The sequence below is a fragment of the Manis pentadactyla genome, chromosome Y (assembly GCF_030020395.1).
Source record: "Manis pentadactyla isolate mManPen7 chromosome Y, mManPen7.hap1, whole genome shotgun sequence".
NCBI classification, from domain to species: Eukaryota; Metazoa; Chordata; class Mammalia; order Pholidota; family Manidae; genus Manis; species Manis pentadactyla.
The window spans coordinates 23,624,769-23,913,126 of NC_080039.1; the positions used below are offsets into that span (position 1 = coordinate 23,624,769).

General features: G+C 38.6%; 1 protein-coding gene across 3 annotated transcripts; it reads left to right on the forward strand.

Annotated features, from left to right (window-relative positions):
* Positions 1–2,500: 2,500 nt before the first annotated feature.
* LOC130682128 (probable ubiquitin carboxyl-terminal hydrolase FAF-X) lies at positions 2,501–176,247 on the forward strand. 3 transcript variants are annotated; one of them, XM_057496261.1, is made up of 45 exons: positions 2,501–2,596; positions 11,983–12,128; positions 13,841–13,920; positions 15,904–16,016; positions 17,319–17,537; positions 24,935–25,050; positions 25,214–25,465; positions 25,540–25,678; positions 27,490–27,642; positions 38,061–38,165; positions 48,418–48,624; positions 50,926–51,062; positions 52,640–52,773; positions 57,604–57,691; positions 59,791–60,133; positions 61,373–61,468; positions 61,938–62,149; positions 71,786–72,026; positions 72,357–72,506; positions 73,309–73,429; positions 83,837–83,967; positions 84,187–84,445; positions 96,536–96,555; positions 97,089–97,214; positions 98,198–98,326; positions 99,731–99,900; positions 128,762–128,870; positions 129,369–129,515; positions 130,306–130,452; positions 131,144–131,366; positions 133,347–133,567; positions 135,391–135,581; positions 157,203–157,376; positions 159,797–159,938; positions 160,786–161,524; positions 161,922–162,045; positions 162,655–162,880; positions 163,348–163,477; positions 170,882–171,067; positions 171,479–171,699; positions 171,788–171,876; positions 174,024–174,180; positions 174,303–174,518; positions 174,914–175,009; positions 176,018–176,247. In XM_057496261.1, the coding sequence occupies exons 1-45, from the start codon at positions 2,501–2,503 to the stop codon at positions 176,156–176,158; spliced, it is 7,662 nt and encodes a 2,553-aa protein (XP_057352244.1). In that variant the 3' UTR covers positions 176,159–176,247. The 3 variants fall into 3 exon arrangements, with proteins under 3 accessions (XP_057352244.1, XP_057352243.1, XP_057352242.1); XM_057496260.1 differs by having other exon boundaries at positions 50,926–51,061; positions 52,624–52,773; XM_057496259.1 differs by lacking the exon at positions 96,536–96,555 and having other exon boundaries at positions 84,187–84,465.
* The last annotated feature ends 112,111 nt before the right edge of the window (positions 176,248–288,358 follow it).

Below are 288,358 nucleotides of genomic sequence, written 5' to 3' on the forward strand. Positions count from 1 at the left end.
TGGATCTCTTGTAAGCAGCATATGGATGGGTCTTGCTTTTTTTCCATTCTGTTACTCTGTGTCTTTTGATTGGTGTATTCATTCATTTATATTTAGGGTGATTATTGAAAGATATATACTTCTTTCCATTGCAGGCTTTAGGTTCGTGGTTAGGAAAGGTTCAAGGGTCGCTTTTTTACTATCTTACTGCCTAAATTAACTCGCTTATTGAGCTTTTATAGGTACTGTCTGGTGATTCTTTATTTCTCTCCCTTCTTATTCCTCCTTCTCCATTCTTTATATGTTGGGTGTTTCATTTTGTGCTGTTTTGTGTTTCCTTTAACTGCTTTTGTGGGTAGTTGATTTTATTTTTTCCTTTATTTAGTATTTGGTTGGTCTGCTTTCTTTGCTGTGATTTTATTTTGTCTGGTGACATCCCTTTAGCCTTAGGAATGCTCCCATCTTGAGCAGTCCCTCTAAAATACCCCATAGAGGTGGTTTGTGGGAGGCAAATTCCCTCAACTTTTCTTATCTGGGAATTGTTTAATCCCTCCTTCATATTTAAATGATAATCGTGCTGGATACAGTATTCCTGGTTCAAGGCCCTTCTGTTTCATTGCATTAAATATATCATGCCATTCTCTTCTGGCCGGTAAGGTTTCTGTTGAGAAGTCTGATGATAGCCTGATGGGTTTTCCTTTGTAGGTGACCTTTTACCTCTCTCTAGCTGCCTTTAAAACTCTGTCCTTGTCCTTGATCTTTGCCATTTTAATTATTATATGTCTTGGTGTTGTCCTCCTTGGGTCCCTTCTGTTGGGAGTTCTGTGCACTTCTGTGGTCTGAACGATTATTTCCTCCCCCAGTTTGGAGAAGTTTTCAGGAATTATTTTTTCAAAGACACTTTATCCCTTTTTCTCTCTCTTCTTCTTCTGGTACCCCTAAAATGCGGATATTGTTCCTTTAGGATTGGTCACCCAGTTCTCTTAATATTGTTTGATTCCTCGAGATCCTTTTATCTCTCTCTGCGTCAGCTTCTATGTGTTCCTGTTCTCTGGTTTCTATTCAGTCAATGGCCTCTTGCATCTTATCCATTCTGCTTATAAATCCTTCCATAGATTGTTTTATTTCTGTAGTTTCCCTCCCTACTTTGTTGGTTAGCTCTTGTATTTTTCTCTGCGGCTGCATCAGCATGGTTATGACCGTTATTTTGAATTCTTTTTCAGGGAGATTGGTTAGGTCTCTCTCCCAAGATTCCTTCTCAGGGGAGGATGTCTGGGTTAGTCTGGTCTGTATCAAATTCTTCTGCCTTTTCATGGCGATAGAGGTAGTTGTGGGGAGCTGGCACGTGTGTCGGCTGGGAGAACGACCCTTCTTACTGGTTTGTGGCCTTCCTCTCCTGGGAGAACCGCAACCCCTAGCGGCTTGTGCTGGGCAGCTGTGCGCAGATGGGACTTCAAATTCTTGCCGGGCCGCTGTGAAAGTAGCTCTGCCCTGCTGCTGTGGTCATGGCCTGTCTCAGGCTGCTGCTCCACTATGGCAGAGCCGTGTCAGATGGCAAATGGGCGGGAGGCTGTTTATCGCCGGGAGGGGCCTCCGAGCCGCGCTGCCACCCAGGGCGTTAGGGCTCCTGGAGTTCCCTGGGATTCCCAGCTGCTGGGCTAAGTGTCCCGGGATGCTTCCGTCCAGCTGTGGGTTCCCTGTCCCTTTAAGACTTTATAAAAGCACTCGCTTTTCTCTGTCCCAGGGGCGCCGGCTGCAGGGACCCGCTCACAGGTTTTACTGTCCTGTTTCCTTGGCATCCAGCATGCGGTGTGTGTCTGCACTCCCTATGCAGTTGGCTAGGGTTGGCTATTTAGCAGTCCCGGGCTCCCTCTCCCTCCCCGCTCCGACTCCTCTCTCCTGCCGGGAGCTGGGGTGAGGGGTGCTCAGGTCCACTGGGCCGGGGCTTGTATCTTACACCCTCCGTGAGGCGCTGGGTTTTCGCAGGTGTGGATGTAGCCTGGCTGTTGTCCTGTATCTTCTGGTCTCTCTTTTATGGATAGTTGTGTTTGTTGTATTTTCAAAAATATATATGGTTTTGGGAGGGGATTTCCGCTGCTCTCCTCATGCCGCCATCTTGGCTCCTCCCCTCTGTGTAGTTTTTATGTTTTCTTGTTTATTATGTTGTAAGTGCTGGTACAATGATGTGACTATTAAGTTGAGTAATAGTACTAAAATTTTGCCTTTTCAATTTAGATTTCATTTTTATAGTCATCTGTTACTGACTGTAAAGACTGCTATTAACTACACATTAAAATTAGAATGATTCATTATTTACCTTCTTGATGGTTAAAACAAGTATACCTTCTTTCCTTCTACTTTTAGGTCATGAGATCGTCTGTGTGAGCGGTCTGTCATTGAATTGGAGTTTTTTAAAGCTGACATACAGCTGGGACTTATCTCCTATAAGTGGACTACAAATTCTTCTCTTACAACAACTACGTAAAGAGACAAAATAGCAAAGATCTGTCCTCCGACAAGTATGACCGCCACCCCTCATGGACATCCTGGAGGAGGGAGTGACAGCCATGGCCAGGCTCCTGATGGGCAGTCTCAGCCCCCCTTTCAACAGAATCAGGTAGGATGTTTAGGCTACATTGTTCTGGGCACTATGGAAAGCTAAGCAGTGCCATCTGTACTGAATAATTTGTAAAGAAATCGTAAAAGCTATTATTTTAAATTAAACTTTAAGAAAAGTTGCTGATATTTAGTAATAGGAATGCTATTATATATGCTTTAGAATATACTTATATATTTTTTTGTATGTAAGGCCCTGTGTATATCTAAGGGCAAAGGCATTAACTAAGTCAGTCATTTTACCCTTTAGTGATAAGTGTAGGCTCTAAGCAGTTGTTGTTCAAACCCCATCTTTGAACCACGTTAACCTTATAGTGCAGTTAAGTAATGTTTCCAATCCTTCATTTTCCTTCTTTGAAATGAGAGTAAATGAAGTAATGTTTATTGAAAGCTTGACATACTTTAATATCAAAGGTTTGTGCTGGTCTACATTCAAAGAATTGTCTTTTGTCTGGAAATAATTTGTCATAAGTGGAAAAGTATTTGTAAAAGTCTAAACATTTTTTCATTTTTTATTTCTGATGTTGGTAATTGTATTTCCTTTCTCTTGCCTAGTTTTACTGCCTTTCATTAAACTGTAAAGTAAAATTTTGCAAAGCATTGGGTTTTGTTTTTTGCCCCATTTGTATATATTGTTATTTTCATTTGTTCATCTTGTTTTCTTTGGGTTTACTTTACTGGTCCTTTTCTGATTTCTTAATATGGAAATTTATATAGTTACTGTCAACTTGTCTTTCAGTTCTTCTGTTTTCTGAAACATGCCGTTCTTAGACTATAAATTTTCTGAAACTCATTCCCATGATTTTAGATGTATTGACACCTACTGTAATTCACTAAGCATGATTTAAGATTTTTTGTGGTGGTTTGATGTGAGAATAGTTTTAGAAACATGCTGCTTCATTTTCAAGTATTTAGAGGTTTTCTCATTAACTTCTCGTTATTTTTTGTAGCTTGATTCCTCTGTGTGTAGAGAGTATGTTCTCAATGATGTCACTGCTTGGGGGGTTTATTGAGGCTTTGTGTGTTCCCTGGCATGTGGTCCATTTCAATTCTATGAGTACTTCACAAGTACTGTTAATGCTATACTCTATGCTTTAGTGTTCATTATACACGTCCAGTACTTCCAGTTTGCTCATTATGCTCTTTCGATGTTCTGTATAGCCTTTTCTTTGTTGTTTTGTTGGTCAGCTGGTTTTCCTACGAGTTGAGAAGTCTGTTAATTTCTACCTGGGATTATGCCATTTTACCTTTTTTTTGCTCTGTCAATTTCATCTAGAAATATATGCTAGATATAGTTTGAGCTTGTAAGATGCATACAGTGATTTTTCCTACTCCTAAGTGAACAATTTGTACAAAATAACAAAAGCAGTGGTTATAGTATCGCATATACATAAAAGCTGGTTATAGTTTACAGGTAAATGAAAGAAGTGACAGGAATGATAGAAAGGAGCAAAGGAAGGAAGTTTGGAATAATTTGTTGTTATATGCTACCCATGAAGCTGTGTAGTGTGTATGTATACATACATAGATGCCTTTGGAACCATATATATATTTCTCTCTATATATATTTATTTAGTATGTATTTTATATATATATATAACATATATCATATATTTTACTGAAATAAAGTTGATACATAACCTCATATTTGTTTCAGGTATACAACACAGTAGTTCAGGTACCCACATATTAAATCCTAACTGCACTAAGTGTGGTTACTATGTGTCAACACAGAAAGTTGTTACAGAATCGCTGACTACATTCTCCATGCTGCACTTCCACCCGTGACCAACTTATATTATGATTGAGTATTATCCCCCTCATTTTCCCACTCACCTGCCCCAACCCCTACCCCATGGTAATCTCAAATCACTTCTTAGTGTCTATAAATCTACTGTTCTTTTTTTGTCTTAAGAATTCACAAATAAGTAAAATCATACATCTAATGCTTTTCCTTTCTGGATAAAAGTTCAAGTCCTGACCTACATAATTTTTCTTATATCTGAAGAACTTTTTTTTGCAAGGCAGATCTACTGACAAAAAAATTACCTCAATTTTTGCTTGTGTATAGTATATAATACACTTCCCTTTGAAGTATAAGTTTTCAGGATAGGGAATTCTGAATTGGTTGTGATTTTCTCTCAGCCCTGTTGCATTTTCTTGTTTGTGTGGTTTCTGAGGAAAAGTCTGCTATAATTGCTACCCTTGCTTCTTGATAGGTCCTGTGCTTTTATCCCACTTCCCTGCAGTTTGAATATGATGCCTAAATGTCGTTTTTTGACATCTACCTTGCTTGGTGTTCTGTAAGCTTCCTGGAACTGTGCTTTGGTGTCTGCCATTAATTTGGGAGGAATTCTCAGTTCTATCTACTTCCAGTATTGTCTCTTCTTCTCTTTGCATCCTGACCATATGTTTTATAGTTGGCCTAGAGTTCTTGGGCATTTAAAAAAAATTAAGTATCATTGCTACACAACCTTGTGCTCAGGTTTCACATGAGGAACATTGTGGTTACTACATTCCCTGTATTATCAAGTCCCCAGCACATACCCCACTAGAGTCACTGTTCCATCAGGGTAGTAAGATGCTGTAAGTAGAGGCACTATGTGTTTTCTCTGTGCTATACTACCTTCTCCGTGCCACCCCTATTTATGTGTGCTAATCATAATGCCCCTTAATCCCCATATACATCCCTCCCCACCCGCCCCCCTGAGCCCCTTTCCCTTTGATAAATGTTAGTCCATTCTTTGGTTCTGTGAGTCTGCCGCTGTTTTGTTTCTTCAGTTTTTGCTTTGTTCTTATGCTTCACAGATAAGTGAAATGATTTTGTACTGGTCTTTCTCCACCTAGTTTATTTCACTGAGCTGAGCATAATACCCTGTAGCTCCATCCATGGTGCTGCAAATGGTAGGATTTGTTTTCTTCTTAACGGCTGAAAAATATTCCATCGTGTATATGTATCCATTCCCTCTACTGATGGACACTTAGGTTGCATCTTTATCTTGGCTATTGTCAATAGTGCTGCAATAAATATAGGGGTGCACATGTCTTTTTGAATCTGCAAAGTTGTTTTCTTTGGGTAAATTCCTAGCAGTGGACTTCCTAGGTCAACTGGTAGTTCTATATTTAGTTTTTTGAGGAACGTCCATACTACTTACCATCATGTTTCAACTAATTTACATTCCCACCAGCAGTGTGGGAGGGTTCACCTTTCTCCACATCCTCACCAGGATTTGTGGTTGTCTGTCTTTTGGATGTTGGCCATCCTAACTGGTGTAAGGTGATCGCTCATTGTGTTTTGAATTTGCGTATCTCTGATGATTAGCAATGTGGACCATCTCTTCATGTGCCTGTTGGCCATCTGAATCTCCTCTTTGGAGAATTGTCTGTTCATATCCTCCACCCATCTTTTAATTGGTCTATTTGCTTTTTGGGTGTTGACGTGTGTGAGTTCTTTACATATTTTGGATGGTAACCTTACCTTGTCAGATAGGTCATTTATGAATATATTCTCCGATGCTGTAGGATGCCTTTTTGTTCTGTTGGTGGTGTCCTTTCCTGTATAGAAGCTTTTCAGCTTGATTTAGTGTCACTTATTCATTTTTGCTTTTGTTTCCCGTGCCCGGGGAGATATGTTCATGAAGAAGTTGCTCATATATATATAGATTTTTGCCTATGTTTGTTTCTAAGAGGTTTATGGTTTGTTTGATCCATTCTGAATTTACTTCTGTGTATGGGGTTAGACAATGATCCAATTTAATTGTCTTACATTTAGCTGTCCATTTTTGCCAACACCAGCTGTTGAAGAGGCCGTCATTTCCCCATTGTATGTCCATGGCTCCTTTATCGTATAGTAGTTGACCATACATGTTTGAGTTAATAGCTGGACTCTCTGTTCTGTTCCACTGGTCTGCTCTTATGCCAGTACCACTTTGTCTTGTGTACTGTGGCTTTGTAGTAGAGCGTGAAGTTGGAAAGCAAGATCTCCCACACTCATTCTTCCTTTGCAGGATTGCTTTGGTTAGGTTTATTCCTAGGTATTTTAATATTTTGATGTAATTGTGAATAGAATTGTTTTCCTGATTTCTTCTGGTGGTTTGTCATTAGAGCATAGGAAAGCAGCAGGTTTCTGTGTATTAGTTTTGTATCCTGCAACTTTGCTGAATTCAGATATTAGTTGTAGTTTTGGAGTGGAGCCTAAGGGTTTTTTATGTATAATATGTCGTCTGCAAATAGTGACAGTTTGACTTCTTCTTTACCCATCTGGATGCGTTTTATTTCTTTGTTTTATCTGATTGCTGTGGCTAGGACCTCCCAGTATGACGTTGACTAGCAGTGGGGAGAGTGGGCTTCCCTGTCTTGTTTCCGATCTTAGAGGAAATCTTTCAGCTTCTCGCTGTTAAGTACAGTGTTGGCTGTGGGCTTCTCATATATGGCGTCTGTTATGTTGAGGTACTTGGCCTCTATATCCATTTTGTTGTGAATATTTATCATGAGTGAATCAGTGTCTGGAGATGGTCATGTGGATTTGTCCTTTTTGTTAATGTGGTGAATGATGTTGATAGATTTGCAATGTTGTACCGTCCTTGCATCCCTGAGATGAATCCCACTAGATCATGGTGTACGATCCTCTTGATGTATTTTTGAATTTGAATTGCTAATATTTTGGGGAGTATTTTTGAATCTATGTTCATCATGGCTATTGGTCTGTAATTTTCTTTTATGGTCGGGTCTTTGCCTGGTTTTGGTGTTTGAGTGATGCTGGCTGACTTCATAGAATGAGTTTGGAAGTAGTGCGTCCCTCTTCTATTTTTTGGAAAACTTTGTGGAGAATGGGTATTATGTTTTCTCCATGTGTCTGATAAAATTCACGGGTAAATCCATCTGGCCCGGGTGTTTTGTTGTTGAGTCGTTTTTTGATTACCAATTTAATTTCTTTGCTGTTAATTGGTCTGTTTAGATGATCTGTTTCTTCCTTGGTCAGTCTTGGAAGGTTGTACTTTTCCAGGATGTTGTCCATTTCTTCCAGTTTCTCCAGCTTGTTATCATATAGATTTTCATTGTATTGTCTAATAATTTTTTGTATTTCTGGGGGGTCCGTCATGACTTTTCCATTCTCGTTTATGATTCTGTTGATGTATATAGATTCTCTTTTTATCTTAATAAGTCTGGCTAGGGGTTTTTCTATTTTGTTTATTTTCTAAAGGAACCAGCTCTTGCTTTCATTTATTTTTTCTATTGTTTTATTCCCTCTATTTTATTTATTTCTTCTCTGATCTTTTCTGTGTACCTCCTTCTGCTGAGTTTCGGCCTCATTCGTTCTTCTTTTTCCAATTTCAGTAATTGTTCCTTTAGACTATTCATTTGGGATTGTTCTTCCTGCTTTAAATAGGCCTGGTTTACTATATACTTTCCTCTTAATACTGCCTTCACTTTGTCTCTCAGAAGTTGGGGCTTTGTGCTGTGTTTGCCATTTGTCTCCATGTATTGCTTGATCTGTTTTAATTTGGTCGTTAATCCATTAATTACTTAGAAGCATGTTGTCATGCGTCCATGTGTGTTTGTTTTCTTTTTAAGGTTTATTTCTGGTCTTAGCTATAGCTTTGTCATCTGAGAAGTTGGCTGGTAGAATTTCAATCTTTAGGAATTTACTGAGGCTCTTTTTGTGGCCTAGTATGTAGTCTATTCTGGAAAATGTTCCATGTGCACTTGAGAAGAATGTGTATCCTGCTGCTTTTGGGTGTACTGTTCTGCAGATGTCTGTTAGGTCTGTCTGTTCTAATGTGTTGTTCAGTGCCTGTGTGTCGTTACGCATTTTCTGTCTTGTAGATCTGCCCTTTGAAGAGAGTGGTGTGTTGAAGTCTCCTAGATTGAGTGCATTGCATTCTATTTCCTCCTTAAGTTCTGTTACTATTTGTTTCCTCTATGTCGGTTCTCCGGTATTGGGTGCATATATATTTGTAATGGTTGTATCCTGTTGTTAGACTGACCCCTTTTTTCATTATGAAATGTGCTTCTTTGTCTCTTGTTACTTTCTTTGTTTTGAAATCTATTTTGTCTTTTACAAGTACTGCATCACCAGCTTTTCTCTCCGTGTTGTTTGCATGAAGTATCTTTTTCCATCCCTTCACTTTCTGTCCATGTATGTGTTTGGTTTTGAGGTGAGTCTCTTTGAGCGGCATATAGATGGGTGTTGCTATTTTATGCATTCTGTTATTGCTCTGTGTCTTTTGATTGGTCCATCCAGTCCATTTACCTTTAGGGTCATTATCCAAAAATATGTTCTTACTGCCATTGCAGGCCTTCTATGTGTGGTTAGCCAGTGTTCAAGTGTATCTTCTTTACTATCTAACCGTCTAACTTAACTCACTTATTAAGCTATTGTAAACATAGTGTAATGATTCCTTAATCGATGTCTCCCTTCTTATTGTTCCTTCTCCATTCTTTATATATTAGGTGTTTTAATCTGTACTCTTCTGTGTTTCCTTTAACTGCTTATGTGAGGAGTTGATTTTATTTTTTCCTGTAGTTAGTATTTGGTTGGTCTGATTTTTCGTGTGATTTTATTTTCTCTGGTGACATCTGTTTAGATTTATGAGTGCTTCCATCTAGAGCATTGCCTTTAAAATGTCCTGTAAAGGTGGTTTGTTTGAAGCAAATTCCCTCAACGTTTGCTTGTCTGGGTATTATTTAATCTCTCCTTCATACTTAAATGACAGTCATGCTGGATACAGTATTCTTGGTTCATGGCCCTTCTGTTTCATTGTGTTGCATATACCATGCCATTCCCTTCTGACCTGTAAGGTTTCTGTTGAGAAGTGTGATGATAGCCTGATGGGTTTTCCTTTGTAGATGACCTTTTCTCTCTCTGGCTGCCTTTAATACTCTGTCCTTGTCTTTGATCTTTGTCATTTTAATTATGATATGTCTTGTTGTTGTCCTCCTTTTGTCCCTTGTGTTGGGAGTTCTGTGGGCTTCCATGGTCTGAGAGACTATTTCCTCCCCCAGTTTGGTGAAGTTTTCAGCAGTTATTTCTTCAAAGACAGTTTCTATCCCTTTTTCTCTCTCTTCTACTTCTGGTACCCCTACAATGCGAATATTGTTCCATTTGGATTGGTCACACATTTTTCTTAATAGTTTTTCATTTCTGGAGATCCTTTTATCTCTTTCTGCCTCAGCTTCTCTGTATTCCTGTTCCCTGATTTCTATTCCATTAGCAGTCTCCGCACCTCATCCAGTCTGCTCTTCAGTCATTCCAGGGATTGTTTCATTTCTGTAATCTCCCTCCGGACTTCATCCCTTAGCTGTTACATATTTCTCTGCAGGTCCATCAGTACGGTTATCACCTTTATTTTGAATTCTTTTTCAGGAATATTGGTGATACATATCTCCCCAGGCCCTCTCTCAGTGGTTGTCTGGGTGATTCTTGACTGTACCAGATTCTTCCTCCTTTTCATGGTGCTAGAGTTAGTCGTAGGCTGGTAGCGCATATGTCAGGTGGGGGAACAGAGTCCGTTCCTGCTTGCTGTTCGCCTTGCCCTTCTGCATTGACTGTGTAGGTTACCCGCACACTGGGAGCAGCCTCTTGGTTAATGTCCTTCACGACTCCTTGTGGGGCAGCCCTCGGGATAGCCCAGAGCCCTGTGGGAGTCGCAGGTGTACTGGGTGTGCTCTCCTGCACGATCGGCACCCCTTCGTGCTTTCTGAACCTTGTTCTCGTTTGCTCTGTGTGTGCCGGGTAGGTGCACACTGGCGGCAGCCTCTTTCTGTGGCTCGGTTAACTGCGTGCTGGGAGGAGAATCTGGGCTCTTGCTGTGGGTGGGACTGCTCTCAGCCTGCTCAGCTGCTGTGTTTGGGCACCGCCAGCTGGGGAGAACAAATGGCAGGCTGCTTATTGCCATGAGGGGCTTCAGAGCTGCATTGCCACCAAGGGGGTTAGGGCATATGAAGGTCCTTAGGATTCCCAGCCTGCTGGGCTTAGTGTGCCAGTATGCTTCCGTCCAGAGGTTAAGCCCTTCTCCCTTTAAGACTTTCAAGAAGTACTTGCTTTTCTTTTGTCCTAGAGGAGCTGGCTGTGGGGACATGCTCACAGGTTTTATTTTTCCATTTCCCTAATATCCAGCACACCATTCCATGTGTGTCTTTTCTCCCAGTGCGTATTACTAGGGCTGGTTATTTAGCAGTCCTGTGCTTCCACTTCCTCCCCACTGTGACTCCTTTCCTCCTGCCAGTGAGCTGGACTCGGGGAGTGCTCAGGTCCTGCCGGGTTGTGGCTTTGTAGCTTACCTTTTCGTGAGATGCTGAGTTCTTACACATGTAGATGTTGTCTGCCTGTTGTACTATGTCTTCTGGTCTCTCTTTTAGGCATAGTTGTATTTGTTCTATTTTCAAATATATACATGGTTTTGGGAGGAGATTTCCATTGCCCTTCTCAAGCCTCCATGTTGGCTCATCCGTTCCCTGTTTTCTTTTGAATACTGATGTGTGGGGTTTATCTGTCCTCTTGATTTCATTTTTTTTTGAACTCTTGGATTATGAAATAGTTGTTTCTTTACCTTTGTACTCTTTAGGTATATATTTGTTAATGCTTGTAGTTATTACTTTAGGAATGATAACATGTTTTATGTAACCTATTAAGCAAGTTTTGTCACTTAACAATAAAGTAACTTAGGTTGTTACTGTGTGATATAACAATTACTTCACAGTTACTGTTAAATAAGAATGTAGGAGTGACTTTTGAGTGGTTCAGGCAGAGTGTCTCTTATGTTGTGGTTAGCATGTCAGCCACGGTTACAGTACTCCGATGGCTTGACTCTGGCGTTGGGGAATACATTTCCACAATTGCTCACTCACATAGCAGGAATGTCACTTCCTCACCACATGGGCCCGTGAGTAGGGTTTCTTTAGAATCTCTCAGGCATGGAACTTCATTTCTTCCTGAAAGATTTCTCTAAGGAGAAAGAAGGCATGGTTATTCTTACGGTTTAGCCTCAGAAATTCATGCATCATTTCCAAAGTTTTGTGTAAATATTTGTGGTTAAGAAGTTTCATTGCCTGTCAACAATGATTCAGTTTTAAAAGGTTCATTACAGCTTTTATTTGTACTAAACATTGTAAAAACTAATGTTCTCTAATTTCAACTTACTTAAATTCATGCAGTATGATTAGGCCATTATTTTTTAGAAGATTCTTAAATCACAAGTATAAAAATGTGAAAAAATAATCACAGATTGGCCAAAATCTTAAGTATTCTGATCCCACCTTATTAAATATTTACAGCTACATACAGACAGTTATAGATTTGTAATATTTTCACTTAACTGTGTTGGTATCTGAATCGAGAAACGTACATATGTTATAGACTTAAGTCCAGAATATTTAATTTTTAAGATATTATCATCTGATTCCTCCAATGAGAATTCCTCAGCAACTCCTCCAGATGAACAGGGTCAAGGTGATGCTCCACCACAGCATGAAGATAAAGAACCTGCATTTCCACATACTGACCTGGCAGAGTTGGATGACATGATCAACAGGTAAATTTGACGGGAAAAACAAACTACGACCAGCATTTTAACTGGTACTGGAAGAGAAAAAGAGTGGACTGCAGTGTCAAAATAGTCTTACTGTCCATTAAATAGCCTTAACATTTTAGTCATTACCAAGTACCTCATAATTTATCGGTCTTAGTGCATGCATTTGTATGGGTTTTTAACAACTGGGTAATAATGAATAAAGCTTGAAAATGTTCTTTAATATTTTAGTTGGTATGTTTCTGGCTTAGAAGTACAGACAGGAATTTCCTTTTAAGCATTTATGAAATGTGTTTCTTCTTGATACACATAGATTGCTTGAGTTGCTAGATGACTTTCCTTATATTGTCCATTTTAAACAGCAGAGATATTTCAACAGTTTATTTTTCTTTTATTTTGTCTGGTGGTTGCTGATTTGTTCATAAGAGTTTACTTCTGATTAGAACTGAGTTACAAAAAATTCCTAATGCCAGGAAAATAAAGATGCTTTTTAGTGTAACTGAAAAGAACAAAAAAATGTACCAATTTATATCTAGCAGATGGCTTGTAATAAGTATTTTTTTATCAAAATGATGCAGGTGATAAAGGGATGCAGGCAGATAAGAATTCAGGACCCCAGTCATTTCAAGGCCTTTTTAAGTTTCAAGAAGCTTCAGGGCCCTTGTAAGTTGCAGAAAGCTCCAGTCCAACTCAGCCAGCCATTCAGAAGTACACTTAGATACATGGACCTCAACTCTAATTGATTTGCCCTGTACTAATAAAGCATCGTACTTTCAGCCAATCAAGAATGAGTTGTAATGTCATTATTTCAATGTTTTGTTTGGTCCAGGGAGGGGGGAAGTTCTCCTCTCAGGAGGCAGTATAAAACCACAGCCACTACAGCACTAACATCATCCTCCCTTGACGACTGTCCTGAGTAGCAGGAATGTTCTGTTTACTCATTGAAAGAGCTTTGCTCGTTGCTGCTCCATACTCTTTTCCCTGCTGGCTCCATTCTTTGTCTCCTCCAAGATATGTTCCTGGGGAAAACATCATCTCAGCCAGTAACACAAATACAGTATTTGGGATTTCTGCTGTCCTTTAGTAAATAATTAAGGGACAGATGGAAGGAAGTTCTTTCTGGGATAGTGGGTTAATTTCGGGTACATTCCTAGATGCCTGACATTTTCATGAAGCTAGGGAAAATACTGGCTTCTGCGTTGCTTTTTGATCTAGGGGTGTACTTACAAGGCCATAAGTGCTTGGGACTCTAGAAATCATGTAATCTGTAAGAAAAATTGTTAACTGTTCTATAAAGGTGATTTTTGAGGGAGAAATCAGCCATTTGTCTCTCTCTTTTGTGTTTCTGAAGATAATCACAAGAAAAAAGGGTCATTGTGTTGTGCCTTACCAGTAAAACAACCTCAGAGGAACACTTTCTTTCTTACTAACAATGGGTTTACATCTAATTGGTTTTTGATTAGTTTTAGTTGTCTATGAAAGTTCTTAAATGAAGTCTTCCCTTATTGTTGTATTAAAATTATATGTGGGTTCAATAAATACCTTAGGTTCACAAAGCAGATTTAAGAAGGTTTTTTACTTTTATAGTGAATATATATTATCAGAGATTTTTACATACTTTCCTAGCAAAAGTAATTGTAGTATGTAAGTTGTTTATAGTATTTCATTTTGTGCACAATGAATATGGCATCTTTTCATTTCATAAAAATTCTTATGCCTAGTTGGATGGTTCCAGTTTGGCCCAAAGGGGAATTAGAAGTGCTTTTAGAAGCTGCTATTGATCTTAGTAAGAAAGGTGAGTTTATATTTTACTGTGTGATCCGTAATGTATTCAAGTGTGTATACTTCCACATTGTTCTTGATAGCTTTGTTTTTCTCTGTTACCCAATTCTTGTGTCTTCTTAGACTGCACTTTCTCACTAAACTTCCTGGAAGGACTTTATAATATGTAGAGCAAAGACTCATAGAAACCTTTGGACAGCCCTTAATGACACCTGAGTCCTTTAAAATGTTATGCAGAATTTTGTATGTGTATTCATAATCCTACGGATAGGATCTATTGTGTCATTGTATTTTCAAAGGGGTAGTTACTTAAAAGTTAAAAACATTTTTTAAATATAAAAGACTTTGAAAATCTGTTGCATGAAATAGTGTAAGTAGTATACATTCAAGTATATATTTTACAAATTAAAAAATACTATATGACCATATGGCTTGACATTATTAACTGTTTTTTTGTACTTAAGTCATTTGTAATTGAGAAAAACTAATTAGCAAAAATTTCAGACAAAGCATTTAAACTTGACATTTGAATGATTGACTGGAAAGTCATGAATCAAAGTGCATGCTAATAGAAACCCCATCTGTTATATTTAAATGGAAATTGGTGTTTCATTAGTATCATTTTTATAATAGACTAACAATTTTGATGTTAAAAACTTTTTTTCTGGAAGAGAGAAAAGTTTTGAAAATGAATTTTTTAGTTTTGTTTTGGGGTTTTGTTCTTGTTTAGCAACCAATAAAGAAAATCTAGTATTACTGCTACCAAGAATGAACTTTTATATTGGAATAGATCATCTTTAAATGACTTGTTCTAATGTTAGGTTCAGCTGAATTCTTGCAAATCACTAATTTTGATAATAGTATTTGGTTAAAGATTTGAAGGCTTAAAGAAAGGGCTGAAGCATTTTCTGGGCCATTTAAAAATGAATGGAAGTGGAGTAGCCACAGGTACATGTATTGTCAGTGTCCTTAATCAGTTTTTAACATCTATCTTTGGTTTCCTGTGAAGTCTGTCTTACTCTTTGGCCAAGGTAATAATTTTATTTAACAGTAATTATCCTACCATCATCTAAAGAGTGTTTACCTTTTATTTACCTATTAAAATATTTTTTCTGAATATATGTTTCTCAACACTCAAATTTCTTTTGTTAGTTTGAGCATTTATTCCTTAATTGAAGGGTTTAGGTATTTAGCGTGTTCTAGGTCCTAACAGTACAAGATGAACAAACATTAAAATGCTACTTTGCTAGAATTGCATTCAGAATATGCAGAGGATTATTCCCTTATTTATTTATTTTTTTGTAATCATGGTTACTGTGAGGCAGAAGTCCTGGGTTTAAGTGACATATCAATAACTATATAAACAAAACCAAAATATACTTTTTTATGCAAATTTGATATTTCCTGGGTTTTTTTGAGGAGATAAGAAGGTTTTTTTTTAGATGAAGACATATGAGTGTACTACTTTCCTTAAATCAGATGAAATTAAAAAGAAGTAAAGATGCTTAGGTGCCAAGTGAAAGGACTTATTTAGGAAAGCAAGACCAGATTCTTTAAAATACTTTAATAATCAGATAATTTACAACAAGATGAATTTTTTAAAGTCACTTATACAAAGCTTTTATTTCAGTGAGTAAAATGCTGTGATATGTTTGATTCTGTGTAGTAATTGTTGTGTTTAAAGTCCAGTATCATGTTTCGAAGCATATCGGTTAATCATTATATTACCGGATTTGACATAGATTCATACAACTCAGTGTTTCTAAAATTCACTGGATATAGTATTACATTTTTCTGAATTCCACATTTTCAGTGTAAATAAATTACCCTTTAGCCCTTTATGATAATGCGTCTTCTTGTTTCAAAATCTACTGTGCTGTATGTGTGTTGGAAACCTGAAACAATTTTTAACAATGTATTATCTTTAATTATACAATTGGTCAGAGAAATGTTGTCTTCACATTAAGTGTATTGTAATTTTTCCATCTTGTCTTAGGTCTTGATGTTAAAAGCGAAGCATGTCAACGTTTTTTCCGAGATGGACTGACAGTATCTTTCACTAAAATCCTTATGGATGAGACAGTGAGTGACTGGAAGTTTGAAGTTCATGTGAGTCTTTTTAATTATGTTGGAGACAAAGAGTTACATGGTGATCCATGTGGATTTGTGTCTGGAAAGCATTACTCTTAAGTCCTTTGATAACGTTTGACAAAATTGAAGGCCTTTGAGAGCTGTATTTTAGAGTGAGCATGAGATTTGAAGTTATGAAACCTCATTTTAATGCTGTCACCTGAATCCCAAGTTCCTGTGACCTTATGCAAAACAGAGTATATCTTCTAATGTATCAGGTTATTGATTGTGGAAGTATGCAGTTTTATGTAGTGGTAAGAAACATTCCCAAGATGGGGAATATAATAGAAGAATTCAGTATAGCTGAGGTACCAGAGGAAATGATTTCATTGCAATGCAGTATGTAAATAAACACAGCATGAATGACAGAGAATCTTGGCAACCTTGTCCTTGTCAGTTTGTAGAAAAGGAAAGTTTTCCTTGGAAAACTAGTACTCCCCAAAGTTTCTGATCTGAATTCAGACTACAGTTTTAATGATAAAAAAAAAATCAAAACAGAACTTAAAATGTTCTCAGATTGGTAGTATTTTCAAGTGACGGGCTGTAGAAAATACAAGTACTCTCAAGGAAATTTCTTTGGTCTGGGACAAAAGTAATGCATTGATCCTGTGATACCTTCATATTGCAAAGATTTTGAAAACAAACAAACAAAAGTACTGTGAGAATCATTGAATTTCTGTAATTACTCCAAACCTCTGGTCCTAATTTATAAAGTGGAATTAGTCAAAAGTTACGAAGCAAACTTCCACTTGTTTGTGGACTGCAGCATTAGAAAATGTAAATGGGACCTTTCCTACAAATGACAATGGCATATAAAACCCAACATTTCCGATTTGGTAAGTGATAGACGGCTTTGGACGTGATCTGTGACTTTTGAGGTTTGGATGACGTATCTCCCAATTTGGGATAATTGACTACTTTAAATGTTTAAATTTTAGAATGAACTGTCTCCATGGTACAAATTTCAAGAGAAGAGAATGGTGATTTGCATGTGTCCTGTAGACATAAGACTGAAATAGACATCCAGTAAAGTCTGCTTCATTGCAGCCATTCTTAGATAGCTTTTGAAATTAGGTGTAATACAACTGTGAAATAAGTAAATACTTACTTTCAAAGATACATCAGTTTGATCACAATATCTGTGAAATAAATGAAGCAGAATTCAGGCTACCAGGATAGAAACGTGGAGACAGATCATTACTAATACGAATTGAAATGTTTTTGTTTAGGAAATTGGATTGTTTTTTCTTCTAACTCACCTTCCTCCCCTTAACGTAACAGAGGTGTATTATTAACAATGCTCATCGCCTAGTGGAACTTTGTGTGACCAAGTTGTCCCAAGACTCGTTTCCACTTCTGGAACTTCTCTCCATGGCCTTAAATCCTCATTGCAAATTCCATGTCTACAACGGTACACGTCTAAGTGAATCAGTTTCCCCAGGTGCTCAGTTGCCTGAAGACGAACTGTTTGCTCATTCCTCAGATCCACGATCACCAAAAGTATGTTGGTTTGTTCTCAGAATTAAATAGTAAAATGACTTTGTCTAAAAACTTTAGTGACATGAACCATCTTTTAACACGATAAGCACACAACGCTGTTGTATGTAGGTTTCTGTTTACAGACACATTATGTAAGTATTGTTCATTCATTAACGATGAACTCCTGGCCACTACCACTGTAACTCCTACCTGAACAAAGATTAGTATGTGTTGATTGGTTGTTGAATATGTTTGTTGGGATCTAACTTTGTATTTCACCTAGACGCAGTGATTCAGTATTTGTTCCTTCTGTGTTTAGAGTGACTTTAGAGAATATAATTACTGCAAATAAGGAGCATCAGTTGTTTGTACATATATATTTAACAGCAGGAGGCAGATTTATTTACAGACTGTAAACAGATTTTTAAATTTTATTCTTTGCTTTCATTACATACTATTGTTATTTTGATTTTTTTATTAGAAACCCTTAGTGCTGATCAAGATCTTAGTCTTGGGTCAAGTAAATAATCTCAGTCTGTTATTAACCCAAAGGATAATTAATTGCATGGAAGCAAGGCTTAAGAAAACGGGAACCAAGGGTACAGACCAAACTAAAAAACGAGCCAGAAGCACTGAGTAGCAGACCAGGCTATGGAAAAGGCTCCTGGTTCTATGTACATTCCTTCTACTGTTTTGCTGGCTTAATTTATCATGCTACTGAAGTTTTAATAGTAAAGTCTATTTTATTTTTATACTCATTTTGGTTAAATATTTTAAACACATGGAAAAATGTAAACCAACAGTAGAAACAGAAAGCAGAACATAACTTTAGTGTGTGTGCATGCTAATGAATACCAAAAACACTGTTCTCTGTGTTTAGAAACCTCTCCTTTCTTTTTCCTTCCTAATATTCTCTGCTTAACACTTCAGTAGTGTGAATAGATTGGGTTAATGCAAGCATCTTTGTCTTAATTCTGATCTTCAAGGGAAAGTTTTCAATTTTTTAATCATTGACTTTGATGTTGGCTGTGGGTTTGTGAGGTGCCCTTAATTGTGTCAAGGTAGATTCTTTTTATTCTTGTTTTTTATTATGTTAGGTTGTTGAATTTTGCCCAGTCCTTTTTCTGCATCAGTTGAGATGATCATATCAAATTTTCTTTCCTTTATTCTGTTAATGTGGTATATTAATTTGATTTTTAAAAATTGAAACCTGGCATCCCAGTGGACATATATCCCACGTACTTGTGTGTATACTTACTTTGCTGATGAGTTTGGTTGCCAGTATATTGTTGAGGGATTTTTACATCAAATATTCAGCATAGATACAGTCTTTAGTTTCCATTTGTCTTTGGTACTAGAGAAATGCCGGCCTCTTAAAGTGAGTTTGGACATGTTCCTTCCTCTTCTGCTTTTGGAAAGATTGAGGATTGGTGTATATGTTCTTTAATATTTGGTAGAACTCTACAATGAAACCAACCATCTGGTACTTGATTTTCTTTTGCTGGTTTTGTTTGCTGATTCAATCGCCTTATTAATTATAGGTCTTTTCAGATTTTCTGTTCCTGATACAGTTGTAGCATAGGTGGGTTGTTCTTGAAATGTGTCAGTTTCATCTAGGTTATCCATATGTTGACATAAATTTTTTATAATTATTACTAATATTTCTTACAAATCTATGATGGGTCTTCTCTTTCGTTTACAGTTTTAGTTACTTGAGTCTTGCTCTCTTCTTTTTCCTGTAGCTGACCTAAGGGCTTCTCATCTCACAGGTAAATTTTATGAAACAGTTCTTGATTTTACTGATTTTTTTCTCTCTCTCTGTTGTTTTTCTCTTTCTCTGTTTTGTTTATCCTTGTTCTAGTGTCTTCTTGCCAAAATACTAGTTTTGAGATTAATTGGATAGGATAATTTTTTTCTTGCTTCCTAGGAGAAGTTAGGTTGTCAAACTGAGAGCTTTCTTTAAAAATAAGAAATGTTTTAAACTATAAATTTTTCTCTTACAACTGATTCTTCTTTTCACTAGTTGGATGAGTTGTTCTCTATTTATTTTGGGTTTTCCAGGTTTTCTTCTATTAATTGATGTCCAGCTCCATTGTATTGTGATGGGAAAATAGGCTATGATTTAAATCCTTTGAAAAGACTTGTTCCCACACAGTGTTCTGTGTGCCCTTATAAAAGTGTGTGTTCTCCCATTGTTGGGCAAAGTGTTCTGTGTATCTAAGCAAGATTCAGTTGTTCTTTATTATTATATAAAACTATGTTCCTCCACCCCCAAAAAAACATAGTGCTTTCATTTTTTTCTTTATTGAAGTATCGTTAATATACACTTACATTGCTTTCAGATATATACAGCACAGTGATTCAGCAATCCCTACATTATTAAGCCTCTCCCACTCTCTGGTGCAGTTACTATTGGTCAACATAGAAAGATGTTACCGAATCATTGACTATATTGTCCCTGTGACCAGCTTATATTATGATTGAAATTTTCTGTTTGCACTTTATCCCCCACACCCATTGTAACCACCCATTCAAACCCCTTCCCCATGGTAACCACTAGTCACTTTTGAGTTTCTGTGAGTCTACTGTGGTTTTGTTAATTCTCTTCTACTTTATTATTATGATGAAATCGTATGGAATTTGTCTTTCTCCACCTGGCCTATTCGACTTAACATAATACCCTCTAGGTCTATCCGTGTTGTTTCAAATGGCAGAACTTTTCTTAATGGCTGAATAATATTCCATTGTGTATATTTATGTGCCACATCTTCCTTACCCATTTATGTGTTGGTGGACATTTTGGTTACTTCCATTTCTTGACTATTGTAAACAATGCCACGATCAACATAGAGGTGACATATCTTCAAATTAGAGATTTTGTTTTCTTGGGTACTTTCCTACACACGGAGTTACTATTTCTAGTGTCCGTTTCTTGAGGAATCCCCATATTGCTTCCCACAACAGTTGTACCACCTGTTGACATTTCCACCAAGAGTGTAGGAGGTTCCCATTTTTCCACATAATCGCCAACACTTGTTACTTCTTGTCTTTTGGAGAGTGCCCGTTCTAATTGGTGTAAGGTGGTATCTCATTGTGGTTTTTATTAGCGTTTCCCATATGTTTAGTGATGTGGAGTATCTTTTTCTTGTGCCTGTTGGTGAAGTACCAGCTCGGTTCTTCAACCAGTTTTTTGATCAGGGTATTTGTTTTTTGGTTGTTGAAGCATGTGAATAATGTGTTAGTCCCTTATTGGATGAAACATTTATGAATATAGTCTCTCCATACTGTAGGTTGCCTTTTCTACTAATGGTGTCCTTTGCTGCATAGAAGCTTTTTAGTTTGATGTGTTGTCCCATTTATTCATTTTTTCTTCTGTTTCCCTTGCCTGAGGAGGTGTGCTCAGAAAAAAGTTGGTCATGTGTATATTCAAGAGATTTTTACCTATGATTTCTTGTATGAGTGTTATAGTTTCATGACTTATATCCAGGTCTCTGATCCATTTCGAGATTAGTTTTGTGTATGAGTTAGACAATAATCAGGTTTCATCCTCCTACATGTAGTTCTCCAGTTTTGCCAACACCAGTTGTTGAAGAGGCTGCCATTTCCCTATTATCTATCAAAGGCTCCTTTATCATTTATTTATTGGGCATGTATGTGTGGATTTATATGTGGACTCTCTATTCTGTCCCATTGATCTATGGGTCTGTTCTTGTGCCAGTACCAAATTGTCTTAATTACTGTGGCTTTGTAGTAGAGCTTGAAATTGGGGAGTGTAATCCCTCCCCCCAAATTTATTCTTTCTCCTCAGGATTCTTTTGGCTATTTGGGGTCTTTTGTGGTTCCCTGTGAATTTTAGAACTAGTTTGTTATATTTGTTGAAGAATTCTGTTGGTATTTTGATGGTGATTACATTGAATCTGAGATTGCTTTAGGCAGGATGGCCATCTTGACAATACTAATTCTTCTTATCCATGAGCATGGGATGCATTTCCATTTACTGCTATTTAAAGAAGTTTAATTTCTCTCAAGAGTGTCTTATAGTTATCAGGGTGTAGGTCTTTAACCTCCTTGGTTAGGTTTATTCCTAGGTATTTTATTGATGCTGCTGTAAATGGAGTTGATTTCCTGATTTCTTTTTCTGCTAGTTCATTGTTAGTAGTACACAGGAGTGCAGCAGATTTCTGTGTATTAATTTTGTATCCTGCAACTTTGCTGAATTCAGTTAATTCTAGTAGTTTTGGAATAGAGTCTTTAGGGTTTTTTATGTATGCTGTCATGTCATCTGCAGACAGTGACAGTTAAACTTCTTGATCTGTCCCTTGGAGTGAGTGGTGTGTTGAAGTCTCCTAGAATGAATGCATTGCATTCTATTTCACAGGACCTTTAATTCTGTTAGTATTTGTCTGACATACGTAGATACTCCTGCGATGGGTGCATAGATGTTTATCATGGTTACATCCTGTTGTTGGACTGCCCCCTTTATCATTATGTAATGACCTTCTTTGTCTCTTGCTACGGTCTTGGTTTTGAAGTCAATTTTGTCTGATACAAGTACTGCAACTACTGCTTTTTCCTCCCTATTCGTTGCATGAAATACCTTTTGCCATCCCTTCACTTTCAGTCTGTATGGCTTTGAGTTTGAAGTGAGTCTCTTGTAGGCAGCATATAGACAGGTCTTTTTTTTTTTCTCTTTTCAGTGACTTAGTGTCTATTGATTGGTGCATTCAGAACATTTACAGTTACGGTGATTATTAGTAGGTATGTACTCTTTGCCATTGCAGGCTTTAAATTCATGGTTATCAAAGGTTCAGGGGTAGCCTCTTTAATATGTAACAGTCTAACAACTTAACTTGCTTATTATGCCATAACAAACACAGTCTAAAAGTTGTTTTTCTTTTTCTCCCTTCTCTTTCTTCCTCCTCTACACTTTATGTATTAGGATTCTGTACACTCTGTGTGTAACCTTTGACCAGCTTTGTGGGCAGTTGATTTAATTTTGCATTGGCTTAGTAATTAATGATCTACTGCCATTACTGTGGTTTTATTTTCCCTGGTAACAGCTATTTAGCCTTAGCGGTACTTCCATCTAGAGCAGTGCCTCCAAAATACACTGTAGAGATGGTTTGTAGGAGGTACATTCCCTCAACTTCTGCTAATCTAAAGATTGCTGGATCCCTGCTTCAAATTTAAATGATAATCTTGCCAGGTAGAGTATTCTTGGTTAGAGGCTTGGCTGTTTTATTGCCTTAAATATGCGATGCCATTCCCTTCTGGCCTGAAAAGTTTCTATTGAGAAGCCTGATGATGGCCTGATGGATTTTCCTTTGTATGTGATCTTTTGTCTCTCTCTGGCTGCGTTTAATACTCTGTCCTTATTCTTGATCGTTGCCATTTTAATTATATGCTTTGGTGTTGTCTTCCTTGGGTGCCTTGGTTGGGACATCTGTGCACTCCCATGGCCTGAGAGACTGTTCTTCCCCAGACTGGAGAGTTTTTAAGCAGTTATTTCCTCAAAGTTATTCTTTTGGTACCCCTGAAATGCGAATATTACTTGATTGGTCGCACAGATCTCTTCGTATTCTTTCATTCCGAGAGGTCCCTTCTTTCTGTTTTTGGATTCATTGTTTTCCTGTTCTCTGATTTCTATTTCATTTACCATTTTCTCTGCCTCATCTGATCTTCTTTTCAACCCCATTGTATGTTTGATTTCAGATACTGTATTTTTTCAAAGTTTCTGTGTCTTCCTTGACGTGTTGCCTGAGGTCTTGAGTATTTTTCTGTAGCTCTGTGTGCATGTTGATGATTTTTATTTTGAAAACTTTACCAAGAATATTCGTGATTTCAGTTTCATTTATCCCTCTTTCTGGTGTTTGCGGGATTTTGGTTTGTACAAGGATCTTTTGCCACTTCATATTTCTGACAAATAATAGGGAAGAAAAACTATGTATATGCCCTGTCCTCTAGTGTCCCGAAGCTCTAGTCTGTGGAGCTGCCCAGGATCTGGAGTGTTGGCCGGGCTTGAGGTGATCAAGCCAGTGCCTGCCGGGAGGTAAGAGCTCTTTTCTGCTTCCCAGCTGCAGTGCCTGCCTGCACTGCCAGGGCCAGTGGGAAGAGCACTCTGGGAGCATCTTTGCGTTATACCCCTGTAGCTGTTAAGGCCTCCGGCTGGCCTGGCATGACGGCAGGGGCTACAGGTTCACAAACCAAAGCCCAGAGGAAGGAGCATCAGGCTGTGTATCAGAGTGGGGGCCTCAGCACTGCATTGCCAGCCAGGCGGATGGAGCTGGTGAAGCTCCTAAAAGTCCCCAACCTGCTGGGCTGAGTGTGCTGGGACTATTTTGTTCACTTCTCCTTTCTCCTGTACAGTAAGCTCTGTGCAATCATTGCCCCTTTAGCAGCCCTCCCGCTGTTGGGACATCTTTCTAAGTGCCTGCCTTTCTTTTGCTTCAGAGTGGTCTGTTTGGGTACCTGTTCTCCACAAGTGGCTAGAATCTCAGTGTCTCTAAGTATTCCACCTCTGTTTGCTTTCCAACCCCACTAAATCTCCAGAGCTCCTTGTGATGGGTGTTCACGCTCCCAGGAGAGATCTCCAGGGGTGGATATTTAGCAGTCCTGGGCTTCTACTCCCTGCCCCATTTTTTTTTTCCTCCCACCTGTGAGCTGGGGTGGGGGATGGGCTTGGATCCTGCCATATCACAACTTTGCTACTTTACCTTTCCTTAAGGTCCCCTTTTTTTCCCCAGTTGGAGGGCCATCAGTTGCAGTCTTTGTTCTGATCTCTCTTTTCAGAATTAGTTGTTATTTGCTGTATTTCTGTGTTACATGTGGTTTTACAGGGAGGTTTTTGCCTAACTTCTCTCACCACCTTTTCCCCTTTCTCAGATAAAGGCTTCCTTCCCTTCAATTCTTTTTGTTTTTAAGGGTGGAAATTATTTCTGCTTAAGATTGGTAATAAAATGCTTATGTTCCCTTTTTTTCTTTTTATTTCCTCCTAAAACCTGGCTTTTTAGAAGATAAGACTTAAAACATCTTTTAGGGGCACCTATGTATTCGATTTTTATTTTTATATACCTTTAAAATTCACTTACATTCTTACACATGGAAACATGTTCAACTGAACACCCTTTCCTAATTTCTTTTCAGCAGATATACAGGGTAAATAACAAATAGTATCCGTGTCCCTATGAACTACTATGTATTTGCAACCTGTGTTGCTTCTGGCTTAAGGGAAAGAAAGAAAATACACTAGGAAAACAATAAATCTTTGAAAATATATGTTTGTTTTGTACTCTATTTAAACATTCTTTCAAACAGTTTACTGAACTTCCTTTTTTTGACTGACTTCAAACACATTTCAATAGCACGTTTGAAATTTTTTTCTGCTGGAAAGAACTAACTTATCATTACCTGCATTACAGGGTTGGCTAGTGGACCTCATCAATAAATTTGGCACATTAAATGGATTCCAGATTTTGCATGATCGTTTTATTAGTGGAGCAACATTAAATGTTCAAATAATTGCAGCTCTTATTAAGTAAGTTATTTTAAAAGTAGTAATCATTGTAGTGTAAAGATTTTACTGCTTTAAAAACTGACTCAGTTTTCTAGTTCCTTCTTATTTTTAACTGGTAAGTTAATGTTTATTTAAGCATTGAACTTGTGGATATTGCAAAAGTTGTGTGTTTTTCCTTATTTAGACCATTTGGACAGTGCTGTGAGTTTCTCAGTCAGCGTACAGTGAAAAAGTACTTCATTCCAGTTATAGAAAGAGTTCCACAGTTTTTAGAAAATTTAACTGATGAAGAACTGAAAAAAGAAGCAAAGAATAAAACCAAAAATGATGCCCTTTCAGTGATTATTAAGTCTCTGAGGAATTTAGCTTCAAGGATTCCAGGAGAAGAGGAAACTGTAAAAAATTTAGATATTTTTAGGTTGAGAATGATACTCAGGTAAGATGCTCTCCCTTTAAATAATCATTTGCTTGATTTCTCATAGTAATACTTCTTCCAAATTTCTCTTGCAGACAGTTGGAGATATGTTCTTTTAATGGAAAGATGAATGCCCTGGATGAAATTAACAAGGTCATATCTAGTGTGATATATTACAGTGGCCGACATTGTAATCCTGAGGAGGAAGAGTGGCTGACTGCTGAGAGAATGGCAGTAAGCTCCTTTGCTTTTTTTATAAGTAAGAATCTATTGAAGGAAAATTAGTACCAGTTAATTCTAGGAGCAACAATAACAAAAACTTTGAAATTGGAAGATTGATTCATGACCATTATATCCTAAAACTTACCTTGTAATAGTAGTAAAAAATGATTTGTTTGAAGTGATACAGTAATGCCCTGCATCTTCAGTAACTATATCATCCTAAGTACAGATGGTCATTGTTCTTCTAGTTTAGTGTTTTGTGAGATATTAAATAAATAAGAGGTAATATTTATAGGGATTAAATCTGGAATCTGGTGAATGAATTGGCATGATGGTAATATGCCAATTTAGAAGTTTTAAATTGGAGGTTATACTAAAGAAGTAATGTTTTATATAATACTAAGAACTTCTCAAACCATTTACATTTTGATATTGAAAGGAAATTATTTACCATATAGATCATTATACATGTTGGTGTTGAAAAATGTATAACATACGGTAGTAGGTTACTCAGTAATTTCTTTCTCGTGTGTCTTGTATGCCAGCCTTGTGGGTGCCTCTATGAAGAATAATTTCTGCCTTAATGGAGTCTTCAGTTTAATGGTGGAAATGACCAAACATAAAAAGCATTTTGAGGAAACTCGGTTGATACTGAGAAAATAGTCAATAACCTACACCTAGGCTCTGACTCAGTGTTGGTGGTCAGGGTTACATGTATGCAGTTTGCCCACTTTGTGGAATGTCAGGCAAAGAACTACTCAAAAATGCCTGCTAGTCCTTGACAGAAAATAGTGTTCAGACAATTTTTAACCAATTTGTATTGTTGTGGCTTTTTTACAAAAGAATCTCGTAGGACAGATTCACATACAACATGGTTCTCTACAGATAGTTTGAGATGTTACTGCAGTAATATGGGGACATGTTTGTATCTGAAAAATTAACTTTTGTGTAACAGTTTATTGTAATGTTTATTTATTTTTGCATTAAAAAATAAGCACATCAAATTGGTTTATAATTTATAAAATATAGCACATCATAGGAGCATTAATGTGCAAATTAGAATTCTGTGTAATTACTGTAAATTGAATGCTTTTCTCTAAAACAACATTTAAACACATAGTTGTCCCTAGAATAATGCTGGATTTCGCTTTTGATTGCAGAACTTAATTTTGAATAGCCCTTCTCAATAACAAACACATATGTTAGGTTATGATTAACACATACTTTAAGTGTTTTTTCAAATTATCACAGGTCTCTAGAATATTTTCAGCATGTTAATTGAAAAAAATCTGCATATCAGTGGATGCAGTTAGTTCAAATCCGTGTTGTTCATGGGTTAACTATATTTTAGTTATAATGTATGAACATAAATGTAATTTGAGCTTTTGAATTTCCATTGATGTTTCTTAGAAGTCTGAATTACTCAGTTTTCTATTCATTGAGATGTATTTGACGTAATAGCACTATATTAGTTACTCAACATAAGGTGTGCAGCGACGGTTTGATTTTCATACATTTTCATATGATTACCACAAGTTTAGTTAATAACATTCATTATCTCATAGATACAAAAAGAGAAAAATGTTTTTTCCTTGTGATGAGAGAAGTGTAAGAATCTGTTGTATTAAAGATTTTCAAATATTTCATACAGCAGTGTTAACTACAGTGAGCAATCTGTACTTTACATTCTCACTACTTATTTATCTTATAACAGGAAGTTCGTACCTTTTAACACATTTATTCAATTCCCCCATCCTCATAGTTTGCGTTTTATAAAAGCTTTTCAGTTTCTGTTATGAAACAAATTTTTATATTATATTTAGGAATGGATACAACAGAACAATATTTTATCCATAGTTTTGCGAGATAGTCTTCATCAGCCTCAGTATGTAGAAAAGCTAGAGAAGATTCTGCGTTTTGTGACAAAAGAAAAGGCTCTTACCTTGCAGGATCTTGATAATATCTGGGCCACACAGGTAAGGAATTTAAGAGGATAGCTATTTTATTGTTGTAAGGAAAATACTAAAAGTTTACTCCCTATAGTAGTCATTACGCAGTAGTCTGTTAATTTGTATTACTTTAGTTTAAACTCTTGATCTATACAGAAATCCTGCCAATAATTGAAATACAGTTTTGCTGGAGTCCAGCTCCAGTGAGTCCAGGAGTCCCTGAAGGATGGACGGCATCGGTGACTAACGGAAATAAATGACACAGGCACTAGCAAAAGCTGAGCCTGGCCTTTACTGACAAGTAGCACTTTGATCATATACTCTTTGATTACATAAAGTACAGATATTAATCATTTAATTGACACACAGCACGGTGACATGCGTTTGGAGACTGAGATTACATCATGTGGCAGGTCTTAGCAGTTAACTTGTTTCTGCGTAAGCTTTGTTCTTAGTTATTGTGGCCAGAAAATCTTAACAAAGATCAGGTAGGTGCCAGACTCTTGGTTTCTTCACAGATGACTACCTAAAGGTCACTATTCTCTTATTTTTATGTAGGGCCTTCATTCTTCTGTACATATACTCCCATTCTTCATCTCTGGTAGGAAAGAAGGAGGCTCTTTCTAAAAGAACACGACTTTTTTTGGCAGGCAGGGACAAAGTTTATGGACTGTGTGTCTCAGACCCATTTTCAGTAAGACCTACAGTGGAGATTTTTCTGATGTGGAGTTAGGTGATGCGCTGTTCTCATTTGTTTTATAGCTTGCCAGGTTGTTCTCTGGCTGGCTCACCACAGAATATCATTTGTTCTCTGTACCCAGCTGTTGCCATTAATCTTTGAATATGTTATTTGGAGGCCACATAGGGGTGGGGGAAGGAACCTCAACCCAGGTAAATTTCCCATATCTTTTTCCCATAAACTTGGGTTCAGTTCTCGTGGGGTCTCACTTTCCCATCATCGGGGGTAGTCACAGGGACAGTAGTGGTTTTTTCCTATTTCCTTTAGGGCCAGTACCTAAAATTTTCAGGGAGAATTAGATATGGCCTCTTCCCTGAAGGGGCAGTTTGAATTAAAACCATAATAAACAAATTTATTAGGAGAGGGACATTTTCAGCAGGAGGGATATTGGGTTGCTCCTCTGGGAAGGCCACTGTGCAGTCCCTTCCATCCGACTTCTTGGACTGTGTCATCAGACTGGCGGTTCGGACCGCCTCCCAGTACAGTTTATGTAACAATTATATTAGTTTGAGATGAACACCTTAGAGATTCATCAGTTATCTACATTACTCCATGCTCACAGTGTTAAGTGTAGCTTTTACCCCACAAAGATACTGTAATATTATCGGCTACGTAGTACTTAACGCTAATACCTTCATCATGATTAATTTTATAACTGGAAGGTTGCACCTCTTTTTTTGATTGAAGTTCATTCATAATAAAGTTTTGAGTCAGTTTCTGGTGTACTGTATAGTAATTTGATAGTTAAATACATTATTAAATGGTCGTTCCCAATAAGTGAGTTGATATCTGTCAACATAGATACTGCAGTATTATTGACTATATTCTGTGTGCTGAGTGTTCATCCTCATCACTCAAATACATTGTAATTGAGATGATGGAGATTTTGTGTCTCTCTATCCCCTTCACCTCTTTCACCCAACACCATTTATTCAAGAGACTGATGGTCTTTTCCTTTCTGAATACACTTGTCATATATTAATTGACCACATTACTGTTGATTTATATCTGGACTCTCCGTTTGCCTGTAAACGTATTCTTGTCCCAGTAGAAAAGTGTATTCATTACTCTAGTTTTGTGGAAGAGTTTGAAATCAGGAAGCGTGACACCTCCGACTTTGTTCTTCTTCTCCAAGGTTTCATTGGCTATTCAGGGATTTTTGTAGTTCCATGCAAATTTAGGATTATTTCCTCTAGTTTCATGAAAAATACCATTGGTATTTTGATAAGGATTGTGTTGGAAATACTGCTTTTGGCAGGACTTTTACAGTATTCTTTCTGTGCACATGGACTAGCTTTCCATTTATTTGTGTTGTCTTCATTTTCTTACATCAGTGTTTTATAACTTCATAACTTTTAGCTTCATGGGTAGACTTATTACTAGGTATTTAATTCTTTTGGATGCATTGATATTTGGGATTTTAATTTCTCTTTCTGCTATTTTGTCATTTGTATATAGAAACTCAACAGATTTCTATATGTTAATTGTGTATCCTGTGACATTACTGAAATTATTTATTAATAAGCTAGTAGTTTTATGGTAGGGTTGGGGTATTTACAAGCTTCAGTATACAGAGTAATGTCATCTGCAAATATTGACAGTTTTACTTTATCCTTATCTATTTGGATGCCTTTAATATCTTCTTGTCTAATTGACATGGCTACAGTTCCAGTACTATGTTGAATAAAAGTGGTGAGAGTGGGCATCCTTGTCCTCGATATGTGGATATCGAACCCTCCAGCATGCCTTGGATAAACTGTACATGATGGTGGTAGATGACCTTCTTAATGTATTTTTTTTTTGCTATCATTAATCTACAATTACATGAGGAACATTCTGTTTACTAGGCTCCCTTCTTCACCAAGTTGCCCCACACAAACCCCATTACAGTCACTGTCCATCAGCGTAGTAAGATGCTGTAGAACCACTACTTGTTGCACAGCCCTCCCCGTGCCCTGACCGTCACATTATACATGCTATTCGTAATGCCCCCTGTCTTTCCCCTCCCAGTCATTCCTCTCTTCCTACCCACACTCCCCAGTCCCTTTCCCTTTGGTAACTGTTAGTCAATTCTTGGGTTCTGTGTTTCTGCTGTTGTTTTGTTCCTTCTTTTTTTCTTTGGTCTTAAACTCCACAGATGAGTGAAATGTTTTGATACTTGTCTTTCTCTGCCTGGCTTATTTCACTGAGCATAATACCCTCCAGCTCCATCCATGTTGTTGCAAATGGCAGGATTTGTTTTCTTGTTATGGCTGTATAATATTGCATTGTGTATATGTACCACATCTTTATCCGTTCATCTGCTGGTGGAAACTTAGGTTGCTTCCATTTCTTCACTGTTGTAAATAGAGCTCTGATAAAAATAGGGGTGCATATGTCTTTTTCAGACTGGGCTGCTACATTCTTAGGATAAATTCCTAAGAGTGGAATTTCTGGGTCAAAGGGTATTTCTATTTTGAATCTTTTTGAGTTATCTCCATACTGCCTTCCACAATGGTTGAACTAAATTACATTGCCAGCAGCAGTGCAGGACGGTTCCCCTTTCTCCACAACCTCGCCAACATTCGTTGTTGTTGGTTTTTAGGATGGTAGTCATCGTAACTGGTGTGAGGTGATGATATTTCATTGTGGTTTTAATTTGCATTTCTCTGGTGACTAGCGATGTGGAGCATCTTTTCACGTGTCTGTTGGCCCTCTGAGTTTCTGCTTTGGAGACCTGTTCAGATCCTCTGCCCATTTTTTATTGGATTATTTGCTTTTCGTTGTGGTGCGTGAGCTCATTATATCTTTTGGATGTCAACCCTTTATCAGATCTGTCATTTATGAATATATTTTCCCATACTTCTCAGCTTGATATAGTCCCACTTGTTCATTTTTGCTTTTGTTTCCCTTTCCGGGGAGATATGTTCATGAAAAAGTTGCTCACTTTTATGCCCAAGAGATTTCTGCCTGTGTTTTTTTCTTAGAGTTCTATGGTTTTATGGCTTACATTCAGGTCTTTAATCCATTCCGAATTTACTTTTATGTATGGGGTTAGACAGTGATCCAGTTTCATTCCCTTACATGTAGCTGTTCAGCTTTGCCAACACCAGCTGTTGAAGAGGCTGTCATCTCCCCATTGTATGTCCATGGCTCCTTTATCTTATATTAATTGACAATGTATGTTTGGGGTAATCTCTGTAGTCTGTATCCCGTTCCATTTGGGAAGCAAGATCCCCCCCCACACACACTTATTTTTTCTTCTCAGGATTGCTTTGGCTATCTGGGGACTTTTTTGCTTCCATATGAATTTTAGAACTATTTGTTCCAGTTCGTTGAAGAAGGCTGTTGGTTTTTTGATAGGGATTGCATTGAATCTGTATGTTGCTTTAGGCAGGATGGCCATTTTGACAATATTAATCTTTCCTAGACAAGTGCATGGGATGAGGTTCCATTGTTAATTTCTCTGAAGAGTGTCCTGTAGTTTTCATGCTATAGGTCTTTCACTTCCTTGGTTAAGTTTATACCTAGGTAAATTTTTTCTTTTTGATGCAATTGTGAATGGAATTGTTTTCCTGATTTCTGTTTCTGCTATTTCATTATTAGTGTATAGGAAAGCAACAGATTATTTTGTGTCCTGCAACTTTGCTGAATTCAGATATTAGTTGTAGTAGTTCTGGAGTGGAGTTTTTAGGGGTTTTTATTTACAATATCATGTCATCTGCAAATAGTGACAGTTTGTCTCCTTCTTTCCCAATCTGGATTCTTTGTATTTCTTTGTTTTGTCTGATTGTTATGGCCAGGACCTCCAGTACTGTGTTGAATGTCAGTGGGTAAAGTGGGCATCCCTGTGTTGTTGCCCATCTTAGAGGAAAAACTTTCAGCTTTTCACTGTTAAGTATGATGTTGGCTGTGGGCTTATCATATATGGCTTTTATTGTGTTGAGGAACTTGCCCTGTTATACCGATTTTCTTGAGAGTTTTTGTCGTGAATGGATGTTGAGTTTTGTCAAATGCTCTTTCAGCTTCTATCAAAATGATCATGCTTTTTATCCTTCTTTTTGTTTCTGTGGTGGATGATGTTGATAGACTTTCGAACGTTGTACCATCCTTGCATCCCTGAGATGATTCCCACTTGGTCGTGCTGTATGATCCTCTCGATGTATTTTTGAATTCTATTTGGTAATATTTTGTTGAGTATTTTTGCAGGTATGTTCATTGGGGATATGGTGTATAATTTTCTTCTTCTTTGCGGTGTTTGCTTGGTTGTGTGATTAGAGTGATTCGGTCTTCACAGACTGAGTTTGGAAGTATTCTGTCCTCTTCTATTTTTGGGAAAACTTTAAGGGGAATGGGTATTATGACTTCTCTGCATGTCTGATAAACTTGCGAGGTAAATCTATCTGGCCCAGGGGTTTTGTTCTTGGGTCGTTTTTTTGATGGCTGTTTCAATTTCTTTGCTGGTAAGTGGTCTGTTTAGACTTTCTCTTTCTTCCTTGGTCAGTCTTGGAAGGTTGTATTTTTCTAGGAAGTTGTCCATTTTTCTAGCTTTTCCAGCTTGTTAACATATAGATAGATTCTCATAGTATCCTCTAATGATTCTTTGTATTTCTGTGGGATCCGTCATGATTTTTCCTTTCTTGTTTCTGATTCTGTTTATATGTGTAGATTCTCTTTTTCTCTTAATAAGGCTGGCTAGGGGCTTACCTATTTTGTTTATTTTCTCAAAGAACCAGCCTTGGTTTCATTGATTTTTTTCCTATTGTTTTTATTCTTCTCAATTTTATTTATTTCTTCTCTGATCTTTATTATGTCACTCCTTCTGCTGACTTTGGGCCTCATTTGTTCTTCTTTTTCCAATTTTAATAATTGTTACTTTCAACTATTCATTTGGGATTGTTTTTCCTTCTTTAAAGTGGCCTGGATTGCTATATTATTTCCTCTTAGAACTGCCTTCTGTTTGTCCCACAGAAATTGAGGCTTTGTGCTGTTTTTTGTCATTTGTCTCCATACATTACTTGATCTCTATTTTAATTTGGTCATTGATCCAGTGATTACTTAGGAGCATGTTGTTAAGCCTTCATGTGTTTGTGAGCCTTTTTGTTTTCTTTGTGCAGTTTATTTCTAGTTGTATACCTTTGTTGTCTGACAAGTTGGTTCTTAGAATTTCAGTCTTTTTTAATGTACTTTGGCTCTTTTTGTGGCCTAGTATGTGGTCTATTCTGGTAAATGTTCCATGAGAAGAATGTGTATCCTGCTGCTTTTGAGTGTAGCGTTCTGTAGACGTCTGTTAGGTCTATCAGCTGTTCTAGTGTGTTGTTCAGCACCTCTGTGTCCTACTTATTTTCTGTCTGGTGGAACTGTCCTTTGGAGTGAGTGGTGTGTTGAAGTCTCCTCAAATGAATGCATTGCATTCTATTTCCTCCCTTAATTCTGTTAGTATTTGTTTCACATATGTTTGTGGTCCTCTATTGGGTGCATGTATGTTTATAATGGTTATATCCTCTTGATGGAGTGCCCCCTTTATCATTACGTAATGTCCTTCTTTATCTCTTGTTACTTTCTTTGTTTTGAGGTCTATTTTGTGTGATACTGTACTGCAATACCTGTTTTGTTCTCTCTGTTGTTTGTATGAAATATCTTCTTCCATCCCTTGACTTTTAGTCTGTGTATGTCTTTGGGTTTTCAGGGGATTCTCATAAGCAGTATGTAGATGGGTCTGGCTGTTTTATCCATTCTCTTACTCTTTGTCTTTTGATTGGTGCACTCAGTCAATTAATATTTAGGGTCATTACTGAAAGACATGTACTTATAGCCATTGTAGGCTTTAGATCTGTGGTTACCAAAGGTTCAAGGGTAGCTTCTTTGCTATCTACCTGTCTGCCTTAACTTGCTTATTAAGCTGTTATAGACATAGTCTGATGGTTCTTGATTCCTCTCCCTTCTTACTCCTCACCCTCCATTCTTTATGTGTTAGGTGTTTTATTCTGTACTCTATTGTATTTCCTTTGCCTGCATTTGTGAGTCGATGATTTTATCTTTTGCCTTTACTTAGTATTTGTTTGGTGTACTTTCTTTGCTGTGATTTTATTTTCTCTGGTGACATCTTGTTAGCCTTAGGAGTGCTTCCATCGAGAGCAGTCCCTTTAAAATATCCTGTAGACGTGGTTTCAGCAGGCAGATTCCCTCAGCTTTTTCTTGTCTGGGAATTGTTTAATCCGTCCTTCATATTTAAATGATAATCGTGCTGGATACAGTATTCTTGACTCTAGGCCATTCTGTTTCATTACACTACATGTATCATGCCATTCTCTTCTGGCCGGTAAGGTTTCTGTTGAAAAGTCTGATGATGGCCTGATGGGTTTTCCTTTGTAGGTGACCTTTTTTCTCTCTCTGGCTGCCTTTAATACTCTGTCCTTGTCCTTGATCTTTGCCATTTTAATTATTATGTGTCTTGGTGTTGTCTCTCTTGGGTCCCTTGTTTTGGGAGTTCTCTGTGCTTCCATGCTCGCAAAGACTATTTTGTCTCCCAGTTTGGGGAAGTTCTCAGCAATTATTTCTTCAAAGACACTTTATTTCCCTTTTCTCTCTCTGCGTCTTTGTGTACCCCTTTAATGCAAACATTGTTCCGTTTGGCTTGATCACACAGGTCTCTTAATGTTCTTTCATTCCTGGAGATCCTTTTATCTCTCTCAGCCTCACCTTCTCTGTCTTCCTGTCCTCTGATTTCTATTCCATTAATGGCCTCTTGCACCTCATCCACTCTACTCTGAAGTCCTCCCAGAGATTCTTTTATTTCCGTATTCTACCTCCTAACGTGATCCTTTAGCTCCTGCATATTTCTCTACAGCTCCATCAGCATGGTTATGACCTTTATTTTGAATTCTTCTTCAGGAAGATTTGTTAAATCTACGTCCCCAGGCTCCCTCTCAGGGGTCGTCTTGGTAATTCTGGACTGGATCAAATTATTCTGCCTTTTCATGGCGGTTGAGGTAGTCATAGGCAGTTGGCGTGTTTGTGAGCTGGGAGAACAACGTCCCTTTCTGCGTCTTGCTGTCCTCCGCTGCCTGTGCCAGTTACCCGCACACGGGAAGCAGCTTCCAGTTTTATTTCCTGAGCCGCTGTGGGCGGGGCAGCTTTCAGTGCAGCCGTGATCCCCGCGGGGAGAGGCAGGCCTGCTGGGTGTGCTCTCCTGCAAGAACGGCGACCCTTCGCATCCTGTCCCGGCTTCCTCTGTCTGTGCTGGGCTGCCAAGCACAGGTGTGGCCTCTGAGTCTGGCTCGGGCAGCTGCAGGGGAGGGTCTGGGCATTTTCTGTGGGCGCGGCCGCTCCCAAGCCGCGCTCCTGCTGTGGTGCATCCGCGCAGGGGGGTAATGGTCAGGAGGGTCTTTATCAGCATGAGGGGCTACAGAGCTTCACTGCCACCCAGGGGTTTAGGGCGCCTGGAGTTCCCTGGGATTCCCAGCTGGTGGTCTGAGTGCTGGGATGCTTCTGTCCAGCTGTGAGGCCCCTGTCTGTTTAAGACTTTCAAAAAGCACTCGCTTTTCTTTTGTCCCAGTGGCGCCAGCTGTGGGGACCTGCTCGCAGCTTTTCCTCTTTCGTCTTGCTAATACCCAGAACACCATTCAGTGTGTGTCTGCCCTCCCAATGTGGCTGACTAGGGCTGGGTGTTTAGCAGGCCTTGTCTTCCACCCCCTTCCCGCTCCGACTCCTCTCCTTCCACCGGTGGGCTGGTGTGGGGAGAGCGCTCGTGTCCCGCAGGGCCGCGACTTGTGTCTTACCCCTTTCATGAGGTGCTGAGTTCTCGCAGATGTAGATGTAGCCTGACTGTGGTACTGTATCTTCTCGTCTCTCTTTTAGGATTAGTTATATTTGTTGTATTTTCAAAAACGTGTACGGTTTTTGGGAGGAGATTTCTGCTGCCCTATTCACGCTGCCTTCTTGGCTTCGACCCTCATTTGGTTCTTTTTTATCTTGTTGTTTTGTTTCAAGCCTATTCTTTATCTCCTCATTCAGTTTTCACTGTCTGTGTTTGGTTCTGAGTTAATAGAAAGCATCTCCAGTTGCAGGATAGTCCTCGTGCAGGGAAGGTCCCCTGAGCAAACTGCGGGTGCCTAGTGGTTTTAACTGGCTGGCTGTAGGCCTACTGAGCATGAGATGGGGGTGTCCTGATGTCAGGACTCTCAGTGCTTGTTGGAGGAGAACATGGTTGGAGGGGTCCAATCAGAGGGCTTCCTTAGTAGCTCCTGATGGAGTTCACTCTTTCAGGCCCAGGTACAGTCTCCCAGAAAGCCCTGCCTCTAGCTACTATTTCCTTGCATTGGGTGGAGCAGTGGCATGGCCATGTTCTCCATGGGTTTGTGGTGACTGGCCCACTCTGCTAGTGCAATCTCAAGTCCAGGTATGGCCTCCAGGGAAGCCTCACTTCTGTGGCTACTGGCTTTAGAGTTTTCATTCATCAGCATTGAGCACACAGAGGTGGTAAGTGGCTCTAGGGAAGCCTCGCTTCTGCAGTTACGTGGCAGTGCCCACAGTGCAGTCCTGGCAAGATGCACTCTCCACTGCGTCTGGGTGTGGGTAGGGTCTGGGAAACCACCTAGACTGAATCTTGAAATTGTGCATGCCCCAGCCCTACTCCCCCACACCACTTTTGATGTGGGGAAGCAGTGCTAACAGTGACACTCACCAGATCTGATCCAGAGAGAATTTCACGCATTCTTCCACCAAACAGCAGGTGCTTTTCTTTCACTGGATTGGGGTTTTTTTTGCTTATCCTCTAGATGAACTTGAAATGTGACATCTTTCTGTGCCTCAGGACAGGGTTTGTGCCCAGTCCTCTGCGGGTCATTGCCATGGGGGTGAGGTTCCCTGCGTTACCATGTGTTCCTCTCTCCCGCTGTTTGTATTTGATTTTTCTGCCCCTGTTGTGGTGAAGCTGCTCACTTAGCCAGTCCTCCATACTTCCTGAAATTGAACCGCTCTGTATGTAGGTGAAGATTCAGTGTGAAGGTAGAAGAAGTAGATTCAAGGTCTCTCTGTGACACTATCTTCCCAGAAATCACTACAAAGAGTATTTTTAAGTGAAATGAATTTCCTCCATCCTGACACTCATCGTTAAAGGCTTAAGGAATGTATGTAGTATATATAGATTATAGCAATTACAAAGTGGTTATTTTTCTATTACAGTCCTGGAGTGAGAATACTGCTGTATTATAAATACTTACAGATTTTAACTTTTCACATGAACAGATAACCTTTGTTTTCAGAACTGCTAATGCATATTTATTTATCTTAATGGCAGGTGTTTTGGTGCATTGCTGATGAACTATGATTAAGCTGTAGGTTAAAAAGCTTTTTAATTTTTTAAGTAAAACCAATTAAATATTCTTGCCCTTATTTAACAGTTTTAAGTGTTCAGCTTATGTCAGTGCATTATTTTCTCTTATTGTCTCTTAATTTTTAAAAAAGGAGTCTATAATAAACTCTTACCTGAATTCTTAAAGTACATTGCTCTTCATATGAAGAAATTGAGTATATAAGGAGTAGAAGAGACAGCTCTGAAGCATTAAAAATACTAGAAATTCTGTTAAAATCTCACATGAAAGAGTTACGAATACTTCATTAATTAGTAGACATTAACACAGTAAAGCTCCTATTGGTTTTATTGGAATTCAAGTGTTACACGATTTGTTTGCCTTTACTTATCGTGGTTTTGTTTTTTCAATAGGCAGGGAAACATGAAGCCATTGTGAAGAATGTACATGACCTACTGGCAAAGTTGGCTGGGAATTTTTCTCCAGAACAACTTGATCATCTTTTTGATTGCTTTAAGGTTGTAGTTTTAAATAATGAAGAACTACCATATAATTTTAAGTAGAATTCATTAAGCAGACATATCGTGTGTTTAGTTAAACCAATAATCTCTCGTGAAGACTTGGTTGTTGTGTATTACCAGCACAAAGACAGAATCATAAACATTTTTCATTCAGGTTACTTTAAATTCTTACGGCAATGATTCATTTTTACTTTTGATTAAAATAAACTGTAGAAAAACATGGAAATGTTTCTTTTAGTGGAAAGGGACATCTGATACAAATACAGAGTGAGGCAGAATGGTCTTTGGGGTAATGTACTCAGGCATATAGAGGCCAGAGTCAGAAAAAAGTCCAAGAGTCTCTGAGGTCACATTTGCATTGATATAAGGGGCCAATAGCCTTTTCTTTTTTTTAATTTTAACTCTTTTTTAACTCTCTCTGATTGTTAAGATTTGGACAATTTGTGGATCAAGAACATAAAATTATATGTCATTGCTCATGAATCTCTGTAACCGTAGGCATTAGAATCACTATGATTTTTGTTGAAATAACAATTACATTGCTGTTGGCAATTTAAGTTTGTGCAGTCACATGAGAAAAGTTTGGCATTATCTCTTAGCATGTATGTTCTTGTGTCCTATTACAAAACTGTTAGATTTCTGAATATATACCTTGATGAACTTACATTATATGTACCAGAGTACATGTTCAGTAGTTTCTATCGGTGAGTTTTTTGTATGAACCCCAAAATGAAAGGAACTCAGATGTCTGTAAGTAATGATATAGTGTAATGTAATAATGGAATGCTACCAACCATGAAAATTAATACTGAATAGCAACTCAGCAAATGAAAGAATCTTAGTACATGTGATGAAATCTGTACATATATTTTAATCCACTGGGGTTTATGATAGGTAGGCAAGGAAATCAGTATTGGGAAGTTATTGTGTAACTCTAAATGTTAATTTCTGAGATAACTTCTGAAATGGTGTATCAGTAATGGCCATAAGGACAGAAGGAGTGAGTGGTGGCAAGTCCTCCTCTTTGTATGTCAGAAATTCTCAAGATGGTATAAGTATAACCTTAATAAAAATTCCATTATCTGTTCATGCCCTTTTGTCTTACCAATTGTTGAACACGTATTATTAAGTAAGCATCATATTTTTTTGATATCGTTAATGTACAATTACTTGAACATTATGGTTGCTAGACTCCCCCTATTATCAAGTCCCCCCCACATACCCCATTACAGTCACTGTCCATCAGCGTAGTAGGATGCTAGAGAATCACTACTTGTCTTCTCTGTATATACTGCCTTTCCCTTGTCCCCCCTGCTACATTATGTGTAAGCATTTTATTTTTAAGTGTTGATAAATCTGGTGATTCATACTACCAAATAAATGTTTTATTGTGTAGATACGACACATCTTACCCATTCATCAGCTGATCAATATTTGGGTATTTTCCATTTTTTGGTAATTATAAAGAATGGTGTGAATGTTACTGTACACATTTTTGTGTGGACATAGGTCCTCAGTTCTCTTGGAGATATAATAGTAGAATTGCTAGATCATGTAGTAACTAAACAGAATATTTTTGAGGAATTGCTAAGCTCTTTTCCAAGCTGTTGGTCTCATTTTACATTCCCAACAGTGTATGACGGTTTCAGTTTTTTCTCATCATTGACAATGCTTGTTATTGTCGTTTTTATTTTTACCATCCTCATGAAGTAGAACAGCTACCTCATTGTAGTTTAGATTTGCTTTTCGTTAAAGGCTGGTGATGTTAAATATATTATGTGTTTATTAGTTATTTGAAAGTCATCTCTGACAAATTCCAGTCCAAATCATTTAGTTATTTCTTTTTATTTTTTATTCAAAACAATCCTTTATACATTCTGTATACAAATCCCTTATATCATGATTTGCGATATTATCCTTTACAGGTTAGGTTACAAAGTGTCTTTCCACTTTCTTTATGTTCTTTTCATTACATAAGTTAAAACTTCTTTTTCAGGTGAATTTCACGTAACATAAACTTAACCATTTTAAAATGTACAATTCAGTATAATTTAGTACATTCAGTGTTGTGTGAGCACTCTTCTTTTGTCAAGTTCTAAAATGTTTTCATCACCCCAGCCATTTATCTTTCCACCCTTTCTTTTCCTGCTCATGGAAAAAAAGCAATCTGCTTTCCATCACTGAAAATAGAACGTTTTCATTTTCATGAAAACGAATTAAATTTCTTTTCAATCTGTATTTTTTTTGGTCACTTGTGCTTTAGTTTCATATTTAAGATGCCATTGCCTATAGCTTCACAGACTTTAAAAGGTGTTTTCTAATAAGTGGTTTTAGCTTTTACATTTAGGTCTATATTCCATTTTTAATTAATTTCTTGGATATGTCATGTGAATATCCTTTTGCATGTGAATATATTCAGGTATCCCAGCAACATTTGTTTAAACAGACTATTCTTACAAGAACTTCCCATCTAAAGTCAGTTAATCATAGTTACAAGGGTTTTATTTCTGGGTTTTTTTGTTATGTTTTTTCTGTTTTTTCTTATTCTATTTTAACACTAATCTCTGTGTTATGATTTTAGCACCACACTGATTCAGTTACATAACTGTAGAACGTTTTCAAGGTAGGAAGTGTTTCTTCTCTTTACTCAAGTTTATTCTCATGAATAAAACATTAAAAGAAACGAGTAAATGATTTTGGATAGGAACTTTTTCAGAGATGACACTCAAACTTTTCCTTTTTAAGTCCATTTTGCCTAGTGTAGGTCTTTTGACTTTGTATTTTTTTAAATTAGCTTGTCAACTTCTGCACAGAGGTTAGGTGGGATATTTAGAATAAGATTTTTGGCAATTAGCTTGCATTGTATTGCCATTGTAGTAATAGTAGTCTTCCAGCTCATGAATATGCACAATTTTTACATTTATTTAGAGGTGTTTTTCCATTTACTTAGGACTTCAATTTCTTTCAGCAATGCCTTTTTAGAATTCACCCCATTTTTGTTAAATTTCTAGTGAAGTAATTTACTGTTTTTGATGTTACCTGTAAGTGGAAGTAGTTTCTTCAGTCTTAAACTGTTCTTACTCTGTATATAGAAAACACACCCCTTACAAAGAAATATTGTTGATTTTTTAAAAATTCATTTTGTGTCCTGCAACCATTATATTTACTACTTCTGATAGATTTTTTTTGAATGGATTCCCTAGATTTTCAATGTGCAAGATCAAATCATTAGCGAATAGAAAGTTTTACTCCCTCCTTTCCAGTCTGGGCACCCTTTTGTTTTCCCTTGCCTGATTATCCTGACTAGAACATAATAGCACATTGTTGAAAGAAGTAGCAAAGTGGGCGTTCTTGATGTTAGTCAGAAAGCTGACAGTCTTTTGCCGTTAGTTATAATGTTAGTTGTGGGGGCTTTGTAGATGTCATTTATCAGATTTAGGAAATTCCCTTCTGTACCTAATTTATTATTTTAATCACGAAAAAGTGTTGCATTTAGTCAGTTGCCTTTCTGTATCTACTGTGATGTATGGACTTTTTGTCTTTGTCCTATGTTTACATTGATCTTTGTATATTCAAAGTGTTACACTTCTGGAATAAATCTTACTTGTTGTGATGCATAATCCTCTTCTGTGTTGGTGGATTTAATTTGTGAGTAATTTATTGAGGGCATATTTAGATTTTTAAGAAACTGTCAAACTGTTCAGCAGAGTAGCTATAATATCCCACCCATATTATGAATGATCCATTTTCTCCACATCTTTCTGAGAATTTGAGGTTGTCGCCCTTTTTTTCTTTATTCTCATAGATGAGTTAGAAATGTCATAGTTAAATTATATTTCCTTAACGGCCAGTATGTTAAAATACTTCCTTACTGTGTGCTGAATCTTTAGTGAAATACTTCTGCATGTCATTTTCCTGTTTTCTAATTGGGTTGCTTGTTTACTCACTGTTGAATTTACAGAGGTCTTATTCTATTCCAAGGCCTAGTTGTTCATTAGATACCTGGTATGCAAATATTTTTTCGCAGTCCTTAGGTTGTGTTTTCATCCTCAAGATCTTTTTCCAGCAAAAGTTCTTAATTTTAAGGAAGTTTAATTTATATCCCCTTACGTTATGTTAGAGGATCACACTTCTGGTGTCACAACTAAGAATTTACAGCCTTCCTGTAAATACCAAAGAATTTCCCCTATGTTGTTTTTCCTGAAAGTATTGCCGTTTTACAGTTTAATATGATTGATTATGAACTGGTTTTGTTTATATGTAAGACTTAGGTTGCTGTTCATTTTGTTAGTCCCCTATGTATCTGTAGTTGTTATAGTACCATTTAGTGAAAAGCTTTCATTGCACCTGTGTTTATTTACCTGTGCACCTTTGTCAAATGTTAACTGAGCGTGTTTGTATGGAACTATTTCTGGGTTCTTTGTTTTGTTTCATTCGTCTGTCTCCATACCACGTGGGTCCTGTACAGTGTTAAAGGGAAGTAGGTAAAGCAGACGTCTTTTTTGTCTTAGGGAGATTGAAAGCATTGGTGTTTCACTATTGAAAATAATGTTAGCTGTATTTTTTTTATGGATGCCTTTCATCAGATTGAGGAAGTTCCCATCCATTTATATTTTATGAGAGTTTTTGTCATGAGCGGTTTGTCAGATTTCTTTTTTCTACATTGATAGAAGTGATTGTATCATTTTTTTATTTTCGCTGCTAATGCAGTGGATTGTACTAATTGTTTTTCAATTACGGAATCAGTATTGCATCCCTGGAATAAGCCACTCTTGGTCATGCTGCATTATTTTTATATGTTGTTGAATTCTGTTTACTAACATTTTGTTATGGACTTTTACATGTGTATTCATGAGAGGCACAGTCTGTAGTTTTCTTTTTTTGTGTTTAAGTGAAGAAGTGTTTTTTTCCTCTTACATTTCTGGGAGAAATTATGAGCAACAGTGTTACTTCTTTAAGTGTCAAGTAGAATTTTTCAGTAGAGCTACCTGTTACTGGTGATTTTGTTTCCGGGAGTTTTAAAATCATGCATTTAATTTCCTTAGTAGTGCTAGTTCTACAGTTGTCTTGTATTGGTTGATATGTCGTAACTGTGTTTTCCAGTGATGTGATTGATTTCATGTAAACTGACAGTTACAGTTGTTGGGTTCTTTCCAGCACTCACTCCCTATTATCTTACCATATCTGCCACAGTCTATAGGGGCATATCTCTTGTTTCATTCTTGATTTTGTTACTTGTGTTATCTCTGTTTTTTACTTTGTTTTTTACCTTTGTTCACCATGCTAGAAGTTTGTCAGATTATTGATCCTTTCAGAGAACCAAGTCTTTATTTCATTAGTTTTCTCAATTTTTATTTTCAACTCTATTCGTTTTTGTTCTCCTCTTTTACATTTCCTTCCTACTTCTTGTTTCAGGTTTTATTTTGTTCTTTTCCAGTGTTCTTAAAGTGGCTTTGATTATTCATTTAAGCATTTCCTGTGTTCTCATATATGGATTTAATTCTATATGTTTCCCCCTTGCCACTGCTTTCATAATTGCATATATTTTATGTAAATTTTGCTGCATTTGATTTTCACTTATAGTTTATTATGTTTTTAAACTCTATTAAGGCATCTCTTGAACAACACAGAACTATGTTAGTTTCAAGTATTAGAATATTTTTCTGTCATCTTTTCGTTTATTGAATTATAGTTTGATTCCAGTGTGGATGGAGACACAGTTTTACTTCCATTCTGTTAAGTTTGTTAGTGTTTGTTTTATCACCCAGGATATCATCTGTCTTGGTATGTTTTCTGTGGGTACTTTGAAAAGAAGTTGTATTCTACTATGGATGAGTGCAGTGTTTCTGTATATGTCAAGTAAATCCTGTTGGTGGATGGGTTTTTTAGTTCTTAAGTATTTTTGCTGATATTCTGTCTAGTAGTTGTGTCAGTCACTTAGACAGGAAAGTTAATTTTCTGCCTCTCATTATGAATTTGCCTGTCATTTCCTTTGAATTATGTCAGGTTTTGCTTCACATATTTTGCATCATACACGTATTTGGTAATTACACATTTAGGTTTGCTGTGTCTTATTGGTGCACTGACCCATTTCCAATAGATACGTGTCCCATGCATTCTCTGATAATTTTTTTACTCTAAAATATGTTTGATACTGATATAGCCACTCCTGCTCTCCTTTAATATATAAGTATCTTTTTCCAATCTTTTACTTTGAGCTTGCCTCAGAATCTTTTCATTTTACAAAATAAAGAACCTCTGTTAATCTTTGCCGTAGACCATGTGTACTTCCTAGTGATGGATGAATTGTGAGGGCTTAAGCTTATTTTTGGTCTTCTGTGTCCTCTGTTATTCATTTCATCTTTATAGTCCACCCATCCTGAGTTAAGTATCCATTTTTAAAATTTCCGTTATGTTTTGTTTTTTTTCTCGATGGCCTTGCAGAATGTGTATGGCTGCTTTAACATCTTTAATAATTGTAACATCTTGTCACTTCACTTTAACATGTGTCATTCACCTTTTTTTCATTCAGTTTAACATCTTCCTGATTCTTGTTATGTTGAGTAACTTAGAACCGAAAGTGAAAGTTTTTTTTCCTCTATTGAGACTACGAGGACATTTAAACCTTCTGTTTTAACTGTTTTTTTTTTTTCTGATACCACCAAGGCAGGGGAAGAGGAGAAATTCCCTTTTGTTACTGTCTGTCAGATAGAGCTCTGAGTTCCTCTCTCATCCTCCCTGTTTCTTAGGTCGACCATTCCTTGCTCCTGGGCCAGAAGGAAGTTCAGACTCCCTGTGTGTTCCATGGTGGGGGTGTTCTTATTACTGCTGAGCCACAGTAAATGTCCTGACTGTCCACCAGGCCTTCTTTGACATCACTCAAAAGTAAGGGCTTCTTGTTACTTTTGGCTGGCAGAAGAAATTCTCCCTACTTGGGCTTCTCTTTTATCACTCAGGTGTTGGGATACTTTGTTTAAAGTCTTATGAAGTGTAGGTTCCCCACTCAACTTTTTGTGGTGTAGGTGGGTAATGGTCATAATTTTTTCTGTATCATTTGTCGGGATAGGATATTTGTTTTCTATCATACCGTGTTGCCCCTTTCTTGGTTCTTTGACTATACAGGTGTCTTGTGGCGGGGAGGTGCCAGTGGCGGTGGGGGGCTCTTACATCATCTGCATGCATCAGTGTTTCCATATTGCTGGCTTCTTCCAACTTCAAGACCATGGTATTTGAAACAAAAGAAAATCCAGGGAAGTCAACGACCTTGTTCCTCAGATTTTGAAGTCCTAACTATTCTGCTTGCTTTTCTCTGGTTTACAGATTATATTTGTTTATGTATAATTCCCAGATTTTTAAGTTGTGTTTAGTGGGAGAATATTTTGTTTTCTCCAACACAAAAGTATTTTTTTTCTGGGGGGGGTCATTTTAAAGATTATTCTTGGTCAACAATTTAGAATTTTTCAAACTTCTTTTCTTCATGTTCGCTTTTGTTAAAAAAGTTTAAAAAGTTCATGAACATGTCTCTCCAGGCAAGGGAAACAAAAGCAAAAATGAACAAGTGGGACTATATCAAGCTGAAAAGCTTCTGTACAGCAAAGGATACCATCAGTAGAACAAGAAGACATCCTAGAGTATGGAAGAATATATTCATAAATGATGTATCCAATAAGGAGTTGACATCCAAATGATGTAAACAGCTCACACAACTCAGCAAACAAAAAACAAATAATCCAATTTAAAAATGGGCAGAAGCAAGAATGGACTAACAGTTACCAAAGGGAGAGGGAATGGGGAGGATGGATGGGAAGGGATGGATCAGGGGGAGCATTACAATTAGCATACATAGTGTAGCAGGAGGGGACACATAAAAGGCAGACAGTACATACAGAGAAGACAAGTAATGACGCTATAGCATCTTACTATGCTCATGGACAGTGACCGTAATGGGGAATGTGGGGGGGCCTTGATAATAGAGGGAGTCTAGTAACCATAATGTTGTTCAAGTAATTGTACATTAATGATACCAAAAAAAATGTAGGCAGAGGATCTGAACAGAAACTTCTCCAAAGAAGAAATTCAGGTGGCCAACAGGCACATGAAAAGATGCTCCACATGGCTAATAATCAGAGAAATGCAAATTAAAACCACAATGAGATACCACTTCACACCAGTTAGGATGGCCAACACAGAAAAGACTAGGAACAACAAATGCTGGCAAGAATGCAAACAAAGGGTTACCCTGCTACACTGCTGGTGGTAATGTAAATTAGTTCAGCCATTGTGGAAAGCAGTATATATGGTGGTTCCTCCAAAAACTCAAAATAGAAATAACCATTTGACCATGAATTCCACTCCTAGGCACTTACCCTAAGAATGCCGCAGTGCAGTTTGAAAAAGAGAGATGCACCCCTATGTTTATCGCAGCACTATTTACAATAGCCAAGAAATGGAGGCAACCCCTACGTGTCCATCAGTAGATAAATGGATAAAGAAGATGTGGTACATATACACACAATAGAATATTATTCAGCCATAAGAAGAAAACAAATCCTACCATTTCAACAAGATGGATGGAGCTAGAGGGTATTATGCTCAGTGAAAAAAGCCAGGCGGAGAAAGACAAGTACCAAATGGTTTCACTCATCTGTGGAGTATAAGAACAAAGAAAAAATTGAAGTAACAAAACAGCAGCAGGCTCACAGAACCCAATAATGAACTAACAGTTGCCAAAGGGAAAGAGACAGGAGGATGGGTGGGAAGGAAAGGATAAGGGGGAAAAAGAGGGCATTATGATTAGCATGCATAATTTAATTCGGAAGGGACACGGGGAAGGCAGTATAACGCAAAGACAAGTAATGATTCTGTAGCGTCTTACTGCACTGATGGACAGTGACTGTCATGGGGTATGTGCTGGGGACTTAATAATAGGGGGAGTCTAGCAACCACACTGTTGCTCATGTAACTGTGCATTAATGATTCCAAAATAAATAAAAGTTTAAAAGGCCTATTGCTTTATGGGTCCACCCTGTTTCTCAACACAAACTTTTCCCAGTTTATTTTTATTGTAAAATACATATGCCATAAACTTCACCATCTTAAACATTTAATGTACAGTTCATTTGTAAATATGTTCATAATGCTGTAAGTACGTTCATAGTGTTACGCAACCATTACCACCATCCATCTCTGTGGCTCTTTTCATCCAGTTAAACTGATTATTTTATTCATTAAATTAATGTTAATGCACCAATTTCACTCTCACTATGCTTTGACAGCCCTCTGGTTTGACTATATGATTTTGACTTCTGTAATAAGTACCTCATGTAAGTAGAATTACACAGTATTTATTTTTGTGGATGGCTTATTTCACTGAGCATGATGTCCACAAGTTTGACCCATGTTTGTAGCACATACGAGAATTTCCTCCCATTCAAAGTGATTAATATTCAATTTATGGATATGCCACATTTTGCATATCCAATATTCTCTTGATGGATACCATGTTTTAGTCGCTGTGCATAAAAAATCCTGCTGTTCAACACTGGTGTAAAGATGTTTCCTTGAGACCCTGCTTTCCATACTTTTGGTTGTTTACACAGATTTGGAATTGCTGGGTCATAACATAATAGTTTCTAATTTTTTGAGGAACTATACTGTCTTCTATACCACTGCCATTTTACATTCCCACCAACAGTGGCCAAGAGTTCTATTTCCTCCACATCGTTGAAAACACTTGTTTTCTGTTTGTTTTCTTTAATAGTAGCCCGGCTGATGGGTGTAAGGTAATATCTCATTGTAAGTTTGATTTGCATTTCCCTAATGATCAGTGATTTTAAGCGTCTTTTCATCTGCTTATGAGCCTTTTGTGTATCTTTGGAGAAATGTCTGTTAAGTCCTCTGCCTGGTTGTGTTTATCAATCGGTTTATGTTTTTTGTTGCTGAATTTTAAGACTCCTAAACATTTTGTATCAGGTATTCTTTTTCATCCTTTCAATGTGCAGTTTTGAAGTTAGTAGTTATAAGAGTTTAAGTTGTAAATAGAGATCTTCTTTTTTTTCCTGGAAGTTCGATCCTTCTGTCCCATGAGTACTGTCCTGAAGAGACTTGGGTAGTGTTCAGTTATACACTTAATTTGTTTTTGGATGTTATGAATTCAGTATACTTTATTGAAAGCCATGTAATTAAAGCAGTGTTGATATAAATATATGCATGAATTTGATATTTATGTAATTCAAGTATTTTCTTCTAGGCAAGTTGGATAAATGCAAGTAAAAAGCAACGTGAAAAGCTACTTGAGCTGATAAGTCGTCTTGCAGAGCACGGTGAAGATGACATGTTGGCACAGAAGGTGTTGAACCTTCTTTGGAATCTGGCCCACAGTGATGATGTGCCTCTAGACATCATGGACCTTGCTCTTAGTGCCCACATAAAAATACTAGATGATAGTTCTTCCCAGGTATGGGAGTGTTTTCTTTGCTCATTTTTTTTCTGACTTTCTTCCCTCCCAGTTAGGATGACTTCTTGAGAGGATAGTGCCATTAATTTTGTTCCTAAAATAATTTTGAAGAATTAACATTTATCATAAACGTCTGGCTTCCTCTCACTTTTTCAGTAAGTTTTTTATCATTCACTAAGTGTGTATCACTTTGCTAAATGGATCTGTGTAGATAAAACAACTGTATAAGTTGTTTTAAATGTACGATGGTGAACTAGAATCATGAAGTGGTAGTCAGTAGTGACTTTGGAGGTAAGGTAGATTATGGCTGAAAAGAAGTCCATAAAATTAACGGAACTCCAAATAGAGCTTTTTCCCTATGGGCAAATCACAACAGCTTTATGCCTTTTTTTTTTTTTTTGCTGATTTTATGTGTTTTTATACTAATTTTACTTACATTCTTTGACTTTCTCCTGGATTTCTATCTGTAGTTTTCCATCCTACTAACAGGTGGATTAAATAATTTAGTAAAGATGATATGTTCCCTTAAAAAAAAAAACGACTGGGCAGAGTTCTCTGCTTTCAGTTGGACTTGAATTTAATCATGGTCAAGATACAGTTCTCGGGTTTTGAAAACCGGATAGTTGTGAGGGTTCAGAAGTATTTCCTGAACTGAATGACTTAATCAGAAATATGTCATACGTACACACGCACATATAGACATAGATAGGTGAATAAACTCAAAGAATAGCTTTACCTGGCATATTAAAATCCCTTAAGATGTCACTTACAGTTTGTGGGCCAGTAAGTCCTGTTGATATAAACAAATTTATTTCAGTTCTGAAGATACAAACTAAAATTTACCAACTTGTCCTTTACAGATAGATTAAAAACAGGGAGCTTCATAGTTGTCAGCAATACATTGTATTATTTGCAATAATTCATGTAGAGTTTCAAATTTTTCGAAGGAAAAAAATTCAATCGTTTTATCAGATGATAGTGTTAACACTGTACTTGATTTACACTGTTTATGAATGTGAATCAAAGCAAAATACTTGGTATAAACCCTGAACTGTTACTTCCTCCTTACATTTCTTATTCGTATCATTGCCTTAACACGGTGCCTTACACATTGCCCCATTATTAAGTACTGGGTTTCATGGAATTTAATAAAGGTGTTTTGCTTTTTACATCTTCAGCCTTCATTCGTCTTTGTTATGGAAAACCAATAAATACATCGTTCTCTTTGCTATCAAGCCCAAGATGCTTTTAAGAGCCATGACAAATTTAATATTCATGTATAAATATTTTTAAATTCATAAAGATGTGCAGAATTCAACTCCACTCAGTATTTTCACATCCAGATGTTTTTCTCTGGGAAATGGTGTGAAGACACCACAATATTTGTGGACGTAGACATTCTTTACTGTTCATACAGTGAAAAATGGAAACCACCTAAAATCATGAATTGTACTCTGTAGTATATATTGTGGCCGTTAAAATGACTATTGATGTCCATAGTATTTAATGAAAACACTTATAGTATGGACCTTATTTTGTTTCTAAAAACAGACGTACAAGTGTTTGTAAAATATTCTTCCAGGGAAGGTGTTAAATGAACATACAGAACTGTCTTTTCCCCCACGCATGTATGCACAAAAACAGAATCATTACAGTTAAAATTTTGTTAGGTACTGAAATCTGAATTTCTGATTACTAGTGATCTTAGGTAAAAATCTGGAAGGAGGTAAATAAACCATGGCAGAATATTAGAAATGAACTTAGTCTTTTAATATTCTTAGTTTTTCTTTAGGTGATTACTTACACTTATTTTCTCTAACATTGTTTGTATATTGGTTTGTTTTTATTTTAATGATTTTTTTCCTTGCAAAATTATACTGTGACTTTATTGATGAAATACACATTTCATTGATCTTTGTTCTTTTTAGGAAAACAGGCTAACGCCAATATACATGTTTTTGCTCAGTTTTATGAGTAAAAATGATATATCCACATTTTACGATTTGTTTTCAAAATCAAATTTCTTGTTAATGTGCCTAAATTCTTGGGATTTATGTTTTGGTAGATAGATTTCTGAATTCATGGATCACTGAATTTGTATAGTAGTGTTTTACATTGTGGAAGTTGAGTGAAAGTTTCAAAATAAGAACATACTTAAAGCGTTCTGTTGGAACCAACATCATAATTTTTGTGATGCTTAGCCGAGAGGTTTTTCTACTTTGTAACTCTCAGAGTAATTTGAAATTAGAGTTATGTTAAATACTGGTCCATATAATCATAACTTTTTGTTTGTTGTATAAGGATCGAGACACACAGAAGTTGCAGTGGATAGATCGCTTCATAGAAGAACTTTGCACAAATGACAAGTGGGTGATACCCGCACTGAAACAAATACGAGAAATTTGTAGTTTATTTGGTGAAGCCCCTAAAAATTTGAGGTAAGACTTTTCATACAGAAAATTTTCTGAATTTTTATGTTCTGTTGAAACAGATATTAGTGAAAACAAATTTTAAGGAAGCAAGTGTAGGAAAACAAGAAACTTAATGAAGGTTTGAAACAAAACAACAGTTCTTGATTGTGTTCATTTTTGTATTTTATGCCACAAAAGTGACATACTCAGGTTACATAACAATTCAGTATCAGAGTCAAGATTTCGCCGTGGACTCTTCATTCAAATTGTCTTGAACTTCCAGCAGTTAATGCCATACATTGTTTTTGTATGGGTTGTATTCATCTCGACTCCTCATTTCATATTAACATTTCTCCCAGTTTTCTTTCCTTGGCCCAGTACGCATTCTTAGCCCACATGAAAGTATTTCACACAGTCCCTTATTATTCTTTAATTGGTCTACTCTTCTTGTATTTCTCAACATTTTTTATTAACTTTAATTTCATACTAGGGAAGAGGGGTGATAACCTTTATTTCAATTTAAAAGTTAATTTTTTAAGATAAGACTATAACAGAAATAATGAAAGACGGTAAAACTTTAATGACATATTTTACTTTTTGTTTAGCTGTTTTTTTCTTGAACACCTTAATGTGATTTATTTGGTCTTTATGCTAAATGGTGGTTATTGTAATAATTTATGCTTTTATAATCTTGTGATATCTTTGGAACTCTTGACATTCAAAGAAAAAACTTGGTGTTAGTATAAGAGTATCCAAAATGTAATTATGAGTTAATGAACCCCAGTTTTGTCTGACTGGGTGTAATCTTAGAAAGACTCTCTAACCTTGTAGAAACATTTTTCTTGTGTCTAAGACAATTAAACTGTTGCCAAGATTCTTTACAGCTCTAGATTGATATGGTCATACATGTAAACAGAATTCCTGTTTAACAAAATTACACAGTGTCACCGTTAATGGTTTTGTCATGTTGAATTATGCTTCTTTTTTTCTAGTGCTGGAAAGAGTTCATGAAATTAGGAAATTGCATGGAGATAAATACTGGGAAAACTCCTGTAATAATCTGTTAATACCTTTTTGTGAAGGATGTATTTTCATTATGCTTGACCCACTACATATGTTTTGTCATATCTCAAACTCATCAACTTTCCGCTTGCACTTGTACAGGAAATACTGTATATGGTCTTCCAAGGCTGGTGATTTGATAACCAGTAAACTAATAATGACATGAGTTTTGATTTGTTACATTACTGAAAATGGCAAACGGGAAGGGAGCCTAGATATCTTTCAAGTGCCCTCCACGGCAAAATTGGCCTCAGTGTTCCAGAGTGAACCTTTAATGATTAATATCCTTGATGAAGTAAACTTGCGTATGTGCTTTGATACTAGTACAGTATGAGTATAATGGATAATATTGGAATAAATATTTGTTTTGAGACATTCTTTTAAGTTGCTTGGTATTTTATTAAAAGGAGGATTATTCAGCTTGTATTATGAATGTAAAACCTTTTAAATTTGTAAAGTACTAGGTAGAATATAGTCTGTAAACTCTTAGTCATAACAGTGTTCACTGGCCTAATTAAACTGTTCGGCTGTTCTCATTTTAGTAAGACTCAGCAAAGTCCTCGTGCGTTTTATCGTCATGATTTAATCAGTCAACTTCAGCACAGTCATACCTTAGTTGCTCTGGTGGCAGAAAACCTTGCAGCATACATGAATAGCATGCGGCTGTATGTTAAAGGTATGTATTATAACCTAAAATGAATTACTACGAATGAACACGGTCGTCCTTCCATGTTTTAATTACATCAGAATGACAGTATGTTTATTTTTAAGAGGACCAAGAAATGGAATTGAATTAGTTTTATGACTTGTATTCATTTATGTGTCCACCGTGGCCTTCCAGATCTCACACAATATAAAGTTTAGGCCAGCTTTTCAAGGCACTGTATAAGGCTGTGTCTCTGTTTATTTCATTGGATTGATTTTTTTTTTATCTTCCCATATCTGGAAAGTCTGTCTGCTTTTACCTGTATTTGTTGCTACTCTTTTGGACATGCACAACTCTCTTTGAACCTTTGCTTTCTTACTGCCACAACTTTTAACTGCCTTTCAAGAAAACTGGATGCTAATTCTCGTGTTGTTAATTCTGCCAAAGTCTGATCTTTCATAATGTTGTAATCACTTCTAATAACCCTGAATTAATGTTTTCCGTTGTTCACAGAAACGTAGTAAAAATCACTACATTAGTAGTCACCAAATATTCTCACCAGTTCTCAGAATCTGAAATTGTTTAAACATATTATAAATATTTGTAATCCTCAGTATTTGGCTAGAACAGTGGATTCTGTGTATGAGCTTGTACCTTTAGTGGTTGTGGTACGGTATAGTTGAGTAATAAGTTACTTACAAAAATCCTCACTTTTTTACTAACACACACGTACCCATATAAACGTTAAAGAAATGTAGTGATAATATTAGCAACTCTTCAGATACTCCTAGTGATCTAATTATATCCTGTTACTCTTATTTTTACCCATTCTGTATACTCTGGTCTTACAGCTAAGTATCAGGTGCTATAATTATTCCCATTTCAGTACTACCAATTGGAATCCAAGATTCCTTCTTAGCCAGACAGTTAGATAGGGAAGGCAGGATAGGCATAAAACTTGATTAATTTTCTCTAGCTTGAGCAGCCAAAATAAATAAGCCTGAAGTTTGTACGTACTTCTCTCAACTTTTCTATGCTATCAAGCTTTCCTGGTGGTACAGAGCCCCCCTACCTACAGTTAAGACCCTTTTCCAAAAGTCGAGTCAGATACTTAAGTCTGTGATCATTTTTATTTACCTCATTTTTGCATGATTTAATGTTACTTTCAATGTCATAGTTCATAAAGACCAAATGGCCAAGGCAGTCAGTTGGGAGCACAAGTTGTATTTGTGTTCCTGCTTTATCTCACTCATGATCACAGGAAGGTCAGCGTTCTTCATTTCTACCTTTATATTGCTTTTTTGCAAGCTTAGAAATACAAATGCATGCTGTATAGTTAAACTGCCTAGATTTAAAGCCTAGCTCCAACCCTTAATAGCTGTATAACTTGCACGTTATTTAAGTTTGCTGTGATTAGTATTTGCCAACATACCAAGGACTTGAATGTTTATTTTATTGAGTTCATCTGAATTCATTTATTTCGTATTACTTGTTTCTTTTACCCATAAACTTTTCCTCCTCAGTAGAATATTTTCCAAGTCTGACTAATGTTGCTTAATTAGTTGGTTTTCAATGTAGGGATAATGTTAATTCTCCCAACTAAAACTTGTAACATTAAATGTATTCTGTGACATAGAAGTAACAATGACACAAATTATGGTGATTGCATCTCTGTAAGAAGCATGTTGCATAAATCTCTTCAAGATAAAGTAAGATTCTTCCAGTTCACTGATGTTTTCCTCAGTTTTATTTAATCAGTATTATGCATTTGCCATGATTATATTCCATTTCTACTGTCATCTTTGATTTTGGAAAAATTATTTGCCCACTGGCAGCAAAACAACTCTGTTTTCATGTTATCTTAGAGCAGCTGAATAAAATGCCTCGAGTTTTACATGTGGCAAAACCAAGTTCTGTTGACTCCTTAGTGAATTCGTTCACTAACCACAATTTTTCATCCTGAATCATTTTTAAAACTTTCTTAAATGGTGCACCAATAAACTATAATACAATTTTGTTTCTTTCTCCTCAAAGTGTTAGTTGCCATTTTCTTCTCAAAGTGTTAGTTGCCAGATTCCTGAAAAAGCTTTATAGGACATACTAATTATTTTAACTTGTGTTTTGTAAGGACTGCCCGTTCCCATTACTCTTCCTGTTCTTTTCATTATGACATTTGATTATTTTCAGGACCGTTCACTAACATAAAAAGAATTCTTTATATGTGTGATTCAACAACAGTGCAGTATCAGAATACATAAATATCCTGACATTGACTTATGCTAATTCACTTGGTAGACCTATTTCTTTTCTACTTGGCAACTGTAAAGTATTTTTAAATATTGTGGGTTCTTATAATTTAAAATATATTTATAACTAGTATTCATTTTATTAAGTTAATAGCTCTTTGGGAAAGTGAATTATATTCAGGCTTATCTCAGGCAGGTTTTACGATGAGACTTGGACATTTTAGGTAAGAAAGCAAAATTTATTTAGACAATATATAAGCATGTCCAAAGGATAATAGGTGTCATATCACACCAGCCAAATCTATGACAATTTATCATCAAAATAGTGATGCTCTGGATTATAACCTTTCCAGTTTATAGGTTCTCAAGTCAATCGTTACATGAGTAGATAAGCTGAGGAAAGTGTCGACTAATAATGTAGGAAAAATAATGGATTATAAAACTATTCAGTGAAAGTTTGATGAGTACCAGAGTATGGACATAGTACCAGCGCATCTTCCGACAAATTATTAATTACAAAGGGAAGAGTAAGAACTCTTTAGTGGAGAAACTTGTTGGGAACATCTTGAGTGATCTAAATTAACATTTTAAGTATGGGGACAGACCGGTAGCATATAACAGTGTAAGGGAGTTAATGGTATTATTTTATGAAAGGTCCATAACCTGAATAGAACTAGAGATAATATGAAGGAAACCCAAACTGAGTGGCCTTTGACAAAGAGCTTTACTTTTTAAAATAATCAAGGTAAGAAACAAACAGATAAATTAAAATTCTGGGTTTAAGAGGACAGTTACATTCAGTGTGTGTGAACTTAGATTTGATTGATTATAGACTGAGAGAAGGGAAAGCCTAAGAACATTATTGGGATAGTTAATGAAACCTGAATATAAGCAGTGGATCAGACATGTTTAAAATCGAACATACTATGGTTATGTCCTTGTTATTAGGAAATAAACCTAGTTGTGAGGAGTAGAGTGTCATGTTTTCAGTTTATTGTCAACATAGTTACATTGACAAAATTGATGTAAACGAATATAAATGTACTGATAAAACAAATTGGCAAAATGTAAATAATTGGTATACCTGGCTAAAGAATAGTTCCTTGTGTCATGTTTGTGCCTTGTGTATAACTCTGAAATTATATCAAAAAAGAATGTTATGTCATGCTCTTCCTTTCTCACCACCCCCAATCCTGCTTAAGTAAGCAGACAGAGAAAGTTTTTAGATAAAAGGTTTTAAAGGGGTAAAATAGCAGGTAAAGTGGTAGTCCAAAGTTTAGTAGGTGCTTCAAAATCAGTGTTCTGGAAGAAAAGACAAAACTTTTTTAAGTAGTAGGAAGTCACTTCCTGCAATTTTGGGAGCGTGTGGTTTGGTGTAATTGATAACTTTAAGGAAATAAGCAATATGATTTTAGGGCTGCCAATAGGTGTTCATACATGTGGAAATAGGAAACGGTCATAATGCATGTACCTTTGTTTACCAATCCGAACACATAACCAAATGTTCTGTGTAGTCCGTCTTTCAAGAAATCAAGATTTTATGTCTAGTTGAAGTTTTTCTGAGACGAAAAATGTCATTTTTGAAGACTTGGGTTGCCTTTACCAATTCTAAAAGAAGCTCACAGAAGTAGAATTCCTTGATATCAGTACTGACATACATAATGTTAAAAGATATGTATCTCAGAAATATCAGTACCTTTTGTTGAAGATAATTTCCAAATTCTCCAAAACTTCAAATTTTTGAAATAAATGTTTTTGGTTCTTCAGTGGTTCACAGCCCTTGTTGGAGGCCTTGTGTCTCCTCTGCCACCATAAACAATTTGGTGTTTTCCAGATACCCAGCTTTATCTAATTCTTCTGTGACTTTTATTTTCCTTAATATTGACATAAACAACCAAATGAGAATTTTTTTAAGACAGACTCCTGTGTTGTAAAGTGAGATGTCATCCAGACAAAAATACTACACATAGTACTTTTAGAGCTACGTTCTTTTGACTTTTCCTTTTCCAGTAACACACAACTGAGAATTTTTTCACTCAGCATATAATTTTAACAGAGTAAGTTCAAAGGACTTGCTCATTTTATATTATAAAAATAAAGGATTTCCAGCCTTGGGTAAGCCTAGTTACCAATAATTTATAATCATTATGGGTGTGTAGGTTTTTTGAATATTTGAGACTGTTAACAGATACTCATCTGGTAATTGTACAACAACTTTATCAAATGCATTTGAACTCCTGTCACCCTAAATTATCTGTGAAAGTACTTAATGTTATTTTCTATACCAGAAAATTTTTTCCTTGCAATAACAGGGTTTAGTAGAAGAAAGAAAAATGAAAAAAAACTATAAACTATACTTAGAAATTGCTTCAGTGAATGTGAAGAATAGAAGGGGGATTATGCTGAAGTTATTTGTGATCGCACATTGAGCAGATCATATTTTCCTTCAGATTATGTGAAAAGTGTTGGTTGTTGGTAAATTGGGTATATATAAATACCACTGTTACAGGCTGCCTATTAATGATAAATGCTCATTGCCTTTACTTACTTTGGATAAAGTCAGCAGTGATGTGTATATACATGTGTATAATCCATTGTTTTTGTTATTTTGAAGAACATGAGAACTGTGATCCACAGACTGTGAGATTTGGAAGTCAATACAGTCATGTTCAAGAAGTCCAAGAACGGCTTAACTTCCTTAGGTTGGTTCTAAACAATTAATGTTATCTTTAAGGGACATAAAAGGCGTACTGTGTTAATATTCTCTAGAATTTAGTCTTTTGTTTGATGAACATCACACCCTGCAGATGAATGTTTTACACATAAGAACCATTGCCAAAAAGTGATGTAACATTTCCTGTGTGATCATTACTAAATAGTTTTAATTACCTGAGGGGAATACAGAAATTTTGCCTATCTTTTAAGCCAAAGCTAAATGTAGTCTTGGGCTGAATTTGTCCAGTAATGTCTAGCTTTAACGACATGGATGTGGATATGGATATATAGAAGTTTCTTAGAAATGCAGCTACCTATCATAGCAGAAAAGAATAGATGAATCATAAGTATTATAAGCAAAATTTCCAGGACACAAAATTTTTCATGAAATCTAGTTATTTATTATTTAGGTTAATTCTTGGGAATTTTCTCTTTAAATTATGTACATTGTATATGCTATCAATGAACCGTGTAATCATTGATGGGAAATATTTAGATTTATACATGAAATCTTTTTAAGTCCATAGTTGCTTTAAAGAATCTTATAATCTGCTCAAAGGTTTGATCTGATCTTTTCAGATACAGGTGTTTTACATCAATTCCACTTGAGAAAAATTATCTTACCAAGTTCTATGATGTTTATTTAAACTGCCCTTTTTTAAAACCATCTGGTAAAAAGGACTTGCCTCCACATATTGAGACTCTCCTGTAGTCGATCATTATTTTTGATGAGTGTGTGCTGTATCTCTTAGGTTTTTATTGCAATAGAAACCTTGTTGAGGGATTACTTTATTAAAGTTTAGAATCAGAAGACCTTTTATAGTTCCTGCCTTATAAATACCTAGAACTGCAATTCATCAAAGGGAAACAGAACTAAGAACTTATGCCTACTGTATAATTGATTTTTTACAAATCACCTTATCCTCATAGCAACCCTGTGAGGCAGGTGACATTCCAGTTTGAAATAAGAAAACTGATGATTCAGTTTGGGAAAGTTAACTTCTTTGAAGTCACACAACCAGCATGTAATTGAACTAGACTACCCATACTGTGTGTCTTACTTTAAAATCTGTTCTTTTCTTTGACACAGCTCTTTTTCAAACTTATTTTAGAGCTTAATTTGAAACTACTGCATTTTATTATTCTGGGTCTCATCTTCCTAATTCATAATTGAACATAGGAGGGATTGGGTAGGATTAAAAGCTAAAAGGCTTTTTCATACTCAGACCTAGAAATACAGAGGTATTAGAGACATACAACCGTGACCCAGAAGAAGTAACCCATTAGCATTAAATAATCAACACACTGTTGGATAAGAAGTATTAACATTCTGATAACTAAGAATTAAATTCAATGAAAAATCATTAGTCCAGTTAAATTAGCTTCTGTTTCCTCTTACTGTCTTTCATAGAAACAGAGTAGGTGGAGAAGTGCTCCGGGAACCTAGAATCTAACTGAGGGAAGGGATTAATTGAAGAGGAGTCTTCAATTTCAGTACACTTTTTTTTTTAGTGGACAGAACTGATAATCACACAACCAGAAATCCCCAGACTAGAACAGTTTGATTATTGATAAACATGCTAATGACTTCTGACATAGAAAAAAGCTAAAATTTTATGTAGGTTATTTTGTTTATTGTGGCCAGGTACTGAGGTTATATCTTCAGAAGTTTAAATTTTGTAAGCAGCGTGGTTTTTTAACAACATTCAGTTATCCCTGACGGTCACTTAAGGTAATACCTCATTTTCCAGTGAAGCCACCATGTAAGAAGGGAGCTTTAAAACGAGTATCTGGTTTCAAAAGCTAAACTTCTTGAGATCAAGGGAAAAGAGAAATACTTAGGGTAAGTAACAGAATTGCTAGCACGGTGCAGTTTTCCCATAATACATGCTTGTTGGTAAATGAATGAATATTGGTGCTTATTTTACTACCATAAGTGTCCAAGAAATAAGTTCTTTTTAAAGAATACCTTTTTAGCTGTAATTAAAATGTAGTTGTGACAAATGTATTATTTCAGGCATATAGAAATTGTGTTTGAGGATAAAATTTTATAAAACTAATTACTGATTTCTGAAATTTTTCCAAGATTTTTATTGAAAGATGGCCAACTGTGCCTCTGTGCTCCTCAAGCAAAACAAATATGGAAATGCTTAGCAGAGAATGCAGTTTACCTTTGTGACCGTGAAGCTTGTTTTAAGTGGTATTCCAAGTTAATGGGGGATAAACCAGACTTAGATCCTGATAGTAATAAGGACTTCTTTGAAAGTAGTGTGCTTCAGCTTAATCCTTCGCTGTTAACTGAAAATGGAATAAAATGTTTTGAACGAATCTTTAAAGCTGTTAATTGTCAAGAGGGGAAACTAGTAGCAAAAAGAAGAGCCTACATGATGGATGATTTGGAATTGATAGGATTAGACTACCTTTGGAAGGTAAGTGAGAAGGAGGAACTCTTGTTTGCAAACATTGTGCCTGAGTTGTTTTTTTAAAAAAAAAATAGCTAAAGGGTCATAATTTAACGATTAGGTTATATTTATTTATTCTGCTCTTGTACTTGCCCTAGGAACCTAGGGGGAGTATTTTTTCACCTTCAGCATCCTGTGTCACCTATTTTTGCTAGTGGCTCTTGTGTTTTTTTTTCTCTCTCTTCTTTTACCACCTGCCTTGATGTTTCTTTTGTACTTATTTAGAATCTTTTGAGATATATACAAGTGCACTGATAGTTGTAACTTACATCTTTCATCCTCCCCTCGTAAGTCATTTTTTCCACTTTTTATGAGGCCATGGTACATTTGATGCCAAAATGACTGATGGACAGAAGAGAGGGCTATTATTTGTAAGGAGTTATTAATAGTTTTACTGACACTGTTTAATTTATGATACATTTTAAGAACTGGAGAGTGAAATTCTATATTCTGTTTAAGGCTAACATTTCTATTTTGATAAGTAAATCCTGTTGCCATCCTTTAAAAATCAAATGTATTACATTGTTGTATTTCATCGTATATTTATTTTCATTGTGGATTTTTTGTTTGCAAATTGTAGATGGACTAAATGTTTGATACGGTGTTTCACCAGAATCAGTGGTGTTCAGACATTTTTAAACAGTTAACCACCGTGAATAAAAAAAATGATATAATGCTAGCTGATAAAGAAATAAAAGCCTGCTTTTCTCTGCTCAGTCCCCACTAGCTGCTTTCTTTTCCCTCCTTAAATCTTTTAAAGGGTCAGCCCTGAAATATTCTTAAAGACTTAGGATTCCAAACATAGTTTAAAACCCAATGATTTAATTGGACAAATTGATAAATGTGCAGAAACTGTGTTTGACAGCATCGCCCTTTTGTTAAATGGTTTTTCTGTGTAAATGCTTTACCTTGTTTGAATTTCTCCTTGAAAATATCAGTTGACCCACCAAATTGCAGAGTTAAATAACATTGGTTAAAGTGCATTTTGTTCTTTTCATTTTTAAGCAAACTGCTCTGTGGCAAAAACTTGAAACTTGGTTATATATTAATCCTTAATTTTCAAGTTTACGTAAATTTATGTTATGGTTTTACTTTATCGAAGTTAAATTGCCTAATACTGTATTAAAAATAGTGAGTGAATGAGAGCTTACGTGCCAAAACAAGATACAACTTGAATGCTAATATTACTATAATTCTGGGTTCTAGGTTGTGATTCAGAGTAATGACGACGTTGCCAGCAGAGCTATAGATCTCCTTAAAGAGATGTATACAAAACTTGGGCCCATATTACAGGTCAATCAGGTAAGATTTGAAATGCATAAAAACTTTTATACAACTAAATTGAAATTAATTTTGTGTTTAGTAGAATCTTTTTAAACTTAGGGTTAATTTTTAAACTAGAAATTAATCTTGTTCAAAATAGGTATTTAGGTATTTAATCCACACCTGCCCCCTACAAAATGGTAACTCAGTTGATTGTTCTTTGGTAATCATTCATTAGGATGTAAGGATTATTTTGAATATAACGTATGTTGAGACAATCAAAAATTGACTGAATTTGACATTTAGTCCTGAAGTTTTTACTTCAATTGGTATATGCTTGCTTATTTTCTTATTACGAGCTTCTTTTTTGTGTTTTATTGTCAAATATGATATGATTGAGTGTTACCAAAAAGTTGAGATTTATTGTCTTTAATTGGACTAATATAATTTTTTATGTTTAAACTTCAAAGCAGTCTGAGCTATTTGGACAATCATTTATAATTTATAGGTAGTTATCCATGAAGACTTCATTCAGTCTTGCTTTAATCGTTTGAAAGCTTCGTATGACACATTGTGTGCTTTGGGTGGCAATGAAGACACAATTAATTTTGCAACGCAGGAAGCCATTCGAATGGTTCGAGTATTAACTGTGTTAAGGGAATACATAAATGAATGTGACGGTGATTATCATGAGAAAAGAACAATTCTACCTATGTCAAGGTTTGTAAGAAATTTATCTAGTAGAGTAAACTTAACAGCTGTTATTTTCTTTGCCAGTTTAACCCCATGTATGATACATGGGTTAAAAGGCTATTAAAAAAATTTTTCATTTCTGGATTTTGTTGTCCTGCCTTTTAAAAATTTACTTGAAAACATTGTTCTCAGCAATGTGCTGAATATGATTGTGGTTTTTTTCTCCTTATTTGAAATTGTTACACGACCTTTTTTTTTTTCAGACATTTCAGATATTGTTAATGTACAATTACTTGAACAACATTATGGTTACTAGACTCCCCTTATTTTTTTTAAATTTTGGTATCATTAATCTACAGCTACGTGAGGAACATTGTGTTTACCAGAGTCCCCCTGTCACCAAATCACCCCCCTATACCCCTTTGCAGTCACTGTCCATCAGCATAGTAAGATGCTGTAGAATCACTACTGGTCTTCTCTGTGTTGTGCAGTCCTCCCTGTGCGAACCCCCTGCCACCCACCACATTGAGCAAGCTAATTATAGTGTCCCCTTTTTTCCCTCCCCCACTGCCCCCTTGTCCTTCCCTTCGCACCCATCCTCCCCCGTCCCTTTCCCTTTGGTAACTGTTAGTCCATTCTTGGATTCTGTGAATCTGCTGCTGTTTTGTTCAGTTTTTTTCTTTGTTCTTATACTCCACATATGAGTGAAATCATTTGATACTTGTCTTCTCCACCTGACTTATTTCACTGAGCATAATACCCTAAACCTTTTTTTTTTTGAAAGTAGAAAGTTTTGAACTTTATTTTTGTGAGGCATTCATTCTCACTAAGAACAGCTTTCTACTTCTATCTTTTGTAGTTCCATTCTGTTACCACCATTACATGCGGTGCTGGTATTTTGTAGTTGATGTGTTTTTAACGTTCCTTACCCATTTACACTTTTAACACTTAATTCCTAAAAGCTGCTTATTCTGTAGATAAATCAAGTATTTTTAACCGTACATATATACATAACCATAAAATTATATACAAATTCTGAATTACATATATAACAAAGACGTAAGTAAATAAACTCAGTAGTAACAATTTAAATGGCATCTCTAGTTTGGGAGAAGTTTATAGAAAAGGTAACCATCACATTTTTAAAATTGTGATTATTTATAAATGTAAAATTGCTTCTTTTTTTTTTTTTTTAATAATTATTTTTTATTGAAGGGTAGTTGACACACAGTATTACATTACATGAGTTTCAAGTGTACAACACAGTGGTAGAACATTTATATACATAATTCTAGGTTCCAGCTATCACCCTACCCGGCTGTTACAATATCTTGACTATATTCCTTATGCTATACCTTACATCCCGGTTACTAATTTATTTTACCATTGGAAGTCTGTCCTTTTTTTTTTTTTTTTTGTTTTTTGTTTTTTGTGAGGGCATCTCTCATATTTATTGATCAAATGGTTGTTAACGACAATAAAATTCTGTATAGGGGAGTCAATGCTCAATGCACAATCATTATTCCACCCCAAGCCTAATTTTTGTCAGTCTCCAATCTTCTGAGGCATAACAAACAAGTTTTTACATGTAGAACAAATTCTTACATAATGAATAAGTTACATAGTGAACAGTACAAGGGCAGTCATCACAGAAACTTTCGGTTTTGCTCATGCATTATGAACTATAAACAGTCAGTTCAAATATGAATACTAATTTGGTTTTTATACTTGATTTATATGTGGATACCACATTTCTCTCTTTATTATTATTATTTTTAATAAAATGCTGAAGTGGTAGGTAGATACAAGATAAAGGTAGAAAAACTAGTTTAGTGTTGTAAGAGAGCACATGTAGATGATCAGGTGTGTGCCTGTAGACTATGTGTTAATCCAAGCTAGACCAGGGCAATAAAACATCCACGTATGCAGAAGATTTCTCTCAGAACGGGGGGGTGAGGTTCTAAGCCTCACCTCTGTTGATCCCCAATTTCTCACCTGATGGCCCCCCTGCGACTGTGCCTGTCTTAGGTTGTTCCTCCCTTGAGGAATCTTACCCGTCTCTGGCTAACCAGTCATCTTCCGGGGCCATACAGGGAAATGTGAAGTTGGTAAGTGAGAGAGAAGCCTTATTGTTTGAAAAAGTTAGCTTTTTACTTCTTTGCATATTTATGCCCTGTGGCTTCTATGCCCAGCATTTGTCTTGAGGTATCTTTACCACTTGGAAGAATTATGATACTCGGTAAATTTGATATGAGGCACGAATTCTATTTAAGGGTTGTAATTAGGAAGGAAGAAGAAAAGCTATAGAAGTAGCAGGCGGAAGAAAACATGGGAAGATTGATTATTTCTTTGATATATCTTCTTGTAGAGTAACTTCAGCATGTATAGGTTTTAAGCTACTACTTAAATTGCACACACACATTAACATAATAGGAGTATAGTTACATAACCAAAGCATATCTGTAATTACCAGCCATCTGCAGTGAAACCAAGAAAACCAGTTAGGCACCTTAGGCATTTGTGAAAACTTATCTATGATATGGTGGATATTGTCCAAATGAACTTGAACAGTCTGAGAGAAATCAGACAAATTAAAACAACCCATTCCTGGGGACTGTTCACATGCCATATGTTCTTTTAACAATAAATAGTTTGTAGTTGTAAGACTTTGGAGCGCTACAATTTGCACTTCTCCAAATTCTTGGTTGAGTTCCAACAGTATAGATCCAGTCCAATTTTGTTGTTTTACTGTATGCACAGGCCAGCTTAGATATCTCCTTCCTCATTCCCATGGCAGGTCCAGGAACTGGTGGGATGAGTGCTTCTACAGCTGTAGCAGTGCGTGGATCTTTGTTGGGGTTTTTTGATGATCATCTTCTGGCATGAGTCTTCCAGAGGGTGCAGATGTTGGAAGTTCTTTTTCATATCGTATCTTAGTTCATTTTCGGGGTAGCCCAATTAGGCTTTGATCCTCTGTATAAACACAAACAGACCCTTTGCCTACACTTTTATATGCCCTTTATACCCTTGTGTAGAACTCATTGGAGGTTACCACACAGGAACTGCCCTTTTTTTTTTTTTTTTTTTTTTTTTTGCTATCACTAATCTACACTTACATGACGAATATTATGTTTACTAGGCTCTCCCCTATACCAGGTCTCCCCTATAAACCCCTTTACAGTCACTGTCCATCAGCATAGCAAAATGTTGTAGAATCACTACTTGCCTTCTCTGTGTTGTACAGCCCTCCCTTTTCTCCTACCCCCCCATGCATGTTAATCTTAATACCCCCCTACTTCTCCCCCCCTTATCCCTCCCTACCCACCCATCCTCCCCAGTCCCTTTCCCTTTGGTACCTGTTAGTCCATTCTTGAGTTCTGTGATTCTGCTGCTGTTTTGTTCCTTCAGTTTTTCCTTTGTTCTTATATTCCACAGATAAGTGAAATCATTTGGTATTTCTCTTTCTCCGCTTGGCTTGTTTCACTGAGCATAATACCCTCCAGCTCCATCCATGTTGCTGCAAATGATTGGATTTGCCCTTTTCTTATAGCTGAGTAGTATTCCATTGTGTATATGTACCACATCTTCTTTATCCATTCATCTATTGATGGACATTTAGGTTGCTTCCAATTCTTGGCTATTGTAAATAGTGCTGCAATAAACATAGGGGTGCATCTGTCTTTCTCAAACTTGATTGCTGCATTCTTAGGGTAAATTCCTAGGAGTGCAATTCCTGGGTCAAATGGTAAGTCTGTTTTGAGCATTTTGATGTACCTCCATACTGCTTTCCACAATGGTTGAACTAACTTACATTCCCACCAGCAGTGTAGGAGGGTTCCCCTTTCTCCACAGCCTCGCCAACATTTGTTGTTGTTTGTCTTTTGGATGGCAGCCATCCTTACTGGTGTGAGGTGATACCTCATTGTAGTTTTAATTTGCATTTCTCTGATAATTAGCGATGTGGAGCATCTTTTCATGTGTCTGTTGGCCATCTGTATTTCTTTTTTGGAGAACTGTCTGTTCAGTTCCTCTGCCCATTTTTTAATTGGGTTATTTGTTTTTTGTTTGTTGAGGCGTGAGAGCTCCTTATATATTCTGGACGTCAAGCCTTTATCGGATGTGTCATTTTCAAATATATTCTCCCATACTGTAGGGATCCTTCTTGTTCTATTGATGGTGTCTTTTGCTGTACAGAAGCTTTTCAGCTTAATATAGTCCCACTTATTCATTTTTGCTGTTGTTTTCCTTGCCCGGGGAGATATGTTCAAGAAGAGGTCACTCATGTTTATGTCTAAGAGGTTTTCGCCTATGTTTTCTTCCAAGAGTTTAATGGTTTCATGGCTTTCATTCAGGTCTTTGATCCATTTTGAGTTTACTTTTGTATATGGGGTTAGACAATGGTCCAGTTTCATTCTCCTACATGTAGCTGTCCAGTTTTGCCAGCACCACCTGTTGAAGAGACTGTCATTTCGCCATTGTATGTCCATGGCTCCTTTATCAAATATTAATTGACCATATATGTCTGGGTTAATGTCTGGATTCTCTAGTCTGTTCCATTGGTCTGTGGCTCCGCTCTTGTGCCAGTACCAAATTGTCTTGATTACTATGGCTTTATAGTAGAGCTTGAAGTTGGGGAGTGAGATCCCCCCTACTTTATTCTTCTTTCTCAGGATTGCTTTGGCTATTCGGGGTCTTTGGTGTTTCCATATGAATTTTTGAATTATTTGTTCCAGTTCATTGAAGAATGTTGCTGGTAGTTTCATAGGGATTGCATCAAATCTGTATATTGCTTTGGGCAGGATGGCCATTTTAACGATATTAATTCTTCCTAGCCACGAGCATGGGATGAGTTTCCATCTGTTAGTGTCCCCTTTAATTTCTCTTAAGAGTGACTTGTAGTTTTCAGAGTATAAGTCTTTCACTTCTTTGGTTAGGTTTATTCCTAGGTATTTTATTTTTTTTGATGCAATTGTGAATGGAGTTTTTTTCCTGATTTCTCTCTCTGTTGGTTCATTGTTAGTATATAGGAAAGCCACAGATTTCTGTGTGTTGATTTTGTATCCTGCAACTTTGCTGTATTCCGATATCAGTTCTAGTAGTTTTGGGGTGGAGTCTTTAGGGTTTTTTATGTACAGTATCATGTCATCTGCAAATAGTGACAGTTTAACTTCTTCTTTACCAATCTGGATTCCTTGTATTTCTTTATTTTGTCTGATTGCCGTGGCTAGGACCTCCAGTACTATGTTAAATAACAGTGGAGAGAGTGGGCATCCCTGTCTAGTTCCCGATCTCAGAGGAAATGCTTTCAGCTTCTCGCTGTTCAATATAATGTTGGCTGTGGGTTTATCATAGATGGCCTTTATTATGTTGAGGTACTTGCCCTCTATTCCCATTTTGCTGAGAGTTTTTAACATGAATGGATGTTGAACTTTGTCAAATGCTTTTTCAGCATCTATGGAGATGATCATGTGGTTTTTGTCTTTCTTTTTGTTGATGTGGTGGATGATGTTGATGGACTTTCGAATGTTGTACCATCCTTGCATCCCTGGAATGAATCCCACTTGGTCATGGTGTATGATCCTTTTGACGTATTTTTGAATTCGGTTTGCTAATATTTTGTTGAGTATTTTTGCATGTACGTTCATCAGGGATATTGGTCTGTAGTTTTCTTTTTTGGTGGTGTCTTTGCCTGGTTTTGGTATTAGGGTGATGTTAGCTTCATAGAATGAGTTTGGGAGTATCCCCTCCTCCTCTATTTTTTGGAAAACTTTAAGGAGAATGGGTATTATGTCTTCCCTGTATGTCTGATAAAATTCCGAGGTAAATCCATCTGGCCCGGGGGTTTTGTTCTTTGGTAGTTTTTTGATTACCTCTTCAATTTCGTTGCTGGTAATTGGTCTGTTTAGATTTTCTGTTTCTTCCTGGGTCAATCTTGGAAGGTTATATTTTTCTAGGAAGTCCATTTCTCCTAGGTTTCCCAGCTTGTTAGCATATAGGTTTTCATAGTATTCTCCAATAATTCTTTGCATTTCCGTGGGGTCCGTCGTGATTTTTCCTTTCTCGTTTCTGATACTGTTGATTTGTGTTGACTCTCTTTTCTTCTTAATAAGTCTGGCTAGAGGCTTATCTATTTTGTTTATTTTCTCGAAGAACGAGCTCTTGGTTTCATTGATTTTTGCTATTGTTTTATTCTTCTCAATTTTATTTATTTCTTCTCTGATCTTTATTATGTCCCACCTTCTGCTGACCTTAGGCCTCATCTGTTCTTCTTTTTCCAATTTCGATAATTGTGACATTAGACCCTTCATTTGGGATTGCTCTTCCTTTTTTAAATATGCTTGGATTGCTATATACTTTCCTCTTAAGACTGCTTTTGCTGTGTCCCACAGAAGTTGGGGCTTAGTGTTGTTGTTGTCATTTGTTTCCATATATTGCTGGATCTCCATTTTGATTTGGTCATTGATCCATTGATTATTTAGGAGCGTGTTGTTAAGCCTCCATGTGTTTGTGAGCCTCTTTGCTTTCTTTGTACAGTTTATTTCTAGTTTTATGCCTTTGTGGTCTGAAAAGTTGGTTGGTAGGATTTCAATCTTTTGGAATTTTCTGAGGCTCTTTTTGTGGCCTAGTATGTGGTCTATTCTGGAGAATGTTCCATGTGCACTTGAGAAGAATGTATATCCCGCTGCTTTTGGATGTAGAGTTCTATAGATGTCTATTAGGTCCATCTGCTCTACTGTGTTGTTCAGTGCTTCCGTGTCCTTACTTATTTTCTGCCCAGTGGATCTATCCTTTGGGGTGAGTGGTGTGTTGAAGTCTCCTAGAATGAATGCATTGCAGTCTATATCCCCCTTTAGTTCTGTTAGTATTTGTTTCACATATGCTGGTACTCCTGTGTTGGGTGCATACATATTTAGAATGGTTATATCCTCTTGTTTGACTGAGCCCTTTATCATTATGTAGTGTCCTTCTTTATCTCTTGTTACTTTCTTTATTTTGAAGTCTATTTTGTCTGATATTAGTACTGCAACCCCTGCTTTCTTCTCACTGTTGTTTGCTTGAAATATGTTTTTCCATCCCTTGACTTTTAGTCTGTACATGTCTTTGGGTTTGAGGTGAGTTTCCCTGTAAGCAGCATATAGATGGGTCTTGCTTTTTTATCCATTCTGTTACTCTGTGTCTTTTGATTGGTGCATTCAACCCATTAACATTTAGGGTGACTATTGAAAGATATGTACTTATTGCCATTGCAGGCTTTAAATTCGTGGTTACCAAAGGTTCAAGGTTAGCCTCTTTAGTATCTTACTGCCTAACTTAGCTCGCTTATTGAGCTGTTATATACACTGTCTGGAGATTCTTTTCTTCTCTCCCTTCTTGTTCCTCCTCCTCGATTCTTCATATGTTGGGTGTTTTGTGCTGTGCTCTTTCTAGGAGTGCTCCCATCTAGACCAGTCCCTGTAAGATGTTCTGTAGAGGTGGTTTGTGGAAAGCAAATTCCCTCAGCTTTTGTTTGTCTGGGAATTGTTTAATCCCACCGTCATAATTGAATGATAGTCGTGCTGGATACAGTATCCTTGGTTCAAGGCCCTTCTGTTTCATTGTATTAAATATATCATGCCATTCTCTTCTGGCCTGTAGAGTTTCTGTTGAGAAATCTGACGTTAGCCTGATGGGTTTCCCTTTATAGGTGACCTTTTTCTCTCTAGCTGCCTTTAACACTCTTTCCTTGTCCTTTATCTTTGCCATTTTAATTATTATGTGTCTTGGTGTTGCCCTTCTTGGATCCTTTCTGTTGGGGGTTCTGTGTATTTCCGTGGTCTGTTTGATTACTTCCTCCCCCAGTGTGGGGAAGTTTTCAGCAATTATTTCTTCTAAGATACTTTCCATCTCTTTGCCTCTCTCTTCTTCTTCTGGGACCCCTATAATACGGATATTGCTCCTTTTAGATTGGTCACACAGTTCTCTTAATATTGTTTCATTCCTGGAGATCCTTTTGTCTCTCTCTATGTCAGCTTCTATGCGTTCCTGTTCTCTGATTTCAATTCCATCAATGGCCTCTTGCATTCTATCCATTCTGCTTATAAACCCTTCCAGAGTTTGTTTCATTTCTGCGATCTCCTTTCTGGCATCTGTGATCTCTTTCCGGACTTCATCCCATTTTTCTTGCGTATTTCTCTGCATCTCTGTCAGCATGTTTATGATTCTTATTTTGAATTCTTTGTCAGGAAGACTGGTTAGGTCTGTCTCCTTCTCTGGTGTTGTCTCTGTGATCTTTGTCTGCCTGTATCTTTGCCTTTTCATGGTGATAGGAATAGTCTGCAGAACTGGGACGAGTGACGGCTGGAAGGACTTCCTTTCTTCGTGGTTTGTGGCCCTCCTCTCCTGGGAGAACAGCGGCCTCTAGTGGCTTGTGCTGCGCAGCTGCGCGCAGACAGGGTTTCTGCTTCCTGCCCGGCTGCTATGGAGTTAATCTCCGCTGTTGCTGTGGGCGTGGCCTGGCTCGGGCAGCTACTCCAAAATGGTTGAGTCGCGTTGGAGCAGGAGCTGCTGGGAGGCTATTTATCTCCGTAAGGGGCCTCCCTGCTCCCTGCAGCCCAGGGGTTAGGGTGCCCAGAGATCCCGGATTCCCTACCTCTGGATTAAGTGACCCGCCCTGCCCCTTTAAGACTTCCAAAAAGCACCCGCCAAAACAAAACAACGACCACAAAAAAAACAAGAAAAAAAATTTTTTTAATTAAAAAAAAAAAAAAAAAATTTTTTAATTAAAAAAAAAAGGTGGTCGTTTGTTTTTCTTTATTCTCCGGTGCCAGCCTCAGGCCTCTGCTCACCGGTTTTTCTGCCCTGTTTCCCTAATATTGGGGTCCCTGTCCCTTAAGACTTCCAAAAAGCGCTCGCCAAAACAAAGCAGCAAAAAAGCAAAAAAAAAAAAAAATGGTCGCGCGCTTTTCTTATGTCCTCTGTCGTCCAGCCTCCAGTGCCTGCTCACTGTTCGTGCTGCCCTGTTTTCCCAGTATCTAGGGCCCTGCACTCTGGCCCGGATGGCTGGGGCTGGGTGTTCGGCAGCCCTGGGATCCGTCTCCCTCCCGCTCCGCCTGCTCTTCTCCCGCCGGGAGCTGGGGGGAGGGGCGCTCGGCTCCCGCGGGGCCGGGGCTTGTATCTTACCCCCTTCGCGAGGCACTGGTTTCTCTCAGGTGCGGATGTGGTCTGGATATTGTCCTGTGTCCTCTGGTCTTTATTCTAGGAAGGGTTGTCTTTGTTATATTTTCATAGATATATGCTGTTTTGGGAGGAGATTTCCGCTGCTCTACTCACGCCGCCATCTTCCGCCCCACCCGTAAAATTGCTTCTTGAATGTGATTTTTATTTTCCACCTTTGAGAGAAGAAGAAAAATACTTCAGGATGAATTTTGTTACCAGATTTTTTACATTAAATGTTTAGTAAAATCATGCATTTTCACAGTTCTGTCCAAACTCTCAAGCTGAAGCTCTTTCCACATTTAAAAAGTTGTTAGTGGATTAAACTTTTGTACCTTAGAAGAAAAATTGTTTGTTTGGTATTTATCTTCCTCTTACTTAATGTGAAAATACTGAATTCCCAGCTTTATGTTCTGGGCACTCTGCTGAATATGATTGTTTTTTGTCCCCTTATTTAAATTTTTTTTCCAGAGCATTCCATGGTAAAGACCTTTTTCTTATAGTTCAATTTCCAAACCATGGCGGACAGGTTGATGACTTGGACATACGGTCCCATACAAACGATACAGTTGGTTCAGTACGGCGATGCATTCTCAATCATATTAAAGCAAATGTGGCCCACACAAATATTGAACTCTTTGTGGGTGGTGAGCTTATAGATTCTGAAGATGACAGAAAGCTAATGGGACAGTTACACTTAAAAGATAAATCAGTAAGTACATATAATTTTCAAATATTTCCCCAAAAGTTAAACAGTTGAAACTTCTCATGTATTTACTGGATGTTTCTTCAGCATCTATTGTGTGCAGTCTTCTTTGTTAGGTGTTTGGGTTATTATCCTGTATAACGTAGGTTATTGTGACAGTAGTGTATTATAGAAAATAAACTTCTCATTGCTTATCTTGGGTAGGATTTTTAAAAAATATATTTCTAAAATTAAAGCATGAATTTTTAAAGTCTTTTTGAATCTACGTATCATTGCCATACTTTGTTGAAGATACTTTCTCTTGTTTTTGCTACTATTTTATACTATGATTTCTAGGTAATTACAGCCAAACTTACACAAGTGAGTTCCAACATGCCTTCAAGCCCTGATAGTTCTTCTGATTCTTCTACTGGATCTCCTAGAAACCATTATAATCACTACAGTGATGGCCCCAGTCCAGAAGTGGAAAGTTGTTTGCCTGGGGTAGTAAGTAGCTGCTATATATATAAGGCATTGCTCTTCTTTGGGAACACAACTATATGTAAAGAATACTTTTTCTGAGGACTTTGTAACTTTATAGATGGGCAAATATCAAATAAAATTACTCTTAACTATTAACTTTTGATGAATTTGTTAATTTTTGAAATTCAAAATGCAATTACCTTATAGTTATTATACTGTTTGCATAGAAATAATCTATTACAGTGGAACAAAAAGTACTATTAAACATGCACATGTAGAAAATACTACTGTACCATCAGTCATTTCTCTGGAAATGTTTGTAAAGGTGATCTGCTGTCTTTCTCATATCTAAAAAACAACTTATGCTTTTCTCATACTCTGTTCCCCTTTCTCCCTTATGAATTGTTACAGGTACAGCAACACCAGCCACTTCATGTCAGGGTGATTTGCGTCTTGTCAGTAACTGTTTTAGCAATCTAGTCAGCAGTAGTTACCCCTGAAGGGGTGAAGTGCCTTCTGCATAGATAGCCTCTGAGGGCTTGGAAGGTCCATAGTTTGTTTACAAAATCAGAACACTTGTCACAAAGAAATTAACCTAATTAGCTTAGAAAGATTAATAAGTTGCTAAATTTGCAACTTAAAGATCAGTGGATTTATAAAAGTAAAAAGGTGGGGAATGCAGATAATTTCAGGAATTAAAAATGGCAAATGCAAAAGAAGTGCTGAAGAAATAGGAAATTCATTTAGGGACAGTGAAGAGATTAATTTTGAATAAGAACTTTATGACATAGTTTATAGGTAAATTTTTTTGTATTCTATATTCCAGATAATGTCACTGCATCCCAGATATATCTCTTTCCTTTGGCAAGTTGCAGACTTAGGTAGCAATCTGAATGTGCTACCTCTTAGAGATGGAGCAAGAGTACTTATGAAACTTATGCCTCCAGGTAAGAAAATTGCCTAGATTCCCACTCCCACCCCCTAAATGCTGAGAAGTAGATTAAAAATAGATTACTTCCCATGAGGTATTTTTCATACTAGTCTGTTACAAGGATCACCATGTGAGCCATAAACATTGATAATGCGAAATTTTCCACAGATAGACAAATAATACTTAGGAGAATGTAATTTAAGAAAAGAATTTTAATTAACTAATGCATGTATTAAAAATCTAGGATTCTTCAGAGGCTATAATTGAAGAAAACAATATTCTCCCTCACCCATCCTCACCCTCCATTTCTTTTTTAAAGAGAGAACCATTTTCAACATGTAGCCTCTACTTACTGCCTATACCAAATTTTCTCTAAGTAGTGTTTGTTCATACCATTATTTTTTATGCCATTTAGATATTACTAAATGCTGATTTAGTTTAATGTAGATGGAGATTATTTGTTACATCCTCTCACATCCTTCTGGTCATCTCAGAAAGTTTGCTTAAATATGTATTAATTCACACTGTCAACATTGTGCAAATAGTATGAAAATATTGGGCTTAAAGTATGTTCTCAACATTGAAAAAAGAAAGACTGTATGTTTTAGTATCCTATGTTAGTTAGACCTATTTATACTAGATTTTAAAATTCCCTCCACTTTGATTAGCTTGTTTTTCTGTGAATTTTTTACTAAATTTCCCACATCCCTTCTAATAGTTTCTTAAAATAGCATAGCTAGCATGTGTTATATCATGTTTTCATGGTATTTCCTCCTGTTGTTCCTGTCTGGTTGTTCTCTTTGATACAGTTAACTGCTCTGAGACTAATTTATGTAACTTCCCTGTGGTGAATTCTCTGGTGCTCTTTTGTCTTAGGTATTTCTTGAGTCAGTCCTCATCTTGGTGAAGGCACACCCTCCAAAAATGGGTACATGGGAAGCAGATTTTTTTTAATAGTTTTTCTGAATACAGTTAAACCCTCACTTGTAGTAGTATGGTTTCTTTGTGTTGTGCATAGAGTTGAAGATTGAAAATTTGTTCCATTACAGTTCCTTGGGAAGTGGGAAGTCTGAAGCCATAATTTCCTTTCTGTTTGGGAGCCTTTTTTTTTTTTTTGGTATCATTCATCTACAATTACATGAGGAACATTGTGTTTACTAGATTCCCCCCATCACCACATTCCCCCCATATACCCCTTTACAGTCACTGTCCATCAGTGTGGAAGTCTTTTTTAAAGTGCTTGAATTCTGAAATCTTATGATGGATTTTTGTATGTGTTTTTTCTCTTCTGGGAGAGGCTACTCAACATTGTCAGTCAAAAGACTAACTGCTTCACATGTGAATGTTTGCTTTTTTGGTGTTTTGCTCGTATGTACTTATGCTTCATTTATGCTTTTGAAATTTTTTATACTTGAGAAAGTGCTATTGGGATTAAGTCCATTTTGCATGAAATTTTGCCTCCCCTATTCTACGTTTTTTTTTTTTTAATTAAGTTGATATAACAACATTTTTTACCTATTTGTTGTAATGTTTTTGTGGTTTTCTCCCCTGTTACTTCACATATGGTTCCTATTCTTTTTTTTTTTTTGGACATTTCCAGTGTTCCTGCTGTGATAGGACATTTGTGATCCATTAAACCTCATATTGTTAAAAAAAAATGCACTCCAGAGCCTGTGTTACAAAGACCAGTAAAATTTTATTGCTGTAAAGTACTGAATTGTTCTGTGGTAAGGCGAGTCAAGAGACTCAGACAGATTTTATTTCCAACAAAAATTCATGAAATTAAAGATGGTTACATCCGTACAAGTAAGTGAAATTCACTGTGGACTCTACTGATTGAATACACATGATAGGGTCAGATTCTTTCCACAGAGTATTTGCTAATTAATAATACAGTCAGTGAATGACTATATGGTATACACATACCTTATTGCACAAGCTTTGTAAATCTTTCTTCCTCAGTCTTTTTCTGTTTCACATGTACTGTTCCCATGCAAAGTTAACATTTTAGCAGATTCCACTCATGTTGTACTGAAGTAGTGTTTTCTCAACTTCCTTGAAAATATTTACTTACGTAGTTGTTATATGCAGGTTGTATTTTAGTCACTAAAGAGTTGACGTTGACTCAGCCTAAGCAACTACTGAGCAGCAGCATTAATCTATCAACTCATCATGGACCAGGAAAAATGAGTCATTTTTGTTTTTATTTTCTTACTGTGGTAAAAATATGTATGACAGAATCTGCCATTCAGTTACTTATGAATGGATAATTGAGTAGCATTGATTATATGCACAATATTCGACAGTTATATTATGATCACCACTGTTTCTAGTGCCTTTTTTTTTTAACTTACAACATCTCCAATGCTCTCAACTCTGTAATTTTTTCTTGCCGAAAGACTAATACTTTTAAAGAAGTTTATTTTCTGTGTACATATTTCTTCAACTGCTGCAATCGGCCATACTTAATGTCCTTATTAAAGTTAAATGGCTTTTATTTTTTATCTACCAAATGAACAGATTTCCCTACTCCAGCTCTGGAATCAGCCATTTTTTTGAAACCCAGTTACTACTAGTGTTAAATGATCTGTAGAAGCTAAGTCGTGGGTGCTAAGTGTTCATTGCGTTAACATATATGTTGCTGCTCGCATCTCCTCACAGTAAACAGAAGTAGGAATTACATATATGTATATATACATATGCTCATTTTCTCACCTGCTGTATGAAAGTCTGTGTATCTATCTACACAAAAATGATGCGATCACACCAATGCTCCTAAGTACAGTCCAATACTTGAGTCTACTTTTGTTTTCTCTCTTTTTATATTTGAAACTTAACTTCTGGCAGTGACAAACCTCATTCCATCTTATCCTTTCATAGGTATTCTTACTTGATTAATCCTATAATTAATCTTACCTCTCTATTAGCATTCTTCTCCATATTCTCTCACAGAGCCTGACCTGCATCACTTCTTAAGGTTGTCCTTCCACATAAAACAATTGTTTTTAATTTATTTTGATATCATTAATGTACAATTACATGAACAATATTATGATTACTAGACTCCCCCTATTATCATATCCCCCCATATGCCCCATTACAGTCACAGTCCGTCAGCGTACTAAGATGCTAAAGAATCATTACTTGTTTTCTCTGTATATACTACATTTCCCGTGTCCTACCCCCTGCTACATTATGTGTGCTAATCATGATGCCCCGTTTTCTTTCCCTCTTATCCCTCAATTCCCTCCCATCCTTCCCAGTCCCTTTCCTTTTGATAATTGTTAGTCCATTCTTGAGTTCTGTGAGTCTGCCGCTGTTTTGTTCCTTCCGTTTTCACTTTGTTCTTATACTCCACAGATGAGTGAAATCATTTGGTACTTGTCTTTCTCCATCTGACTTATTTCACTGAGTGTAATACCCTCTCGCTCCATCCATGTCGTTGCAGATGGTACACTTTGTTTTCTTCTAATGGCTGAGGTACTCCATTGTGTATATGTACCACATCTTCTTTATCCATTCATCTACTGATGGACACTGACGTTGCTTCCATTTCTTGGCTGTTGTAAATAGTGCTGTGATAAACGTAGTAGTGCATATGTCTTTCTCAAGCGGAGCTGTTGCAATCCTAGGGTAAATTCCTAGGAGTGGAATTCCTGGGTCAAATGGTATTTTTACTTTGAGTTTTTAAAGGAGCCTCCGTATTGCTTTCCACAATGGTTGAACTAGTTTACATTCCCACCAGCAGTGTAGGAGGGTTCGCCTTTCTCCACATCCTCGCCAACATTTGTTGTTGTTTGACTTTTGGATGTTGGCCATCGTAACTGGTGTGAGGTGATATCTCATTGTGGTTTTAATTTGCATTTCTCTGATGATTAGCGATGTGGAGCATCTTTTCACGTGCCTGTTGTCCAACTGAATTTCTTCTTTGGAGAAGTGTCTGTTCAGGTCGTCTGCCCATTTTTTAATTGGTTTGTTTGCTTTTTGTTTGTTGAGCTGTGTGAGCTCTTTATGTAATTTGGATGTCAACCCTTTATCAGATATGTCATTTATGAATATATTCTCCCATACTGTAGGATGTCTTTGTGTTCTATTGATGGTGTCCTTTGCTCTACAGAAGCTTTTTAGTTTGGTATAGTCCCACTTTTTCATTTTTGCTTTTGTTTCCCTTGCCCAGGGAGAAATGTTCATGAAGCAGTTGCTCATGTTTATGTCCAATAGATTAGAGTTTTTTGGTTGCACGACTTACATTCAGGTCTTTGATGCATTTTGAGTTTACTTTTGTGTATGGGGTTAGACAGTATTCCAGTTTCATTCTCTTAAATGCACCTGTCCAGTTTTGCCAACACCAGCTGTTGAAGAGGCTGTCCTTTCCCCATGGTATACCCATGGTTCCTTTATCATATTTTAATTGACCATATATGCTTGGGTTTATATCTGGACTCTGTATCCTGTTTCACTGGTCTGTGGGTCTGTTCTTGCGCCAGTACCAAATTGTTTTGATTACAGTGGCTTTGTAGTAGAGCTCGAAGTCAGGAAGCGCAACTCCCCCTGCTTTATTCTTCCGTCTCAGGATTGCTTTGGCTATTCAGGGTCTTTTGTCATTCCAATTGAATTTTAGGACCATTTGCTCTAGTTCATTGAAGAATGCTGTAGGTACTTTGATAGGGATTGCAGTGAATCTGTTTATTGCTTTATGCAGGATGGCCATTTTGACAATATTAATTCTTCCTAGCCAAGAGCATGGAATGAATTTCCATTTATTACTGTCCTCTTTAATTTTTCTTAAGAGTGCCCCGTAGTTTGCAGGTATAGGTCTTTCACTTGCTTGGTTAGGTTTGTTCTTGGGTATTTTATTCTTTTTGATGCAATTGTGAATGGAATTGTTGTCCCGATTTCTCTTTCTGCTATTTCATCATTAGTGTACAGGAAAGCAACAGATTTCTGTGTATTAATTTTGTATCCTGCAACTTTGCTGAATTCAGATTTTAGATCTGGTTGTTTTGGAGTGGATTCTTCAGGGTTTCCTATGTACAGTATCATGTAGTCTGCAGACAGGGACAGTTTAACTTCTTCCTTTCCAATCTGGATGCCTTGTATTTCTTTGTATTGTCTGATTGCCATGGCTGGGACCTCCAAAACTATGTTGAATAAAAGTGGGGAGAGTGGGCGTCCTTGTCTTGTTCCCGATCTTAAAGGAAAAGCTGTGTGTCTGTCATTTATGGCCTTCATTGTGTTGAGGCGCTTGCCCTCTGTACCCATTTTGTTGAGAGATTTTATCATGAATGAATGTTGAATTTTGTCGAATGCTTTTCCAGCGTCTATGGAGATGATCATGTGGTTCATGTGGTTTTTGTCCTTCTTTTTGTCGATGTAGTGGCTGATGATGGATTTTTGGATGCTGTACCATCCTTGCATCCCTGGGATGAATCCCACTTGATCATGGTGGATGATCCTTTTGATGTATTTTTGAATTCTGTTTGCTAATATTTTGTTGAGTATTTTTGCATGTGTGTTCATCAGGGATATTGGTCTGTAATTTTCCTTTTTTGTGGGGTCTTTGTCTGGTTTTGGTATTGGAGTAATGTTGGCTTCCTAAAATGAGTTTGGGAGTATTCCCTCCTCTTCTACTTTTTGGAGAACTTTAAGGAGGATGGGTGTTAGGTCTTCACTAAATGTTTGATAAAATTCAGTGGTGAAGTCATCTGGTCCGGGAGTTTTGTTCTTAGCTAGTTTTTTGGTTACCAGTTCAGTTTCTTTGTTTGTATTTGGTCTATTCAGATTTTCTGTTTCTTCCTTGGTCAGCCTTGGAAGGTTTTATTTTTCCAGAAAGTTGTCGATTTCTTCTATGTTATCCAGTTTGTACCATATAATTTTTCATAGTATTCTCTCATAATTCTTTGTATTTCTGTGTTATCCGTAGTGATTTTTCCTTTCTTATTTCTGATTCTGTTTATGTGTGGAGACTCTCTTTTTTTCTTGATAAGTCTGGCTAAGGTTTATCTTTTTTGTTTATTTTCTTGAAGAATCAGCCCCCCCTTTCATTGATTCTTTCAATTGTTTTATTCTTCTCAAATTTATTTATTTCTGCTTTAATCTTTATTATGTCCCTTCTTCTACTGACTTTGGGCCTCATTTGTTCTTCCTTTTCTAGTTTGATTAATTGTTAGTTTAGAGTGTTCATTTGGGATTGTCCTTCTTTCCTGAGGTTGGCCTGTATTGCAATATATTTCCCTCTTAGCGTTGCCTTTGCTGCGTCCCACAGATTTTGTGTTATTGAATTATGGGTGTCATTTGTCTCTGTATATTGCTTGATCTCTTGTTTTTATTTGGTCACTGATCCATTGATTGATTAGGAGCATGTTATTAAGCCTCCATGTGTTTGTGGGCTTTTTCGTTTTCTTTCTGTAATTTATTTCTAGTTTCATACCTTTGTGATCTGAGAAGCTGGTTGGTACAATTTCAGTGTTTTGGAATTTATTGAGGTTCTTCTTGTGGCCTAGTGTATGATCTGTTCTTGAAAATGTTCCATGTGCACTTGAGAAGAAAGTGTATCCTGTTGCTTTTGGATTCCTTCCACATAAAATTTAAGCAAAGCACTACTAAAAACAATAATTCGTGTCTTTTAGAGATAACCTGGACTGCCCACTCAGTAATCTCAGTGTACTGTATATGTACTCTTTTGATATGTATTAAACATTTCGAAATGGTAAAAGAGGAATAAATACCATAGAGGTAAGGCCACTGAATGAAGGTGGAAATCTGAAAAAAGGGGGACATAGAAGGAAGTGTGGGTCAAGAGCAATACAAAGATGGGAATAATTTTCTTATGGTAGAGCTGAAAGAGCTTGAACAAGTGTAGCTGTCAAGCTAATGCCTTTTTTTCTTCTTATTTGAATGTTACTTACGTGTCACTGTTCTGGCTCCCCTTCTTCAGGGAACTCTTATCTGAACAAGCTAAACTTCTGTATTATACTGACATTATTCCCCTGTTTGCCAATTGAATATGACCTAATTGGTGTTCAGAAGTGTGTTTGTGTACGACAGGCTGTATTACTTGTTTTCTGCTCTTATTGATAGGTTTCTTGTTTCGTTCTCTTCCTTACGTGGCCACTTGTTTCCACTGAAATAATTTTTCATTATTACAAAGCCAACTTTTTATATTGTACTAAATTTAAAGCTACATAACATAATACACCTCATTTTGTGTTTCCAGAGAACAAGGATATTCTTTTATGTATCCATAGAAGACTTTATGTAGATCAGAATGTCTAACATCTTTGATACTTTTGAAAACTAACCAGTTGTTTTTTGTACATTCTGTCGAATTGGGCTTTGTATGCTTTCTCGTTATCATGTCATTTAAAAAATATTTTGGTACAATTCACTTTAACAAAAACTTTACCGTCTTAATGTGTTATTTTTTATTAAGTGTATTTCTATTGTGCAGGAAACCTCCAAAACTTTTCCCGCTTAAAAAACTGGAACTCTATACCCATTAAACAAAAATTCTCCATTTATCCTCTTCTCCTAGCTCCTAGCAACCAGTATTCCACTTAATTAATGAGGTTTTAACTTCTCTGGATACCTTATATAAGTGGTCTCATACAGTCTCTCTTTTTATGTGACTAGTGGCTTGTTCATTTCGCCTGATGTCCTTAAAATTCATCCATGTGTAAAGTATGGCCGATTTGATTTCCTTTCTTTTTAAGGCTGAGTCTATTCCACTGTAGGCTTGTAATTTCGGGCTAGCTCCCTGTGCACTAGGGGAAACTTCAAACCGTTCAGGGGAGGGCTCTTGACTTTGAACGGGAAAGAACTCTTGAGCAGGTCAGACAAGTGTAGGTAAGGAAGGAATTCATTAAAACGAGAGCAGCAGCCACACAGGCAGCAGAGAGAAGGAAGAGCAGAGGGAGGACAGGGAAGTTCACTGAACTCCTCTTCCGTTCATGGAAAATCTTTTGCTAACTCCTAAAGCCAGGGTCACCTGGTATCTGGTGTGATCCTGAATCCATATGGCACGAGAACTAAGTCCCTACCACCCCAGGATTTTGGGGAGGCACAGAGCACTGGATGTAGTGAGATTATGTTCTGATAACTTACAAAAGGCAATCAGGAGATTTTCAGGCAGGCTGATAAAGAGCATGATCATACAGCTGCAGCCCTGTCCCGGTCACTCAGGTGGCAAGTACCTGCAAGTCAAAATCAGAGATCTCAGTAGTCCCTCCCTACTTGTTTGAAGTAAAAAAAAGGAGCATGAAGACTTGTACTGAAGTCCAGAAAATAGGATGTGAAATGGCGAAGTGGCAAGAACACTTCTACTGGAAAAGTGAAGAGACAAAACACAGTTAGGTTGAGCAGTAAGAAGTCTTTATTTCAGGCAAAAGTACACACTTGAAGAAAGGGGAGTGCAGGCAACCCCAAAGAGGAGATGCACTTTAAGGCTTAGAATTCGGATTTTTAAGGGTTTCAGGAGTGGGGCAATAGACTATGGGTGGTGGAGGTGCAGGCTTGACAAGTGGTCTCATGAATGTCTGTCTATTGTGGGAGACATTATGTTGTCTGTAGAATGTCCTCTAGATATTCTGTCAGATAAACTTAAAACACAAGGAATTTATTGATCCTGTTCTTCTCTACAGTAGTGGTTATTCTCAAGCAGTGGGGACATGTCATTTAGGAGTGCTTGCCTTGCCTTAAAATAGTCTGTTACTGTCTGATTGCCATAAAGTATGTTAGTAATCTAACCCCTTTTACTGACTGGTGTTTAAAATAGAATGAATCAGCCTCAGATGTACTCTCTCTTGTTCTTACTGTACTTTTTATATATCAGTATTTACCTTTATCATTGAGTCCCCCACCATACCCCATTGCAGTCACTGTCCATCAGTGTAAAGACTTGCAAAATATATACATTTTTAGGTATTGGCAAAAACAATTAATCATAATGCTTGTCCCATGTCCCTACCCTACCTCAGCAACAAATTTTTGTTGAACAATTCATCTGTCAGCATATGCCTAATGTTCCCCTGTTTAGGCTATTATTAATAATGCTGGTATGGACAATTTTGCACAAGTTTTGGTCTGGGCATATACTTGCACTTTTCTTGGATGTAGACTTGGGAGAGAAATTGCTGGTCAATAACAGTAATCTTGTGTGTGACATCAGGGAAGTGCCAAATTGTACTTCAAAGTAGGTGCCCCATTTTTTCTGTTCTCTCAAGTAAGATACAGGGGTCCTAATTCGTATCACCAGTTTTCACCAATACCTGTCACTGTTTTTAATATCATCATCTCATCATAGTTGTGTTTTTAAGTGGCCTCTCGTTATGGCTTTGATCTGTCCCTGTTGGCTAATGATGCTGAGTATTTTTTCATGTGCTTATGAGCCATATGTGTGTCTTGGAGCAGTATCTAGTCACAGCCTTTGCTTGTATTTTTAATTAGATTATCTGTCTTACTCCATTGTAAATGTTCTTGATACATTCAGATACAAGTCCTCTTTGATTTACGAATACTTCCTCCCATTCTGGGCGTTCTGTTTTCACTCTCCAAGTAGTATCCTCTGATGCACAAAAGACTTAGTTTTGACATAGTCCCTCTTACTTATTTTTCCTCTTGTTACTTGCACTTTGGGCATTGTATGTAAGCAGTAATCTCTAATACAGAATCATTTGTTTTTCCAAGAGGGGATTATCTTTTTATTGTGTCTTCTGATTATGCGTTTGTGGGTTTTTCTATGCCCAATTGTCTCTGTAATATGAAAGGAAATACAAGCTTTTCCTAACTTCTAGGTATACTTTAGGAAACAGTCTCTTACGCTGTTTTGTTTTTAAGTTACATCTTCTCTTGAAAGTTATTTAATTTTATTTCATTAAAGGATCAACAGTTCAAGCATAATAAGAGGCAAATCATTGAGACCTTGGTGGGAGGAGCTTGTGTTATTTGAGTTTCAAAAACGAATTCCTCTTCAGTGTGGGGTTTTTGTTTTCTTTTTCTTTTTCCAGTAGATGAAGCACGTGTTGATTTGAGGTCTCTAGATAGGAAACTGTTGCCTTTGTATTTTGGTTGGTGATTAAAGAGCCCTAGTTGATCATTCGGGAGTCCAGTACTGGTTGTCTTGTAACATTTGATCTCAGAAATGATATTTATTGATGTTCCATATTCAAAATAAACTCTTGAATGTATCAAATGTGAGATGTTAAGAACATATGTATTGCCTTACTACACTGATGGACAGTGACTGCAATGGGGTATGGCGGGGGACTCAGTAATAAAGGTAAATGTAAAAACCACATTGTTTTTCTTGTGGAACCTTCATAAGAGTGCATAATAATGACACCTTAATGAAGAGTTAATTAAATTGTTTTTAAAAGAACATTATATATTGTATTTTACTCTGGGCTGTGTCTGGTTTTTTTGACAGATAGCATAACAATAGGAAAATTAAGAACTGTTTGTTTGGACCATGCAAAACTTGGAGAAAATATCCTTGAACCGTCTCTTGATTCACTTTTCTGTGGTCCTTCTGCCTCCAGAGTGCTATACCTAACAGAGGTTGGTGTTTTTCCTATTCAAAACTATAATTTCTACATCATACAGTGATATGAAGAACATATGTAAGATTTTGAAATAATTTGAATTAGTTAATTGTTTCAAATTATTATGTGAAACAGTGAAGAATTTCTTAGTTTCCATAAAGGAAATGGAAGTTATAGATTCATTTTTTATTACCCTTTAATGCAGTTTTCATCCCACGCCCCCTTTTCTTTCTAGGTAGTTTATGTCCTGTTAATGCCTGCTGGTGCATCTTTGGCAGATGATTCCCCTGACTTTCAGTTTCACTTCTTGAAAAGTGGTGGCTTATCCCTTGTACTGAGTATGCTAACAAGTAATAACTTCCTGCCAAATACAGATACGGAAACTCGGAGAGGTGCTTACTTCAATAGTCTTAAAATAGCTAAACTGTTGTTAACTGCCATTGGCAGTGGCCATGTTCGAGCTATAGCAGAAGCATGTCAGCCAGCTGCAGATGGTGCAGATACCATAAAAACGGTAAATTTTTAAAATCTTTAAAACGAGTTGTGTTTAATACTTAATTTTTTAAAATTTAACTTCTCAGTGGCTCTTTAGAGAATGCAAATTTAAGTCAATATGTTGTCGTATTTGTACTGAAATGTATAGGTATTCTTTAAGGATTATATTAATCTCAGAGGACGCCTCATCCCTTTACATCCTTTTTGAGCTTCAGTTGTTTGTCTCATAAAAACTGTAGCTGAATATTTTAATTCATACCTGAAAGATATTTAAAAAACAGTAATGGTAACAGAAATATTTAATCAGCATGTTGCCCATCTCTCCTCTGCCGTGACTAACATAACCACCACAACTAACAAAGACTCTTGGACATGCATCAAGGTATCATCCTTGATGCATGTCATTGAATTTTCTTAAGATATGCTGAGATTTAATGCGTGGATAGAATGTAGCGTCCAGTTCGCACTAACTTTTGAGTTCTTTTATTTACATTACAAGTGAAAGTTTTATTAAATTACTGGCTGAAGGTAAAATGGTTTGGGGTGAATAATTTTAGAAATGAGCTTGATTCTTAGGGAAATTTGAATAATGGCTACACCTATGATATTTAGAATTTTCATTATTTTACGTAGGATTATAGTGTTGTAGATTTTGTTTCAAAGAAAGAATCATGCTAAGGCATTTCAAATAAAATAAACTGCCTGGGATTTTCTAAAATAATTCTGGGGAGGTAGGCACAGTTAATGTGTATTGATACAGTGAAACAAGTTGGCCTTTTACTGATAATTATTGAAACAAAGTAATGTGTACTTAATGGTTATTCGCACAGTTAACCTTTGAAGAATACAGGGGTTTAGGAGCACTGATACCCCTGCCAGCCCAACACAGTCAAAAATCTGTGTGTAACTTTTGATCCACCAAAAACTTGACTAATAGCCTACTGTTGACTTCCTATTTTGTAAGTCAAAATTAAAATCTAAAAAAATTTTAAAAAGTGTAAATCTGAAGAGGTAAAATAATTTGGTCCAAATAAGAAAAATGACCTCAGAATAGCTCAGTGAGTAAACAGACTGCACCTATTCTTTCTGCTCTTCTAACTTTTTTTTCGGTCTACTTATTCTAGCAATAATTAAGAGTCATGTTAAACATTTCCAACTGTAAAATGGAAGAACACCAGTCCTGAACAGTTGTGAGAGGACTAGAATGGCTTAGCCTATCTGTTACCAACAAGATCATCCACATGGTGCTAAAGACCTATAGTGTGCAGTAAGATAGGAAAAAATGGGGCAGAGATGGTGATTAAAAGGAGGCATAAGGGAGTTTTCTGGAGAACTAGCCTGTTTCTTTATTTGGGTGGTGGTTATATAGGTGTGTTCAGTTTACGAACACTCATAATAAATCTGTACTTCTTACATACATATATTCATGAATAAATAGTTAAAGGATGGAAGAACAGATTAGAAAAATTTTTCCATCTGTAATTGTGGGTTTGTCTATTTTTCCCTTTAGATTTGTCAAATTTCCTTTCATGTATTTTTCAAGTATTGTTTGGTACATCTACATTTATGATTGTTATGTCTTTGTGACAAATTATTTCAACTTGGTGTTCCTTTTTATTTTTTGTAATATTTTTTGTTCTTAAATCTACATAATATGATCTTTTTGTTTTTAATTAAAGCATCAATGATACACAATCTTGTGATGGTTTCAAATTCACAATACATTGCTTCAACATTCACCTATACTATCAGTCCTCACCACCTCCAGTGTGGTCACTGTTCGTCATTGAACTCAGATATTACAGAGTCATTACATCATTACCTGTGTTCTCCATAAGTATTACCGTCCCAGTGACCAACATGGATCGTGATTGCATTATTGTGCCCCTTAGTCCCCTTCTCTCACCCCCGCACCCATCCCAGCCCTCCCTTTTGGTAACCACAACTCCCTTCATGGTGTCTATGGTCTAGTGCTGTTCTGTTCCTTCTCTTTTGCTTCCTGCTTATGCTCCACAAATGAGTGAAATAATTTGGTACTTGTCTTTCTCCATCTGGCTTATTTCACTGAGCGTAATACCCTCTAGCTCCATCCGTGTTGTTGCAAATGGTAGGATTTGTTTTCTTCTTATGGCTGAATAGTAATCCATTGTGGATTTGTACCACATCTTCTTTATCCATTCATGTACTGAAGGGCACTTAGGTTGCTTCCATATATGGGCTATTGTATACAGTGCAGCAATAAGCATAGGGGTGCATACGTCTTTTTGAATCAGTGGTCTTGATTACTTCAGGTAAATTCCTAGAAGTGGAATTACTGAGTAAAATGGTATCTCTGTTTTAGTTTTTTGAGAAATCTGCATATTACTTTCCACAGTGGTTGAACCAATTTCCATTCCCATGAACAGTGTCAGAAGGCTCCCCTTTCTCCACGTCCTTGCCAGCATTTGTTGTTTCTTGGATAGCATTGTCTGTTGGATAGTGGCTTTCCTAAGTGGTGTGATATGGTAACTCATTGTGGTTTTATTTTTCATTTCCCTGATGATTAGCAATGTGGAGCATCCTTACATGTGCCTATTGGCCATCTGTATTTCTTTGGAGAAGTATCTGTTCAGATGCTTCACCCAATTTTTCCATTGGGTTATATGTTATGGAGTGTTAAGGCATGTGAAGTCTTTACGTAGTTTGGATATTAACTCCTTATCAGATGAATCATTTACAAATACATTCTTCCATACTGCAGGATGCCATATTGTTCTGCTGATGGTGTTGTTTGCTGTACAGAAGCTTTTCAGTTTGTCGTAGTCCCAGTTGTTCATTTTTTATTTTGTTCCCTCACCAAGGATATGTGTTCAGGTAAAGGTTGCTCATGTTTATGTTCAGGAGATTCTTACCTATGTTTCTTTCTGAGAGTTTTATAGCATCATGACTTACATTCAGGTCTTTGATCCATTTTGAGTTTTACTTTTGTGTATAAAGTTAGACAATCATCCAGTTCATTCTCTTACATATAGCTGTTCTGTTTTGCCAACACAAGAGGCTGACTTTTCCCCATTGTATATTCATGGCTCCTTTAACATAATTTATAATTGACCATATGTGTGTGGGTTTACTTCTGAGCTCTCTATTCCTTTCCATTCATCTATGGGTCTGTTCTTGTGCCATTACCAAACTGTTTTGATTACTGTGGCTTTGTAGTAGAGCTTGAAATTAGAGAGTGTAATCCCTCCCAGCTTTGTTCTTCCTTCTCAGGATTGTTTTGGCTGTTCAAGGTCTTTTGTGGTTTCACACTTAATTTTATGATTATTCTGTCTAGATCTTGAAAAATGCCATTGGTATTTTCATAGGTATTGCATTGGATCTGTAAATTACTTTGGGCAAGATGGCCATTTTGACGATATTAATTCTTCCTGTCCATGAGCACAGGATAGATTTCTATTTATTGGTGTCTTAATTTCTCTCACGAGTACCTTGTTTTCAGAGTAAAGGTATTTCACCTCCTTGGTTAAGTTTATTCCCAGGTATTTTATTCTTTTTGATGCAGTTGTAAATGGGGTTGTTTTCCTGTTTTTGCTTTCTGCTAATATATTGCTACTATAAAGGAATGTACCATATTTCTGTGTATTAATTTTATATCCTGTAACTTTGCTGAATTCAGTTATTAGTTCTAACTATTTTTGGTGGTGTCATTAGGGTTCTCTACATATAACACCATGTCATCTACAAATAGTGACAGTTTAACTTCTTCCCTATCAATTTTGATGCCTTTATCTCTTGGTGATTTTTTTTGCTGTGGCTAGGATCTCCAGCCACTTTTATGTTGAACACAAGTGGTCAGAGTGGGCATCCTTGTCTTGTTCCTGATGTTAGAGGAAAACCTTTCAGCGTTTTGCTCTTAAAAGGATTATTTTGACCGTGGGTTTGTTGTGTATGGCCTTAATTATGTTGAGGTATGTACCCTCTATGCCCATTTAATTGAGAGTTTTTCTCATGAATAGATGTTGAGCTGTGTCAAATGCTTTTACAGCATCAATTGAGACGATGGTGTGATTTTTGTCATCCTTCTTGTTGATGTGATGTGTGATACTGATTTACTTTCAAATATTGTATGATCCTTGCCTCCCTGGAAGAAATCTCACTTGGTCATGATGGTTGATCTTTTTGATATGTGTTTGAATTTGGTTTGCTAATAATTTCTTGAGGATTTTTGCATCTGTTCATAATGAATATTTGTCTCTAATTTTCTTTTTTTGTGGTGTCCTTGTCTGGTTTTGGTATCGCAGTGATGCTCGTTTTGTAGAATGAGTTTGGGAGTATTCCTTCCTCTTGTACTTTTTGAAATGCTTTAAGAAGGATGGGTATTAGGTCTTTAAATGTTTGATAAAATTCAGCCATGAAGCCCATCTGGCCGGGAATTTTTGTTCTAGGTATTTCCTTGATTACCGATTCAAGTTCAATCTTAGTATTGGTCTGTTCAGATTTTCTGTTTCTTCTTAGGTCAGTCTTGGAAGGTTGCATTTTTCTAGAATGTCCGTTTCTAGTAGGTCATTCAATTTATTGACATACAATTTTTCATAGTATTTTCTAATAATCCCTTGTGTACCCATGGTGTCCTTTCTCATTTCTGATTATATTTATGTGTGTACATTTTCTTTTTTTCTTGGTATATCTGGCTAGGGGTTTATCTTTTTTATTTCCCCAAAGAACCAGCTCCAGATAGGCTCTGTGGTTTGCTCTTCTAGATTTTTATTTGTGCTCTGATCTTTATTATGTCCCTCTCACTGAGTTTGGGCCTTACTTCTTCTTCTTTTCTGGTTGCTTTGTGAGTTTAGACTTCTTATTTGGGATTGTTCTTCTTTCTTGAGGTGAGCCTACATATTGCTGTGTAGTTTCCTCTTAGAACTGCCTTTGCCACATCCCGCAGGTTTTGGGCTGTTTGTTTTCATTTGTCTCCATATATTGTTTGATCTCTTAATTTTATCATCGATCCACTGATTATTTATAAGAATGTTGCTTAGCCTCCATGTGTTTGTAGACTATTTTGTATTCTCTGTGTAATTTATGTCTAGTTTCATACCATTGTGGTCTGAGAGGCTGCTTGATAAAATTTCAGTCTATTGTAATTTATTGAGGGTCTTTTTGTGGCCGCCTCTGTGATCTGTGCTGGGAAATATCCCACGTGGACTTGAATGTGTGTACGGCTGCTTTTGGGCAGACTGTTCTGTAGATGTCTGTTAGGTCCATCTGTTCTAATGTGGTGTTCAGAGTCTCTGTCTCTTTATTTTCTGTCTAGTTGATCTGTTGGTGTGAGTGCTGTGTTAAAAGTCTCCTGATACAAATTTGTTGCATTCTGTCCACCTGTTTAATTCTGTGGTTCTGTGTTTTACATATTTAGGTGCTCCTCTTTTGAGGGCCTGATTATAATGGTTACATCCTCTTGTTGGACTGACCCCTTTCTCATTATGTAAGGCCCTTTTTGTATCTTGTTACTTGTTTTCTTTTGAAATCTATTTAGTCACGTACTGGTATTGCTACTCCTGCTTTTTTCTGCCTATAATTCGTGTGAACTATCTTTGTCCCTTCCTTCACTTACATTCCATGTAGGTCCTTGAATCTGAGATGAGTTTCTTGTAGATAGCACATAGATGGTTCTTGTTTCTTCCTTTATTTTTGTATCATTAATGTACAGTTACCTGAGCAACATGGTTACTAGACTCCTCCCCATTATCGAGTGCCGACCACAAACCCCATTACAGTCACTCTCCATCAGTGTAGTGATGCAATAGAATCACTACTTGTCCTCTCTGTGTTGTACAGTCTTCCCCATGAGTCCCCCACTATATTGTATCTGCTAATGATAATGCCCTTTTTATCCCCTTATCCCTCCGTTCCCACCCATCCTCCTCAGTCCCTTTCTCTTTGGTAACTTAGTCCAGTTTTGGGTTCTGTGATTCTGCTGCTCTTTTGTTCCTTCAGTTTTTCCTTTCTTTTTATTCACCACACATGAGTGTAATCATTTGATAGTTGTCTTTTTCCACCTGGCTTTTTTCACTGAGCAAAATACCCTCTAGCTCCATCCGTGCTGTTGCAAGTGGTAGGATTTCTTTTCTTCTTATGGCTGAATAATATTACATTGTGTATATTTACCACATCCTCTTTATCCATTCATGTACTGTTGGACACTTAGGTTGCTTCTGATTCTAGGCATTGTAGGTAGCGCTGTGGTAAGCATAGGGGTGCCTATGTCTTTTTCAAGCAGGGCTGCTGCATTCTTAAGGTAAATTCCTAGGAGTGGAATTCCTGGGTCTAATGGTATTTCTATTTTGAGTTCTTTGAGTAACCTCCTTTCCTGTGGGAAACATACTGCTTTCCACAGTGATTGAAGTAACTTACATTCCCACCAGCAGTGTAGGAGGGTTCCCCTTTCTCCACATTCTCGCCTACATTTTCATAGTTTCTCTTTTGGATGGTGGGCGTCCTGACTGGTGTGAGCTGATAATCGTACTGTGGTTTTAATTTTCATTTGTCTGATGATTAGCGATTTGGAGCACCTTTTCATGTGCCTAGTGGAGGTCTGAATTTGTTTGGAGAAGTGTCTGCTCAGCTCCTCTGCCCATTTTATGATTGGCTTATCTGCATTTTGCGTGTTGAGGTGTGTGAGCTCTTTATATAATTTGGATGTCAACCCTTTATTGGATATGTCATTCTCCCATACTGTAGGTTACCTTTTTGTTCTACTAATGGTGTCCTTTGCTGTACAGAAGCTTTTCGGCTTGAAGTAGTCCCACTTGTTCATGTTTGCTTTAGTTTCTGTTGCCCGGGGAGACATGTTCATGAAGAGGTCACTCATGTCCGTGTCCAAGAGATTTTTGGCTGTCTTTTCCTAAGAGTTTTATGGACAGTTCTCTCGACTTACGTCCAGGTCTTTGATCCATTTCGAGTTTACTATTGTGTATGGGGTTAGACAATAATCCAGTTTCATTCTCTTGCATGTAGCTGGGCAGTTTTGCCAACACCAACTGTTGAAGAGGCCGTCATTTCCCCATTGTATGTCCGTGGCTCCTTTATTGTACGTTAGTTAGTTGACCACGTGCGTGTGGATTAATGTCTGGACTCTGTATCCTGTTCCACTGGTCTGTGGGTCTGTTCTTGTGCCAGTGCCAAATTGTCTTGATTACTGTGGCTTTAGTAGTGCTTGAAGTTGGGAAGTGAGGTCCGCCAACTTTACTCCTCCTTCTCTGGATTGCCTCGGCTCTTCGGGGTCTTTGGCCCCGAATTTTAACACTACTTGTTCCAGTTCGTTGAAGGAAGCTGTTGGTATTTTGATAGGGATTGCATTGAATCTGTATATTGCCTTAGGCAGGATGTTCGTTTTGACAGAATTATTCCAACTAGCCAAGAGCATGGGATGAGTTACCACTCGTTAGTGTCCTCTTTAATTTCTCTTAAGAGTGTCTTGTACTTCTCAGGGTATAGGTCTTTTGCTTGCTTGGTTAGGTTTATTTCTAGGTATTTTATTCTTTTTGATGCAATCATGAATGGAATTGTTTTCCTGATTTCTTTTTCTGCTAGGTCGTCCTTGGTGTATAGGAAATCAACAGATTTGTGTGTAGTGATTTTGTATCCTGGAACCTTGCTGAATTCATATATTAGTTCTAGTAGTTTTGCAGTGGAGTCTTTTAGGTTTTTTCTGTACAGTATCATTTCAGCTGCAAATAGTGACAGTTTGACTTCTTCTTTACCAATCTGGAGTCCTTTTATTTCTTTGTTTTGTCTGATTGCCATGGGTAGGACCTCCAGTACTATGTTGAATAACAGTGGAGAGAGTGGGCGTTCCTGTCTTTTTCCTGATCTTGGGTGAAAAGCTTTGAGCTTCTCCGTGTTGAATATAATGTTGCCTGTGGGTTTGTCATATATTGCCTTTATTATGTTGAGATTCTATGGTTACTAGACTCCCCCCCGTCCTCAAGTCCCCACCCCATACCCCATTACAGTCACTGTCTATCAGCATAGTAAGATGCTATACAATCTCTACTTGTCTTCTCTGTGTTGTAGAGCTGTCCCCATTCCTCCCCCCTACATTATGTCTGCTAATCATAATGCCCCTTTCCCCCCTTTGTCTCTCCCTTCCCAGCCATCCTCCCCAGTCCCTTTCCTGTTAGTCCATTCTTGGTTTCTGTGAGTCTGCTGATGTTTTGCTCCTTCAGTCTTTTTCTTTGTTTCTTATACTCCACATATGAGTTTAATCATCGGGAAGCAGTCTCTGGGATGATCTCCTGAGCTGCGGTAGTCAGGGCCGCCCTCAGGCTAGCCTAGAGGACTGCAGGGGCAGGGCTTCACACCCGTGCTGGTGTGTTCTCCTGAGAACAGCGCCTCTTCCTGCCTTCCAGATCTTGCTCCAGCTTCCGCTGCCTGTCCCAGTTAGCTGCATGCTTGCAGGAGACTGCGTGGTTGACGTTGGCGGGGCCACTCTCCGGCTGCTCCACAGCTCTGCCGGGTCAGCCGGTCTCCCTGCAGTGCTGCCCAGGGGGAATGAATGGCATGGTGCTTATCGCCGTGAGGGGCTTCGGGGCTGCTTTACTCCCCAGGGAGTTAGGGGGCCGGAAGTTTCTCAAGATTCCCAGCCTGCTGGGCAGAGTGTACTGGGACAATTTTGTTCCGCCGTTAAGCCCTTGTCCCTTTAAGAGATTTAAAAAGGGCCCGCTTCTCTCTTTTCCCAGGGCAGCTTGCTGTGGGGACCTGCTCGCAGTGTCTGTCTCGGAAGCTACCCTTCTGTTTCTCTAATGTCCAGCACACCATGCAATGTGTGTCTCTGCTCCCTGTGCAGATTACTAGGGCTGGTTATTTAGCAGGCCTGCCCTTCCACTCCCTCCCCACTCCAACTTCTTTTCTCCCACCGGTGAGCCGGGGTCGGGGGAACACTCGTTTCCTGCCGGGCTGCGACTTGTATCTTACCCTTTTCGTGAGATGCTGCGTTCTCGCAGATGTAGGTGTAGCCTGGCTATTGTGCTGTATCTTCTGGTCTCTCTTTTAGGAATAGTTGTATCTGTCGTAGTTTCAAAAATATGTATGGTTTTTGGAGATTTCCGCAGCCCTACTCTCACCACCATGCTGAGCCATCTCTCAGTTCTGGTTTCTTTATCCATTGTACCACTCTATATCTTTTGCTTGGTGCACTTAGTCCATTTACATTAAAGGTGATTATTGATTGATGTGTACTCATTACCATTGTAGGTTTTAAATCTGTGGTTACCAAAGGCTCAAGGGCAGCTTCTTTACTATCTAACTGTCTGCCTTAAATTCCTGAGTACTCTATTTCAGACACAGTCCAGAGGTACTTTTTTTTCCTCCCTTCTTCCTCTTTCACACTTACATACTAGGTGTCATATTCCTCACTTTTTGTGTATTCCTTGACTGGTTTTGTGAGTAGTTGATTTAATTTCATATTTGCTGGTAATGAACTGGTCTACTACCTTTACTGTGAGTTTATTTTCACTGGTGACAGCTATTTCGACTTAGGAACATTTTCATCTAGAACAGTCCCTTGAACATATCCTCTAGGGCTGGAGTAGTGGTGGTGTATTCCTCCAACTTTTGTTTATCTGAGTATTGTTGATTTCGTGCTTCAAATTTAAATGATTTTCTTGCCAGGTAGAATGTTCTTGGATGGAAGTCCTTCAGTTTCATTACATTAAACATATCATGCCACTACCTTCTGGCCTGTAAGGTTGCTGCTGAGCAGTGTGCTGAAAGCCTTACTGGATTTCATTTATAAGTTACCTTTTTTCTCTCTGGCTGTTTGCAGTGCTCTGTCCTTGATCCTTGCCATTTTAATTATTATATGTCATGTTGTTGCCTTCCTAAGGATCCTTTTGTTAGGGCTTTTCTTCTCTTCTGTGACCTGAGTGTAATTTCCTTCCCCAGATTGGTGAAGGTTCCAACACTTACTTCTTCAAAGAGAGTTTTTATCCCTTCAAAAAGACTTCTTATCCGTTTGTCTTTTCTCCTTCTGGTACCCCTGTTATGCTAATATTGTTCCGTTTGGTTTTGTCACAAAGCTCTCTTAATAAACTATTCTTTCTTTCCTAGTGATCCTTTTTCCTGTTTTTTGGCTTCACTGTTTACTTGCTCCCTAATTTCCTGATTATTTTTCATTTCTTCATCCTGTGAAAGCCTGCTATTAAATCCCCTTGTTGCATTTTTTTTCAGATACTGTTTTATTCAACTCTGAGTGACTTTTTTGCAGGTTGTCTTTTTGTTGAGGTGTGCTCCCTTACTTCCTGAATATTTTTCTGTAGAGCCATGAGCATGTTTACAACTTCTACTTTGAAGTCTTTATCCAGAAGATTGGTGATTTCAGTTCCACTCAGCCCTCTTCCTGATGTTAGGTCTTACAGTTTTGTTTGGATCAAATTTCTCTGTCATCTCATATTTTCAGTGTTTCTTATGGAGTAGTAGATTTATGCAGGATGCCTCTAGTGCCCAGAATCTCTAAACAATTTTGCTTTCCGGTGCAGGAGCCCCAACTGTTGGTGTGCAGTAGGCTGGGTTCCTTTTGGTCTAGCTTGTAATGACCTGATTTTAGATGGGTTGTGTGAGCCGTCAGCTCATTGACACACAGTGAGAAGCCATGGGGCTGCTCTGCTGTAGTTGTTGTGAATGGAGCGACCCTTTCCCCAACCTGCAGCAATAGCATGATCTGCCGGCAAGTAGGGCAGGCGCCTCCTGGGAGGAAGGAGCCCCTGGGGCTGGCTGGCCAAAACAGGACTGAGAAAGCTGAGAGCATCTCCCTGTGACTCCCCAGCAGTGAGGTGTGACACCAGTGTCAGGGTAAATGGGCTGTTCACAGACCACATGTGGAGGGAAGAGCCTCAGGACTGCACCAATAGAGCTGCTGTGAGTAGAGCTGCTCTCCACCTGGCCTGCAGCAAAAGCACAGGTCACAGGCAGGTGGAACCAGTGCTTGCTGGGAGGAAGTAGCCTCCAGGGTATGGCTTCTGTGGGCAGATCCTCAGTTGGCCCAGTATAGGACCATGAAACCTGGGAGGGTCTCCCCCTGCCTATCTGGCAGCAAAGTATGACACCACCTCCAACCCAAGTGGGCCATCCACAGGCCACGTGCTGCAAGGAGAAGCCTCAGGGCTGAGTTACTGGGGAGGGGAACAAAGCCTCCCTGTCTCCCAAGAGTTCCGAAGCTGTTAGGCTGAGGGTGGGCTGGGGAGGTATTTTCCACCTGCCTTTTCCAACCTCAGCAGAGAGCTCTGTGTAACCCTTACCCATCTAGCGCTCCTCTCATTGCTAGGAAGCCTTTCCAACTCCCTCTTTGCTTTTGTCTCAGGGAGACCAGTAGAACATGCCTATCCTCCACAAACAGCTGGAATCACTGCCTTCCAAGTGTTCATTCAGCCTGTCTGTTTTGTCCAGGCCCTCTAATTACTAGAGCACCATGTAATGTGGGTTTCTGCTCCCAGATCTCTAGGGCCAGGTGTTCAGCAATCATGGGTTCCTACACATGCCCGGCTCTGTTCCTCTTCCTCCTGCCTGTGGAGGAGGGCTTAGGTCCCACCATATAATCAGCTTTGCCACTTTCCCCTCTTCTTCCCTTCCTCCCTGATGTGCGTATGTAGTTCTGCAGTCTTCATGTTATTTTCAGGGTTGGTTATATTTGCTATAATTTCATGTTCTCTGTGTTTTTTGCAGGAGGGTTCTGCCTTAATCTTACTACTCCACCATCTTTTTTCCCAGAGTCCTCTATACTATCTTTTTAATTTGAAATCTTACTTAGTAGTAGCTGGCCAGTAGACCCTCAAGTATTGACTGTGAATGATGAAAATCACATGTGTAGAACAGTAAATTAAATGAAAATTTCAGCTTCCCTTAATTGACTTTAAAGAGAGTAACTGGAAGGAAGCATTACACCAAATCAGACTTCTACATGATTTGCCAAACTAGTGACAGCAGGAACCACCATCCCAAAGTCTTAAATTCCTTAAAACATGTATTTTTAAGAACTTCTTTAACAAAACTTGATTGTGAAAGAAAGGTAGAGAGGGTGGGTGGTGAATCTGTGCAGACTTTTTAGCAAGTTTGAGGGATAAACATTAGAACACAGGTAGCAAAAGAACCTTTGAACTAAAGTAAGGAACAGCTTAAAGACTGGAGTGACAGAAAGTGAGAGGTATAAATTAAAGATGAGAGGATGAGAAATTGAAAGTCTGTTTATCTGGTACCCTCATTTTGCTCAGTCATTTCACAGCAAGCATAGTAATCTTTTGGGAAAGAGGAAAAGGCTTTGCCCAGAGACGTGTAAAAGATGTGTTCAGAGGGCTGTCACCTGCTTCAAGTGAGAGTGAACCCTGTTGTAGGAAGAGTATTGAGTTAGTCTGAAATTGGAGTTTACAGAGCAATATTATATTTTAACAGGCAAGTGAGAGAGGGTGTCTATAGTGTTGGGCATCTGGGATACTTTTTATGCAGATCACCATTAATTCTATTGTAAATAAGGAACACTGATGTAGACGGAGAAAGATGACATCCTGAGACAGAGGCAGTGATTAAGTAGCATATTGTTGGGTTGGTTACTGCAGATTTTTGAAATTTAGTTTTGTGCAAGTTTATTCCAAGTAAAAAGTTGTGTTTTTTCAGATGAACCAAGTTACTCACGATCACATGGTGATACTACAAAATGTCCTTCAGAGCATGCCTAATCCGTCATCTGAATACATGCTTAGAAATGTTTCTGTACGTCTTGCTCAGCAAATATCTGGTGAGGTTAGTATCAAAATTTGAAGACTCTGGCATTTTGGGTGGTTTTATTTTGTATTACTGTTGACAGTCTCTTTTTGTTCAAATATATAAAGATGCTGAACTTGAGGTTATTGAGACTGTGTCACTCTAGTGTGAATCTTATTATTTCAGATGAAGTTTCATGTTAATATTATCTAAATACTAGTATTAAGAAAGTGCTTTTTAAAAGTTTTTAAACAGATTTTTTTGAGTTATACTTTCTGTTGCATAAACTAGATCAAAATAAACCATCTGGTGAGTTTTGACAGATGTTTAATGACACACTCAAGGTGAATTTCCATCAGCCCCAATAGTTTTCTCCTCCTGGCTCCACGCAACCACCATTCTGCTTTTTGTTACATGTAAATTTCTTAAGTTTCGTTAAATTTACATCACTGGAATCATATTGTATGCTCTTTTGTGTCTGCATTATTTCCATCAGCATAATTTTGAAATTATCAGTGTTATATTTTGCATCTGTCCTTTATTCCATTTTGAGTAATACTACTTTTTATGGGCTTTCCTCCTGTTGCATTAGTAGACATTTGAATTATACTAGTTTCTGACTTTTGGGAATAGAACTACTTTGAAAATTCATTAAATAAGGGCTTCTGTGGGTGCATCTTCTTTCTGGGTGAAGACATACATAGGAATGAAAGGCTGGATTTTCCCATGTTCTAAAAATTTTTATGAAAAGTATTATAGAGCCCAGATTAGATCTTAGCCTAAAGCATACTTTGTGACTGTAGCTGACAATAATGTTTGTTCTTCATCTACTATATTTTATGACTTGATGTAAAGGTATTTAAAAATGCACCCATTACTACTTTGGACCTTAAGGGTAATGTGAAGCATTCACTTAATTTACAACCACTTATACTACCTCTTTAACAAGGAGAAAGTTTTGTTTTCTGATTATTTCACTTTGATATTCTATCAGCACTTTTAATTACTGGTTTTTTTTTCAGGCTTCAAGATATATGCCTGATACTTGTGTAATTAGAGCTATACAAAAAATCGTCTGGGCATCAGGATGTGGGGCATTAGAGCTAGTCTTTAGCCCAAATGAAGAAATTACTAAAATGTACGAGATGACGGTAAGAATTAGTACAAAAATATATTCCTTGTTTGTTAGTTGTACATATGACCAAAGTTTCGTGTCTGCTGTCTTTTAAGGAAAAAGTCATTCGTATCTAGTAGTTTAAAATGAACTTCTAGATGCAGTTCAGATGAGAATATATATGAGTTATTTTTGAAAATAAAAGACTTCAGAGTTTCTCTATAACGCAGCTTTTTTCTGAAACTTTTTTTTTTTAACTTCTTGGGTTGAAAATATAATGGATTTTCTTTTCCTAGTTCCCTTTAATTCTTTCTCAGTTTTTTTGTCCTGAATGAATTTTGGTAACTGTCTGCTGTGGAATTGACATTTAACAAGTATTTTCTTGGCTCATTTAGAGCACTCAAAAGCAGGAAAAGTGTACCATTTTGGTATTATCCCTAAGCTTTGTTGAATTAAGCAGTTACTTGCAGAAATGAGATTTTGTTTAGCTCTTTGAATCCCCAGTCATATTTACTTGTCTTGGATAGTCACTTCTGTAATATTTTAAGAGAGCAAAGTGGGTAGGTAATAGCCTTGTACAGCTTCCCTTTTTGGAATATTTAAATGTTGTTTGCCAGACATAAACTGTACCTATTTTTCGATGAGTAAAGGAAGATTACAAATGATTAGCTGCCTACTTGATTATATTTTTGTTTGGAAATGCCTTCTTGAACATTGGTATAGGGCTAAGTAATTTTTTAAATAAGATTGCATCTTAGTAAGCTGTGTGATAAAAACTACACACTAATCAAAAATACAAACTGCAGGGCCAGAGGGATTGTTTAGGAAGGAATACTGACTGATGCAGAACTTTACCACTCACCCAAGTGACACTTAGTGTTTGTGATCAGACACCTTTAATCCCCTTTGGGGGTATTTTTCTGAGGGTCTCAGAAGTGCAGATGAAGGGACTGAAGACAGGCCACTTTAGAGATTAGGTAAGTTTTAAATGTTAGCTACATTTAAATACAGGTTAGATACAGGTTAAGAATTTTTTCCTGAACCTGCATCACTGGGTAACAATGAAGCAAAACTGAAGGAGTAAAGCAGCAGACTCACAGACTCTAAGAAGGGACTAGCTGCTAACAAAGGGGAGAGGTGGGAAGGGAGGGAGAAGGGGATTAGGGGGTGTTACGATCGGCACACCTGGTGTGGGGAGGATCATGGGAGAGACAGTGTAGCACAGAGAAGACAAGTAGAGAATCTGTGGCATCTTACTACACTGATGGACGGTGAATGCAATGGGGTATGGGGGGAACTCGATAATGTGGGTGAAAGTAGTAACCACGTTATTTTTAATGTGAAACCTTCAGAAGAATGTATATGGATGATACCTTAGTAAAAAAAATGAAAATAAAAAATATATCACTGGGTAATTTGACTCCTGATTGTAATTTTACAGATCACCAATGCAAGTAATGAGCCAGATACAGAAGATGAACAGGTTTGCTGTGAGGGATTCGAAGTGATGACGTTATGTTTTGCTCTACTTCCAACAGCTTTGGATGCACTTAGTAAAGAAAGAGCCTGGCAAACATTTATCATTGACTTACTATTGCACTGTCCCAGCAAGTAAGTGATTATTTTTTTCTTTAGGGTTTTGTTTTGTTTTGTGTTTTAGGAAGGAAGGCACGCCTCATTATTTTGAGCAAAAACAGATTAATTTTGTTAAAAACATCTTTGAAGTCAAATGACACTTATTCTCGTCTACATGGCACATTGGTGTTTATGAAACCTTCAACATGTCTCACTTAATCTGTGCTACTTTCTTCTTATCTAAACGGCAGTGCTGATATTTTTTTCCTTTTACCGGGCTTTTATTGTTGTGGTGTATATAATCATAACAAGGTATTTGGACATTTTAACAACTTCTAAGGGGGCAATTCAGTGGCCTTAAGAACATTTTCAGTGTTGTACAGTTATCATCACTATTTCTTTTTCCTTATTTTATTCTTCTGATAGTTCACTGTTAGTGTATACAAGTGCAACAGATTTCTCTGCTTAATTTTGTATCCTGAAACTATAGTGAATTCACTTATTTTCCTAATAGGTATTGGTGGACTCTTTAGGGTCTTCTCTATATAATATATCATCTGGAAATAGTGACAGTTTTACTTCTTCCCTAGCCATATGAATGCCTTTTTATTTCTTCATCTTGTCTGATTGCTGTGGCTAGAACCTCCAATACTCTGTTGAATAAAAGTGCTAAGAGTCAGGATCCTTGTCTTCATCCTGATCAGTGAGGAAAACTGTATAAGTTGGCAGGTTTTTCACCATTGCTATGTAGTCTGTGGGTTTATCTTATATGGCCTTTACTATGTTGAGGTATCTACCCTTTACACTCACTTTGCTGAGAGTTTTTATCATCATCACTATTTCTTAAACTTTTTATCACCCCAAATTTTTCTAAAGAATTAATTTGTTTTTCTTTAAGAAAATAAGCTTTTCTTGGTTTGAAAAAGCTGTTTCACAAAACCTTCCAGCCCTAGTTAGCTCTAATCCACATTCTATCTAGATGAATTTGCCTACAGTCAATCCCACATATAAATGGAATCACAATATTAGTCTTTTTGTGTTTGGATTGTTTCACATGACATAATGTTCTCAAGGTTTATACGTGTTGCCGCATATTTCAGAATTCTCTTCCTTTTTAAGGCTGAATATATTCAGATGTACAACTATATCACATTTTCGTTAATGCATTCATTTGTTGGTGGATCCTTAGATTGTTTCCGTTTCTGGCTATTATGAAAAACACTGCTTTGAGCATTGCTATGAACACAAATAACTGTTTGAATGCATTTTCAGTTCCTTTGAGTATATACTTGGATTGAATATGCTAGATTACATGGTAAATCTATGCTTAACTTTTTAAGGACCTGCCAATTTATACATTAGTTTCACCATGGTATACTCACACCAGTCAAGTACCAAAGCTCTACTTTCTCTCCCCTACTTCTTCTTCTCTCTTTTTTTAAATGTAAAAGCCATCCCAGTGATGTGGTATCTCATGGCAGTTTTGATTTTCACTTCCCTAGTGATGACTGATTCCAAGAATCCTTTCTTGTGCTTCTTGTGCGTCTGCAGAGAAAATTCTATTCATTTTTAAATTCTGATATTTATATGAACTTTAGGATGGGTTTTTACATTTTGGCAGTCAATACCATTGTTATTTTGGAAGGGATAACATTACATATGTAGACTGTTTGGGTAGAGTGGTAGTATTGACATCTAAATAATACTAAATCTTCCAATACATGAGTATACATTGTCTTGTTTATTTAGGACTTTAATTGCTTCAAACACTGCTGTGTATCTTATTAATTAGGTTTATCTTTTCCTGAGTATTGTATCCTTTTTGCTGCTCATGTAGGTGGGATTCACTTTTTATGATTTTTATTCATTTTGTACTTTAACAGCTTTGCTGAATTCAGTTCTTTAAGGATTCTTTCTTTTTTTTGATACCATTAGTGTACAGTTACTTGAACAACATTATGGCAACTGCACTCCCCTATTATCAAGTCCCCCACATCCCCCTTTACATTCACTGTCCGTCAGCATAGTAAGATGCTATAGAATCATTACTTGTCTTCTCTGTGTATAGTGCTTTTCCCGTGACCCCCCATCCGCTACATTATGTGTGCTAATCATAATGCCCGTTTACCCACCTTGTCCCTCCCTCCGCACCTATCTCCCCAGCCCCTTTCCCTTTGGTACCTGTTAGTTCATTCTTGGGTTCTGTGAGTCTGCAGCTGTTTTGTTCCTGCAGTTTTTTTGTCTTTGTTCTTATGGTCCACAGATGAGTGAAATAATCTGATACTTGTCTTTCTCTGCATGGCTATTTTCACTGGGCACAATACCCTCTAGCTCCATCCATGTTGTTGCAAATGGTAGGATTTCTTTTCCTCTTATGGCTGAATGTGTACCACATCTTTGTGCATTCATGTACTGTTGCACACTTAGGTTGCTTCTGTGTTCTTTTCATTGTATATAGTGCTGTGATAAGCATACGGGTGCATATGTCTTTCTCAAATGGGACTGCTGCATTCTTAGGGTAAATTCCTAGGAGTGGAATTCCTGGGTCAAGTGGTATTTCTGTTTTGAGCTTTTTGAGGAACCTCCATACAGCTTTCCACAATGGTAGAATTAGTTTTCTTTCCAACCAGCAGTGTACGAGGGTTCCCCTTTCTCCACATCCTCGCCAACATCTGTTGTTTGTCTTTCAGATGCTGGCCACCCTAGTTGATGTGAGGTGATAACTCATTGTGGTTTTAATTTGCATTTCTCTGATGACAAGCGATGTGGAGTGTCTTTTCATTTGTCTGTTTGCCATCTGAATTTCTTCTTTAGAGAAGTGTCTGTTCAGCTCCTCTGCCCATTTTTTAATTGGATTATGTGCTTTTTGATTGTTGAGGTGTGTGAGCTCTTTATATAATTTGGATGACAACCACTTATCGGATATGTCATTCATGAATACATTCTCCCATACTGTAGGATGTCTTTTTGTTCTACTGATGGTGTCCTTTGCTGTACAGAAGCTTTTTAGTTTGATATAGTCCCACTTGTTCATTTTTGCTTTTGTTTCCCTTGCTTGGGGAGATACGTTCATGAAGAAGTTGCTCGTGTTTATGTCCAAGAGATTTTTGTCTGTAGTTTTTTTCTAAGAGTTTTATGGTTTCATGACTCATCATTCAGGTCTTTGATCCATGTTGAGTTTACTTTTCTGTGTAGGTTAGACAATAATCCTGTTTCCTTGTCTTACATGTAGCTGTCCAGTTTTGCCATCACCAGCTGTTGAAGAGGCTGTCATTTCCCCATTGTATATCCATGGCTCCTTTATCGTATATTTTCTGACCATATATGTTTGGTTTATATCTTGGCCCTCTGGTCTGTTGCATTGGACTATGGGTCTGTTCTTGTGCCAGTACCAGATTGTCTTGATTACTGTGGCTCTGTGTTAGAGCTTCAATTTCAGAAGAGAGATCCCTCTGATTTCTTCTTCCTTCCCAGGACTGCTTTGGCTAATCGGGGTTTTTTGGTGTTTCCATATGAATTTTAGAACCATTTGTTCCAGTTCGTTGAAGACTGCTGTTCGTATTTAGTTAGCGGTTGCTTTGAACATGTAGATTGCATTAGGCAGGGTGGCCATTTTGACGATATTAATTCTTCCTAGTGAAGAGCATGGAGTGATTTTCCATTGGTTCGTGTCCTCTTTAATTTCTCTTAGGAGAGTCTTGTAGTTTCAGGGTATAGGTCTTTCACTTCCTTGGTTAGGTTTATTCCGAGGTGTTTTATTCTTTTTGATGCAATTGTGAAAAGCATTGTTTTCCTGATTTCTCTTTCTGCTCGCTCATCATTAGTGTATAGGAATGCAACAGATTTCTGTGTATTAATTTTGTAACCTACAATGTTGCTGAGTTCAGACATTAGTTGTAGTAGTTTTGGAGTGTTTTCTTTAGGGTTATTTTCTGTGCAATGTCATGTCATCTGCAAATGGGCAGTATGACTTGTTCCTTACCAGCCTGGATGCCTTTGATTTCTTTGTGTTGTCTGATTGCCATTGCTAGGACCTCCAGTACTATGTTGAATAAAAGTGGGGACAGTGGGCATCCCTGTCTTGTTCACGACCTTCGGGGAAAATCTTCCAGCTTCTCGCCATTAAGTATAATGTTGCCTGTGGGTTTGTCATATACGGACTTTATTATTTTGAGGTATATGTCCTCTCTACCCATTTTGTTAAGAGTTTTTATCACGAATGGACATTGAATTTTGACTAATGCTTTTTCAGCCTCTATGGAGATGATCATGTGGTTTTTGTGCTTCTTTGTATTGATGTGGTGGGTGATGTTAAAGGATTTTTGAATGTTGTACCATCCTTGCATCCTTGGGATGAATCCCACTTGGTCATGGTGGATGATCCTTTCAGTGTATTTTTGAATTCGGTTTGCTAATATTTTATTGAGTATTTCTGCATCTGTGTTCATCAGCGATATTGGTCTGTAGTTTTCTTTTTTGGTGGGGTCTTTGCCTGTTTTTGGTATTACAGTGATGTTGGCCTCACAGAATGAGTATGGAAGTATTCCCTCCTCTTCTCCTTTTTGGAGAACTTTAAAGAGGATTGGTTTTAGGTCTTCACTGAATGTTTGATAAAATTCAGAGGGGGGAAGTCATCTGGTTCAGGGCTTTAGTTGTTAGGTATTTTTGATAACCAGTTCCATTACATTGCTGCCAATTGTTCTGTTAAGATTTTCGTTTCTTCCTGGTTCCATTTCTATTACGTTATCTGGTTTGTTACTATGTAATTTTTCATGATATTTTCTCATAATTCTTTGTATTTCTGTGGTCTCCATAGTTATTTTTCCTTTCTCATTTCTGATTCTGTTTATGTGTGTAGACTCTCATTTTTTCTTGGTAAATCTGCCTATGGGTTTATCTATTTTGTTTATATTCTTGATGGATCAGCTCCTGGTTTCACTGATTTTGTTGTTTTATTCTCCTCTATTTGATTTGTTTCTGCTTCAGTCTTTATTATGTCCTTCCTTCTACTGACTTTGTGCCTCACTTTGTTCTTCTTTTTCTAGTTTCAAAAACGGTCTAGTGAGTTTAGACTGTTCACTTCTGACTGTTCTTCTTTCCTGTTGTCAGCCTGTATTGTAATATTTGCAGCTCACATGGCCTTCACTTTGTCCCACAGATTTTTGTGGTATTGAGTTGTTTTTTTCAGTTGTCTCCGTATATTGCTTGATCTCTTCTTATTTGATAATCTATCCACTGATTATTTAGAAGCATGTTATTAAGCCTCCATGTGTTTGTGTGCTTTTTCATTTTCTTTGTGTTAATTTATTTCTAATTTTATACCTTTGGGATCTGAGTAGCTGGTTTGTTCAATTTCAGTCTTTTTGAATTTGCTGAGGTTTTTTTCTGTGGCCTCGTGTATGGTCTATTCTGGGAAACATTCCATATGCACTTGAGAAGAATGTGCATTCTGTTGCGTTTGGATGTACTGTTCTGTGTATGTCTGTTAGGTCCGTCTGTTGTAATATGTTGTTCAGTGCCTCCGTCTCTTTACTCATTTTCTGTCTGGTTGATCTATCCTTTGGAGTGAGTGGTGTGTTGAAGTCTCCTAGAATGAGTGCATTGCATTCCATTTCCCTCTTTAGTTCTGTTAGTATTTGTTTCACGTATGTAGATGATCCCCTTTCGGGTGCGTCGATATTTATAATAGTTCTCTCCTCTTGTTGGACTGCCCCCTTTATCATTATGTAATGTCCTCCTTTGTCTCTGGTGAGTTTCTTTGTTTTGAAGTCTATTTTGTCTGATACAAGTACTGCAACTCCTGCTTTTTTCTCCTTATTAGTTGCATGAAATACCATTTTCAATCCCTTTACTTTCAGTCTGTGTATGTCTTTGGGTTCGAAGTGAGTCTTTTGCAGGCAGCATATAGATGGTCTGGTATTTTTATTCATTCGGTGACTCTGTGTTTTGATTGGTGCCTTCAGAGCCTTTACATTTAGGGTGATTATTGATAGGTATGTACTTACTGCCATTGCAGACTTTAGATTTGTGGTTATGAAAGGTTCAAGGGTAATTCCCTTACTATCTGACAGTCTAATTTAACTCACTTTCTGTGCTAATAAAAACAGAACCTAAAAGTTGTTTTTTGTTTTTTTCTCCTTTTTCTTCCTCCTCCCTTTCTTTATATGTTGGGTGTGATATTCTGAGCTCTTTGTCTATCCCTTGATTGACTTTGGGGGTAGTTGATTTGATTTTGCATCTGTTCAGTGATTAATTGTTCTACTTTGCTGTGGTTTTATTTTGCCTGGTGAAATGTATTTAGCCTTAGGAATACTTCCATGTGTAGTAGTTCCTCCAAAATGCACTGTCGAGGTGGTTTGTAGGAGGTAAATCCTCTCAGCTTTTGCTTATCGGAACATTGTTTAATCTCTCCTTCAAATTTAAATGATCACCTTGGCAGGTAGAGTATTCTTGGTCCTAGGACCTCCTGCATCACTGCATTAAATACATCATGCCACTCCCTTCTGGCCTGTAAGGTTTTTGTTGAGAATTCTGATGATAGCCTGATGGGTTTTCCTTTGTATGTGATCTTTTCTCTCTCTCTAGCTGCTTTTAAAAGTCTGTCCTTATCCTTGATCTTTGCCACTTTATTTTTTATGTCTTGGTGTTGTCTTCCTTGGATCCCTTGTGTTGGGAGGTCTGCCTAACACTTCGATGGCTTGAGAGACTGTCTTCTTTCTCAGATTGGGGAAGTGTTCAGCAATTGCCTCCTCAGTGACACTTTCTGTCCCTTTTTCTTTCACTTCTTCTTCTGGTGCCCCTATTAGGAGAGTAATGTTCCGTTTGGAACTGTCACACGGTCGTCTCAATGATCTTTCATTCTTAGAGATTATTTTTTCTCTCTGTGCCTCATCTTCTTTGTATTCCTCTTCTCTAATTACTATTCCATTTACCGTCTCTTCTACTACATCCAATCTTCTTTTAAATCCCTCACATGTTTCATTTCAGGTACGGAGTGTCTTGATGATTGAATCTCCATCTTAAATTCATCCCTGAGTTCTTGAATATTTTTCTGCCCCTCCGTAAGCATGTTTATAGTTCTTACTTCGAACTCTCTTTCAGGAATACTGGTGAGTTCAGTTTCATTTGGCCAGTTTTGTGTGGTGCCCTCTAGTGTCCAGAAGCTCTAGTCTCTGGAGCTGCTCAGCCACTACGTGAGGATGGGGGTCATAGGGGAGTGGTGCTGGAGCCTGGGAGGAGGAAAGAGCTAAATTGACACTGCTTTCCGGCTGCAGTGCGTCTCCAGCGTCAGAGCCAGTGGGCCAAGCACACAGTTGTAACCCTCCGTGCTTGGCGTCTCTAGGGGCCTCCCTCCGGCTGGCCTGATGCCAGCAGTGACTGCTGGTCTGTGAGCAGGTGCCGGCAGGCCAGGAGAAGGTGCAGCAGTCTGAGTGTCAGTGTGGGGGGCCTCCAAGCTGAGTAGCCAGCTAGGGGGATTGGACCTCCCGAAGCTCCTCAAAGTTCCCAATCTGCTGGGCAGAGCGCCCGCGGACAATCTTGTCTGCCTCTCCCTTCTCCCGCGCAGCAAGCTCCGTGCAAACCCTGCACCTTCAGCAGCCATCTTGCTGCAAGGAAGCCTCTTAGACCACACGCCTTTCCTTTGTCCCAGAGCGGCCAGGTGGGGATTCTTACCCTGCACAAAGGGCCGGAATCTCAGTCTCTCAAGCACTCCACCTGTCCCTGCTCCCCAACCCCACCAACCTCCAGGGCACCATACAATGTAGATTTGTTTTCCAAAGTAGGCCTCCGGGGCTGGGTGTTCAGCAGTTCTGGGCTTCCACCCCCTCCCTGCTCCATTTCTCTTCCTCCTGCTGGTGAACTAGGGTGGTGGAAGGGCTTAGGTCCTGCTGGATCAAGGCTTTGGTACGTTACCCTCTTCCTTGAGGGTCTCTATGCAGTCGGGTGCAGCCTTCTTTCCTGTTGCTGTTCTAGAGTTAGTTGTGTTCGCTATATCTTCATACTATCTGTGGTTTTTGGACTGTCTCACCTCTCGTGCCGCCATCTTGAATCCCCTAGGGGTTCCTTCTTTTAAGGATTTTTCAAAGGGCCAGTGGGTATGAACTTGTAAAGTGGTCTCAAAAATGCTTATCTCTAGTGTGATACACTAAGTCACTTCTGTTATCAGTCCTCTAGGTAATTCTGCAAAATTAACTTAACACAAGTCTAAGTTCCTCACAAGGGGAACAGCTCCCCTCTGGGAACCTTAGTCTGGGCTGCCTGCCCTGCCACCAAGGTGGACTGAGTTCTTGTCTGTTTGCTGAAATATGTGGAGTTTCTTACTTCCTAACTTCCTGCCTTTTAAAAATGGAATCTTAGCTTTAAGATGGAATCCTTCCTTTCTTACTATGCTAAAAAGTATAAAATAATTTGATTTGCCATTTTAAGTCTCAGGTAAATAGTGTTAGATATATTTACATGGTTGTGCCCTGTAAGTAGAAGAGCTCTAGTACTTTTTCTTGTCATGCAGAACGGAAAGTCTACACCAACGCAACACAAATTTGTCTACCTATCTCAACACCAGTGCTTTCCCGCACTACCTTTGTTAGGGGGGCATTGTGTATTTTCCTTGGTTCTTGTCCCTCCTGGAACAAAGAATTGAAGGGCAGAGACACTGTAGTGAAACAGTGAAAGTTTTAAAGTTACTTACAGAGAGAAAAAATACAGGCAACCTCAGGGAGGGGAGGCGCCCTGAAAGGTTGGGGATTCCTCCTTTTAAGGATTTTTCAGGAATGTGACAGAGAGCTAGAAGGGTGAACTTAAGTGGTCTTCTCCTCAAGATGTTTATCTTTTTGAGACACAGAGTCTCTTCCCAGTCCTCTGGGTAATTCTCAAAATTGACATAAGAAGTTTACTGCTCTGGCCCCCTCCCAGGATAGCAGCTTACTGGTTTGGGAGCATATCAATTAAGACTGCCTGCCCTGTGCCCCAAGGTGGGATGAGTTATTGTCTGTTTGCTAAAGAGTTAGTTAAGAATCTTACTTAACTTCTTGGGTATTAAAATACAGTCTTTAAGATAGAATCCTTCTTGCTTTTTACTATGTTGTTTATGGCAGGACCAGCATAGTAAATGAATTGCCTAGGAAACAAACTACTTGATCAGTGGTGAAAGGAGAGAAAAACAGCATGTAGGTAAAGGTAAAAAATAAACTGGGCCCAGATGATTAACATAATAAAGATGGGCTATGCCGAAGTACCTTCCTTTATCTGGGCAATATTCAAACATTCCAGGCCAAGTAGCTCTTGGCTTTTCAAGCTTTAATTCATTAACTCTGGGTCTTTTTAATGGACTTCCCTGGCCTTTTTTTCTCTTTCCACCCTGCCCAGATCTATTTTCCTGCCTAACACTTTCTCCGCACTCCATGCTAGCAAAGTGCTTTTCTGTGCGCCGTTTTCGTGCAGCCACAGCACACTCTGGTTTCCCACCCTCCCCTTTTTGGAAGAACTCTATGAGCCGCTCCTTGGTGATGGCAGGCAGCAGACCAGTTAGGTTCCAGGAACTGAGGGGAGGAGAGAATGGCCATTTTATCTCCACTACTTGCCCAGAACCACCTGAGGCTGCAGCAGTAAACATCCATTCATATGCCAGGCGGTAAATTCTGGAAACTACCACTTACTCCACAATGACCCTTTTTTTTCCCTGATAATTTTCCTTGCTCTCTATTTTGCTCTGAATTATAGCCACTCCAACTTTCTTCTCAAGCAGTTTAATTTTCACTGCATCTTTAAAATTCATTTCTTAAGGCATTTAATAAATGCCAGTGTTTAGTTGGGTATTTATGCCCTATGACTGTCGTATCTTTTATTTGGTTGTATTTTGACCTTGGAATTTAAAAGTGATTAATTTTGAATAAATACCAACTGTATTCGTTGCTTTTTTTTTTTTTAATTCTCCATATAGGTTCTTCCCTGTAACTTTTTTTGCTTTCTCTGCTTCTTTTTCCTTTTCCTTTAAGTGCAATCACGTTATTATTAGGTTTCTTTAACAGAGGTTTAACTATACTTGGAATTTTTTCCAAATTTGGCAAAATGGTTACAAGTGCTAAAGTTACCACTACAGAGTAATAAGCTTCTTTGATACGTTCTATTTTTATTACAAAATTTTGAGAAAGCAGATACAGGAATTTTTGTTTGGTTTCCTCTGCCTTACTGAAGTGTCCTTGATAAACTAAAAGGTATATGTACATAAGGTACACAAGGTAATGTTTTAGACACACACGCGTGCACGCACACGTGCGCACGCATTCCTGCTCTGCTGAGACCGAGTAAAGAGAAGAGCAAGTTGTAGGGCTTAAAAACGAGTTTGTACTCTCAAGGCAGTAGGTCTCAGTCTCTCCTGGCTCTGGCGCTGCTTCCCCCTGCTTCCCAGCATGGGCTTAATACTCTCCTAGCGCCAGGGCTCCATCGCTTCCCTCTGACAGACTTTGTTCCCTACTGGCTCTCCAAGCTTCCCTTCTCTGCTCTTGACTGTTCTCCCTTCCCCGCCCCTTGCACCAGGAGCACGTCTGTGGGCTAGCCTCTGTGGTAACTGGCAATCACCCCAAAATACCCAACCAGTTATGCATCAGGAACTGCGGAGAGGAGAGAACAGTTGTTCCCTCTCCATCTTAACTGATTGAAGTGATATCTTACGGCATTTTTTATTGATATGAAGTGAACTCTTACGAAGGTTTCACAAGAAAAACAGTGTGGTTACTACTTTCACCCTCATATGATTAGCGATGTGGAGCATCTTTTCACCTTCCTGTCAGTTGTCCGAATTTCTTCTTTGGAAAAGACTCTTATTCACATCCTCTGCCCATTTTTTCATCTGGTTGCTTGGTTTTGGGTATTGAGTTGTTTGACTTTGTTACGGAAAATAATGAAAAAACCCGTACCAGACTCCTATCATTGACGGAAGAACCAGGCGGCACTCGGTCGTCTTGGAGTGTTGAGGCTTTACTTCACACCGGCGGGCTCAGAGGGAAGTAATCTCCCAAAAGTCTGAGCCCTGAACAGGGGCAAAGGGAGCAATATATATCTTTCTGCTTCTGTATCTGTAACATTCCTACATGCACAACAAGCGAGCAATCGAGGAGTGAAGAGTTTGGGGAATGAACCTAGGGAGTGCTCGGCAGAGTGGGGCGTGTAGGGGAGCGGGAAATTAAGGGAGTTTCTGTTGTCTTTGCTAAGAAGAGCAACAGAAAGGAGCCACCTGGACTAGATTGCTGTCTTTGTACGTTTTTCCCTGTTGACTTCTGTACATATTTTGGGTGTTAAATTAACCCCTTATGGGATAAGTCATTAAGGAATACATTTGTAGGATGCCTTTTTGATCTGCTGATGGTGTCCTTTGCTGAACAGAAGCTTTTTAGTTTGATGTAGTCCCATTTGTTCATTTTTGCTTTTGTTTCCCTTGCCCAAGGACATGTGTTCAGTAAAAGGTTGCTCACATTTATATTCAAGAGATTTTTGCCTATGTTTTCTTCAAAGAGTTTTACTTTTTGTGACTTACAAAGGTCTTTGATCCATTTTGAGTTTAGTTTTCTAAATGGAGTTAGGCAGTAATCCAGTTTCATTCTCTTACATGTAAGCTGTCCATTTTTGCCAGTATGAATTGTCGAAGAGGCTGTCTTTTCCCCATTTTATACCAATGGCTCCTTTATCATATATGAATTGGCCATATATGTGTGGGTTTACATCAGGGCTCTATTCTGTTCTAATGATCTATGGGTCTGTTCTTGTGCCTGTACCATACTGTCTTGGTTTCTGTAGGGAGCATAATCCCCCAGCTTTGTTCTTCCTTCTCTGGATTGCTTTGGCTCTTCAGGGTCTTCTGTGGTTCCACATGAATTTTAGAACTGTTTGTTCTAGTTTGTTGAAGAATGCCGTTGGTATTTGATAGGGATTGCATGGAAACTGTAGATTGTGTTAGGCATGATGGTCATTTTGACAACATTTATTCTTCCTATCCATGAACAGAGGATAGGTTTCCATTTATTGTTATTTAATTGCTCTATGAGTGTTTTGTAATTTTCAGTGTTTAGGTCTTTCAGCTGCTTGGTTAGGTATTTTTGCTGCAATTGTTAATGGAGTTGTTTTTCTGATTTTCTGTCTGCTAGTTTATGCTTACAATATAGGAAAGCAGCAGATTCTGTGTTAATTTTGTATCCTGGACCTTTGCTGCATTCAGTTTTTTGGTGGAGTCTTTAGGTTTTCTATTGTATAATAGCGTATCATCTGAAAACCCTGACAAGTTTAACTTCTTCCTTAACACTTAGGAAGCCTTTTATATCTTTGTGTTTGTTGTCTGATTGCCGTGACTAGGACCTCCAGTACTTTGTTGAATAAAAGTGGGGAGATTGAGCATTCTTGTTTTGTTTCTGATCTTAGTGAAATATATTTCAGCTTTTGAGTGAACATTCCTACCTGCACAGCAAGTCAGCAGGCACGGGGGAGTGAACCTGGGGAGTGCTCGGCAGAGTGGGGAGTGTAGGGCTGTGGGTTTTTCATGCATTGCCTTTGCTATGCTGAGTTACATATCCTCTATGCACTTTTAATTGAGAATTTCTGTCATGGATGAGTGTTGAGTATTGTTGAATGCTTTTTCAGCATCAATTGAGATGATCGTGTTGATTTTTGTCCTCTTTGTCAATGTGTGTGATGTTGATTGATTTTCAGATATTGTACTATCCTTGAATCCCTGGAATAAATCCCATACGGTGATGATGCATGACCTTTTTGATGTAGTTTTTAATCCTGTTTGCTAATATTTTGTTGAGGGTTTTTTGATTACATTCATCAGGGATATTGGTCTGTAATTTTCCCTTTTTTGCACTGTAATGCTGGCCTCATAGAATGAGTTTGGAAGTATTCTCTCCTTTTGTACTTTTTAGAAGACTTTAAGAAGGATGGATATTGGGTCTTTTGTAAGTGTTTGCTAAAAATTCAGCTGTGAAGCACAATATGGATGGTCACAGGGAAGGCAATATAGCACAGAGAAGACAACTGCTAACTCCTGCATCTTACTGTGCTCATGGACAGTGACTGTAGTGGGTTACGTGAAGGGAACTTGATAATAGGGAGGAATGTAGTAACCACAATATTCCTCATGTGAAACCTTCACAAGATTGTATTTTAGTGATACCTTTATAAAAAAAATTCAGTATGAGACCATCTGGTCCAGGGGTTTTATTCTTAGGTAATATTTTGATTACCAATTCAATTTCATTGCTAGTATTTGGTCTGTTCAGATTTTCTGGTTTTTCCTGGGCCGGTCTTAAAAGTTGTATTTTTCGAGAAAGTCGTCCATTTCTTAGGTTATCCAGTTTGTTGGTGTATAATTTTTCATATATTCTCTTACAATTTTTGTATTTCCAAGGTGCCTGTCGTGATTTTTCCTTTTTCATTTCTGATGGCATTTACATGTGTATAGTTTATTTTTTTCTTGATGAGTCTGTCTAGGGGTTTATCTGTTTTATTTTCTTGAAGAACCAGCTCATTTCATTGATTCTATTGTTTTATTCTTCTCAGCTTTACTTTTTTATTCTCTGATCTTTATCAAGTCTCTCCTGCTAGTGACTTTGGGCCTCATTTGTTCTTCTTTTTGTAGTTTCATTACTTGAGAGTTTAGACTGTTCATTAGGGATTGTTCTTGTTCATTGGCGTAAACCTGTATAGCTGTGTGCTATCCCCTTCAAACTGCGTTTGCTGTGTCCCACAAGTTTTGGGATGTTGAGTTGTTGTCATTTGTCTCCATATACTGTTTGCTGTCTATTTTAATTTGGTCACTGATCGATGTTGTTAAGCCTCCATGTGTTTGTGGGTTTTTAAAATTTACTTACTAATCTCTTTTTGTGGCCTATTCTGGAAAATGTTCCATGTGCACTTGAGAAGAATGTGTTATCCCTTCTGCCTTTGGTGGACTGTTCTGTAGATGTCTGCTGGGTTCAGCTGTTCCTAATGCATTGTTCAGTGCCTCTGTCGGGTTGATCTGGAGTGTGAGGTGTGTTGAAGTCTCCTGAGATAACTGCATTGCATTCTGTTTCTTTTATTATGTTAATATTTGTTTCACATATTTGGGTGCTCCTATGTTGGGTACATAGATATTTATAATGGTTATATACTCTTGTTGGACTCCTGACCACTTTATCATCATGTAATGTCCTTCTTTGTGTCTTGTTACTTAATTTTGAAATGTATTTTTATGATGTAATGACTGCAGCTTCTGCTTTTTTTCCCCCTATTGTTTGCATGAGTATCTTTTTCCACCCCTTTACTTTAAGTCTGTATATGTGTTTGGGTTTGAAGTGAGTCTCTTCTAGGCAGCTTGTACATGGGTCTACATTTTTTGTCCACTCTGCGACTCTTTGTCTTTTCATTGGTGTGTTCAGTCCATTTACAATTGGGGTAATTACTGATAGATATGTATTTACTGCCGTTGTGGGCTTTAAACTTGTAGTTACCAAACTTTCAAAGGCAGCTTTCCTTACTCTCTAAAAGTCTGTCTTACCTCACTTATACTATTTTAAACACAATCTAAAGGTTTTTTTTTTTCTTCCTCCTTTTCCTTCCCTCCTCCACTCTTACATATATTAAGGTGTCATATTCTGTATACACTCTTGTGTGTAGTCCTTGACTGACTTCGTCTTGTGTGTAGTCCTTGACTGACTTGGTGGGCAGTCCAGTTAATTTTGCATTGGTTAGTAATTAATTGGTCTACATCCTTTACTGTGGTTTTATTATTTTCTCTTGTGATGGCTGTTTAGCCATAGGAGTACTTCCATCTGGAGCAGTCTCTTGAAAATTCACTGTAAAGATGGTTTGTGAGTGATGAATTCCCTAAACTTTCGCTTTTATTGAAATCGTCGAATCTCCGCTTCAAATGCAAATTGTAATCTTGCCAAGTAGAGTGTTCCTGGTTTAAGGCCCTTCTGCTTCATTGTACTAAATATATCATGCCATGCCACTCGATTCCTGCCTGTAAGGTTTCTACTGAGAAATCTGCTGACAACATCAGGGTGTCTTTTTTCCCCTCTATGGCCGCTTTCAGTATTCTCTCCCTGATCTTTGCCATATTAATTATTATATGTCTTGGTGGTGTCATCCTAGGGTTCCTTGTGTTGGGGGATCTTTGTATTTCCATGACCTGAGAGACTATTCTCTTCCCCCAATTGGGAGAATTTTCAGCAGTTATTTCCCCAAAGAGTCTTCCTATCCCTTTGTCTCTCTATTGTTCTTGTGGTACCCCTACATTGAGATTATTGTTTCATTTGGATTGTTTGCACAGATCTCTTATGCTTTCATTCCTAGAGGTCCCTTTTTCCTGTTTTTTGACTTCATTGTTTTCCTGTTTTCTGATTTCTATTTCATTTACAATCTCCCCTACTTCATGTCATCCACTTTGAAATCTCTCCATTGTATGTTTCATTTCAGATACTGTATCTTTCACAGTGTCTTTCTCTTTCTTGAAGTCCTTCCCGACATCTTGAGTATTTCTCTGTAGCTCCATGAGCATGTTTATGACTTGTATTTCGAAATACTTATCAAGAAGACTGTTTCAGGTTCTCTCAACCCTTTTGCATTTTGTCCTGCAGTTTTGTTTGGGCAAAATTTTTCTGCTGATTCATTTTTTTAGTGTTATCAATGGAGTCATAGATTCATGGAGAAACACCTTCTTGTGCCCAGAAACTCAATACACTTCACCTTACTGTGCAGGAGTTCTAGCTGTTGTTGGGCAATGTGTGGGGTGACTTTCTGCCTGTCTTGTGGTACACGGATACCAGCTGAGCTTGTGTGGGCATCGGCTGTTCGCAGGTGCAAAAAGAAAATGCGTCTGCACTGCTGGAGTTGCCGTGAGCGGAGCTTCCTTTCACCTGGCGTACAGCAATGGTGGGGGGCTGCAGGTCCGGCCAGGAGGAAGGAGCTCCCTGGGCTGACTCCCGCAGTATTTCCCCAGCTGAACCAAAAAAAGGCTTCAAAATCTTGGCAGGTGTCGCTCTGTGTTTCTTACTGCAACATCTGCCTCTGTTGCTAGGAAAAGTAGGCCTACTGCAGGTGGCATGTGCAGGGTGGAGCCTCGATGCTTCAGTGCTGGAGCAGTCATGGCCAGAGCTGCCCTCCACCTGCCCTGCAAAAATGGTGGGGCACAAGCTGGAGGGAACAGATCCTCCTGGGAGGAAAGAACTCCAGGGGCTGGCTCCTGCACATAGTTTCCCAGCTGGCCTGAAACAGGGCTGACAAAGTAAGGAGGGTCTCCCTCTGCCTATATGGGAGCATGTCTGACCGTACTGCTGGCTGGCCACAGGCCACTCGCCTCCAAGGAGCCTCAAGAATGCCTTGTCAGCGAGGGGGTTGGAGCGCCTGTGGCTTCCCAGAATTCCTCACCTGTTGAGCTGAGGGCAGCGAGGGGGTTGGAGTACCTGTGGCTTCCCAGAATTCCTCACCTGTCGAGCTGAGGGCAGCGAGGGGGTTGGAGCGCCTGTGGCTTCCCGAATTCCAAACCTGTTGACCTGCCTTTTCTTAACAGAGAGTTCTATGTAAATCTTGCCCCTCTGGCGGTCCTCCCACTGCTGGGAAGTCTTTCAACCTCCTACTTTGCTGTTGTCTTGGGCGGCCGGTATAGGATGCCTGTTCTCCAAAGCAGCTGAAATCTTCAGCCCCCTGGAGTGTTCCACCTATCGTTTTTGTCCAGCCTTAGTAATCACCACAGCACTGTGTAATGTGGGTTTGTGTTCCCAGAGCAGATCTGCAGGGCCAGCTCTTAAGCAGTCCTGGGCTCCTACTTCCTCCCCGCTCTATTCCTCTTCCACCTGTAGGTTGGGGTGGAGGGCATGCTTGGGTCCTGCCAGCTCTTGGCTTTGCCAATTTTACCCTTTTCTGTGAGGTTTTTTTCCTCTTCTTCCCCACGTGTAGTCAGTTGTGCAATCTCCAAGTCGTTTTCACGTTTAGTTTTATTTGCTCTATTTTGGTGTTCTGTGTGATTTGGTGAGGACGTCTCTGCCTTCTCCTTCTTGCTTCACCATCTTTTTCTCCAGTAGTTTTTTTTTTCTCCAATAATTCTTCAGATAAGCCGCTGAGACTCCCAACATGTGTGTGTTGTTGGGATTTTTTGTTCTTGTTATAGTGTCTCATAGATGACCTCTCTTCAAGTTCACACATTGTTCCATGTGGGATAGCCTGCTTTTGAAGCTCTCTAGTGCATTGTTCATTGAATCTGTTGTGTTCTTCAGCTATAGAATCTGGTTCTTTTTAATAATTTTATTGTGATTTACTCGTTTTGTTCTTGTTTTTTAATTCATTGTGTTGCTTATATACTTTTGCAGCTGTCTTACGAAAGTAATTATTTTGCATTCTCTGCCATACAACTTACGGTTCTCCATTTCTGTGGGGTTAGCTAATTGAAATATTATTTTGTTAAGTGATGGTGTCATACTTTCTTGATTTTTCATGTCTCTAGTAGCTCTGTGTGTTGATGTGTCTGCATCTGAAGGAGCAGTCACTTCTTCCAGACTTTACGGAGTGGAAAGACTGTCACCTACACATCGAATGGGTACAAGAGTGCTGGGGTGATGGGGTGTGGTAGCTCCCCTCTCCAAGAGTGTGAGCACTGTGAACTCTAGTGGGTTAAAGTCAGCATTGGGAAAGACAGTTTCTTAAAGCCAAAGCTGTAAATGTTGGGTGGGATCAGCAGGTGACAGCATCTTCTTTACCAGTGGAGCTATAGTGGGTTCCCTCTCTGGTTTCCACAGCTGCTGTGACTTCCCTCTCCGGGCAAGTGTACTGTGGGTCCAGGCAACATCTTCAGGTGGCTTAGCATTGGTGATGACTTCATTAGTCATTAGTGCCAGAAGTTTCAAGTTTCAGTTGTACAAAGCAGTGACAGGGACTGCTGACTTCCTCCTGTTTTCTTTGTCCCTAAGTGAGGGGGAAATGTAACTGAGTGGTCTCCTGATGTTGAGCTGTGTTTCATTTGTGGACAGGAAAATGTTAGAAATTGGCTTCTATGATATTCTGTGTAGCCATTCTTATTACGGCGCAACCTCATTTCACTCCAGCACACTCTCAGAGCTATTTTCATTGATAGGTAGTTGTCTGCTCACTTGTTTTCATTGGAAGAATAAGCATGGAGACTTCTTAGCCAAAATCAGGTAGACATGGCTCCACTGCTCTGGGGGTTAGTTGAGCATTTATCTCCTTTCATTTTTTTCTCTCCCCTTAATATATCAGTCAACACTACTCTAATTACTTTTACAGTGTGTTTACCTTGTTTTGCAATATGTATTTGAAGCTATTACTAGTCCTCTTCCAGAAGTACTGCAGATTTCTTGTAACATACTGCTCCCAATTCCTCCTTGTCTTTTTAACATTGTTGCAATTTACACATAACTCGTGCTATCCATTTTACTATTCTATTTTTTTTGTAACATTCATCTGCAATTACATGAGCAACATTATGGTTACTAGACTCCCCCCATCATCAGGTTCCCACCATATGCCCTATTACAGTCACTGTCTGTCAGCATAGTAAGATGTTGTAGAATCAATACTTGTCTTCTCGGTCTTCCACAGCCTTCCCTGTGGCCCCCCCCACCTTACATTTTGTCTGCTAATTGTAATGCCCCTTTTCATCCCTTGTCCTTCCCTTCCTACCCATCTTCCCCAGGCCCTTTCCTTTGGTAACTGTTAGTCCATTCTTGGGTTCTGTGAGTCTGCTGCTGTTTTGCTCCTTCAGTTTTTTTTCTTTGTTCTTATACTCCACAGATGAGTGAAATCATCTGATGCTTATATTTCTCCACCTGGCTTTTTTCACTAAGCATAATACCCTCTAGCTCCATCCATATTGTTGCAAATGGTAGGATTTGTTTTCTTCTTATGGCTGAATAATATTCCATTGTGTATATGTACCACATCTTCTTTATCCATTCATCTGCTGCTGCACACTTAGGTTGCTTCCGTTTCTTGGCATTGTATATAGTGCTGTGATAAGCGTACGGGTGCATATGTCTTTTCCAAACTGGGCTCCTTAGGGTAAATTCCTAAGAGTGAAATTCATTAGTCCAATGGTTTTTCTATTTTGAGCTTTTGGAGGAACCTCCATACAGCTTTCCACAATGGTAGAACTAGTTTACATTCCCACCAGCCGTGTACGAGGGTTCCCCTTTCTCCACATCCTCGCCAACAGTTGTTATTGTTTGTCTTTTGCGTGTAGGCGATCCTTATTGGTGTGAGGTGATATCTCATTGTGGTTTTAATTTGCATTTCTCTGATGATTAGCGATGTAGGTCATCTTTTCATGTGTCTGTTGGCCATCTGAAGTTCTTCTGTGGAGAAGTGTCTGTTCAAATCCTCTGCCCATTTTTTAACATGATTATTTACTTTTGGTTTGTTGAGGTGTGTGAGCTCTTTATATATTTTGGGTGTCAATCCTTTGTCATAGACGTCATTTATAAAATATGCTCTCCCATACTGTAGGATACCTTTTTGTTCTATTGATGATGACCTTTGCTGTACAGAAGCCTTTGAGCTTGATATAGTCCCACTTGTTCATCTTTGCTTTTGTTTCCCTTGCCCGGGGAGATATGTTCATGAAGAAGTTGCCTATGTTTATGTCCAAGAGATTTTGCCTATGATTTTTTATAAGACTTTTATGGTTTCATGGCTTACATTCAGGTCGTTGACCCACTTCGAATTTACTTTTGTGTATGGGGTTAGACAGTAATTCAGTTTCATTCCCTTGCATGGAGCTCTCCTGTTTTGCCAGAACCGGCTGTTGAAGAGGCTGTCATTTCCCCATTGTACGTCCATGGCTCCTTTATCGTATATTAAATGGCCATATATGTTTGGGTTAATATCTGGACACTCTATCCTGTTCCACTGGTCTGTGGGTCTGTTGTTGTATGAGTACCAAATTGTCTTGATAACTGTGGCTTTGTAGTAGAGCTTGAACTTCAGAAGAGAGATCCCTCCCGCTTTATTCTTCCTTGTCAGGATTGCTTTGGCTCTTTGGGGTCTTTTGTGGTTCCATATGAATTTTAGCACTATTTGTTCCAGTTGTTGAACTATGCTCTTGGTATTTTGATGGGGATTGCTTTGAATCTGTAGATTGCTTTAGTCAGGATAGCCATTTTGACAGTATTAATTCCTCCATGCGAAGAGCATGGGGTGAATTTCCATTTCTCTGTGTCCTCTTTAATTTCTCTTAAGAGTGTCTTGTACTTTTCAGGGTATAGGTCTTTCACTTGCTTGGATAGGTTTATTCCTAGGTACTTTATTCTTTTTGAAGCAATTGTGAATGGAGTTGTTTTTCTGATTTTACTTCCTGCTTGCTCATCGTTAGTGTCTGGGAATGCAACAGATTTCTGTGTGTTAATTTTGTATCCTGCCACTTTGCTGAATTCAGGTATTGTAGTAGATTTGGAGTGGAGTCTTTTAGGGTTTGTTTATGTACAGTATCATGTCATCTGTAAATAGTGACCTTTTGAGCTCTTCTTATCAATCTGGATGCCTTTTATTTCTTTGTGTTGTCTGATTTCCAAGGCTAGGACCTCCAGTACTATGTTGAAAAGCAGTGTGGCGAGAGTGTGCGTCCATGACTTGTTCCCGTTCTTAGGTGAAAAGCTTTCAGCTTCTCACTGTTAAGTATGATGTTTGCTGCGGGTTTGTCATATATGACTTTTATAACGTTGAGCTACTTGCCCTCTATACCCATTTTGTTCAGAGTTTTTAACATGAATGGTCGTTGAATTTTGTCAAATGCCTTTTCAGCAGCTATGGAGACGATCATGTGGTTTTTGTCCTTCTTTTTGTTGATGTGGTGGATGATGTGGATGGATTTTTCTAATGGTGTACCATCCTTGCATCCCTGGGATGAATCCCCCTTGATCATGGTGTACTATCCTCTTGATGTATTTTTGAATTCTGTTTGCTAATATTTTGTTGAGTATGTTTGCATCTATGTTCATCAGGGATATTGGTCTGTAATTTTCATTTGTGTTGGGGTGTGTGCCTGGTTTTGGTATTTGAGTGATGGTGGCTTCATAGAAAGTGTTTGGGAGTATTCCCTCGTATTCAATTTTTTGGAAAACTTCAATGAGAATGGGAATTATGTCTTCTCTATATGTCTGGTAAAATTCATCGGTGAATCCATTTGGACCGGCAGTTTTGTTCTTGGGTTGTTTTCTGATTAATAGTTCAATTTCGTTGCTGGTAATTGGTCTCTTTAGATTTTCTATTTCTTGTTTAGTCACTCTTGGAAGGTTTTATTTTTCTAAGAAGTTAGCCATTTCTTCTGGGTTTTCTAGCTTGTTAGCGTACAGAATTTCATAGTATTCTGTAATAATTCGTTGTATTTGTATGGGGTCCATTGTAATATTTCCTTCCTCACTTCTGATTCCGTGTATGTGTGGAGATTCTTTTTCTCTTAATAAGTCAGGTTAGCAGTTGATCTATTTTGTTTATTTTCTCAAAGCACCAGCTCTTGGTTTCATTGATTTTTTTTTTCTATTCTTTTATTCTTCTCAATTTTGTTTTTTTATTCTCTAATCTTTATTATGTCCCTCTTGCTGACTCTGGGCCTCATTTGCTCTTCTATTTCTAGTTTCAATCATTGTGACTTTACACTATTCATTTTGGATTGTTCTCACTTGTTTAAATAGGCCTGGATTGCTATGTACTTTCCTCTTAGAACTGCCTTCGCTGCATCCCACAAAAGTTGGGGCTCTGTGCTGTTTGTTGTCATTTGTCTCTATCTATTACTTGATCTCTGTTTTAATTTGGTTATTGATCCATTGATTATTTAGGAGCATGTTGTTGAGCCTCCATGTGTTTGTGAGCCTTTTTGTTTTCTTTGTACAATTCATTTCTAGTTTTATACCTTTATTATCTGAGAAGTTGGTTGGTAGAATTTCAGTCTTTTTTAATTTACTGAGGTTCTTTTTGTGGCCTAATATGTGGTGTATTCTGGAGAATGTTCTATGTGCACTCGAGAAGAATGTGTATCCTGCCGCTTTTGCGTGTAGAGTTCTGTAGATGTCTGTTAGGTTCTTCTGTTCTAGTGTGTTGTTCAGTGCCACTGTGTCCTTACTTACTGTCTGTCTGGTGGATCTGTCCTTTTGAGTGAGTGGTGTGTTGAAGTCTCCTCAAATGAATGCATTGTATTCTGTATCCTCCTTTAATTCTGTTAGTATTTGTTTCTCACATTTCGGTGCTCCTGTATTGGGTGTGTATATATTTAGAATGGTTATATTGTCTTGTTGGCCTGCCCCCCCTTATCATGTAATGTCGTCCTTTATCTCTTATTACGTTCTTTGCTTTCATGTCTATTTTGTCTAAGTACTGCAACACCTACTTTTTCCTCCCCATTGTTTGCATGAAATATGTTCTACCATCCTTTCACTTTTAGTCTGTGTATATCTTGGGGTTTGAGGTGAGTCTCTTGTAAGCAGCATATAGATGGTTCTTGCTTTTTTATCCATTCTATTACTCTGTGTCTTTTGATTGGTTCATTTAGTCCATTTATATTTAGGGTGATTATCGATAAATATGTACTTGTTGCCATTTTAGGCTTTGGATTTATGGTCACCAGAGGATCAAGGGTAGCTTCTTTACTGTCTAACCATGTAAGTTAACTCCTTTCTTAAGCTGTTGTAAACCCACTCTGATGATTCTTTATTTGTCTCTGTTCTTATTCTTCCTCCTCCATTCTTGATATGTTAGGTGTTTATTCAGTACTCTTTTGTGTTTCCTTTTACTGTTTTTGTGGATAGTTGTTTTTATTTTTTGCCTTTAGTTAGCATTTCGTTGGTCTGCTTTCTTTACTGTGATTTTATTTTCTCTGGTGACATCTATTTATCCTTAGGGGTGCTTCCATCTAGAGCATTCCCTTAAAAATACCCTGTAGAGGTGGTTTGTGGGCGGCAAGTTCCCTTAGCTTTTGCTTGTTTGGGAATTGCTTAATCCGTCCTTCATATTTAAATGATAATCGTGCTGGATGCAGTATCCTTGGTTCAAGGCCCTTCTGTTTCATTGCATTAAATATATCATGCTGTTCTCTTCTGGCCTGTAATGTTTCTGTTGAGAAGTCTGATGATAGCCTGATGGGTTTTCCTTTTGTTAGGTGACCTTTTTTCTCTCTCTGGCTGCCTTTAATACTCTGTCCTTGTCTTTGATTTTTGCCATTTTAATTATTCTATGTCTTGGTGTTGTCCTCCTTGAGTCCCTATGTTGGGAGATCTGTGGGCTTCCATGGTTGAGAGACTCTCCTTCCCTAGCTTGGGGAAGTTTTCAGCAATTATGTCTTCAAAGACACTTTCTGTCCTTTTTTCTCTCTTCTTCTGGTACCCGTTATAATGCAAATATTGTTCTGCTTGGATTGGTCACACAGTTCTCTTAATATTCTTTCATTCTTGAAGATCCTTTTATCTCTCTCTCTGCCTCTGCTTCTCTCTATTTGTGTTCTCTAATTTCTGTTCCATTAACGGCCTCTTGCACCTCTTCCAGTCTCCTCTTAAGGCCTTCTGTGGATTGTTTCATTTGTGTTACCTCCCTCCTGACTTCATCCCTTAGCTCTTGCATGTTTCTCTGCAGTTCCATCAGCATGGTTATGACTTTTATTTTGAATTCTTTTTTCAGGAAGATTGGTTATATCTATCTCAGCAGGCCCTCTCTCTCAGGATGTCTGACTGATGTTTGACTGGACAAGGTTCTTCTGCCTTTTCATGGTGATAGAAGTGGTCGCAGGCAGGTGGCACATCTGTCAGCTGGGAGAACCAAGTCCCTTCCTACTTTTTGGTCACCTTGCCTTCCTCCGCTGCCTGTGCCAGTTCCTCGCACCCCAGGACCAGACTCTGGGACAATCTCCTGAGCTGCCGTGGGCAGTGCCGCCCTCAGGCTAGCCTAGAGCCACTGCAGGGGGTCGCAGCCACGGCGGGTGTGTTCTCCTGCGAGAACGGCTCCCCTTCGTGCCTTCCAGACCTTGCTCTGGCTTCCGCTGCCTGTGCTGGTTTCCTGCGCACCAGCACCAGACTCTGGGACAATCTCCTGAGCTGCCGTGGGCTGAGCCAGCCCTTGGGCTAGCCTAGAGCACTGCAGGGAGTTCAGCTGCGCCGGGTGTCTTCTGTGAGAACGGTGCCCCTTTGCGCCATCCGGACCTTGCTCCGGCTTCTGCCTGTCCCAGTTATCTGGGCGTTGGGAGGAGACTTTGTGCTTGCTGTGAGCAGGGCCGCTCTCCGGCTGCTCCTCAGCTGTGACGGGTCAGCCGGTTTGTTTGTTGTGCCGGCTGGGAGGAACGAATGCCAGGCTGCTTACCACTGTGAGGGTCTTCAGGGCTGCTTCACGCCCAGGGGTTTAGGGGGCCCGAAGTTCCTCAAGATTCCCAGGCTGCTAGGCTGAGGATGCTTGGACGAGTTTTTTCTGCTGTTGAGCCCTTGTGCCTTTAAGAGTTTTAAAAGCACCCACTTCTCTCTTGTTCCAGAGCAGCTGGCTGTGGGGACCGGCTCACAGTCTCCGTCTCAGACCTTACCCTTCCATTTCTCTAATGTCCAGCACACGATGCAATGTGTGTCTGTGCTCCCGGTGCAGAATACTAGCGCTGGTTATTTAATAGAATTGTGCTTCCACTCCCTCCCAACTCTAACTTCTTTCCCTCCCGCAGGCAAGCTGGAGTGGGTGGAGTGCTTGGGTCCTGCGGGGTCACGGCTTTGTATCTTATTCCCTTTGTGAGATGCTTAGTTTTCGGAGATGTAGATGTAGCCTGGCTGTTGTACTGTATTCTGTGGTCTATCTTTTTGAAATAATTGTTTTTTTTGTATTTTCAAAAATATATATGGTTTTGGGAGGAGATTTCTGCCGTCCTACTCATGCTGCCATCTTGAGCCAGAAGTCCAATTCACTGTTCCATTAATATTTTGACAGTATTACCTGTTATGTATGAATAAGAACTATTTTTTTCTTAATGTTTTAATTATCTATAATGCTCTTCCTTTATGTAGATCCAAGTTCCTGAGCTACATCGTTTTCCTTCCTTTAAAGTGTTTCTCAACATTCTCTGCAAGACAAGTCTATCCACAACTAATACCATCAGTTTTTGTTTGAAAACCTTTTTTCGTTCTCACATTTAAGGAAAATTTTTGCTACATAAAGAATTTATGTTGGTGGAGCTTCTTCTTTCCAAACTTTAAATATTTTGCTCTATTCTCTTCTTGTTTTTATGGCTGCAGAAGGGATGCCCAAGGTAAGTAACTCTTATTGCTCCTCTATAGGTAAGGTTTTTTTACTCTTAACGCTTTCAAGATTTTCTTTTTCCTTTGATTTTCTATACTTAATGTGAAGTAGCTACATGTAGATATTTTCATATTACCGTTCTTGGTTTCTGTCAGTTTTTTTGTTCTGTTTTTAATTTTGGACACCTTTCCACTGTTACTGTTTGACTTTTTTGTTTCTTTACCTCCATGAGATATGTATTTCTTATTTTGTACTCATCTCACATTAACTGTTTCATGTTTGTTTTATCTTTGCATTTCAGTTTTCAGAGCTTCTGCTGACATTTCATCAGTTTCACTGATAGTTTTTTCAGTTACTCAATCTTTTCGATCAGCCCAATACAGCCATTCTTCTGTTACACTGGTTTTGATCTCTAACATTTGCTTGGTTATGTTCTATACTTTCCATTGCTCTGTTTACACTGCTGTGTTTTCACAGGTCTGTTTTATTCATTTGCGTCCTTAGTATAACTATATGTGCTTTAAATTGCTGGTGTGGTAATTTTAACATTTCTGCTGTGCCTGTATTGTTTTATGTTTGCTGTTTTCCTTCCAACTGTTTTGTCCATTTTTTTTTCTTTCAGTGTCTTTTCTTTTTAAGCTGGACATACATCATTTGGGGTAAATGGACCCTTTAATGTAATATTTTACATTTATGTGTTGAGTTTGGCTGTGTTTATTGTCTCCTGGAGATGTTGGTATCAGAGGCTGAGATTTCTCTTGGTGTGTTTGTCTCATAGTTGTCTTAGATTTCTCTGCAGAGCTCTTTAAGGTTTGGGAAGTTTAGTTCTTTAAAGTGATTTCCGTTATTACATAGGAATCCTGTTGGTGTCAGGTACAGAAATGTTCTTAGCTCCGGATTCAGTTGTAAACTCTCAGCTTTTATTTGTCTGGAATGTCTCACCTTCTTCCTTCACATATGAAATACAGTTTTGTCAGGTGTAGAATTTTCAGCACTTTTCATTTGTCAACAGCCTTCTGAAAATCCACTGAAAACTTACTGAGAATGCCATGTACCTAACTAGATCCTTCTCTTCCTCTTTTCAAGATTCTCTTTTTGTTTGGCTTTTGATTGTTTGAATGTAGTGTGCTTCATATAAGTGTTTTTGAGTTCACTAAGGTCTTCAAATGTGTGTCCATTTTATTATTTAAATTTGGGGAATTTTCAGCCCCAATTTCCTCTAATAACCTCCTTCCTGCTTTCCTCTTTCCTCTGTGCTTGAATCCCACCAGTGCATATGTTGTTTCACTTGGTGGTGTCCCACAGTGGCCTTTCGGGTCTGTTCACTTTTTACTCATTAATTTTTTTCTCCTGCTCCTGACATCATTACAACTGTTGTGTTTTCATGTTCCCAACTTTTTTTTTAAGTATCAAGTGCTCAAACCTGTTTTTCAGTCCCTGCAGTGTATTTCTCATTTAAGGTCGTGGTCAGATTACATTAAAAAATTTCTGTGGCACAAAGTTTTCCCCTTGGCTTCTTTTTGTTCTCTGTCACTTTACTGATACTTTTATTTTGTTCATCTCTCTTTTCTTGTTCTCAAATTCTTTGAGCATCCTTCAGACAGCCATTTAATTGCTCTGTCTAAAAGTCTGCCACCTGGTTGTTCTTATAGACATATGTTGACTTTTTTTTTATCCATTGAATGGGACCATAGTTTCCTGGCTCTTTGTAGAAAACTAGACATTTGAAATGTATGACATTTTGATTCCAGATACTTCATAGAGTATCTGTTTTAGCTGTGGTTTTGTTGTTTTTCTTGTTACGTTATTGTATGTTGTATATGTTTTTGGGAATCGACTTGAAGTATAAACTGAACGTCTCAGGCTTGTTTTCCAGAATGCTAACAATTTTTAGTGCTTTATGTTTCTGTGGAGGGAAGGAACTTGGAGCCTTCTGCTCTGCCGTTTGGCTTCTCTCATTTTTTGAGCACTGATTAGTGTTTTTCAGAATTTTTCATTTAAGAAGATGATGTTTTAGCCCATTGGGAAAAAAATTTCTGATTAAAATACTTCTAGAACATTAGCCTTCTCAGTTGGCTTCCTAGGTGTTAGGGGTTTTGTTGGTGGTGGGTGGTATTATTCTGGGGTTTTTAGTTTTGTTTTTAAGGATGTTGTCAATTCCTTGTAATTGTCTACAGTTTGGGTTTATGAGGACACTCAGGAAATACTTCACTAATTAGGTGAAACCAACAGGCAGTTTAATACATAGAATTTAAAATCCTTTCTTTTGGACCACACATTTGTTCAGAACTTCAGTAGCTAGCAAGAAGATAGAAACATATTTGTGACGCTCACTCAGTCTTGGACTCTGTTCTTGGTGCTGCAGACTCAACATTAAGTCTGGAATAGCTTGCTTTTGAAAGATTAGTGAGATTACTACTTAATAACTGATATAAAAAGACAAAATGAATTTGTCACTTCAAATAGTAAGGGAGAGCTTTGCCACTTAGGCACAGTCTCTGAGCAAAGCAGGTAGTTTGCGGAGATGGGGCATGGCAGATTTGCACAGTTGTCAGTGGGCTGACATTTTAAGGAGAGGCAAGTGAGACTGGCTGTTGCTGGACCAGGTGTACTCAGTGTTTTCCAAGTAGCTGCCTATTGAAAGAAAGGGTTATCACTATATGTATTGTTTGCAAATGCTTTTCCACTTGTCCTTTACCCATTAAATAGATTTGAAACTGATAGTGTTGCCTTTGTTTTTATCATGATGAGAGGACTCAGTATGTTCCTAAATTTTCAGAAGTTTTAATTTATCATTTTCTAATGGGAGACACAGACCTCTAGCCTGGAAACAGGTAATGTTTACCACTTTGGTAACTTTGTCAACCTCATATCTGTAGGTTCTGGTACCATGGGGGTAAACTCAATATGATATTACAGAGAGATAATATGTTATACAGTCTTTTAAAAACATACAGATAAATACAAATTAGTTGAAGTTCCTGATACTAAGAATAAAACAGATTTTCCCAAACCTTTCCAAAGAGGTGATGTTCTACAATAAAATATTCAGATGATCCTCAAACTTTGCTGTACATCAGAGTCATTGGGATTGCTTAATATAAAATGTAGACAACTGGGTCTCTCCCTGTGAGTTTCTGAATTGAGTATAGAATGTGTAGAATATCAGGACTAGCTTTACCTATATGGAATTTCTACAAGTCGTTTGCTTCACAGCACAGTTCATTAAAAAGAGTTATGTGGGAGGCCAAAAAACGAGATATAGAGTGCTTACTATAAACGTCACCTTTTATGTATCCCTACGTGTATTTCCAGATTGTTCCACGAGGTGTTTTCAAAGATATCTTGCAAATAAAGACCACGTTTCATTCATGTTTGCTTGTCCTTCTCACAGCCCCACCTGATTCACAGTACATTTTAAAGAGTCTGAGAGGTTAAATATTAAGCGACCCGAACCTAGTGATTTGTTACCTAACTTGGTTACCATTTGAGGTTTCATACCGTGAAAAATAGTTAAGGTTTACTGTGCAATAGAGATGTTAAGCTCTAAGGAGGAGTTAATTTATATTTTATTGTTAAATTATCTCCCACTGTTGGAATGATTTATTGTTGTTTTTCTGTATGAAAGTAATACATTAAACAGAAAATGTTTTTATTTCAGAACTGTTCGTCAGTTGGCACAGGAACATTTTTTTTTAATGTGCACCAGATGTTGCATTGGACACAGGCCTCTGCTTTTCTTCATTACTCTGCTCTTTACCGTTCTGGAGGTGAGACATTTTTTAATGGATTAACGAATATAATTCATTCTTAAGATGAGAAACACTCAGGAAATTACAGTTTTCATTTTTATTAAAAGTAAGTCAGCTGTGCTTAATAAATAATGTCATATTTTCCTGCTTTTTATAAATACTTAAGGATAAAAATGACTTGGGGAAAATATAAATTAAGAAATGTTATTTTATATTACTGATATGAAGTATTGCCACTTAATTTACCAAATCTCTGAGTTTAAAAAGTCAATGTGAGGGCATGTCGGGGAGACTTGGTGGTGGCGGGGTTCTAGTAAACATAATGTTCCTTATGTAATTGTAGATTAATGATCCCAAAATAAAATAATACATAAATAAATAGATACATACATACATAGATACCAAAATAAAATGATACATACATACATACATATTTTTTAAAAAGTCGATGTGAATTCTGAACTTAGTCTTATGAGTTCTTACGAGTTCATATTGTTTCAATTTATTGCCTTTCAGAGCACAGCAGGAGAGGCGGGTAGACACTCAGATGACTATTTCACTCTTCTACAACACCTTTTTAATTATGCTTATAACAGCAATATTAATGTACCCAATGCTGATGTTCTTCTCAACGATGAAATTGATTGGCTCAAAAGAATTAGGGTAAGTTGTATAATACTCAGTTTATTATTGTGTCACTGTTAAATCAACTGCCTTACTAAAAGCGTGTTATAATGAAGTGTATTTTTTAAATCTGTGTTTTTGTACATATGTTAATATGTATAATGATAATGTGTGTTTTATTAAAACTGAACAAAATCCATGCTTTCCACTAATGAATTTAAAAAGTACCACTAGTTTTATACAAGTACCTTGCCATTGTTTGAACCTCCATCTAGGATATATGTAAGTTTCTTATTTAAGTTTGAAGAGTCTGATAGAGTAGAATTTGCATTAGCATTTAACCACATTATACTTTTTATTTATACAGAATATATTTCTGCATATAGTTTTGAAATGTGTAGCTTCTTGGCTCTCAGATTAGCATACTTCTACTGATTTATAAACCTCTAGAATAGTACTTGTCAACCTTCATGTCATTGACATTTTAGCCCAGGTTATTCCTTGCTTTGCAGAATTATGCTATTCATAATAAGATACTGAAGAGCAACTTTGCCTCATCAAGCAGTAGGTGGTTCCTTAGTGAATCAAAAGCATCTCAAGACATTGCCAGGGTCCTCTTGCGGTAGAATTGCTGATTTTATGTGCGGTAGAATGTGCCAAAGATAACATTTAAGTGCTTTCATTACGTTCTCGGTTTGAGACATTTCTGCAGAAGAAATAAACTACCTGAGTGGAGTGGTTTGGGCAGATTACTTCTGAGAAGTCACTGCCCTTTAGCTCTTTTGTTCTTTCTTTTCTGGTTTGGCCTATACTGTTTTTCCCTTTGCAGGATAATGTTAAAAATACAGATGAAACTGGTGTTGAAGAGCCGATCTTGGAAGGCCATCTTGGGGTAACAAAAGAGTTACTGGCCTTTCAAACAACTGAGAAGAAGTATCATATTGGTTGTGAAAAAGGAGGTGCTAATCTCATTAAAGTAAGTTCCACATTCTGGTGCAGAACTTGTTGTTATGACCTTTTAAATGTTTGTTAGCAAGTCTGCCTCATTGAGCTTAGAATTACTTTGTCTTTGAGACATCGTCTTGACCCTTTCTTTATACCTTACAAAAATCTTCATCTCTATAAAAGTTATAGTAATTAAAAAATGTATGCCTCCCTTTCTTCAAGAGATTTTTAAACTAATCAAAATTCAGATACAGTCTTTAGAAAGTTACTAAGCAGCATTTGATTTTACTATTTAGTTAAAGTCTAGGCTTTTTAGTTAAGCAGGTTTTAAAATTCAAGATGTTTCATTTTTTACATATTTCCTTGATGAGATAGATCTTTTTTAGGTATGCCTCGTAATAAAATAAAAATGAGTTTTATTTTTATTCAAAATAAGTATTTCATATTTGACTTAAGGAGTACATTTCTTTAGAATATATATTAAGTTACAATCAGCTCTTTTAAAATACCTCCAAGTATCTGGAAAAGTATGTTTACTATTTAGGGCAAATAGTATTTTGAAGTAGAATTTTATTATTTGAAAATATGAATCATTTTTGCTCTGTAATGAGATATGTAATTCTGTCAGATGATTGTAGAAATAGTTCTTCCCAAGGAATGTTTTATCTTTAAAAAATCTATTATTACTAACTGTATGTGTCTGTTTTTTTCAAACTCTTCAGGAATTAATTGATGATTTCATCTTTACTGCCTCCAAAGTTTACCTGCAATGTATGAGAAATGGGGAACTTCCAGCTAAACAGGCTCTCCCAGTATGTAGTTCACCGGCTACCATCAGTGCTGGTTTTGAACTACTCGTAGCATTAGCTGTTGGCTGTGTAAGAAATCTCAAACAGATAGGAGACTGTTTGACTGAAATGTATTACATAGGCACAGCAATAACTAGTAAGTATTGTAACCTGTAAAGCTGTTTTTCCTGGTTGGTAATATTTCCATGTTTAAAAGTCTGGGTTTTTATCTTTTAGAAAGTGTTTTAACTTAGTAAGATGGTGCTTTAGGACATTAATTCACCGTCTTCTCAGCTGGTTGGCTTTCTGACTAAAATTGTTTTTCTTGTACCACCACCACCACCACCAACAAAGAAGTGTCTAACTTAGGTCTGTATGTTTGTTTGTTCATTTGTTTTTACCAACAAGTAATTAGTTCAGTAATTCTAGTAATCAGATACATAATTAAGACCATTATATGTAGAGAAACTTCATACAGAAAATTTTCACATGTATATTTAAATGCCTTACTGTAGATAGTTCAGGTAACTAGGTAAAATGTTTTATTTCATCTCAGATGAAGTAAAATCCAGTCTCCAGAATAATAAGCCACACTTTATGGTGTAGAATTTAATACTTAAAACTTAAAAATGTCTGCATTGAAAAGATTATGAAGCCTTCATTTACAGATTGCTTAATGTTACTTTAATCTGCATCCTGAGAAAGTTAAATTTTTGAATATCAATGTGCCAAAGATAACATTTAAGTGCTTTCATTACGTTCTCGGTTAATGTCCATGTTAGATTTTAAGAGAACTGAAACTCAAAAGGGAGGGAGTACATTAAAAAAACAGAAAGTAAGAACCTAAAGTCTGTTTAATTTTAAGAGAAAAACCAAGGCTTGAGAATGTAATACACAGAGGTATTTAGTATAAATCTTTAAGAGTACTTGCAGTGCGCATTTGTGGAGTGTAACAACGAAGCAAAACTGAAGGAACAAAACAGCAGCAGACTCACAGACTCCCAAAAAGGGACGAGCAATTACCAAAGGGAGGGGTTTGGGAAAAAAGGGTGGGGAGAGAGGGAGAAGGGCATTAAGGTGCATTGTAATTAGCACTCGCAGTATAGGTGGGTCATGGGCAAGGCAGTATAGCATGTAGAATGCAAGTAATGACTCTGTGGCATCTTACTACTCTAATGGACAGTGATTGCAATGGGGTGTGGTAGGTACTTGATAATATGAGTGAATGTTGAAATCATAATATTGCTCATGGGAAACCTTTAGAAGATTATGTATTAACGATAACCTTAATTTTAAAAAATTATTCAGCTTAATGAATTTTGTGGTTAGATTATTAAAATCTATCAACTTCCAACACATTCAACATTCCTGGTTCAGAATTGTCTCAGTGCAAATTGTACATATGTATGTCTCTTTGTTCAGTGTTTGTCTTTTTAACACAGGAACAGTAATGCACTGTATAGAGTGTTCTTCACTAGTTTTTCACTTAGTAATATATCTATCAGCGCATTAGATGTATTAGTAATAGATCTGTTTATTGGCTACATAATTTGCAGCTCACTGTGCTGTAAATCATGCAATCCATCTTCAAGATAGTGATTGATGGTTGTTTTGGTTTTATGGTAGGCAGAAAGGGATATGAAATGATCTACAGTTTTCACAAAACCTTTCCAATGCACTATACAGTTACATCCTGAGAATAAGACAGTGGGTATAAGCAAAGCAATTTTTCTTTTACTGTTTTATCAGCCGGCAAACAGATTCACTTGGAGGTTTTGACACTGTGATTTGGAATCATAACTAAGACTTAGAAAGCTATATGCCATTTTGATTTATTTTAAAGTTCTGATCCCAACGAATTAAAGGTACTTAAATGAAAAAGAAAACACAAATTTACTACTATACCATCTTAAATGACTTTCTGAGAAGAGTGTCACAGAATTAATAACAGTAAAACCATAGGCTCTGGTAAGGACGTACCTATGTAATGGTTAAGTGTTGAAATAAAAATTTAGAGTACTGTCTCAAAGTGGCTGAGGTAATGATTGAATATCCTAATATCATCATCATCATAGCATAGCTGCAAGTGGACTAAATTACTGCTTTCATGAAAATCCTTTTCTCCTTCTTCGTTAAGCTTGTGAAGCACTTACTAAGTGGGAGTACCTACCACCTGTTAGACCTCGCCCTCCAGAAGGATTTGTGGGCCTCAAAAATGCTGGTACCACTTGTTACATGAATTCTGTGATCCAGCAGTTATACATGATTCCTCCTATCAGGAACAGTATTCTTGCAGTTGAAGGCACTGGTAGTGATATAGATGATGACATGTTCAGTGAAGAGAAGCAGGACAACGAGGTAATTTTAATTATGAATTCTTTTTTATTTCCCTATATTTCAAGACCTTGACACCAGATACAGTTTTTCTCAGAGTATTGTGTTTCTTATAGAGTTTTTTGAATTACATTTGATATTAGGACAGTACTCTTAGCTACTATCTCTGATTTACTATACTTACCATCTTATAAAATGCAGTTGATAATCTTTATCACAACTTCTGTTGCTTTTTTAAAGCAGCAGCATTTCAATGTAATCATGTCTGCAGTCTGGTAGGTATATTTGGTATTTGTAAAATGAAAAACAATCACTTACAAATAATTGAAGTTTATTTTCATTCAACTTTTTAAGGTACATTATTCCATTTAATTTATTAACCTTGTGTATTATCAGTTCCATAGTCTGTGCTTATTCTTAGGATATTCTTAATATTTTTTTCAGATTACAATTTTCTCATAAGGAAGCAAATGCATTCGTTACTTTATATAATGCTACACAGTCTGTTAACAGTATTAGATAATAATAATAATCAGACTACCTACCAAGCATATTCCAGAGTAGAAAAAAGAAACACAAAAGTTAGATTTTCAGTTTTTAGAAGATCAGAGTACATATAACTCATGTGTCTCTTACAAATGGAAAACTTCTGAAGTTTCAGTTGTATTTATGTTGAAACTATTTTTATCTTTTATTTCCTTTATACAAGTTTTTCAGAATTCATAAAGGTGTAGAGAATATTCTAATTGTAGAAATGGTTCTTCCCTTATTCCTGTGTTTCTCTACTTTAATTGTAGTAAGTGGTTCTTCTGTTGTTATTACATTTCTGTAGCCAAAACTAGTTTGTTTCTCAAATTATATAGCTCATCAGTTAGATTCTGAAACACACATCTACTTTCACTCTTTTCAGATTTTATAAATAACACTATCCAGTCATTGGGTTTACCTTTTTAAGAATCTCCATATATGGTGACTATACCAGTACCTGGTTGAGGACCACTATTTGACAAAAAGATTTGAATTTAGATCCTATTTCAGTAGCCCAGTTTAGTGCGACGGTACAAGGTTAAGGATAAATAGAGATCGCTCATCCTCTTGGCAAAAGGAGACTAATTCAGACAAAAGATGAAATTCGAAACTAGATATTCCACCTTTGCTACTCGACACCCTGTGCTTTTTGATTCTTCTAGTTGTCTGCCTATTTACTCTTTTTTATGAACTGTGAGCTTCTCAAAGGCAAATGTGATATTTACTTCTGTAAAGAAGGCCTCATAGCAGAGCAGAGATGTTCAGCGCTCTGTAAAGTAGTCAAATTCTGCTTTATAGAGAGGGCTTAAGAGCTTTAGAGCTTCTATTTATGCTGTTTATACCAGCAGTACTCTGAATGGCTGTACTTATCCAGTGTTAACAATTCTAATCATGTCACATAATTTAACTCATATAATCTATGAAGAATGCATTGTCTCTACATGAGAAATGTTGGAGAAAAACTATGGGAAGGTTAAATATTTTTGTTACCGAAAGTTCTATTTTTGTCTCTTTTGTCTGATGAGAAAGCATTCATTTGTCTCCAGTCCATTCTGGTCAACTAAATCTTTGATTGTTACATTATACTACCTCCAGTAGAGCATAACTCTACTGGAGGTAGTATATTTTAATAACTCTATTTTTTAATAACTCATCTGTGAAATTGCCAGGATAAGCACCAATATTAGTAAGTTGAAAGTTCTGTGGTTTAGATATATGAGTACAAAATAATGCAGATCTTCCACTGTTTGTATCTGTCTCAGCTTCGCTCTACTTGTAAATTGAGGTTAGCTAATCAAATTATGTTCTTTGGTTTGTAGAGTAATGTTGATCCGCGAGATGATGTTTTTAGATGTCCTCAACAATATGAAGACAAACCAGCATTAAGTAAGACAGAAGATCAGAAAGAGTACAATATTGGTGTCTTAAGATACCTTCAGGTCATCTTTGGTCATTTAGCTGCTTCTCGTTTACCATACTTTGTGCCCAGAGGATTTTGGAAAGAGTTCAGGTAATTAATGGATAGATGTTAATTGTAGTTTCTCAAAATCTCAATATTTTAAACTCTCTTTTTTGTTTGAATATACTAACTTTAAAATACATGTTCAAACCCTCTTAGACTGTCCTCTTTCCTACAGCATAGAAAAAAATATTTGGATGTATATTTGGAGTTTTTTCTATACAATTACTCCAAAAGGAGGAGGAGAAAATTTTCACAGTAAAGAGAAGCAGTGTTCTTTACTTTAAGATATACTTAACTTTTTAATATGGAAAACCTGTGCATTGCACAAAAACAAAATACTAGAATATAGTCATCTGGATTCAACAGTTCTAAAGCAGATGTTAGACATTGTTTTTTATTCTTCATTGATGAGTGTAAGGTGCTTTTTTTTTTCTTTTTTTTTTGATATCATTAATGTACATTTTCCTGAACAACATTGTAGTTTACTAGACTTCCCCTATTATCAACTGCTCACCAAATAACCCTTTACAGTCACCGTCCATCAGCATAGTAAGATGCTATAGAATCACTACTTGTCTTCCCTGTGTTATACTGCCTTCCCTGTGTCCCTCCCACTACATTACACATGCTAATCTTAGTGACCCTTTTTCCACCTTATCCCTCCCATCCCACCCATCCATCCCAGTCCCTTTCCGTTTGATAACTGTTAGTCCATTCTTGGGTTAGGTGAGTGTTGCTGCTCTGTTCCTTCAGTTTTTACTTTGTTCTGAGTATAAGGTTTTTTTAATAAGCATACCATAATATTGTTATCACACCTCAATAAAAATTCCTTAATATCACTGCACCCACGTCACTGAAATAAATTTACAGGATTGTTTAATTTTTTTTTTCTTAACACTATATTTACAAGCAGGCCCACGGTCCATTTATGGCAGGCAGTTGGCCAAAGTATTTTTGTTTTTTCTTTTGGTATCTTTAATCTACAATTACGTGAGGAACATTCTGTTTACTACACAGCCCCCTTCACCACGTCCCCCCCCACACCCCATTAAACTCTCTGTCCATCAGCGTACTGACATGCTATAGAGTCACTACTTTTCTTCTCTGTGTTGTACAGCCCTCCCCATGCCCCACCTCACATATTATAAATGCTAATCATAATCCCCCCTTATCCCTCCCTTCCCACCCATCCTCCCCAGTCCCTTTCCCTTTGGTAACTGTTAGGCCGTTTCTGGGTTCTGTGAGTCTGTTTCTGTATTTTGTTCCTTCAGGTTTTTCTTTGTTCTTATACTCCACAGATGAGTGAAGTCATTTGATACTTGTCATTCTCCGCCTGGCTTATTTCACAGAGCATAATACCCTCTAGCTCCATCCATGTTGTTGCAAATGGCAGGATTTGTTTTCTTCTTATGGCTGAATAATATTCCATTGTGCATATATGTACCACGTCTTCTTTATCCATTCCCTAGTGATGGACACTTAGGTTGCTTCCGTTTCTTAGCTACTGTAAATAGTGCTGCAATAAACATAGGGATGCATATGTCTTTTTCAAACTGGGATGCTGCACTCTTTGGGTAAATTCCTAGGAGTGGAATTCCTAGCTCAAATGGTATTTCTATGTTGAGTTTTGTGAGGAAACTCAACACTGCTCTCCACAATTGTTGAACTAATTTATATTCCCACCAGCTGTGTAGGAGGGTTCCCTTTACTCCACAAAGTCATCCACATTTGTTGTTGTTTGTCTTTTGGATGGTGGTGATCCTTACTGGTGTGAGGTGATACCTCATTGTGGTTTTAATTTGCTTTTTTCCTATGACTAGTGATGTGGAGCATCTTTTCATGTCTGTTGGCCATCTGAATTTCTTCTTTGGAGAACTGTCTGTTTGGCTCCTCTGAGATTGTTTTTTGATTGGATTATTTGCTTTTTGTTTGTTGACGTGTGTGAGCTCTGTGTATGTTTTGGATGTCAACCCTTTATCGGATCTGTCATTTATGATGTTATTCTCCCATACTGTAGGATGCCTTTTTGTTCTATTGGTGGTGTCCTTTGCTGTACAGAAGCTTTACAGCTTGATACAGTCCCGCTTGTTCATTTTTGCTTTTGTTAACCTAGCCCGAGGAGATGTGTTCATGAAGAAGTTGTTCATGTTTATGTCGACGAGATTTTTGCCTATGTTTTTTCCTAAGAGTTTTATGGTTTTATGACTTACATTCAGGTCTTTAATCCATTTCCAATTTACTTTTGTGTATGGGGTTAGACAAGAATCCAGTTTCATTCTCTCACATGTAGCTGTCCAGTTTTGCCAACACCAGCTGTTGAAGAGGCTGTCATCTCCCCATTGTATGTCCATGGCTCCTTTATCGTATATTAATTGGCCACATATCCTTTTGGGTTATTATCTGGACCCTCTGTTCTGTTCCACTGGTCTGTAGGTCTGTTCCTGTGCCAGTGCCAAATTGTCTTGATTACTGTGGCTTCGTAGTAGAGCTTGCAGTTGGGGAGCGAGTTCCCCCCTCCTTTATTCTTCCTTCTCAGGATTGCTTTGGCTATTCAGGGACTTTTGTGGTTCCATATGAGTTTTAGAACTATTTCTTCCAGTTCGTTTTAGAATTCTTTTGGTATTTTGATAGGCATTGCATTGAATCTGTAGATTGCTTTAGGCAGAATGTCCATTTTGACCATATTCTTCCTAGCCAAGAGCATGGGATGAGTTTCCATTTGTTAGTGTCCTCTTTAATTTCTCTTAGGAGTGTCTTGTAGTTTTCAGGGTATAGGTCTTTCACGTCCTTGGATAGGTTTATTCGTGGGTATTTTGTTCTTTTTGATGCAATTGTGAATGGAATTGTTTTCCTGATTTCTCTTTCTGCTAGTTTGTCATTGGTGTATAGGAAAGCAACAGATTTGTGTGTAGTAATTTTGTATCCCGGAGCCTTGCTGAATTCATATATTAGTTCTAATAGTTTTGGAGTGGAGTCTTCAGGGTTTTTCACGTACAATATCATGTCATCTGCAAAGAGTCACAGTTTGACCTCTTTACCATTCTAAACACCGTGTATTTTTTTTGTTTTGTCTGATTGCCCTCAGCGAGGACGTCCGGAACTATGTTGAATAGCGGGGTAGAGTGGGCATCCCTGTCCTGTTCCCGATCTCCAAGGGAAGCCTTTCAGCTTCTCACTGTTACGTATGATGTTGGCTGTGGGTTTGTCATATGTGGACTGTATTATGTTGATCTACTTGCCCTCTCTACCCATTTTATTGAGAGTTTTATCGTGAATGGATGTTGAACTTCGTCATATGCTTTCTCAGCATGTATGGAGATGATTATGTGGTTTTTGTCCTGTTTGTTGATGTGGTGCATGATGTTGATGGATTTTCAAATGTTGTACCATCCTTGCATTGCTGTGATGAATCCCACTTGGTCATGGTGTATGATCAGCTTGGTGTATTTTTGAATTCGGTTTGCTAATATTTTGTTGAGTATTTTTGCATCTATGTTCATCAGGGATATTGGTCTGTAATTTTCTGTTTTAGTGGGGTCTTTGCTTGGTTTTGGTATGAGAGTGATCCTGGCTTCATAGAAAGAGTTTGGAAGTATTCCGTCCTCTTGTCTTTTTTGGAAAACTTTAAGGAGAATGGGTATTATGCCTTCCCTGTATGTCTGATAAAATTCTGCGGTGCATCCATCTGCCCCGGGGGTTTTGCTCTTGGGTAATTTTGATTACTGATTAAATTTCATTGCTGGTGATTAGTTTGTTTAGATTTTCCATTTCTTCCGTGGTCAGTCTTGGAAGGTTGTATTTTTCTAGGAAGTTGTCCATTTCTTCGAGGTTTTCTACCTTGTTATTGTATAGATCTTCATAGTATTCTTTAATAATTCTTTGTATTTCTGTGGGGTTGGGGTCCATTGTTATATTTCCTTCCTCATTTCTGATTCTGTTTATATGTGGAGATTCTCTTTTTCTCTTAAAAAGTCAGGTTAGCAGTTGATATTTTGTTTATTTTCTCTAAGAACCAGCTCTTGTTTTCATTGATTTTTCTATCCTTTTATTCTTCTCAGTTTTATTTCCTCTCTGTACTTTATTATGTCCCTCCTGCTGATTTTGGGCCTCATTTGTTCTTTTTCCAATTTCAATAATAGTGACTTTAGACTATTCACTTTGGATTGTTCTTCCTTCTTTAAACAGGCCTGGATTGTTACGTACTTTCCTCTTAGAACTGCCGTCGCTGCATCTCACAGAATTTGGGTCCTTGTGTTGTTGTCATTTGTCTCCATATATTGCTTGATCTCTATTTTAATTTGGTCATTGATCCATTGATTATTTAGGAGCATGTTGTTTGGCCTCCATGTGTTGGTGGCCTTTTTGTTTTCTTTGTTCAATTTATGTCTAGTTTTATACCTTTGTGGTCTTATGAAGTTGTTTGGTAGAATTTCAGTCTTTTTGAGTTTACTGAGGCTCTTTTTGTGGCCTAGTATGTGGTCTGTTCTGTAAAATGTTCCATGTGCACTTGAGAAAAACATGTATCCTGCTGCTTTTGGGTGTAGAGTTCTGTAATGTCTATTAGGTCCGTCTGTTCTAGTGTGTTGTTCAGTGCCACTATGTCCTTACTTAATTTTTGTGTGGTGGAACTGTCCTTTGAAGGGAGTGGTGTGTTGACGTCTCCTAGAAAGAACGCATTGCATTCTATTTCCTCCATTAACTCTGTTAGTATTTCTTTCACACATGTTGGTGCTCCTGTATTGAGTGCATATATATTTATAATGGATATATATCCTCTTGTTGGACTGACCCGTTTACCGTTACGTAATGTCCTTCTTTATCTCTTGGTACTTTCTTTGTTTTGATGTCTATTTTGTCTGATACAAGTACTGCAACACCTGCTTTTTTCTCCCTGTTGTTTGCATGAAATATCTTTTTCCATCCCTTGACTTTTAGTCTGAGTATGTCTTTGGGTTTGAGGTGAGTCTCTTGTAAGCAGCATATAGATGGGTCCTGTATTTTTATCCATTCTATTACTCTGTGTCTTGACTGGTGCATTCAGTCTGTTTATATTTTGGTGCTTGTCAAAAGGTATGTACTTACTGCCATTGCTGGCATTAGATTCGTGGTTACCAAAGTTCAGGGGTAGCTTCTTCACTATCTTATCGTCTAACTTAACTCACTTATTAAGCTCTTATAAACACAGTCTGATAATTCTTTATTTCGCTCCCTTCTCATTCCTACTTCTCCATTCTTTACATGTTAGGTGTTTTAATGTGTACTGTTTTATGTTTCCTTTGACTGCATTTGTGCATAGTTGATTTTATTTTTTGCCTTTAGTTAGTATTTGGTTGGTCTGCTTTCCTTGGTGTGATTTTATTTTCTCTGGTGACATCTGTTTAGCCTTAGGAGTGCTTCCATCTAGAGCCGTCCCTTTAAAATGCCCTGCAGATGTGGTTTGTGGGAGGCAAATTCTCTCAGCTTTTGCTTGATTGGCAATTGTTTAATCCCTCCTTCATATTTAAATGATAATCGAGCTGGATGCAGTATTCTTCGTTCAAGGACCTTCTGTTTCACTGCATTAAATATATCATGCCATTCTCTCCTGGCCTGTAAGGTTTCTGTTGAGATGTCTGATGATAGCCTGATGGCTTTCCTTTGTAGGTGACCTTTTCTGTCTCTCTGGCTGCCTTTAAAACTCTGTCCTTGTCCATGATCTTTGCCATTTTAATTATTATGTGTCTTGGTGTTGTCTCCGTTGGGTCACTTGCTTTTGGAGTTCTGTGGGCTTCCAGGGTTGGAGAGCCTATTTCGTCCCCCAGTTTGGAGAAGTTTTCAGCAATTACTTCTTCAAAGACACTTTCTTTCCCTTTTTCTCTCTTCTTCCTCTTCTGGTACCCCCCTTGTAATGCGAGTATTTTTCCGCTTGGATTGGTCACACAGTTCTCTTAATATTCTTTCATTCCTGGAGATCCTTTTATCTCTCTCTGTCTCTGCTACTCTGTATTCATGTTCTCTGCTTTCTGTTCCATTAATGGCCTCTTGCACCTCACCTAGTCTCCTCTTAAGGCCTCTATCGATTGTTTCATTTCTGTTATCTCCCTCCGGACTTCATCCCTTAGCTCTTGCATGTTTCTCTGCAGGTCCATCAGCATGGTTATGGCTTTTATTTTGAATTCTTTTTCAGGATGATTTGTTATATCTATCTCAGCAGGCCCTCTCAGGTTGTCTGACTGACTTTTGACTGGACAAGGTTCTTCTGCCTTTTCATGGTGATAAAAGTGGTCACAGGCAGGTGACACATGTGTCACCTGGGAGAAAACCAGGTCCCTTACTGCTTGCTGGTTGCCCTTCCCTCCTCTGCTGCCTGTGACAGTTATCCACACACTGGGAACAGGCTACAGGTTACTCCCCTGAGCCGCGGCGGGCAGGGCATCCCAGAGCCCTGTTGGGGAGAGGCAGGCGAGCTGGGTGTGCTCTCATGCGAGTACGGCGCCCCTTTGCGCCTCTGCTTGCACCGGGCATCTGCTCGCCAGCTGCGGACCCTGGTCTGGCCTGCATGGCTGTGTGCTGGGAGGATGTTCTGGGTGGCTGCTGTAGGCGTGGTCACCTCCCAGCCTGCTCTGCCAGGCCCTCACATGAGGGGGAGTGCATGGCAGGCTGCTTATCGCCATGAGGGACTTTGGAGCTGCATTGCCACCCAGGGGTGAGGGTACCTGAAGTTCCCTGGGGTTCCCAGATGCTGGGCTGAGTGTGCGGAGATGATTCCATCCAGCTGTGAAGCTCCTGTCCCTTTCAAAAAGCACTCTTTTCTTTTGTCCCAGGAGTTCGGGCTGCGGGGAACCACTCGCAGATTTTACTTTTCTGTTCTCCTAATATCCAGCACAGCATGCAATGTGTGTCTGTGCTCGTGGTGTGGATTACCAAGGCTGGTTATTTAGCAATCCTGTGCTTCCACTCTGTCCAAACTCTGACCCCTTTCCTCCCGCTGGTGGGCTGGGGTCGGGGGAGCGCTTGGGTTCCATCCGGCCACGGCTTGTATCTCTCCCCCTGTTGTATTTTCAAATATATATATGGTTTTGGGAAGGGTTCTGCTGCCCTACTCACGCTGTCATCTTCCTCTCGAATCCAGAAGTTTTTTTTTTTATTATACAGATTTCTTTTTCCTTTCTTGTGTTGGTGCTGCAGCTTGGTTAGTTGGGATTTGAGTGTGGACTTTTGTTTGTTTGTTTGTTTGTTTTTGGTTCATTCTGTTGCTTTCGAGCTGTTTTGCAATTATCAATAAGGAAATCAGGTAGTTTGCCCTGGAAACTTTCTCACAGTCTGGATTTTCCTAATTGTAGTGCTCTGGTGTTCTGTATTATTTTCTCTTTGCTCTGTTCCTGTATTTATTAGCTTTGCAGATAAAACATTCTGTCACAAATTTAACTCTGCCGCAGTAACAAGAAAGCAGCTATAGATAATATGTAAGTAAGTGAGGTATGGCTGTGTTTCAATAAAACTTTGTTCATGGACTTTGGAATTTGAATTCATACGATTTTCATTTGTCATGAAATAGTACCAGTTTGGCTTATTTTCAACCATTTGAACCTATATATAATACTATTCTTAGGTCTTGGGTGATTGTGGGCTTTATTTGGTTCAAAAGCTGTAGTTTTCATAGCCAGCCAATATCAAGATGCTTGACCACTTAAAGTATCATTTTATTTCCCATTTGGAATGGGCAAGAGTACTTAATAGGTGGTGATTTTACTCTCTTAGAGAGATACAAAATGTCTTTTTGTGGTTTTGAGTCATTTAGTTACAGTTAGGTCCCCATTATTTTTTTCATTATGGTCAGAAATTGACATTGATTATCATCCGTGTATTAGATTGAATCTATAAGAGAAGCTTGCTGTCATCATTTACCCTTACTATGTAAATGTATAAGAACCAGGATACTTTTTAAATCTTATTTTGTAAGTTTGTTAAGTAATCAAACACTGTCCTAGCATCCTCCTAAAATGACCAATAAAATTTGCTCTGTTTTTAGGTTTTTAAGCCTAAAAATCTTGACCTGGTTTCCTTTCTCTTGCAAATTTTGTCAACTCCTATCATGTGTCATGTCCAACTGTAACTACCAACTACCTAAGACTAAGAGCGTTACTGTAACTAGGAGAGCTATCTCTTCTTACTATATAAAAAAGGGCTACAGTCATTCACAGGAATTCAGAATGCTTTCTGCAGAATTACGATTGCAAGTGGATAAACGAAGGGATCAGCTGACATCTGGGGTCACGCTTTCTGTTGGATTCAGAGCAATACCCCTAATATATATACATAGATGTGAGCATTGTCACTTAAAGTTCTTTTGAACATCACAGATTTAGAAGTACAATGACCCCTATTCTCATCATTCGTTTCTATATTCCACAAGATGAACTATCAGTGTACATTTTAAGGATAATTTACATATATACAATGCTTCCTTCCAGATACAGGCCTTTCTGCTTCCAGTTCTGTCACCTGGTATAGACCTTTCTGTCTTTATCCTGTTTGTCTTGTCTCTGACTCAGGACTTTCTTCAGCATATTCCAGTCAACATTTCTGTTGTTGTTCTTCCAAATTGGTATACTATGAGATTTTATCTTAAACTCTTTCACTCGATTATGTGCATGTATTTAGATAGTAATTAGATAGTAATTAGATAGTAGAACCATAAATGCATGTTTGTATTTGTATCTTCATATGTCTACTTATAACTGGATATATAGATAAGTATAATTATGCTCCTGCCGAATCTTCATGTTTGTACTTAAATATATGTAGTTTTTTTGTCTCACAGATATTCTCTCCATATAAATGATGGCACTCACAATTTGTCTAGCACTTTTATATTACCTGCAATCCACTCACATAATAGCCTCTTCAGGGTTTTTTTCTTGTAACTCTTTAAAAGTATACAATAGTGGTGCAGGCTACATTCAAAATGTTTGTGTCATCATTACTGTCCAGTTTTAGAGTACTTTCATCACCCAAGAGAAGTCCCACAAGCCTGTTAAAAAGTTACTCTCCAATTCTCCCCTTTTTCCAACTTTGATAAAAGAAAGCTTAGTTTTCTCTATATATGAGTGAAAGAGAGAATATTGAAAGGCCCTGGAGACTGAGGCATCATGTTGAGAGAAACAAAGTGTCTATCTGAATATTTCATATAGAGCCACATAATATGTGGGCATTTTGGGGCCTGACCTCTTTGACTAAGCATGTTTATAGGGTGCCTCAACTTTCTGACATATATCAGACCATCATTTCATGGCCATTGTATGGGTACCTCACATTTTGGTGATTCCTTCATCAGTTGATGGACACTTGGATGGTTTTTAGTGATTGTGAATAGTACATATGTCAGCATTCAGGATGTGTAGGTTTTTGTGTGGACTTAAGTTTACATTTGTCTCAGGAGTCAAGTTGCAGGGCCATATAGTAATTCTTAACTTTTTGAGGAACCACCAAACTCTTCCATGTCCTCTGTATCATTTTACTTTCCCACCATCAAAGTATGAGGGTTGCATTTTTTTCAGCCAATATTAATACTATTCATATTTTTTCCCTTTTTTCATTCCCTGCTCTTGCCTTTCATATTATCCTTCTTTATAGATGTGAAGAGGTCTCACTGTGGTTTTGGTTTACAGTTTCCTAATGATTAACATAGTTGAACATCTTGTGTTTATTGGCTACTTAGTTTTGTTGTTGTTTTTAAGGGAAAAACCTATTCACATACTTTCCCATCGTCTTTTTGTTACATTGTGAGAGATTTTGGGGCACTTATCATAATAGGCCCTAATAGATAAGTGATTTACAAATACTTTCTCACATTCTGTAGATGGTCTTTTCACTGTCTTAATGTACTTTAATGCACAAAGATTTTAAATATTGATGAAGTCTTTCTTATCAGTTTTTCTCTTGGTTTTATAATCTAACTCAGTAATATTTTTGATAATCAACTGTATGTAACATAAACCTTGCTGTTTTCAGAAAGTGTTTTTAGGTGTACCGTTCAGTGACATTAAGCACATTCACATTTTGTTCTCCATCACCCATCTTCCTTCACAACATTTATTATCATCCAAAATTGAAACTCAGTGTGCATTAATAATAGTCGCTCCCTTCACTGTGACTTTTATGTGTTGATTTTTGTTTCCTAAAACTTAGCTGAATTTGTTGCTGAATGAACAGGTTTTTTCGATCTTCAGGATTTCCAGTTTGAATGCCTTTATTCTTCTCTTGACAAAATAGTCTAGGTAAAAGTCCAGTGCTGTGCAGATACAAGGGAAGAAAGAAAGCAGGTCATCCTTGCCTTATTCCTGCTCTTAGAGAAAATCTTTCAGTGTTTTACCATTAGATCTTTACCTCACAACATGTCTATTAACACTGACTCAAACTGGATTAAATACCTAAACATGAGAGACAAAATTATAAAACTTTTAGAAGAGAACCTGAATTTGACTGATTTCTTGGTATGACACTAAAGGCACAGGAAACGACAGAAAGAAATAGTTGAAGAATCAAACATACATATCCCCTGAAAATGTTCTTCGACAGTGAAAGGGAAATAAGTACATTCTAAAGTAAATAGGAATTTGTGTGGAATTTCTCCACAACTCCTGCTCTAGAATTCTCAAAGGTCTGGTGACAGGGAAAATATTGCCAAGAGAAACTTGGAATTTCAAGAATATAGGAAGAGCCACAGATAGGTGAATTACTGGGTTTTTATAGAAGTCTACTTTGTTCTCAGATTTAAGTTGTATAAATATTGCAACCAAAAATAACACCAGGTAAAGAAATCACTGAGTATATATTGAAAAACCTTAGACATTTGTAATATAAAGGAAAAATTAAGGCAGTTTTATGGCTTTGAGGCTCTGTGTGTTACTTGAATATCAGAAGATAACCTCTGTGGAAAACCTAGAAGAAATGGACAACTTCCTAGAAAACTAAAGCCTTCCAACGCTGACCAAGGAAGAAACAGAAAATCTAAACAGACCAATTAACAGCAAAGAAATTGAATCGGTAATCAAAAAAATACACAAGAACAAAACACCTGGGCCAGATAGATTCACTGCGGGATTTTATCAGACATATGCATATAGAGAAGACATGATACCCATTCAAATTAAGGTTTTCCAAAAAACAAAAGGAGGGACTACTTCCAAACTCATTCTTTGAATCCAGCATCACTCTAGTACCAAAACCAGGCAAAGACACCACCAAAACAGAAAATTACAGACCAATATCCTTAATGAACATAGATGCAAAAATACTCAAGAAAATAAGAGCAAACCAAATTCAAAAATACATCAAGATGGTCATACACCATGATCAAGAGGGATTCATTGCAGGGATGCAAGGATGGTACAACATTCAGAAATCCACGAACGTTCTCCACCACATGATAAAAAGAAGGACAAAAACCACATAATCATCTCCATAGATGCCGAAAAAGCATTTCACATCTATTCATGATAAAAACTCTCCAAAAAATGGGTATAGAGGGCAAGTACCTCAACATAATAAAGGCCATATAGGACAAGCCCACAGCCACTATCATAGTTAACAGCGAGAAGCTGAAAGTGTTTCCTCTAAGATGAGGAACAAGACAGGGATGCCCACTCTCCCACTGTTATTCAACATAGTACTGTAGGTCCTAGCCATGGCAATCAGACAAAGCAAAGAAATTTAATGCATCCAAATAGGTAAAGAAGAAGTCAAACTGTCACTCTTTGCAGATGACATGATATTGTATATAAAAAAGCCATAACGACTACACTCCAAAACTACTAGAACAAATATCTGAATTCAGCAAAGTTGCAGAATACAAAATTAACACACAGAAATCTATTGCTTTCCTAGACAGTAATGATGAGCGAGCAGAAAATCAGGAAAACAATTCCATTCACAATTGAATGAAAAAGAAGAAAATGCCTAGGAATAAACCTAACCAAGGAAGTGAAAGACTTATATCCTGAAAACTGCAAGATGCTCTTGGCTAGGAAGAATTAATATTGTCAAAATGGACATCCTGCCCAAAGCAATATACAGATTCAGTGCAATCCCTATCCAAATACCAATAGCCAGCCTCCTTCAACAAACTGGAAGCAGTAGTGTTAAAATTCATAGGCAGCCACCAAAGACCCCGAATAGCTGAGGCAATCCGTAGAAGGAAGAGTGAAGTGGGAGGGATCTCACTTCCCAACTTCAAGCTCTACTACAAAGCCACAGTAATCAAGACAATTTGGCACTGGCACAAGAACAGACCCACAGACCAGTGGAACAGGATACAGAGTCCAGACGTTAACCCAAACGCATGTGGTCAACTAGTGTATGATAAAGGAGCCATGGACATACAATGGGGGAAATGACAGCCTCTTCAATAGCTGGTGTTGGCAAAACTGGACAGCTACATGTAAGAGAATGAAACTGGATCACTGTCGAAGCGCATACACAAAAGCAAATTCGAAATGGTTTAAAGACTTGAATGTAAGTCATGAAACAGAAAAAAACAAAAGCAAAAATCTCTTGGACAAAAACAGGAGCAACTTCTTCATGTACATATCTCCCCAGGCAAGGGAAACAAGCAAAAATGAACAAGTGGGACTATATCAAGCTGAAAAGCTTCTGAACAGCAAAGGACACCACCAGTAGAACAAAAAGGCATCCTACAGAATGGGAAAACATATTCATGAATGACAGATCTGATAAAGGGTTGACATCCAAAATATATAGAGAGCTCACGCGCTTCAACAAAAAGCAAACAATCCAATTAAGAAATGGGCACAGGATCTAAGCAGACAGTTCTCCAAAGCAGAAATTCAGATGGCCAACTGACACATGAAAAGATGCTCCACATCGCTAGTCATCAGAGAAATGCAAATTAAAACCACGATGCGATATCACCTCACACTAGTAAGGGTCACCATCATCCAAAAGACAAAGAACATCAAATGTTGGTGAGGTTATGAAGAAAGGGGAACCCTCCTACACTGCTGATGGGAATGTAAGTTAGTTCAACCATGTGGAAAGCAGTATGGAGATGACTCGAAAAGCTCAAAATAGAAATACCATTTGACCCAGGAATCCCACTAATAGGAATGCTGCAACCCAGTTTGAAAAAGACAGATGCACCCCTATGTTTATTGCAGCACTATTTACAATAGCCAAGAAATGGAAGCAACCTAAGTGTCCCATCAGGAGATGAATGGATAAAGAAATGGGGTACATACACACAATGGAATATCATTCAGCTGTAAGAAGAAAACAAATTCTACCATTTGCAAAAACGTGGATGGAGCTAGAGGGTATTGTGCTCACTGCAATAAGCCAGGCGGAGAAAGACAGGTACCAAATGATTTCACTCATCTGTGGAGTATAAGAACAAAGAAAAACAACTGGAGAGCAAAACAGCAGCAGACTCACAGAACCCAAAAGTGTACTAACAGTTACCAAAGGGAAAGGGACTGGGGAGGATGGTTGGGAAGAGAGGTATACGGGGGGAAAAAGAACAGAAGGGGGCACTATGATTAGCATGTATAATGTGAGGGTGCATGGGGAGGGCTGTACAACACAGAAGACAAGTAGTGATTCTCCAGCATCTTACTACGCTAATGGACAGTCACTGTAATGGGGTAGGTGGTGGGGTACTTGGTGAAGGGGGAGCCCAGTAAACATAATGTTCCTCATGTAATTGTAGGTTAGTGATAGCAATAGTAACAAAAAACAAAATCCCTCAGCCAGGTTGATCAGTATTCTGATTATTCTGAGCTCTATCACCATAGGTTCATTCTACATGTTTTAGAATTTCATAGAAAGGATCATATAATATGTACTTCTTGTGATTTACTTATTTGGCTTTTGTAGGTTTTTAAAGCAGCTTTTATTGTATTATAAAATACACAACATAAAATTTAGCATTTTAGCCATAAAAAAAAGATACCGTCTGTATATGTTCTAAAAATAATTCTTAAGGCTGCCATATTTAAAAATCAAACAGAAAGATACATAGGCAAAAAGCCAACAGATGCATTGAAACTGAATGTTAAAATATAATTAATACATAAAAGGGCAGAAAGAAAAATTCCTCATCTACAAACAGCAAAAGAATGACATGTGCTTAAATTCAGTTAAATCAGTACTATGTAAAATGTAAATTAGTCCAGTTGAAAGACATCGATTGTCCAGATTAGATTAAAAATAATTTCTGTGCTCTCTCCATGAGACCCCGTTTAAATAGAATGCTATAGATTAAACGTTAAAGGGATTAAAGCACACAATGCATATCACAACACACACATCAGATTGATAATATTTAAAAAATGACAATACCAAATGTTGGGTAGGATGTAGAAAATCTCGGACACCTGTTGTGGGTGTGAGTAGAAAATACCATAGCCACTCTGGAAAGCAGTTTTTTACAAAATTGAATATTCACTAAGTATACAATACAGCAATTGCAGTTATTAAGATTTATGCCAGAGAAAACAATACTTAGGCTCACGCCAAAATTTCTACATGAATGTTCATACAGTTCTGAATAGATGAACAGGCTGGAAACAATTATGTTCTTCTACAACTCAGGTTAGTCAAACTGGTGTAATGGTGTTACATTGAAAAGGTTCAGTGGATTTCAGCAATATGCTTATGCTGAGTAAAAAGAACTAACTACAAAAGTCATATACTCTGTAATAGTCCTTTTTTTTTTTTTTACTGACGTCTAGTGGGTATACAATCTTGTATTCGATTCAAGTATACGACACAGTGGTTCACCAGTTACCCACATGATTAAATTGTTTACCCCACCAGTGTGGCTACTATCTGTCTACCTAGAAAGACGTCGCAGAATCATTAGCTGTATTCACCATGCTCTTCTACCATCCCTGTGACCAGCTTGTGTTATGATTGAGAATTGTTGTGTCCCTTTATCTCCTTCACCTTCCTCACTCACCTACCCCAACCCCTCCCCCATGGTAAACACCAGTCACTTCTTACTGTGAGTCTACTGCTGTTCTCGTAATTTTGTTTTGGTTTTAGATTGAGCAAGTAAGTGAAATCATATGATAGTTATCTTACTTTGCCTAGCTTATTTCACTGAGCATAACATCCTCTAGGTCCAGCCATATTCTCGCAAATGACCCAAATTATTGCAGGATTTCTTTCTTTTTGAATGGCTGAATGTGTTCATGGACACTTTGGTAGCTTACATACACATCTTGGCTGTTGTAAGTAATGTGGCAGTAAACATAGGGGCTCGTATGTCTTTCCAAATCAGGGTTTTTGTTTTCCTTGGGTAAATTCCTATATTTGGAATTCCTGGGTTAAATGGTATTTCTGTTTTAGTTTTCTCAGGAAACTCCACACTGCTTTCCAGCACTAACTGACATTTCACCAACAGTATAGAAGAATTCCCTTTTCTCTGCATCTCACCAACACTTGTCATTTCTTGTCTTTTGGTTAGTGGCCATTCTGAGTGGTGTGACGTAGTTCTCATTGTGGTTTTGAGCGCATTTCACAGATGATTAACTAAAAATATAGAGCATCTTTTCATATACCTGTTAGCCATCTTTATTTTTTGTTGGGGAAATGTCTATTCGTGTCTGCATTTTTTTTATTGGGTTATTTGATTTTTTGTCGTCTTCTGGTACCCCTATAATGCAGGTATTGTTCTGTTTCAATTGGTCACACAGTTCTCTTAGTATTCTTTCATTCCTGGAGATCCTTTTATCTCTCTCTGCATCAGCTTCTCTGTGTTCCTGTTCTCTGTTTTCTAGTTCATTGATGGTCTCTTGCATCTCGTCCATTCTGCTTTGAAGTCCTTCCAGAGACTGTTTTATTTCTGTATTCTCCCTCCGTAGTTCTTGCATATTTCTCTGCAAGTCCATCAGCATGGTTATGACTTTTGTTTTGAATTCTTTTTCAGTTAGATAGGTTAAATCTATCTCCCCAGGTTCCCTCTCAGGGGAAGAAGTCTAAGATGTCTGGGTTAGTCTTGTCTGGATCGAGTTTTTTTGCCTTTTCATGTTGATAGGCACAGTGGTTATGCTATTGACTCGACTGTCAGCTGGGAGAGCCAAGAATCTTTCCACTCGCTCCTGGCCTTTCTTTACTGGGACAACTGCGACCCCTAGTGGCTTGTGTTGGGCAATTGCGTGTAGACTGGGTCTCTGTATCTTGCCCGGCCCGTATGGAGAAAGCTCCCTTGCTGTGGGCGTGGCCAGCCTCAGGCCGCTGCTCTGCTATGGCGGGGCCTCGGAGGGGTAGTGGACGGGGGGCTGTTTGGCTGTTTACCTTCGTGAAGGGTCTCAGAGCTGTTGCCCAGGGGCTTAGTGCGCCCGGAGTTCCTTCGCTTTTCTTTGTCCCAGGGGTGCCGGCTGCAGGACCCGCTCACAGGTCTTACTGTCCTGCTTCCCTAGTTTACAGCACCCCACGCATGCACTGTATGTCTGCACTCTGGTGCGGATGGCTGGGGCTGGGTGCGTAGCAGTCCTGGACTCCCTCTCGCTCCCCGCTCCAACTCCTCTCCTCCCGCCGGGAGCTGGGGTGAGGGGCCTGAGGTCCCGCCGGGCTGCGTCTTGTATCTTACCCCTTTCCCCAGGCGCTGGGTTCTCGCAGGTGTGGTTGTAGTCTGGCTGTTGTCCTGTGTCTTCTGGTCTCTCTTTTAGGGATAGTTGTATTTGTTGTATTTTCAAAAATATATATGTTTTTGGGAGGAGATTCCCACTGTCATACTCACACCGCCATCTTGGCTCCTCCTCTCTATTTGATTTTTTTGGTGTTGAACCTTATGAGTTCTTTATATATTTTGGATGTTAACCCCTTATTGTTTGGATTGTTTCTGAATCTGCTCCCCCATATTGTAAGCTGCCTTTTTTGTTCTGCTGTTGGAGTCATTTGCTATACAGAAGCTACCAGATGGCTCAGCAGAAATTTTACAGGCCAGAAGGCAGTAGCATGAAACATCCAGTTATTAAAACAGAGAACCTTCAACCAAGAGTCCTCTCTCCTGCAATGCTATCGTTCAGAATTAAAGCACGGATTAAATATTTCCTAGATAAATGAAGTTGAAAGAATTCATCACCACTAAACTGGCCTTAACAGAGTATGTCAAAGGGACTTTTTATAGATACAAGTGTTCTGAAGGCTAAGTATTTTTATCTAAACTCGTAATAAAGGTAGTAGACCCATTACTATCCAAGCAAGTCTGAAATGAAAAAGAAAAAAGGAAAACCCAAAAGTAGTAAAATCTAGAATATGTAATATCAGTCAAGGGATACACAAAAAATGCAGATGACAACATCTAATATATAAAATGTAAAGGGAGGAGGAAGAAAAAAGTACTTTTAGAATATGTTTCATACAGAGCACTCATGAACTTAATGTAGACCATTACACAGTTAGGAAGCTACCCTTGAACCTCTGGTAATCACAAACCTAAAGCCTATAATAGATACAGAAAAGATTACAAAAGAGAAATACAGTCACCACACCAAGGAAAACCATCAAATAACAAGAGAACAGTATAAGAGAGAAAAAAGGAACAGAGAGGAGGTATGAAAACAACTAGAGAACAGTTACTAAAATGGCAGTAAAAATTCAAAGAGTGCGTAAGAGAGAAAGAAACAAGAGCTGTTTATATGCTGCCTACCGGAGACCCATCTCAGACCCAAAGGCAGACTGAAAGTGAAGGGATGGAAAAAGATACATCACAGAGAAAAAAGCAGGAGTGGCAGTACTTGTATCAGACTAAGTAGATTTCAAGACCAAAAAAGTAGCAGACAAAGAAGAACATTGCATAATGATAAAGGGCTCAGTCCAACAGCATATAACCATTATAAATATGTATGCACTATTCAGCCATAAGAAAGAAAGAAATCCTGCCGTTTGCAACAACATGGATGGAGCTGGAGGACATTATGCTCAGTGAAATAAGCCAGGTGGGAAAAGAAGTGCCAGATGATTTTCCTCATTTACGGAGTATAGCAACGAAGCAAAACTGAAGGAACAAAAAATAGGTTACCCAAGGGGGGAGGGGTGTGGGAGGGCTGGTGGGGAGGGAGGGAGAAGGAGATTCAGGGGTATTATGTTTAGTACACGTGGTGTGGGGGATCACGGGGAAAACAGCGTAGCACAGAGCAGGCAAATAGTGATTCTGTGGTATCTTACTACACTCATGGACAGTGACTGCATTGGGGTAAGGGGGGACTTGCTAATAAGGGTAAATGTAGTAACCACATTGTTTTTCATGTGAAACCTTTGTAAGAGAGTATATCAATAAAACCTTAATAAAAAATTTAAATAAGTAAATAATAAATATGCACCAAATACAGGAGCGCCTAAATATTTTTTAAAATACTAACAGATATAAGGGGGATATAGATCATAACACTTCATCTTAGGAGACTTTAACATATCACTCACATCAATAGATAAACTAAACAGAATGAATAAGGACATAGAGGCACTGAACAACACACTTGATCAGATGGACTTAGCAGATACTTACATAATATTCCACCCAAAGGAGCAAGATACACATTTTTGTCAAGTGTACAAGGAATGCTCTTGAGAAAATACCACATAGTAGGCCACAAAAAGAACCTTTATACATTCAGAAAGTTTTAAATTTTATCAAGCAGCTTCATAGCCCACAATGGTATGAAACTAGAAATAAATTACACAACAAAGACAAGCCCACAAACACATGGGGGCTAAACAGCATACTTCAGAGTAATCATGGTTCAGTGAACAAATTTAAACAAATCAACTGCAAGACATAGTAACTGCACTAGTCAGGGTGCAAATTAATAATATGGGTAACTCTTCAGCCACTGTGTTGTATACTTAAAACCAATATAAGATTTGTGCCAACTGAACTTCAAAAAAAAATACAAAAAGCAAATGACAAATATGGGCAGAAGTTCTGTAGGCCCTTTTTGCAGCATGGGGATCTCTTGTCATCTTGTCGTATGTGTGATGGGTCAAAATATTTAGTATGAGAAAGAGGGTTTGGAGTGCTTGAAACATAAACTTTCAGTTTTTAATATCCCATCTCTTGTCAGTCTTAATAAGATTTCTTCCTCTTCACTGGTTATATTTTTGTCTTCTCTGTGCCAGCAGGTATTGGCCCACAGTGTTACTACAGGCAGCACTGTAGATGTTCTAGCCACCTATTCATAAGCGGCTGGAAAGGACAAAAAAATCTGCTCACTGAGCTTATTTTTCAAAAAACATCGATATATAATCAGGTGATTCAAACAGCTATTTTGCAACAAGTACTACCGATTGATAACATTTATGGAATACTTAACTATATGCCAAACTTTGCTCCAAACACTTCTGTGTATTAATTCACTAAATTGTTACAGCGCAGTGAAGTAGATGTTGTTAATATGTCCATTCTGTAGGTTAGGAAATTAATATGTCCATTCTGTAGGTTAGGTACTGAGAACTTAAGTACATTCTCAATTAAGAGGTTGAGAAATGTCAAATGGAGCAAAGTTTCAGATAAACAGGAGAACTCCCTTAATTCCATCTGCTATGCTGTACTGTTTTGCCTATTTTAATACCTTGACAAGCCTGGTTCTTTCCCTAGACTGGATATCCTAGGCTTTCTGAGCTGAAAAGGAATTTATAAAGCTGAGCCACAGTGTCAGCTCATTGATTTGGAATTTGGGGCTCAGAGAGCTGAGGTGACTTTCCCAAGATTTCACAACTTTTTGAATGCAGACCTAAGCTCTGCATCCTTTCTCTTAATCAGGCTGTGTTTTTCATGTCACTTTTCATTTCCAAAGTAACATAAAATCATAGTGTTGATATCTCCTTCCATTTTACAGAAGAGAAAACTTTTTTTTTTTACTTGATCCCATGTCCTTGTTAAGTCCTTATTGCTAGAATTGGCTGCTCTGGGATTTGTGCTTTTGGAGGCCTGCAACTTTGTTTGCCCGTAGTATCTGGCTACACCTTGATATAGGTAACAGCTGTTATCAGCTATTCATATTTTCAGTCACTAGGGTATTTGGCTGTAGTTACTTCCTGAGCTCATGGAGACAACCTTGACTGAATCACTTACGACACATTCTAATCACAACAAAGCACCTTATTCTACCAAAGTCATTCCTTTTGAAAGTGTTCCAGCTTTATCAGCAGACAGGCATCAAATGGCAATAGAAAAACTGGAAACAGACATCATAATTAGACTGGTAAATTGAAAGAACAGAGTGATTTAGCAGTGATGGAATATTTGGCAAATAATTTTTCATCTGGCCTCATCCCAACTCTTGCAAGTGAAGAATCTTCTGAGAACTGTTTGAAATGGTGGAACCGCAATTAAGCCCTTGGTCATTCACAGATAGGAAGCAGAAACAAGTACAGTTGCTAGAAAGGCACTAAGGGATTGCAGTGGAAACAAACCTGTTAAAAACCGCATAAAATGAGCACTTGAAGTACAAAAGAAGGAAGATAACCGTCACTCCAGCCTTCTGAGCCTTTTGTTAAAGTGAGAATTCGGTCTCCTAAGAAAAAGTCTTCCAGTAATCACTTCAGGAAGCCCCATTACTACAGTGTGGATGGCTAATAAGAAAAACAAAGCAATTTTTTCTTGCCACATTATTCTAGCAGGTACAGTTCCATTTTAAACAAGAAGCCACTGTTGTTTTCAGGAGTCATCGATGACTTAGACCATGAAGGGCTAGTTCTGCTGGGGTAGGGATGGGGGAAATCAGGTTGCTACTTTTCACGTTAGCCTTCGGATCCAGTAGCTCTCATCATCTTCACGTTTATGACTAGCACCCCCAAGAAGTTTACGCAGGCTTCAAAAGGAGAGCGATTTCCTTACTACAAATATTTCAAATCCTCCAAACCTGGAAGAAAATTTAGTTATTATGTGGTACTATAGCTCTCTCTAAGTAAAGTTAATTTTCAGATAAGTGTGGTGGGAAAAGAGATGCAATCACTCGTACAAGAAAAACTGGAAGAACTAAGTTAAATATCTTTGAAAGCACTATTTTGACTGGCTACTGTAAAGGTTTAAAAAACAGTTGGTTTTAAGAAATTAAAGAATACGGAATGCTCTGACTACTGACATGGTATAGTAAATTTGGCAGGATGAACTGAGATATATGGTTTGGCGTCTTCCTTGTAGTGACCATTATACAACTGTCTTCATTTGGTGAAAGTGACATACTAGATCACATACTGTGCTCCAAAAAGATTGAATGTTACTGTATGTAAATTGTAAGTTAATTTTTTTAATAAGCAGGTTTTAGGATTATGAAGGCACATTATGCACACACAGTCAATAAACCTTAGTAAACTCAACATTTTGCTATGTCTTTTGCTAAAAATATAGTTCTAGTTCTATTCTTGTATTCTGTAAATATTAAACATGAACATAAAATATAAAATGTTACTAATACCATCCAGTATGACCGGGTTTTTTTTAGCAGCACTCATTTTCATTTTGTGTACACACACGTGGTATTGTTTTTCAGTATTGGTTGGCCTAAGTTTCAAATCCACTCACTCTAGAATCAGATGTACCTGTCTCTCTCAATTTGAAAAAAATCACTCTGTTTATATCATTGTCATTTTCATTGTTAATGAAAAGTAAAATGTGAATATTCTGGGGATGTAAAATGCTGTTTTATTCCGTCTTCTTCTTAGGCTTTGGGGTAAACTTATTAATCTACGTGAACAATATGATGCCGTAGAGTTTCTTCATTGTTTGGTGGATAGTTTAGATGAAGCTTTAAAAGCTTTAGGACATCCAGCTATGTTAAGTCAAGTCCTAGGAGGTTCCTTTGCTGATCAGAAGATTTGCCAAGGCTGTCCACATAGGTAAGTGCTAATTAACATTTTTAGTATGTGCTTTTTAGTGTAGTCTTTAATAAAATTTTTACTAGTTCTTAACTGTATGAAAGCAGGCTGTGGCAATTATCACTAACTGCCTAGGACTGTGAATGAATTACATCTCTGTGTTTTAATTTTTAGCACTCTGTTCTTTGTTTCTTCCTTTTCAGTAACATTTGCTTCTGTTTTCTAAGGAGGTTTATTGACTTTTTAACTACTTTATCATATGTTCTTCTTTGCCTTGTCATATCCTAGTGTATAACATAGCATTTTCCATAAATCTGCAGTTATTACTTATAACTATATTTCCCTGTTGTGTTATATTAAAACTATAATTGAAATATCTTAAATACAGTATGTGTAGAAAATAACTGGCATGTCTGGAGCATAATTTCTGGTAGCAATTTAAAAGTCAACTTTTTAAATTACAAAAAATTTCTATGTATTCTTGTCATTCTTGAGATGGTTGGATATGTTTGCATCAAAAAATTTAGCAAGAGTTGAGAAGACATTCTGTGTTTTGGAGTAAATAGAGAATTCGGTTCACTAATCATTGCTAATAAAAAATAAATAAATTAAATAAATAAATAAATGTAACTCAGTAATAAGAGTCCCTTTCACAGAGTTCATTGGTGGACAGACACTTTTATTGTGTAGAAGTTTTATTGTTAAACAAAGTAATAGAGAAATCGGTTCACTAATCATTCCTAATGAAAATAAATAAATAAATAAAATAAATAAAAATAAAAATAAATAAATAAATACATGTAACTCAGTTATAAGAGTCCCGTTCACAGAGTTCATTGGTGGACAGACACTTGTATTGTGTAGAAGTTTTACTTTGGCACTTGTTATGTTCATACAATGTTTTGAAATCCTTCTCATGAAAATAACCACAAAAGTATGGTGTCTTCTACAACCCAGTAGAAGTAATGTTGAGTCATCCTTTTTACTTTATAGACATTAGTTGGGTGTGAGTGGAAGAGCGAGTTCTTTTGAAGATGTAGAAATGATTTTGGGAAAAATAATACTACATAAATGAAAATTCTTTATCATGTTAGTTAGCATTCATTTGGAAGATGGGAGACTCACTCACCTAATTTGACCAACTTTTGGTCCTTACGAAAGATATTTTGCATTAGGTGGACAATAAAAACTATCCAACTCTTTGTCCCCTTATCCTATTAGTAGTCAGTTTTTTATTCAATTGTCAAATTACTTCTAAATTTTATTGCTTTACTCTGCTAAGTGAAAATACTCAAACTATAAATTACATACACTTCCAGCTAAACTTTTCTTACTTTAGGATTATACAAGATTCCCATGTTTTTTAATGTAACAGAGCATTGATGTGTTTTTCTAGAGCACCCTTTAAGTTTTATAGAAGAAACCGTCAATCCCATTTATCTTTTAAGACTTCTTTTTCCTCCTCTGGGCTGGTTTCTGTCATAGTAACAGTATGTATAATATGCCATTCAAAAATAGTTCTATTAGTATACTTTTTTCTTTTTCTCTTTCTGAATTACAATGTTTGTAATCTAGGTTACATACTATAAATCTTTATAAATGGGAAGTGCTATGTCAAACATGTAATATCCCTTACGTTTTATACACAGTAGGCACTTGGTATATTTTTTTGATACATGAATTTAATGAGTGAGACTGTATTGTATTCTCTACCTCCCATTTTCTGAGTTTATTAGCATGTGCCATCAGAAGTTTTTCAAAATCCCCATTATAAAAAATCACCTCAATATGGGATGTTGACTGTCTATTTCACATTACTTTTCTCTTCCAATGGTTGCGACTCCAGAACACAACACTAGAAGCAAATGTTGGTCGGATTTTTGAATGTGTACAGTAGGTTAGAATCTGGCATATAAATGCCATGAATACTAGCTGCTATTGCATTATCTATTAGAGAAATGCAGGAACAATTAAAAACTCACTTCATGAATAGTCTCTTCTTTTTTAAATTTGATAAATCCTTAACTTTGTCACAAATTACTACCCACACAGATAACAGTATGAGAGAATATAAAGAACTTACATAATGAGACCAGACAAGGCTGTCTTCAAATCACTACTCTGCCTTGTAAACTATACTAAATTAGTCTTTGGCACCTTCTTCCCACTCCCGCCCAGTTTGCCTGTCTTTTTTGATAGGGATAGATATGTATCTCTTAACAGGTTTTAATGAAGATGACTGAACGATAGTGTGTGCAAAGAATCGAATACATTGTCCAGAACAAAGTGTTCAGTAAAAGATAACTGTAAACTTACGACATAGTAAATATCCAATTTGAGACGTAGTAAATACTGCAAACATTTTTAGCAATGTTTGCAACTAAAGATAATGTTTAGAAACTTAAGGAATAAATCCATTTGATTGTTTTACGTATCTTTAGATATGAATGTGAAGAATCTTTTACAACTCTGAATGTAGACATTAGAAATCACCAAAACCTGCTTGATTCTTTGGAACAGTATATCAAAGGAGATTTATTAGAAGGTGCAAATGCATATCGATGTGAAAAATGTGATAAAAAAGTGGGTATTGTATAGTTTTTTTAAATAAATATGATTGTATTTGAAAGAACTAAAAAATGTCAAGTTGTATTAACCTCAAATTTTACTTCTGCTCTATCTATGCTTTGTTAATGGTGGTAGCAGGGAGGTACTCAAAGCGATAAATGATTTAAAGATTTATCAGAGAAACAATACTATAAATGCTGCCAGTTGTCAAGAAAAACCATTTCAATTGAACGATTAATTTTAGAAGTCAAAATTACCAGTGAACTCAAACCTGAAGAGTTGGTATTAGTAGTTTCCCCTTTCGTTCTTCAGGTTACTCTTGAACTTTAAAAGAACTGACATGATTTTATTTGGTTACATAACATTTTCACACCCACTTAAGCTTTAAACCCAGGTCTGATTTTTAGACCCAGCCAACTAATTTTATAGAGCAACTTAACCAGTTTGTAGGATCAGTCCATAACATGTCTTTGAATATACAGGTATGATAAATAATAAATGTCTTTCCCGGTATTTCTTCAGTTGCTCATAGCAGATCCTATTCATTGTCGTAAAGGTAAAACATCAAAAATGTAACATGATCCAACAGCAGTATGCATCGGACAGATAGTAACATTAAGGAACCAGGTGCTAATTGGTTTCTGTGTCACATAATTTTTGTAGTTCTCAGCAAATGAGAGACTAGGTATTTTTAGTTTTAGTATAAATGTTTTGAATAAGTCACTGTGACAGGTGGCTTTGTGTTCATCATCATTTAGTCATCTATTTGTAAATGTAGATAGATGGTGAAGTTTTAAATTCTGTTGTTTAGTTATTATTTGAATTATGAAAACATGCATGTATATTCCTTGTTTCTTTGTAGGTTGATACAGTAAAGCGCTTGCTAATTAAAAAATTACCTCCTGTTCTTGCTATCCAATTGAAACGATTTGGCTATGACTGGGAAAGAGACTGTCCAGTTAAATTCAATGATTATTTTGAATTTCCACGAGAACTGGATATGGAACCTTACACAGTACCAGGTGTTGCAAAGCTGGAAAGAGATAATGTAAACCCAGACAGTCAATTGATAAAACAGGACGTGCAGTCTGAAAGTGAGACAGCAGTAAGCGCAAAATACAGACTAGTGGGTGTGCTTGTGCACAGTGGTCAAGCAAGTGTTGGACATTATTATTCTTACATCATTCAAAGGAATGATAAAGATGAGAGAAATCGCTGGTATAAATTTGATGATGGAGATGTAACAGAGTGTAAAATGGATGATGATGAAGAAATGAAAAATGAGTGCTTTGGTGGAGAATATGTGAGACAAGTATTTGATCGTATGACGAAGTGCGTGTCATACCTGCAGCAGCAAAGGTGGTGGAATGCTTATATACTTTTTTATGAACGAATGGACACAATAGACCAAGATGATGAAATGATAAGATATATATCAGAGCTCACAAGATCCCATCAGATTATGTCACCAGCCATTGGGAGAAGTGTATGGAAAGAAAATGTGCAATTCATGCATAACCAAATGCAGTACACTGTAGAGTATTTTCAGTTTATGAAAAAACTACTTACATGTAATGGTATTTACTTAAGCCCTGCTCCAGGTAAGTCTGGCATTTAGCTTCTTACTAGTAAAGGATACTTTTTATTTCACTTTTAGGATTTCTTGCCGGGTTTCAATATGTGTTTAATATTTTTCTCTTTCCTTGTACCTTTTTTCCCATAAAATCATTAGTCTCATTTTCATCTTGAATATGTGAGCATGTTCAGTTCATTACTTCAGAGTCAAATATTTAAGCTGCCATACCTTTGAATTGTGTCTGTCAGTATCTACAAATGTAAAAGAGCTTTTATTTGTAATAGTTATTTTTGTTACAGAAGCATTGCTTTGAAATATGATCTGGTGAAGTGCTAAGATAAGTACAAAATTTTAGCTAAGTTGTTTTAAACATGGAGCATTTTTAAACAAAAATTTGTTTGTATATGTGTGCTGTGTTTAAGGACAAGATCACTTGTTGCCTGAAGCAGAAGAAATAAGTATGACTAGTATTCAACTTGCAGCTAAATTCCTCTTCACCACTGGATTTCACACAAAGAAAATAGTCCGTGGCCCTGCCAGTGATTGGTATATAGCTATTCATTTTATTCATATTAAACTTAAGAGTTGGTGTGGTTCATTACTGTGGTGCTTTACTTTTCCCTATTGTTGGAATCCTTTTTCAAATTTCCAATATAGAATAAAAATCTTAGTAGGAATGTTGAGAGAAAAATCAAAATACAATTGCTTGATGTGCTTTTAATATTCAGAAATTGACTCCTGTTTCCATTTCATTTTTTGTGTATTTTATCATGAAAGCATTATGCTTTAATCTTTGTAGATGGAATTCTGTATTTAATAGAGATTTAAAAAAAATAGTTACACTATTCAGGTTAAGGTTCTGATTGTAAAAATGATGGGGACATTAGAATACCTTGATTTCACAACTATTTTCAGCGTCATTCAGAATACTTGTTAAGGAAATATCACTGAATCAGGAAGAGTCTGATTATAGATTTGCATCTACCTACACAAGTTCTCATTTATTCATTTTTGTAATTGAGGAACTAGACCAAGTCTCAGGCCTAATTAATTGTAAAGAACATCTTTTTTGGTTCATAGAAACCTGTTGGTTCACTGGAGCCATCGAAATAGAAGCACGTCAATAAAATTGATACTCGTATATTTTTCTCTTAGGTATGATGCACTGTGCATTCTACTCCATCACTGCAAGAATGTACGTTTTTGGTTTGCTCAAAATGTTCTTTTTAATGTTCCAAATCGCTTCTCTGAATATCTTCTGGAGTGCCCTAGTACCGAAGTGAGGGATGCGTTTGCAAAACTTATAGTATTTATTGCACATTTTTCATTGCAAGATGGGCCTTGCCCTTCATCTTTTACATCTCTGGGGCCTTCCAGTCAGGTAATTGAAAGCTTTTCACTAATAATGCAAAAAGAATAAAGTTTCTTTTTATCAAGATCAAAGAAGTAAACATATTCATTTGTGTAACATAATTAATACATGCCTGCATTACTGAGTTGATTGAAAGTATTTCATATTAATGAATAATGATTATTGGGCAACTTAAAACATAAGGAAACTTTCTTCTGTTTATTCAGTTACTTGCAGTTATATAGTAGGCTTCCGATTGTATGTTCAGTTAAGGTTTATTTTTACGATGGCTAATTTTAAATCTTCAAGTTACCTTTTTATCTACATGGGTTTTTTTTTTTGCAGTAACAACATCATTCAGCTTCTATAGTGAAATCCTCAGTTCTTCATTCCCTCTCTGAGACAACTATATTTAATAATTTTTCTCTTGACATGTCTAAGTGATGCAGCTTTACATATATGAGCTTGTTGCCAATAAAATATTTTGTCTTTTACAGGCCTGTGAAAACTTAAGCTTGAGTGACCACTTACTAAGGGCAGTCTTAAATCTCCTGAGAAGGGAAGTTTCAGAGCATGGCCATCATTTACAGCAGTATTTCAGTCTGTTTGTAATGTATGCCAGTTTAGGTAAGCACTTCTCATAATTCTGTTTGCTGTATTATTTCATATTTGATGAAAGCATTTTAATTGAAGTAATGAGATCTAATATCTTCTAGACAGAAGTAGTATTCCGTACTTAAAATTTTAAAACCCACTTCAGACTTTCTGTATAACTCTTTAATGGCACTTCTCATCTTGTACAGTAAAGTATTTTTGTGTACTTGTTCTGTTGATAATTGATCTAACCTTAGTTCAGAAACTGTCTTACTCATATTTTTATCTCTTAATGCTGTTTTAAAAACTACTGATTCCCAGGCCACATCCCACACCTATGAATCAAAATTCCTAGGGCTCGGGAAAGATATATGTATTTTTTATTCTGCTATTTTTATTTTTATTTTGGTATCAGTAATCCACAACTACATGAAGAACATTATGTTTACTAGGCTTCCCCCTTCACCACGTCCCCCCCACAAAGCCCATTATAGTCACTGTCATCAGCACAGTAAGATGCTGCAGAAGCCCTACTCGTCTTCTCTGTGTTGTACAGGCCTCCCCGTGTCCCCCACAAGTTAAACATGCTAATCGTAGTGCCCGCTTTCTTTTTCCGCACCCTTATCCCTCCCTTCCCACCCATCCTCCTCAGTCCCTTTCCCTTTGGTGACTGTTAGTCCATTCTTGGGTTCTGTGATTCTGCTGCTGTTTTGTTCCTTCAGTTTTTCTTTGTTGTTCTTACACTCTACACATGGGTGAAATCATTTGGTACTAGTGTCTCTCCACCGGGCTTATTTCACCGAGCATAATACCCTTTAGCTCCATCCATGTTGTTGCAAATGATAGGATTTCTTTTCTTATGGCTGAATAATGTTCCATTGTGTATATATGTACCACATCTTCTTCATCCATTCACCTACTGATGAACACTTAGGTTGCTTCCATTACTTGGCTATTGTAAATAGTGCTGCAATAAACATAGGGGTGCATCTGTTTTTTTCAAATCGGGCTACTGCATTCTTAGGGTAAATTCCTGGAAGTGGAATTCCTGGCTCAAATGGTATTTCTATTTTGAGCATTTTGAGGAATCTCCATACTGCTTTCTGCAATGGTTGAACACATTTACATTCCCACCCACAATGTAGGAGGGTTCCCCGATTTCCACAACCTTGCCAACATTTGTTGTTCTTTGTCTTTTGGATGGTGGTGATCCTTTCTTGTGTGAGGTGATATCCCATTGCAGTTTTAATTTGCATTTCTCTGATGATTAGCGATGTGGAGAATCTTTTCACGTGTCTGTTGGCCATCTGAACTTCTGCTTTGGAGAACTGTCTGTTCAGATCCTGTGCCCATTTTTTAATTGGATTATTTGCTTTTTGTTTGTTGAGGTGTGTGAGCTCTTTGTATATTTCGGATGTCAGCCCTTTATTGGATCTGTCATTTATGAATATATTCTCCCATACTGTAGGATACCTTTTTGTTCTATTGATGGTGTCCTTTGCTGTACAGAAGCTTTTCAGCTTCTTATGCTCCCACTTGTTCATTTTTACTTTTGTTTCCCTTGCCTGGGGAGATACGTTCATGAAGAAGTCACTCATGTTTATGTCTGAGAGATTTTTGCCTATCTTTTCTTCTAAGAGTTTTAAGGTTTCGTGACTTACATTCAGGCTTTGGTCCATTTCAAATTTACTTTTGTGTATGGGGTTAGACAGTGATCCAGTTTCATTCTCTTACACATTGCTGTCGAGTTTTGCCAGCACCATCTGTTGAAGAGAGTGTCATTTCCCCATTGTATGTTCATGGCTCCTTTATCAAATATTAATTGACCATATATGTTTAGGTTAATGTTTGGAGTCTCTATTCTGTTCCACTGGTCTGTGGCTCTGTTCTTGTGCCAGTACCAAATTGTCTTGATTACTGTGCTCTTGTAGTAGGGCTTGAGGTTGGGCAGCGAGATCCCCCCCCCTTTACTCTTCCTTCTCAGGATCGCTTTGGGTCTTCTGGGTCTTTGGTTGTTCCATATGAATTTTAGAACTATTTGTTCCAGTTCATTGAAGAATGCTCTTGGAAATTTGATAGGGATTGCATCGAATCTGTATATTGCTTTGGGCAGGATGGCCATTTTGACAATATTAATTCTCCCTAGCCAGGAGCATGGTGTGAGTTTCATGCCATCTCGGCTCCATCTGAGGATATTAAAGGATCCTACTTGTTGGTACTTGTCATTTAAGAAGTTGGCCTGTACATGTGTTTTGCTAAAATTAAGATAAAATCATGGATAATATTACACACATTATTCACTTCAATTCTCCTGTTGGGAACACTATCAGTTAATAATTTTAATTTTCAAAAATAGCATATTACAGGATCCTGCTTTTTCTCACAGCATCGGTGCATTTCTTCTCTATGGTTTCACATGCTTACCTAAAAAGTTACACTGTGTTACTGTGTTATGCTGTGTACCATTGTATTTTGGTAGTTTTAGGTATTACTGTCTTCCTCTCCAACTAGACTGCAAATTTCTGTGTTCAGGAGTCGGCATAGTGGTACTCAGTCACAGTTGAATGAATGGATGGATAGCCACAAGTGTACATAAGAAATTCTGTAGTATTTTCAGTGTTGTTTTAAGTTATTCTTAATTTATTAAGAAGGGAAAGAATGAATTTGTTATAGTTGAGTTATAAATTTAAATGTCAGTGATTTAGGTGTTGGTGTACCAGCAATTCAGAGTTCCTAATTTTTCTGGTGTAGTCTAGATATGAGTTTTGCAATACATATTTTTAGGTTTTTATGAGAAATTGATTCAAATAATTAGCGTATTGTTTGAAATTTGTTGAAATTTCGAAGAATTAGCATATAATTGAAACACAAACCAAATATAAATAACATCCTTGTTTTAATCCTTTTTTATGCAAAACTACAAATTTAAGGACTACAGAAATCCTATTTTACTCCGTTTCCATTTTAGATACTGCTTCCTAAGCTGCTCACAGCTGACCCATGGTATAATCTAATGCCAATTTTCACTGCCATAAATGAGTGTAGATTGTCCATCTTAATCTTAAATTCTTATGGCTAGATACGGGTTTAGGTTTCAGAATTTTTTTTTAATTAATTAATTTTGTTGTCATTAATCTACAATTACATGAAGAGCACTATGCTTACCAGGGTCCCCCCCCCACCAAATCCCCCTCACAAACCCCACCACAGTACCGTCCATCAGCGCAGTAAGATGTTGTAAAATGACTACTTATCTTCTCTGCGTTGCACAGCCCTCCTCGTGCCCCCCCACATTATATATGCTAATCGTCATGTCCCCTTTCTTTTTCCCCACCCTCATCCCTCCCTTCCTGCCCTTTCTCCCCAGTCCCTTTCCCTTTGGTAGCTGTTAGTCCATTCTTAGGTTCTATGATTCTGCTGCTGTTTGGTTCCTTCAGTCGTTCTTTGTTCCTATAGTTTTTGGGTTTGAGGTGAGTCTCTTGTAAGCAGCATAGAGATGGGTCTTGCTTTTTTATCCATTCTATTATTCTGTGTCTTTTGATTGGTGCATTCAGACCATTTACATTTAAATTGATTATTGAAAGATACGTACTTATTGCCATTATAGGCTTTAGATTCGTGGCTGCCAAAGGTTCAAGGTTTGCTTCTTTAATATCTTACTGTCTAATTTAACTCACTTATTGAGGTATTTTAAACACTGTCTGGTCATTCTTTGTTTTTCCTCCCTTCTTATTCCTCCTTCTCCGTTCTTTATATGTTGGTTATTTAATTCTGTGCTCTTTTGTGCTTCCTTTAACTGCTTTTGTGGGTAGTTGATTTTATTTTTTGCCTTTAGTTAGTATTTGGTTGGTCTGCTTTCTTTGCTGTTATTTTATTTTCTCTGGTGGCATCTGTTTAGTCTTTGAAGTGCCCCCATCTAGAGCAGTCCCTCTAAAATACCCTGTAGAGGTGGTTTGTGGGAGGCAAATTCCCTCAACTTTTGCTTGTCCAGAAATTGTTTAATCCCTCCTTCATATTTAAATGATAGTCATGCTGGATTCAAGGCCCTTCTCTTTCATTGCATTAAATATATGATGCCATTCTCTTCTGGCCTGTAAGGTTTCTGTTGAGAAGTCTGATGATAGCCTGATGGGTTTCCCTTTGTAGGTGACCTTTTCCCTCTCTCTCACTGCCTTTAAAACTCTGTCCTTGTCTTTGATCTTTGCCATTTTAATTATTATGTGTCTTGGTGTTGTGTCCTCCGTGGGTCCTTTCTGTTGGGAGTTCTGTACACTTCCATGGTCTTGTGGATTATTTCCTCCCCAGTTTGGGGAAGTTTTCAGCAATTATTTCTTCAAATAGTCTTTCTATCTCTTTCTCTCTCTTCTTCTTCTGGTACCCCTATAATGCGGATATTGTTCCTTTTGGATCGGTCACCCAGTTCTCTTAATATTGTTTCATTCCTGGAGATCCTTTTATCTCTCTCTGCGTCAGCTTCTATGCATTCCTGTTCTCTGGTTTCTATTCCATCAATGGCCTCTTGCATCTTTTCCATTCTGCTTATAAATCCTTCCAGAGATTGTTTCATTTCTGTAATCTCCCTCCGGACTTCATCCCTTACCTCTTGCATACTTCTCTGCAGCTCCATCAGCATGGTTATGAGCTTTATTTTTAATTCTTTTTCAGGAAGACTGGTTAGGTCTATCTCCTTCTCAGGGTTTGCCTCTGTGATCTTGGTCTGTATCAATTTCTTCTGCCTTTTCATGGTGATAGATGTATTTGTGGGGAGCTGGCGTGTGTGTTGGGTAAGAGAAAGTCCCTTCTTGCCAGTTTAAGGCCTTCCTCTCCTGGGAGAACAGTGGCCTCTAGCGGCTTGTGCTGGGCAGCTGTGTGCAGACGGGGCTTCTGAGATCAGAAGCATCTATGGAGTTTATTTAGCCCTGCAGTTGCTGTGGGCATGGCCTGCCTCGGGCTGCTGCTCCAATGAGGAGGAGCCGCGTCAGAGGTGGAACAGGCGGGAGGCTGTTTACCACGGTGAGGGGCCTCCGAGCTGCGCTGCAGGGGGTCAGGTGCCCAAAGTTCCCTGGGATTCGCAGCTGCTTGACTAGCTGTCCCAGGGCGCTTCCGTCCAGCTGTGGGGTCCCTGTCCCTATAAGACTTTCAAAAAGCACTCGCTTTTCTTTGTCCCGGGTGCGCCGCCTGTGGGGACCCGCTCACAGGCCTTAACTGTCCTGTTTCCCTAGTTTCCAGCACCCGAAGCATGCACTGTGTGTCTGCGCTCCAGTGCGGATGGCTAGGGCTGGGTGTTTAGCAGTCCTGGGCTCCCTCTCGCTCCCCGCTCCGACTCTCCTCCTCCCGCCGGGAGCTGAGGTGTGGGATGCTCGGGTCCCGCCGGGCCACAACTTGTATCTTGCCCCCTTCACGAGGCGCTGGGTTCTCGCAGGTGTGGATGTAGTCTGGCCGTTGTCCTGTGTCTTCTGGTCTCTCTTTTAGGATTAGTTGTATTTGTTGTATTTTCAAAAATATATATGGTTTTGGGAGGAGATTGCTGCTGCTCTACTCACGCCGCCATCTTGGTTCTCTCTGAGGTTTCAGAATTTTTTAGATTTTAAAAAAGGTGAAACAGTGCATTTGCCATACTTGTGACATCCCCCAAGGAAGTATGTGTCAGCACCCTACAGTCAATCATATAAATATTTCTGTGATATATAATGAATTTTAATTCCTGGGCAATCAGTGGGTAATGGATAAAGGAAAAGATAACACATGTCTAATCAAGGTAGGTTTTTGCCAGAAATGCCATAACACCAACCTTACAAAAAACTTCATAGAACTTTTTGAGTGTCAAATAAGAATTTGTGAACTCTTTTTGTGGTCCTGGGAATACAGCAATGTATGAAGAATATTAATGGATTACAAGTATTACATGATGCAACAGAAAATGCAAAGTGCTGTGAAATACAAGCCAGGAATATCTGAACTATGCTTAGAGAGTAAGAAAAGGCTTGTTAGAGAAGGTGGTATAGGAATTGGTTGGTAAACAGAGTAAATGGTAGATGGAAAGACCTGGGTCATTGGATATTGAAGGCCACTTTGTGACTTAAAATAGCAGAAGGGACTCGCAAAATGCTATAATCATGCTCTCTCGGCAAGTCTTGTTAGACAGTCTGTGCTTTACCATGAGGGCATCGAGAACCACTATAGCATACACTGGTTGCCCATTATCTGTGGTTTTGAAAACTTTCTGCAATTTCAGTTACCAGAAGCCAACCTCAGCCAGGGAAGCATGTGATTTGATCCTCCTCCTGACGTAGCATCAGAAGGTCAATGGGAAGCATAACACTATGTCATGGGCCTACATCATTCACCTTCATTTCATATCACACACGCATTTCATTATCTCATATCAAAAGGAGAATGAAGAGTACAGTAAAATACTTTGAGAGACCATATTATACAGCTTTTATTACAGTACGATTGTTATGTCCTATTACTGTTATTTTACTATGTCTAATTTACAAATTAAACTTCCTCATAGATATGCCTGTATACTTTATACACAGGCGCGCGCGTGTGCACAGACACATACGCGCGCGCACACACACACACACAGATGCCACACTTTGGTTTTTTCTTCAGTATATCCACAGTTTCAAGCACCCACTGAGTGTCTTACAATGTAACCACCAAGGATGAAAGGGCTACTGTACTAATGAGGTTTATCAAGTCCAAGATGTGACTTGAAGATTAGCAGGTTAAATTTTGACAGTGTTGGACATCTAAGAAGACCACAAAACAGTGTGATATCCAAAATTTGAAACCCGCATAAAGATACGCATTACTGTAGATTGGAAGTAAGAAGTTTTCAAAAGAGAGGTAGAAATAAAATGAGGGCAAGGGAATACAAAGCTAAAGCGTTTCAAGAAGAGTAAGGTAGTTAAGTGTGAGAGCTGTTCCTGCATTTCAAACCAACAAGTTTGGGACAGATTAAATGGGCATGAGGAAGGGGAAAATAAGGAAAGTAGGAACAGCCAATCTAGATGCTTTTTTTCCTCAAGAAGTTTTTTTGATATGAAGGAAGGTGGGGGAGGAGGCAGGTTTACAAAATATTTTTCTCATTTTATTTAGTTTATTTTTATCATCTTACCTTTCTTTGTTGAGATTTGCTATCTTAGCCCCCTACTCTCAGTCCTAAAAAAGCTACTTTTCCCTTAGGGCTCTGTAATTGGAATGCCAGAGTCATGATCACTACTCCATAGTTAGACTAAGTCAATGTATTTTCTGTTTTTTCTGCATTCCATCTGTATTTCTGCAGTCTAAATAAATGGGATGAGCTTTAATCATAAAAATAGTATGTGGCTATATTAATTACTTTTTCAATAATGCAGCACTTGTCGTTTTAATTGTTTTGGTTTCTCTGTTTTTCCTACACATTACTTTTCTCCTTTTTTTTTATAGGTATGACAGAAAAGACACAGCTCTTGAAATTGGATGTACCTGCTACCTTTATGCTTGTGTCTTTAGATGAAGGGCCAGGTCCTCCAATCAAGTATCAATATGCTGAATTAGGCGAGTTATACTCAGTAGTAGCTCAGCTGATCCGCTGTTGCAATGTCTCATCAAGGATGCAGTCTTCAATCAATGGTAAAGTGGAATGTTCCATCCATTCTTCAGTAGTTCAAAAATAATGCTACTTTCCTATATAGCACTTAGTTAAAATTCTGAACATTTATAAAAACAAAAAACAGTGAAGATCCATGCTTTGGGTATATTATATCTTAAACCATTAATTTTCTCACATGTTTAAAAGAGAACCTTTTATAATTTACTACGATAAAAATTCCTTATTTGTGAAATGGTTGCATTAAGAATCGTAACTAGGTTTTTTTCCTTCAATGTCAGCATTTAGTTATGCGTCTTTATCATCTTAACTCTGTCTGATCATTTTATTGTGCTTAGAAATTTAATTTAACTTGCCAGTTTAGAAATAAAATTCAGTATTGTAAGTCTGCAAAGAAGTCAGTTGGCTTTTCATTGATGACAAATCTGTTCTAGGTAATCCTCCTCTTCCAAATCCTTTTGGTGACCCTAATTTATCACAGCCTATAATGCCAATTCAGCAGAATGTGGCGGACATTTTATTTGTGAGAACAAGTTACGTGAAGAAAATTATTGAAGATTGTAGTGACTCAGAGGAAACCATCAGCTTGCTTCATTTTTGCTGCTGGGAGAATCCTCAGTTCTCATCTACTGTCCTCAGTGAACTTCTCTGGCAGGTTAAAGGAAAATAAACATTCAGATGTCTACAATTTGATTCACTATTCCTTTAAATAAGTAATTCAACTATACTTTACCTATGTTTAGGTTGCCTCCTCAGACACCTATGAACTTCAGCCATATTTGGATATGCTTTTGCAGATTTTACTGATTGAGGATTCCTGGCAGACTCTCAGGTACATACTCTGTCTGCTACCAGAATAAGTACATTTTTTATGATTCTAGAAATGAATGGAATTGCCAGTAGAAAAATACATTCTTACTCCTTGAAGCTCTATTAAATGTTTTACCTTTAAAAACATACGATGATGTCATAAAAATGAAGGAGCAGTTGCACCCATCTCAATATAGGTCCATTTTTTATTCTTTTCTCTTAGTCGTTTCATACTTAATACTAGTTTTTTTCTTTAATTTATTTAAAGAAAATGAATTGGTTTTTTTTGTAAGTATTTAAGTTCTATTAATATTGTAGGATTACATTGCACTCATTTTCTTAATTGGTTATACTAGGTAATACTGTTTTCTAAAAATAATCCCCAGCATATTAGTTCTCTTATTAGTATATGGGGAGTTAATATGAGTTTTTAGAACTGTTAGCTTCCTAAAAGGCCTCAGACTTCCTTCCAGAATTCCTCCTATGTGTGTTCATTGTGCTAAAATTCAGCCTGCAAGTTTCACTGATGAAACTAGTTTAATATAGGAAGTAAATAGTTTCATATAGGAAACAAATATGTATACATACTGTCACATTAGTTATTAGGAAAAACTAAAGTTTGTATAAGAACACAGTGCTTAAAAGATAGATCACTAAATTTCAGGGGGACTGAAAATACAAGATTCTTGAATTAATTAGTTTTCAAATTGTCACCTAATTCACCATCATAGATTTCAAACAAATCAGTTTTGTCAAAATAGCATTAACCAAAACTAGTTGCCATGAAACTAAAATTTAAAATTTCTAAGCTACCACTATATATTACTCAGTACCTATTTCAGTGTTATGAGACAGTTTGATAAGTCTTAAGGGATATATTTTAATGAGCTCTTTTGTTTTTTTTAAAGAGCTTCTAAACTTACGTTGTTTACTGTGTAATTTATGTATGTCTTAAAACTCATCAGTCACACCTGGTTTTCTTTTTTCTACCAAGGAAGTGATCGTAAAAGTATAAATACTGGGTTAATGTGGGAAATGGTGGGCTTTTGGGTACAAATTGACAGGGAATTATGAGCACAAGCTTGAAATAAATGTTTTGTATGATGAACATGTATTTTATTCAGTAGACATTATTTAAGAGATATTTACAAAGTATCTACTATGTGCCAGACACTGTTACAGTCAACAGAACAAGAAGGGAAAGGCAGTATTTGATTACAAGGTATATGAAAGCAGTTGCACTGATGATACTATGTCAGAAATAGTGAGTTGTCAACTTCATTATCATTTAAAACATGAATGAAAAAACTATATACTACACGTGTTTCAAAATAAACAGTGCCTATGCATGTTACATTTTTTTGTCTGAAATGATTAGGTTGAAAAACCACTGACATTATAAACATGTTTGTGGCAAACAAGCCTACACATGCATATACACACATGTTTGGTTTTGATTGGGAATACAATTATACTCTATTCAGTAAAATTAAAGGATTTTTTTTTTTTAGATAACTTTCTCCAGGTACTGTTGCAAAGCGAAAAGGTGTGTTTTTCCCATAACTGATTTTTAAATTGCCAAGGTAAATGTTATGTTGAGATTTGGCTGGAACTGAGGTTCAATCATTTGTCAATAGCAAATGAATCAGATTTTACTCTTGCCAGTGAAAATTGCTTTACCCACCATATGTGTATTCTAAGGAAGAGAATTCTAGTTAATTTTGTATTGTCAAGTGATATCACTTTGTAGTCACTAGAACCTCACTTTGCACTCCAAGATACAATTTTTAAAAATGATCTGATTCAAAGCAAAACAATTCTCTAGTCATGAAGATAAGACATACTTGTAGATAACTGCAATAAAAACAATGCAGCATTGGTATTCTTATAGCAAAAGCATTTTGGATTGATGACAGTTTGTTAAGACTTCAAATTCTCAGGTCGGACTGGTAGCCAACTTCCCAACTTGAGTATAAGTCTGGGATATGTGGCTGCTTTTTTATTTCTGTACTTGTTTTCTCAAGAAGTAAATGAGTTTACCGAAGCTTAAGAGAGTTAACTAGATTAGATCGACACTTCAAAAAAAAAACGTGTGCTGAACGGTGCACAGTAGGCTTCAAATGTTTACTACCTGTCACAAATTTTTATATCTTCTTTCTTCTTTTTTAGAATTTGTAATGCTCTTAAAGGAATCCCAGATGATCGAGATGGATTGTTTATAATAATCCATTGCTCTAAAAATCACTATCAAAAAAGAGCGTATCAGTGTATAAAATGTGTTGTAGCTCTGTTTAGCAGTTGTCCTGTTGCTTACCAAATATTAAAGGTGAGAGTCTTTTCTTAAGTTTTGTAGTAACTGGAATCATGGAAATTTGGAATTTGCATTTTAAATTAACACAGAAATTATTCCAAATTCTTTTGCTTGAATAGTTTTATTTTCTTTTGAAGGGTAATGGAGATCTTATAAGAAAGTGGATCTGTGCAGTGGAATGGCTTGCATGTGAACTTGAAAAAATACCGTACACTGGCAACCCTCAATGCAGTGATAACAATTGGTCTTCTCCAGTGCAAAGCAGTAAAACATCATCACGTTCTTATTTATTACGGAGGTCACATAGTGCTAGGATGACACTCGAAAAAGCTTGTGAATTCTGTCCAGAGGAGGTAAAAAATAAATAAAAGCCATCAATGGACAGCAAATAGAAATGGAAGAAAGAAAAGTAATTTTTTATAGGCCATGTTACTGTGTAAAGAATATGTGTTGCAGTTTGTTTGTTTTAGTGTTTAGTGGTGATTGATTTTTTTTTAAGTCATCAACAGAGCTTAACCTCCTCTGTTCTCTATATTTTGGAGAAATTGCTGTGAAACTGTCTAAGAACATATTTAGGATAATCTAAAAGTTTTTCTCTAACTGCAAGTTATTTTATCACAGTAAATGAAAAAACATTAAACATGGCAGCTTTTTAGATTTTTTTTAACTGTCTCACTGGTAGAATAAAAATAAATTTAAGTTGCTTTTATAATCAAACTTGTAATCTCTTTTAAATATTTAAAACTAGCATCCAGAAGACCAAGATACCCCAGATGAGCATCAGTCCTCTGCAGCAGAAGATGCCCCATTATATACTAATTCATCTGGATCTCACTATCAGCAGGTAAATAGGAGTCGGAGTATTTTTGTTTTTAATTTTTATCCCCTAAACCAATTCTTTGTGCTTTACTTAAAAGCATTTATTTGTCTTAAATGTTTTGTAACTTACTAGTTGTAATGTTATGTAGTAACAAGTTATCTAGAATAGCTTGCCAAGATGATGAGGAGTTACTGGGTTGAAAGAGCATGTTTCTGTCTGCCCATGTGGTATTTCCTCTGCCAACTACACAGGCCTTAATTAATAAAAATGGGTGATGTTTTACATTAACATAAAATTCATAACTATCAAAGAAATGTTAAGGAAGTCTTGATTGGTTTTGCTGCAGGACTGATTTTCACTAAGAATGTATTTTTTATTAAGTTTTTGATTTTTTAATAGATGGTTCGCTGAGAAACACAGATGATCAAATGTTCATTCCCAAATAAAATTTTGGGGATAAGTTTTAGGAGGATGGTCCTGAGTTTAAACCACAAACATGACCAATTCAGATCTTTTAAGACAGTAGGTATTCCTGAGAATCACCTAAAGGCTTTGTTAGAAATAGACGTTGCTATGTCCCACCTTCAGAATTTTTTATTCAGTTGGAGTGAGTGTGGTGCAACACTTTTCATTTCTAACTTTCATTCCCACTTAGAAGTGGGAAACTTCTAAGTTTCCCACTGATTTTGGTAGGGCTAATCAAGGACCACACTTAGAGGAACCAATTCTGTTATCAGAGGCATTGGTGAAAAAACAGTGTCAAAACACTTTCTTGGTGAGAGGAAAAATAATATTCTGTCATAACCTCACAGATTCATGTGTAGCTTTTTCTCAAAACATTGTTTGTCATAGTGGTACTTGTAGCAATTCAGAAATAGACTTCTAAGCTACTTAATTACTGCATGAGCAGTATTTTTTAAAGATAAATTCCTAGAAATAGACATATCTGCTTTTATACAAACTTCAGCTCACGTCTTTTTATTTGATTGTGATATGTGAAAAGTTTAACCTACAGGTCTCTTTCACCCGCAGAGTAATCATGTGCATGGTCAGCCATATACAGGGCCTGCAGCACATCCCTTGAACAGCTACCAGCAAACTGGTCAACAAGCACAAGAAAATTATGAAGGAGGCAATGAAGAAGTATCCCTGTCTCAAATAAAGGATCAGTGAAACACCCGTATTTAACTGGTTCCTTTAACCACACACTCAGGCCTTACAGTCCAGACTTTTTCTGTGTCTGGCTTGTATTTAAAACTGGAAAAATCATTTACTATAGAAAGTATATTCACTGTTTTATTTTCAGAAATTTGCTGTCAATATATAAGCCACCTGTAGGAAAAGTGTGCAGTCTTTTGTAATAAATGGCTGGTACTAATATGTAAATGGTAAAGGGTATATAGTATATTAATGTGTGTGAACTCTTAAGCAAGAAAAAATTTTGGATTAGGAGTCAGCTACAAACAAGAATTTTTCTTAGGTCTGCTGCATTCTGCAAGCAGTATATCTTCATAGCAATTGGATCAAAAGAGCCCATCCATTATCAATCATACCAGTAGTATCTTGTTGATTTTTAGTTATAGCAGCTTTGTTAAGGCTAATAAGTAGCCTTTGAATTAATATGGATAATGCTGGAAAAACGGGTATATAACATTGTTCCTGGGTATTTTTCATTGCCCTATTATTCTGTCACTACTTCAGTCATTCTAAAATGTGTAGTTATGCTAATGGCAACATTAGCATGTCGCGCTGTAAGTTTGTGTAGCCACTGAGGACAAAATTACCTGAATGACAGCAGTTAACCCCCAAAAGAGCTGTTTGCCAAGCGTTTTTATGTCTTACAGAAGAAAAAAATATAATCAGGGGAGATATGTAACAAACAAGCAGTTTTTAGTTACAGATATTCTTTATTTTCAATGTTTGTCAGTTCATTCTTTTTATGGGATTTGAAAATGTGAAAGTTTTAAAAATAGAAATTTTAAGATATTAAAATAACTATGCAAAACTTTGCTATGCCAGAATGTATGGAACTTAATAAGAGACTATATTTGATGTGTTTTCTTTCTGATAGAGTTTATTAGGTGAAGGTTCTAAAATTTTGTCTCTACAGGAGACCAGTGAAGGGGATGTCATCAGAATTCCAGTGTTTGGAAGTAACATTGCACCAAGATGTCTGGCTGATTTTCTAGTCAGTCACAATTTGCTTGAGGGCAAGAATTGTCCCAGATCCTTTTCCATTCCAAAACTCAATTGTTGTGAAGTTTAAAACATAAACTTCTCATAAGTGTAATTCTGAAGTGCTGTTTTAGAATAAACATTTGCTTCGGAAATCCAAGAAACTTGAGTTAATACTATATTTAAAAAGAATTGATAACTTGTGAATGTGTGTAATATTTTGGAACCAGTTTATAACACAAATGTCCCTGCAAAAAAAGATCCCTGCGAAAAATACAGATCCTGTTCTATACTATTTAATATTTTGCTGTTTTGTTTTATAGAAATTGTTTTGCTTAATTCACAACTAGAATTTGGTTTAAGAATGGTTTTGTCCTGTGGTGTGTTTTTGGTTCTGGTTATTCTTTTGTTCTTAAGGACTACACGTTAAAATTAATTATTTTGAAAATATGCCATGGCATAATGATGAGTTCATTATTTCAAATACATTGTGCTGTTGTACTAAGAACTGATTCACCCTTTCCCATGTGTATAAGGATTTAGAGGAAAGAAAACTAAGCATTGACCCTTCAAAAATTTCCCACATTAAACAGACGCATACTTTTGGCACATTCTTTTAGGCAGTTCTTGTTATTTACATTAGTTATATTCTATAAAGTCATTGTGCACACTGAGTTAGCAAATAATTGAACCAGTGCTCCTAGGGGAAATGCAGGGTTAGGGCCTATAAACCTCTGATCATATTTTCATCAACCTATTATTATACTAACTGGTCTTATATCCGTATCTGTATAAAGACACCTTACTTCATATCCATTATTAATCCACATTGAACTCAAGGCTACCAGCCTTTTGACTCATCCTTAGTCAATGCTTATCTAAAATGTAATTTCTCCATTAGGCATGTCAGAGACTTCCTATGCTTCAGAATACTAGACAGCACTTAGTATTTTGCTTGGGGGCCATTAATAGCAAAGATGCAACAAGAAGTAGGAAAAAAAGGAGTAGAAGTGGCACTCACTAGGAAAAATACGTATATTTGTAGGTCATTTTCACCTTGCTTAGCTTTCTCTGAGAACATTCATACCAGGCAAGTAAAAATTTTTGCTGTTATGTGCACATCAGTGAATGGCCACACAGTATCGATTGTGAGATTACAAGTGAATTTTACTAACCAGACATATTAGTAAATACAGAATCTACAAATGTTGACTGTATTTGTGTGAATTTGATGTTATTTTAACGGACAAGAAAGTCTGGGGGTTTTTTGACAAACAGCATGTGAACTGAAAAGTAGAAATACAAATGTAAATGGAAGGTATTCTTTCCACTGTATATAATCACTACTCTACATAACCAATCTCTTATTTAGGGTTTCTTTTTTTACTACAGAAATGTACTTTTATTTAATGCATGTGATTAAAAATGAATTTTATTGGGATATAATATGTCAAAAGCTGTATTTACTTAACTGTTCAAGTCAGTGACTTTTGGATTAAGTATACACCTGTGAAAACATCACCATCAAGGACATAGATTATATCCATCACCGCCCCTAGTATCCTACCACAGTTTTTTTTTTATTTTTGGTATTAATCTATAGTTACATGAGGAACAAACATGTTCACTAGGCTCCCCATCACCAAGTCCCCCCACAAACCCCATTGCAGTCAGTGTCCAGTGTAGCAAGATGCTGTAGAATCTGCTTGTCTTCTCTGTATTGCAACAGCCCTCCCCGTGCCCCACTCCACACATTATACATGCCAGTCGTAATGCCCCTTTTCTTCCCCCACCTCCACTCCCCCTTATCCCTCCCTTCCCACCCGTCCTCCCCAGTCCCTATCCCTTTGGTAACTGTTAGACCATTCTTGGGTTCTGTGATCCTGCTGCTGTTATGTTCCTTCAGATTTTGCTTTGTTCTTATGCTCCACATATGAGTGAAATTCATTTGGTACTTGACTTTCTCTGCCTGGCTTATTTCACTGAGCATAATACCCTCTACCTCCATCCATGTTGCAAATGGTAGGATTTGTTTTCTTCTTATGGCTGAATAATATTCCGTTGTGTATGTGTAGAACATCTTTATCCATTCATCTACTGATGGGACACTTAGTTTTCTTCCATCTCTTCGCTGTTGTAAATAGTGCTGCAATAAACATAGGGGTGCATATGTCTTTCTCAAACTGGGCTGCTGCATTCTTAGGGTAAATTTTTACGAGTGGAATTCCTGGATCTAATGATATTTCTGTTTTGAGCTTTTGGAGGTACACACTTCATTCCACAATGGTTGAATAAGTTTACATTCCCACCAGCAGTGTAGGAGGGTTCCCCTTTCTCCACAACCTCGCCAACATTTGTTGTTGTTTGTCTTTTGGGTGGTGGTGATCCTTGCTAGTGTGAGGTGATATCATTGTGGTTTGAATTTGTATTTCTCTGATGACTAGTGATGTGGAGCATCTTTTCATGTCCATCTAAATTTCTTCTTTGGAGAACTGTCTGTTCAGCTGCTCTGCCCATTTTTTGATTGGATTGCACTTTGATTGTTGAGGCATGTGAGCTTTTTATATTTTGGATGTCAATCCTTTATTGGATCTGTCAGTTATGAATATATTCTCCCATACTGTAGGATGAGTGTTTGTTGTATTGATGGTGCACTTTGCTGTACAGAAGCATTTCAGCTTGATATAGTCCCACTTGTTCATGTTTGCTTTTGTTTCCCTTCCCCGGGGAGATAGGTTCATGAAGACGTTGCTCGTGTTTATGTCCAAGAGTCTTTCGACTATGTTCTTTTCTAAGAGTTTTACGGTTTCATGACTTACATTCAGGTCTTGGATCCATTTCGAATTTACTTTTGTGTATGGGGTTAGACAGTGATCCAGTTTCATTGTCTTACATGTAGTTGTCCAGTTTTGCCAACACCAGTGGTTAAAATTGCTGTCATTTCTGCTTTGTATGGCCATGGCTCCTTTATCATATATTAATTGACTGTATATGTTTGGAAATCCAATCTGTTCCACTGGTCTGTGGTTCTGTTCTTGTGCCAGTGCCAAATTATCTTGATTACTGTGGCTTTGAAGTAGAGCTTGAAGTTGGGAAGTGAGATGCCTCCTGCTTTTATTCTTCCCTCTCAGGATTGCTTTGTCTATTTGTGATGTATTGTGGTTTCATATAAATTTTAAAACTATTTGTTCCAGTTCATTGAAGAATGCTGTTGCTATTTTAATAGGCATTGCATTGAATCTGTAGATTGCTTTAGGCAGGATGGCCGTTTTGACGATATTAGTTCTTCCTAGACAAGAGCATGGGATGTTTCCATTTGTTGGTGTCCTCTTTTAACTTCTGTTAAGAGTGTCTTGTAGTTTTCAGAGTATAGGTATTTAGAGTATTTTTATGAGCAATATCATGTCATCTGATAAGGGACCATTGCACTTCTTCCTTGCCAATCTGGATGCCTTTTCTCCCTTTTTGTTGTCTGACTGCAGTGGCTAGGACCTCCAGTATTACGTTGAATAGAAGTGGGGGGAGTGGGCATCTTTGTCTTGTTCCTCTTCTTAAAGGAAAAGCTTTCAGCTCGTTGTGCTGTCTGTGGGCTTGTCATATATGTCATTTTATTAAGTTAAGGTTCGTGCCCTCTATATGCATTTTGATGGGAGTTTTTATCATGAGTGGATATTAAATTTCATCAAATGCTTTTTCAGAATCTATTGAGAGGATGATTTATTTTCTCTTAGCTGAGTAGTGTTCCATTGTGTATGTGTACCACATCTTCTTTATCCATTCAGCCACTACTAGACACTGAGACTCTGTTTTTTAACTTCATTACGTTTACATTGATAAAGCTGAGAAAATGTTCTGTATTGTAGGAGATTCAAATTGGCACTTACTTACAGTATTCCAGAAGAATGAGCTATATAGTTTAAACACAACCATAGGGGTGTGATTTTCATATTTGTTGTGCTTAATGAAAAGTTTAGTGGCATTGTTAGCTTTTAAAGACTTGCCAGTTTTCTTACAGAAAGGATTCAGCTGGGTTCTTTGAAATAATGAGCCTCCTTATTATGCCCATGTGAAGATTAACTTCTTCCCTCAGTTTGAGGACTATGATCTCAGTGAAAAATTCAAGTGAAAGACTTGTATGGTATGCAGAACCCTTTGTGAGTGTAACTATTAGATACTCATTAATGTAGAAATTGAATACTTAGGAGGTATGTTTATTCTAGAAGCAGGATAGGGAATTTGAAACCTTTTTATATAGCATGGCACACACATTGTGATTTCAGGACTTCACATCATATAAATACAGTTTCTCCATCAACTGATTTCTTAAGCAATGTATATGGTACTTTAAGGGTTTATTGAGACATCAGAAGACTCAGTTAAAAAGTATTTCAGAATTCTAAATGGCAATATTATAAGTATTCTGCTTTGTAGAATACGTTAATGCAACTGCTTAATATATTGCACTGGTGAAGTGTTAGCAAGGGTTTTGCCCTGTGGAAGCTGAAGTATTTGTTTGCTTATCTTGATAAAAAATGTAGTGTTTCTCATCTATGATTTCTCCACCAACCAAATTTTCCTGAAAACATGGATGAGACAGACACACATAGGAACCTAATAATTGTTTAAGAGTAATTGTCCAACATTCTTCAACCAAGTGGAACAAATATTTTTAAAATTCATATTGAATCACAAAAGACCACAAAGAGGCGAAGCAAACCTGAGAAGAAAGAATAAAATGGGAGGGGATCTTGCTTCCCAACTTCAAGCTCGACTACAAAGTCACAGTGATCAAGACAATTTAGTACTGGCCAGAGAACACAGTCACAGACCAGTGGAACAGACTAGAGAGTCCAGATATTAACCCAAACATACAAGGTCAATTAATATACAATAAAGGAGTCATGGGCATACGATGCGAAAATGACAGCCTCTACAACAGCTGGTGTTGGCAAAACTGCACAGCTACATGCAAGAGAATGAAACTGGATCATTGTCTAACCCCATACACAATACTAAAGCTGAAATGGATCAAAGACCTGAGTGTAAGTCATGAAAACATAAAATTTATGGGAAAAAAAACAGGCAAAAATCTCTTGGACATGGACATGAGTGAATTTTTCATGGACATGTGTCCCCGGGCAAGGGAAACAAAATCAAACTTGAGCAAGTGGGAGTATATCAAGCCAAAAGCCTTCTGTACAGCAAAGGGCACCATCAATAGAACAAAAAGGTAACCTACAGTATGGGAGAATATATTCATAAATGACAGATCCAATAAAGGACTGACATCCAAAATATATAAAGAGCTCACGTGCCTCAACACCCAAAAAGCAAATAATCCAATTTAAAAAATGGGCAGAGGATCTGAAAAGACCCTTCTCCAAAGTAGAGATTCAAATGGCCAACAGGCACATGAAAAGATGCTCCACGTCGCTAATAATCAGACAAATTCATAGTAAAGCCACAGTGAGATATCACCTCACACCAGTAAGAATGGCCGCCATACAAAAGGCAGACAACAACAAAGTCTGGCAAGGATGCGGAGAAAGAGGAATGCTCCTACTCTTCTGGTGGGAATGTAAATTAGTACAACTGCTGTGGAAAGCAGTATGGAGGTTCCTCAAAAAACTGAAAGTAGAAATATCACTTGACCCAGGAATTCCACTCCTAGGAATTTACCCTAAGAATGCAGGAGCCTAGTTTTAAAAAGACATACACACCCCTATGTTTATTGCAGCACTTTACAAAAGCCATGAAATGGAAGTAACCATAGTGTCCATCAGCAGATGACTGGATAAAGAAGATGTGGTGCATATATACAATGGGATATTATTCAGACATAAGAAGAAAACAAATCGTACCATTTGCAACAGTGTGAATGGAGCTGGAGAGTATTCTCACTAAAATAAGCCAGGTGGAGGAAGACAAGTACCAAATGATTTCACTCATCTGTGGGGTATTAGAACAAAGAAAACTGAAGGAACGAAGCAGCAGCATAGTCACAGAAACCAAGAAAAGATTAACAGTTACCCTAGGTAAAGGAACCGTAGAGGATGGGTGAGTAGGGAGGTATAATGGCAAAAAAAGGGCCATTACTATTAGCAGACAAAACATAAGGATGTGGCATGGGTCGGACTATGCTACATAGAGAAGAGAAGTAGTGATTCTATAGCATCTTAGTACACTGATGGACAGGGACTGTGATGGTGTATGTGGGGGGCGAGCCTGGGGGAGCAGGGGACTGGCTGATGGGGGGAGTCTAGTAAACATAATGTTCCTCATGTAATTGTAGATTAATGATACCAAAATATAATAAAAAGAAAAAAGTAACTTAATAGGCCTCTGTCAACTGGAACTGAGTCGCTTCATGCATCCATTATAGGTGAACCTTTTATGAGGATGATATTGTGACAGCCAGGGGGACAGAGTGGTAAAACTACCAGTCTTACAAAAACTTTATATGAATGATTTTGCGCTTGCTTGCTAACAAATTCGTCCCTTAAATATAAAAAAAACAGCGTTGTATATTGTAAACTTATACAGTGACATACGTCAGGGATTTCTCAGTAAAACTGGGAATCAAAGAAGACACTAGTATAGGCAAGGACGTGGTGTTGCCCTCCGAGGGAGGTGTCAGGGAGCAGGGTGACAGTCTCGCACCTGCACCTTAGCCTTGCAGGCCTAGGACCCCCCGGGGCCAATGCGAGAGCAATGACCTCCCGGATGTACATCACAAAGCGTGCTCCTTGATCAGTGGGGGAATGAGGGGCCGGTCCATGGTCACTAGGATATGGAGTCTGGTCCTGAGCTGAGTACCTACTGTCTTGAGAGTTTGGGGCCAACTGGAGTACTGTACAGCATTGCACCACATCTCGTTGCAATGCATCCCACCACACCAGACCGCACCTCGTCAGGCCACACTCCTCTGCAATGCAGTGCTAGGGTGGTCAGAAAAATTGCACACAATATCCAACATGCCGCCCCGCAAGAGACCTTGAGCATCTCGTGGCCATAGGATGACACGCTCTCGCACTGACCAAGCAGAGTTCTCCGTGAGCCATGTGGAACGCATCCTGCGGGATGGCCACTATGGCCAGTGCGTGAGACCTTCCACACCAGTCTTCCTAGGTGCAGTCATCTAGGAGCTGGCAGGAAATTCCCAGACAGTAAGCGCATCACACCCCCGGTCGTGGAAACGGTGCTCCACAGCAACCCACTGCTCAGCATCCTTTTCAGACTGGCTTCTCACACGTGGCCCCGACCAGGGAGTAGTTTGCTCAATATGACTTGGGTCCCTATGTCTGGGCCTAGTAGCTCCAGGTCCATTCACCTGGCAAAGTCCTGGACAGGCTGATGCCTTGGGCAAAGTCACTGACATTCAATAATGTGCTTTAAGAAAAATAAACAAAATTTTTAAAGTAATATGTGTTCCATGTTCATTTTGATGTTAAGTGCTATTTAGCATTGCTAAGATGGCAATATTTCCCAAATTTATCTACAAGTTCAATATAATCTCTACCAAACTTCCAGATATAGATGGCTTCTTTGCAGAAATTGCTGGCATATCCAAAATTTACACCAAGACCAGGAGACCCAGAGCAGCTAAAACGATGATGAAATTAAAAAAACCAAAGTTGAAGTCTCACACATGCTGATTTCAAAACTTATTCCAAATCTATGGTAGTTAAGGCAGTGTGATACTGGCATAAGGATGGACTTACAGGTCAATGGAATAGAACTGACAGCCTTGAAATAAACCCACACATTTGTGGTCCATTGTTTTTTGACAAGAGTGTCAGGACCATTTAGGGGGCAGAAGATAGTCTTTCCAACAAATGATGCAGGGATAACTGGATGTCCACATGCAAACTGAAGAATCTGGACCCTTGCCTTGGGCACATAATAACATATTGATACAGTTAAAAGGAAATTAACTCAAAGTGGACCAAAGGTTACATACATGTAAGGGCCCAAACTGTAAAAATCTTAGGAGTACACATAGGTAAAAATCTTGGGACTTTGGACCAGGCAATGGTTTCTTATCTAATGCACCAAAACTGTAAAAAAAAAAAAAGAAAAATTAAAATTGCAGATAATTAAAATGAAAAATGTCAGTGCTTCAGAGGACACCATGAGGAAATAGAAAAGACAGACCATAGAATGGGAGAAAATATTTAGAAATCACCGATTTTTATACGGCTGAGACCCAGAGTACAAAAGGAACACCTACAACTCAATAATACAAGGACAAACAGCCCAATTAAACAATGGCAAAGATTCTGAATAGACATTTTTCAAATAATATGTACAAATAGCCATTAAGCACATAGAGAAATGCTCAACATAATTATCCTTCAGAGGAATGCAAATCAAAAGTAAAATGAGATATCACTTCACACCCAATAGAGTGGAAAGTAATCAAGAGAGCAGATCTCACGGACGAAGAGATCGGAATCGTGGTTACCAGAGGGCAGGGGCAGGGTGAGGGCTGAGGGAAGGAGAAACGGGAGGCAGGTGGTCAAAAGATACACACTTCCAGTTATGTTAAATCAGTACCAGGGATGAAATGTACAGCACGATGACTATAGTTAATAACACCACTGAACGAGACACAAGTTGTTAATAGTATGTCCTTATGGAGAATATCTTATGGAGAAAGACGTTTTTCTTTTCACCGTTTCTCTATGAGATGATTGGTATTAACTACACGTAAAGTGGTAATCATTTCCACCATGTATGTAAATCAAACCATCATGTTGGGAGAGAGAGGCTCAAGATGGCGGTGTGAGTAGGGTGGTGGAAATAATAGCTTAATAAGAGAGTAAAGTTAGACAGATAGTAAAGAAGCTACCCTTGACCCTTTGCTAACCATGAATCCAGAGCCTGCAATGGCAGTAAGTGCCTATCTTTTGACAGGGAACATAATATAAATGGACTGAATGCACCAATCAGAAGACACAGTAAAAGAATGGATAAGAAATGCAGGACCCATCTACATGCTGCTTACAAGAGACTCACCTCAAACCAAAAGATGTACAGACTGAAAGTGAAGGGATGAAATCAGATGTTTCATGCAAACAATAGGGAGGAAAAAGCAGGTGCTGCGGTACTTGTATCAGACAAAAGGGACCTTAAAGAAAGTAACAAGAGACAAGGATATTACATAATGGCAAACAGGGCAGCCCAACAAGAGGATGTAGCCTTTGTAAACATGCATGCACCCAACACAGGAGCACTGACATGTGAAACAAATACAGACAGAATTAAATGAGGAAACCAAGCACAATGCATTCATTCTAGGAGACTTCAACACACCACTCATTCCGAAGGACACATGCACCAGCGTGAAAATAAGTAAGGACACAGAGGCACTGAACCACACACTAGAACATATGGACCTAACACATAATACCTTACAGGTATTTCATCTTAGATGGTTGTAAGCAGCAATAGTTTGCAATAGAGGTAAAAATGTCAGCATCATGTTTTTGATTTTTGAAACCTGATTCATGAATTTTGCATAGTTTAATCATATGACAAATCGATGCTGGTGTTCTTGTTCACAGAGTTGAAAAAACTTTGGAAACACTGAAAGTGGGAGGGTAAGGGACAGGCTTTTATTTAGAGATAAAGTGAGAGAACAGAGCTCCTGGCAAGAGTGTCTGTGGCTGTGTAGTGTCTAAGGATTTTATAACACGATAAGGGGCTAAGGGTCCTAGAATGTTCATACTTGAGGAGACATTAAGTCTCTTTTTCTATCAGTCTTCCAGATAATTCTGCAAAATTAACATAAGAAATTTACTGCCCATTTCTTTCCCAGAATAAAAAAACATTTTGGTCTGGGAGCATATCAATCATCAATCAAGACTGCCTGTCCTGTCCTCAAGTTGGTCTGTGTGCTAAAGAGTTAAAAAGACAATCTAAGATGGAATCTCTTGCTTTTACTATGCTGTTTATGGCTGAGCTTGCTTGCCATTATTAATTTCCCAAGTTGCAAATCTCCTGATCAGGTCTGAAGGAGGAAAAACAGCACATAGGCCTGGGCCTTTTAGCATGCTAAAGTGAACCTTATGCAAAATTACAAATGATTAGGTTAACAAAAAACATGGTCTACTTTCCTTTATCTGAGGAATATTAACTGATCTCACTGAAGAATGACTCTAGAGCTTAATGTTTAACCTGGAGTTTTGGGAGGGGTTTTCCTTGAATGTTGTTACACTGCTCTGACTGTAATTATCATGCCTTGCCTTTTCTGGAGGCCCTCACCCTACTGTGTCTAAACCCACCATCCCTGTCTCAAAAAGAGGCTGTTCCTTGATTCATTAACAAAGAAAACTGATTCACACTGAAGTCCAGCAAAGAACATGTTAGTAAAATAAAAAGCAATTAAAAATTGTGTTCATCTAGCTCATGAAAAAAGGTAAAAATAGTGATAATGCCATCTGAAAATGAGGTGAGCTGCAGGAGACATTAAAATATTAGTAAGTTAGTTTCCTAAAATCCAGGCATGTGACTGTTAGGTTGCAGTAGAGTTTTTTTTCCTCCATTCTTGTCCTGCCACAACAAATAACTTAAGGGCAGAGACACAGTACTGAAGGAGAGGAAACTTTAGTTTTAAGTTGATATTGGTGTTTTGTTCACAGAGTCAAAACTGAACCTCACAAATGCTCAAGGTATGCAAATGGGAGAAAATATTTTAATTCAGAGAAAGAAAAATACTGAACACCCTGTGCACCCCAGGAGAGGCAAGGATGCTGCTTAGGGGCTCAGGTTGAGGGGCTTTATGCCTGTTGCTGTGATGAGGGAGATAAGTTATTTGTTGTCTCTAGGTTTACTCCAGATTGCTGGCTCTGTTTTCACGAATGACATTAAAGGTCACTTGTATTTTAAACTCACATGTCTATGTGACTATGGTCAACAAACTCTTCCAATATACTGGGTTTTGGGTGGAATTTATCTATACATTGTTTCAACCGCAAGCATCCTGTGTTCTTTTAAATTCCTGAAGCCTCAGCAAGGTTTTGTCTTTTTCTATGGGCCTATAACCTACTCGAACTGGATAGGGGCTGCCCCCTATCACTTCTCTGTCTCAAAGTTACACACTTAACCTATTCCAACTGATTAGGAACTGACCCCTGTCACTTCTCTGTCTCAAAGTTACACACTTAAAGAGAGAAGGTGTGGGTACCCTCAGAGAGGAGGAGCCCTGATAGTTTAGGGGGCCCTTTTTATTGATTTTTCAAAAGGAAGGGCTTGTAGACATGTTAAGTGGTCTCAAGATGTTTTTCTTTGATGAGAGACATTAAGTTTCTTCTCTTCTATGCTCAGTCCTCCAGGTAATTCTTCAAAATTAACACAAGAAATTTACTGATCTAGTTCCTCCCTAGGATAGTGGCTTCCCTCTGGAAACATATCAGTCAAGATCGCCTGCCCGATCCCCAAGGTGAGCCGAGTTATTGTCTGTTTGCCAACGAATATATTAGGACTACATCCAAGTGAAAATCTTCCATACAGCAAAGGACACCAACAATAAAGTGAAAAGTCAGCCTACAGTATGGGAGACTATATTCATAAATGACAGATCAAATAATGTGTTGGCATGCAAAACTTATAAGGAGCTCATGTACCTCAACAAACAAAAAGCAAATAATCGAATAAAAAACGGTCAGTGCAACTGAACAGTTTTCCAAGAAAGAAATTCAGATGGACAACAGACACCTGAAAAGATACTCCACATAACTCGTCATCAGAGAAATGCAAATTAAAACCTCAATGCGATATCACATCACACCGGTAAGGATCACCACCATTCAAAAGACCAACAACAACAAATGTTGGTGAGGATGTGGAGAAAGGGGAACCCTCCTACACTGATGGTGGGAGTGTAAATTACTTCAACCATTCTGGAAAGCAGTATGGAGATTCCTCATAAAAATTCCAAATAGAAATAACATTTGACTCAGGAATTCCACTTCTAGGAATTTACCCAAAGAATGCATTAGTTCAGTTTGAAAATACATATGCACCCCTGTGTTTAATGCAGCACAATTTACAATAGCCAAGAAATGGGAACAACCTAAGTGTCCATCAGGAGATGAATGGATAAACAAGAGGTGTTACATATACACAATGCAATATTATTCAGCCATGAGAAGAATAAAAACCCTACCATTTGCAACAACATGGACGGAGCTAGAGGGTATGCTGCTCGGTGAAATAAGCCAGGCAGAGTAAAACAAGTACCAAATGATTTCACTCATCTGTGTAGTATAAGAACAAAGCAAAAGCTGAAGGAACAAAACAGCAGCAGACTCACAGAACCCAAGAATGGACTAACAGTTACCAAAGGGAAAGAGACCAGGGAGGATGGGTGGGAAGGGAGAGATAAGCGGGTGGGGGGAGAAATAAAGGGGATATTATGTTTAGCATACACATAATGTGGACGGGCACAGGGAGGGCTGTACAACACAGAGAAGACAGTGATTCTACAGCATCTTACTATGCTGATGGACAGTGACTGCAATGGGGTATGTGGGGGGACCTTGTTGATGGGGAGAATCTAGTAAACATGTTCCTCATGTAGATTAATGATTCCAAAATAAATAATAAATAAATAAATAGTACAAGATATATCAGGATTCTCTACTCCTAAATTCTTGGCTTCTAAAATGCAATTTCACATTTAGGATGGAATATTTCCTCTTCTGAATATTCTGCTCATGTGCAGGCCTGTTTGGAAATTAACAATGATGCTTGTCTCCTGCCTTGGTATCAAAGTATCTGATTGGGGGCTGGAGGGGGAAATGACAGCATATAGGTTAAATTAAACAATAAGCTCGGCCTTTTAGCCGACTAAAGTAAATCTCACAATGGCATGATCTAACTGACACAATGAAGACACGGGCTGTGGTCAGATACTTTTCTTTCGGGAATATTTGAACATTCCAAGTCACTCCTGGCCTTTGGAGGTTCAACTGATACTCATTAACTCTGAGTTCCTTCTGGCTCTCTAGTTTTATCTGGTTAACCCCTTTAGTATCTTTCAGTGGGCTTTATTGGCCTTATTCTCTCTCCACCCCACTCATATCTATTATTCTGAATAACATTAAAGTTAGCAAATGCAGGTTTTGACATCCATAGACTATTAGAACTGAAAATTACCAGAATTTTAACACCTTTAATTACATTTTAGTATTTTTTTTACTTTATTGTAGCAAACAAATTAAAAGAGTGAAAGAATATGCTGGGATGCACCCTGTTTTCCTAGGGCTCAGCCTCTAGGGAACACCAGATGGCCTCAATGTTTTTATATTAATTTCATGGCTGTATAAATGTGTCCCTCTATCTGAAACTGAATTAGGAATTTTTCCCTAAAATAATTGCAAAATATATGATACAGGATGATGTGAATTCAACCCTTAAAACCTCTCAGTGAATTAGTAACTTCACAAATTAATGCTTCATAAAATATCATATGTGAAAATACAAAATGAAGCACTTTGAAACATTCTAGAAAAGGAAAGTTTCTGTCCTCACACTGCACAAAAATATTCTGAAGGAACTGTGGCAAAGCCCTCCCAGAGCCATCAGAACCTGAGACAGGTGTGCCTTGTCCTGGCAGGGTCCTGTTTAAATGAGACTCGGGCCTTGTCTCTGACTAAGACACTAGTGAGCAGAGGAGGAGCACATGTGAGCCCTCAGTGGACCAGAACCCACTGATTCAGGCACTCTGCTGGTCAACTAACACTCAAAGCTACTTGGTAGTGGTGGCTTTGCCCCTTCTTGCATTCCTGGTCAATGGCTGGAGTGGGTAAAATTGCAATATTTTCAGAATTTCTTCCCTGGCTTTGCTGCAGCTCTGTACCATAGGTGTTTCCAAGGGATGGGGTGGAGACCAACTCCATGTCAATAGACAATTACAAGGGCAATCAGTGCTTATCTGAACCAGAGAGGTTTGGTGAGGTCCTCCACAGCTGAGTCGTGAGAGACACAGGGAGCAGAAATGGACTGCTTGTAACAAGTAAATGAGTTTTTCCTACTTTATTTCCCCCTTTGACTGATTTCAGTTTCAAAGGTATTTTGCCTCAGATCTTCCTTCTGGAGTTACATCTGGAAGTAGTCAGCAGGACTTCTGAACCCAAAATCTGTCTTCGTGGGTGTGACCCTTGGGCAGGCTGCCCTCAGAGATGCCCAGAAACCCCCTGTGGATGGCGGGGAGGCTCCAGTGGCTGCAGTGGAAGAGAATGCACCTTCACCTGGAGCCCCCTAACTGTGGGACTTCCAACTGGGGAGGCCCTAGTGGGGAACTGGTCTAGGGTAAAGCACCTCCCAGAGGGGTGAGGCTTCCCCCAGAACTGGGGAAGTGTGGAAATACTATAAGCCGTGGAATTAAACCTCTATGAGATAGAAGACTCATTAGAGGCCCTGGTTCGCTGTGTAGCAGCTGGGATTGTGGGATCTCTTTTCCTCAAGACAGTGAAAAGGGTTATCCAGGAGAGAGAGAGGGTTTTATCTAGGAGGAGAGAAACTTCAGTAGGAGACAGACACACTTCAGCATTGCTTGGAAGAGCTTGACAGTGACCTGTGGGATGATCTTTAGGAAGAAAAACAGTTATTGAGAATATGAGTCATGCTCCTGGAAGAAGCATTAGCAGAAGTGAGGGAGAAAGCCGCAGGACAAGCAATGCTACACGAGGTCCTTGGGGAAGAGGAGGAAAGAGCAGTGTTTTCAGCACCTGAGGTCCTGAGATGGTAGAGGAGATGCTGCGAGAGGATGAGGGGGTGGGACTGAGGGCTACTCTGCTGTCAAGGCCACCGCCCAAGGCACCAGCCTTTCCTTTATTAAGGGCCCACCCACTTGTAATTAAGAAAATAAAAATGAAGAATACAAGGGTTACTCAGGAGGGGTATTCTCTCCCTCCCAGGTTCTGGAGCCCTTCATGCTCAGCCCCCAACCCAGGATGAGCTGGGGGCTATGAGCATCTGGTATAGGCAGAGAAGCCACTGGAACCTCTGCCTACATGGCTTTCGCATCTCTGGGATATGGGAATGGAAAATATTGTTATGTCACATTCTGAAATTATTAGACTTGCTTTCCTGATGAATGTCCCTTCCCTCAAGCAGTGGTTGCAAAGCACCCATGATGCCTCAGGGAATCAGGCACTTCTGGACTGGCAGACAGCAGCCATCAGGGGGCAGTGTGGCCTAATCAGGGTGACTTTGCCTACCATGCTTACCCACTAGCTGGGAAATGTATGCAGAGCTACAGCTGGTATTAAGAGAATCGGGCATGAAATATATAATCTTATAATATGGACCCCCCAAGACCCCAGGGAGGAGCTGTTCATGGAAGGAATGAGAAATCTGCTGCAAACAGCTTCCTCATCTTCCTTTGGGTCCCTACTCACTATTATTTCCCCCCACATGGGGTAACCCATAAGTAAGGCTACTTGTACCTTAGACGATCTGGGGGAGGTTGAAACAATAACATGGAAGGAAGCGTGGGCTGCAACTGAAAGGAGAGGTGCTGAAAACGGGCAGCCCAATAGGACCATGTTAGAACTGTGGCACCAATTAGAGCCAGGGCAGCAATCAAACTGCTGATGTCCAGGACACAGAAGCCAGAGGCAAAGTCCATGTCTGGGCTGTGTCCCTGCCAGAGTTCCTGGGGGTACAGTACTCAGGCTCTGCCTGGGCCCTCACCCCTACTGGATGATGATTTGCCCTCATGGTTTGACTGAGGGGGAGTCAAGTCCTCACCTTGGGGGATGTGGTGGGGAGCACATACAGAATTAGCAGTTCATTGGTCCCCTGTGAATGTACAACATGTCCTCATGCTGATGGATACAGGAGCTGAATGTTTTCTGATTTATGGCAACCCTGAGCATTTTCCCAGGACCACTGCTGTGATTAGATGGCTATAGGGGTAAGGCAGTTAGAGTGAAGAAAGCCAAAATCCCATTGGGGATAGGGCATTAACCCCCAGAGGAGTATACTATCTACATTTATGCCATCCCCCTGAATATATTTTGAGGTCAGACATCCTGCAGGGCCTGTGGTTACCGACCATTGCAGTTGAGTTCAGACTGAGGGTACATGTGGTAAAGGCAGTTCTGAGGGGACATGCTAACCACCAAAATGCAGCTCTGCCTGTACCTGGGCAGATGACAAATACTAAATGTTATAAGTTGCTTGGGGACACAAGGAAATTGGAGAAACTCTACAGTAGTTGGAGAAGGTGGGCATCGTATTCTTTGTAATTCTGCAGTGTGGCCAGTGAAAAAACCAGACAGCTCCTGGCATATGACCATGGACTACAGGGAACCGAATAATGTCACGTCCCCTTTGCATGCTTCTGTCCCCTCTATAGCAGACATTCTGGACACCCTCAGGCATGAGCTGGGAACATGTTATGCAGTAGACTTTACTAGTGATTTCATCTCTTTTGACATAGCACAGGAAAGTCAGGAACAGTTTGCCTTAACATGGGAAGGCTGGCAGTGGACATGCACTTCCACAGGGATATCTCTGCAGTCCCACCATCTGCCACGGACTTGTAACCCAGGCCTTGGCCACATGGAAGGAATGGCAAATGGACAAGCTCTGTCACTACAGTAATTATATTATGCTCACATATGATTCTCCTACAGATTTAGAAGTGAAAATTCCTAGACTGCTACAACATCTATAGGAGAAAGGAAGAGGTGTGAATAGCACCAAGGTAAGAGAGACCTGGTTTGTCTGTGAAGTAACTGGGAATTGTCTGGTCAGGTAGAAGTAAAGCAGTCATAGACAAGGTCCAGGCCTATCCCAGCCATACTCCTGTGGCCGTATTAGAAGAGTTTCTTTTGGGCTCCTGGAGAGTGTTTATCCTGCACTGACACAAATTCTTTTTTTTTTTTTTTTGTGAGTGCATCTCTCATATTTATTGATCAAATGGTTGTTAACGACAATAAAATTCTGTATAGGGGAGTCAATGCTCAATGCACAATCATTAATCCAACCCAAGCCTAATTTTCATCAGTCTCCAATCTTCTGAGGCATAACAAACAAGTTCTTACATGGAGAACAAATTCTTACACAATGAATAAGTTACATAGTGAACAGTACAAGGGCAGTCATCACAGAAACTTTTGGTTTTGCTCATGCATTATGAACTATAAACAGTCAGTTCAAATATGAATACTCATTTGGTTTTCATACTTGATTTATATGTGGATACCACATTTCTCTCTTTAATATTATTATTTTTAATAAAATGCTGAAGTGGTAGGTAGATACAAGATAAAGGTAGAAAACATAGTTTAGTGTTGTAAGAGAGCAAATGTAGATGATCAGGTGTGTGCCTGTAGACTATGTGTTAATCCAAGCTAGACCAGGGCAATAAAACATCCACGTATGCAGAAGATTTCTCTCAGAACAGGGGGGGTGAGGTTCTAAGCCTCACCTCTGTTGATCCCCAATTTCTCACCTGATGGCCCCCCTGCGACTGTGCCTGTCTTAGGTTGTTCCTCCCTTGAGGAATCTTACCCATCTCTGGCTAACCAGTCATCTTCCGGGGCCATACAGGGAAATGTAAAGTTGGTAAGTGAGAGAGAAGCCTTATTGTTTGAAAAGGTTAGCTTTTTACTTCCTCGCATATTTATGCCCTGTAGCTTCTATGCCCAGCATTTGTCTTGAGGTATCTTTACCACTTGGAAGAATTATGATACTTGGTAAATTTGATATGAGGCACAAATTCTATTTAAGGTTTGTAATTAGGAAGGAAGAAGAAAAGCTATAGAAGTAGCAGATGGAAGAAAACATGGGAAGATTGATTATTTCTTTGACATATCTTCTTGTAGAGTAACTTCAGTATGTATAGGTTTTAAGCTACTACTTAAATTGCACACACACATTAACATAATAGGAGTATAGTTACATAACCAAAGCATATCTGTAATTACCAGCCATCTCCAGTGAAACCAAGAAAACCTGTTGGGCACCTTAGGCATTTGTGAAAACTTATCTATGATATGGTGGATATTGTCCAACTGAACTTGAACAGTCTGAGAGAAATCAGACAAATTAAAACAACCCATTCCTGGGGAATGTTCACATCCCTTATGTTCTTTTAACAGTAAATAGTCTGTAGTTGTAATATTTTGGAGCGCTACAATTTGCACTTTTCCTAATTCTTGGTTGAGTTCCAACAGTATAGATCCAGTCAAATTTGTTGTTTTACTGTATGCACAGGCCAGCTTAGATATCTCCTTCCTCATTCCCATGGCAAGTCCAGGAACTGGTGGGATGAGTGCATCTACAGCTGTAGCAGTGCATGGATCTTTGTTGGGGTTTTTTGATGATCATCTTCTGGCATGAGTCTTCCAGAGAGTGCTGATGTTGGAAGTTCTCTTTCATATCATATCTTAGTTCATTTTCAGGGTAGCCCTATTACGCTTTGATCCTCTGTATAAACACAAAAAGACCCTTTGCCTACACTTTTATATGCCCTTTATACCCTTGTGTAGACCTCATTGGAGGTTACCACACAGGAACTGCCCTCTTTTTTTTTTTTGTTCGGTTTTGTTTTGCTTTGTTTTTGGTATCACTAATCAACACTTACATGACGAATATTATGTTTACTAGGCTCTCTCCTATACCATGTCTCCCCTATAAACCTCTTTACAGTCACTGTCCATCAGCATAGCAAAATGTTGTAGAATCACTACTTGCCTTCTCTGTGTTGTACAGCCCTCCCTTTTCTCCTACCCCCTCATGCATGTTAATCTTAATACCCCCTTTCTTCTCCCCCCCTTTTCCCTCCTTACAAACCTCTGCTCTCTAGTCCCTTTCCCTTTGGTACCTGTTAGTCCATTCTTGAGTTCTGTGATTCTGGTGGTGTTTTGTTCCTGCAGCTTTTCCTTTGTTCTTATATTCCACAGGTAAGTGAAATTATTTGGTATTTCTCTTTCTCCGCTTGGCTTGTTTCACTGAGCATAATACCCTCCAGCTCCATCCATGTTGCTGCAAATGATTGGATTTGCCCTTTTCTTATGGCTGAGTAGTATTCCATTGTGTATATGTACCACTCTTCTTTATCCATTCATCTATCGATGGACATTTAGGTTGCTTCCAATTCTTGGCTATTGTAAATAGTGCTGCAATATACATAGGGGTGCATCTGTCTCTCTCGAACTTGATTGCTGCTTTCTTAGGGTAAATTCCTAGGAGTGGAATTCCTGGGTCAAATGGTAAGTGTGTTTTGAGCATTTTGATGTACCTCCATACTGCTTTCCACAATGGTTGAACTATCTTACATTCCCACCAGCAGTGTAGGAGGGTTCCCCTTTCTCCACAGCCTCGCCAACATTTGTTGTTGTTTGTCTTTTGGATGGCAGCCATCCTTACTGGTGTGAGGTGATACCTCATTGTAGTTTTAATTTGCATTTCTCTGAAAATTAGCGATGTGGAGCATCTTTTCATGTGTCTGTTGGCCATCTGTATTTCTTTTTTGGAGAACTGTCTGTTCAGTTCCTCTGCCCATTTTTTAATTGGGTTATTTGTTTTTTGGGTTTGTTTAATTTGGGTTATTTGTTTAATTGGGTTATTGATGGTGTTTTTTGCTGTACAGAAGCTTTTCAGCTTAATATAGTCCAACTTACTCATTTTTGCTGTTGTTTTCCTTGCCCGGGGAGATATGTTCAAGAAGAGGTCACTCATGTTTATTTCTAAGAGGTTTTCGCCTATGTTTTCTTCCAAGAGTTTAATGGTTTCATAGCTTACATTCAGGTCTTTGATCCATTTTGAGTTTACTTTTGTATATGGGGTTATACAATGGTCCAGTTTAATTCTCCTACATGTAGCTGTCCAGTTTTGCCAGCACCACCTGCTGAAGAGACTGTCATTTCGCCATTGTATGTCCATGGCTCCTTTATCAAATATTAATTGACCATATATGTCTGGGTTAATGTCTGGATTCTCTAGTCTGTTCCATTGGTCTGTGGCTCTGCTCTTGTGCCAGTACCAAATTGTCTTGATTACTGTGGATTTGTAGTAGAGCTTGAAGTTGGGGAGTGAGATCCCCCCTACTTTATTCTTCTTTCTCAGGATTGCTTTGGCTATTCGGGGTCTTTGGTGTTTCCATATGAATTTTTGAATTATTTGTTCCAGTTCATTGAAGAATGTTGCTGGTAGTTTCATAGGGATTGCATCAAATCTGTATATTGCTTTGGGCAGGATGGTCATTTTGACGATATTGATTCCTCCTAGCCACGAGCATGGGATGAGTTTCCATCTGTTAGTGTCCCCTTTAATTTCTCTTAAGAGTGACTTGTAGTTTTCAGAGTATAAGTCTTTCACTTCTTTGGTTAGGTTTATTCCTAGGTATTTTATTTTTTTTGATGCAATTGTGAATGGAGTTGTTTTCCTGATTTCTCTCTCTGTTGGTTCATTGTTAGTATATAGGAAAGCCACAGATTTCTGTGTGTTGATTTTGTATTCTGCAAGTTTGCTGTATTCCAATATCCGTTCTAGTAGTTTTGGGGTGGAGTCTTTAGGGTTTTTTATGTACAGTATCATGTCATCTGCAAATAGTGACAGTTTAACTTCTTCTTTACCAATCTGGATTCTTGTATTTCTTTATTTTGTCTGATTGCCGTGGCTAGGACCTCCAGTACTATGTTAAATAACAGTGGAGAGAATGGGCATCCCTGTCTAGTTCCCGATCTCAGAGGAAATGCTTTCAGCTTCTCTCTGTTCAATATAATGTTGGCTGTCGGTTTATCATAGATGGCCTTTATTATGTTGAGGTACTTGCCCTCTATTCCCATTTTGCTGAGAGTTTTTAGCATGAATGGATGTTGAACTTTGTCAAAGCTTTTTCAGCATCTATGGAGATGATCATGTGGTTTTTGTCTTTCTTTTTGTTGATGTGGTGGATGATGTTGTTGGATATTCGAATGTTGTACCATCCTTGCATCCCTGGGATGTATCCCACTTGGTCATGGTGTATGATCCTTTTGATGTATTTTTGAATTCAGTTTGCTAATATTTTGTTGAGTATTTTTGAATCTATGTTCATCAGGGATATTGGTCTGTAGTTTTCTTTTTTGGTGGGGTCTTTGCCTGGTTTTGGTATTAGAGTGATGTTAGCTTTATAGAATGAGTTTGGGAGTATCCCCGCCTCCTCTATTTTTTGGAAAACTTTAAGGAGAATGGGTATAATGTCTTCCCTGTATGTCTGATAAAATTGCGAGGTAAATCCATCTGGCCCGGGGGTTTTGTTCTTTGGTAGTTTTTTGATTACCGCTTCAATTTTGTTGCTTGGTAATTGGACTGTTTAGATTTTCTGTTTCTTCATGGGTCAATCATGGAAGGTTGTATTTTTCTAGGAAGTTGTCCATTTCTCCTAGGTTTCCCAGCTTGTTAGCACATAGGTTTTCATAGTATTCTCCAATAATTCTTTGCATTTCCATGGGGTCCGTCGTGATTTTTCCTTTCTCGTTTCTGATACTGTTGATTTGTGTTGACTCTCTTTTCTTCTTAATAAGTCTGGCTAGAGGCTTATCTATTTTGTTTATTTTCTCGAAGAACCAGCTCTTGGTTTCATTGATTTTTGCTATTGTTTTATTCTTCTCAATTTTATTTGTTTCTTCTCTGATCTTTATTATGTCCCTCCTTCTGCTGACCTTAGGCCTCATCTGTTCTTCTTTTTCCAATTTCGATAATTGTGACATTAGACCATTCATGTGGGATTGCTCTTCCTTTTTTAAATATGCTTGGATTGCTATATACTTTCCTCTTAAGACTGCTTTTGCTGTGTCCCACAGAAGTCGGGGCTTAGTGTTGTTGTTGTCATTTGTTTCCGTATATTGCTGGATCTCCATTTTGATTTGGTCATTGATCCATTGATTATTTAGGAGCGTGTTGTTAAGCCTCCATGTGTTTGTGAGCCTCTTTGCTTTCTTTGAACAGTTTATTTCTAGTTTTATGCCTTTGTGGTCTGAAAAGTTGGTTGGTAGGATTTCAATCTTTTGGAATTTTCTTAGGGTCTTTTTGTGGCCTAATATGTGGTCTATTCTGGAGAATGTTCCATGTGCACTTGAGAAGAATGTATATCCCGCTGCTTTTGGATGTAGAGTTATATAGATGTCTATTAGGTCCATCTGTTCTTGTGTGTTGTTCAGTGCTTCCGTGTCCTTACTTATTTTCTGCCCAGTGAATCTATCCTTTGGGGTGAGTGGTGTGTTGAAGTCTCCTAGAATGAATGCATTGCAGTCTATATCCCCCTTTAGTTCTGTTAGAATTTGTTTCACATATGCTGGTGCTCCTGTGTTGGGTGCATATATATTTAGAATGGTTATATCCTCTTGTTTGACTGAGCCCTTTATCATTATGTAATGTCCTTCTTTATCTCTTGTTACTTTCTTTGTTTTGAAGTCTATTTTGTCTGATATTAGTACTGCAACCCCTGCTTTCTTCTCACTGTTGTTTGCTTGAAATATGTTTTTCCATCCCTTGACTTTTAGTCTGTACATGTCTTTGGGTTTGAGTTGAGTTTCTTGTAAGCAGCATATAGATGGGTCTTGCTTTTTTATCCATTCTGTTACTCTGTGTCTTTTGATTGGTGCATTCAACCCATTAACATTTAGGGTGACTATTGAAAGATATGTACTGATTGCCATTGCAGGCTTTAAATTCGTGGTTACCAAAGGTTCAAGGTTAGCCTCTTTAGTATCTTACTGCCTAACTTAACTCGCTTATTGAGCTGTTATATACTCTGTCTGGAGATTCTTTTCTTCTCTCCCTTCTTGTTCCTCCTCCTCGATTCTTCATATGTTGGGTGTTTTGTGCTGTGCTCTTTCTAGGAGTGCTCCCATCTAAAGCAGTCCCTGTAAGATGTTCTGTAGAGGTGGTTTGTGGAAAGCAAATTCCCTCAGCTTTTGTTTGTCTGGGAATTGTTTAATCCCACCGTCATATTTGAATGATAGTTGTGCTGGATACAGTATCCTTGGTTCAAGGCCCTTCTGCTTCATTCTATTAAATATATCATGCCATTCTCTTCTGGCCTGTAGGGTTTCTGTTGAGAAGTCTGATGTTAGCCTGATGGGTTTCCCTTTACAGGTGACCTATTTCTCTCTAGCTGCCTTTAATAAAAGTCTTTCCTTGTCCTTGATCTTTGCCATTTAAATTATTATGTGTCTTGGTGTTGTCCTCCTTCTATCCTTTCTGTTGGGGGTTCTGTGTATTTCCATGGTGTGTTCGATTATTTCCTCCCCCAGTTTCGGGAAGTTTTCTGCAATTATTTCTTCTAAGATACTTTCCATCTCTTTTCCTCTCTCTTCTTCTTCTGAAACCCCTATAATACGGATATTGTTCCTTTTGGATTGGTCACACAGTTCTCTGAATATTGTTTCATTCCTGTAGATCCTTTTATCTCTCTCTATGTCAGCTTCTATGCGTTCCTGTTCTCTGATTTCAATTCCATCAATGGCCTCTTGCATCCTATCCATTCTGCTTATAAACCCTTCCAGAGTTTGTTTCATTTCTGTGATCTCCTTTCTGGCCTCTGTGATCTCCCTCCGGCTTCATCCCATTTCTCTTGCGTATTTCTCTGCATCTCTGTCAGCATGTTTATGATTCTTATTTTGAATTCTTTTTCAGGAAGACTGGTTAGGTCTGTCTCCTTCTCTGATGTTGTCTCTGTGATCTTTGTCTGCCTGTAGCTTTGCCTTTTCATGTTGATAGGAATAGTCTGCAGAGCTGGGACGAGTGATGGCTGGAAAGACTTCCCTTCTTGTTGGTTTGTGGCCCTCCTCTCCTGGGAGAACAGCGACCTCTAGTGGCTTGTGCTGGGCAGTTGCGCGCAGACAGGGTTTCTGCTTCCTGCCCGGCTGCTATGGAGTAAATCTAAGCTGTTGCTGTGGGCGTGGCCTAGCTCGGGCAGCTACTCCAAAGTGGTGTAGTCGCTTTGTAGCAGGAGCTGCTGGGAGGCTATTTATCTCCTTAAGTGGCCTCCCTGCTCCCTGCAGCCGAGGTTTTAGGGTGCTCAGAGATCCCCGGATTCCCTACATCTAGATTAAGTGACCCACCCTGTCCCTTTAAGACTTCCAAAAAGTACCCACCAAAATAAAACAACGACCACCAAAAAAAAAAAGAAAAAAAAATTTTTTAATTAAACAAAAAAATGAAGGTGGTCGCTCGTTTTTCTTTATTCTCCAGTGCCAGCCTCAGGCCTCTGCTCACCGGTCTTGCTTCCCTGTTTCCCTAGTGTTGGGGTCCCTATCCCTTTAAGACTTCCAAAAATCGCTCGCCAAAACACAACAGCAAAAAAGCAAAACAAAAAAATGGTCGTGCGCATTTCTTATGTCCTACTGAACCCGGCCTCCAGTGCCCGCTCACTGTTCTTGCTGCCCTGTTTTCCTAGTATCGAGGGCCCTGCACTCTGGCCCGGATGGCTGGGGCTGTGTGTTCGGCAGTCCTGGGCTCCGTCTCCCTCCCGCTCTGCCTTTTCTTCTCCCGCCGGGAGCTGGGGGGAGGGGCGCTCAGCTCCCGCCGGGCCGGGGCTTGTATCTCACCCCCTTCGTGAGGCGCTGGGTTCTATCAGGTGCGGATGTGGTCTGGATATTGTCCTGTGTCCTCTGGTCTTTATTCTAGGACGGGTTGTCTTTGTTATATTTTCATAGATATATGTTGTTTTGGGAGGAGATTTCCGCTGCTCTACTCACGCCGCCATCTTCCGCCCCTCCTCCCCTGACACAAATTCTGAAGCCCTCATACCGATTGGCATGAAAAAGCATCAGGTAGGACTGCGATGAAACATGTGCAGCTGCTTTTACTGCTCCCTAAGTGGGCAGCCAAGACTCTGCAGACCTTCTGTGTAAAGGACTCATCAAGGCCCTGTGAACTAGATGTTCACATAATGGAAGATGGTTATGAATGGGGCTTCTGGCAGCAGCTTGAATGGATATGCCAAACTATTGGATTCTGGTCACAATCATGAAAAGGAGCAGGGGTCTGATATACCTTGATAGAGAAGCAACTGGATGCTCTGTACCACACACTGCTGGCTGTGGAGCTAACCACTGGAACAGCTCCAACCAAGGTAATAACCTCCTATCCCCTCATGGGGTGGGTGTGAGGCTAGACCCGAAGGCCATGGAGTGGTGTGGTACAGATGCCTACAATGGACAAATGGGGTTCATGTATTCAGCAGTGTAGCACACTCTCCACTGGCTCCTTAAGTGGAGAACTCCAATGTTTATTGGGGCCAATGATGTACCGTACTGGAAAATAGGAAGAATTCACGTTTTTGTTTCATTAATCTACAATTACATGAGGAACATTCTATTTACTAGACTCCCCACATCACCAAGTCCCCCACGCATACCCCATTACAGTCACTGTCCATCAGTGTAGTAAGATGCTGTAGAATCACTACTTGTCTTCTCTGTGTTGTACAGGCCTCCCCATGCCCCCCGACATTATGACTGATAAAAGTAATGCCCCATTTTCCCCTTATCACTCCCTTCCTACCCATCCTCTCCAGTCCCTTTCCCTTCGTTAACTGTTCATGGGTTCTGTGAGTCTACTGCTGTTTTCTTTCTTCCATTTTTTTCTTTGTTCTTGTACTCCACAGGTGAGTGAAATCATTTGAGACTTATCTTTTTCCATCTGGTCTATTTCACTGAGCATAATATCCTCTAGCTCCATCCATGTTGTTGCAAATGGCAGGATTTGTTTTCTTCTTATTGCTGAACAATATTTCATTGTGTATGTGTACCACATCTTCTTTATTCATCCATTTACCGATAGACACTTAGGTTGCTGCTATTTCTTGGCTATTGTAAACAGTGCTGCAAAAAAACATAGGGGTGATTATGTCTTTTTCAAACTGGGCTCCTGCATCCTTAGCATAAATTCCCAGGAGTGGAGTTCCTCGGTCAAATGGAATTACAATTTTGAGTTTTTGAGGAATGTCCATACTGTTTTCCACAATGTTTGAACTACGTTACAAGCCCACCAGCAGTGTAGGAGGTGAGCCCTTTCTCTGCAACCTCACCAACATTTCTTGTTTGTCTTTTGGATGGTGGTGATCCTTACTGGTGTGAGGTGATATCCCATGGTTTTAATTTGCATTTCTCTGATGACTAGTGATGTGGTGCAACTTTTCATGTGCCTGTTGGCCATCTGAAATTCTTCTTTGGAGAAGTACTGTTCAGCTCCTTTGCCCATTTTTTATTTGGATTTTTTGCTTTTTGCTTGTTTAGGTGTGTGAGCCCTTTATATATTTTGGATGTAATGTTTAATTTGATCTTTCATTTATGAATATATTTTCCATATTGTAGGATGCCTTTTTGTTCTATTGGTCATGTCCTTGGTGTATAGTAGCTTTTCAGCTTGAAATAGTACAACCTGTTTATTTTGCTTTTGTTTCCCTTGCACAGGGAGATATGTTCAAGAAGAGGTCAGTCAAGTTTATGTCCAATAGATTTTTGCCAAGGTATTTTTCTAAGAGTTTATGATTTAGTGACTTACACTCATGTCTTTGATCCATTTCAACTTTACTTTTTTGTATGGGGTTAGACAATGATCCAGTTTCATTCTCTCACATGTAGCTGTCCAGTTTTGCCAACACCAGCTGTTGAAGAGGCTGTCATTTCCCATTGTATGTCTGTGGCTCCTTTATTACATATTAATTGACAGTATATATGTGGGTTAACAACTGGACTCTGTATCCTGTTTCAAAGGCCTCTGGGTCTGTTTGGTCCCAGTAACAAATTGTCTTGATTACTGTGGCATGCTAGTAGAGCTTGAAGTTGGAAAGCTAGATTCGCCCTCGCCCCCCACCCACTTTATTCTTCCTCCTCAGGATTGCTTTGGCAATTCAGGGTCTTTGTTGGTTCCACAGGAATTTTAGAACTATTTGTTCCAGTTCGTTGAAGAAGCCTGTTGGTATTTTGATAGGGATTTCATCTGTGTATTGCTTTAGGCAGGGTGTTCATTTTGATAACATTAATTCTTCCTAGCCCAGAGCATGGGATGAGTTTGCATTTGTTAGTGTCCTCTTTAATTCTCCTAAGAGTGTCTTGTACTTTTCAGGGTATAGGTCTTTCACTTGTTTGGTTAGATTTATTCCTAGGTATTTTATTCTTTTAGATGCAATTGTGAATAGAATTGCTTTCCTGATTTCTCTTTCTGCTAGTTGATCGTTAGTGTATAGGAGCGCAACAGATTTCTGTGTATTAATTTTGTATCCTGTAACTTTGCTGAATTCAGATGTTAGTTGTAGAAGTTTTGGAATGGAGTCTTGAGGGTTTTTTATGTACAATATCATGTCATCTGCAAATAGTGACAGTTTGACTTCTTTACCAAACTGGATGCCTTGTATTTCTCTTTTGGTCTGATTGCCATGCCTAGGTCCTCCAGTACTTTGTTAAATATCAGTGGAGAGACTGGGTATCCCTGTCTTCTCCCCTATTATAGAGGAAAGGCTTTCAGATTCTCACTGTAAAGTATGATGTTGGCTGTGGGTTTGTCATATATGGCCTTTATTGTTTTGAGGTACTTGCCCTCTATACTCATTTTGGGAAGAATTCAGTTTTGACTCATTGGTAGCCAAAGTTCTTATCAGGAGGGAAACCCCTATACCAAAATGTACTTGGTATACAGACAGCTCCAGGTGTGGGCAGCTGCTGAAGTGGAAGGCTGTGGCTTTCCATCCTGTGACTGAAACCCTGGATGGAGAAAGGAGAGGGGAAGAGCACCCAGTGGGTTGATATGTGGGGAAGTAAGGCTAATGGTCACCTAGGAACCCTCACCTCTAGTTGTCTGCACTGACAGCAGGGAAATCTCTTGGGGCTTGACCCTTGGCTACTGTCATGGTGACATGCCAACTGGATGGTTCTTCCTCAGCCCCTTTGGGGGCAAGAGTTTTGGCAAGGCCTATGGGACTCTGGTCAGATTAAGATGGTTACCATATAACGGGTAACTGTCCATTTTCCCTTGGCTTCCCCAGAGAATGATGAAGCAAACACATTGGGCCAGGTGCACTGGCTAGAAGGAAAGCCTGCCTCTGATGTGATCCAATAGTTACATCACCATTTGTTGCATGCAGCACAAAAGATAATGTGAGCTGTAGCCCAGTGGTGGGTCTTGCCATGACCTTTGAAGAAGTCAGCCAAGCCTAGGAGTACCTTGTGTGCTCTAATATGGACTTACACCAAGTCCCACAGCAACATGGGACAATAGTAATGGAGATAATACCCCTTGTGAGGAAGCAGATAGACTATATTGCACTCTTGTCCATATCAGAAGGATATCGGGATGCCATGATTTATGTGGACACAGTTACTGGCCTGTTGGATGCTTTTCCTGCATGTCACGAAGATGAGAAACCACTAAAAGGGGCCAAGAACATCTCTTTGCAGCCTATGGCTGGATGCAGGTTATTGAGAGCAATCAAGGCACCCACTTTACTAGACATGCATTACATAAATGGGTGCAGCAATGTTGCCATGGGGAAACAGTGTAGATCAGAGAAGACAAGTAGGGACTCTGTGGCATGTTACTACACTGATGGATAATGACTGCAATGGGGCATGGGGAGACTCAATAACAAGGGTGAATGTAATAACCACATTGTTTTTCTTGTGAAACTTTCATATTAGTGAATAACAATGATAGCTTAAATAAATAAATAAATAAATAAATAAATAAATAAATAAATAAATACATAGGTGCAGCAATTAGGAATAAAATTGAAGTTTCATGTGCCATATAACCGTACAAGCGCAGGCATGAAAAAGGGATACAATGGTTTGTTGAAATCTGGCCTGAAGTCAGACACTAGAATTCTTCGGGGCTGATCAGTTCATTTATGGGCTGTGCTATGGCATTTAAATGAGAAGCCCCAAAAAGGAGCCTTGGGCCCTGTGGATATATTAACACACATTGCTGCCTCTCCTGTACAGCTGTATGTGCAAACTAAAGACGAGTTATTGAAGCCAGGGTATGGCCAGCAGAGCAACATCCTGTTGCCATCCCCAACTGCATTAAGCCCTGGAGACACTGTTACGTTGAAGTGTCCATGGACATTTTGCCACGTGGATCAGCAGTGGATGGCCCTTCTGGCACCTTGCGGAAAAGGCCTGGAAGCAAGCCCCATGTGTATTCCTAGAATGACAGTAGAATGGCCCTCAAAGATCACACTAGTCTAACCAAAATGTCAGGGGTTAAGAGCAACTTACAGAGAAGTTTTATTTTCTCTTTATGTTTGGTGAATGTACCTCCTGGAAACTTATATATTGAGCCATCAGTAACTCCCACAGGAAGTGGAGTGAAGGTCTAGTATACCAGACCAGGATGAGATCCATTCCTGACACTGTCCAATCACAGGACCACTTTCTTGCATGCATCCTATTTGATGGACAAGATTTGCCTATGCTGGTGTCATTAAAACAGGTATACTATTGCCCTTAGAGTTATTTTCTTCTACAGTCTATGAGGCCCAGATGCACCCCTTGACTGCAGCTGCCACATGGGCTTTGCTCTGAACTCCCTAGTTGTTCAGTGGCTGACTGCCTGTGGAATGGGTGAGCTATGGCCTTAAGACTTTGAACTTAGATGAATCCTCTGGCTTGAGAACTATCATGGTTTTATTGCCTTTTGCTGTTGCATGTTATTAATCTGGCTACAGTGGGTATAGTTTTCTCACCCAGGAGCAATTGCAGAAGGTGGGTAATGAGTAGATTGTAAGGTGAGATTTATGGAGGGGTGGGCTGAGGATAAAATTGCAATGTTTCCAGAATCTCTTGCCTGGCTTTAGTGCACCTCCATACAATAGGTGTTTCCAAGGGGTGGAGAGATGTATTCCATCTCCATATGAATAGGTCATTGCAAGGGAAGAGAGGGCTTATCTGGCTGAAGAGGTTGGGTGGGCGCCTCTTCTTCGGCAGCTCTATCATGAGAGGCACGTGGGAGCAGAAACGAACTGCTTGTAAGAAATAAGAGTACCTCCCACTTCATTTCTCCCTTTGACTGAATCAAGTTTCAATGGTATTTTGCCCTGGAATTTTCCCTCTGTCTTTACATCTGAGAATTTTCCTTATCATATGGATTCATAGGAAATAAATTTAGCTTGATTGAAAGAACACTCACGATGTTGAGTAATTTTTATGAGAACAGTCAGATCTGCCTCATTCCCTCCTCTAATAGTGAGCAGACCGTGTTCCTCCCAGTGTGGCCTCCTCACTCACTGGGGAAACAGAGCAGCTCCCAGTGCAGTGTGAGCGGCTCTGCTCTGGGCCTCGCTGTTGGGGAGGCGGGGTTTTCAGCTCGGACTGTCCTTATCTGGCTGCATATGCAAAGGCTCAATAAGCTCTTTTATTTCAGAGATGCCTGGGTCTCTAGAGTTTTCGGCTTGTCAGGCTGCGGGGCAACAGATGAGAGACAGGGAGCAGGCGCCAGGGTGTACATGAGGCAGCAAGCGATGATGGCCGCCTGCGTGTGCTGCCAGCTCAAGGTTGGCCAGGAGCAAAGAAACTGAACATATAAATGCAGAATTACTTTTCAGGAATAAGAAAATCCAGGAAAAGTAGATTGATAAGGTAAAATATGTTCTACACATTTTTGTATTTCACATAAATTTTAATGAAGTCATTAAGTACTTATGTAGGCTTGAAGCAGTAATATTGATAGATTCCAGCCTGATGCCCCCTTCCATCTGCAAAGAGATTCTCATCTACCACCAAACCGGTAGCTTTCTCCCTGCTTTAATGGAGATCTGGTGCTGTTTTGTTTCAGAGATGGAAAAAAATTATGAGATTCTGTTATTTTCATTTCTTTGACCATTATCAGACTTAATAAACACTCTCACTCACATGATAAGGTGCTCCACATCGCAAGTCATCAAAGAAATGTAAATTACAACAACAATAAGTATCACCTCACACCAGTTATGATGGCCAATATCCAAAAGACGAACAAGAAATGTTGGAAAGGATGTGGAGAAATGGGAGCCCTTCTACTCTGCAGGTGGGAATGTAAACTAGTTCAACCATTGTAGAAAGCAGTATGGATGTCCCCTTAGAAAATCAAGTTAGAAATACCATTTGATCCTTGAATTCCACTCCTAAGAATTTACCCTAGGAATGCAGGCCCAGTTTGAAAAAGACATAAGCATCCCTATGTTTATGGCACCACTATGTAGCCAAGAAAAGGAAGCAACCTAAGTGTCCATCGGCAGATGAATTGATAAACAAGAGGTGGTATGTGTACATATACACAATGCAATATTACTCAGCCATGAGAACAAATCAAATCCTACCATTTACAACAACATGGATGGAGCTAGAGGGCATTGTGCTCAGTAAATAAGCCAGGTGGGGAAAGACCATTATCAAATGATTTCACTCATCTGTGGAGTATAAGAACAAAGAAAAAAACTGAAGGAACAAAACTGCAACATATCACAGAGCCCAAGAATGGACTAACAGTTACCTAAGGGAAAGGCCTGTGGAGGGTGGGTGGGAAGGGTGAAAAAAGGGCATGATGATCACACAAAATGTAGGGGGGACACGGGGAAGGCAGTATAACACAGAGAAGAAGAGTAGCAGTTCTCTACCATCTTCTATGCTGATGGACAGTGAGTGTAACGGGGTTTGTGGAGGGTACATGGTAATAGGGGGAATCTTGTAACCATCATGTGGCTCATGTAATTGTACATCAGTGCTACTAAAATCAAATAAAAATAAATGAATATTTCTATAATAAACAAATAAATAAATAAAAATAAACACTCTTAATTTATAGACCTGCACTTGTAAAATGACATTTCCTAATCAGCTCACTTTTATATGTAGTTTTATATACTTATTTTAATTTTCACATACCTCTGCTGCCACAGGAATGATACACAGATGCAGGCTTAGGTGACCAGGCATGGCTCCCATGCAACTGGATGTTTGCCAGCTTCACTGGTTCCTCTCCCAGGGTCTGGATCTGCTCCCCTGAGGCCCAGCAGCTGTTGGACATGCCTCCATGTTGCTGCCTCCCTATCCTCAGTGGTGACCTGGTCTGCAGCCCAGGTTTCAGGCCAGCTACAGCTGGGGTCCTACCTGTAGCTTGTCTCTCACTCACAGGGATCTCAGAAACAGGCATCCCTTCCAGTTTGCTACACAATAGCTCCTATTCTGCAGTTTAACCATACACACATGCATACACACACAGAGTGATCAGTATTTGTGCATGTTTCTCTTCTACTTATATTTCTGTAATGAAACATCAAACTTCAATCCATATTCTCTGCCTTTTTGTCTTGCTTGGAGGGCCACTCCTATTTTATTATTAAAATGCATGATGTTCTAGTCCATCATATCATACTATTTAAAATTGTAGCAGCCAGTTAATTTATTTTAAAGTTTGAAAATTACAGGTTCATATCTAACTTGTTGCTGTTCCATTTCCTTTAATTTCCACAGTTATTTTCAATGTGTCCTCACCCAAAATAAAAATTGACTATAGGCAAAATCTCATTTTATATGTGACACCTTATATGTGTCTTTTTTTTCTTTTTGGTATCATTAATCTAAAACTACATGAGGAACACAATGTTTACTAGACCCCCCATCACCAAGTCCTACCTGAAAACAGCATTACAGTCACTGTCCATGAGTGCAGTAAGATGCTGTAGTATCACTACTTGTCTTCTCTGTGTTGCACAGCCCTCGCCATGCGCCCCCACATTTTAAATGTTAATCATAAGGCCCACTTTCCTCCCCACCCTTATCCATCCTTTCACAGCAATCCTCCTCAGTACATTTACCTCTGGTAACTGTTATTCCATTCTTGGGTTCTATGAGTTTGTTGCTGTTTTGCTTCTTCAGTTTTTTTCTTTGTTCCTATACTCCACATATGAGTGAAATCATTTGGTACTTGTCTTTCTCCACCTGGCTTATTTCCCTGAGCAGCATACACTCTAGCTACATCCATGTTGTTGCAAATGGTAGGATTTGTTTCTTCTTATGGCTGAATAATATTCCATTGTGTATATGAACCATATCTTCTTTATTCATTCATCTACTGATGGACACTTGGGTTGCTTCCATTTCTTGGCTATTGTAAATAGTGCTGTGATGAACAAAGGGGAGAATCTCTCTTTTCTGAACTGGGCTGTTGTATTCTCAGGTTAAATTCCTAGAAGTGGAATTCCTCAGTCAAATGGCATTTCTATTTTGAGTTTTTGGAGGAACGTCAATACTGCTTTTCACAATGGTTGAATTAGTTTTCATTCCCACCAGCAGTGTAGGTGGGTTCCCCTTTCTCCACATCCTCACCAACATTTGTTGATGTTTGCCCCTTGGATGGTGGTGATCCTTACTGCTGTGAGGTGATATCTCACTGTAGCTTTAGTTTGCATTTCTCTGATGACTAGCAATGTGACGCATCTTTTCATGTGCCTGTTGGCCACCTGAATTTCTTCTTTGGAGAAGTGTCTGTTCAGTTCCTGTGCCCATTTTCTAATTGGATTATTTGCTTTTAGGGTGTTGAGGCATGTGAGATCCTTATTTATATATTTTAGATGTCAACCCTTTATTGGATCTGTCATTTATCAATATGTTCTCCTATATTGTAGGATAACTTTTTGTTTTATTGGTGGTGTTCTTTGTGGTACAGAAGCTGCTCATCTTGATATACTCCCATTTCTTTATTTTGGCCATTTTTGCTTTGGTTTCCCTTGCCTTTGGAGATATGTTCATGAAGAGATCGCTCATGTTTATGGCTATATTTTTTCAAAGAGTTTTAGGGTTTAATGACTTACATTCAGGTCTTTGATCCATTTCAAATTTACTTTTGTTTATGGGGTTAGACAACGATACATTTTCGTTCTCTTACATGTAGCTGTCCAGTTTTGCCGACACCAGCTATTGAAGAAGCTGTCCTTTTCCCATTGAATGTCCATGGCTCCTTCATTGGACATTAGTTGACCATATATGTTTGGGTTAACACCTGTGCTCTGTATCGTGCCCCACTGCTCTGTGGGTCTGTTCTTGTGCCAGTACCAAACTGTCTTGATTACTGTGGCTTTGTAGTAGAGCTTGAAGTTGGGAAACGAGATCACTCCCACTTTACTCTTCCTTCTCAGGATTGCCTTGCCTTTTCGGGGTCTTTGGTGGCATATGACTTTTAGAACTTGCATATGAATTTTAGAACTATTTGTTCCAGTTTGTTGAAGAAGACTGTTGGTGTTTTGATAGGGATTGCTTTGAATCTGTAGATTGCTTTAGTCAATATGTCCATTTTGACAATATTAATTCTTCCTTGCCAAGAGCATGGGATGGGTTTCTATTTATTATTGCCCCCTTTAATTTCTCTAAAGAGTGTCTCATACTTTTTAAAAAATTCATTTTATTATCTGCAATTACATAAAGAACATTATGGTTACTAGACTCCCACCTTCACCAAGTCCCCCACCACATACCCCTTTACAGTTTCTGTCCATCAGTGTATTAAGATGCTGTAGAATCACTACTTGTCTTCTCTGTGTTGCACAAACCTCCCTATGACCCCGACATTATACACGCTAATCCTAAGACCTCCTTTCTTTTTTATTGCCCTTATCCTTCCTCCCTTCCTATGTCTCCTTCCCAGTCCCTTTCCCTTTGGTAACCGTTCGTCCATTCTTGGGTTCTGTGATTCCGCTGCTGTTTTCTTCCTTATACTCCACATGTGAGTGTAATCATTTGGTACTTGTCTTGCTCTGCCTGGCTTATTTCACTGAGCATAATACCCTCTGCTCCATCCATGTTGTTGCAGATGGTAGGATTTGTTTTTTTCTTATGGCTGAATAATATTCCATTGTGTATATGTACTACATCTTCTGTATACATTCATGAATTGATGGACACTTAGGTTGCTTCCATTTCTTGGCTATTGTAAATAGTGCTATGATAAACATAGCGGTGTATCTCTCTTTTTCAAACTGGACTGCTGCATTCTTATGATAAATTCCTAAAATGGAATTCCTGGGTCAAATGGTATTTCTATTCTGAACTTCTTGAGGAGCTTCCACACTGCTTTCCACAATGGTTGAACTAATTTGCATCCCCACCAGCTGTGTAGAAGGGTTCACTTTCTCCACAAAGTGTCTTGTACTTTTCAGTGTATATGTCTTTCACTTGTTGGTTATGTTTATTCCTAGGTATTTTATTCTTTTTGATGCAATTTTGACTGGAATTGTCTTCCTGATTTTTATTTCTGCTAGTTCATCATTAGTGTATAGGAAAGCAACAGATATTTCTGGGTTAATTTTGTGACCTGCAACTTTGTTGAATTCATATAATAGTTCTGGTAGTTTTGGAAAGGTGACTTTATGATTTTTATGTGCAATATGTCATCTGCAAACAGTGACAGTTTGATTTCGTCTTTACCAATCTGTATGCCCTTTATTTCTTTGTTTGGTCTGATTGCCGTGGCTAGGACCTCCACAACTGTACTGATTAGCAGTGGGGAGAGTGTGTAGTCCTGTCTTCTCTCCAATCTTAGGTAAAACGCTTTGAGCTTCTTGCAGTTAAGTATGATGTTGGCTGTCAGTTTATCATATGTGGACTGTATTATGCTGAGCTACTTGCCCTGTATACTCATTTTGTTGAGTGTTTTATATCATGAATGGTGTTGAGCATGGTCAAATGCTTTCTCAGCATCTGTGGAGATGATCATGTGGTTTTTGCCCATTTTGTTGACGTGGTGGATGTTGTTGATGGATTTTCGAATGTTGTACCGTTCCTGCATCCCTGAGATGAACCCCACTTGATCATGGTGTATGGTCCTCCCTATTTATTTTTTATTTTGGTTTGCTAATGTTTTGTGGAGTATTTTTGCATGTATGGTCATCACAGATAGTGGTCTGTAGTTTTCTTTTTTGATGGTCTGTTTGCCAGGTTTTGGTATTAGAGTGATGCTGGCTATCTAGTATGAGTATGGAAGTATTCCCTCCTCTTCTGTTTTTTGGAAAACTTTATGGAGAATGGGTGTTAGGTCTTCTCTGTATGTCTGATAAAGTTCAGTGGTAAATCCTTCTGGTCCATGGGTTTTGTTGTTGGGTTGATTTTGTTTACCAAGTCAATTTCATCGCTGGTATTTTGTCTGTTTAGATTTACTGTTTCTCCTTTGGTCAGTCTTGGAAGGTTGTATTTTTCCAGGAAGTTTTCCATTTCTTGTAGTTTTTCCAGCTTATTAGCATATAGATTCTCATAGTCTTCTCTAGCAATTCATTTTATTTATGTTGGGTCTGTCATGGTTTTTCCTTTTTCTTTCTGAATCTGCTGATGTATGTAGATGCTCTTTTTCACCTAAAGATTATGGCCAGGGGCTACCTATTTTGTTTATTTTCTCATGGAAACAGCTCTTGGTTTCATTGATTTTTTTTGTATTGTTTTATTCTCCTCTATTTTATTTATTTCTTCTCTGATTGTTATTATGGCCTTCCTTCTGCTGACTTTAAACCTGATTTGTTCTTCTTTTTCCAATTTCAATAATTGTCACTTTAGATATTCATTTTGGATTATCTTCCTTCTCTAAATGGGTCTGGATTGCTATATACTGTCCTCTTAGAACTGCTTTCGCTAAGTCCCACATAAGTTGGGGCTTTATTCTGCAGTTGTCATTTGCCTCCATAGATTGCTTGACCTGTATTATATTTTAGTCATTGATCCATTGATTATTTAGGAGCATGTTGTTATGCCTCCATGTGTTTGTGGTCCTCTCATTTTCTTTGTACAGTCTATTTCTAGTTTTATACCTTTGTTGTCTGAGAAGTTGTTTTGTAAAATTTCAATCTTTTTTAATGTACTGAGGCTCTTTTTGTGGACTACTATGTAGTCTATTATTGAAAATGTTCCATGTGCCCTTGAGAATAATGTGTATCCTTTTGCTTTTGGGTGTAGAGTTCTGTAGATGTCTATTAGCTCTGTCTGTTGTAGTGTGTTATTCAGTGTCTCTGTGTCTTCACTTATTTTCTGTCTGGTAGATCTGTTCTTTGGAGTGATTGATGTGTTGACGTCTCCTAGAATGAATGCATTGTATTCTATTTCCTATGTTAATTCTGTTAATATTTGTTTCACATATATTGGTACTCCTGTATTGGGTGCATGTATGTCATAATGGTTATATCCTGTTGTTGGGCTGACCCCTTTATCATTATGTAATGTCCTTCTTTATCTCTTGTTACTTTCTTTGTTTTGAAGTCTATTTTACTGATACTACTAATGCAACACCTGCTTTTTTGTCCCTGTTGTTTGTATTAATTGTCATTTTCCATCCCTTGACTTTTAGTCTGTCTATATCTTTGGGTTTGCGGTGGGTCTCTTGTAAGCAGCATATAGATGGGTCTTGCTTTTTAATCTATTCTATTTCTCTTTGTATTTTGATTGGTGCATTCAGGCCACTTACATTTAGCCTGATTATTGAAAGATATGTACTTATTGCCATTGCAGGCTTTAGATTCGTTGTTACCAAAGGTTTAATGATAGCCTCTTTATATAACTGTCTAACTTAACTCGATTATTAAGCTATTATGAACAGTCAGATTATTCTTTATTTCTCTCCTTTCTTATTCCTCCCCACGTTTTTTATGTTAGTCATTTTATTCTGTATTCTTTTGTGTTTCCTCTGAGTATTTTATTTTATTTTTTGCCTTTAATAAGGATTTTGCTGGTCTGCTTTCTTTGGTGTGATTTTATTTTCTCTTTTAACATCTATTTAGCCTTCGGAGTCTTCCATCTAAAGTATTCCCTTTAAAATATCCTGTAGAAGTGGCTTGTGGGAGGCAAGTTCCCTTACCTTTTGCTTGTCTGGGAATTGTTTAATCCCTCCTTCATATTAAACAACAGTCAGGCTGGACAGAGTACTCTTAGTTCAAGGCCCTTCTGTTCCATTGCATTAAATGGATCATGGCATTCTATTCTAGCCTGTAAGATTTCTGTTTAGAAGTCTGATGATAGTCTGATGGGTTTTTCTTTGTAGGTGACCTTTTTTTCTCTTTGGCTGCCTTTAGTACTCTGTGCTTGTGCTTGATCTTGTCATTTTAATTATTATGTGTCTTGGTGTTGTCCTCCTAGATTCCCTTTTGTTTGGAGATCTGTGGGCTTCCATGTTCTGAGACTTTTCCTTCCAAAGATTGGGGAGGATCTCAGCAATTATTTCTTCAGAGACACTTTCTATCCCGTTTTCTCTCTCTTCTTCTTCTGCTACCCATATAATGTGAATATTGTTCCATTTGGCTTACTCACACAGTTTTCTTAATATTCTTTCATTCCTGGAGATCCTTCTATCTGTCTCTTTCTCAGCTTCTCTGTGTTCCTGCTCTGTGATTTCCATTCCATCAAAGGCCTTCTTTCAACTCATCCAGTCTGCTCTTAAGTCCTTCCAGAGATTGGTTTATTTCTGTATTCTCCCTCCTAATTTGTTCATTTAGGTCTTGCATATTTCCCTGCAGGTCCATCAGCGCAGTTATGACCTTTATTTTGAACACTTTTTCTCAAATATTGGTTAAATATATCTCCCAATGCCCCCTCTCCAGTGTTCTCTGGGTAATTCTGGACTGGATAAAATTCTTCTGCCTTTTCATGGCAGTGTAGGTAGTCACAGGCAGTTGGAAGGTGGGTCATCTTGGACAACAGCATCCCTTCCTGTACCTGTCCCTTCTCTGATGCCAGTGCCAATTACCCACACATGGGTAGCACGTTCTGGTTTTATTTCCTGATCCACTGTGTTCAGGGCAGCCATAATGGATCCCAGAGACCTGCAGGGAGAGGCAGGCCTGCCAGGTGTGCACTTCTGCAAGAACGGTGATCCTTCATGCCCTGTCCCTGATTCCTCTGCCTGTGCTGTGCTGCCATGTGCTACAGGGCCTCTGAATCTGGCCTGGGCAGCTGCAGAGGAGGCTCTGGGTGGCTTCTGTTTGTACAGCCACTCTCAGGCTGCTCCCCTGCTGTGGTGGGGCCATGTGGGAGGGGTAATGTGTGGGTTGCCACCCATAGATCATTCTGTTTCTATGGGATTTGATTGCCTTCCTTGTTAACTTTGGTGCATGCCACAACTCACTAAATCTAAACCGAGATCTGTTCCTTGTTATCTTTACCCCCTCATTGCTTGGCGCCATGGGCATCTTTCCCCAGCGACCTGGAGGCAATTCCAATCCTGTAGTAATGAATGTTAATCATTGTGTCTAGAAACTTGTTAATGCCCTCAAGAATGTGATGGCTGATCAATAAATATGAGAGATGCCTTTCCAACACCACACTTGAGCTGGTATGCCTTGGGTCCCCTGACTGGCCTACTCAGGTCTTTGATATCTCATTCCATTACCTCCTTTATCTGCAGATCAGTGATGGGAAGGAGGCTGACAAGTGGCACGTGAACAGGGACCTGAAAGACGGTCTAAACTCAGGGCGGAGCACCTCCACTTGGCAGCACTTGCAATTCAAGGATGGGAGAAATCTCTGAAGATCATCGATATGGTAAGATTCCTGGTAAAGCGTACATAGGGAAAAGGATCGAGACATCAGGGACACTATAATGGGCCAACATGAAACTAAAGCAGATAAAATGGAGGATTACTTAAAATTACTCCATGCCCTCCTGAAACCAGGAGTGAATACATCTAAAAAGAACTTTGCTCAACCTCATCAATATATTAAAAATTATTGTTATCAGTTGTCTCCACAGGGAACCCTCAAACAAACTGATGGGAGTAATGCATTAAGAGATTTCAAAGAGGCTCACAGACAGGGAAACATTATCCCTGTGCCTATTTGGGTGGATCAGTAGCCCCTTAATAAGGAAAGAGTGGCATCCTTACACAAGTTAAAGGGAAGCTTCAGGTAGATAGATTAGAATTTTCCAACAGCCTGTGGAATTCCACTGTTATTTGTTATAGAAAAGAAGTCAGAAAATTAGAGACTCTTACATGACTTAAGGCAAATTAATATGGTTCTTAAACCTGTGAGACCTTTACAACAAGGCCTCCCTTTTCTGGCTATGATTCCAAAAGACTGGAATATGGCTACATTGACCTTCAAGATTGCTTTATTACCTCACTCCCCATTCAAAGCAGTCCTCTTAGGCCTGCGTTACTCTCTCCTGTGTAATGTAAATAGGGCCTGTAAAATAATCAAGCTGAACCCTCAGATCAACATGTAAATAGCTCCATTCTATTAACTGCTTTCCTTAGAGGCAGTCATCCTGGAGCTAAGAATTTCCTTGTCCACAGCCCCAGAGAAGCAAAACAAGCTTGTGACTCAGATCAAGGCCCTACTAGCGAAAAGCCACACAGTCCCTGCACTTATGAGACAGGCAGGGGCCTCTCGAGGAATGATTAAAGCTCAGGGAAGATAAAACTAGGAAAACTAACTGGGAGCAATTCAATCCCTAAACTCTAAAAAAAGAAGTATCTTACCTTCTGCACACAAACCTGGCCCCAGTACAAACTCTCTGATTAGAGAGGCTTGGCCCCTGAAACAAATATGCAATATAAAGTTATGCAGCTAAATGTATTTTGCCATAAGGGAAGAAAATAATCAAAAGTTCCATGAACTACTGCAATATGGAGCTAGTTTTCTAAAGTTTTTTAGTGAAATCTATTTTCCTTATTGGGTTCATCATTATCTTTGAAAATTGAGAAGTCTTAAACTAGACTCTCTGAGATAAAAGAAATTTATCTTCTGCCATACAGCCTGGATTTAAATGACTGGAGCTAGAATTGTACTTGCATTTCATTTCCAGCTCCCTGGACACACGCAGTCCCTATTAGTTCAGAGCCTTCATCCGCCTTGTTAGTCGCAGCCATCTAAACCTTAACCCATCCATGTAAACTGCTTGCCCTTAGAGTGTATTCTTTAAAACTGAAGTACTTTTAATCAAGTAAGCTAAATGGAAAGAAGGCAATTAAATATTAGTAACTCAAATCTTTATATCAGTTTGTCTGTGTGCATGTTTTTACAGGAAAATGTTGCTAACTGTAGTCATTATGTCTCAATCTGTATGTTTGTGTGTTTAAGTGTGTAAATGAAAAATATTTTCTACCTCCGGATCATATTAATAAAATTTTATTGAAAAACAAGTGCTTGAGAAAATTGGGCATTCTAAAACTTGCAGAAATTCTAATAAAAATTATTAAGCATTAATGTTAATTGAAGTTTAACTGAAATGGACATGTCCTTATAGTTATCACCTGCCAAAGTTTACTTAAAGTCATTTAAGTTGATGTTACCTGTTAAACATTTCAAGAAGATGCTTAAAGTAAAGCTTGATTTTGTGTAATGTTTGGTAAAAGTTTTGCAAGTAGTCTAGCATGGTTGCTAAAAACAAGTAAACAAGTGTAGGAAATAAACATCTTCATAATAATACTGTATTACTGTATTAATGTATAACAGTGTATATATATGCAAACAGCCTGAGAATTTTTGTAGTGACCAAAATTCTTAAAGTCTGCTAAGTTATATAGATATATTTTGTGCCTAATAAGAAATTGTGCTGTAAAGCACAGTTCCAAAAATGATAATATACAATCATAGATGTATCAATCTGAAGAATGCTAGTATAACAGTTTACAGTGGCCTATTTTTCAGTGTTCACTGAAAGTTAAAGTGTCAAATACTTTTAAATTCTAATGAAGACTACTTATTATAATAAGGAAAATATTGCTGTATGCTAAAGATGTGTGTTTTAATAAGAGAAAGTATGAAGAATGGGAATTGGTTTTGTTGAGGGTAAAAGAAAGTAATTGTTCTAAAGTACAACTATTTACTTGAAGAGTGAGAACACTGACTATAGAAAGAAAGTTGTAGAAAGCTTGTGGAAAAACTGATATAGTCATGCTATGTGAAATTATAGCAAGTGAGTCTTGATACAAAGTACACAGCAAAATTAGAGTTTTGTTTTCAGTTAATAAGACAAAGTTTTCTTAAACTGTTGGTCTGTTCTTAATGTTGAAAGATCGCAAAAAGTTTTCTAATTCTTTAATCAAAACAGTTGCTCGTGCTTAAAGTCTCAATGAACTGTCTGAGTATTTAAGAAAACGGGATCTTAATATTAAAGGACTAAAAGTTAAACATTGCTAAAAACTGTGTAAACTACTGTATGTGCCTTTGAAGTATTTTGTTGTCATTCTAGTTAAATAGATAAGTATTTCTCCATAGCAACCTATAATCTTATTTAAGTAAATGCCAAAGAAACTTTCTTTTGGCAACTTTCCAAAATCAAATTCAAAAAGGTGCTTTTACCTGTAGTTAACTCTGATATTTTCCGGAGGGCCCCTGGAATATGACAGAAGAAATTTTCCTCCTCATCGGGAAAAAAATTTGGCTAATTTGGCTTATTTATCTGATACATATTTACCTAGAAAGCACTGTCAAAAGGAATGATGCTGAACTTTGTCACTGAATGCTTTGTTACAGAAATATACACATTTTCTTATATCAACTGTCCTATGTAACCTCCCAAAAAGTCTTTAACCGTTGTCATTTGTAAGTCTTTTGTAATTTAAAGTTACTGTTTAATTACTCCTAAACTAGTAAAGAACTAGATTTCAGCAGAACAGGTATTGGTTAAGCAGGATTAAGTAAACTAAGGAAGATGGGAGACCATGGGAAGATGGCGGTGTGAGTAGTTCAGAGGAAATCTCCTCCCCAGAACATACATATTTATGAAAATACAATACATACAAATATTCCTAAAAGACACAAGTGGATGCAGTACAACAGCCAGGATACATCTACATCTGTGAGAAATCAACATCACATGAAGGTGGTAAGATACAAGCTGTGGCCAGGCAGGACCCAAACACTCCCCGACCCCAGAACCCAGCAGTAAGAAAGGACTCAGAATGGGGAGGGAATGAAAGCCCAGGACTGCTAAACAACCAGGTCTAGAAATCCGCACCCAGAGCGCAGACACAACGTGCACGGGGTGCTGGATATTAGAGAAACGGAAAAGTAAAGCCTGTGGGCAGGTCCCCGCAACCGGCGCCCCTGAGACAAAAGAAAAGCGAGTGCTTTCTTCAAGTCTTAGAGAGACAGGGACCCCATAGCTGGTTGAAGTCATTCCAGCACACATAGCCAGCAGCTGGGAACCCTGGAGAACCTTAGGCACCCTAAACCCCGGGAGGCAGCACAGCTCTGAAGCCCATCACGACAATAAGGAGCCTGTCAGGTGTTCCTCCAACTGGCATGGAGCCCGACACACTGGCCGAGTAGTTGGAGAGGGGCAGCGCATGCCAGGAATGGTGGTACTGGAAGGGACAGGGAGCGGATTGCATGTGCCAGTGGCACCAGAGAGGACCAGGAGAGGCTTGGGTGAGCCCACATTGGTGGTGACCGAACAGCCCTGGTGCTGCTCACGCACACTGGTGGCCATGGAGCCAGAGGAGTACAGGAGAAGTCTGTGTAGGAGAGCCTTCTGCACCCCTGCAGAAGAGCCAGAGGGAGCAGGCATGCTACCAGCAGCTGACCGGAATTGCAGCCCAATGCACAGCTACCTGGGCCAGACACAAAGGCTGCTGCCCGCACACAGCTACCGAGCAGGTGTGCTCCTATCATGGAGGAGCGCACCTGGCATGCCTGCTACTCCCTGCAGGGCTCTGTGCTGCTCTGACAGAGACTCCACCGACAGCAGCTTAGGGGATTAACCTTTTGGCTGCTCCAGGAGTGCAGGTAACCAACACAGGCAGCGGATCAGGGCAAGGCATCCAGCAATCAGGACTTTCTTCTCCCAGCTGCACACCCACAACCTGCCTGTAGCCACTGCTATCACCATGAAAAGTCAAAACAATTTAGTCCAGTCCAAGATAGTTCAGACAATACCTGAGAGAGGATCTGCAGAGACAGACCTAGCCAGCCTTCCTGAAAAAGAATTCAAAATAAAAATCATAAACATGCTGGCAGAGCTACAGAGAAGTATGCAAGAGTTAAGGGATGAAGTCCGGTGGGAGATTACAGATGACCAGAGGTAGATTACAGAAGTGAAACAAACTCTGGAAGGATTTATAAGCAGAATGGATAAGATGCAAAAGGCCATTGATGGAATAGAAACCAGAGATCAGGAATGCATAGAAACTGACACAGAGAGAGATAAACGGATCTCCAGAAAGGAAACAAGATTAAGAGAACTGTGTAACCAATCATAAAGGAACAATATCTGCATTAAAGCGGGTATCAGAAGAAGAAGGGAGAGAAAAGGGATAGAAAGTGTCTTTGTAGAAATAATTGCTGAGAACTTCCCCAAACAGGGGGAGGAAAGAGTTGCTCAGACTACAGAAGCACACAGAACTCCCGAGAGACAGGAACCGAAGAGAACAACACCAAGACACATAATTAAATACCAAAGATCAAGGACAAGGACAGAGTACTAAAGGCATCCAGAGAGAGAAAAAAAAGGTCACGTGAAAAGGAAAACCCATCAGGCTATCATTAGACTTCTCAACATCAACTGTACAGGCCAGAAGAGAATGGCATGATATATTTAATCAATGAAACAGAAGGGCCTTGAACCAAGGTTATTGTATATAACATGATTATCATTTAAATATAAAAGAGGAATTAACCAATTCCCCAAAAAGCAACAGCTGAGGGAATTTAACTCCCACAAACTTCCTCTACAGGGTATCTTAGAGGGACTGCTCTAGATGTGACCACTCCTAAAAAGAGCACAGAACAAAACACCCAATATATGAATAAAGGAGGAGGAGGAATAAGAAGAGAGAGAAATAATCAACAGACTGTGTTTATAATAGCTCAATAAGCAAGTTAAGTGAGACAGTAAGGGAGTAAACAAGCTAACCTTGTTCCTTTGTTAACCACGAATCTAAAGCCTGCAATGGCAATAAGTACATATCTTTCAATAATCACACTAAATGTAAATGGAGTGGATGCACCAATCAAAAGATGCAGAGTAGTAGAATGGATAAAAAAGCAAGACCCATTCATATGCTGCTGACAAGAGACACACCTCAAACCCAGACATGCACAGATTAAAAGTCAAGGGATGGAGAAATATATTTCATTGAAACAACAGAGAGAAAAAAGCAGGTGTTGCAATAGTAGTATCAGACAAAATAGACTTCAAAGTAAAGAAAGTAACAAGAGATAAAGGACATTACATAATGATAAAGGGCTCGGTCCAACAAGAGGACATAACCATCACAAACATATATGCACAAAATACAGGAGCAACAATATATGTAAAACAAATACTAACATAATTAAAGGAGGAAATAGAATGCAATGAATTCATTTTGGGAGACTTTAACATACCACATACTCCAAAGAAAAGATCCATCAGACAGAAAATAAGTAAGGATACAGGGGAACTGAACAATACACTAGAACAGATGGACCTAACAGACATCTACAGAACTCTACATCCAAAGCAACACAATACACATTCTTCTCTAGTGCACATGGAACACTCTCCAGAATAGACCACATAATAGGGCACAAAAAGTGGCTCAATAAATACCAAAAGATTGAAATCCTACCAACCAACTTCTCAGACCACAAAAATATAAAACTAAAAATAAATTGTAATAAGAAAGCTAAAAGGCTCACAAACACGTGGAGGCTTAACAACATGCTCCAAAATAATCAATGGATCAACGAACAAATTAAAATGGAGATCCAGCAGTATATGGAAACAAATGACAACAACACAAAGCCCCACCTTCTGTGGGACTCAGCAAAAGCAGGCTTAAGAGGAAGTATATATTAATGCAGGTATATTTAGAGAAGGGAGAACAATAAAAAATTAACACTCTAATGTCACAATTATAAAAATAGAAAAAGAAGGACAAATAAGGCCTAAGGTCAACAGAAGCAGGGACATAATAAAGATCAGAGAAGATATAAATAAAATTAAGAAGAATAAAACAATAGAAAACATAAATGAAAACAGGAGCTGGTTCTTTGAGAAAATAAACAAAATAGATAAGCCTGTAGCCAGACTTATTAAGAGAAAAAGAGAGTCAACACACATCAACAGAATCAGAAACGAGAAGGAAAAATCACGACAGACCCCATACAAATACAGAGAATTATTAGAGAAAACTATGAAAACCTATATGATGACAAGCTGGAAAACCTAGGAGAAATAGGCAACTTCCTAGAAAAATAGAACCTACAAAGACTGACCCAAAACGAAACAGAAAATCTAAACAGACGAATTATAAGCAATGAAATTGAATCAGTAATCAAAATACGACCCAAGAAAAAAACACTCAGGGCAGATGGATTTACCTCGGAATTTTATCAGACATATAGAGAAGACATAATATCGATTCTCCTTAAGGTGGTCAAAAAAAATAGAAGAGAAGGGAATACTCCCAAACTCATTCTATGGAGCCAACATCACCCTAACACCAAAATGAGGCAAAGACCCCACCAAAAAAGAAAACTACAGACTAATATCCCTGATGAACGTAGATGCAAAAATACTCAACAAAATATTAGCAAACCGAATTCAAAACTACATCAAGAGGATCATACAGCATGACCAAGTGGGATTCGTTCCAGGGATGCAAGGATGGTGGAACATTCGAAAATCCATCAACATCATCCACCACATCAACAAAAAGAAGGATGAAAAGCACATGATCATCTCCATAGATGCTGAAAAAGCATTCAACAAAGTTCAACATTCACTCATGATAAAAATTCTCACCAAAATGGGCATAGAGGGCAAGTACCTCAACATAATAAAGGCCATATATGATAAACCCACAGCTAACATCTTTCTGAAAAGCGAGAGGCTGAAAACTTTTCCTCCGAGATCTGGAGCAAGACAGGGATGCCCACTCTCCCCACTGTTATTCAACATAGTACTGGAGGTCCTAGCCATAGCATTCAGACAAAACAAAGAAATATAAGGAATCCAGATTGGCAAAGAAGAAGTCAAACTGTCACTATTTCCAGATGACATGATATTGTTCAAAAAACCCTAATTACTCCACTGCAAAACTACTAGGACCAATAGCGGAATTCAGCAAAGTTGCAGGATACAAAATTAACACAAAGAAATCTGCAGCTTTCCTATACACCAACAATGAACTAATAGAAAGAGAAATCAGGAAAGCAATTCCATTCACAATAGCATCAAAAAGAATAAAATACCTAGAAATAAACCTAACCAAGGAGGTGAAAGACCTATACCCTGAAAACAACAAGACACTCATGAGAATCTAAAGAGGTCACTAACAAATGGAAACTCATGCCACTCTCCTGGCTAGGAAGAATTAATATAGTCAAAATTGCCATCCTCCCCAAAGCAATATACAGATTCGATGCAATCCCTATCAAATTACCAACAGCATTCTTCAATGAACTGGAACAAATAGTTCAAAAATTCATATGGAATCACCAAAGACCCCGAATAGCCAAAGCAATCCTGAGAAGGAAGAATTAAGTGGGGTGGATCTCACGCCCCCACTTCAAGCTCTACTACAAAGCCACAGTAATCAACACAATTTGGTACTGGCACGAGAACAGAGCCACAGACCAGTGGAAGAGTACAGAGACTCCAGACATTAACCCAAACATATATGGCCGATTAATATATGAAAAAGGAGCCATGGACATACAATGGGGAAATGACAGTCTTTTCAAAATGTGATACTGGCAAAACTGGACAGTTACATGCTAGAGAATGAAACTGGATCACTGTCTAACCCGATACACAAAAGTAAATTCAAAGTGGATCAAAGACTTGAATGTAAGTCATGAAACCATGAAACTCTTAGAAAAAAACATAGGGAAAGATCTCATGGACATAAATATTAGTGACTTCTTCATCAATATATCTCCCCGGGCAAGGGAAACACAGGCAAAAATGATCAAGTGGGATGATATCCAGATGAAAAGCTTCTGTACAGCAAGGGACACCATCAATAGAACAAAAAGGAATCCTACAGTATGGGAGAATATATTCATAAATGACAGATCTGATAAAAGATTGACATCCAAAACATATAAAGAGCTCACAGACCTCAACAAACAAAAAACAAATAATCCTATTAAAAAATGGGGAAAGGAGCTGAATAGACAGTTCTCTAAAGAATAAATGCAGATAGATGACGGCATGAGTAGAGCAGCGGAAATCTCCTCCCAAAACCACATATATCTGTGAAAATATAATGAAGACAACTCTTCCTAGAATAAAGACCAGAAGACACAGGACAACATCAAGACCACATCCACAATTGCGAGCACCCAGTGCCACTTAAAGGGGGTAAGATACAAGCCCCGGCCCCGCGGGACCTGAGCGCCCCTCCCCCCAGCTCCCGGTGGGAGAAGAGTAGGCAGAGCGGGAGGGAGACGGAGCCCAGGACTGCTGAACACCCAGACCCAGCCATCCCGGCCAGAGCGGAGACACAGTGCATGCGCGGGGAGCCCTGGATACTAGGGAAGCAGGGCAGCAAGAACAGTGAGCGGGTACCGGAGGCCTGGTGACTGAGGACATAAGAAAAGCGAGCGGCCATTTTATTTTATTTTTTGCTGTTTTGTTTTGGCGAGCGCGTTTTGGAAGTCTTAAAGGGATAGGGACCCCAATACTATGGAAACACGGCAGCAAGACTGGTGAGCAGATGCCTGAGGCTGGCGCCGGAGAATAAAGAAAAACGAGCGGCCATTTTATATTTTATTTTTTTAATTTTACAAATTTTATTTTTTTGTCGTTTTGCTTTGGTGGGTTCTTTTTGGAAGTCTTAAAGGGGCAGGGTGTGACACTTAATTAGGAGGTAGAGAATCCTGAGATCTCTGGGCACCCTAATCCCCTGGGCTGCAGGGAGATCAGAGGCCCCTTACGGAGATAGAAGGCCTCCAGGCCGCTCCCCCTAAAACCGGACTCCACCATTTTGGAGCAGCAGCCCGAGGCAGGCCACACAAACAGCAACAGTGGAGATAAACTCCATAGCAGCCGTACTGGAAGCAGAAGCCCTGTCTTTGCGCAGCTGCCCAGCACAAGCCACTAGAGGTCGCTGTTTTCCAAGGAGAGGAGGGCCACAAACAAACAAGAAGGGAAGTTCATCCAGCCGTCACTCGTCCCAGCTATGCAAACTATTCCTATCACCATGAAAAGGCAAAACTACAGGCAAAGATCACAGAGACAACACCAGAGAAGGGGACAGACCTAACCAGTCTTCCTGAAAAAGAATTCAAAATAAGAATCATAAACATGCTGACAGAGATGAAGAGAAATACGCAAGACATACGGGATGAAGTCCGGAGGGAGATCACAGATGCCAGAAAGGAGATCGCAGAAATGAAACAAACTCTGGAAGGGTTTATAAGCAGAATGGATAGGATGCAAGAGGGCATTGATGGAATTGAAACCAGAGAACAGAATCGCATAGAAGCTGACATAGAGAGAGATAAAAGGATCTACAGGAATGAAACAATGTTAAGAGAACTGTATGACCAATCCAAAATAACAATATCCATATTACAGGGGTACCAGAAGAAGAAGAGAGAGGAAAAGAGATGGAAAGTATCTTGGAAGAAATAGATGCTGAAAACTTCCCCAATCAGGGGCATTAAATAATCGAACAGACCACGGGAATACACAGAACCCCCAACAGAAAGGATCCAAGAAGGACAACACCAAGATACATAATAATTAAAATGGCTAAGATCAAGGACAAGGAAAGAGTTTTAAAGGCAGCTAGAGAGAAAAAGTTCACCTATAAAGGAAAACCCATCAGGCTAACATCATATTTCTCAACAGAAACCGTACAGGCCAGAAGAGAAGATCATGATATATTAAATGCAATGAAACAGAAGGGCCTTGAACCAAGGATACTGTATCCAGCACGACTATCATTTAAATATGATGGTGGGATTAAACAATTCCCAGACAAACAAAAGCTGAGGGAATTTGCTTCCCATAAACCACCTCTACAGGACATCTTACAGGGACTGCTCTAGATGGGAGCACTCCTAGAAAGAGCACAGAATAAAACACCCAACATATGAAGAATCGAGGAGGAGGAACAAGAAGGGAGAGAAGAAAAGAATCTCCAGACAGTGAACATAACAGCTCAATAAGCGAGATAAGTTAGGCAGTAAGATACTAAAGAGGCTAACCTTGAACCTTTGGTAACCACGAACTTAAAGCCTACAATGGCAATAAGTACATATCTTTCAATAGTCACCCTAAATGTTAATGGGTTGAATGCACCAATCAAAAGACACAGAGTAATAGAATGGATAAAAAAGTAAGTCCCATCTATGTGCTGCTTACAAGAAACTCAACTCAAACCCAAAGATATGTATAGACTAAAAGTCAAGGGATGGAAAAACATATTTCAGGCAAACAACATCAAGAAGAAAGCAGGGGTTGCACTACTAATATGAGACAAAATAAACTTCAAAACAAATAAAGTAACAAGAGATAAAGATGGACACTACATAATGATAAAGGGCTCAGACCAACAAGAGGATATAACCATTCTAAATATGTATGCACCAAACACAGGAGCACCAGCATATGTGAAACAAATTCTAACAGAACTAAAGGGGGATAGAGACTGCAATGCATTCATTCTAGGAGACTTCAACACACCCCTGTCCCCGAAGGATAGATCCACCGGGCAGCAAATAAGTTCGGACATGGAAGCACTGAACAACACAGAAGAGGAGATGGACCTAATAGACATCTATAGAACTCTACATCCAAAAGCAATAGGATATACATTCTTCTCAAGTGCACATGGAACAGTTTCCAGAATAGACCACATACTAGGCCACAAAAAGATCCTCAGTAAATTCCAAAAGATTGAAATAATACCAACCACCTTTTCAGACCACAAAGGCATAAAACTAGAAATAAACTGTACAAAGAAAGCAAAAAGGCTCACAAACACATGGAGGCTTTACAACACTCTCCTAAATAATCAATGGATCAATGACCAAATCAACATTGAGATACAGCAATATATGGAAACAAATGACAACAACACTTAGCCCCAACTTTTGTGGGACACAGCAAAAGCCGTCTTAAGAGGAAAGTATATAGCAATCCAAGCATATTTTAAAAAGGAAGAACAATCCCAAATGAATGTTCTAATGTCACACTTATCGAATTTGGAAAAAGAAGAACAAATGAGGCCTAAGGGCAGCAGAACGGGTAACATAACAAAGATCAGAGAATAAATAAATAAAATCGGGAAGAATAAAACAATAGCAAAAATCAATGAAACCAAGAGCTGGTTCTTCGAGAAAATAAACAAAATAGATAAGCCTCTAGCCAGACTTATTAAGAGGAAAAGAGAGTCAACACAAATCAACAGTATCAGAAATGAGAAAGGAAAAATCACGACGGACCCCACAGAAATACAAAGAATTATTAGAGAATACTATGAAAACCTATATGCTAATAAGCTGGGAAACCTAGGAGAAATGGACAACTTCCTAGAAAAATACAACCTTCCAAGACTGATGCAGAAAGATACAGAAAATCTAAACAGACCAATTACTAGCAATGAAATTGAAGCGGTAATCAAAAACTACCAAAGAACAAAACCCCCGGGCCAGATGGATTTACTTCGCAATTTTATCAGACATACAGGGAAGACATAATACCCATTCTCTTTAGAGTTTTCCAAAAAACAGAGGAGGACGGGATATTCACAAACTCATTCTATGAAGCTAACATCACCCTAATACCAAAATCAGGCAAGAACCCCACCAAAAAAGAAAACTACAGACCAATATCCCTGATGAACGTAGATGCAAAAATACACAACAAAATATTAGCAAAACGAATTCGAAAATACAACAGAAAGGATCATACACCATGACCAAGTGGTATTCATCCCAGGGATGTAAGGATGGTACAACATTCAAAAGCCCATCAACATCATCCACCACACCAACAAAAAGAAAGACAAAAACCACATGATCATCTCCATACGTGCTGAAAAAGCATTTGACAAAGTTCAACATCCATTCATGATAAAGACTCTCAGCAAAATGGGAATAGAGGGCAAGTACCTCAACATAATAAAGGCCATCTATGATAAACCCACAGCCAACGTTATATTGAACAGCGAGAAGCGGAAAGCATTTCCTCTGAGATCGGGATCTAGACAGGGATGCCCACTCTCCCACTGTTATTTAGCATATTACTGGAAGTCCTGGCGACGGCAATCAGACAAAACAAACAAATACAAGGAATCCAGATTGGTAAAGAAGTTAAACTGTCACTATTTGCAGATGACATGATACTGTACATAAAAAACCCTAAAGACTCCACACCAAAACTACTAGAACTGATATCGGAATACTGCAAAGTTGCAGGATACAAAATCAATACACAGAAATCTGTGGCTTTCCTATACACTAGCAATGAACCAACAGAAAGAGAAATCAGGAAAACAACTCCATTCACAATTGCATCAAAAAAAAAATACCTAGGAATAAACCTAACCAAAGAAGTGAAAGACTTTTACTCTGAAAACTACAAGTCACTCTTAAGAGAAATTAAAGGGGACACTAACAGATGGAAACTCATCCCATGCTCGTGGCTAGAAAGAATTAATATAGTCAAAATGGCCATCCTGCCCAAAGCAATACATACATTTGATGCAATCCCTATGAAACTACCAGCAACATTCTTCAATGAACTAGAACAAATATTTCAAAAATTCATATGGAAACACAAAAAACCCCGAATAGCCAAAGAAATCCTGAGAAAGAAGAATAAAGTAGGGGGTTCTTACTCCCCAACTTCAAGCTCTACTATAAAGCCATAGTAATCAAGACAATTTGGTACTGAAACAAGAAGAGAGCCACAGACCAAAGGAACAGACGAGAGAATGCAGACATTAACCCAGACAAATATGGTCAATTAATATTTGATAAAGCAGCCATGGACGTACAATGGCGAAATGACAGTCTCTGCAACAGATGGTGCTGGCAAAATTGGACAGCTACATGTAGGAGAATGAAACTGGACCATTGTCTAACCCCATATACAAAAGTAAACTCAAAATGGATCAAAGACCTGAATGTTCAGTCATGAAACCATTAAATTCTTGGAAGAAAACATAGGCAAAAACCTCTAGACATAAACACGAGTGACCTCTTCTTGAACATATCTCCCGGGCAAAGAAAACAACAGCAAAAATGAACAAGTGGGACTATATTAAGCTGAAAATCTTCTGTATAGAAAAAGACACCATCAATAGAACAAAAAGGAACCCTACAGTATGGGAGAATATATTTGAAAAAGGCAGATCCGATAAAGACTTGACGTCCAGAATATATAAAGAGCTCACACACCTCAACAAACAAAAAACAAATAAACCAATTAAAAAATGGGCAGAGGAACTGAACAGACAGTTCTCCAAAAAAGAAATACAGATGGCCAACAGACACATGAAAAGATGCTCCATGATGCTAATTATCAGAGAAATGTAAATTAAAACTACAACGAGGTATCACCTCACACCAGTAAGGATGGCTTCCATCCAAAAGACAAACAACAACAAATGTTGGCGAGGCCATGGAGAAAGGTGAACCCTACTACAATGCTGGTGGGAATGTAAGATAGTTCAACCATTGTGGAAAGCAGTATGGAGGTACATCAAAATGCTCAAAACACACTTACCATTTGACCCAGGAATTCCACTCCTAGGAATTTACCCTAAGAATGCAGCAATCAAGTTTGAGTAAGGCCAATGCACCCCTATGTATATTGCAGCACTATTTACAATAGCCAAGAATTGGAAGCAACATAAATGTCCATCGATAGATGAATGGATAAAGAAGAGTGGTACATATAGACAAAGGAATACTACTCAGCCACAAGAAAAGGGAAAATCCTACCATTTGCAGCAACATGGATGGAGCTGGAGGGTATTATGCTCAGTGAAACAAGCCAAGCAGAGAAAGAGAAATACCAAATGATTTCACTCATCTTTGAAATATAAGAACAAAGGAAAAACAGAAGGAACAAAACAGCAGCAGAATCACAGAACTGAAGAATGGACTAACAGGTACCAAAGGGAAAGGGACTGGGGAGGATTGGTGGGTAGGGAGGGATAAGGGTGTGGAGAAAAAGGGGTGTATTAAGATTAGCATGCATGGGGGGAGAAAGGGGAATGTTGTACAACACAGAGAAGGCAAGTAGTGATTCTACAACATTTGCTATGCTGATGGACTGTGGCTGTAAAGGGGTTCATAGGGTCCTGGTATAGGGAAGAGCCTAGTAAACATAATATTCGTCATGTAAGTGTAGATTAATGATACCAAAAAAAAAAAAGTCAGTTCCTGTGTGGAGATGTCCAATGAGTTCTACACAAGGGTAAAAAGGGCATATAAAAGTGTAGGCAAAGGGTCTGTTTGTGTTTATACAGAGGATGAAAGCCTAATTGGGCTACCCTGAAAATGAACTAAGATACTATGTGAAAGAGAACTTCCAACATCAGCACCCTCTGGAAGACTCATGCCAGAGGATGATCATCAAAGAACCCCAACAAAGAACCACGCACTGCTACAGCTGTAGATGCACTCATCCCACCGGATCTTGGACTTGCCTTGGAAATGAAGAAGGAGATATCTAAGCTGGCCTCTGCATACAGTAAAACAGCAAATTTGACTGGCTCTATACTGCTGGAACTCAACTAAGAATTCTGAGAAGTGCAAATTGTAGCACTCCAAAAATGTTACAACTACACACTATTTACTGTTAAAAGAACATATAGGATGTGAACAGTCCCCAGGAATGGGTTGTTTTAATTTGTCTGATTTCTCTCAGACTTCTCAAGTTCTTTTGGACAATGTCCACCATATCATAGATAAGTTTTCACAAATGCCTAAAGTGCCCAACTGGTTTTCTTGGTTTCACTGGAGATGGCTGTTAACTACAGGTATGCTATGTTTATGTAACTATACTCCTATTGTGTTAATGTGTGTGCACAATTTTAGTAGGAGCTTAAAACCTATACATGCTGAAGTTACTCTACAAGAAGATATGTCAAAGAAATAATCAATCTTCCCATGTTTTCTTCCGCCTGCTACTTCTATAGCTTTTCTTCTTCCTTCCTAATTACAGCCCTTAAATAGAATTCGTGCCTCATATCAAATTTACCGAGTATCATAATTCTTCCAAGTGGTAAAGATACCTCAAGACAAATGCTGGGCATAGAAGCCACAGGGCATATATATGCAAGGAAGTAAAAACCTAACCTTTTCAAACAATAAGGCTTCTCTCTCACTTACCAACTTTAGATCAAACTGTATGGCCCCAGAAGATGACTGGTTTGCCAAAGACAGGTAAGATTCCTCAAGGGAGGAACAACCTAAGACAGGCACAGTCGCAGGGGGGCCATTAGGTGAGAAATTGGTGATCAACAGAGGTGAGGCTAAGAACCTAACCGCCCCCCTGTTCTGAGAGAAGTCTTCTGTATACGTGGATGTTTTATTGCCCTTGTCTGGCTTGGATTAACACATAGTCTACAGGCACACACCTGATCATCTACATTTGCTCTCTTACAATACTAAACTATGTTTTCTACCTTTATCTTGTATCTTCCTACCACTTCAGTATTTTATTAAAAATAATAATAATAAAGAGATAAATGTGGTATCCACATATAAATCTAGTATAAAAATCAAATGAGTATTCATATTTGAACTGTTTATAGTTCATAATGCATAAGCAAAACCAAAAGTTTCTGTGATGACTGCCCTTTTACTGCTCACCATGTAACTTATTCACTATGTAAGAATTTGTTCTCCATGTAAGAACCTGTTCGTTATGCTTCAGAAGATTGGAGATCGATGTAAATTAGGCTTGGGGTGGATTAATGATTGTGCATTGAGCATTGACTCCCCTATACAGAATTTTATTGTTGTTAACAACCATTTGATCAATAAATATGAGATTCCCTCACACACAAAAAAAGAAGTACATGCTTCCAATTGTAAAATAAATAAGTAACCGGGATGTAATGTATAGCGTAAGGACTATAGTCAAAATATGGTAACATCTTGGTATGATGATAGCCGGTACCTAGAATTATCATGTATATAAATGTGGAATCACTGTGTTGTACAGCTGAAACTAATGTAATGTAATACTCTGTGTTAACTACCCTTCAATAAAAAATAATTATCTACAAAAAAAAAAAAAAGAATAAATGCAGATGGCCAACAGGCACATGAAAAGATGTTCCACATCGGTAATCATCAGAGAAATGCAAATAAAAAACACAATGAGATATCACCTCACACTAGTAAGTATCGCCATCATCGAAAAGACAAAGAAAACAAATGTTGGCGAGGTTGTGGAGAAAGGCGAGCCCTCCTACAGTGCTGGTGGGAACGTAAATTTGTTCAATCAATGTGGAAAGCTGTGTGGAGGTTCCTCATAATGCTCAAAATAGAAATACCATTTGACCCAGGAATTCCAGTTCTAGGAATTTACCCTAAGAGTGCAGCAGTCCAGTTTGAGAAAGACAGATGCACCCCTATGTTTATCACAACACTATTTACAATAGCCAAGGTATGGAAGCAATCTAAAAGTCAATCAGTAGATGAAAGGATAAAGAAGATGTGGTACATATACACAATGGATTATTACTCAGCCATAAAAAAAAAAGATCCAACCATTCGAAACAACATGGGTGGAGCTAGAGGGTATTATTCTCAGTGAAATAAGCCAGGTGGAGAAAGAGAAGTACCAAATGATTTCACTCATATGTGGAGTATAAGAACAAAGGAAAAGTGGAGGAACAAAACAGCAGCAGAATCACAGAACCGAAGAATGGACCTAAAGTTACCAAAGGGAAAGGGGCTGGGGAGGATGGGTGGGAAGGGAGGGATAAGCATGGGGAAAAAGAAACAGTGCACTACGATTAGCATGTATCGTGTGTGGGGGGAATGGGGAGGGCTTTGCAACACAGAGAAGACAAATAGTGATTTTACAGCATCTTACTATGCAGATGGACAGTGACTGTGAAGGGGTATGTGGGGGGAAATTGGTGAAGGTGGGAGCCTAGTAAACAATGTTCTTCATGTAATCATAGATTACAGATACCAAACTAAAAATAATAAAATAAAAATAAAATAGTCCTCACAATGTAGAAGAAGGAACCAGGAGGCCAAGGTGGCCACAGTACCCATGCATAAAGGGCAGGCAAGGACATTTATACATATATAATATATGTAATTGTGATTGTAATATACAATTACAACATACAATTTACAATGTAATATACAATTACAATTGTAATATGTAATATAATTGATATATAAAAAAGGAAGACCATTTTGTCCTTTTCTTTTCAAGTATTGCTGACAAAATGTTTTAAGCATTTTCTCTTAAGCTGACTGACAATGCTCCAGTTTACCTCTCCTCTATACTAAAAAATCTTTTTTCAGCTTTACAATATCACTCATATAACAGGCATTTCATACAATTCTATAGGCCAAGCTCTAATTGAACATCACCATCTTACTCTTAAGCATTATTTATTAAAACAAAAAGGGGGATTACTGCCCAATATGATATACATAATTGCAAATCAATGACTAATACATGCTTTACGTATCCTTAATTTTGGTCTTTTAAAGGCTGACAATCAGCTATGGTAGTGCATTTTTCTGATAATATCTCTTTTTCTAAAACAACAGCAGTTCCTTTATGGTGGTCTTCAGTAGGTTCTTCACAATGGCATAAAGGTCTTATTAAGGTGTGGGGCAAAGGGTTTATTTGTGTCATTACAGAGGACCAACCCTTGATCTGGCTGCCTAGAAAGTGGTCCAAGACACGCTATAAAGAAGAACACCCAGCAACATCACCATCTGAGACGGCTGTCCCAGGTGATGTCCCTCAACTGGTTCCATCACTGGAGTGAGGCTTCCTACATGATAATGAAGTTTTTTATTTTAATCTCTATACACACATACATAACCCAGGCCTGTACTATTACTCCTAGTATTAGCAGTCCTCCATACTTCAGCAGGGGAATAGTGCTTCATTGCATCTCCACTTGTTCAACTCCTGTAGGCCCAGTGATTTGGAAACAGGATGGTAGTGAAATACACAGACAGAAAGATGGAGGAAAACTTGGTTGGGATAATGCTACTGATCAGTCTAAAAGAGGCAATACCCACTATGATATTTATAGAACAGCTTTAACCCAAAATTATATTGGCAATTCTTCTGAAAAATTCCAGAAGGGAAGCTCTGATCAAATATGTAAAAGTCGTTATGTTTATTTGGATATTTCACTAACCCCAGGGAATGAGTATTCTTCACCCAATATATGGTTGGAATTGGCTAATCAAGGGCTTATTAAGACATCTTTTTGTAGAGCAGGCAATTCCTCTATTAGTGGAATCTGAAGGAAGAAGTTGATAGGCATAGGACTCCCTTTTTCAGGGTCTACTAATATTTCTTGAATAAATATTACTTTAGCCGGCAAGAGCCTTACTCGAGAAATTCGATTGAATTTACCAGTTAGCACCACTATAGTTTCTAGTTTTATATGTATCAATTGTACTAATATAGCTTCTTACTGTAATTTTACTATGCATGTAAAATGACCATATGGATATAGACTCCCAAATGGCTGGGAGTTTTTGTGTGATAACAAAACCTATCAAGCCTTTCCCTCACATTATCAAGGCATCTGTGGTATAGGACATATTCTCCCAGCCCTTATAGATCATTCTGGATCTTAACACCGAAGAGTGACCCGAGCCCTGCCTCCAGATTGTAATGACAACTTGAAATTGTTGGACCCCGTTGCCATTGCAGTTGCAGCTTTTTGTGTTGCCTGTACCAGGACTCGTTGTAGGAATGCAGAAGGAAATGTCTCAGCTGGCCTCTGCCTACAGCAAAGACTACGAATCTGACTGCTTCCATACTGTCAGAACTTAATCAGGAACTTGGAGAAGTTCGAGTGGCAGTGCTTCAGAATCATACTACCATTGACTATTTGTTGCTGAAAGAATATTTGAGCTGTGAACAATATCCTGGAATGTGTTGTTTTAATATATCTGAATTTTCAGACAATTCAAAACCAGTTGGATGATAGTCACCATATTGTTGATAAGTTTTCACAACTATCTGGATTACCTGATTGGCTCTCTTGCTTTCACTGGCTATGGCCAATACTTGTAGGCCTACTTCTTTTATGCATTTGCCTTCCCGTTTCGGTAGCATGGGTGTGCCACCTGATTGCTGGCTTAGTAAAGCCAATTCATTCGTATGCTATATTTCAGGAAGTAATGACAAAAAAATTAATAATTGCATGTTATTTTCTTGAGAGTCTGTGTGACAGATCACTGTATATTTTTAAATTCCACAGCAATTAAGGGGATGATGAAGTGTTTGCATAAATCTTTTGTATGCATCTTTGCCCTATCACATTTACTCCCTGTATGGCCCCAAGAATTAGGTGGCTAGCCAGAGATGGGTAAGATTCCTCATGGGAGGAACAACCTAAGACAGACACAGTCACAGGGCCTCATCAAGGGATGAGGGAGTGCACTGAGGTGTGGCTTAGCATCTCACCTGCCCTGATGAGGCATTTCTTGTCACCCCTTTTCTTTATCAAGCTGCATTGGAATAATGGACTTCTCTTCCTTTTTGATTTAAAAAAGGAGGAAATGTGGGCTGCCACCCATAAATCATTCTATTTCTTTGGGGATTGTTTGCGTTCCTTGTTATCTGTGGTGCATGCTGCAGCTCACTAAATCTAAACTGAGATCTGTTTCTTGTTATCTCTACCCCCTCATTGCCTGGTGCCAGGGACAACTTGCCCTAGCGACCTGGAGGTAATTACAATCCTGTAGTAAAACATGTTAATCATTGTGTCTAGAAACTTGTTAACCCATTCAATAATGTGATGCCGGATCAATAAATATGAGAGGTGCCTTTCCAGCACCACTCTTGAGCTGGTGTGCCTTGAGTCCCCTGGCTGGCCGATTCAGGTCTTCAATATCTCATCATGTCACCTCCTTTATCTGTGGGTTGGAGATGGGGAGGAGGCTGACAGGAATGGATGGGGGCTGTTTATCCCCTTGTGGTGCTTCAGAATTGAACTACAGACCAGGGGATTGGGACACCCAGATTTTCCTGGGATTCACAGCTGCTGGGCTGAGTCTGCTGGGATGCTTCCATGCAGCTTTGAGGCCCCTGTCCCTTTAAGACTTTCCAAGATCACTCGTTTTTCTTTTGTCCCATGGTTGCCAGCCACAGGGACATGCTCTCATGTTTTACTTTTCCATTTCCCTAATATCCAGCACAACAGACAGTGTGTGTCTGCGCTCCTGGTGCTGATTACTAGAGCTGTTTGTTAAGCAGTTCTGGGCTCCCAGTCCCTCCCTGCCCCAACTCCTTTCCTCCCGCTGGTGACCAGGGTGGGGGGTGTGCTTGGGCCTCACTGGGCCATGGCTTGTGTCTTATCCCATTTGTGAGGTGCTGAGTTCTCACAGATGTAGATGTAGCCTCACTGTTGTACTGTATCTTCTGGCCTCTCTTTAGGAATAGTTGTATTTGTTGCATTTTCCAAAATATATATGATTTTGGGAGGCAATTTCCACTGGCCTACTCACCCTACCATCTTTGCTCCTCCCTCTTAGGTGTCTTTCATTTTGGAATTCATCAACGTTCTGGAGCCACAAATTTCTGAAGTTGAATCTCTGAGTCTGAGAAGTTGGTCTGCCAGCCTCTCAGCATGTCAATGCCTTGTCCTCAATAAGTTTTCAAGATTTTTTTAGATAGGACTCTGTAGGTTATTGATGTGGAAAACTTGTATGCTTTTAAATTATTGCTAAATGAGATAATGATTTTAGTATATTCAACATAGATTTGCCTGCTTTACTTCATAGTGCTGTGAGTTGTGATTGTTAAAATAGGTTCTCCTGCTCTTTAGTGTTTGCATGCATTCCCAGATGAGAGAAGCCCTTGCAGCTCTTTAGTCCATTGTTCACATTTGTCCCCTGCATTCCTTGGTGCATTTCCATAGGGAGGCCAGGGGAACAGCCAGCACTGTTCCCAGCCTCTGTGTGAGGAACCCTGACTCTGCTGATGGCTGGGCACTGGTTTGCTGGAATTCTTATTAACAAGAATTACAGCCCAACCATTTTCAAGATCTTTAAAGGTCTTATGTTTAAAAATCAAACATGTTTCAGGGATTGATGTGACCTGAGTATTTTGATGTGATAATTATTGTATGATAGTAATATTTTTTCTAGTATTGTATTATCCTTTTATTAGTGGTGTGAACCCCAACTAATGATGTGTGCTGTCATTGAAACGCACCAGTGATGGCCAAGGAAGGGACAGAGATGCATGACTAAAAATGTATTAATATTTTTTCATAAATGCACTAATGAAAATCGGAGATGGGCTTCTCAGGCCTTTTTGCCCTGATATGCATTATTGAGCCTATGAGGCTCATGTGCACAGGCTTATTTTATCCATTTACACCAGACAGGAACTCTGTTTCCTGTTGAGAGAATGCTCACAAATCAGTGTTAAAGAATCTGACATACGATTTATATATTAAAACTGATTAGTCAGTATTTACTCCTTATTTCCATGTGTTTATAGCATTTTCTTGAAAAATAATCCATTTGTCCTACCTATACATATTAAAGAATTCTACCATTTTTTTGTATATTTTAAATTATTCCTTTTAAATGAAGAGAAGGTCCACTTTAATTGTGTTACTTTACTGTGGATCCTTTCAATATTTCATTCAGTTGCAAAACTTGTGTAATTGATTGCTATCAAATGTTCATTCTTCCTCCAGTCATTTCTATTTTACTTTTATTGCTATCTTTTTAATTTCTAACAAACTAAAACACCCATCATTTCCCTTTCCTTCTTCCTTCTCTCAGTTTTGAAGAAGATCAGCTGCTATGTTGCTCTGCAAGCTCTCACCCTCTGTGTCACTAATGTTGCACATTTCTTAGTGCCTGCACTCCACGCCCTCTTTCTGTGCTGTCCTATGCTGATTCATTCCTTGTGTTCCTGACCCGTTTTTCTGGGGAAGCTTTGTGTATTTTCCTCAGTTCTGGTCCTGACCACGACAAAGAATTGAAAGGCAGAGGCACAGTAGTGAAGCATAGTAAAAGTTTTATTTAGAGTTAGGGAGAAAAAGTGCAGCAGATGACCTCTGGGAGGAGGGGCACCATGAAAGCTTAAGGTTTTATTGAAAGAAAGTCTATGCACTTAGACAGTACTGGTGACTTCATGAAGAGGAGGACACTGAAAGGTTCAGAGTTCCCACTTTTAAGGACTTTTCAGAAATGTGACAAAGGGTTGGTGTGCAGACTTGTTAAGACTTAACACAAGAAATTTACTGCTACATACCGGCATCTTGGTCTCGGAGCTTTCAAAAGGATTGCCTTCTCTGCCCCTGAGGTGGGCTGTTATTGTTTGCTTGCTAACGAGTACGTTAAAAAACATACTTTTCAACTAATTGAGTTTTAAAATTCAATCTTACCTTTAAGATGGTTTGCTTCACATTTTTACCACATTGTTTATGAGTGTGCTTGCTTGCCATATCAATTTCACAGATGGCAAATCAGTTGATTGCAGCAGCATCTGGGTAAATTAAAAACAAATAAGCAGGGTCTTTTTAGCAGGCTAAAGTAAATCTTACAATGGAATGATCTAATTGACACCCTGAAGACATAGGCTGTGCTGAGATACTTGTCTTTATCTGGGGAGTATTCAGTCTTCTAAGTCAAATTGCTCCTGGCATTTCTATTTAGATTTAACTGATTGACCTATTAACTCTGCGTCTTATTTAGTGGCATTGCTTGTCCTTATTTTCCTTCTGCCCCTTTGATGCCAGTGTTGTTGTTTGCAGAGACAAAGAATGAACTTAGCAAACATTCAAGGTAGGAGAGCCAGGGAGACTTTTATTGAGAGGTACAGTGAGAGGACAGACAGAGCTCCTGGCTCACTCCAGGAGGGGCAAGAGAGACCAGCATGGTGCATTGTCTAGGAGATTTATAGGCAGTTGAGAACTTTTGAAAACTGAGCTTTAGGGTGTGGACTTGCACCAACTGCTCTGCCCCCAGGGTGGTCTGGGTTGTTGTCTGCTTGCCACGGCTCTTTACAGTGAAGTCACGGGTTATGCTGAGATACCCTTGGGGAACACTCAAACATTCCAGGCAAGGTTGCTCCTGGCCTTTGGGCCTTTAATTGATCTCACTGATGATGTCTATATACCTTGTCTGCTATATTTGCCCTACAGAATTAGTGTGACATTGACTTTGCGTAATGCTGAACACAGATTTTCGATAGGACTTTACTTTTTACATTGCTTTAACTCTATCTTGCCTTGCCTTTTCCAGTGGCCCTCAACCTACTCCATCCCTGTATCATTCCCCCCTCTACAGATAGAGAACCTAGATGCTGCTGGGAAAGGGGGAGACAACCGCTCACTGCTCTGTCTGCTTCATGCTGAGAAGGGGCACAGTAAAAGGTGCAGTTAAGTCTCTATTGATGGTCAGTTGAGACAGCCTCGGAAGATGAGCACTTCTATTCCAGGGTCCATTTCTATTACTATTTGCAGTTTTGTGGATTATAGGCAAGATAGAACAAATTGTGTTATTAGGTTAAACAGCAACATCCAGAGTTGAATTTTCTATTCTGGAAGGACAAACGATGAGATTACAAATGCACGGTTGAATATGAGAAGTAGAAATAGTAAAACTTTAGTTGAAATGATGGGAGAAAACTTACACATTTGGAGAGTCATAGCCAGATATTTTCGGGAAACTAGAATTCTGAATCTAGTTTATGTCTCAATGACTAGTATTAGGATTTATTATAGATAAGGCTGCATTATTGAAACAATACTTTTCTCTAACATCACTCTCATTTTTATTAGAAGTAAGCAGTTTAAGAATATAAGTAACATTTGTCTTGATTATTTGCATAAGTGCATCAAGAAGAGCAATTAATTACATAGGCTCTTTTATATGAGCTTTGCTGGTACTTTTATACGGAATTTCAGATTGGACTTTTAAAGGCCTCTCAAAGCCAGAAACCTAAGCTAGACTTGCTATCAGGTTTTGATTGCAGCACCTGTAGATTTGGGTGAATTCTTCTCTTCTTGAGGTCCCCAAGACACCCGGAGGTTCCTGCACCAGCCAGGATGTGACTTTCCTTGCTCACCTCGTAAGGCTTCTGGGAACCCTGTAAACAAAGTAACATGTCAGGTTTTCCAAGGCACTTCATTGGCTTTATAAAGTCAACTTTAGTTCCGTAAAGCTGTCTGTTCATACCTGAGTTTTCACACGTGCTTCTCAGGTATAACATTCTACTCAAAGCCTTGGTAATATAACCAGAGTTCTTAATTGGTCCTCTTACAAGGAAATCAGATTCTAATTGAAGTTATGAAAATAAGCATACTGTTATAAAATATAAAAATAGTCACTTAGGCTTTTTAAGTTCTGGGAGGATCAGGTAGAGAGAAAGAAAAATGTTTCAAGTTTGCTTATAAAGATAGTCATTTACTTAACTGTTGTCAGCTTAAGAGAAAATGCTTAAAATACTTAATCAGCAGCATTTGAAACAAAAAGCCACAAAATCATTTTCCATAGTTTACTTAATCTTATGCAACCAATACCTCTTCTGCTTTAATCTAGTTCTTTACTATTTTAAAAGTAATAAAACAGTGACTATAAATGACCAAAGACTTGCAAATGACAATCGTTAAAGATCCGAAGAGAGCTTACTATAAGAGAGTTGACATATTGAAATTCAGATATTTCTGTACACACAAAACATTAACCATGTTTAACATCATTCCCGTTGACAGAGCTTTCCAGGTAATTAAGCAAGAAATTATATATCATATATATAAGCCAAATTAGACAAATAGTTTCCCTCATCAGAAAAAGTTCCTCTGACATTCCAAAGGCCCTCTGGAACATATCAGAGCTAACAAGAGGTAAAATCACGATTTTGAACTTGATTCTGGGACGCTGTCAGAAGAAAGTTTTTAAGTCACTTGCTGAAATAAGATTATAGGTTGCTGTGAAGCACTATTCATCTATTTAACCAGAATGACAACAAAATACCTCAAAGGCAAATACAGAAGGTTACACAGTACTTAGACCACTCACTGAGACTTTAACCAGGAGAAACTGCTTTGATAAAACAATGGTAAAACCATTTGCAATCTTTCAACATTAAGAGCAGACTCTTTAAGAAAACGTTGTCTTTTTTAATGGAAAACAAAATTCTAATTTGCTGTATACCTGTTATCAAGATTTATTTGTTTTAATTGCTCATAGCCTGACTATATAAATTTTTCCACACTTTCAAGAACTGGTTTTACATTCACTGTTCTCCCTCTTTAAATAAACAGCTGTACTTTTGAAGAGTTACTTTCTTTTACTCTCAACAAAATGAATTTCTATTCCTTCTGCCTTGTTTTATAAAAACACACATTTCTTTCTAGCAAGCAGATATGTTTTTTTATTACTTTAAGTAGTTTCACTTAGAACTTAAAACTATTAGGAACTTTAATTTTTGGTGAACAATGAGAAGTATGCTATTGTAAACCATTACAATAGCATCCTTTCTATTGACAAATTTATGAATACATTATATAACTTCTGTAACTATGATCTTTACAGCACAATCTCTCAATAAGAAAAAAGTGTGTATCTTTAACTTATCAAAACTTTAAGGTTTTAGGTTATGACAAAGATTCTCAGCCAATTTGTAGGTATACACACTTGAAAGCACAGTAACACACTGTTACTGAGATATTCACTTGCTACAGTTAGTTTACCCATTCTTAACAACTATGCTAGATTACTCACAAAACTTTAACAAAACGTTAGACAAACTTAAGCCTCTAAGCATTTTATTCTTGAAAGATTTAGCAGATAACATCAATTTAAATGCCTTTAGGTAAACTTAGGCAGCTGATAACCATAAGGATATATCCATTTCAGTTCAACTTGAATTAGCATTAATGCTTAATATCTTTTATTAGAATTTTGGAAGTTTTGAAATGCCCAATTTTCACCAGTGCTAGTTTATAATTAATTTTTATCAATATTATCTGGAGGTTTGCTTAACTGGGTAAAGGTTTAGAAGAGTCTAGACTAACAGAGTGGATGAAGGTTCTGTACTGATAGGGACTGTTTGTGTCCAGGTGGCTGGAAATGAAATACAAGTAAATGGATGTAGCACTAGTCATATAAAGCCAGGCTCTATTGTAAAAGACACATTTCTTCCATTTAGGGAGTCTACTTTAAAAACCTCCTAATTTTTGGAGATAAGAACTCAATAAGCAGAATAGATTTTCACTAAATAATTAGAATACTAGTTGTAGAAGTTCACGGGACTTTTGACAATGTACATTCCTTGTGGCAAAATATATTTAGGTGCATAACTTTATTAGATTGCATACTTACCTCAGGGGCCAAGCCTCTCTAATCAGTGTTTGTATTGAGGCCAGGCCTGTGTGCAGAAGATAAGACACTTCTTTTTCAGTCTGGGGATCAAATATCTCCCAGTTCTGCAGAAGTAATGCCTGGGGCATGTCTTGCCTTAACCTTGAAGAGGAAGCTCCCATCCAGAAGAGAGAGAAACACAAGAGTGTTACACCTGCTGGGCCTTTCTCTGTGAGGGCGTCCCCTTGACTTGGAGCCTGGGTGATGGTGGGCAATCACCTCATCTGCCTGGCATTCTGGACTTAAGCACTCCTTACCTGTGTGTCCTGCACCTTGTCTTGATTCTCCTCTTGCCATTCCACTCAGCAAGAGTCACCTCGGAGCTCTGAATTTAGTGAGACCTTACCAGTGTGCTCGAACTTTACACCTTCTGGGAGTTTGTGTAGTTTTCTCCGTATGAGCCTTAGTCATTCCTTGAGAGCCCCCTGCCTGTTCAATAAGTGCAGGGACTGCGTGACCTCTCACTGTCTGAGCCTTGGTCAGAGTCACAAGCCCGTTTTGCTTCCTTGGGGCCACAGAAAAGTAGATGCCTAGTCCCAGGATGACCGCCTCTAATTAAGGGAGATTAATAGAATAGAGCCATGGCCGGGGTTTAACAGGGCTATTTAAATGTACATTTGAGGAGGGCAATGTCTGTACTCAAACAGTTTTTAACAATGCCTCGAAATTATTTAGCCAGTTGCCCACTGTAAGAAACCTGATATGTGAGACAATAGATCAGGTTTCACCTGCGACTTTTGCATAGGCAGCAGCCAACTAGAGGCTCACTCTGCACCAGCAGATTAATTAGCCAGAGCTGAGATTCAGAACCACTGCACTTGGAGACCACAGATTAGGAGAGGAAGGTAGGAAATCGGCTGAGCAACTCCCCAACATTCTGGTCTTTCCAGAGGCAGGGAAACAAGGACCAGCAGACACCAGGAAACCTTTCAAAGGAGACTTAACACTGGTAACCAATGCTAATCATCTTTTAAGTGACTAACGTGTGCCCAGATATACTTTTATGGTATAAAAAGTACAGCAGGTGTCAATCCATCAAGAGGATATAACCATCAGAAACATATATGCATCCAATACAGGAGTACCAACATATGTGAAAGAAATACTAACAGAACTAACAGAAAAAATAGAATGCAATGCACTTATTTTAGGAGATTTCAACAACCATTCACTCCAAAGGATAGATCCACCAGACAGAAAGTAAGTAAGGTCACAGAGGCACTGAACAACAGACTAGAACAGATGGACCTAAAAGACATCTATAGAACTCTAACCCCAAAAGCAAAAGGACACACATTCTTCTCAAGTGCACATGGAACATTTTCCAGAATAGACCACATACTAGGCCACAAAAGAGCCTCAGTAAATTCAAAAACATTGAAATTCTACTAACCAACATGTCAGACCGCAAAGGTATAGAACTAGAAATAAATTGTATGAAGAAAGCAAAAAGGCTCACAAACACATGGTGACTTAACAACATACTCCTAAATAATCAATGGTTCAATGACCAAATCAAAATCGAGATCAAGCAATATATGGAAACAAATAACAACAACAGAAATCCCCAACTTTTGTGGGACACAGCAAAAGCAGTTCTAAGGGGAATGTATGCAGCAATCCAGGCATATTTCAAGAAGGAAGAACAATCCCAAATGAATAGTCTAAAGACACTATTATCAAAATTGGAAAAAGAAGAACAAATGAGGCCTAAAATCAGCAGAAGTATGGACATAATAAAGATCAGAGAAGAAATAAATAAAATTGAGGAGGAAAAGCAATAGAAAAAAAAAATCAATGGAACCAAGAGCTGGTTCATTGAAAAAGTTAACAAAACAGAAAATCCCATAGCCTGAGTTATAAAAAGAAAAAGAGAATCTACACACATCAACAGAATCAGAAATTAGAAAGGAAAAATCATGGTGGACCCCACAGAAATACAAAAATTATTAGAAAATACTATAGAAATGTACATGCAAACAAGCTAGATAACCTAGAGAAATGGACAACTTCCTAGAAAAATACAACCTTCTAAGAATGACCAATGAAGAAATGGAAAGTCTAAACAGAAAAATTACCACCAAAGTAATTGAAGTGGTAATTTAAAAATTATCCAAGAGCAAAATTTCAGGGCCAGATGGATTTACCACGGGGTTTTATCAGACTAACAGAGAAGACATAATACCCAGTCCCTTAAAGTTTTCCAAAAAATAGAAGAGGGAATACTTGCAGACACATTCTATGAAGCCAGCATCACTCTAATACCAAAACCATTCAAAGACACCACCAAAAAAGAAAATTACAGACTAATATCCTTGATGAACATAGATGTAAAAATACTCCACAAAATATTAGCAAACTGAATTCAAAAGTACATCAATAGGATTACACAACATGACCAAGTGGGATTCATCTCAGGGATGCAAGGATGGTACAACATTCATAAATCCATCAACATAATCCACCACATAAATAAAAAGGACAGGACAGAAACCACATGATCATCTCCATAGACGCTGAAAAGCCATTCGACGAAATGCAAAATCCATTCATAACATAAACTCTCAGCAAAATGGGTATAGTAGGCATGCAACTCAATATAATAAAGGGCATATATGAAAAACCCACAGCCAACAACATATTGAACAGTGAGACCCTGAAAGCATTTCCTTTAAGATCAGAAACAACACAGGGATGCCCACTCTCAAAACTGTTATTCCACATAGCACTGGAAGTCCTGCCACGGCAATTAGACAAAACAAAGAAATACAAGGAATACAGATCAGTAAAGAAGAAGTCAAACTGTCGTTATTTGCAGATGACATTGTATTGTACATAAAAAACCCTAAAGATTCGACTCCAAAACTAATAGAACTAATATCGGAATACAGAAAGGTGCAGGATACAAAATAAATACACAGAAATCTGAGGCTTTCTTACACACATTGATGAACTAATAGAAAACGAACCCAGGAAAACAATTCCATTCATAATTGCAAAAAAGAATAAAGTACGTAGGAATAAACATAATCAAAGAAGAGGGAGACCTATTCCCTGAAAACTACAAGAGATACTTAAGAGAAATTAAAGAGGACACCAACAAATGGAAATACATCCCATGCTCTTGGATAGGAAGAATTAATATTGTCAAAATGGTCATCCTGCCCAAAACAATATACAGATTTAATGCAGTCGCTATCAAATTATCAACAGCATCCTTCAAGTAACTGGAACAAAGAGTTCTAAAATACATATGTAACTACCAAAGACCCTGAATAGCCAGAGCAATCCTGAGGAGGAAGAATAAAGTGGGGGGATCTCGCTCCCCAACTTCTAGCTCTACTACAAAGCCTCAGTAATCAAGACAATTTGCTGGCGCAAGAACAGAGGCACAGGCCAGTGGAATAGAATATAGTCTCCAAACACTAACCCAAACATATATGGTCAATTAATATATGATAAAGGAGCCATGGACATACAATGGGGAAACGACAGCCTCTTCAACAGCTGGTGTTGGCAAAACTGAACAGCTGCATGTAAGAGAATGAAACTGGATCACTGTCTAACCCCATACACAAAAGTAAATGTGAAATGGGTCAAAGACCGGAATGTAAACCATGAAACCATAAAACTCTTAGAAAAAAACATGGGCAAAAATCTCTAGGACATAAACATGAGTGACCTCTTCTTGAACATATCTCCCCATGCAAGGGAAACAAAAGCAAAGATGAACAAGGGGGACTATAGGAAGCTGATGAGCTTCTGTACAGCAAAGGACACCATCAACAGAACAAAAAGGCATCCTGCAGTATGGGAGAATATAGTCATAAGTGACAGATCAGATAAAGGGTTGAGATCCAAAATACTTAAAGATCTCACACACCTCCACAAACAGAAAGTGAATAATACAATTAATAAATGGGCAGCCTAGCTGAAAAGATACTTCTCCAAAGAAGAAATTCAGATTAGCAACTGCTAATCATAATCACCATTTCTTTTCATTAACCAACAGGCACATGAAAAGTTGCACCACATCGCTAGTCATCAGAGAAATGTAAATTAAAACCACAATGAATTATCACCTCATACCCATAAGGATCACCACCAAACAAAAGACAATCAAAAACAAATGTTGGCGAGGTCATGAAGAAAGGGGGACACTTTTACACTACTGGTGGGAATGTAAATAAGTTCAACCGTTGCGGAAAGCAGAATGGAGGTTCCTCAAAAAGCTCGAAATAGAAATACCATTTGACCCAGGAATCTCACTTCTAGGAATTTACCCTAACAATACAGCAGCCAATTTGAAAGAAACAGATTCACCCCTATGTTTACTGCAGCTCTATTTACAATAGCCAAGAAATGGAAGCAACCTAAGATCCATCAGTGGATGAATGGATAAAGAAATGTGGTACATATACACAATGCAATGTTATTCAGCTATAAGAAGAAAACAAATCCTACCATTTGCAACAATATGGATTGAGCAAGAGGGTATTATGCTCAGTGAAATAAGCCAGGTGGAAAAAGTCAATTACTGAATGATTTCACTCATCTGTGGAGTATAAGAACAAAGGAAAAACTGAAGGAACAAAACAGCAGCAGAATCACAGAATCCAAGAAAGGACAAACATTTACCAAATGGAAAGGGACTCGGGGGGATGGGTGGTAGGTAGGGATAAGAGGTTAATGAAAAGAAAGGGTGATTATGATTAGCAGTTGCAATGTGGGGGTCTGGGGGCACAGGGAAGGCTGTATAGGACAGAGATGTCAGGTAGTGATTCTACAGCATCTTATGACATTAATGGACAGTTACTGTAATGATGTATGTGGAGGAGACTTGGTGATGGTGGGAGTCTTGTAAACATAATGTTTCTCATGTAACTGTAGGTTAATGGTACCAAAATAAAATTACAGCAGTAAGTCAGGAATAAGAGTGAAACATATAGCTCCTACCTTGTGGTAGTGGGCATTGGTTTCCATGAGATTGATGATGTTAAGAGACAGTCAGGGACTCCCCCTGCCTCGGTTAGAGCCCTGGGTGGCCTGAAGAAGCTGGCTTTTAGTCAGAGACAGATAGAAAGGGACACTCCTGTTAGATACCCGGTCGAGCTGTCGGGGTCTGATTCCAGACACATGGACCTTTTAGAAGCTACCGAATTGCAGCCTCAGCCTAGACACTTGCAGTTGCCCATGGCCCTCCGCAGTCCCCCGCATCCAAGGTGGTGCCTCTGAAAGGGAATCCTGGCCTTCACTCAGGTGACATTCGTGGATCCCAAGAGAGAACGGAGATCCACGGAGAGACACGCAGGGACACCTGTCACTTGAGACTTTGAGAACGGCAGCCAGGCTGGTCCCATTTAGGTGACTGATGAGCACATGATGTTTTGTGTATTCGGAGCTTCTTTCTATAAGGACAGTGAAAGAAAAGTTAAGCTTGGATGCTGATACTCACCTCCAAAGCTATCATGGACAAGCCCCCAAAATGATGCCAAGGTTCTTGTTTGCAGAGTCAAAGAAGGAACTTAGCAAATATCCAATGTAGGAGATCCAGGGTGAGGCTTTAATTTTCCATTTATTTATTTATTTATTTTAAATAATAATAATAATTTTTTTTAATAATTATTTTTTATTGAAGGGTAGTTGACACACAGTATTACATTACATTAGTTTTGAGTGTACAACACAGTGGTAGAACATTTATATACATAATTCTAGGTTCCAGCTATCACCTAACCAAGCTGTTACAATATCCTGACTATATTCCTTATGCTATACAGTACATCCCGGTTACTTATTTATTTTACCATTGGAAGTCTGTCCTTTTTTTTTTTTTTTTTTGTGAGGGCATCTCTCATATTTATTGATCAAATGGTTGTTAACGACAATAAAATTCTGTATAGGGGAGTCAATGCTCAATGCACAATCATTAATCCACCCCAAGCCTAATTTTCGTCATTCTCCAATCTTCTGAGGCATAACAAACAAGTTCTTACATGGAGAACAAATTCTTACATAATGAATAAGTTACATAGTGAACAGTACAAGGGGAGTCATCACAGAAACTTTCGGTTTTGCTCATGCATTATGAACATGCATATAAACAGTCAGTTCAAATATGAATACTCATTTGGTTTTTATACTTGTTTTATATGTGGATACCACATTTCTCTCTTTATTATTATTATTTTTAATAAAATGCTGAAGTGGTAGGTAGATACAAGATAAAGGTAGAAAACATAGTTTAGTGTTGTAAGAGAGCAAATGTAGATGATCAGGTGTGTGCCTGTAGACTATGTGTTAATCCAAGCTAGACCAGGGCAATAAAACATCCACGTATGCAGAAGATTTCTCTCAGAACGGGGGTGTGAGGTTCTAAACCTCACCTCTGTTGATCCCCAATTTCTCACCTGATGGCCCCCCTGCGACTGTGCCTGTCTTAGGTTGTTCCTCCCTTGAGGAATCTTACCCGTCTCTGGCTAACCAGTCACCTTCTGGGGCCATACAGGGAAATGTGAAGTTGGTAAGTGAGAGAGAAACCTTATTGTTTGAAAAGGTTAGCTTTTTACTTCTTTGCATATTTATGCCCTGTGGCTTCTATGCCCAGCATTTGTCTTGAGGTATCTTTACCACTTGGAGGAGTTATGATACTCGGTAAATTTGATATGAGGCACGAATTCTATTTAAGGGTTGTAATTAGGAAGGAAGAAGAAAAGCTATAGAAGTAGCAGATGGAAGAAAACATGGGAAGATTGATTATTTCTTTGACATATCTTCTTGTAGAGTAACTTCAGCATATATAGGTTTTAAGCTACCACTTATATTGCGCACACACATTAACATAATAGGAGTATAGTTACATAACCAAAGCATATCTGTAATTACCAGCCATCTCCAGTGAAACCAAGAAAACCTGTTGGGCACCTTATGCATTTGTGAAAACTTATCTATGATATGGTGGATATTGTCCAACAGAACTTGAACAGTCTGAGAGAAATCAGACAAATTAAAACAACCCATTCCTGGGGACTGATCACATGCCATATGTTCTTTTCACAGTAAATAGTCTGTAGTTGTAAGAGTTTGGAGAGCTACAATTTGCACTTCTCCAAATTCTTGGTTGAGTTCCAACAGTATAGATCCAGTCAAATTTGTTGTTCTACTGTATGCACAGGCCAGCTTAGATATCTCCTTCCTCATTCCCATGGCAAGTCCAGGAACTGGTGGGATGAGTGCATCTAGAGCTGTAGCAGTGCGTGGATCTTTGTTGGGGTTTTTTGATGATCATCTTCTGGCATGAGTCTTCCAGAGAGTGCAGGTTTTGGAAGTTCTTTTTCATATCGTATCTTAGTTCATTTTCCGGGTAGCTCAATTAGGTTTTGATCCTCTGTATAATCAGAAACAGACCCTTTGCCTACACTTTTATATGCCCTTTATACCCTTGTGTAGAACTTGTTGGAGGTTACCACACAGCAACAGCCCTTTTATGTTTTGTTTATTTTGCTTTGTTTTTGGTATCACTAATCAACACTTACATGACGAATATTATGTTTACTAGGCTCTCCCCTATATCAGGTCTCCCCTATAAACCCCTTTACAGTCACTGTCCATCAGCATAGCAAAATGTTGTAGAATCACTACTTGCCTTCTCTGTGTTGTACAGCCCTCCCTTTTCTCCTACCCCCCCATGCATGCTAATCTTAATACCACCCTACTTCTCCCCCCCTTATCCCTCCCTACCCACCCATTCTCCCCAGTCCCTTTCCCTTTGGTACCTGTTAGTCCATTCTTGAGTTCTGTGATTCTGCTGCTGTTTTGTTCCTTCAGTTTTTCCTTTGTTCTTATATTCCACAGACAAGTGAAATCATTTGGTATTTCTCTTTCTCCGCTTGGCTTGTTTCACTGAGCATAATACCCTCCAGCTCCATCCATGTTGCTGCAAATGATTGGATTTGCCCTTTTCTTATGGCTGAGTAGTATTCCATTGTGTATATGTACCACATCTTCTTTATCCATTCATCTATTGACGGACATTTAGGTTGCTTCCAATTCTTGGCTATTGTAAATAGTGCTGCAATAAACATAGGCATGCATCTGTCTTTCTCAAACTTGATTGCTGCGTTCTTAGGATAAATTCCTAGGAGTGGAAATCCTGGGTCAAACGGTAAGTCTGTTTTGAGCATTTTGATATACCTCCATACTGCTTTCCACAATGGTTGAACAAGTTTACATTCTCACCAGCATTGTATGAGGGTTCCCCTTTCTCCACAGCCTCGCCAACATTTGTTGTTGTTTGTCTTTTCCATGGCAGCCATCCTTACTGGTGTGAGGTGATACCTCATTGTAGTTTTAATTTGCATTTCTCTGATAATTAGCGATGTGGAGCATCTTTTCATGTGTCTGTTGGCCATCTGTATTTCTTTTTTGGAGAACTGTCTGTTCAGTTCCTCTGCCCATTTTTTAATTGGGTTATTTGTTTTTTGTTTGAAGAGGGTGTGAGCTCCTTATATATTCTGGACGTCAAGCCTTTATCGGATGTGTCATTTTCAAATATATTCTCCCATACTGTAGGGATCCTTCTTGTTCTATTGATGGTGTCTTTTGCTGTACAGAAGCTTTTCAGCTTAATATAGTCCCACTTGTTCATTTTTTCTGTTGTTTTCCTTGCCCAGGGAGATATGTTTAAGAAGAGGTCACTCATGTTTATGTCTAAGAGGTTTTCGCCTATGTTTTCTTCCAAAAGTTTAATGGTTTCATAGCTTACATTCAGGTCTTTGATACATTTTGAGTTTACTTTTGTATATGGGGTTAGACAATGGTCCAGTTTCATTCTCCTACATGTAGCTGTCCAGTTTTGACAGCACCACCTGCTGAAGAGACTGTCATTTCGCCATTGTATGTCCATGGCTCCTTTCTCAAATATTAATTGACCATATGTGTCTGGGTTAATGTCTGGATTCTCTAGTCTGTTCCATTGGTCTGTGGCTCTGCTCTTGTGCCAGTACCAAATTGTCTTGATTACTATGGCTTTATAGTAGAGCTTGAAGTTGGGGAGTGAGATCCCCCCTACTTTATTCTTCTTTCTCAGGATTGCTTTGGCTATTCGGGGTTTTTGTTGTTTCCATATGAATTTTTGAATTATTTGTTCCAGTTCATTGAAGAATGTTGCTGGTAGTTTCATATGGATTGCATCAAATCTGTATATTGCTTTGGGCAAGATGGCCATTTTAACGATATTAATTCTTCCCAGCCACAAGCATGGGATGAGTTTCCATCTGTTAGTGTCCCCTTTAATTTCTCTTAAGAGTGACTTGTAGTTTTCAGAGTATAAGTCTTTCACTTCTTTGGTTAGGTTTATTCCTAGGTATTTTATTTTTTTTGATGCAATTGTGAATGAAGTTGTTTTCCTGATTTCTCTTGCTGTTGGTTCATTGTCAGTATATCGGAAAGCCACAGATTTCTGTGTGTTGATTTTGTATCCTGCAACTTTGCTGTATTCCGATATCAGTTCTAGTAGTTTTGGGGTGGAGTCTTTAGGGTTTTTTATGTACAGTATCATGTCATCTGAAAATAGTGACAGTTTAACTTCTTCTTTACCAATCTGGATTCCTTGTATTTCTTTATTTTGTCTGATTGCCGTGGCAAGGACCTCCAGTACAATGTTAAATAACAGTGGAGAGAGTGGGCATCCCTGTCTAGTTCCTGATCTCAGAGGAAATGCTTTCAGCTTCTCGCTGTTCAATATAATGTTGGCTGTGTGTTTATCATAGATGGCCTTTATTATGTTGAGGTACTTGCCCTCTATTCCCATTTTGCTGAGAGTTTTTATCATGAATGGATGTTGAACTTTGTCAAATGCTTTCTCAGCATCTATGGAGATGATCATATGGTTTTTGTCTTTCTTTTTGTTGATGTGGTGGATGATGTTGATGGACTTTCGAATGTTGTACCATCCTTGCATCCCTGGGATGAATCCCACTTGGTCATGGTGTATGATCCTTTTGATGTAGTTTTGAATTCGGTTTGCTAATATTTTGTTGAGTATTTTTGCATCTACGTTCATCAGTGATATTGGTCTGTAGTTTTCTTTTTTGGTGGGGTCTTTGCCTGGTTTTGGTATTAGGGTGATGTTCGCTTCATAGAATGAGTTTGGGAGTATCCCCTCCTCCTCTATTTTTTGGAAAACTTTAAGGAGATTGGGTATTATATCTTCTATGTATGTCTGATAAAATTCCGAGTAAATCCATCTGGCTCGGGGGTTTTGTTCTTTGGTAGTTTATTGATTACCGCTTCAATTTCTTTTACTGGTAATTGGTCTGTTTAGATTTTCTGTTTCTTCCTGGGTCAATCTTGGAAGGTTATATTTTTCTAGGAAGTTGTCCATTTCTCCTAGGTTTCCCAGCTTGTTAGCATATAGGTTTTCATAGTATTCTCCAATAATTCTTTTCATTTCCGTGTGGTCCGTCGTGATTTTTCCTTTCTCGTATCTGGTACTGTTGATTTGTGTTGACTCTCTTTTCTTCTTAATAAGTCTGGCTAGAGGCTTATCTATTTTGTTTATTTTCTCAAAGAACCAGCTCTTGGTTTCATTGATTTTTGCTATTGTTTTATTCTTCTTAATTTTATTTATTTCTTCTCTGATCTTTATTATGTCCCTCCTTCTGCTGACCTTAGGCCTCATTTGTTCTTCTTTTTCCAATTTCGATAATTGTGACATAGACCATTCATTTGGGATTGCAATTCCTTTTTTAAATATGCTTGGATTGCTATATACTTTCCTCTTAAGACGGCTTTTGCTGTGTCCCACAGAAGTCGGGGCTTAGTGTTGTTGTTGTCATTTGTTTCCATATATTGCTGGATCTCCATTTTGATTTGGTCATTGATCCATTGATTATTTAGGAGCGTGTTGTTAAGCCTCCATGTGTTTGTGAGCCTCTTTGCTTTCTTTGTACAGTTTATTTCTAGTTTTATGCCTTTGTGGTCTGAAAAGTTGGTTGGTAGGATTTCAATCTTTTGGAATTTTCTGAGGCTCTTTTTTGGCCTACTATGTGGTCTATTCTGGAGAATGTTCCATGTGCACTTGAGAAGAATGTATATCCCGCTGCTTTTGGATGTAGATTTCTATGGATGTCTATTAGGTCCATCTGCTCTACTGTGTTGTTCAGTGCTTCCGTGTCCTTACTTATTTTCTGCCCAGTGGATCTATCCTTTGGGGTGAGTGGTGTGTTGAAGTCTCCTAGAATGAATGCATTGCAGTCTCTATCCCCCTTTAGTTCTGTTAGAATTTGTTTCACATATGCTGGTGCTCCTGTGTTGGGTGCATATATATTTAGAATGGTTATATCCTCTTGTTTGACTGAGCCCTTTATCATTATGTAATGTCCTTCTTTATCTCTTGTTACTTTCTTTGTTTTGATGTCTATTTTGTCTGATATTAGTACTGCAAACCCTGCTTTCTTCTCACTGTTGTTTGCTTGAAATATATTTTTCCATCCCTTGACTTTTAGTCTGTACATGTCTTTGGGTTTGAGGTGAGTTTCTTGTAAGCAGCATATAGATGGGTCTTGCTTTTTTATCCACTCTGTTACTCTGTGTCTTTTGATTGGTGCATTCAACCCATTAACATTTAGGGTGACTATTGAAAGATATGTACTTATTGCCATTGCAGGCTTTAAATTCGTGGTTACCAATGGTTCAAGGTTAGCCTCTTTAGTATCTTACTGCCTAAATTAGCTCGCTTATTGAGCTGTTATATACACTATCTGGAGATTCTTTTCTTCTCTCCCTTCTTGTTCCTCCTCCTCGATTCTTCATATGTTGGGTGTTTTGTGCTGTGCTCTTTCTAGGAGTGCTCCCATCTAGAGCAGTCCCTTTAAGATGTTCTGTAGAGGTGGTTTGTGGAAAGCAAATTCCCTCAGCTTTTGTTTGTCTGGGAATTGTTTAATCCCTCCGTCATATTTGAATGATAGTCGTGCTGGATACAGTATCCTTGGTTCAAGGCCCTTCTGTTTCATTTTATTAAATATATCATGCCATTCTCTTCTGGCCTGTAGGCTTTCTGTTGAGAAATCTGACGTTAGCCTGATGGGTTTCCCTTTATAGGTGACCTTCTTCTCTCTAGCTGCCTTTAACACTCTTTCCTTGTCCTTGATCTTTGCCATTTTAATTATGATGTGTCTTGGTGTTGCACTTCTTGGATCCTTTCTGTTGGGGTTTCTGTGTATTTCCGTGGTCTGTTCGATTACTTCCTCCCCCAGTGTGGGGAAGTTTTCAGCAATTATTTCTTCTAAGATACTTTCCATCTCTTTTACTCTCTCTTCTTCTTCTGGGACCCCTATAATACGGATATTGTTCCTTTTGGATTGGTCACACAGTTCTCTTAATATTGTTTCATTCCTGGAGATCCTTTTGTCTCTCTCTATGTCAGCTTCTATGCGTTCCTGTTCTCTGGTTTCAATTCCGTCAATGGCCTCTTGCATTCTATCCATTCTGCTTATAAACCCTTCCAGAGTTTGTTTCATTTCTGCGATCTCCTTTCTGGCATCTGTGATCTCCTTCCGGACTTCATCCCATATCTCTTGCGTATTTCTCTGCATCTCTGTCAGCATGTTTATGATTCTTATTTTGAATTATTTTTCAGGGAGACTGGTTAGGTCTGTCTCCTTCTCTGGGGTTGTCTCTGTGATCTTTGTTGGCCTGTATCTTTGCCTTTTCATGGTGATAGGAATAGTCTGCAGAACTGGGACGAGTGACGGCTGGAAGGACTTCCCTTCTTGTTGGTTTGTGGCCCTCATCTCCTGGGAGAACAGCGGCCTCTAGTGGCTTGTGCTGCGAAGCTGCGCACAGACAGGGCTTCTGCTTCCTGCCGGGCTGCTATGGAGTTAATCTCCGCTGTTGCTGTGGGCGTGGCCTGGCTCGGGCAGCTACTCCAAAATGGTTGAGTCGCGTTGGAGCAGGAGCGGCTGGGAGGCTATTTATCTCCGTAAGGGGCCTCCCTGCTCCCTGCAGCCCAGGGGTTAGGGTGCCCAGAGATCCCGGATTCCCTACCTCTGGATTTAGTGACCCACCCTGCCCCTTTAAGAGTTCCAAAAAGCACCCGCCAAAACAAAACAACGCCCACCAAAAAAAAAAGAAAAAAAAATTTTTTTAATTAAAAAAAAAATTAAAAAAAAAAGTTTTTAATTAAAAAAAAAAAAAAGGTGGTCGTTCGTTTTTCTTTATACTGCGGTGTCAGCGTCAGGCCTCTACTCACCGGTCTTGCTGCCCTGTTTCCCTAGTATTGGGGTCCCTATCCCTTTAAGACTTCCAAAAAGCGCTCGCCAAAACAAAACAGCAAAAAAGCAAAAAAAATATGTTCGCGTGCTTTTCTTATGTCCTCTTTCGCCCGGCCTCCAGTGCCCACTCACTGTTCTTGCTGCCCTGTTTTCCTAGTATCGAGGGCCCTGCACTCTGGCTCGGATGGCTGGGGCTGGGTGCTCGGCAGTCCCTGGCTCCGTCTCCCTCCCGCTCTGCCTGCTCTTCTCCCGCCGGGAGCTGGGGGAAGGGGCGCTCACCTCCCGCAGGGCCGGGGCTTTTATCTTACCCCCTTCGCGAGGCGCTGGGTTCTCTCAGGTGCAGATGTGATCTTGATATTGTCCTGTGTCCTCTGGTCTTTATTCTAGGAAGGGTTGTCTTTGTTATATTTTCATAGATATATGTTGTTTTGGGAGGAGATTTCCGCTGCTCTACTCACGCCGCCATCTTCTGCCCCACCTCTAAATAATTATTTTTTATTGAAGGGTAGTTGACATTACATTAGTTTCAGGTGAACAACACAGTGATACAACATTTATATATATGATAATTCTAGATACCAGCTATCACCATACCAAGTTGTTACCATATTTTGACTATATTACCTATGCTATACATTACATCCCAGTTACTTATTTATTTTACAGTTGGAAGCGTGTACTTTTTTGTTTGTTTGTTTTTGTTTGTTTTTCTTTTTGTGGGGGCATCTCTCATATTGATTGATCACATCGTTGTTAAGAACAATAAAATTCTGTATAGGGGAGTCAATGCTCAATGCACAATCATTAGTCCACCGCAAGCCTAATTTTCATCAGTCTCCAATCTTCTGAAGCATAACAAACAAGTTCTTACATGGAGAACAAATTCTTACATAGTGCATAAGTTACATGGTGAACAGTATAAGGGCAGTCATCACAGAATCTTTCATTGTTGCTCATGCATTATGAACTATAAACAGTTCAAATATGAATACTCATTTGATTTTTATACTTGATTTATATGTGGATACCAAATTTCTCTCTTTATTATTATTATATTTAATAAAATGCTGAGTTGGTAGGTAGATGCAAGATAAAGGTAGAAAACGTAGTTTAGTATTGTAAGAGAGCAAATGTAGATGATCAGGTGTGTGCCTGTAGACTATGTGTTAATCCAAGCTAGACAAGGGCAATAAAACATCCATGTATGCAGTAGATTTCTCTCAGAATAAGGGGGGGTGTGAGGTTGTAAGCCTCACCTCTGTTGATCCCCAATTTCTCACCTGATGGCCCTTCCGCGACTGTGCCTGTCTTTGGTTGTTCCTCCCTTGAGTAATCTTACCCGTCTCTGGCTAACCAGTCATCTTCCAGGACCATACAGGGACATGTAAAGTTGGTAAGTTTGAGAGAAGCCTTATTGTTTGAAAACGTTAGCTTTTTACCTCCTCGCATATTTATGCCCTGTGGCTTCTATGCCCAGCATTTGTCTTGAGGTATCTTTACCACTTGGAAGAATTATGATACTCAGTAAATTTAATATGAGGCACGAATTCTATTTAAGGGCTGTAATTAGGAAGAAAGAACAAAAGCTTTTGAAGTAGCAGGTGGAAGAAAACCTGGGAAGATTGATTAATTCTTTGACATATATTCTTGTAGAGTAACTTCAGCATGTATATTTTTCAAACTACTAATTTAATTGCACATACACATTAACATAATAGGAGTATAGTTACATAACCAAAGCATACCTGTAATTACCAGCCATCTCCAGTGAAACCAAGAAAACCAGACAGGCACCTTAGTCATTAGTGAAAACATATCTATGATATGGTGAATATTGTCCAACGGAACTTGAACAGTCTGAGAGAAATCAGACAAATTAAAACAACCCATTCCTGGGGACTGTTCACATCCCATAAGTTCCTTTAACAGTAAGTAGTCTGTAGTTGTAAGATTTTGGAGCACTACAATTTGCACTTCACAGAATTCTTAGTTGAGTTACAACAGTATAGATCCAGTCAAATTTGTTGTTTTACTGTATGCACAGACCAGCTTAGGTATCTCCTTCATCATTTACATGGCAAGTCCAGGATCTGGTGGGATGAGTGCATCTACAGCTGTAGCAATGTGTGGATCTTTGTTGGGGTTTTTTGATGATCATCTTCTGGCATGAGACTTCCAGAGAGTGCTGATGTTGGAAGTTCTTTTTCATATAGTATCTTAGTTCATTTTCGGAGTACCCAATTAGGCTTTGATTCTCTGTATGAACACAAACAGACCCTTTGCCTACACTTTATATGCCCTTCATACACTTGTGTAGTACTCATTGGAGGTCTCCACACAGGAGCTGCCTTTTATTTATTTATTTTTTTGGTGTCATTAATATACACTTACATGACGAATATTATGTTTACTAGGCTCTCCCATATACCAGGTCCCCCCTATAAACCCCTTTACAGCCACAGTCCATCAGCATAGCAAATGTTGTAGAATCACTACTTGCCTTCTCTGTGTTGTACAACCTTCCCCTTTCTCCCCACCTTGCATGCTAAACTTAATACACCCCTTCTTCTCCCCACCCTTATCCCTCCCTACCCACCAATCCTCCCCAGTCCCTTTCCCTTTGTTACCTGTTAGTCCATTCTTGAGTTCTGTGATTCTGCTGCTGTTTTGTTCCTTCTGTTTTTCCTTTGTTCTTATATTCCACAAATGAGTGAAATCATTTGGTATTTCTCTTTCTCTGCTTGGCTTGTTTCACTGAGCATAATACCCTCCAGGTCCATCCATGTTGTTGCAAATGGTATTATTTGCCCTTTTCTTGTGGCTGAGTAGTATTCCATTGTGTATATGTACCACATCTTCTTCATCCATTCATCTATCAATGGACAATTAGGTTGATTCCAATTCTTGGCTATTGTATATAGTGCTGCGATACTCATAGGGGTTCATTGGTCTCTCTCAAACTTGATTGCTGCGTTCTTAGGGTAAATTCCTAGGAGTGCAATTCCTGTGTCAAATGGTAAGTCTGTTTTGAGCATTTTAATATACCTCCATACTGCTTTCCACAATGGTTAAACTAATTTACATTAGCACTAGCAGTGTAGGATTGTTCACCTTTCTCCACAGCCTCGCCAACATTTGTTGTTGTTTGTCTTTTCCATGGCAGCCATCCTTACTGGTGTGAGGTGATACCTCATTGTAGTTTTAATTTACATTTCTCTGATAATTAGCGATGTGAAGCATCTTTTCATGTGTCTGTTGGCCATCTGTATTTCTGTTTTGGAGAACTCTCTGTTCAGTTCCTCTGACAATTTTTTAATTGGGTTATTTGTTTTTTGTTTGTTGAGGCATGTGAGCTCTTTATATATTCTAGACGTCAAGCCTTTATCGGATATGTCATTTTCAGATATATCTTCCCATACTGTAAGGTTCCTTTTTGTTCTATTGATGGTGTCTTTTGCTATGCAGAAGCTTTTCAGCTTATTATAGTCCCACTTGTTCATTTTTGCTGTTGTTTTCCTTGCCCAGGGAGATATGTTCAAGAAAAGGTCACACATGTGTATGTCTAAGAGGATTTTGCCTCTGTTTTCTTCCAAGAGTTTAATGATTTCATGACTTACATTCAGGTCTTTGATCCATTTTGAGTTTACTTTTGAACATGGATTTAGACAATGGTCCTGTTTCTTTCTCCTACATGTAGCTGTCCAATTGTGCCAGCACTACCTGTTGAAGAGACTATCATTTCTCCATTGTATGTCCATGGCTCCTTTATCAAATATTAATTGACCATATGTGTCTGGGTTAATATCTGGATTCTCTCATCTGTTCCATTGGTCTGTGGCTCTGTTCTTGTGCCATTATCAAATTGTCTTGATTACTATGGCTTTATAGTAGAGCTTGAAGTTGGGGAGTGAGTTCCCCCCTACTTTATTCTTCTTTTTCAGAATTGCTTTGGCTATTCGGGGTTTTATGTGCTTCCATATGAATTTTTGAATTATTTGTTACAGTTCACTGAAGAATGTTGCTGGTAGTTTCGTAGGCATTGCATCAAATCTGTATATTGCTTTGGACAGGATGGCCATTTTGACAATATTAATTCTTCCTTGCATGAGCATGGGATGAGTTTCCATCTGTTAGTGTCCCCTTTAATTTCTCTTAAGAGTGACTTGTAGTTTTCAGAGTATAAGTCTTTCACTTCTTTGGTTAGGCTTATTCCTAGGTATTTTATTTCTTTTGGTGCAATTGTGAATGGAGTTGTTTTCCTGATTTCTCTTTCTGTTGGTTCATTGTTAGTTCATAGGAAAGCCACATATTTCTGTGTATTGATTTTGTACCCTGCAACTTTGTTGTATTCTGATATCAGTTCTAGTAGTTTTGGTGTGGAGTCTTTAGGGTTTTTTATGTGCAGTATCATGTCATCTGCAAATAGTGACAGTTTAGCTTCTTCTTTACCAATCTGGTTTCCTTGTATTTTTTTGTTTTTTCTGATTGCCGTGCTAGGACCTCCAGTACTGCGAGGCTTTTTCTTAGAAATAAATTGAGAACACAGACAGAGCTCTTGGCTACAGTACTGCATTATGTAATTGATTCATAGGAAGTTTAGTGTTTTTGGTAAATGAGGGCTAAGGGTGTGGACTTGCACAGCCTTCCCTGCCCCAGTGTTGGCTAGGTTGTTGTCTGCTTGCCAGGGCTCTTAAGAGTGAAGTCACAGGTTATGCTGATATACCCTTGGGTAACACTCAAACATTCCAGCCCAAGTTGCTCCTGGCCTTTGGGCCTTTAACTGATCTCACTGAAGACGTTTATATTTCTAGTATAGGATCTTTGTCCTAGATAATTAGTGTGACCTTGACTTTGTTTAATGCTGACCACAGATTTTAGATGTGGACTTTACATTGTTCCATTACTTTGACTCTAAATATCTTGCATTGCTTTTTCCAGAGTCCCTCACTCTACTCTAAGTCCATGGTCGCTGTGTCACCTTCTCATATCTATTTTCCTGCCTAACACTTTGATTTTACCTTAACCCTTTTGTCTAATCCACTTTGTTCTCTTGTTTATTTTTGTCTGACTACCTGACTGCTGTTAAGTTGAACTTTGATGTTAGCATGCTTGTGTATCTGTGCCTATTTAATACATGTATTTTTCAATTAGCTGGGATTTTCTCTGTGATATCACAATGCATTTGATAGAGGCTATGGCTATTCTAAAGTTAAATAAAGTCTTTACAGTTTGAATAGTGGCTATATATGCACTTATACTTTGAAATATATTAAATAATCCAGATGTTTGGTCATGTAAATGCATTATAAATATAGTGATTTCAGAGCATATTGTTAGTAAATACTCCATTGAAGTTTAATGCTTTAATTTCTCTCAATTTCTGTTTCCAAGTGTATATACTCCAAATGCGACAGGGACTTTGTGTGTATTCAGAGTAGGGTGAGGGCTTCCGGAAAAAGCAAGGCAGGATATTTTGTAGTCAGAGCCATGTAACTACATGAAAGGAAACCCTCTGCTAAAACTGTGTTAAACATTTAGCTCTAGAGTCATTATTCAGTGAGATCAATTAATGTTCCCCAGATAAAGAAGAGTAGCACCTGTTTTTATTATACCAATCATGTATAATCATGTATAAGATTTCACCTCAGCATGTTAAAAGTCCAAGTGCTATGGGCTGTCTTTTCTCCTACAGATCTGATGAGGTGATCTTGAAAACTGGGCGACCAATTTAGCATGCAGGCCCAGCCATAAACAACACAGTAAAGGCCAGAAGGATTCCACCTTAAAGAAAAGATTGCATTTTAATGTCCAAGAAGTTAAGGCACTAAAAATGCTCCTTGCTCTTTAGCAAACAATACCTCCGCCCACCTTGAGGGGCTGAGCAAGCAGCGTTGTTTCATATGTCCCCAGACCAAGATGCTGGTATCTCATGGAGAAATCATCAGAGGGAGGAGGTTACTTCTATCAAGTTAATTGTAAATATTCTGGCACCATTTAATAAGTCCACAGCCTTAAGCTTTTTTCATGTTCTCAAAACAATCATCATCTGCCAGTGAAACCCCTAGGCAGTGCACCACCACAGACTCTCTTGCCCACTCCTGACATGAGCTTGGAGTTCTGTCCTTTCCATTTATCTATAAATAAATACCTGTACCTTGCTGTACTACCTTGACTGTTTGTGAGGCTCATTCTTCAGCTTCATGGACAAGAACCCTGGCATTATCTATATATATTTTAGCCACATACACATTCATGAATGTTATTTTGTTGTTCATTTTTTGTTAGGAATACATAATACCCATTTTCCTGTTTCAGTTTTCTCATAAGATACATAGTTAGACTCACTGAGTTGTTTGCAATATCTTTAGAATAAAAGAAATATAAAAACTGACAGGAATTCTCTTCAAGTGATGATATCTGTGTAATGCTTCCTATCTTATATGAGATATTATTGATGTTGGGGTTCTAGAATGATGGCTTGAGGTAGCTGTCCAAGCATCTGCAGCCTCTCTGGCATCCCTCCAGAGGCAAGTCAACTCCTTGGTCCAAGTAACTCTCCCACACCACCGTGCTTTAGAGCTCCTTACTGCAGAGAAGAGAGGGACCTGTCTATTCCTCTGGGAACAGTGTTGTTACTATAACAATGAGTCAGGACTAGTAGAGCAGAATGTTCACAAAATACAAGAACTAAAAAAGGAACTCCAAGAAACTGGCATATCAGGTAATAATTCATACAGCTGGTTTCAATCCCCTATTATGGCCTGGTTAGTGCCACTCCTAGGCCCTGTTGCAGCAATCTGTTTCATACTCCTTTTTATTCCATGTGTTTATAATTTCCTTCAACAGTGCATAGCTGAAATGTCACAAATAAAAATCAATCAACTCTAGCTGCATGAGTACTCGCTCCTCCAAACTGAGCCTCCAGCCATCAATCCGCCTTAAAACCACTTCCCCACATTGCTCCCCTCAGCCGGAAGTAGCTAGATCAAGTTGGAGCCCATTATAACCAAAAGGCTGAAATGTAAGACTGGAGGCACTGGAGGGAGGAGCAAGCACGTCGGACAGTGATAGCGTGTGAAAGTCCCTGGCTGCTGCCCCCTCCCACCTGAAAATTGTGAATTGGGACAGCCCATCCTTGCACCGCTGTAAATCTAAGCTCTGCCTCCCCATACCTTCTTTAAAAACTCGCTGCCTGTCTACTTACAGTCGAATTCCCCAGCCTCCATTTCTATAGGCTGCGAAATCTCGTTCAGGTATTTGCATTCAACAAACTACCTGGCCCCTTGTTGCCTCTCTTCACCTGCTTATTTTGGCTAGAATTTATCTTACACTACTCTTGTTTATCTGGGGCATATGAACTGATCTTACTGAAGAATGACTGTAGAACTGAAGATATAACACAGAGTTTCAGTAGTGGGTTTACTTGCATGTAGTTACATTGCTCGGACTGCAAATATCCTGCCTTGTTTTATCCAGAGGCCCTCACCCTATTCTGTCTACAACCATGGTTCCTTGTGTCATTATGAAAGATCAACAGTTGGGTAAAGAGCTTTGTAAGGACATTATATCTTTTGAATCATGGAAACTTTTATACATTATTAATGACTTATTTAGCAGCACACATTAGAAACTGATTAAATTAAGGACAACAGGAAACCACTTCATTAGATTCCTGATTTCTGACAAACAGGATAATAATATGTGGAAACTGTGAAAGGTAATATAGAATACCTGCCTTGCCTGAATACCCTGTCTGGCTTATAGAATAGTATGTTATTTGCTAACTGTAAATTTTGCTGGTTGCAAAAAAGAATTTTTTAGAAATGCTGTTTACGTTGGTTTTCTGTGTAATCTAAATCACTTTTAGATGCAATATTCATTTTTGTCTGCTTTTAAACATAGTGAATGTACTATTTATATGTATTCATTGTTCCCAAATTCCCAAACAGAAACTTGGAAAATAATGATAGGCATGAAAGTCCATCTGGAAAACAATTGACATCAGAGGCTTTTTTCTGGTTCATTCAAATGTGCTTGTGTTTTAAGGAAGGGTGTCTCCTGGCAAAAAGCCAGGCCCAGGATTCTTGCAATGCACCCAGCACTCCAAAGCCCCATCTGTGCTAAACCTTAAGGCCTCAGGCCTCTCTCAGCCTCAAGTCCTTGCTTCCATTGCTACTGTCTGCCCTACTGAGGCAACTTCAAGTCTGGGCTTCAGAGATGGTGCTTCTCTGTCCAGGGTTGGTCTCTGGGCTGCTAGGAAGTGACATGGAGCAGCAAGACTGGTTCCCTAGATCAGGGGCTGACACACCCAACTTTCTGCGGTGTAGGCTTCAGTGGTCCAGGGCCTCAGCTTCAGCCTTACCCATTGCAACAAGAGTCTGTGGGCCCTATGGGGTTTTTAGTAAAGTTTTGTGGTGTTTTCAGTAATCTACAGAAATATTTCTATGCACTCTCAGTAGCCAGGAGCTCTGGAGAGTTTTCAAGGTGACTTAAAATCTACTCCAATGGCTCAAATGGAGCAAGACCTTTCTGAGTCTCTCTGCAAGTTTTGAACTAGGCATCAGGAGCAATATTTAGAAAATTTTCAGGTGATCATATGGGGAAGGGCATCAGAAGGCTCAGCAAGAGTGCCTTATGCTTGAAGTATTTTGAGGCCAACTCAGTAATTCCATTTGGTGATTAAGATGCCACTGTTGGATAATATTACAATGTTTTACAACAATAACAAACATTATAAATAATAATTGCAGTAAGACTGAGGACATGGATGGTCCTGTGAACTGCATCAGCCATGAGAGTTCTGTGGCCAAGGAAGAGCCATCCTGTTCTGGAGTCTGCCTGTCACAGGATGCCACCAGGTTACAGGTGTTTGGCTGCTGGCCCAGGGGCTGCACTCTGTGCCATGGAAGCAGGACTGCAGGCATACACTCAGCTGGCAGAAGCACCACCTCCCAGACACTTTACATCCTGCTTGCCTGCCAGCCCTCCCACTCAGTTGAATGTTCTATTCACTGCCCTGTTGTGACAGATCCAGACACTTTGGCTCCATATCTTGGTGGATGATGGAGGGCATCATCCCCTGTGTTAATCAAACAAGAGGGGGCAGAGTGGTCCTGCCCAAGCATCTTCAGGCTTCCTGGAGAATTTGGAAAATGCAGCAGTTGCTTGGGTCATTGAGTCACCTGCTTCCATCTTACACACCAGCTCTAACCTGCCCCAGAGAGACCATGGGGGCATTTGGAAACAGCCAGATACTCTGGCTCCCAAGACCCTGTCTCACTCCTAGGTTGGCAATAGTGGTGGTTCCTGGACTTATGATGTGACAAAAATTTATGAGGAGGATTACACGGACAAAATTGTCCCAAGGAGGATCACAGAGTGTCCAACAATTCTAGGAAGGTATGAACAGTTCCTGGGCTCCCAGTTAGACTTAGAAAACATGGCAACATTGGCTAGGCAGGTGAAGAATACTCACCCAGAAATCCCCAGGCCTTCACAATGGCTTGGTGGGAATTTGATGGGCATGTGAACTTCCCTTGAGGCTCACCAGGTCAAGGGCATCTCCAGGGCAAACCCGCCAAGAGGGGCTGCTCCCTGTCCCTGGAAAGAGGCTTAGGATGTTCCACAGGCTGGTCTTATGGAAGGACACTGACTACTAAGGCAGGAGCACAAGAAAATCTATGTTGTGTGAATGTTTGTGAAGCCTCCATAATATCCTGCATGTCAGACAATGTGACAGTGCAAATTTGTTCAGTGTTGTGTAACAGCCACTGAAAGAACCCATAATCTCATATGTAATGAAACTAATGATGCCTAAAAGTGATGCTGATGGTGATAATAATGCTATTAATATTGACACAACTAATGATAATAATAATAAATTGAAAAAGCCTCACTATTTGTATTATTTATTATTAATGCCATGTGTGCCTCATAGAATCCCCAAGACTCCCCTACAGTAATGACAAGGTAGTTTTTTCAGGCTTCCTATGATATTTTAGACTCAACATCCTAGGTTTGCACAAAGAAGTTCATTCCGTAAGGAGAAAAACAGGCAGAAGTAGTAGACTATCAAGCAGGAGGAGGGCATGGGTGAACTTGGGGCTCCTGAAAAACCATGAGGGGTAGGCCTGATGGGCACAAGGAAGGTACCCTGCTGCACAGGAAGAGGTGCCGGGCCAGCCTGTCACACGACAGCCACCAGATGGCAGAAGTCTGGCGAGCAGCTGACTGATGCAGGCTCTGTGCAGGAGAGGGTAGAGCTGGAGCCATGTCCCACATGCAGATTCCCCACCTGTGATACACATTCACCCCCAGCTCAGCACTCACCAGCCACCTGCCCTCTCACGTGTGCCTCCCAGGACCCTCAGAGTCCACACATCTCAGTGTGCATATGACACAACAGGCTACTGGAGCTGCCATCCTAGGTGCTCAAGGGACAATAGGGAGGAACATGACTGGGCACAAACAGTTCACAGGCTCCTGGGAGGCCTTCGAAAGTTGTGTGGTTACTGGGGCAGGCAGGTCACTGTCTCCAGGTACAGAGCCAGTCTCCCAGGCACTGATGGCATCTGGAACATTCCCCAGGCTCAGCCATGCCTGGGCACTCTTCCCACTCTGCAATGTTTGCAGCCAAAATTCCTCAGCTGACTTGGAAAGTCTGAAGGAGGCTCATGCCAGCAGAGACACCATCTTTGGCCCTTCCAGGATATATAAGCATGGTTCCTGGACCCCATATGTGAGGTAGAAAGTAGCACGGTGACTCTGACAGGACTGGGATGTCTTCCATGAGTCCTGCACTGGCACAAGGTTGTGTTGGCACCTTCCGAGGACTCATACAGTTTTCTAGTGATACAGGGTAGCCAAAAGTGCCCTCCCCACGGTTCACCTGCCAGTCCCACTGATGGGTGCCTCTGAATATTTCAGGAGGTTATCTGATCAACAAGCATGGAGAGGTGTACCACTATGTGTATGTATGTTTGCTGTGAAACCTCCATAGTCATTTTCAGTAAATTAGCCCCACGATAGAAAAATTTCACTCAATATAGTATAACAATCACAAACATAACCATACTAATAAATGTAATAATAAATAATAAATATATTGAGATTGATCATAATCCTAAGGATATGGATTGTACCACTATGGCTGATAACTGTAATAGTGGGGTAAGGAATGGGGATGCTTTAATCTACTTCCCTAACTGCATGACAAAGTAACTGTATCGGGTGTCACAGGTTTGAAGTCAGCTCTAGGTTTCCACAGTGAAACTTTTCTGTAAGGCAAAAATGAACAGAAGGTGGGAACTGAAACTCAATCGGTGGGAGGGTGTGGGATCACTGCAGACTCACAGTCCAGCCCCGAAGGAGAGAGCTATGAAGCAGGAGGAGAGAACACATGCCCCAGGGCCTGCCTGACACGGGGTATCCACCAAATCTCATGACCTCGCATATATGTGTTGGTAATCATGGGAAGGAAAGCAGAGCTCCAGATGCACCTCTGATGTGCAAACGCCCCACAGAAGAAGGAAATGGAGCCTCAGCTCTGTCTCAGCCCTCCCTGCCGGGCTTCCCTTTGGCCATCAGTTAACTCAAGAGCCTGGAGTTCCAGCCATCCTCACTCAACTCTCTCATCCAAGGACAGATGGAGGAAGTCATCCACTTGGTTACAGGATCAGTAGGCGACACCCAGCTCCCTGACTACTCAGAAAATTAGATGATTCTGATAGGGAAGAGTTACAAGGACAGCAACCTAGCGGGTGACTCCACTCTCTCTTGAGCCCCACCCCCCTCAACACAAATACTACAAGGACAGTAATTTACGAGGTGGTTCCCCACCACTTCGCTCCACCTTCTCAAGCCAAACAAACGAAGAAAAACAGTCCCTTTGTTTCCCTCTCTGCCAAGCACTCCCTAGGTTCACTACCTAAAGTAACTCCCCTTTGCCGACTCGCTTGCTGTGCACATAGGAATATTACAGATAAGGAAGGAGAAAGATATAAATTGCTCCCTTTGCCTTTGTTTGGGACTCGGACATTTTTGGGAGATTACTCCCCTCTGAGCATGCCAGTGTGAAATAAAGCAGCAACACTCAAAGACCTCCAAGTGACGCTTGGTTTTTCTGTCGGTGATACACTCTAGGCCTTTTTATCAGTATTTTTGTAACAATTCTACAGGCTGACTGGTCACTCCAGGATTTCCAGTAGAATATCACTTTTTAAAAGTACCCTGAGTCAACATATAATATATCCAGAATCCAGGTTGGCCTAAGATCACCTACTTGAGACTCAAGTGGCACCAGTGGTGGTTCCCAGGCTCCTGAGTGACATGTGAAATTTTCAGTAGGCTTGGGGTGGACACATGTATGTATGTCCCTTGAAGAAACCTCCATAATAATCTATAGTAAATCATATACTCTGTCTGCATAGAGAAAATCTACACAATGTTGTGAAACAGTAGCCAGAGAAACAACTCATAGTAATAAACATAATATCAAAAGTAATGATTACTAACAATAATACTGATGGCAATCAGATATTAATACTGCTACTAATGATGAACATAAGGGGATAGAGCATAAGAATATAGATTATAGAACGAGAACAGACTTCCCTCTGTGAGTGACAAGGTAGATAGTGGGTCTCATGGAGTTGCATTCAGAGTCCAGGATTGCATAATGAAAGATGATCTAGAATACAAATCTGAGCAGCAGCATGGAAGAAAATAAACGTAGGAGAGAGCATGGGAGAATGGGGCACTGGTTGACCAACACCCAGAAGGGAATCCTACAGGGTGTAGGTAGAGGGGCCTTCCAGTCAGAAGCCTTCCCATTGATTAATACTCATCTGCTTTCCACAGTTAAAGAGCTGGCTGTTGTGACTGTGATCCATGCAAGGATGAAAGGATGCAGAGCCACACACAGAGAGCAGAAGCCCCACGTAGGATGTGCATTAAACTCCCAGCACCATCTCAGCCCTCTTTGCCTGGTTTCCATTTTTGACACTGATCACCCAGGAACCCTGAAGATCCAGCACCAGTATGCATATCTCAGCCTGAGGACTTTGGAGGGCCTGATTCTCCATGCTCAAGACCCACAATGGAGAGATGGCTGGAACAGCAGTTCACCAGTTCCCTGTCAAACTCAGAATATAATGAGATTGTTTTGAGAAGCGTGAGATTAGAGTACAGACTCCTAAATCAATAACAAGATACTGTGATCAGGCCTCATAGGGAAGTTGTACAAAGTGTCCTAGGTTTTCATCATGAAATGTGTTCTCTGCAGACAAAGATGGGTAGCAAGAACAAATAAATAAACCTGGAGGAAGGTATGGTTGAACTTGGGAATAAACCTGTGCCCAGCTTGGGAGGAGAGGCCTACAGGGCAGAGACTGCAATGCTTTTTCCTAGTCCCACTTGCTTCAAAACAGCCCCCATATTTCAGGAATTCTGCCAGGTGGCTGTGGGGAAGGGTCCTTTGCAAGGAAGTCAGTGACCCTTGTCCAGAAACCCCTTCTGGGTGCACTAACTTCCCAACTGGATGGGCATTAGGACCCCATTTCTCACCTCTCAGCATGTGGTTACCCTTCTGCCACTTATTCCACACAGGTCCCTCAAAGCCCAGATATCTCTTTACCCATATTCAGGTCCTGGCATATTGGGTGGTGTCATTCTTATTCTCTGTCCAGATAAAAGCAACATGGGACAGCAGAATGAAATTTCCAGTCTTACTGGATGATTGGGAATGTTCCACAGTGGCTCAGGCAGGGGGCTGTCCCTCTACATGACTGCCAGGATGACACCAGACTTTCTTAGGCACCCAAAGGGACATAGAACAAACCCAGCATCTCAAGTGGACCTAGAAGTAGTCTGTGTGTCCACTTCCAGCAAGGGCCCTAGATGCCCACATCCATAAGATGCCCTAGAAAATTCTGCTTAGGTTTGGGAGGGTGGCTGTGACTTCATCAGCTTTTTCAGAGAGGCAACAGTGGCGTGTGTTCCTGAGATCACTTAGATCACTCAGTGGTGGCTGTGGAAGTACAATGACCTACCACATCTTCCAGGACACAAGCAGTTCCTGGCCCCATGAAGACGTTCAGATTTCCATAATCAGGCAGGTCAGGAGCACCCTCCTGAGGCTATTCTGCCAGGACTGGCACATCCCTGCTTATGGTGGGTATTTCAAGATGCTGTTTCGCAAAGTAGCAACAGATAGCACAGTGGGAGTCTGGGAATGGCTCTGTGTATCTGTGGCAGAACCATCCATAATCACATGCAAGAATTTGTACCCCCCCATTGGACAGGGGGAACTCTATTCAGGGTTATAAAACAACACTAAAAATAATCTAAAATGTCAACAACAATAATACTAATGATACTCAGTAATAAAGTTGTTCCTAATGCCATAAATAGTAATAATCATAATGAAGATAATGAACCTAAGGGGATGGGGAAATAGGGTTCTTATCTCCCTCAGAGAAGGCAGGTGTCCTTGGCACTTGTAAGTCAGAGCTCAAAGTTTGCATCATGTATTCCATGCAGTCAGAGATAAGCAGATGGAAGAGCATAGCCTGGTAGGTCTCCGGAATGATTAGGGGTCTCACATGCAAACCTGGAGAGTGGAAACCTCCATTTTCAGGCCACAGGAACCCAGGGCTCTGGGAACCAGCAGCAGCTCCACACCCACCAGGATTCAGGGCTCCAGCTGGCCAAGGTGTGGGGCTCCTTGCAAGGAAGATAGGCCTGCAGACCAATGCCATCCCCTTAGGCATGCAGAAGCCATTTTTGTGACAGACATTAAGCATCCGGCACTATCTCGGCTGCCTCAGCCTGGCTGACCTTCTCTTACAGGCTCGTTTGGGAACTTCAAGGACCTGGAAAAATCTGGGTTCTCACATCTTGGAACCCAGAGTGTTGGAGGGTGTCATTTTCCATGTTCTCTGACACATAGGAGGTGAGATTGGTAAATGACAACAGGTTTCAGGGCTCCCGGGAGGACTCAGAACATGCTGTGCATGCTGGGACTGGCAGGCCTCCCTCTCAGTGTCTTCCAGGACAGCATTAGCCTGTCTAGGGTGCCAGAGAAGACTTAGAACAGTCCCCAGCCTCAGGTGAGCCTGGGAAGCAATCCATGCACCTCGGTTTTGGCACTGATTTACCCTAGTCCTGGGTGCAACGACTCACTGACACTGCAGCCTTCAGGGATGTGGCTGCAGAGTTGGCAGGTGGGATCCCTGGTGTGGAAGGCTGAGCTCCATGTCCAGACCTGTGCCCTGCCTATGTTGGACATTAAGTCTCTGCACAGACTCACCCCTCCCTGCTGGCTACACTTCTAAGCCCAGAGCTGGTAGATGGCACACGAGCCTTTCCTTGTCATCAGACTTTGGTATCCCCTCTGGCTGAGTTCACAGGCCCCCACAGCATCAGCCACGTATGTGCGCTTCCCCTTCAACTGGGTCTGTTTTCCCTGGTGATTCTCCTCTTCCTGTCTGAAACCAGCTTTCCACCATGTAGCTGAGGTCTATTGGACTAAGCACCAACTTTTTATTAAGCTACCATAAACTAAGAATATAACATAGACTTAAAATTTCAGGTAATGGGTTCTGGGATTAAAGATGGTGGTGTGAGAGGACAGACAGAGGCTTCCTCCTAAAACTGGATACAATTAAAAATTTAATTGGCGCAACTAATCCTGAGAGAGCAATAGGAAAGAGGACGGCATCACACTGCACACACCTCGAGAAAACAGCAGACCTCAGCGAACAGGGTAACATACCAGAGCTGTGGCTCCGCGGGACCCGAGCCCATCCCCCACCCCAGCTCACCGGAGGGAAGCAGACAAACGGAGCAGGGAGGGAGTGGAAGGCTTGCGACTGCTGAATACCTAACTCCAGAGATCTGCTCTGGGAGCACAAACCTACATTTCATGGTGCTTTCATGAGACTCACATGACTACTGGGTAGGAAAGTTAATACAGACAGAGTTCCTGGGGAGACTGGGATTCCGGCTGCTTGTGGAAAGCAGGGATCCATATTTGGCTGGTCTGGGATGAAAACTTATCCCTGTGTGACCTGCCCACTGGCTCAGACGGTGGAGACAGGCACAGCAGCCAGGAGGCGGGGAACAGCTCTTTCCTACCCCCAGGCACCAGTACCGCTCCCCTGCGACCCCCGACATTGCTTCAGGGTCTCAGCGGCTCCAGAATAGAGCTTCTGGACACTAGAGGGCGCCATATGCAAACATGAAAGGCCAAAGGAACCTTGTCCAGAGTAAAATTGTTAATACAACTCCCGAGAAAGATTTAAATGACATGGACCTCATGACTTTTCTTGAATGGGAGTTCAAAATAAAACTCATCGACTTCCTAATGGAGGTACGGAAAGACATCCAAGAACTCAGGAATGAATTCAGGTCAGAGAGCCAATCATTGAAGAACACGATGGAGGGTATTAAAAGCAGGTTGGATACGGTGGAGGAGACAATGAATGAAATAGAAACTAGTAAAGAGGGATACAAAGAAGTTGAGACACAGAGAGAAAAAAGGATCTCTAAAAATGAAAGAATATTGAGAGAACTGTGTGACCAATCCAAGTGGAACAATATCCGCATTATAGGGATACCAGAAGAAGAAGAAGAGAGAGAAAGGGACAGAAAGTGTCTTTGAGGAGATAGTTGCTGAAAACTTCCCCAATCTGGGGAAGGACATAGTCTGTCAGGCCATGGAGATCCACAGATATCCCAACACAGGGGACCCAAGGAAGACAACACCAAGACACATAGTAATTAAAATGGGAAAGATCAAGGCTAAGGACAGACTGTTAAAAGCAGCCAGAGGCAGAAATAAGATCACATACACAAGAACGCCCATCAGACTAACATCAGACTTCTCAGCAGAAACCTTACAGGCCAGAAGGGAGTGGCATGATGTATTAAATGCCATGAAGCAGAAGGGCCTGGAACCAACCTTACTTTATCCGGCAAGATTATCATTTAAATTTGAAGGAGGAATTAAACAATTTCCAGATAAGGAAATGCTGAGAGTTTACCTCCCACAAATCATCTCTGCAGCCTATTTTGGAGGGACTGCTATAGATGGAAGTGTTCCTAGGGTTGGACAGCTGTCACCAGAGGTAGTAAAATCACGGTAGGGAGGGTGGAGCAGCTAATTGTGAGGCAAATGCAAGATTAAATTGACTATCCCCAATGTCAATCAAGGGATAGACAAAAAGTACAGAATTTGATACCTAATATATAAAGAATGAAGGAGGAAGAAAAAGGAGGAGAAATAGAAAAGAACCTTTAGATTGTGTTTGTAACAGCATACTAAGTGAGTTAAGTTAGACCATTAGATAGTAAGGAATGTACCTGGAACGTTAGGTAACCACGAATCTAAAGCCTGAAATGGCAATAAGTACATACCTATTGATAATCACCCTAAATGTAAATGGACTGAATGAACAATCAAAAGACATAGAGTCACTGAATGGATAAAAGCAAGACCCATCTATATATTGCTTACAAGAGACTCATCTCAAACCCAAAGACATGCACAGACTAAAAGTCAAGGGATGGAAAAAGATATTTCAAGCAAAAGTTAGGGAGAAAAAAGCAGGTGTTGCAGTACTAGTAACAGACAAAATAGATTTAAAAAAAGAAAGTAACAAGAGATAAAGAAGGACATTACATAATGGTAAAGGGCTCAGACCAACAAGAGGATATAACCATTATAAATATATATGCACCCAACACAGGAGCACCAGAATATGTGACACAAATACTAACAGAATTAAAGGAGGAAATAGACTGCAACGCATTCATTTTCGGAGACTTCAACACACCATTCACTCCAAAGGACAGATCCACTAGGCAGAAAATAAGTAAGGACACAGAGGCACTGAACAACACACTAGAACAGATGGACCTAATGGACATCTATAGAACTCTACACCAAAAAGCAACAGGATACACATTCTTCTCAAGTGCACATGGAACATTCTCCAGAACAGACCACATACTAGGCCACAAAAAGAGGCTCAGCAAATTCAAAAAGATTGAAATCCTACCAACCAACTTTTCAGACCACAAGGTAAAAAACTAGAAATAAATTGTACAAAGAAAGCAAAAAGGCTCACAAACACATGGAGGCTTAACAACACGCTTCTAAATAGTCAATGGAACAATGACCAAATTAAAATGGAAATCCACTTTAATACATGGAAATAAATGATAACAACAACACAAAGTCCCAACTTCTGTGGGACACAGTGAAAGCGGTCTTAAGAGGAAAGTATATAGCAATCCAGGCATATTTAAAGAAGGCAGAACAAACCCAAATGAATAGTCTAATGTCACAATATCAAAATTGGAAAAAGAAGAACAAATGAGGACTAAAGTCAGCAGAAGGAAGGGCCAAAATAAAGATCAGAGAGGAAATAAACAAAATTGAGAAGAATAAAATAGAAAAACATCAATGAAACCAAGAGAATGAAACCAAATTTCTTTGAGAAAATAAACAAAACAGATAAGCCTCTAGCCAGACTTAATAAGAGAAAAAGAGAATCAACACACATCAACAGAATCAGAAATGAGAAAGGAAACATCACGATGGACCCAACAGAAATACAAATAATTATTAGAGACTACTATGAAAACCAGTATGCTAAGAAGCTGCAAAACCTAGAAGAAATGGACATCTTCCTAGAAAAATACAACCTTCCAAAACTGAACAAGGAAGAAACACAAAATCTAAACAAACCAATTACCAGGAAAGAAATTGAAGCGGTAATCAGATAACTACCAAAGAAAAATCACGTGGGCCAGATGGATTTACTTCGGAATTTTATCAGACATACAGAGAACATGTAACACCCATTCTCTTAAACGTTTTCCAAAAAATAGAAGAGATGGAAATACTCCCATACTCATTCTATGAACCTAACAACACCCTAATACCAAAACCAGGCAAAGACCCCACCAAGAATAAAAGTACAGACCAATATCCCTGATGAACGTAGATGCAAAAATACTCAATAAAATATTAGCAAACCAAATTCAAAAATATATCAAAAGGATCATACACCACGACCAAGTGGGATTCATGCCAGGGATAAAAGGATGGTACAACATTCGAAAATCCATCAACATCATCCACCACATCAACAAAAAGAAAGACAAAAACCACATGATCATCTCCATAGATACTGAAAAAGTATTTGACAAAATTCAACATGCATTCATGATAAAAACTCTCAGCAGAATGGGTATAGAGGGAAAGTACCTCAACATAATAAAGGCCATATACGATAAACCCACAGCCAACATCATACTGAACAGCGAGAAGCTGAAAGCTTTTCCTCTGAGATAGGGAACAAGACAGGGATGCCCACTCTCCCCGCTGTTATTTAACATACTACTGCAGGTCCTAGCCATGGCAATTAGAAAAAAACAAAGAAATACAAGGGATCCAGATTAGTAAAGAAGAAGTTAAACTGTCACTATTTGCAGATGACATGATATTGTACATAAAAAACCCTAAAGACTCCACTCCAAAACTACTAGAACTGATATCGGAATACAGTAATGTTGCAGGATACAAAACTAACACACCGAAATCTTTGGCTTTCCTATACACTAACAATGAGCCAATAGAAAGAGAAAGCAGGAAAACAATTCCATTCACATTTGCATCAAAAAGAATAAAATACCTAGGAGTAAACCTAACCAAAGAAGTGAAAGACCTGTACCCTGAAAACTCTAAGACACTCTTAAGAGAAATTAAAGGGGACACTAACAATTGGAAACTCATCCCGTGCTCTTGGCTAGGAAGAATTAATATTGTCAAAACGGTCATCCTGCCCAAGCAATATACAGATTTGATACAGTCCCAATCAAATTAACAACAACATTCTTCAACGAACTGGAACAAATATTTCAAAAATTCATATGGAAACACCAAAGATCCTGAATAGCCAAAGCAATCCTGAGAAAGAGGAAGAAAGTGGCGGGGATCTCACCTCCCAACTTCAAGCTCTCCTACAAAGCCACAGTAAACAATACAATTTGGTACTGGCACAAGAAGAGAGCCACAGACCAGTGGAATAGATTAGAGACTCCAGACATTAACCCAAACATATATGGTCAGTTAATATTCGATAAAGGAGCCATGGACATAGAATGGGGAAATGACAGTCTCTTCAACAGATGGTGCTGGCAAAACTGGACAGCTACATGTAAGAGAATGAAACTGGATCACTGTCTAAACCCATACACAAAAGTAAATTCAAAGTGGATCAAAGACCTGCATGTAAGTCATGAAACAATAAAACTCTTAGAAAAAAACATAGGCAAAAATCTCTTGGACATAAACATGAGTGACTACTTCGTGAACACATCTACCCGGGCAAGGAAAACAAAAGCAAATGTGAACAAGTGCGACCAAATCAAGTTGAAAAGCTTCTGTACAGCCAAGGACACCATCAATAGAACAAAAAGGTATCCTACAGTATGGGAGAATATATTCGTAAATGGCAGATCCGGTAAAGGCTTGACATCCAAAATATATAAAGAGCTCATGCACCTCAACTAACAAAAAGCAAATAATCCAATTTAAAAGTGGGCAGAGGAGCTGGACAGACAGTTTTCCAAAAAAGAAATTCAGATAGCCAAAGGACACATGAAAAGATGCTCCACATCGCTAGTTATCAGAGAAATGCAAATTAAAACCACAATGAGATATCACCTCACACCAGTAAGGAAGGCTACCATCCAAAAGTAAAACAACAACAAATGATGGCTGGGTTGTGGAGAACGGGGAACCCTCCTACACTGCGTGTGGAAATGTAGATAAGTTCAACGATTGTGGAAAGCAATATGGAGGTTCCTTAAAATGCTCAAAATAAATTTACAATTTGACCCAGGAATTCCACTTCTAGGAATTTACCCTAAGGATGCAGCACTCCAGTTTTGAAAAAGACAGATGCACCCCTATGTTTATCACAGCACTATTTACAATAGCCAAGAAATGGAAGCAACTAAGTGCCCATCAGTAGATGAATGGATAAGGAAGATGTACTACATATACACAATGGAATATTATTCATCCATAAGAAGAAAACAAATTCTGCCATTTGCAATAACATGGATGGATCTAGACGGTATTATGCTCAGTGAAATAAGCCAAGCAGAGAAAGACAAATACCAAATGATTTCACTCATCTGTGGAGTATAGGAAGAAAAGAAAAACTAAAGGAACAAAACAGCAGCACGATCACAGAGCCCAACAATGAAGTAACAGTTAACAAAGGAAAGGGACTGGGGAGGAAGTGTAGGAAGGGAGGAAGAAGAGGAAAAGGGGGCATTATGATTATCCCACACAATATACGGGGCACGGTGAAGGCAGTATATACAGAGAAGTCAAGTAGTGTGATTCTATAGCATGATACTATGCTGGTGGACAGTGGCTGTAGTCGGGCACGTGTTGGGGACTTGATAATGGGGGGAATCTAGTAACCACAATGTTGTTCATGTAAGTGTATATTAATGACACCAAAAATATATATATTTTCTTTACTCCTAGAAGTATTTATTTTATGTGTTAAATTACCCAATGCAGTGTATCCACCAAATGTGGTGAGGGCTCCAGGCAGTGAAATAGCAAGGAGTTCCTGTGCATACTCAAACAGCATTCTTCACATTAGCTTTTGTACCTGAGTTTCAGAGTATAAAAAAGCTTCATGAGTCAGGAAAACAGTCTTTTCTCTGAAATAATACTATTTACCTATAAAACCTTTGTTACAAGAAACAACTTCTATACATAGCATTTCAAGAGTGTATTGCATGCAGCACACGGTTATCACAGATTAACTGATATAATAACCAGCCCTGTATTTTTACATTTATACATGTATTTGTACTAAATGCAGCACAGTGCGACACACACATATATATAACTATCATTGTTAGAAATCTCTCTTCTCATTGTGTCTTTATGTTGTACTGAATGTACTGCAGTGTGGTAAGCACATCTTCCACAGAAGTAATATCTGGATAGAAGACAATGTTATTACCCTTAGAAACATCCTTTAGACACGTGACTGCACAGTGGATTCCACATGCCACACATCGGTGAACACATGCTTCCAGTTTTAGAACTCTTCAGTTATTCACATGTACAGTTGTTATTCCTAGAGTTACCTTTCATACCTGTGTCTTCTCAGCATATTAAATGCAGCACATTGTGTTGAACATATTTACCCACTGAAGCAAAACTCCATTTATACTATTAGAAACACAGATGCAATACGCTTAGAAAAGTCTTTCATTCACACACTTTTTTATAATGTCTTAAATGTGGCATGATGTGACTATATTCATTCCTGGAATAACACCGTAATTATGAGGAAAGCTACCATACATAGAAATGAATGACTTTTGTACATGTGACATTTTAAAGCATGTTACATGGAGCACCGTGTTGTGAACATACCCTTACTGAAATACCAGGGCACTTATTCATACATTATCTAGCTTTCGGGAATACCTTCAGTGCACATGTTATTACATAGTATGTTAAATGCAACACTGTGGTGAACAAAATCTTCCACTAAACTGCATTACCCAGGAACCATTAAAATTACTCTTACAAATATATTTATGCATGTGGCTATGCGTAGAATATAATATGAAGCAATGCATGGAGAATGTATGCTTGCAATTAAATAACAGGTTACAAAGTCAGACCATTTAATACAGTCTGTGAGCCATCTTTATGTGGCTGCCTTTAGATAGCATTCTTACTTCAGCATTCATAGGGGAACACATTCCTCCACTGTGAGGACCCAGCACCAGTCACACACACATCTACATATTAGAGACATCTTTTATGTAAGTGCGTTTAAAAAGATAAACTATACTAAACATGGCACAATGTGGTAAATAAATTCATTCACTGAGGTAACCTTATCCAGAATTCTAAAACATGGATAATTCTATATCTTCAAGCAAAATTATGTATCCTTTTGAACCATCTTTTATGCATATGTTTACGTATTTAATTCCATGAATCAAAACAGTCTTTCACTGACGTAACATTATGTGGATGCCACAAAATTCTTTCTACCTTGAAAATATCTTTTATACCTGAGACTACAGAGTGTACTTCGTCCACTGCAAGCTGGAGTACACATGCCTACAGTGAAAATCGCTGTGCTCAGTCACACTTTCAGAGAGCATTCATAGCAGCATCTTTAGTACACGGGCTGTTACAGAGTTTCTTAAATGTATCCCAGTGTGATGAACATATTCATTCACTGAAATTACTGTATTTGCATATGCCAGCACTGTTCTTAGAAGCATCTTTGTATATGTGATTTTTTAAAATGTACTAAATATAGTGTATTTTACTGAACATATCATTTCAGTGAAGTAATATTACTAATGGACATACTATTTTATAACTCTTAGAAACATCTTTACATATGTGAGTTTTTGTTCCTTTTCAAGAACCTTTTACGCTTAATCCACTAGTTCAGTGAAAGTGAATGCACACATCCACATAGTCTGAAATAAGTATTAGAAACCCCTTTTATACATGTGTATTTAGGGTGCCTTCCAAATGTAGTAGCACTGAAGCCAACACCCACTGTTTCACATATCGTTCCAGAAACACCTGTCAGGCCTGGGCATTTCCAGAGAGCATGAACTGCACACACTGCTTCCAAGACACTCATCTACTAAGTTAATCTTGTCCTTCCTTACCCATGAAGGCTTCCTTTTCAGAGATAGTTTTTATGAGTTATCACAAAATGTATTAAAGCATCAGTGTGCTGTAACATGTCTGAAATCCTTGTCTGAAGTACTATGAGATATCACAAAAATCTATGACAATTAGAAGCAACTTTTACACATTGCTAATGTGGAATGAACATTCTTTCAATGACATACTGTACATAAGTCACACATTCCTAAAACACTTAGGAGACTTTTATCCTTGTGCCTTTGCAGAGCATGTGAAATGCATTCCTGTGAATGAATGTGCTCATTTACTGAAATCCCAGGATGCTCACTCACCTGTATAATCTGCATTCTAGGAAACATCATTTTGGCATGTGCTTGTACAGAATATGCTACAAGCAACACAGCGTTTTGAAGACACACATTCACTGAAGATAAACTAGATGTTCTCAGGCAAAACTTCCATCCTCAGAGGTGTCTGTGATGTGTGTGCCATTACAGAGCATATTGAACAGCACCGTGTGGCACATGCATTATTTCACTGCAGTAATGTGACCTGAACACATCAGTTTCATACATGTGACTTTTCATAGTGTGTTCTGGGAATCACAGGAAGGCTCTCACATTTTAGTTATGAAACAGTGTTTCATAAATAAAAAAACTATAATTCTTAAAAAATTGTCTATATGTGTATTTTTACAGATTAGAGAACAAAAAACAATGTGTTACATACATTGATTCACTGCAGTAACACTATACTTCTTCACATATCCAAGCAGTTTTCTTAGAAACTTGCATTCTGATGTGCCTTTCCAGAAGGTGTCAGCTGCAGCACAGTGTTCTTGGCACATCCGCTCACTGCAGTGACACTGTATTTATAAACATAGACATTAGCACTCTAACAATTAACATAGACATCGATTACTCCAATAAACATGGTGTGTTCCCAAGCCTTTACAGCATGTGTGAAATGCAGCCCATTCAGTGAACACTTATGCCTGTGAAATAACACTAACCAGCAGCAACAGGCTTCCACCACTCTCAGGTTTACTGCTCACTCACTGGGTTTTCAGAATGAATTTCCTGCTGCAGTGTGTGTGCAGTGCCACCTCTTATGACAGGACTGTACTTAGAGGCACTGTGAGATGCTTACACAGATTGTGTGCCACGTGTACCTTTACAGAGGGCTTTCATTGTGGCACACTGTGGGGGATGTACACCTCCATGCACACACTGCACATGGAAGGAAGTTCTTGTAACATAAACACCTTTTGTGTATATGACTCCGAAGAGTGTATCCCATGCCTTAGTGCAGTGTGAACACATTCTCTCTGTGAAGTAACTACATTTACTCATAAGCTCAACCAATATTCTGAGAATCAGTATTACATGTGTCTGTATCCTATGGATTATCTGTAGTAGTTTGCTAAACCCATTCATTCACTGACATACATAGTGCTTATTCATATATATAAAACCTGCATTTTTAGAAATATCTTGCATGCATGTTGCTTCCCAGTGTGCTGAATACAGCATTGCATGGTGAACACATTCTTTCACAGAAAAAATACTGCTTTGAACTAATGAAATTTTATCTCTTAAACACTTTGTATATGTGATTTTACACAGTGTATTCCATGCACCATGGTGTGTAAACATTATTCAAATGTAATAATAGTTTACATAAGAACTTACAACTAGTACTGCTAACATCTTCTTTTTCACCTCTGTTCACCGAACGTATTCCATTCATAGGAATAAGTTTTTCACATTTGCTTTTATAAAATGTATTAAATGCAGTGCAGTGTATTCCTTCATTCACAAAATTACAATATATGTTAATACGAACTGCTGTTATTTTGTGAAGCATCTTTCATACAAGTGCCATTAAGGTGTGTCTTATATATTTATTTTTATTATGGCATCACTATTAGACAGTCTCATGAAGGTTTCATGTGGTTACTACATTCACCCATAGTATCAAGTCCACCCCAAACCCCATTGCAGTCACTGTCCATCAGCGTAGTAAGATGCCACAGATTCATTACTTGTCTAATCTGTGCTACACTGCCTTCCCCATGATCCCCACCACACCATGTGTACTAATCATAACATCCCTCAATCTCCTTCTCTCTCCCACCCCACCCACTGTCCCCCACCCCTCCACTTTGGTAACCGCTACTCCTTTCTTGGAGTCTGTGACTCTGATGCTGTTCTGTTCCTTCAGTTTTGCTTTGTTGTTATATTCCTCAAATGAGGGAAATCACTTGGTATTTGTCTTTCTCTGCCTGACCTATTTCATGGAGCATAATGACCTCTAGGTCCATCCACGTTGTTGCAAATGGTAGAGTTTGTTTACATATTATGGCTAAACAATATTCCATTGTGTAACTGTACCATATATTCTTTATCTGTTCATCTATTGATGGACACTTGGGTTGCTTCCATTTCTTGGCTATTGTAAATAGTGCTGTGATAAACATAGGGGTGCACATGTCTTTTTGCATCTGGGTTCTTGCTTCCTTTGGGTAAATTCATAGGAGTGGAATTCCTGAGTCAAATAATATTCTATTTTTATTTTTCTGAGGAACATCCATATTGCTTTTCACAATGGTTGAATTAATTTACATTCCCACCAGCAGTATAGGAGAGTTCCCTTTCACTGAATCCTTACAAGTGTTTGTTGTTCCTTGTCTTTTGGATGGTGGTGATCCTTACTGGTGTGAGGAGATATCTCATTGTGATTTTAGTTTACATTTCCCTGATGATGAGCGATGTGGTGCATCTTTTCATGTGCCTGTTGGCCGTCTGAGATTCTTCTTTAGAGAAGTGTCTATTCATATACTCCACCCATTTTTTATCATGATATATGCTTTTTTGGTGTTGAGACACGTGAGTTATTTATATATATTTTATATTAACCTCTTGTCAGATATGTCATTTTTCAATACATTACCCCACACTGTAGGATGCATTTTTCTTCTGTTTATGGTGTCCTTTGCTGTACAGAAAATTTTTAGCTTGATGCAGTTACATGTTCATTTTTTATTTTGTTTCCCTTGCCTGAGGAGATGCATTCAGGAAAAACTTACTCATGTCTATATTCAAGAGATTTTTGCCTATGTTTTCTTCGGAGAGTTTTATGGTTTCATGAGTTACTTTCAGGTCTTTGATCCATTTTGAATTTATTTTGTATATGGGGTTAGACAATAAACCAGTTTCATTCTCGTTCATCTAGCTGTCCACTTTTGCCAACACCAGTTGCTGAAGAGGCTGTCATTTCTCTATTGTATGTCCATGGCTCCTTTATTGTATATCAATTGTCCATAGAAGCCTGGGTTTATATTTGGGCTCACCATTTCCTTCCATTGATCTACGGGTCTGTTCTGGTGCCAGTACCAACTTGTCTTGATTACTATGGCTTTGAAGTAGAGTTTGAAATTGAGGAGTGTAAATACCCCCAGCTTTATTTGTCTTTCTCAGGATTGTTTTTGCTATTTTGGGTACTTTGTGTTTACGTATGAATTTTAGACCTATTTCGTCTAGTTTATTGAAAAATGCAGCTGGTATTTTGAAAGGGATTACATTGAATCTGCATATTGCTTTAGGCAGGATGTCCATTTTGAATATTGATTCTTCCTATCAATGAGCATGTGATGTATTTGATTTCTTGATGTCTTCTTTAATTTTTCTCATGCGTTTCTTGCCATTTTATGGGTACAGGTAATTCACCTCCTTAGGTTTATTCCTAGGCATTTTATTCTTTTTGATTGAACTGTTTTCCTGATTTCTTTCTTCTATTTCATCATATAGGAATGCAACAGGTTTCTGTTTATTAATTTTATATCCTGCAACTTTGCTGAACTCAGTTCCTGTATATAGTAGTTTTGTGGTGGATTCTTAGGTAGTATGCTTTACTGGCTTTATTGTATTTCTACCCCACTCATATCTGTCTTCCTGCCTGACAATCCTACTCTCATTTTCCTAAGATAATTTTTTACCAACATCCCTTCAGGCTGTGGGCACAGTGTAGTTAGGGGTTCATTGTTTATATTCCTTGGTTCATATCCCCAACAAAACAAATAATTGAAGGGCAGAGACACAGTAGGGAAGCAGAGTAAAAGTTTTACTTAAAGTTATGTAGTTCAGATGAGAAAAAGTATGGGAGACCTCAGAGAGAGGTACACCATGAAAGGTTGAGAGAAAGTTTTATTGAAGGTTATGCACTTACAATGTGTGGGCAACCTCAGAGAGAGGTGTGCTGAGAGGTTAGGTGTTGTTCCCTTTTAAGGATTTTTCAGGAATGTGACAAAGGGCTAGGGGTGTGGACCTGCCAAGTGGTCTCAAGGTGTTTATCTCTGATGAGAGACATTAAATCTCTTCTCTTCTATTATCAGTCATCCATGCAATTTGGCAAAATTAACTTAACAAAAGAAATTTACTGATCCAGTTTCTCCCCAGGATAGCAGCATCCTTCTAGGGGGTATATCAATCAAGACCACCTGTCCTGCCCCCAAGATGGCCTGAGTTATTTTCTGTTTGCTAAAGAATATGTGAAGAATGTTCCTTATTAACTTCCTGGGTTTCAAAATGCAATCTTACCTTTAAGATTGAATATTTTGTGTGTGTACTATGCTGTTTAGGGCTGGGCTTGTTTGCTAAATTAATCATGATGCTCATCTCCTGCCCAGGTTGGAAATTTCTTGATTAGCTGACAGAGGAAGAGAAAAACAGAATACAGGTTAAGTTAAAGAATAAGCTGGGCTTCTTAACAGGCTAAAGTAAATCTTCCTTTTAGGCAGGAAAATAGATATGAGTTAAGTGGAAAGAGAATATGGCCAGTAAAACACACTACAAGGGACTCATAGTCAACCAAAAGAGACCCAGAGTTAATAAATTAATCAGTTAAAGCTCGAAAGGTTGGTAACAACTTGACTGAGAATTTTGAATATTCCCAGATAAAGGAGGGTAACTCAGCATAGTCCATGTCTTTATTGTGTTAATCATTGCTGGCCCAGCTCACATTTTTAACTTTACCTGAATGCTGTTTTTCCTACTTGAGCCCTTATCAGGTAAGTTGTCACCTGGGCAGCTAATTTAGCAAGTAGGCCCAGCTGTGAACAACATTTTAAAAAGGCAGGAAGGATTCCATATTAAAGATAACCCCATGTCTTCCTTGTGTCATTTAAATCATGCCATTTGAAGATCTAGCTTCCTATTGCAGACCGTAGTCTCCCCAGGGCTTTCTGATGATGCTGGAGGTTTTGTTCATGGAGTCAAAGAATGAACTTTTCCATTACTCAAAGTAGGAAAGCTTATCTACAAAAAAAAAAAGTCAAGATATTGTAACAGCTTGGTATGGTGATAGCTGGTACCTAGAATTGCCATGTGTATAAATGTTGAATCACTATGTTGTACACCTGAAACTAATGTAATGTAATACTGTGTGTGTGTCAATTACCTTCAATAAAAAATAATTATCTACAAAAAAAAGTAGGAAAGCAAGTTACAGGCTTTTATTTAGAGATAAAGAAAAGGAGAGAGCTCCTGGCTTCAAACAGGTGGGAACAAGTGAGTCCAGGGTGATGCATTGTCTAGAGGATTTATATGCAGTTGAGAGATTTATAGGCAGTTGAGAGACAGAGGACCTACTAGATGGTCCCATACTGTTTATTTTTGAGGAGATACTGTTCCTTATCAGGGGATTATTTTGCAACGTTAACTTAACAAAGAAATGTCCTGCTCTAATTCTTTCACAGAACAGCAGCTTTTTCATCTGGGTGCATATCAATTAATACTGCCTGCCATAGTGACTCTGTAGCATCTTACTACAATAATGGGGTATGTAGTGGGGACTTGATAATGGGGGAAATCCAGTAATCACAGTGTTGCTCAAGTGATTGTACATTAATGATGCCAAGAAAAAGGACTGCGCGGTTTGCTTCCAAGATGTGCTGAGTTTTTGTTTGTTTGATTAAAATGCAATCTTAGCTCTAAGATAGAATTTTTTTAAAATAAGGTGGGCCATTGAGTAGGCTAAAGTAAATCTTAATTTACACATGTTCCTGGTGAAGCAGTGAAAACATAGGCTTTGCAGATATACTTTCTTTTATCTGAGGAATATTCAAACTTCTAGGCCTAGTTGTGCCTGGCTTTTTAGTTTTAAGTAATCTCACTGAAAAATGCTTTTATAGCTAGTTTGATATTTTTACTTTAGATAATTAATGCATCTCTGGCTTTGCTTAATTGTTTAAAATGGGGTTTTGGTAAGTGTCTTTTTCTGGACACCCTCACCCTACTCTGTCTAAACCCATAGTCTGTCTCACTGGGGTATATTAGACTGATTAGATGCCTTACATGTCTCAACCTTCTTTCCAGTCCATTCCAGAATTCTCTGAGCTGAAGTGAACCTTTATCCAGGGCACTGGCCATAGGCCCTTATTCTGACTTCTGAATAGTGAAACTCCAGGGGCAGTTTAGATCCATTCACATCCTTATGCCCCATGAACACATTATTACTGCTAAGGGTGAGGAAGAGCTATGTGCTTGCTCTGCACAAAGAGCATTAGGACAATCCCCTGTGCCCCTTCCCCACACTGCACAGGACAGCCCCTTATCAGGACTCCACTACTTGTTATTGGCCCATAACCTCACTCTGGATAGGATGCAGACCTGCTGAGGAGCTCAGGGCACGAATGGGGTCGTGAGTTACCACAGGTAAGCCTTATTCCCAGGCATGGCTGTGGTGAGAGAGAGGCCCAGGTCAACCTCTGCACCCCCCTTTGAGAAAGGGACCACGTGTTTAGACAGAATACAGTGAGGGCTTCCTGAAAAAGGAACACAAGGTTGAGTGTTTGCTAAGTTCATTGTTCAGCCTTTGCTGCTATTATTCACAGCTGGTCCAATACAGATGGTCAGAGCTATGTAACAATGGGCAAAGACACCTGCTACGAAAACTCTTTGTTAAACATTAAGCTCTACCACCATTCTTTAGAGAGATCACTTCATATACCCCATATAAAGGAAAGCATTACAGCATACCCCATGTTTTATTAGTGTGTTAATCATGCCTTTGTGACATTCACTTTAGCATGATTAAAGACCCAGATCTAGATGCTGTTTTTCCTCCTTCAGACCTAATGCAGTAATTTGCATCCTGGGCAACGTATACAGCAGGAAAGCCCAGCCACAAAAAATATAGTAAAAGTTAAAAAGATTCCATCTTAAAGATGATTGCCTTTTAAAACCCAAGAAGTTAAGTACTGTTCTTTAAGTCTTTAGCAAACAGACAATAACTCAATCTACCTTGAGGCAGGGCAGGTAGTCTTGATTGCTGTGCTCCCATACCAAGAAGCTGCTATTCTGAGAAAGAATCTGCAGTAAATTTCATATGTTAATTTTTCAGAATTACCTGGAAGACTGATGAGAAAAGAGACTTAATGACTCATCAAGGGTGAACATTCTAGGACCACTTAACAAGTCCACAACCCTAGCCCCTTATTATACTCCTAAAATCATCAACTACCTGTAAATCCCCTAGACAATGCACAAGTACTGGCTCCCTTGATCCCTCCTGGCATGAGCCAGGATCTCTTTTCTTCTCACTTTATCTCTAAATAGAAGGCTGTCCCTGGCTCTCCTACTTTGAGTGTTTCCTAAGTTCATTGTTCAGTTCTGCAAACAAGAACCCCAGCATCATCTTCAGGCTCTCTCTGCACTGGCTGCCT

Coding starts and splice junctions, on each gene's coding strand:
- LOC130682128 (XM_057496260.1), top strand. CDS start 2,501: ATGACCGCCACCCCTCATGGACATCCTGGAGGAGGGAGTGACAGCCAT. Junction 73,430..83,836: donor TATGAAACTTATGCCTCCAG/GTAAGAAAATTG, acceptor TTTTTTTGACAG/ATAGCATAACAATAGGAAAA. Junction 157,377..159,796: donor TGCCAAGGCTGTCCACATAG/GTAAGTGCTAAT, acceptor ACGTATCTTTAG/ATATGAATGTGAAGAATCTT.